The sequence below is a fragment of the Hyperoodon ampullatus genome (genome assembly GCF_949752795.1).
Source record: "Hyperoodon ampullatus genome assembly, chromosome: 5".
Lineage (NCBI taxonomy): Eukaryota > Metazoa > Chordata > Mammalia > Artiodactyla > Ziphiidae > Hyperoodon > Hyperoodon ampullatus.
In genome coordinates, this window is record NC_136918.1 from 139599869 (window position 1) to 139888226 (window position 288358).

At 43.1% G+C, this 288358-nt stretch overlaps 1 protein-coding gene across 4 annotated transcripts; it reads right to left on the reverse strand.

The window, feature by feature from the left end:
- Positions 1-12576: 12576 nt before the first annotated feature.
- On the reverse strand, positions 12577-198529 carry ERG (ETS transcription factor ERG; the record flags this gene model as incomplete). 4 transcript variants are annotated; one of them, XM_079704834.1, is made up of 10 exons in its annotated part: positions 12577-14499; positions 22074-22121; positions 22807-22863; positions 23551-23619; positions 31659-31730; positions 33920-34000; positions 34839-35042; positions 55136-55287; positions 75900-76117; positions 198491-198529. In XM_079704834.1, 10 exons carry the CDS (start codon positions 198527-198529, stop codon positions 13979-13981), a joined length of 1461 nt encoding a protein of 486 aa, XP_079560960.1. In that variant the 3' UTR covers positions 12577-13978. The 4 variants fall into 4 exon arrangements, with proteins under 4 accessions (XP_079560960.1, XP_079560962.1, XP_079560961.1 ...); XM_079704836.1 differs by lacking the exon at positions 31659-31730; XM_079704835.1 differs by lacking the exon at positions 23551-23619.
- Between the last annotated feature and the right edge of the window lie 89829 nt (positions 198530-288358).

Consider the following 288358-nt stretch of genomic DNA (forward strand, 5'->3'; position numbering starts at 1 on the left):
AAGTCATGAAGCCCCTGGAGGCCTCTCTGCTTGAAGTCTAGCTCTGAACTTTCCAAATCTGTCTCATTGACAAATAAAAACATCCTTACTGCGTCAACCTGCCAGGTGCCAGGACACTCCTTCATGGAGGTTTCAACAACAATGATGATGAAAAACAAATATGTAAAAGAGGAGAAGGCCAATGCCAAGGGCCTTGACGAAAGTAGCCCTGAGGATGTGGGATTGTGCAGAAGGCTGAGTTAGATGTGGTCAGAGACGGCCTTGCTGAGACCCAGAGGACAAGAAGAAGGCTGCTGTGTGAAGATCTGGAGAAAGAGTGTCCCATGCAGTGGGAGCTGCTAGTGCAAAGGCCTGAACTCGGAAAAGGCCATGGATTTGGGAGAGAAGGAGAGCAAGGGGAGACCTGAGCCATGAAACTAGAGAAGGCAGCAGGGGCAAATCCTGCAGAGTCTGCAGACCTGGTGAGGAGTTCAGTTTTATTCTCAGCATGATAGGAAGCTTCCACAGTCGAAAGTCCCCTGCAGCTCCCTTGTGAGAAGGAACTGGAAACTGAACATTCTCAGTTTGTATCCCTTGCAGGCCACCTAGATATGAAAATATAAAGAATAAAGTACGCAGTGCTTGGCTCTCCTTAAAAAGCGTGGCTGCGGTCATGGTCATCAGACCCTCTCAGCATCTTCACGAAGTCTCAAGTTCAGAGCCCCTCAAGGACTGCTCTTGTAGGCACCTGTACAGGAGACTGCTTCTGACCTCCAAAAAGAGACGCAGGATTCTGCCTTCACATGGCATTCTATCCCCAGCTGGGAGCACAGGGCATACACTTGCTACAAAGGATTGCCAGCACTTACCCCCATGTCTGTCCCAGTTTCTGAAAGGACCTTGATGCATTTACATTCATCAAAAAATCACTCAGGTCAGCAGAAAGAACAGACTGTTCTGAGCAGAAAGGTACATGGCTGAGGGGCGTGTGGAGGCTGACGCGGAGCCCATGCTCCCATCACCAAGACCTGCGCCCTGGCTCAGGGATGTGTTGCCTAGAGACAGGGCCACATTGCTGTGAATCATTCACCCACATGGCTTGTCGGTCCAGAGCATGCACATTTCCTGTGTGCTGGTGGCAGGCCTGCTGGGAAAAGCTAATAGTTACCCAATCTCCTCTCTCACTCAGTCTCCATGTGAGTGAGCAGTGCGTGCATTCTTCAGACTCCCTGCTGCTACGTGCTATCAGTGGGAAGGAAGCACACTTCGTCACGTGCTTTTTTTTTTTCTTTTTTTTTTTGCGGTACGCGGGCCTCTCACTGATGTGGCCTCTCCCGTTGCGGAGCACAGGCTCCGGTCGCGCAGGCCTAGGGGCCATGGCTCACGGGCCCAGCCGCTCCGCGGCATGTGGGATCTTCCCAGACCGGGGCACGAACCCGTGTCTGCTGCATCGGCAGGCAGATTCTCAACCACTGCGCCATCAGGGAAGCCCCGTCACGTGCTTTTTGTCCCCTTCTTTATCCTTCCCTCGCTGGCGCGAGCTGGATTGAAGATGTTACTCAGCCAAAGACGCATGGCCTGATCTCTCACACACACACACACACGCACACACACACACACACACAGGACCTACTGGGAAGCATTAATTAGAGAAAACTCAAGGAGTCAGAAGCAGAAGTGGGTGCATGGGTCACCTGTGGACACATTGTTCTGTGGCTACCAGGGCACACAGGGCTAGCAGGGCCTGACATCAGGCTGCAGAAGAGGGCCCTACCCTTAGAGGGGTCTAAGCTTGCCTCTTCCAGCAAGAGGAGAAGCCAGGATCCAACAGCAGTAGGGGTGGCCAGACTTTCTCTCAAGCCCTGTCCCAGCAGCTTCAGATTCATGCCTGGGGAGCACTGGTCTCTTTTCTGGAGAACCAGGGGTCAAAGTCCAAGCCTTGGAGATGCAGTTTCTATGATGTGGCAGAAGGGACCTGATTTGCCACCTCCAGGACTCAGCTGTAGCTGTTTTTCATGGAGCTTTGCAGGAGACCGACTGGTGGGAAATCAGTCTTAGACTGGACTTGTAGCCTGAGATGGGCAGTTTCATGTGGTCTTGGCAGTTATTCAAACATTAATCTAGGTGTTACTCTAAGCTGTTTTGTAGATGTGGTCGACATCCATAATCTGTTTACTTTAAGTAAAGGAGATTATCTTTTAATAATCTGGGTGGGTCTCATCCAATCAGTTAAAAGATTTTAGGAGCAAAATTAGGGAAGAAAAAATTCTGCCTGTGGACTGCAGTGTCCACTCTGGCCTGAGAGTTTCCATCCAGCTGATTTACCCACCAGATTTCAGCCTCACCAGCCAGATGCCACAATGGCAGAAGCCAATTCCTTGAAACAAATACATACACATATTTGTACATACATACATACATTAATACACACATACAAGCATACAGACATTCATATTCTACCAGTTCTGTTTTTCTGGTAGAACCCTAGCTGATACATAGTCCAAGTCCAACTTTTGCTTTGCCGTGAATATTTTGGAGTTAGAGCATCAACCTTTGATCAGAATAACCACACATAGTGGAACAACAAGAGATAAAGATCCTGGATTTCCTGACATCACGGATGCCAGATCAGCCCTAGACCATCTATTTACCTTTGGATTTTGACATGGAAGAGATGCAAACTTCTACCTTGATAAAACCATTGTTTTTCTTCTTCCATAGCCAAACTTAATTCTAAGTAACTATTATTTGACCAGCAGAGAAGGAAAGAGAACTTCTGAGAAGCTAAATGCTATAACCAAGTTCAAACAGCCAGCAAATGGTAGGACTCAATGCATGCCCATGGGGTTTGGAAACCCACACTATTTCAACTACAATCTGCAAAACCCAGAATTTTAGGGTCCTAGATGCTTATAATACCCCTTTTACATCTGCGGGAAAAGTATTTCTTTAAGCAATATCCTTCAGCCTCAGAAAAACTGAGAGTTGACACATAATTTGTCAATGGAATGACAGAAGAATCAGCCCAAGATATTTCAGAATCAGAGGGATATCCAGATCTGAGGTCAACCCAGTCTATATCGGCTTAGCCATTCTTAAAGTCTAAAGCAATATGGTAGGTCGGGAAGAACTCATAGGCAGCAAGGTTGAGAATGCAAGTTGTATTCTTTATCTATTGTAGTGTAATCAATTTGCCCAAAACGTAGTGGCTTAGAACAACAAACAGTTATTATCTCACAGTTTCTGTGGGTCTGGAATTCAGAAGCAGCTTAGTTGGGGATTTCTGGCTCAGGGTCGCTCGTGAGATTTCAGTCAAAATGTTGCCCAGGAATGAGGTCATCTGAAGGCTTCACTGGGGCTGGAGGACTGGCTACCAGCAGGAGGTCTCATGGCCCTACCACTGGGCTGCTTGAGTGTCCTCCTGACATGGCAGCTGGCTTTCCCCAGAATGAGTTATCCAAGGGAGAAGGCAAGGAGACGGTCACCATGCCTTTTACCATGTAATCTCAGAAGTCACACACTGTCACCTCGACAACTTTCTGTTTATTAGCAGGTCATTGAGTCCAGCCTACACCAAAAGGGTGGAATCTTAAATTCTATCTCTTGAAGGGAGAAGACTCACAGGAGACTCATCTTAGAGAGAGACAGAATGAGGTACAGATATTCATCAACAATAACTAACCAACAGAGAGCATTTGGCACAGGAAGAAAAACCTGGGGAATACCGAAACCCACTGTACCAAAAGTGAACTCTCGGTCACCTCACAAGAGGAAACGGAGCATCCTCTGCAAGGAGCAGTCAGAGGGCAGCATATTTCTCAGTGCTGGTAAACAGTGCTCCAACAGCACAGTGCTGGCGGGTGGGAAACTGTGGCTTCATATGTGTTTATCCTCTTTGTGTCATAGCATTTAAAAAACATTTGAATTGGAAGATACATCATAGGTACAGAGGGGGTTTTAAATGAATATACATAGCATAAAGAAACAGCTTTCACGATGGAAAAAAGAAGATGGTCAGATTTTTTAAACACCTGAGCATCCCTCCTTGACCCCATCTCTCTTCTTCCCCCTGAGAAGTAATCACTATCTTGGCTTTGAAATCATCAGTCCCTTGCTTTTATTCCTATTTTGGAACACTTTTGCATAATCTCTGAACAATATATTCTTGGCCTTTGCCTGCTTTTGAAATCTAAATAAATGAAACCATATTGTGTAAGTCTTCCTGATATTTATTTCTTTGGCTCAATATTAAATTTGTGAGTTTCATTCACCGTTGTCTATATTTCCATTATGTGGATATGCTAAAACTGGCTTATCTAATCTAATGTAGATGGATTCTTGGGTTGTTTCCAGTTGTCATTATTACAAGCATGTTTATAGGGACACTGTGGTTCATGTATCCTAGTGGACTTTTGGAAGTTTCCTGGTTTCCTTTGGAATTTCCCTAACAGGATTTTGGGTATACACTTTGTCTGTTCTACAATGAATGCCAAACTGTTTTCCCAAGAGATTGTACCCATCTCTGCTCCTACCAGTAGTTCATGAGACCTCCCTTTGTTTTACATCACCACCATCACCATTCTTAATTGGACTTTTTAATGTTTGCCAATATGGTGGGTATAAAATGGATATCATTTTGGTTTTAATTTACATGTCCTTGATTACCATGAGCTTGATGACTGTCCATACATTTATTGTCTATCACATTTCCACTCTTGAGAAGTGAGCTATTCAACCCTTTTACATACTTTTCTATTGTTTTTTTCTTATTGATTTATAATAGTTATACATTCTGGATACTAGTAATTTGTAGGTTATATGAGTTACAAATACCTTCTCCCAGAGTGTAGCTTGTCTTTTTGCTCTCTTGAATGATATCTATTAATGAAAAGAAGTTCTTAATTTAAACACAGAAAATTTTATCAATATTTCTTGTATTTTTTTGGTCACGTTTAAAAAATTCATTTGCACCTCAAGTTCATGAAGATATTTTTCTGGAAGATCTTTGAAAATCTTTGTACTTTTGCATTTTAAATTTTAGTCCTTAACCACATATAACTGATTTTTGTGTGGTATTATATAACACTCCATCATATTTTTTCCCAATATAGATTTCTAATTGTTTTAGTTCTATTTATTAAAAAATCCATTCTTTCTGCACTGATCTTCAGTGCCATTTATGACTATATCAGGTATTCAGATATGTTGGATTTGTTTATGGACTTTTCTTCTGTTCCATTGATCTATTTGTCTCTTTTTGAGCCATCTCACACTGTGATTCTTAATTACTATAACTTTATAAGATTTAGTATCTGGGAGGACAAAATCCACAAAATATAGACTGTGTTTTCTTCTAAAGTGTCTTCTGTATAAATTCTAAAGTCAGCTCGTACAATTAAAAAGACTTGAGAGTTTTTGATAGGGATTGCAGTAAATTTCCAGATTTTGCAAATAATAAACATCTTTATAATAGTGAATCATCAACTCCATGAACATGATTCACCTCTTGATTTATTTAGATCTTCTCTGATGTCTCTCAGTGAAGTTTTACTATTTTCCCATAGAGATCTTGCATATCTGTGTTAGATTTATTCTTAGGTACTACATATTTCATGTTCTTATAAATAATATTTTAAAGTTTATTTTTCTAAGCGTGTGTGCTAGTTATGTAGAAATGCAATTGAATTTTTATTTCAACAATTTTGCTAAGACTCTTATAAATTCAAAAAATTAACCTAAGGATTAATTTGGATTTTCTACATAAACAGTCATATTTTTTGTGATTAATGAAATTTTGGGGTTTTTTTTCTTTCCAATACTTATAATTTTTATTTCTTTTTTTCTTGCCTTAGTGTTCTGGTGAGAACTTCCAAAATTATGTGGAATATAAATGGTACTAGTAAACATCTTTGTCTTATTCTTGACAACAAAGTAAATGTTTCAATTTTAAATCTTTAAGTCTGACATTTGCTGTATGTTTCTATAGATGCACTTTAACAGGTTAAAGAAGTCACATTCTATTCTTAATTTGGTAATAGTAATATATACCTGATTATATTAAACAAATTTTCTGTGTCTATCAGATGATCGTGTTTTACTCATAATGTACTCATGTGGGAGTTACATTAATTGATTGTCCAATATTAACCCAACTTTGCATTATTTTGATAAGTCCAACCTGGTTATAATGTAAGTGCTTTGTTATACATGGCTGAATTCTATTAGCTAATATTTTGTTTAATATCTTTGCATCTCACGTTCATTAAGTGTGATTTTCCTTTTTATACTGTCTTTGCCGACTCTTGTTATTTTGTACCATTGGTTACGTTAGCCTTACAAATTGTATCGGGTCCCACTATTCCCCACGAGACGCAGGTTTCTGTGGAGAGGGCTTTCCCCACAGTTACTCTTGCTTTGTCCCCACCCCTTCCGGTGTCTCCTACAGGAAGAGACAGGACTCAACCTCCCAGAAATCTATTCTGGTTGTTCTCTCCCTGGGTATCACCCTCTCTGAAGAAGGCAGGTTGCTCCGTACTCTGCTCACCTTCTGCCAGCTTCCTGGAATATCCTGGCCTTCTAGTCAAGAGATCTTACCAAATGGCTTCATCACTTCTAGCCCAAATTCTTTCTTGCATATTTCACCTCAGCTCCCATCCCTTCCTTAGCATCTTAAGTGGAAAGCCAGCCTTGTCTCCCAGCCTCCGATGCCTGCTGGGAGGTGGAAACGGTTTTAGTCTGAAGCTGGGTTGAGGCTCCCTGGGGCTGCCCTACACTCTTTTAGCTGAGCCATGACTAATGCTGAGCAGGCTGGGACAAACAACCCCACGATGTGTGCCTTTATGGAAGAGTGTGGCAGGGGGCGGTCTTCCCGTTAAGTGAGAAAATGTGGAGGGGAACTTCAGCGGTCCTACCAGGCAGCTGCCGCTCCCCATTCACCAGGTCCCTGTGGTGCTGAACGGATATGTACATTTTAACCTCCAAGCAAAGGGGGCTCAAATCAATCTGGAGACATAAAGCCACAGGACAAGCAAATCTGGGGGATTCTAATGTCTACATAATGTTTAATCCCCAACTGTGCTCCTGCCCTTGGGACTAAGTGATACTGACCAACAGTGAGACTTCTAAGCTGTCATGCATTTCAGACCCTTTTCCCTGATCTTCCAGGAACATATATATATGATATTTCATCATTTTGCAGAACCTGAATTCTGTAGAACTAGTAAAGACCTAAACAGCCAAGCAGTCCACCTACCGGATGCTGCTAAATATCCGGTGATTAATCACATGGTCTATACTTGAGCACCCATGTCCAGCAACTGCTGGGCAAAGGGTTGGCTGTTCCATATGAAGCTCCTCTGACTGTTAGAAAGTTCTTCTTGAGTTTGGCCAATGGGCATCCACACTGAGTCCAGCTATGATCCAGAAGTTACTTTTCTGGATGTTCATTCATGTTCACAGCCAAAGACATTTACTGACAGCTTAATACTTCCATTCACCACACTGGGTCCTGGACTGATGGTCCATAAATGTAATCATGCTTCCAGTATAAATACTGGACAGTCCCTTCAGCTATTCTTCCATGCCATAATCTTGGGTTCCCTCATCCCCCTCTCATCTCTATTAGGCTTGCTCTAGCTGGCCTATGCACCTGTGCAAGGTTATGTCCAGAATTGATGTTGGAATCAGTTCAAAACAGCATAAGCAAGTTCTCTTTCACAATCTTTTTTTTAAAAATGCAACCTACATTAGGGTAGTCATGTCACTTTCCCATATCCTGTCAATATGAGGCAACATAGCTTAAGATTAAGAATAGAGGTTTGGACTACTGATACTAGGTAAAAAATAGATAACTAATGAGAACCTACTGTATAGCACAGAGAACTCTACTCAGTGCTCTGTGGTGACCTAAATGGGAAGGAAATCCAAAAAAGAGGGGATATATGTATACGTATAGCTGATTCACTTTGCTGCACAGCAGAAACTAACACAACATTGTAAAGCAACTGTACTCCAATTAAAATTAATAATAAAAAAAAGAATAGAGGTTTGAGAGTCAGTACTGGGACAAGCATTAGTTCACCCTCTTACCTTGGGGGAGCTGGATAAACTGTTTAATCTGAGTGTCAGGATTTTTTATTTTTAGCTGGTTTCATGAGGATGCCTGGAAGGAGTCATGAGACAACGCATCTGAAGTGCTCAGTGCAGCGTCTATCCCTACCCCTTAGCTCATTAATGCTGTAGATTCCACACATCACTGTCATCATCTCCAAAACCCTGATGTGCTTTTCACACGTGCTTTTGCTCAGTCCCACTCTCGGGTGCTTTGAATGTGATGCAGCTCCTAACATCATTAAGCTCCAGTAAGCCTGGAAAACTTGGCCCATCCCTTTAGCCTGCTCTTTCAGATCCTGAAATTGTCATGTAACCTATCTTCCTTTCAGCCCACAGCATCTGGAGTTGTCTTTGGTGTACCTCCTATATCTTCACCCTAGTGAGGTATAAATGAGTAAGGTCAAGAGCAGAGGCCTGGAGTCTGTCCCCGGGACCTCTCTTCCAGATGGGTATTGATCTTTTAATCAGTACTCTTTGGCTGTGCTCAACCAGTTATGACCTTGCAAAATCTCAAAACTGTTTTATGAAGTCCTCTCAGAATAAAATCCTGGTTACCATTTGTATGTTATTTTCTTTAGGGAATATGCTATGTGTATCTATGAGTCATGAAAAACTGCTATTTCTTTTTTTCATAAAGGTCTTACATTTAACATGCTTCCTGCATAAGTCTGTAATTCAACATGTTCTGACACAAATGATAATCAAGTAATATTAAGGCTTGCCTTGACAAAATAATATCTTGTCAAAACTTTTTATGAGAAAATGAATGAAGTCTTTTCACTTTATAAAATTAATTTAAAATAAAAGTTATGGGCTTCCCTGGTGGCGCAGTGGTTGAGAGTCCACCTGCCGATGCAGGGGACACGGGTTCGTGCCCCGGTCCGGGAAGATCCCACATGCCGCGGAGCGGCTGGGCCTGTGAGCCATGGCCGCTGAGCCTGCGTGTCCAGAGCCTGTGCTCTGCAACGGGAGAGGCCACAACAGTGAGAGGCCCATGTACCGCAAAAAAAATAAAAATAAAAATAAAATAAAAGTTATAAGTTAGAAGAATTTGCATTCTATATAGTGATTTCTATATAGAATGATGTTCAGCTGCTTTTTCAATAGACTCAAAAGAATATGTAAATTCTATGAAAAAGTTAGCATGAGCCCTTACATTTTCAGCATGAAGTTTTCAGATTGGTCAGATTAAGACCAATAGACTTGTTCAAAGAAGTCCACATTGCCAGTGGGAGAGGCAGCCATGGAGCCCAGGGCGTCAGTGCTGCTGAGTCGAGCCTGGCCTTTTCAGCAATGTGCATTAAAAAGTTTTGATTGGCCAAAGGATTTTAGAAAATGCTAGAAGACAGGTAGTATATCTATGGTGTTAAGCAGAATTCTAAGGTGGTCTCTAAGATTCCCAACCCCTGGTGTACATGCCCTACAGAATCCTCTCTACTTGAGTATGAGTAGGACCTGTGAACATGACGGATTATCACTCCCATGATTAGGTTACATTCTATGGCAAAAGGAATCTTGGCAGATATAAATAAGGCCCCTCATCAGCAGACTTTGAGTTAGTAAAAAAGGAGATTCTCCTGGGTGGGCCTGACCTAGTCAGGCAAGCACTTAAAAGAAGGCAGAGAAATTTGAAATAAGAGAGGTTCTCCTGCTGGCCTTGAAGAAGCAACTTCCTTGTTGAGAGGGCCACAAAGCAAGGACCTCAAGTGGCCTCTAAGACTTGAGAGTGGTCCCTGGTGATGGCCAGTAAGGAAATAGGAGTTCAGTCCTACAACCACAAGGAACTAAATTCTGCCAACAACCAGTGAACTTGGAAAAGGACCCCATCCTCAGAGAAAATCACAGTCCTGGCTGATTCCTTGATTTCAGCCTGGAGAGACCCTGAACAGAAGACCCAGCTAAGTTGTGCCTGCACGCCTGACCCACAGAAACTGTAAGATAATAGATGTGTGTTGTTTCAAACTGCTGAGTTTGCAGTAATTTGTTAGTCAGCAGTAGATAACTAATACACATGAAGGCGAGTTAACAGTAGGGAGGAGGGTTGTCCAGAGGGAGCGCAACTCAGGATGACACTTCCAGAGTAAACCGGCTTCCCTGATTGTTGATTTTCATATGGCCGCAGAAAAAAATGTTATGGGATGGAGATTTCACACTGAACATTCCACACATAGACAAAGATTATCTTTTCCTCTGCTGCAGTGGTTCCCAAACTGCAACATGCTTCCAAATCACCTGTAAGGTGTATTAGATCTGATGGCTGAGCCCCACCCTCCAGAGTTTCCAATTCAGCAGGTCTAGGGTGGGGCCTGAGAATTTGCATATTTAACAAGTTCCCAGGTGAGGCTGCTACTGGCCCTGGTACCCCACTTTGAGGACCACTGCTCTATGATAAATAAAGAGGTTCCAGTTATTTTTAATATTTGATTTCTATAGCCAACCTTTTCCCCATTTGATATGAAAACATTTCACCAAGATTTTTTTTAAACCAAGGTTAAGATAAAAAGAAGGAATGGAATGTGATATACCTTTGAGCAGTCCAAAATCTTTTTCATTCTCCAAGTATACATCCAAGAACTTCTATTTGGGTGGCATGATGGAAGACCAATAAACATGATGCTCTTTTCTTTAACCATAGGTTACAGGTCAATCCGGGGGCTTGCGGGATCTCCATGTTTTCCCTATTTGCCATCACCGCCCCACATCCCAGGTGTTAGTGGTCCCTGCAGCATCTTGCATCCACGGCATGCCCCTCCAGACCCTTGTTCCCAGGTGGCAGGGGCTGCAGCAGCGAAGAGGTGCTTTGGAGGAGCAGAAAGTCCTCTACCTGCACCAGTCCTGACAAGTTGCTTCATCATGAACCCCTCTGAGACATAACAAGGACATCAAACTGGGAGCAAAAATGAAGTCTCGACTGAGATTTGGGAATCAGCAGAGATTCCACCATGTACAAATCCCAAAAGACTATTTAAAACAAGAAGAGGGCCCATCTCTTGCCAGCAGATGGGAGATTCTGCAGGGATCTTGAGTGTACATCAGGGCAAACCGAGAGATGGGAAAAGCAGAGAGGAAAAGGTTCTTGATGTCACTATGAATACAAACTGGAGACTGCTTTGGAATTTGATTCTGCAGGAGCAGAGAGTGAACGTTATTTTAAGATATAATTGAATAATTATTTATTTGGGAGAACTCAGCATTATCATGTTATCCAAAATAATCCCAGTTGCTCATGCTTGTCATAACGTTTGCTAATAATCTGGATGGCAGGGGGAGGTGGGACCCTAACTGAAAACATCTGTTAAAACTGAAAATGAGAATTACGCCTTGTTTTTATTATTTTGTCCATGATACAATCCTGAAAGAGGGGATTGAGTGATTATCCGAGTAAATGTCTATTTATATGCAGAATGTAGGTGTGCTTCAACTTTGCATTGCAAAATAAAAATGACTGATCTTTCCCATTAAAACAGTGTGGGTCACCCCAGCTGCCAGCTTTTATGCTTTTACTTATTTATGTCTTCCCTAAGGAGATACAGGCACTTTGCAGGCCCTTCCCAAGCTGCTGTAATTGATGGATAGTTGGACTTCTTTTAATCCAAGTAATGCCGAGTGTCTGCAGCTTTGGTAATCGGATCCTACCAGCTTTAGAGACGACTGCCAAAATATCCAGAGCACAGAGGTTTGGCAACGTCATTTAATCATCGCAAAAGGATTACAGAGTGCAAAACAAGCCCCCAAACAGCTAGGAGATGGGCCAATTCAGAAACTGACTCAGGCTCGCCCCCTCTCACACGGCCTTGCATCCCAGCTCTCGAACTGCCTTCACCTTGGCCAAGGCTGGCATCCTTTGTGGCACATAGGAGAGAAAGGATGTCAAGGGGAATTGACTTTGGATCAGAGACATAAACAGTGTCTGATCATCTGTAAGGCTCAGGGTTGGTGAATCCCAAACCAGGGTACCCAGATTATCCTGGTGTGGGAAGGTCAAGGCCACAGTCTACCTGGTGAGAGCCTCTGATGGAGAAGCCAAATGACAAATTTAGAAGCTGTCCCTTGTCTCGTTAAACTGAGACATTGCTGCTATCTGTGATGCTTTATTTACCAACAATACAGTTTACATTGAGAGCAATAGCTTGTTGGCCATTCAATGGATGCTTTACAGCAGGAATTAAGGGTGATTCGTGACTAGGTGTGGGTCTGGAATTTCTCAATTACAACCCCAGCTTTAGAGGCCTCTTTCCATTCTGGGTCTAAATCTGGAGGCTCCCAGGTGAAAGCCTTTGGTCCTTCTGCTCCAGACGGCTCCAGCTGGCAACAAGGCCCCGGAGAGGCCGTCACTGTTTGCGTGCCAGGCGTGCCATTTGCTTGGCTCTCCCTTGCACGAGTTTCTGGACAAAGGAGACTTCTAACACAAAACCCACCCCTTGCAGCACAAGTTTCTAAAAGGCAACTCTAGTCACTAAAAAAGTGCAAATGCAGACTCCTGTGTAAATCGGATTTGCCATGCTAGGCCAAGCTTATTTTATTACATACATTCTGCATTCTAAGAACTAATAACTTCATATTGTAAACATTAAGCATACAGAGTTAAAGTTCAAGGCCACATGAGATCATTGATTGTCCCTTTTGTCGTGTATCTTTGGCTGGCCGAGATCAACTCGTAGTGTATAAATGCATAAGTTATATAATTATTATATAAAAAGGAAAAAAAACAAAAACAAAAAACCATTGACTTGTCTACTTCATTCTGACAAACGCACAGCGTTCGCGACTCAAAAGGAAACCTGGAGCCCGCCTCGCCCCGACGCCTAGGTGATTTCGGATCGCGGTAGCCCAGAAGGCTAGCTCTTCCCTGACCCTGTGGAGAGCAGGGCCCTCACCTACGGATGAGGTCCTGAATGTTTCTTTTAAATATCAGACAATTCCAGTTACAATTTTTCTTTTGATAAACAAACAGAGAGATGCATAATGTTGTTTCTGAATTCTACAACTTGCCCTGCCTCCGGGACGCTGTCTCCTTCCTCGTTAACACTGGATTGGGTACAACACTGACCGTACGAACCTCAAGTCTCTATGACTCAATTCTCTGCAGAACCGACACCGTCCGAAGTCCAATCTTTACTGCTCGAGACGTTTCTTTCCCAGTCCTTGCCTCCTCTTCTGCTTCCTCCTCTCCCGCCTCGTCTGTCTACACCCACACGCTTGCCCTCCAGACACGTGCTCAGTCCCTCCCTTCGGCTCAGAGTTCCTATCGTAAAGGAGTTGGAAGCTTTGGGTTGTCTTCACAGTTGGAGAGAGCTGACCGCTCTCCATCAAATGGAATGAATCTGATTTCGCCCAAAACTGCAAGTGTGATGAGTTCCCTATCAATGTCTATTGATGGGCCACAGTCTCTTTTTTTTTTTTTTTTTCTGTGTTGATATGTTTCTCTTTTTCAATACAGGTAGTTTTTTTTTTTCCTTCAAATGACATTAGAAATGGCATGTTAGGTCCAGACTGTGTTATCTCTATTGCTTGAGTTTAATCCCAGTTTAATGCATGAGCAGGATCCCAAAGGCTACTCTAAGGTTTATACACTTCTTCAGAACATTTTCTTTGGCACTTTGTCCTTATGACTTCATGCTTCTACTTACAATGCCTTTTACAAGGTTGGTCCACAGACGATCTGTCCACGTACATTACATTTGTAGCATCCTCTTTATCTCTGTAGTAATATTTTAGTAATTCCCTCCCACTGAGAGTCTCTGGATCTCTTCCCCCGCTTCCTCCCCCTCAGCCCCAGTCAAGCTTTTGCATTCCTCTTGAGGCACTTCTGATTCATGGTCTCCGATAGAGCTTGTGGCAATTGGTTGGCGGTTGCATGTTGCTGGGAAAGGCCTCTCTCGGGTCTTTAGTAGTAAGTGCCCAGATGCGAAGGCATATGGCTGGCTGGGAGCCTAGTGTTAGGGTAGAGCCCTCCTGTTGGTGAATTCCAGTATGGGTTTGGGGCGGCAAAAAAACTGGACGAGGTCACAGGGAGGGCTGGAGGGTGGGGGGCCACAAAGTTCATCTTCTGCGGGTGGGTGTGATAGGAGCCCATGTAAGGGAGGTCCGAGGGGTACTTGTACAGGGAGGACTCTGGAGGGTGGGGCTGCAGGGCCTGGGCGATCCCGTGGAAGTCAAACTTGTAGGCGTAGCGCTTCCCGTGGACTTTGGTCATGATGTTTTTATCGTAGTAGTAACGGAGGGCCCGGCTGAGTTTATCATAGTTCATATTGGGTTTGCTTTTCCGTTCTCCCCAGCGCCGGGCCACCTCATCTGGATCTGTCATCTTGAACTCCCCGTTGGTGCCTTCCCAGGTGATGCAGTTGGAGTTCGAGCTGTCGGACAGGAGCTCCAGGAGAAACTGCCACAGCTGGATCTGCCCGCTGCCTGATGAGGTGGGAAAAGCAAAGAAAACCCCAGTGAGAACAGGATCTGAGCTAAAGGGGTTCTTTCTTCAACGACAGAAGAGGGGGGCTGTGGCGTCCCACCCAGACTTCCTTTACCAGGCTGTGCGCCCATCCCTCAGCGGCTGGGGTATTGGCTACTCTTGTCCCCCAGCTCCCCCTGCTTGTCTCCAGAGAACTGCCCTTGGCTGAACAGGAGCTGCTTCATCCACCCCCAGGTGGCCCACAGCCTGATGGACTGACACAGGGTAGCAGAGGTCGGCCCCCTTGTCTCGAAGAGGGACCAATTCTGTGATGCTGGTCATGCCCCGAGCTCTGCATGGGATCAGACAAAAGCAGGGTTCCAGCTAAGGTCGCAAGCTTCCTTCACCTTCCCCTGTCTGATCCTGCGTTCTCACTCCCTCTCTCCTGAGAAATACCCTTAATTAATCACTTGCACAAGTATCCTTAGCCCGAGCTCTGTGTCTAAGGAACCTGACCTAAGATGATGATCCTTGGTGACTACCAGGCTGATCTACAGATCCAAGTTCTTCCTGGAATGCAAAGAGTTCCTACAGGTCAGAGTTCAGGTTTGTTCCATCCATTTCTGACTTCCTTAGAACAGCCAAGTCAACTTTGTGTTTTGGGGGTGGAAGGGCTTACTTTTCCTCTTTTGTGAGGCAGAAAGTGCTGTTATGGGGCTGGCAATAATGACTTAATACCATTTATATTGGCTAGGTCAAGTAAAATAATAAAAGTCAGATTTAGGAAATGAACTTCAAAAAGTTTATGGAAAAAAATCGAGAATGGAAGTAAACACCGTTATTTCTAACATAACATTTGGCTGGCATGCAGAAAGCCATTCTGTCAAAACTTTTCCTAGAACAGAATTAACCCACTCAAAATGAGGAAGTTTAGAAAAAAGTTGGCTCTGTTTCAAACCAGATCACCCATTTCCAGTATTTAGGCAAATGCATCTTAACGGAAATCCATGTGTTGTCCCTGCGTTGCAATGCCAATTGTGTTAAGCAGAGTTTCCAAAAGAAAGAACTGTAACAATGAGTGATTGCAAGCCCTCTTGGGGCTTCCAACAGAGTCAATGAGACCTCATTTGACTGGGTGGACACAGAACTCTCTTGATCCCATTGGAGACCTATAGATGTGGCTTTTAGGTTTTATCAAATTCAGAGAAAAATCCAGGCACACCATTCTAGACTCTATGCTACAATACTTTAAGACGATTGATGGCTCCCTAAAAGAGAGAAACATGCAAATATCAACAGTCATACCAGGAGTACCAGAAGAAGTATCAGGAGAGGTGAAGTACCAGGAATATCTGGTCCTGAGTACCAGGAGAAGCTAAGATGCTTTAAGCAGATTTTAGAAGCTTTCAAAATGGATACATGAGGCAGGTCTTTCCTCCCAAACTCCCAAGCACTGCCTTGGGCTTATTACCAAAAAGATTATCTTGTATTATACTATCAATAAATATCAGTAGATATGATAAAATCATTAAAGGAACTGTTGACTATTCAGGGAATTGATGAAATGTAAAACTCAATTATAAATGTGTTTTCTCTAAATCCTCTCCACTAGCTCCCTATATAAATTGTCCAACTCATAAATCTTTGTTTCCATGTTGGCTACATGGAAATGGATATGTTTGTGAATTTATCCATACAATAGCATCATGAGAAAGGTCAGCCTTTTCTGAATTTGTTCTGGAAAATTAGCATTTTCAGTCTAGCAACACATTTGAAATGTATTAACAGCTTGTAGTTCATCGCAATGGAAGGCTTTGCTTTTTCGGGACCACATATTCAAACTGTTCTCAATAAAGTTTTCTTGCCCCTTTCATTAATATGCATTTAAAAAATACAAAGAATAGTTTGAGAAAACCATATGGTTTTAGTAACCAAAGGATTACTACTTGAAAAAACATTCCATATATGACCTGGGAATAGGGAAAAACATAGATTTTTGATTTAACAGTGTAACATATGTTTCAAAATAAACACATAGAGTTGTTTGAAAATAAATATTCACTGTCAACCTCCTCCCATACAGAGAACAATCCCACAGGTTTTGTATAAATACACAGATCTTCCTCAACAGTCAAACTTATACTTGGTATCTATTCAAACCTTGGCATTGCCTCTTGGGAATCTGTCCCTCACCCACTTCCTTTATAAACACGTATAGGAGAGACCCAGTGTACAAAAGTGTTTTCCCATCTCTCCTGTTTCTGAAGAACTAGTAAGTCAGGCAACTAAATTCATGGCTAGAAACTCAAAGTTCAAAGGACGGATGAGGAATTTCTCCCTAGACGATTTTACCCATCAGCCCTTGTACACAAGGTTCGGGCCTCTGAGCATTTCAAGAGTCTATGAAATAAGACACCTGTAAGCAAAACTCATCAGCTTCCGAACCTGAGAACAAAACCATAAATGCAAATCAATTAATGTTTAAGTAGATGTTATAAAATGTAACATTATGTCAAGCTCGTTACTTGTTAAATTTAATATAACAAAATCCACTGCGCTCACAGTCTACAGCGGATTTTCTCGCTGTTCGAGAATCCTCAAGGGGGCACAACGTTTGCTGAGAAGTTATAGTCAGTGGTAAATTAAACGAATTACTTGTGGCCATGAGTTTCGAAAGCAATTTATTAAATTCTTCGTTTACTGTCGAAACAATAACACTTACTGTGCACTGAAGGTGCATTTTAGAATATAGAATAGGGATTCCAGAACACGAATGCCTAAGATTTGGAAGCCTAAGAGTGGCTTGGGTATTCCACTGGCCAAACCAACAAGTAAAAGGAGAAGCTCTTATAAGACCGGACCTTGCACCCAAACAGCCTCCCTACCTGCACCTCAAGAATTACCTTCTTCGGAAAAACTCTTCATATCTATTTTCTCTCTCTATCCTGATAACCTCCTTTAGAACATCAGTAAGGAAGGAGTAGCTACTTTTGTCCTAGTTTTGTCCAAGGTAATTAACTAAAAAGGCAGGATGGGGAGGTGGGGGGACCCAAAGATGTCGGCTGCCCACCTACAGGAGAGTCCAGTGGGGTGAAGAGGCATGGGGCGTGGCTTCAAAGAAGACAGAAGGCAATCCTTTAATTCTGGGGAAGACAGTGGTCTCCGAATGCAATTAAAAGAAAAGAAGAGGGCTTCCCTGGTGGCGCAGTGGTTGAGAGTCCGCCTGCCGATGCAGGGGACACGGGTTCGTGCCCCGGTCCGGGAAGATCCCACATGCCGCGGAGCGGCTGGGCCCGTGAGCCATGGCCGCTGAGCCTGCACGTCCGGAGCCTGTGCTCCGCAACGGGAGACGCCACAACAGTGAGAGGCCCACGTACCGCAAAAAAAAAAAAAAAGAAAAGAAAAGAAAAGAAGAGAAACATACTAGTGAAGAGGTACAGACTGAGCCAAAAAGGGCAAAACATCTCAACGGTTTATAAACCACAGAGAAAAGCACAGCTGGGGGTGAGTCAGCAGCTGTGGGTCAAGTAGGAGGGGTGTCCCCAAGCAGGGCACTCAGCAGCCAGCTGATGGAGGAACACAGCAGTAAATAAAGCAGAGAGGGTCTTTAAAGCAGCAAGCACCACAGTGGCAAACACTTGGGCTACTTTCTACAGTAGCTGGAGGTGCTGCAGAAAAACCCATGTGCACAGCCTGGACCCCCCAGCGCATCGGGATCAAGGCAGCAGGCATGTGTCTCAGACGGAAGGCTTTGTCTGTGGCTCAGACAGGGCTAGTTGCGGGGGTGGGAGGGGCAGGGCAGTATGGTGGCTGGAAGCACCCGTTTGGAGTTGGCACTGTTGCAGATGAATCCTGGTTCTGCTCACCTGGCTCTCTGTGCCTCAGTGTCCTCGTCTGCAAAATGCAGGTGGTGGTAATACCATCAAGATGGTGGTACTATCCTGTAGGGTCACTATGAGGGTGAATTCAGTACATGAGTGCTCTTATCATGATTTGTTTGAGCTGGAAACCAGGGCTTAAAGAAAGGTACATCCCTTGCCTAGAGCCAGGAGATGCCAAAGGAAGACAGCCACCTTCCCCCCCAAAACCCCATGCTGGCCGGCCAAAACCTGGGAATGGTGGTATTCGCAGGGCTGGCCAGCATCACTAAACGCTGACTGGTACCCAGGCATCATTCTGAACATTTTCCATGTGTTTATTTAATTCCCCTCCCCCCAGAATCATGTGATACGCCATTGTAGGGATGAGGAATTAGATCCCAAAGAGGTAGTGACTTATCTTGCCCAAGGTCAGCAAGGGTTGGAACGCAGATTCTAGGCCTTGGTGCTGAATCACTGCACAAAAACACCACTCTTGGGCCTGGTTTCTGCACATACCTCTGCAATCTCCTCCAGTCCTTCCCTGGGCCTGGAGCTTGGTGGGCTTCCAGTAGAAGACTGGACACTCCCACCTCCTAACCAATGGCAAAACATCCCTAAAGCTGGTCTCTGGTTCTGCAGGAAGCAGGTTACACTTCCATGCCCACCATTAGAGACTATCCAGTGAGCACGGAGGGAGCTACTAAACTCTTGCTCCCAAGAAAGCTCTTTCATGGAAAGGCAATTTCTGTTCATCACAGAAGCCACATTAAATGGTCAACCATTCTGATGGGATATAAAGGGGCTATGTCGCTAATATCTGATCCAGGACATAATAATTCAGGGACACACTCTTCTCAGCAGAAGAAATACGGTCCAAAGTGCACCCCAAATGTATATTTTGGATGGAGATGTTGCGATGCTGTTATCATCTTGTGCATTCATACTATATGATGTCATCTTTCCACTTAAAATGGTTTAAAAAACATTTGCATTGTGAAAAGAGGAGAGGCAGCAGTTTAAAGTGGTGAAGGATTTATTTATCAGAGACTGGGAAACTAGAATCAAACAGGAAGAAGCATTCTCATTAATAGAATGATAAGACATTCTGGTTTTAGGGGGAAAGGCCACATGAAAGCAACTGACACACAGCCTAAGGATAGATGGAGAGAAGGCCTAATTCATGATAAACTAAGTAAAAGAAATCTTTATCTTTTTTTTTTTTTTTTTTTTTTTTTTGCGGTACGCAGGCCTCTCAGTGCTGTGGCCTCTCCCGTTGCGGAGCACAGGCTCTGGACGCGCAGGCTCAGCGGCCATGGCTCACGGGCCCAGCCGCTCCGTGGCATGTGGGATCTTCCCGGACCGGGGCATGAACCCGTGTCCCCTGCATCGGCAGGCGGACTCCCAACCACTGCACCACCAGGGAAGCCCAGAAATCTTTATCTTTGAGTCAAAAGTTGAATGTTGCCACTTTCCCCAGGCCCAATGGGCACAGTCTCAGTGAGATAAAGTGCAGTCTTTGCTTACGATGCCAGTGCTGTGGACCTCTTAGGGACCAAGGCATTTTCCCAGGCCAGTGATGGGTCTGCAGTCTCCTCCTTGCTCGGTCCCAGGTCCCTCTACACCCCGTGGGCAACCCCAGGCTGCTGGGCACAGCGTGAATAGACACTAAGCCCTCTGCTTAGGGGCCGGCGACTCTCTCTGGCCCCAAGCCACCAACCAAGCTACACCTTTGAGCTGCAACAACATGGGCACAGACTCATATTTCACTTCACCAATCTGTGCGGGTGAAAGGGTCGGTTTGGTTTTGTTTGGTGCAGCTTGCCATGTTCCTCCTCTTCCTCTCTGACCTCAGCCTCATCCCAAGCATTGAAACAGTTGTTAAACGGAGTGGAAATCCTTTCTTTCTATTCTCTTGGTCCTCATTCTCCAAGACCTCCCTCTTCCAGGCTCACTCAGTGGCAGTGGAGAGCCAGAAAATAACAATAAAAGCAGATTTTGGAGACAGAGAGTCAAGGTTCAAACCTGGCCTCCCTTCTTACGGGCTGTGTGACCCAGGAGGAGTTACCTAATTTGTCTGGACCTCTGATTCCTTTCCCATAGGACGAAGATAATGACCTCCCAGGGCTGTTCTGAGACAGGCATTTGCCCAGGCGTGATATGGGGGAGGGGTGGGGGGGAAGCTATTGAATTGTTATTTCACATTATTGTATTAACTTTCCCAGCGTGTTCCAGCTTCCGTCCTGTTCCCCTTTCTAATCTATCCTGAACACTGCTGCCAGCTCAGTCTTCCTGAAGCCTGACTAATAATAAGCATCTCAAAACATAGTAATCGTTTTTATGTGAATGGTTATAAAGGCAGTTGCAAATAGAAAGCTGAGCGTAGGCAGGAAGACGGACCAAGACCCCGGAGACGTGGCCACCGGGTAGATGCTGGGGTGAACCTGTGTCCATTTCTCCACTGGAATGGAAGCTCCTTGAGGGTCAAGGATGGTATCTTGTTACTCCTTGCATTAGTTTATTCAACCAATAATTATTTAGCACCCGGTTTAGACCCAAGGAGTAGATCAATAAACAAAACAGACATTTCTCACTTCTAAGCTGCTTAAAAAATATTTGCTGAATTAGTTAACATTAATCAAAATTTAATGTCAAAGATGTGGATGCCAAATAATAAGGATATTTTATGTTTTCAGAAGTATAGATTCCCTGTGGGGATGTACACTGATTGAACCGAAATTTTCCCATTTCTAACCCCATTTTGGCCTCAATGTTTAGAAAATATACATTCCAGCTTGTATTTGCAATACTCCTATGACATCTTGGCATCTGAATTTGCTGTTGAGAATATGCAGCATATGCTGTGAATTTCTGAAGTGGATGCCAGCACAGCTGGTTCTGATCTGAATACAAACAAATCAAACAATTTGGTTGGCACTGAAGCGTGATGACAGGTGACAATCCTTGGCAAGGGATAGGTTACAAATGGGCCAATGAAGAATCTGTACTTTCTCCTGGCATCTGAGTTCAGAAATAGACCATTCATTGAAGATGATCCTAAATTTGAAGTCTTGTGGTTGTCATTATGGTTCCTTTTTTTTTAAGATATTATTTTATCCGCTAGTGTGATGGGTTGAATTGTGGCCCTCCCCCCAAATTCATATGTTGCATTTGCCCAGTACCTCAGAATGTGACGCTACTTGGAAATAGGGTCTTTAGAGAAGTAATCAAGTTAAAGTAGTATCATTTGAGTGGGCTCTAATCCAATATGACTGGTGTCCTTAGAAAAAGGGAAATTTGGACACAGAGACACATATAGAGGTAAAGAGATACAGGCAGAAGATGGCCAGCTATACGCCAAGGAGAGAGGTCTGGAACAGATCCTTCTTTCAAGGCCCACAGAGGGAAATAACCCTGACCACTTGATTTTGGACTTCTGTCCTCTAGAACTGTAGGAGACAATAAATGTCGATGTCTAAACCCCCAGTCTGTGGTACCTTGTTAGAGCAGCCCTAGGAAACAGATACAGTTTGGATTAGGTAATGATGCTCTTTGCTGAAGCTAAATCTTAATGTATAACCCAACCCATTTTTTTCCACTTAGGTAAATAGTCCAGTGAGACCTACAACTTCAATTTGTTCAGTGGAAGGGATTTCTTGTCTACACAAGTTCAGTTTCAAAATAGCTACTGGCCAAAAGATAACTTTGTAAGAGCAAAATCATCAGCAGTATCTTACCTGGATTTGCAAGGCGGCTACTTGTGGGTCCAAGAATCTGATAAGGATCTATAGCAAAAAGAAAAGAAGTCAGATCCCAAAGACATAGTTGTGAGCAGGTAGGATGTAGCTCCAGGAATAATGCTGACCCGCTGGTGTTTCCAGATTTCAGAGTTGAAAATGTCCCCCACGCCAAAGTCCCCCAGCACCACTTCCTGTATTAGAAAAGATGTCACATGGGTCTGAATGATGTTTCTCAGTAAAGGTCTCCTAGCTGGTGGCCGAGCTCAGATTTGGCCCACGGTTCCCAACACCTAGCCCAGCGCCCTCTCCATCCCAGGATTTAAACAGGGCAGATGTATTCTGCCCAGGGCCGTGTGGGCCGTGCTGCTCAGCACACTGGCAGCAGCACCCTTCCACTGTGTTTCCTCACTGGACTTGGCACACACGCTGATGTTGCTGTATGTGACCTGGAAGGTGAAAATCAAAGAACTGCTAGGCCGCAAAGAAGCTGCCTGTGTGCACGCAGCATGTTTTTTTCCATATTTATTGCATGGGTTTTGGAAATGTTTTAGCAAAATCTCAAGTCATTCCCAGTGGAGTAGACTGATAATTTAGTCCCTGTTTCACATATGGAGCAGTCCTAAAGAAGACAAAGGAACATTAGTTTAACTTAGAAAGTGACACATTTTAGAAAGATGCTGCTAAACCTGTTTCTTCTTTTATGGCCACCAAGATACTCTGTGAAACATACCTAGCTGAGGACGCTGGTCTTCAGTTTTGGGCACTGTGGAAGGAGATGGCTGAGCAGCTGAAAATCCAAAAAAACAAAGAGACAATTAGTTATAACTTGTATTTGGCTACTAGACTTTGATGCTGTTGTATCATCATTCCATCACTGACCTTAGTTATTAACATAATAGCCTTACTCTTATAGTAAGAAACATGGTAAGAAAAAAATTTCCTTTCTAATGAAACCAAATGTAAATGTGGTAACAAAACGAGGGCACTTTATTTTAAAAATTTATTTTTACCCCACTTTTTGCAAAACTAAAAAAAATCTGAGATGGTTTACAAAACAGATTAAAATGAATCAACTCTAAAATAAAAAGATAAAGGGAAACCACCAGGAAAATATAAAGTAAGGAATACTATAAACATGGCCAAGATTAGGAAATCACCCAGTATTTAATCTGTACTCAAGCATCCTATGAGACATGCATTTGTCCAGAAATGCATTACATCATTCATTACATCATTCATTTCTTTTTGTTATAGAGATATATCACATCATTCATTTCTTCTTGTTATAGAAATAGGTATAAGGCCAATAGAGGAAGAATCATTGCATTTAAAGGTCAGTTGCGCTTTGTTGCCAAAGGGACAAATGTATGTTGAAAAAGCATAGTTTGGCTACAGAAATGATCAGTTACTGCATCAAGAGTTATCCACTGCCTTGTGATGTGAGGATTCAAGGCAGTGGGAACCAACACTGTACCTTTCGACTGGGGGGTGGGGTGGCCGTGACTGGTCCAGGCTGATCTCCTGGGTGGTTCGTAAGGTAAATCTGTAAAGATAAATAAATTGACTAAAAGATCAATAATGTAACTTGATAACAGCTATTTTGTGTGTTCTTTTTGTTTTGTGTTTATTAGAATAAATATTGTGCAAGAAAACCCAGTTATCCAAAGTAATATTCAACCTGGATTCCACGAGATTTGGGTTTTATTTACAAATGATAACTTTGTATCTTTTATTGATCTAACAGTTCCACCCATTAATCTGAAAACTCCCATGGATGGACTCTCTAGGAGCTGGCTGACTCTTCTAAGGTAATTTCCTGCAATCCTAGGTCAAGACCATATCAAAAGTTTCTTATAATCTAATCTGTCCTGCTTCCAGCTGGAATTGACATAAGTCCATCACCCCTTTATTATCTTCATGACCTGTCTGAAACACAGCCTACAACGCTGATGAATCAACCAATTCCTACCTGAGGTCTGACACTAAATCCACCCAATGACATTCACGTTCCTTCCTTTTCTTCTTCCTTGGAAACAAGCACTGCCTTCTCTTATTTGCCAGCTGCCTCTCTCAGCCACCCCTCATTTTCCCTCATCCACTTATATTAAATCAGTCTTAAGGGTCTAGTTATTTTTCTTTTAATTAATTTTTATTGGAGTATGGTTGCTTTACAATGTTGTGTTAGCCTCCACTGCACAAGAGAAGGAATCATCCATACACATACAGATAATCCCTCCCTTTTGGACTTCCCTCCCATTTAGCTGGGTGTAGTTATTTTTCTACGCACATGTCTACTCTTTCTCCTTCTCTAAATGAATTTAGAATTTCTCTAAAATGAACCGTAAGACTGAAATAGTACTGCCCCCGCAAAACATTGGCAATGGCCGTAGAGCTGAAGTATATGCCAATGATTTTTTTTTGTATTTATAATGTATTGCTACTTGTCCCATAAAACTTCATCACACTTTGCATATGCAAATTCATATGCAAATTTAATAATTATACTTCTGCATCCTCAGTGCAAGTTCTATGAATGATTATGACTCTATGTCATTTCAAGTTTCCTTTAAAAATATTTTCCAGAAATGTTATTATGCATGCTCTTACTAACCGTGCCTACATAAAGCTGGGGAGTGGGGTGGCCAGCTACACGGAACTTTATTACAGAACCATTTCAAAACTATGACTTCTTGGATGGATGGGTCTCAGTCCAATGCCATGTGTCATTCTGGGCCAGCTGAAAGCCATAGCCAGGTACTTCAGCAGGTGTTCTGCTGCCAGTCACCTGGAGATGGCTATAAAATCTCACTTGGAGAGATTTTAAACTTTGTTTAAAATTGGCAGTTTGGTGGGTCAGTCTTGAACAAGCTTGTTGACTGTGTTGCAGAAGACATGTCTCTTCCTAGTTTCATATCCCAGAGAGAATAGCAATGAAATGCAACGTGAAATCCAATGCAGAATTGCCTTAATTTATTTGGTCTGTTTGGCTACAAGCATCTCGACTAGTGTGGTCTGTGAAATCCTACCCTCCAGGGTTTTGGTTGAGTTCGATAATTTTTCTTTTGAAACTCTGCTATTGCTCACCACTCCCTCTCCACTGGCATTTCTGTATTTTTGGACTGTAAGCATTTCCCACCCAGTTCCTCAGATTCTCACTTTTCTGGTGTTGAGGTTACACGTGGGAATTAAATCTGCAGTCGCTATCAATTTACAACTAAATTTCAACTTAAGTCGCTGGGAGCATTTGCACACAGATTCTCATCTAGTTGCATTTTGTCTAGAAAATGGTTAGGCAGAGTTTCAATTTGAGAATTGTCTCGGAAAGAAAAATCTACTAGCAGGGCAACTGTAACAGCATCTCCCCTACTTTAGGAGCAGACAGCCATATCAACATGGGGCTTCTGTCTACCAAATGAAAAAGCAAGAGAATCCAGAAATATGTTCTAGGTCCTTGTTTCTCCACAGACCAGCAGTATCGGCAATGTCTGGGAGCTCGTTAGAAATGCAGAACCTCACTCTAGATCTATTGAATCAGAATCTGCATTTTACCAGATTTTGGTAAAAAAAAAGAAATAGAGCTATCACATGATCCTGCAATCACACTCCTGGGCATATATCTGAAGAAAACCATAATTAGAAAAGATACAGGCACCCCACTGTTCATTGCAGCACTGTTTACAATAGCCAAGACATGGAAGCAACCTAAATGTCCATCAACAGAGGAATGGATAAAGAAGATGTGGTACATACACACAATGGAATATTACTCAGACATAAAAAAGAATGAAATAATGCCATTTGCAGCAACATGGCTGGACCTAGAGATGATCATACTAAGTGAAGTAAGGCAGACAGAGAAAGACAAATATCATATGATATCACTTATATGTGGAATCTAAAAAAAACCGATACAAATGAGCTTATATACAAAACAGAAAACAAAAAAAAGATACAAATGAGCTTATATACAAAACAGAAAACAAAAAAAAAGATACAAATGAGCTTATATATAAAACAGACACAGAAAACAAACTTATGGTTACTAAAAGGGGGGAGGGATAAATTAGGAGTTTGGGATTAACATATACTCACTACTATAAATAAAATAGATAACCAACAAGGACCTACTGTATAGCACGGGGAACTATACTCAATATTTTGTAATAACCTAAGAGAAAAGAATCTGAAAAAGAAAAAATATATATACATATATATATATATACACAGTTTTATATGTATATATAAAACGGAATCATTTTGCTGTACATCTGAAACTAACATGATATTGTAAAACAACTATACTTCAATTAAAAAAAAGAATCTGTATTTTAACAAGGTCCCATTTGACTTGGGTGTACACTGAAGTTTGAGAAAGCCTGTTGTAGACAATTTCCACTATTCTTTTCTAAAAATCTGTGTTCCTACAGATAAGGATTTCAGAAATGCTATCTGAGTGTGTTAATACAAATAAATGTGCAGAAGAGTTCTAGATTGAATGCTCTTACCTGAAATATTAGAAATGGAATTAATAGCAAGTGTCAGTAGTTAGTCTGCTACTACTTTAAACATAAAGAGATTGCCCATGAAATGTGACTGGAAGAAATTAAACACCAAACTACTAATAGGAAAATATTTTGAAACTCTTAATTCATAAAGTCCTTCTCAGAGTGTGTAACCGTGTCTCATCCTCCCTTGAAAATCAGTCAGGACCTAAACAACTCCAAGTCTGATTTTTTGCCAAGAACTGGAGATGTTTATATGAACAATGATTAATGTGTTCGTGAACATATTGCCATGGGAGATAAGTGGGCTTTTGTTTGTGTTCATGAAATTCTGCTCCAGTGTTCTCTTATCAGCTACTGATCACATGCCATGGGCACCAAGCCCCCCTCCTGCGGGATGTGACATTGGGGAATGTTGAACTAAGCCTTGCTGAGATGGGAGACAATCATCTCAGTGACCTTGTCAGCAGCTACAACACCTCAAAGCAGAGTCAGTTTTGAGCAGTTCTGCTTTCTGGCTCCTTCAAAAATTATTACTTTGTGTACATTTGCTATTTGCCCCTTATGGAGAGTAGATCATAAGACTTCTAGTAAGAACACAGTATACATTTCATTTTTGGTGGTCATTTCAATCCACTCTCCATTTCTCTTCAACTTTAATCTTCAAGGTCATTAACTCATACACTTGGCAGAAGGTCCTGTGTCACGGATGGCTGCTTTCTGGCATGGGTTCTGCTATTTTTTTTCCTGTAACAGACTGTGTTTTAAAACTGAACTTTATAAAAGCCATTTCATAGGCAGCTGAGGGTCACCAAAGAAGGATGCTATATGCCATGATCTAGACCAAAAACCATGAAAACTACAAACAGGGAGTTTGACTGATGTTGGCTTCCTCCACCCCAGCACCTCTGTTTGTTTCCTGGGAGTCAAGATCAGTTCCTGATTCTGAATGAGACTCCTTCCCCCAACCACTCCCTTCCCTAGACATCAATGATGTAAGCAAGCATCCTTGCGGCCCTTCCTGCAGGATTACACTCTCCTTTCATCAAGATTCCTGAACAGCCCACTAGCCCTCCTGACATCCACCCACCACTTAATTTTTTTAAAGGACCAGAACTTGGATCATGGGAGAGCTCATCCTCATTCTGGGAATCCATGCCACATTTACAAAGTAACTCTGGAGGTCCCTGGTTGCACTGGATGTGAAAGGTTGAATTTTGCCAGCTCTCAATGAACTTAGATGCTAATGGCAAAGACAAAGACCGAGAGCTATTGACCTAAACCAATCTATAAACCCCTATTTAATGCAAGGAACTTTCAGGGTCAAGCCTACTAACATGACTAAATCACTCTCTCCTGTTTTCCTCTAGCTCTCCCTAGGGTCTTCTCAACTCCTCTGTCAAAGACATGGAGATTTGGGGGCATTTTGCCTTCCCTTTTCAACTAGGTGTACAGATGTACAGATCTGTGGTTAGAGCATAGTTAGGGCAAAGCCAAGAATGCATCTTCAGCCATTTGCTGTGATACAGGCTTTACTTAACTGAGGAGACAGTGCATTGGCTGCATCATCTTGCTATGACTGGAGATGCTGAATGGCACTGAGCTGCAAACTCCAAAGGAGGAATCATTTCAGATTACGAGAAACCCTTGAGGAGCACCAGCTGAAAAGGCTACACTTGCAGACCCAAGTCTCCAGTCTCCTTCGATAAAATCCTCGATGCGTGTCATGGTGCGTGGATTACCATGGTGATGGAGGAGGGAAGGGTGGGCTTACAGGTCGTCCTGGGCACACACCAGAGCTTTCACATACACTGCTCCTAGGATGCCAGGCAGGGTTCACAGTATGAGGTCAAAAACCAGCTTGCAAGTTTCTCTGAGTCAGACCTGTCTCTGTTTATGCCACTTGACGCCTCAAGGGGCCAAGGGCCCCAAAAAACCATGTGTTCAGCAAAGAAGGAGGGTGTTTACAGGGGAGATGGGGAAAGGGCTTCTGGTCATAATAACTTACTACCCAAGAAACACATGCGACACCATGAAATTCGATCATTTAAAAAAGAACGTAAATGGATCTGCCTATGTGCTAGCACTTTCTAAGAGGAGAGGAGAGACTCACCTAAATGCTAATTCAACAAAGGGATCGTGAAAGAGGGTGCATTTTGAATCAGGAAAATTTGGATAAAATTAACAGGAACAAGCACAGGCAGAGAGGGGATGAGGCATGAACCAAAGAGTATATTGTCCATCATGTGTTATCCTGTAAGGTCACTGAACAGTCCCGGACAATTGTTGGGGGGCGGGGAACTGAAATGACCCAGTAATTGGACAGGGCAGGCAGTAAGGGGACTCTGGAATAAATGAACTTTTTGGGAAGCCGGGCCATGACAAGAAGAAAAGGTACAGGGGGGTGGTTACTTGAGGAGGAAGGAAAGGAAGGAAGTGGGGAGGGAACACTGGGAAGTTGGACTCAGCAGAATGACACAGGTGGGAGGAAGGAGTCCTCTGTCTCCGTGGATGTGGGATTAGAGCAATGGATGGACACAGCAAACCAAGAGTGCAGGGGAACGGGAACTCGGGTCTCTGTCCCCAAGGACCCAAGGACCTCTCCCAAGGAAAGTCAGCAACCAGCTCTTCCAAAAGCAGTCAGATACCCACCAACCAAAGGGACACGGTCAGATTCCCAGTGACCCCCTCCCCCAATGATGTGCAAGACCCATCCCCCCGACCCATCACAAACTTCTCCAACGGCACCGTTCTAAGCTTTCACACTCACAAGACCATTCCTGCAAGGTTGATCACTGGTCCACCGAAGGTATACAAACAAATCTATTCTCCAAGTTCGAATCCCTCAGTCTGGCTGACAGCAAACCGTTCTCTGGCTCATTCACTCTGATTTTCAATTCTTTGTAGCTCAGACATTAATATTTGTATCTCCTTTCAGAATCACAGCAGCAATCACCAAAACACGTATTTTGGTACAAATCAAGTCTCTTCCAAGTCACACTCGAATGACAGACCCAAGAAAAGAGAATTATCAGGGCTTTGCTAGGCGAATTAGTGTTTGCCACCCTTGTCTCCCCCTGGGCTGAAGCACAGAGGGGTGTCCCAGCCACAGTCCTCCCGGCCCCTCTCCTCTCTGACACCTGGATGCGCCATATCTTCCAAATCCACCATATTCTCAAATAGGGAGCAAAGGCGCTCCAGGACCCATTGTTCCGTCTATGAAGCAACAGGCAGCCGGCTGGCTGCTCCGACCATCATGTTGAACGAACTCGTGTGGCCACACAGCCCTGACACCAGCTCACAATCCCTGGCTTTTGCAACTCAGAGGCATCCATGAAATTGCTTCAAACAAACAAACAAATAAGCAACCCATGGCCAAATGTTTCACAATAGCTTTGATTTTTGTGAGTATGTATGGAAACTTCTTTAAAACACTCACAAAATCACTGTGATCTTCCTACACGTCCCATGTCCTCCCAAGGGACCATTTACCGGCGGTAAACTCAGGAATGTCTAGAGCTAGCGTGACACATGTACTTTCATTGTCCTTTCTCAGTACACACGGCGGGTTTCTTTAGGGTCAATCTAGTTCACTCCAGACCCTGGGTCTTGTCCACGATCAAATGGCCTGGGTCAGAGGTAACTAAGCACTATCGCCAAGCCTTTCCACTATGCTTCCCAGGAGGAACGGTGGCAGACTATGAGGTTAGAGGACAGAAAATCGCCAGCCTGAAGTCGCAGTACCAGGGCTGTGTCGGGGTGAGAAAAACTCCGAGAAGCATCTTCACCCGGGCTATTTAGCTCACCGGCCCCCCTGTCTTTTTCACTGGGAAGAAACAGCAGCGCCAAGCTTAGTGCCTGGGACCAGTTCCAACTAGGACTTGGGCAGCCTGGACACGTGACAGATGTCCAAGAGCAACAGCTTGGGTCTAAGAAGACGTGACTTAGATCCACGCGTAAAGAGGGAAAAGCCGTCCCACAGCCCTACTCACGATTCCTCAGCTGTGAGGCTGGCATGTGTCATCCAGCTCATGGGGTTGTACATCCCAGTGAGGGGACAGGTGTTTGAGCCATGCTTGCCCAGTGTTACCCCCTCCTTCTCCACCTGGCAACACCTAATCCTCCTCTGGCATATGGTCCTTCCTTTGCAACGCTTCCTTCCCCCTTACAAGGAGGGATGAATTCCTTTCCCTTCCTGTTTCCACAGCTTCTGTCGTTAAGAGGTGTTGCCTCTACTATAAAATCAGTGCTTTAGGTGAAACATCCATATCTGTCTCTCCGGCTCTAGGTACCTAGCCCGTAAGGTTAAATGTATATGTGTGTGAGTCTGTTTCTGGCTCTAGGTGGCTTGACATCTAGAAACATCTAGAGCTTTAGGCTGTGTGCCTGTGGGCTTGTTCTCTGCTGCAGCCCCGTGGCTGGCACTCAGGAGGCTCCACGGGCAACTGTGGAATGAACAGGCCAGCCTTCTGAAGGCAGGAAGCTTTCTAAAGTCTGGTTCATCTTTAGATTCCCAGAATCTAACATCGTGCTTGGGACTAATAGACACCTGATAAATAGTGATTCTTTTCGTGAATGACGTGTAAATTAATAACCTAATTAAATCATCGGGAAAGACATAAAGTAAGACTCAGGTGTAAATATGATTGATTACATGCTTCTGCCCTGAAAGACTGGCTCTCCTGACAGCTGGGAACCAGCCACTAGTGTTAGGGGAATGCCTCCTGCTCTGTGCTGTGCCTTGAGGATGGATAGATTACACTTATGTCCTTCTGTAAACTCGAAACCGGATGGATTCCTTATCGCCAGGCATCCAGGATGCCTTCTTGGTCCATCTGTTTTTGAGAGCAGCTAGTGAAGGGTCTGACCTGCTTATAATCCCGCAGTTCAGGGACTGTTCGTGTGATCTCTGGATGGAACGGTCTGATTCTAGGCGCCAGATCCACAGAGGCAGAATAAGACTGTTTAGAGGTCCGATCCAAGATCAGCTGTCTTTGTGTCTCGTGACGTAGGTCACGGATCTCACAGGACATCCTGGGATGTCTCTCAATAAAGAGATTACACAGGGGTGTTTTCGTACCTGGCCTAGTTGTAATTCTTTGCGTAGCTTCAGGATATACTGAAGTATTTGGGAAAATAAAAGCTGCACCCCCTGCAGACAAAAGGAAAGACAAAACATGTGAAGGTCTTTTGCTGTGGTTGTTGATCTGATCTCAGCAACAGCGCCTCATCTACTTTGCCCCGTGACAACCAAGGGAGGTGGCCTACTAGAACCTGCCATGCCAGACTTTGGGAGAAGGGACTAGCACACGGGTCGGAAACAGATGCTGAAGATGGAAGAGATGTGACTCTCTCTGTGCCCCACTTGGCATAAGGCGTCTTGTGTTTTGATTTTACAGCTTCCTCCTGAAGCCCATCCGTCAGGCTGCCCATCCCCCTGCAAGCTCATTTTATTAAACAATTCTATGGTGGATGTTTTAATTTTCAAATTGTGTAAAACCCATAAAACATTTTACAGAGCCCTTGGAAAGTAGCACCAAAGAAAGATAAATATTTTTCCAAAGAATATATGGATCTTTTAAAAAATTAATCCGTATCTCTGTTCAGATGCACATCTTCCCTTTCTCTCTCTCAATCAATTCTCAAATTGTTAGTGGAAATAATTCTCTTTTCACATGTCAGTCTGTTGGGAATTTGTTGTCCTGCTTTTCAATTGCTTCTTTGTTTAGCAATAGCAAAAATAATGAAGTCAGAGCTTTCCTGACACTTTCATCCTCTGCTAAAAATTTTTTAAATGACTAAGAAATTATCAGAAAGTGTGTGTATCTCCAAGGCATTTCCTAAGGGAGGGGAATTACTTTGTCTAAGGTGCTTGCTATTTCTGGCCACAAGGTCATTAATAGGCTGATTGTGTAACCTACATTGAAAAAGTGTATTATTGACTCAAAGCCATTTTTTTTTTTTTTTTTTTTTTTTTTTTGCGGTACGTGGGCCTCTCACTGCTGTGGCCTCTCCTGCTGTGGAGCACAGGCTCCGGACGCGCAGGCTCAGCGGCCATGGCTCATGGGCCCAGCCGCTCTGCGGCATGTGGGATCTTCCCAGACCGGGGCACAAACCCGCGTCCCCTGCATCGGCAGGCGGACTCTCAACCACTGCGCCACCAGGGAAGCCCCTCAAAGCCATTTTCTTTTTAAATTTCAGATTAAAAGCACAACACTCTGGCTACTGGAGATCAACTAGCAAATCCCTTTGTAATACTCAAGCCTGGACTCACTCACATCATACATTTAAAAATAACATGGCAAGTGTTTGGAAAATAGCTGTATTCCTATGTGAGGGCTGATCATGAATTGGCTGGCAGGCCCATGAGGGGTTACTTAAGTCTTTCCAACACTAGATGGTTTTCTCCCTAGCCTGGTGGTGGCAGAGGGTCCCTGCAGGCTGATAACAGTGGGGTGAGCAGCCTGCGGCCATGCTTCTGTAAGTGTCTCCATCACCAGGGAGGAAATGGGTGTGACCAGGACCACATTCATCCACAGAAAGCCCAGCCTCTACTCTCAGCCTTTACTAGGAGGGGAGGGAGGAGGGTTAGCCAGGAAAAAGCATCACGTTAAACTCTATCAGGCTCAGGCAAAAAATAAAATAAAATAAAATAGATAAATAAATAAAATGTAGAATCAATGGTTAGACACAGAATAGCAGGTATTTAGTTAGTCACTAATTTCAAATCTTCCAAAGTCTTAACACAGTTTCCCTCACAACAAAAGCTCCCCAAAACTAACCGACACTCCCTCCTACTGCCTTTTGCAAATGTACAAAGACTGTGCAAGAAGATTCAAGTCAAGTTGAATGGCCTAAAACTTTACCAAAAAGGGAAAAGTAAAACTCCTGCTTGTCCTAGTAAACATTCTTTTAAGAATAAAAATTTTTAAAGGAAAAAAAGAAGAAAGGAGCATGCTAAGGGCCCCTTTATATGGAACATGCTTTTAGTTTCTACAGTCAGCACAGAGCGTATCTGAGGACTAATAGCAGCAGACTGTAATCCAGCAAATGTGAGCTAAGGCTACGGCTGAAGGCTAATTCTGCACATCTTCTGGTTGAAAGAGATCCTTTGACTGGCAAGGGAAGCGGGGGAGTGTTCAGAGACCAAAGAGTGCCTCCTGCCTTGAGGCTGTGGTACCGCCAACACAGAGCCTCAACCTACCAAGGACCCCTCAACCATCCACCTCTGACTTCTGCCTTCCTGATGCACTGACTGTCCCACGTTCTACCTGGAAAGCATGCAATCTGTTAACAAAACCCTACACTTGTCCTGGGGGGAAGGGGTGGGGCCAGCATTACCTGTGTTTCTAGCATGCATTAACCGTGGAGAGTTTTGTAAGGCTTTATCAACATCATCTGAAGTCAAATGTGGAAGAGGTGCTACAAAACAAAACAAAAAGCAACATCCAAATGAAAAAAGAGAGAGAATTACCTTCCTTGAAAAAAAAAAAAAAAGAAGAAAAAGAAGGAAAACATTCACCCCACTCCCCACCCTGTTATCATGGGCTGCTTGGAAATCTCTCCATGGCCCTGCTACTGGTTAGCATGTTAAAACCTAGATGGGGATCCATACTGAGTTCAGGGAAGAAGTGGTTGGGATGCCAAGCAAAGCATTTACACCAAAGAGTTCACACCACCCACTGTCACACTATCTCTACTATCTCCTTCTGATCATGCTTGACATTTGAAATGTTAAAGCATGCAGCAGACTCTGTGGATTCATGCCTCTCATTGCCAAGACGCCATTCCCATTGTGACAGGCTAAGCCACATCTCAAGATACCAAGTGAAAATGTTCCTCATTGTGTGTTCCAGTGGGATACCAAGGGCAGCTTCGTTTGGCTTTAGGGAAGATAAACTCCACAATTCCCATCAAGTAGGAGCCTTTCCATAATGTTTCTATTTCTATTTGGGCATCATGGAGGTGAAATAATGTGTGACCCTATAAAGCTCTGTTTCCCTGTGGCATGTGATCTTCTTGGTTGGGGGACCCTGGAGGAGGCAGCTGAATGCTAGTTGACTTTGCCGCTTCTGGTAAACGTGCTGACTACTTCTCACTACGCAATCACCTAAGTCATCACTTGTAAGCATTCTCTCAGATACTAACGGGAATCGGGTGAGGGCAGCAAGATGCTGTCGGCAACTGGGCTGAACCCTCGCATCTTACGTGAACAAGGACCTCTCCATAGTGCTCTGTGTGGGAGCGGGGACCGCCTTACTCTCTCTGAGGTAGTGGAGATGCGATAGAAGGATGTCAGCGTTGTAGCTCGGGGTGAGCCTCTGAAAGTCATCTTTGGTCATCTTGCACAGCTCCTTCCCATCAATATTCTGGAACAATAAGATGTCGACGTCCGGAAGGCCATATTCTTTCACTGCCCACTCCAGCCACTGCCGGACATGGTCCGTGCTCCATAGCATAGGATCTGAAAGGGGATGGAAGCGTACTTGGTCAACGCCTGAAGACAAATTTCTGGGGTAGAGCCATATCCCAGGTGGGATCTCCCACCAGCCAGAGCTTTCCAGAGCATCCTCTCCCACTCTTCCAGAAGCACAGCCTCAACAGGCTCAGGGACCAGTCCGAGGAGAATGTCTGAGGAAGACCAACTGACTCACAGTCAGAGACCACTGTCTTTAAAGTGAATTGTTCTGGAAGTTTAGGATTATTCACACCACCTGCCCTTTTGTTGCTCATATAATCTAAAGTTTCCTGTAGGGATGGGATTTTCTTTTTATTAGTTTCTTTTCATTTTTATTTATTCATTTATTCATATAAAAATATGTGTATGTGTGTATATATATATGAATCACTTTGCTGTATACCTGAAACTAACACAACATTGTAAATCAACTATACTTCAATTTTTAAAAAATGGGAAAAAATGAATACAAATAAATGAAAACTTTTTTCCTCAGAAAACTACTGCTATCTTTATATGAAATAAGAGCAACACATATCAGGAAGATGTTAATTACAGATTACCAAAAAAAAAAAATTTCCATACGGTATTTGTCTGAAATACTGAAAAATACGGACCACAGAATTGAAGATGATGTGTAGGTCAACCAGAACCCTAGCACTTCCCAGGAGTTAGTGTTTCTAAGAGAGAGCCGTCAGTTACACGCTTTTCCTGCAGAGAACTTGGTTTTGCAACTAACTCACACCTGCAGGAGGCAAGCTGGCTGGGGGGCTTTCACATTCCACAGCTGGGGTACAAACGCCCCACAGGATGCAGGCAGTGTCATCACGCTCTGCTGCCACATATGGGAGGGGACCCCTGTATGACCAGGAGAGCAAGTCTCTGGGGGAAAAGGAGCAGATGATCCCCAACGGAAACACAAGTTGGGACCACCTCACACACAAACAGCCTGGGTGGAGGGGTGCCCAGGGTGCCTCGCCAGCAGACGGGTCTCCTCCCTGGGGTCCCTGAGCACAGAGAGACACCTGGGCAAAGGACTAGGAGCCCAGAGTCCTGATCCCAGGGTCTCTCGACGCTGCAGCCTCCAGAGGCTGCTTCTCCTGTGTCTGTTTCCAGTGTGAAATGAAAACCTTGGTCTGGGTCCTCTGGACAGGCTCGAAGAGGGCAGGCGTGCCACGATACTCAGATCATCATGAGTGAAAATATCTGCTGTGGGAATACATCACCCTTTGGAACTGCTTTTTAGCTAATAGTTTTAGAAGTTTGTCTGGTCTTACTAATGTTTCAGGCTGCTCAAGAATGGACATGCGACGTGCTGTTGGGATACATTTTCGGTTTCCAGAGTCAGTGGAAGTAACAGTGAGAAAGAGCCAGACAGTCACGGTCACCAGAATTCTCCTCCCTTTCTCCCTCCCTCCCATCCTTCCTTCTTTCCTTTCTTTTTCTTTCTTACCCTCTTTCTGCCTCCACCTCCCTCCCTTCTTTTGTTCATTCCCTACTTTTTCACATCTTTTTTAATAGAAAGAAATTCTTTCAACCCCAATAGAATCCATCCCTAACCCATTCCCCTCCTGGACACTCCAGGAGGAACCACTATCCTGAAATGATACATGCATCATCCCTATACATATCTGAATACTTTTACCATATCCACTGTATATATATTATTGTGTGCCTTTAAGCTAACGTAAAGGGTATCTGATTTGCTTTTGGTGTTCGGCGCTGTATTTTCAAGATGTGTCCAAGTCAATCCATGGATGTATATTTCATCAGTTAAGCCACTCTCGGATATCCCCAGCCCCGCACAAATATACCCAACTTACTTATCAATGAAGACCCCTGTGTCTCCCTCCCCACCCACATGTGAAGCCATCTGCATTGGTCCACAGCCTGGGTTCCACATTAGAATCATGGGGAGATAAAAAACTGCTGATGCCTGGTCTCACCCACAAAGATTCTGAGTTAATTCTGCTGGAGGGCAGCCTGGGCGTCAGGGTTGTTAAAAGTTGCCCAGGTAATTCTAAAGTGGTTCAGACCATCTACCCTGGGGCTTCACCACTCAGACTGTGGTCGTGGGATCTAGCAGCCTTGGCATTCCTTGGAACCTAATGAGAAATGCAGAATCCCAGGTGCTGCCACAGGCCTGCTGAATCAGAGTCTATATTTTCATAGGATTCTCAGCTGATCTGTGTGCACGTTAAGCTTGAGAAAGTGCTGGCCTAGGTGAGTACCTAGATGTAGAATTGCTGGTCATAGGGCCGATGTGTAGAAGCTATAAACTAAGAACTCTGGTTCTGCTACAAAGCGCAGAACATCTATAAAAGCTCAAATGGCAGTGTTGACAGAAAGCTGTGCATATTCCTTTGTAATCCAAACACATGGAAACATTTTGTTAGCCTGTGAAAACCGAATGTGTATCGGGAATGTTAACTCTGTCCAAGTCACTGAAGTTCAGATGGCTCTTTGCCATTGGGTCAGCATTCTGCTTTCAGGGATAAAATGTTCTAAACTCCAGAATGTTTCCATAGAAAGTCCTTTTTTTCCTTTTTCTCATGGTATGTCATGACCCCTCATTATTCAGGAACAGATCATATACTGGTCTTAGGATGCCCTGAATTCAAGTCCTCTTTCCTTGGTTCTATGCAGAGGACAGTTAAACGGCCCTCTCGGAGAGAAGACCCTCCCTTCCACAGGGGTCCCCAAGCCATTTCCTATAAATTCCACCACTAGGTATTAGCCAAACTCTTCTTTTTGTTTTGTTTTGCCTTTAACAAACTGGAAGGACTATGTTTTGGTATAACTACTTCTTAGAAATCAGTTCATTCTAGGAAGGCATTTTCTTCTCCTAATGGTGGAAACAGATATTCTAAAAATGATACATAAACATCTTCCTGAAAGTTCCTGGGTTCATGTTAAAATGGTCAAATGACGCCTTAGGAAGATAGCCCAAAAAAGAAGTCCGATTTCTCCAGCATCCCTTGGTGTGCCTGTTAATTGGTTTCCCTAGGTAAGCCCAAGGCTGTAATGGCTTATTCAATTTTCGTTTAAGGGAATCACATGTAAGACCCCAGAGACCAATTCCTCCTTGACCTGCCCTGTTATAATCCCTAAATTCTCACTTTGGATTGGTCAAATGGCCATTCTCTTGTACTGCTGGCGTGAGCGTAAATTGCTACAACCTTTCCAATGAACATTTCTGTAATACATTTCAAATGCCTTTTAAAAAACTGTGTGTATAGCCTCTAAACTAAAAATTCCACTTCTAGAAATTTATCCTTAGGAAATCATAGAGGAAGTGCGCAATGATTTATTTTCAAGGATATTCTTTGTAGTGTTGTTTATAATAGCAAAACACTGGAAACACCCTAAATGTCCCACAGAAAGAGAACTAGTTAAGTTGTTGTACATTTAGGAACAGTCCTGTGATATTTAGAAACTAAAAATTACACTGCTGAATGTAGTTATTGATATGAAAACTGTTCAAAATAGATTAAATTTAAACGTTTGAAACATTATGGTAGAATAATTATATTTTGCAAAGAAATATAAACATATCCACGGAAAGAATTCTGGAGAGATATGCAGTAAAATGGCAACTATTGTCTCTGAAAAAAAGGCAGTAGAGATTTAAAAGTTTTCTTTTCACTAAACTTTATCGTCTCTCTTTCCTACAATACACATATAATACTTGGGTTAAAAAGTTATTTATAAAAAAAGTATTCTCTATGTTTCAAAATCAAAACAAGGTTTTATAAAGGATTATATATATAATATATATATATATTTGTTGAAGTGTTTTTATAAAACTTTCAAGAGTATAATATTTTAATGTTACTTTCTTATACAGTTTGTTAATGGAAATTCCTTCATTTGAAAAGAATACAATTATACAAAGTCAGGTTACTCCTGTATCCTTTTGGAATTTGATCTCTGCCCTATACATTTATAAGCAAAGAATATTAAACACAAAATATGGCCACTTGATAGAGTAAATGAGATGTTCCTTTCCAACCTGTCCACGGGGCGCCATTACCCTGGACCTACCCTACAGGTGCAAAGAGAACAGTCTGCAAGGGGCAAGTCCAAACCCTTCAGCCTAAAGCACGTGACTCTTAGGTTTCGGGGCCCACCGTCTTCATAGGTATCATCCCCAGGCCTTCCCCAACCCCTTCATCCTACACACATCCAGCTGCCATCTCCTGAACCCACACCCCCTGCCTGCGCCCACACACCACCCACTGCTTGAGGACTTGCCCCTGCTTGCATCCTCACCTACACTCACTACCCGCTTTGGGTGTCTGTCCTCTACGCTCTTGAGGTATAAGCACTTATCGTGAATCTCTGGGCAGGGAACTGATAACAAGACAGGAGGCCCTGTCCCTGCCCTGATGGCAGAGCCCACCCTGGGCTCCCCACAAACTCCCTGGGCCAGGCATGGATGGTGCCACTGTAGACAGTGTTGTTTAGGGTTCAGGTCAGTGTGTGGGGTCCCAGCTCACTCCTCAACTCCACAGAGCGCCCAGTAGAAGCTTCCAGGTCTCCTCCATGGCCCATGCCAGGTCAGCAAAGTTTTCTTGCTTCTGGCCCACCCCCCATAACAGAAGGGAGCTCACGCGGTCCCACAAGATTCAAGAGGCTTTATGTCTTTCCTCAACTGTGCATGTGAAGGCGAAAGGGGAGAGGCAACAGAATGAGCTCCAACCAAGGGTCAACTTTGCCTCCGTTCAGGGGTGGCATCCCACACCCTCTGCCCCAGGTAGTGATGCAGCTCAGAACCTGCCACCTAACCTCACGACCAAGCCTGGAGTTTTGTGGGTTTTCGTTCATTTTATTATTTTTTTTAATTGAAGTATAGTTGATTTACAATGTTGTGTTAATTTCTGCTGTACAACACAGTGATTCAGTTATACATATATATACATTCTTTTTCATATTCTTTTCCTTTATGGTTTGTCACGGGACATTGAATACAGTTCCCTGTGCTATACAGTAGGACCTTACTGGTTATCTATTTTATATACACTAGTTTGCATCTGCTAATCCCAAACTCCTAATACATCCTTCCCCTATCTCCCTCCCCCTTGGCAACCGCAAGTCTGTTCTCCATGTCCGTGAGTCTGTTTCTTTTTCGCAGATAAGTTCATTTATGTCCTATTTTAGATCCCACGTATAAGGGATATCATATGGTATTTGTCTTTCTCTTTCTGACTTACTTCACTTCATATGATAATCTCTAGTTGCATCCATGTTGCTGCAAATGGCATTATTTCATTTCTTTTTATGGCTGAGTAATATTCCATTGTATATATGTACCACATCTTCTTTATCCATTCATCTGTTGATGGACATTTATAAAACAATGTGTAGACTCCAAGGACCCATAGGATAACAACTAAGCTGAATTCAACTGAGTTATGGAGCATTTACAATATACACAAGTACTTCAGGGATTCAGAACTGGCCAAGACAAAGATGCTGAGAATCTACCGAGGTAGGCAGCCATGAAGACAACCCACAGAGCAGAATGAAATCTGTGTTATCCAAGCAGGGCAGGAGTACAGAGAAGTAGCAACTGATCCCAACAAGGAAAAAAGGGAAAGGCTTCACCAGAAGGGTTTGGCTTGAGCCTGCATTAACGAAAAGGATTTTGACAGAAGCAGGTGACAAGAGCAGAGAAGACCTTTAGTTTAGGGGAACAGCTGGAGCCCAGCTTCACACCCACAGAGGCATGAAATATCTGATGGCTTTGAGGGACATGTGAGAAGTTTGGTGTGGCTGGAGTGGAGGGTTTAAGAGGGAGCACAGAGACATAGGAGGATGGAAATGAAAGTTGGAGACACATCAAGGAGAGCCCTGAGGATCTTGCTAAGAAGGCTAGACTTTATGATCTAGGAATTTCAGAGTCATTGAAAATGTCTGAGGAATCAAAGAATGTCTTAAGTTACATCAAGCACAGCAAAGTTGGGGATCAAGTAAAAGGCTTTATTGGGAGCCAGAATACCCATTTTGGGCTCTGATTCAACCGTTCTTTAGATATAAAAGTTAACCTCTCTAGAATTTGTTTTCTTTTTTCTGTGGGTAATTAAGTGAAATGTTAGGGGAAGAGAAAAGTAAATGAGATAACGTATGTGAAAGCACTTTGCCAACAATAACACATTACAGAGCAATAATGCATCCACGCACTGGATTTTGCATTGCAAACTCTGCTAAAATGAAATAAACAATCTATTATCACAGGGTCAGCCTCTTCCTCTAAACACAAAAGTCTGATTTATCACTTTAAGAAGTTTTCAGAGGTGCTTCTGTGAGATGAACCAAGAGCCACTACAGATAAGTTGTTTTGTTTTTAGCCCTCCGGTCCAATTGTTTTGAAAACATCTGTGTCATCACTCCACATTTCGTGGACATCAAAATGGTAAACCCCCATGGTACAGGGTAAAAGAAAAAGGAAGCCATCTCTCTCTCTGCAGTTTCTTATTTGTATCTTAGATTACATAGTTAATATCCAAAGGTTTTACAAATGCTATTTCAGTAAACTGGGATTAAAACAATAAATAAAAGCAAAGCAGAATTGCACCGTTTAGGGTTTGGGTGGGGAAGCGGGAGGAAGAGGGACAAGCAGTGGGTGGGATTAGGGTTGAACATTTTTTTTACATTTCCCTGAAACTGGATTCTGCCCTAGTAGAGTTCCACTGCTGCCAGGAAAATATTAAGTAGATATTTAAATTAAGCAAAAGGATATTGCATTGCTGAAGACATACTGTGCCTTCTTGAAACCAAATACCTCATGTAGGCAAACATCCTGTTTCAGAGACCCCCAGCCCCACCCCAGAGGAATGAATAAAAGCAAGATTAAGTAAGAACCAAATTGGTGATAATATAAGCTCTGAGTGTCATTTTTCTTGAACAATATCAATGTAAAATACTGGCCTCCAGAAAGAAAAATCACCCTTGGTAATGAAAAAATACCAACAAAAATAAAATGTACTTCTGAATCATATCAAAATCCTATGAGGTCTTTGTTTATAAAACCAGACCTTGGTGAGCCTGCCAGTCTGCTGTCCCACACACTCAGAAGCCTGCAAAAATAAGATTTAGCATGTTGCCTCCTCATCGGAACAGACTTTACATTTATAAAGAAGCTTAATAAAGAGAACTAGCTCACATTTGAGCTTCACTCCACAAGAAACTGAAATCTGAGCTCAAGTAAAGAGCCTACATCAAGGTTACTTCTGAACCGTTTCATTTCCATACTATGAATGGGGCTCAGTTATTGTTTTGATAATTACTGATTTCTAATTTTATGGCACTTTGGCCAGTGAAGGAGGTATAAGACACTGATTTTTTGAATACTGGTTATTACTCCTTTGGTGGCCAATTTCTGCAAATTGACCATGCTTAAAAAGAAGGCTTATCTTCTAACTGTTGAGTGCAGGTTTCCATGAATAACCACTAGATCAAAATTAGTAATGCATATATAATTTTCATGTCATTGATCTATCAAAGACTGAGAAAGGCAAATTTAAATCTCTCACTAAGGGGGATGTGTCTATTTCTCTGTACAGTTCTTTATGTATTTTGAGGCTATGTTATTAGGTATATTCAACTTTATCATTGTTCTATATTCTTCATAAATGTAAACTGTTTTTATTACATGATAACCCTCAATTTTCTCCTGTAATGTTTTCTGCTTTCTGTTTCCATTCTTGTCAGCTTTATTTTGACTGAAATTTAACTACTATATCTTATCCCATCTATTTGCTGTCATTCCTTCTCTGTGTTAGATGTTTGTGTAAATAGTATATACAAAACTAACTTTAGAATATTTTTTTAAAAATCTACTTCATCACTTTCTGTCTTTAATAGCAAGTTTGGTCTACTTAACATTTATTGTTACTGATATATCTGATTTCTACCACTTTATGCTTTCTATTATTATTATTATTTTTTATTTTATTTTTTTTTTGCGGTACATGGGCCTCTCACTGCTGTGGCCTCTCCCGTTGCGGAGCACAGGCTCTGGACGCGCAGGCTCAGCGGCTACGGCTCACGGGCCCAGCCGCTCCGTGGCATGTGGGATCTTCCCGGACCGGGGCACGAACCCGTGTCCCCTGCATCGGCAGGCGGACTCTCAACCACTATGCCACCAGGGAAGCCCTATGCTTTCTATTATTGCTATGGCTGTTCTTTATTTCTCCTTTCCAAATACCTGATTGGATTGATCTATTTTTCTTTGTTCCTTTTTTGTTTCTCTGCTTGTTAATCTTTAAACAAAATCTAAAGTTAATCACCAAGTGTCCTTCTCCCAAAGAATGGAAGGAATTTAGGAACCCTCAACACCAGTCATTCATCCTTATAAGATAATGTTGGCCAATATTTTTTTTCCACCTTATTAGAGTCTGTGGCAGGAAATAAAAGAAAGGTTAAGAGCCCAGAAGATAACTAGAGTTTTGTCAGTTTCTCCCAGCTCACTGGAGATTTTCTTCTACTGCCCTCTGTGCCCTGTTTTGTTGTTGAGAACTCTGCTGTCCTCATAACTGTCATTATTTTCAGATAGTTTGTCTTTTTTCTTTAGTACTGGCTCTAGAGTACTTTGTCTTTGGTGTTCTTCAGTCTTACCATCATGTAATTAGAGAAGATGAATTCTTATTTATCCTTCTCTGACTGGTGTTTCATGTATTTGGAGAATGGTTTTGTCCATCAATTTTGGGAAAGTCTTAGCTTTTATCTCTTCCAATATTTCATCTCTTCCATTCTCTTTATTTTCTCTTGCTGGAACTTCTATTAGATCTACATAAGACATTACTATGAGTCCTTCCCAACTGTTGACTTTTTTTCGCATTTTCCACCCCTTTGTCATGTGCTGCACTCTGAAAACAATCTCAAGTCTCCCTTCTCTAATTCACTCTTTGATTTTTTCAAATCAACTGTTTAATCCATCTGCTGAGTTTTTGGTATTTTTTGACGCTGAATTTTGAATACTGTTTTGTGTTTCTAGGAATTCTATTGTTTCTTCCTCAAGATTATCTATTCTTGTCCATAATATCTTCTTCCTCTCTTTTTTGGTTCCTTCTTTTATGTATCTAGTCACTTTTAAATCTATTCACTTTATATTCTCTATCCTACTTCAATTATCTAATATTCTTGAGGGTTTAATCATGTTGTCTGTTGTTTCTGCTGAATCTTGGTCTTGGTAGATTGTTTCTTCCTGTTTTCATAACTTGGGGTTGCAGAATCATTTTCTGCGGGTCTTTGTAGGAATTCTGTAAAGCCTGGATTGAAGGCAAGCTTCTCCAGGAAGATTTTGTACTTACTTCCGCCAGGTGCCCAAGGGTATCATTAGCTCATAACTACTTTTCAATGGTTAATTTCTGACTCAGGATCGTTGGACCACACAGTTGTGTGCATGTGTGTATAGGGTAAGGGGAAGGATCAGGTCCAACTCCTGCTTTGTGCAGGACCAAGATCTCATTTCCTGCCCCTAATTAACCTTTAAACCCCAAATCTCTGTATTATAGACATTGGAACCCCACCCCCATTCATGCCACCTAAGACAACCAGGTGACAACATGAGAATGGGCTGCCCTGTTCTCAGTTCCCCCCTTTTTTTTAGTCCCTAAGAAATTCACTGACTTTCTTCTCAGTTCAGCTATGCATTTAAAAGGACGTTAGATTCTATGCATGATTTCCAGGAGCTCCACAAGAGATCCTTTTAAGTTCAATATTTTACTAGAACCAAGAGTCTTCTCTGCATATTTTTTACCCATTTACTTTAAAACTTTTCCATTTTCAATGCAGCTGTCAACCTAGCTCACACTATGCTCCACTTCATTCATTAATCAATTGTCAAAAGTTAATTGTACATATGAATTGTTCAATACCCTACAGCACAAAAACTGTAACAAAAAAAAAAGTGTCTACTTTAAACTCTCTGAGAATCAACAATTCCATTATGTATTTTATTCAAAACATACATGACTACATTACTTTTGCTGGGCCCTAAAGATACCTTTGAAATTCTGACATGCCAAAATATTTCAGTGGATGGAGACATTCTTAACTCCTCTTGAGTGGATTATCTAGTTTGGGGATTTTGTTTTTCTTTATTTGTTCCCCCATTACTTCCCCTTAGTTATTGCGTGACCACGCTGCTTATGCTCATCATGTTTTAGAAATAGAGTGACTTGTTCCATTTCAAGGTCTCTCCCTGCTTGGGATTTCTTTCTTTGCCCCTCTTTAAACGTTGGTGTCCCTGAAGTTTTGTCCTCGGTCTTCCACTCTCCTCACTTCATAGATATCCCTGGGCGTCTAGGCTCTCATGTTCCAACTACAATACGCATGCTGTATTGGTTTCCAAGGGTTGCCATTAACAGAGGACCACACACTAAGTGGCTTAAGACAACAGGAATGTGGTCCCTCATAGTCCCGGAGGCTAGAAGTCTGAAATCAAGCTGTCAGGAGGGCTGTGCTCCCTCTGGGACTCTGGATAAAATTCTTCCTTTCCTCTTCCATATTCTGGTGGTGGCTGGCAATCCTCAGTGCTCCTTAGCTTGCAGCTGCCTCCTTCCAATCTCTGCCTCCATCTTTACATGGCCTTCTCCCTGTGTCTTCACATCATCTTCCCTCCATGGATGTCTGGGTCCAAATGTCCCCTTTTGATAAGGACACCAGTCGTTTTATTAGGCCCACCCTTGTGACCTCATCTTGACTGGATCAAATCTGAAAATACTCTATTTCCAAATCAGGTCACATTCCAAGGCACCAGAAATTAGGACGTCGACCTATTTTTTTGTGGCGTAACAATTCAACCCGTAATACATGCTTATCCCTTGAGTCTAGGGCTTTCTCCCAAACGCCTGACCGAATATGAAGAGAAGAGCTGCAATTTTTGGAGGTATCACTATAACCCAAGCAGTGTTTATGCACTTCACACATATGTCTTATTTAAGCCATACAGCACCATATGAGGTAGGCATCACTATCATCCTTATTTTAGTGGCAAAAAAACTAAGGATCAGCAAGATTAAATGACTTCCCAGAGCTAGAAAATGGCACAGTTTAGAACTCACGTGCAGTGACCCATGATAAAGAATTTTAACCCTATGCTCTACATGGGCCCACTGAACTGCCTTGTGTGTATCCCGTGGGCATCTTAAGTACAGGATGAACCAAACCAGAATCATCTACCTTCATTTTTTTTTCTACATTTACTAACATCCACCCAGCCATTCTTGCCAAATCAAAGTTATTTTCAATGCGATTCTTCTCTTGGTTTTCAGGAAAAACAGAGAAATCATTATCATCATGGAAATGTAAAGGTTAAGGGCTGAGCAACAGACGATCTTGAACATCTCCTTTATCCCTTGACTTATTACTTCCATCTCCTTTGAAAAGGCCATTTCAGAATCTACAACAATTTAACAAATTTATTCCATCATTCTATTACCTTGTGTTCTTCCTGGACATTTTTGATCATGTAGGATAGGAATAAGATCTCAGACTATGGATTCAGACAGAACTGGGTTAGAATTCTGGCTCTCCACATCATTGGCTAGGCCATCTTGGGCTACTATCTTATTTTCCCTAGTTTTAGTTTCTTTATCTGTAAAGTGAGAATAATAAATAGTCCCTAGACCATGGGATAGTTGTGGGATTTAAGTGAGATGATCCCTTTTTAATAAAGAACATGGCCAACTGCCTGACAACAGTGTGCACTCAACAGATGGTGACTGTTGCTATTTCTGTCTTTATCATTTCAGTCACACGTATAACCCAATGGCAGTTTCCTCAATTCAGCTCATAGTTTAAAAATATAATTAGTTTTGACTTTAGGATTTAAGGTTTAGTTGGTTTGGTTGTTTAGTTGCTTGACTTAGCATAAAAAATTGTAAGCAGAAGCTTATAGAAACACATTCCATAATGCAGACATAATGGGAGAGATCTTTGGAAGTGTTTAGAGGCATGACAAAGTAAAATAAAGAAATGTATAGTTTATAGAAAACAAATGTGTGGTTACCAAAGGGGAAAGGGAGGGAGGGGTACAAATTAGGGGTGTGGGATTAACAGATACAAACTTTTATGTATAAAACAGATAAGCAACAAGGATAGACTGTATAGCTCAGGGACTAATACCCATTATCTTATAATAACCTATCTTGGAGTATAATCTGCAAAAATACTGAATCACTGTGTTATACACCTGAAACTAACACAATATTGTAAATCAACTATACTTCCATTTAAAAAAAAAAAAAAGAAATGTGTAGCTTTACCAACAAGTTCTTTAAGTATAAATGAGCACAGGCCCGGGAATTGGCTCTGGTCTCACCCATCTCCGCGTGTGTCCTCGGAAAAGTTGTTTCACCTCCCTAGGGCTCGATTTTCTCATGTTTTAAGAGTTTTATGATAGTTAATTGTATGTTTCCACTTGACTAGATCATGGGATGCCTAGATATTTAGTTAAACATTATTTCTGGGTGTGTCCGTGAGGGTGTTTCCAGAAGATACCAGCATTTGAATTGTGAGACTGAGTAAAGCACAGAGAGGGAGAGGCGGACAGAGAGAGAGAAAGATTGGTTCTGCTTCTGTGAAGAACCCTAATACAAAGCTGAACGAAGATCAAGAATCTTGTACATCCACCTCCTATGATTCTGTGATTCCCACTACCTAAAGCTGGATTCCCATTCACTCGAATAAATGCATGTTTACTGACTTCTGCACACGGGCCACGAGCTTGCTGCTTTGTCTGGTGGTGAAGAATATGCAAAAGGCATCATCACCAACTCACGATGCTCACAATCTAATAGAACAGACAGGCTTATAAATAACTAACTCTCATAAGATTACATCGTAGTAATATGTTGGTCATCTGGGCTTGGTTGGAGAGTGTATTCTTCTATTGCTTGTTATTCGTCTGCTTTCAAGCCCAGCTTGGAGAGGTCCTACGTAGAAAGGACCGTGTGCAGGTGATGAGAGACTTCTGCCACTCTGAAAACTCAAAATCCTGACTTTCTAAGAAACCAGCCAGCAAAGACTCACCCTGGGCATATGCTCTCTGTCTGCACCGAGCTGTTCGCTAATGTAACTCACTCTTTCCATGGAGGACGTCACAAGAAGCAGGCTGGCACTACATGGTACTGCCACTGTGGCAGGATGGTGGTCACGACTGTAGCCTCAGTGAAGCCCGAACATAAAGTCCAGGGATCCTGCTTTTAGGATTCTGCACCAATAAAAACATTGCCTTCCCTGTGAAACTTTTTTGAAAACAGGCATTAATTCCCCAAATGGCTCTTTTTACGTTGGCCACCAGGAAGCTCACAGCCATACTGGAAGCTTAGCTACAGCATCCTGGCCAAGCTTGTGGCCCAAATGGCTGCATTCCTCCTTCGTGTGACCTTGGTTTTCCATTAATATTTGTAATTGCCTTAGTACTGATCTCTAATTTCTAACTGATCAGTAGCTTGGTTCACAGGATTATCAGTAGTTTAGTTCACAAGGCATCTCAAATCCTTCATGGAATTAAATGCTATGTCCAGTATACAGATGCATTATAGAATACAGTAGAAAACCAAATAAAGTGTGGCGATGAAAGAATGGGTAAGACGTTGGCAGAGAAGCAATGAAGGTGCCAGCAGATCAAGGATGGCTTCCTAGACAGGGTGGATTTCAAAGATGCCTTGAAAAGTGAGAAGGCCTTGTTAGCAGAGAGAGGAAGGGCATTCCATCAGAGGGAACAGCATGCGCGAGGACACTTGTGACAACGCAGCACAGGAGTAGAATGATGTGATTGGAGGGCAGGACAGGGTGGAGGCTGCAAAGGGATTTAGAAGTCTTGTCATCAGGGAACAAAGGAAGCTTTTCTTTACTAGTCATGTTTATAGTCATCTTGTTCCTCAGCTATTTTGAAACATTTGTCTGAATCACTTACTTGAGCTCTTAATCATACTCTCTGCTGTCACAAATTACTTAACTTCATGTGGCTGGGTCTTATCTGCTTCTCACAGGCTTTGGTCATTTCCTCTGTGACTGGTGTGAGAGTAGCAAGTACTCAGTAAATACCTCACGCATTGAGTAGAAGTTACCCAGCAGGGAGGGCCTGAGGAAGACGCAATACAAGAAGTTCTAGCCATGTGTGTTTGGGGGCCAGGAACAGGGGGTTTTAAATCACATAAGAGCTTTTATTCTTGGTGACTAGCATATTCTAAGTGCTCAGTAAATGAATGAATGAATGGATGGATGGATGGATGGATGGATGAATGAATGAATGGATGAATGCAGACAGGGAGCCAGTTAAAAGATGAATGTGGCAACTTTTTGTCTCTGAGACTTCTGACTCCCATGAGCATTTGTGCTCCAAGTGGATATTTAGAAAATAAAAATAGAAGTGTTTGGGCTTCCTTGGTGGCGCAGTGGTTGAGAGTCCGCCTGCCGATGCAGGAGACACGGGTTCGTGCCCCGGTCCAGGAAGATCCCATGTGCCGCGGAGCGGCTGGGCCCATGAGCCATGGCCGCTGAGCCTGCGCGTCCGGAGCCTGTGCTCCGCACGGGAGACACCACAACAGTGAGAGGCCCGCGTACCGCAAAAAAAGAAAAAAAAATTGAAGTGGTTGAAAAGCCCCATGCCTTAGCACCCATTTTAGGGAATAAAAATAAAGAAAAAGAAAAATCTTCTCAAAATGATGTAAGCTGCTGAAACCAGAGGCTCTGTTGCATTTTGGTCAGCATTCTGCAACTCTGAAGAAAAGTGGATGAAGATCGTGCCTTCCTTTTTGCCAGCTCTGTCAGTTAGCACATCGCTGAGCATATGGTCAAGGCCAAAAAAATAACAGTGATTGCCGGAGGCCACCCGGCGCACGGAGGGAGAGCATCCCTGCTGCAGAGGCTTCATCAGACATCACAAAACTTACGTTCTCTAGAACATAGTAGCTCCACTGTACAATGGGGACCCATGCTTTCTAAACGTCGATCTGTGTTCACAGCCTTGGTGAAGAAGAATTGGAAATACCACCTGGAAGTCAGATTCCCGGGTTGTCCCCGAGTTGTCTCGGCTGCTGATGGGAACACAGTAAAATGTATAAGGCTGAGTACTGCGCTTGATCTGATCTGTCTGAATGGAGCTCAGCGCTGCCACAAATGAATGGAGCTGCGGGGCTTCTTCCTCAGCTCTCACACTGTGTTTTGTGCCTTAAATGGCCCTGTATTTCCCTGTGAGTGCCTTGATGCAGGACCTTTACAAATTTATTGTGCCAACCAATGACAGCCCCCAAAACACATCTGAAGGGAAAAGCTTTAGGACAATTCTTTCTTTTGCCAACTTCCTTTTCTAAATGATGCCTTTATTTCAAATAATGAAGGTGTATGAAAGCAAAATGTATTTAGTGTCTTCTATCTAGCTTAGAGCACCTCAAACCTTATAATTCATGAAAATCACACAGGAATGTGTTAACAATGTAGAATCCTCAACCCCAAACCAGGATTCATAAAATTTAGAGGTGGGCATTTTTAAATCCTAAGTCTCCCAGGGAACCCTGATGCAAGTGGTTCTGATCATACTTGGGAGAAACATTTCCCAGTCAGCCTCCAAATTTAGCTGAGCCAACAAAGAGCCATTTAACTGGGTCCCATGTCTAGGGCCCCTCTTATTAAGACTGATTTCACTGAATGATACTTTGATCTACAACTGTGAATATAAGAAACAGCCCAACCCCCTGAGATGTAGACCTAGATATACAGATATTCACACCAAATAGATAGATAGATAGACAGACAGGTATGATACATAGATATAAATGATAGAGACAGATAAATGATAAGATAGATATAGATAAATGATAGATATACAGATGATAGAAGAATAGATGATTGATGGATGATGAAAGAGAAAGAAAGAAAGGAAGGAAGAAAGAAAGAAGGAAGGAAGGAAAAAAGGAAGAAAAGAAGGAAGGGAGGAAGAGAGAGAAAGGAAGGAAGAACAGGTGTGATGTATTGTCTAACCACTACATTTTGAGGGGGAGGGGCACCATCACCAACCTTGCCAGGATGACAGGTGTAAGCCAGGGTTTCCCAGAATGTCTGGCAGCTCTACTGATTATTTTTCTTGTGACTTCCCTGTTACCCTCCTACAATAAACCAAGGAGCACATTTTTCTCTAGACTCAGAATTAATAGCTGGGCCGTCTTTCCCACATTTGTTTTCTTTTTATTCTAGGGACACTGAGGCATGTATTGATTGAGGCACCTTCACACAGCCTGCTGACACCTTGGACCCAAAGAACACCCACTTTCTGCAACTGTGCAGGATTTAAAAGTCTGCGTTAAAAATATATACACATATACACAAACATACAAACCCCCCTCCTGGTTTCACCGTCTGTTAAGTTCTTACTTTATCCCATGTTCTCTATCTGTTTACTCTGAAAATGGATTCTGTCTTGTTCCTTTATTTATATTTGTGTGAGCTTTCTTAAATCCATTTTGAAACAAGGAGAGAATGTAAATATATCCAATGAAGGTATATATTTATTCATTAGGGTTATTTATGAGTTTCTTTAAAGCTCTTGAGTTAATTAAAGACAGTGAGTCTCAAAACCAGGAACTTTGAGAAGTGAGGAATTCAGGTACAAGAGCCCAATGTGAACACAGACAATACCCCAAGTTCTGCTTTTTCTTCTCACTAACACACCAATCTTCAGGCCAGTGTGTATCAGGACCATTTTTAGGTCTAGGACATGAATGTCAGTATGCAGGTTGATGGTGCAAGTGCTTTAGAGTAAGTAATAGGTTCTTTTTGGCTATCTTTTTGATTTGCACCTATGAGTGTCAATCAATGTGTTTAAGTAGTAGGAACTATATGAACCAGTCAGAACCAGGTTTGGAGAATTCTACCTAAGTCTGTGGAGTTCTCTACACCCAAAATGTGCCCAAGTGAGTGCCTGGATCCCAGAGCTGGGGCCTAAGGTACAGAGGCAGCAGCTGACAGAGTGGTCCCCACGTCCGCCATCTCTACACTGGGGAATTTTCTGGATTGTGCAACGCAGCTCTGTGTGTGTGTGTTCATCTGTGTGTCTGTGTATGAACACACACACAGGAGGCTTGACCAATAACTGAAAGACTCACAACTTGCAAAACCAGCCACAATGAGCTCTCTTACAAACCCTGTTAACTGAATAACTGCCTCTGCATTGGCATGAAGCAACCAAAGGAGGGAACAGCTGAAAGAGGACTTTCTTCAGGAGATGAAACCAGCCTTTACACAGAAACTTAATATGAGCCAATCTGCGCAACCAGGCTTCCACCCAACCGACTGACATGTAATGAGCACCTACTACATAGATCACAAATGGTGGATGCTTTGACTTGATTAAATTGCTTCTTTGCCTCTTTCCCATGTAAATACCTCTCCTGTTTTGTAAACAGCTTATTTAGCATAGGAAGCCACCAAGTCTGGCCCTACTGGAAAGGATATTGATGACATCAAAGCCTATTGCTGGCAGGCCAGAAACAGGACCTCGTCAGTTAAAAGGATGTAATGGGAAGGGTGGAGGGGCAAGATATGGATACGAGATTAAGAAATACAAACTACTATGTATAAAATAAATAAGCAACAAGGATATATTGTATAGCACAGGGAAATATAGCCATTATTTTGTAGTAACTTTAAATGAAATATAATCTATAAAAATACTGAATCACTATATTGTACACCTGAAACTAATATTGTAATTCAATTTTTAAAATTTTTATAAAAAACTATTTATGTTATAAAATTAATCTAATCTACTTTTTATCTCTATAGATTTGCCCATTCTGGGTCTTTCATATAAATGGAATCATACAAAAAAAAAAAAAAAAAAAGGATATACTGGCACCAGGCTTAGCTCCTGGGTCTGCGATTCTACATGGAACCCAAATAAGCATCTTTAACGTGGGCCTCTCCTCAGATTGATTTTCTCACCTTAAAGAACTAAAGACTTTGTTTTGCTTAAACTGAAGAAAATACTTTCTTAAGGAGGAAGCCGCAGGGTGAGATGGGCTCAGGTGGACATCCTCTGGGTTTCTACGTCATCCCGTTCAGCTTCAGCCAGTGTCCGAGGCAACAGCATCCCTGCCCTCCCACTCCTCTCCAGGCACATATCTGTTCTCAAGCCTTTTTTAGGTACCACACATCCAGGATGGGCACCTCGGACATCTGCCCTGCCATGTTTTTTCCCATTCAACAGGAAATGCCTCCTGTTCTAAGTCACAGTAACAAGTAAGGGGCCTCGGGAATGCAGCTTACTTCCCACGATCAAACCAAATACATGCCCTCTGCACAAACGTCAACTGTCTTTCAAGAAACACGAAAACCAGCTTCGTCCCTCTCCTAAGGCACACTTGAGACTCTCTCCGCTGTCTCCTCTAAAAGCCTTACAACGTGTGCTTCAGGATCAGGGGTGGATGATCCCTTTCGTACCTAACTGCATCAAATCAGTTTGCTGCAAAGCCACACGGTGACAACCCTGAAGAGAAACCCAGTCCACGAACCCAAGTCAGATGTTTTGCCAAGGACGCTGCACTCTGAACTCTCCTGTTCGGAAAGCAATGGGAACAGAAGTCCACTGGCTGTGATCTGAGGCAGAAGGAGCGGCAGGAGTGGGAATCATGCCACGGAGGGGATTTGAACCCGTCTGCCATCACCCTTCATGGAGATGAACGGAGGTGACTTCTGGGGCAAGGGAGAATCAAGTGTGCACCAACCTCACCCAGGCACACCTCTTATTACTCCGGCAACAAGCAGCAGCCCGGGCAGCACTATCCAGTGGCTAGGCACCCCTCGCTCCATTCCTCCCTCGGTTAATGTTCATTGAGCACCTAGTACACACCAGGTACTGCACCTGGCCATGGAGGTGGGGCCTTTGTAGGGCTTACATTCTATTGAGGGGGGAGATAATAAGAGAGCTTTCACATAAATGTCCACTAGGGTGAAAGAGGGGAATAAAGGCAATAAAGGAAAATGAGGCAGGTGGGGGGCTGAGAGTCACTGGGTGGAGTGGGGAGGGGGTGACGCGGATGGAGTGGTCAGGAAAGGCTTCTGAAGGGCTGTTTGCACAGAGCCCCGGTGAAGGACAGAACTCCCTGGAATCAAGGGGGGTTTGGGGCGGAGGCGACAGCAAGTTCAGCCCCTGAGGCAGAACAAGAGGGGGACCAGGTGGCTGCAGTGGGTGATGCGAGGGAACTGGCAGGGCTACCGCAAGGGGCTGAGAGTCATTCCAACCCTCCTGAAAGGAAGAGAACACAGGAGTCAGAAGGGCCTGAGCTCTACGTCGGCCTCTTATGAACTGCAGGCTGACCTCTCCAAGCTTCAGTTTCCTCATCAGGGCACTGGTGACAAAGACACTACCTAGTTCCCAAGATTTCATGACACCAAACTTTCTATGTCTCCACATCCCTCAGCAAATACTTAATACAGAGTCAGGACCCACCGAGCAGTGATGGTTGTCACCGTTGCTATGGCTGTGGCGATATCTTTGGTTTTATGTAGTGCATTTCCTCGGAGGAGGTTTAAGGCGTCCTTCCTATTACCTTTAGTTTTGCTAAATAAGTAAATTCCTGGCATTTTCCTCAAATCCAGAGCTATTGTTTTGGCTTGGGTTTAGAATTACTTCTGGTAAAGAATTTTTCTGGCTCTCAGAGTCTGTGTTATAGGTCAGTGATAGGTGGAATTTCAGAGTTTGAGATCAAACAATATAGGGCTCCCAACTTTTAATTTTGCTAGATAAAAAAAAACTTTTAAAGCCTACCTTCTATTATAAATAGCACCTCAGAAAAGGAAGGATATTTAACACCAAATAACCTCAGAGAAAAGCCAGTTCTTCCTTAGAGAAGTCACTTTTCATGGATTCTCTCTCTCTCTCTCTCTCTCTCTCTCTCTCACACACACACACACACACACACACACACACACACCAGAGCAGTGAACATTTCACTGTGGGTGGACCAACTTCTGCTGGCTTCCATTTACAACCACCGCTCCAGGCAGTGGAGGGTGACCAATGCCAAGGGCAAGAAGAGAGAACTGAATGAAGCTCTAGGAAGGCCTGGGTCGCTGACCGAGGCTCTGACCTGCTGGGACGATAACTCGGCGCTCGTTCGTGGTCATGTTTGGGGGCGGCATGTGCTTCTCCTCCATGTAGCTGCTGTAATTCATCCCGACAGTGTCCGTGCTACCCACCATCTTCCCTCCTTTGGCCATGCTGCATTCATCAGGGGAGTTCCTGGAGGGGGAGAAGACACATCCTTCCATTATTGCGGCAACCCAGAGCCCTCCTCCCTGTCTCCACGTGATACCCAGAGAAGCAAGGAGGGGCAAGGTGGAGGGGTGTGAGGAAGAGGCAGGAGACTGTGAAAAGACAATTGCAGTGTCTGTGGTGAACTGAATAGCTGTGTTTCTTCCAAATTTATATTTTGAAGCTCTAATCCCAACGTGATGGCATTTGGAGGTGGGGTCTTTGGGAGATAATTAAGTTTACACAAGGTCCTGAGGGTGAGGCCCCTATGATGGGATTAGTGGCCCTTATAAGAAGACAAAGAGACCAGATACCTCTCTCTGTCTCTGTCTCTCTCCTCTTTGCCACTGAGTTTACAGTGAGAAGGTGGCCACCCTCCACCCAAGAAGAGAGCTCTCTCCAGACATCAACCCTGACAGCAACTTGATCTTGGACTTCCAGTCTCCAGAACTGTTATTTAAGCTCCCCCCCACACCACAGTCCATGGTATTTTGTGATGGCAGCCCGAGCAGACTAAGACAGTGCCCCTGCTCAGTGGAAGCAGAGGGCAGGCACGTGGGAAGCAAAGCTGCCACCTGGCTTCTATTTCTCCAGCCAGCTCCTTCTGAAACTGTCGTGTCAAACCCCTTTCCGTGACAACTGATTGGAAACACTTGCAAGGAGCAGGGAACTGGCACTCGTTCTCCCCGTGTGACTGTAAACAGGCCACGCACACAGATGCTGGGAGACGACCCTCAGCAAGGTTTATCCTAGAGTACAATGCCTCTTCACAACCTCAGAGTGAAATCCTTGCGCTCAGTTTCAAATCCCTGCAGCCAATCTTTAGACACAGAGTTTGAAGGCCCCCAGTGTTCCTGGCTTAGGTGCAGGCAGGAAGATCAGAGGAGGAAACAGGACAGGGGACCCCAGCAGCCCTGTAGGACTGGGACCGGGGGGTGAAACCAGCTATGTGCCTGCAGAAAGGAGCCAGCTGCTGGGCCTCGGGGAACAGCTCACAGGGCTGCTGTTCATTAAGACAGCCATGGCCTCTTGGATAAAGACAAACCTGCCTTTCTAAAAAAAGAAAAAAGGGGAATATAAATTTTTAAGTGAGATTGGAAAGTTATTGGACATGGTGAAATCATACATAATGGGGAAACTCCAAACAGAAAATGCAGCTTAACCAGGAAACAGAAAAATGTTTTTCTTCTGAGGGATCTTGATGGTTGGGTTCTGTCTTCTAAGGTGGATTTCTGGAAATTTCCTCTCAAGTGCTACCCAACACAGGATTTTTCATACTCTTAGGAATCTACGCATCTCCACTGGATTTTAGATTTCCATCCCAATGTCTGAGGCCCTGATGGTGTGGGCTCCACTCCAGTGAGCCTTCCTTTGTCTCCTCCACACTTTGTTTGCTGCAACTCTGCAGCCAATTTGCAGAATCTTGGAACTATAGGCCTGGCATGGACATGACTTTCAAGTCAGAGATGGTCTGAGGCATTGAGGCAGAAGGGCCCTCTCTGGCTGGGGCAGGACTGAGGCAGGGTGGAAAGGGTCATTCTAGACCCAAGAGCCATGGCAGGGGTGTGGACAGGAAGAGAAGACCAAAGACCCTGGAAAGAGTCTGTTCAGCATCTCAGAACTCTGAAAATACGGATTTGTTCTCAGCATCCCTTGCACATGTCTGGTGCTGATGGAGGGAGCTTACGGCTGATGATGAGGAAGGAGCAGGTATGTCTGTGGACGGAGGTTGTAGTTGGGGTCATCCAGGACTAAGTTCCTACCACGGGCCTGGAAATACACAACCCTGTTTCATGGCATCCTCACAGCTGTACTAACATGAAGGAAATTTAAAAATAATAGCAGTCGGAGTTCCCACAGTGTGAACCCTCTATATTTCCAATGTTGCCTACACGTGCATTATTTCCTCTTGATGCTATTTTTCCTGGCTTCCAACACTTATCTCTAAAAGACCCATCCTAATATCAAAACACTGAATGTCTTCACTTGAGACTTAGTTTCCTTTCCCTTTGGAAAATTCCATCAGTTGAGTGGAGTATGTATGTTTTGGTCTATTGGTCTCAAGGAGAGAAATTACTAGGGAAGAGAGTTAAAGGGGTTTGTTTCTTTAGGAAAAAGACTTTAGATGCTACTTAGGTGATGAGTGTCACTCAAGTAACATCTGTAAGATCTAAGATGAGCACTGTTCAGATTCATTCGTTCACTCCTCCATTTAGACCATCTTTTATTGAGTGCCTGCTGTATACCAGGCACCATAAATTCTTTCTTCTCCAGCAAGGCAGTTATCCATCTAAAAAGTTAAATGTCAAAGAGATGTATACAATTATAGAAAGAGGAAACATGGGGGATTATGGACCCTACATTCCAACTCTCCCATTTTCTTACAATTCTGTTGTTCAATTTCCATCTCTGAGGACTAAAGGAACAAATCAGTTTTCCCATGGCATTAAAATAGATCCCTCATCAAATACAGAGATATAATGAGCTATTAAATTGCATTTTACCAGAGCTTTCCAAAAATATGTGTAAGTATTTAAAACTGGGGCAGTCTTCAGTAAGGTTATTTTGTCTTCATCTTATAACCAGACGACATAATTCATCTCATTAAGCTTTTCCAGCCAGCTTTCATTGTGAAAAAAAGCAGCAGAATGAAACCCTATTCTCAAATGTTGTACCTTCAGTTCAATAAAAAAATTGTCTTTTTTCCACTGTATTTTGTTTTCGCTTCAGAGGAAGACAGAAGGGAACCACGTTTGTGATCACTTCAAATAGTTTTTGAATCTAAGTAATAAATCTAACAGAACTCCAACCCCAAAGAGGGGAGAGGTCACCCCATAGGGCCACTGACATACGAGACTCAAGGCAGGTATTCAATAAATACTGGTTAAAGGGGCCCCAGGTGTTCTATTCTCACTGTTCAGTCATTTCGCCTTGTTTATTCTCTTGGAAATTTTAATAGCAAAAAGAGTAGCATATATATATGTCGCCGTGTTCTGAGAGCTTAACAGTTACCAATCCTTACAACAGCCTGGTGCAGCGGCCGCTGGCATTACCTCCATTTCTCAGATATGTAAACTGATGACACAAAAGAGAAGGGAATTGCTCCAGGTCTCAGAGCCAGGAGGAGGCAGAACTGAGGCTTGAAGCTGGGCAGCCTCTACTCACTGGTCACACTTATAACCCCCACACAGACAGCCCCACCCAGTAAAGGTAAGATGGCTAGGATGGCGGCCCTTTAAAAGGTAGAACAGATCTTTATTTCAGAAAGGCAGCAAGAACACCCTGCCCCACATGTTACTCTGGCTTAAGGTGTGCACTGTGATACATACACGATTCACAGTCTAGGCCACCATCCTTGCCCCTGGACTGTTCATTCCCCAGCACAGCAGATGTGTGACCCATCCAGAGCGTATCTAAAAAGACGGAAATAAGAAAGAGAGGGAAATCCTGGGGGAGGATTTTTTTTTCATGGAATTTAGACACTGCTATTTTAAGAAAAAGAAATCTTAACATGATTCAGAGAATTGCAAAGTGTATATTGAAAAGTCTCCCAATAAATGTGTTTTCAGCTCTTTGCCCAGCTGTGGTAAGAAAAGATCCACACTGGAAATCTGCCCCTTGCTTACTGCACTGTTTAGCTCTACCTTCATTGTGCATTCCGAGAAGTCACAGGGAAAAGCTCCCACAAACAGCCTGGTATCCTACCTGTCCCAAGCCTAGAACAGAGGATCCCATGTTCTCTATTCTAACATGGTAAGGGTTTGGGCATTCAGTACATTACTCTGAAATGCACGTAGCAAAGAGCACCCCTTTAAATATGATATTCTTAGTATTCACATATGTGTTCTTTAACAGTTCCTGTGAAAGTTCTAAGGCAATTCATTAGATGCCTGCTAAATGGGTAATTAATTGGTGAATATGAAAAGTTCTCTGTCTTATTATTTGGGACATAAATTTCTTTATTGCTAATAAGCATGGTTCAAGATATTTCTCTCAAAGACTCTATCTTTTAAGGGCATGGAAAAGTGATTATGCAAGTCAAACCAGAGTGAGATATCACTTCACACCTGTCAAGATGGCTATTATAAAAACAAAAACCAAAAGATAACAAGTGTTGGTGAGGATGTAGAGAAATTGGAACCCTCGCATACTGTTGGTGGGAATGCAAAATGGTACAGCTGCACTGGAAAACAGTATGGCGGTTCCTTGAAACATTTAACAGAAAACAACCATATGATCCAGCAATCCCACTTATGCATATTTATCTAAAAGAATTAAAATCAGGCAAGAGATATTAGCACTTCTACGTTCACTACGGTACCATCACAATAGTCAAGATGTGGAAACAACCTATATGTCCATTGATGGATGAATAGATAAAGAAACTGTGGTACACTCATACAATAGAATACTATTCTCCTTAAAAAGAAGGAAATTTGGAAATAGATGACAGCATGGATGAACCCTGAGAACATTATACTTAGTGAAAAAAGCCAGTCACAGAAAGACAAATACTGCCCGATTCCCCCTTATATGAGGTATCTAAAAAAGTCAAATTCAGAGAATCAAAGAATGAAATGTTGGTTTCCAGGAGCTGGGGGAGGGAGAAGTGGTGAAGTTACTAACCAACCAGCATAAAGTCTCAGTCAAGTAGAATGAAAAGGCTCCAGAGATCTGCTGTACTACTTGGCACCTTTGGTCAACAATAAGGTACACTTAAAAATTTGTTTAAAAGGTAGATCTCATGTTGTGTGCTTACCACAATAAAATAAATAAAAAACTACTGTGTCTTAACCATATTCTCAGATTCACATTTTCAGGTCTGGGTTCTATTTATAACCCACAAAACACTGGTCTTGACAACCCCATACAGTATGTGGCACCAGTGAGAGAGAACAGAAGGCAGGAAGACCGCTCACAGCAGGAGAAATCCCACACTGGGCTGGGGCTGCCCTGAGAGGGGGAGGCTGATTCAGACTGAAGAATTTCAGGAAGGCAGTGGACAACAGCTGGGGTGCCCGAAAGTTGGGTGTATCAGCCTCCAAGCCCCTTAAAACATCCTTGGGGCCACACAGCTTCAGGAGTTTAACCTCTGCAGCAATCTAACAGATTTCCATGCCACTTGGGTGTAATTGCGGTCACTCTAGGAAATAGAGAAATAATGTAGAAAGACCCCCTCAACCTTCATGATGAACAAGATAGGGGGTTGGTGCTCTTCTGATAACTGGAGACACATGCCCAACTAAGATGGCCTGTTGAGCCTCAATTAATTAATCACTCTTAAGTAGCATCTGGAGAATTAAGGTGAGTTGAGAACATGATCATTGACTTCTTAAAACAGACTAGGATTATGAGTTAATGATGAAAGAACATGGCAAAGAATATCAAATAACTTGGAAAATCTACTATATTTAAATCAAGGTGAGAAGTCAGACATGCTGCCAAACTCCACTAGGGTTACAGAATCAGAGGGCTGGGAAACTCCATTCCCAAGCCCCCAGGCAGGACTCTCCAGAAGCTACTTGGATGAACAAATGCTTAGCTTATATTAATTGCTTAGCTTATATTAACATTTTTCTAAGGAGGAGAGTCCAACATTTCCCTCTGCAGCTCCAGAGTTATATTTATGTGTATGTGTGGTGGCTCTGAATATACTTTCTTCCCCGTGTCCTTCCTCAAACTATGCGACAGTTGAGGTGGACTGCAAAAATGCACACAAGACATAAATGATCAAGGGAATGGAAGTGAAGGTTATATGAGGGCAGAAAAGCAATTAACCAAGAGATTGAGCACATTGAGTAAGCTTACTATTTATAGTTGTTCAAGGTAGAACATCAATCTATCTCTGAACTTTCTACTTGCCAAAGCAAAAGAGGAAGTCTATCCTGTGACAATTCAAGGTGTCAAAAAGATACACATGAACCAGTCATTCAGCAGAAGCAAAGCTTTTCCTGGGCTGAAACTTGAGAGAAGTTTCTCTCGGGGCTTCTCTTGAAGAGAACTGGGTGATGCAGCAAGCAGTATCCTTCCCAGCATCCCCTAACAGACCTGAGAACATACCACACATAAGGCAGGATGCTCCAATCACACAGCTCGCAGCTGCTTCAGCTACAGGAACTGGGAGACTGTATCTCGTCAGCCGGCGCTCCATGCTTACCATTTCTTGACACTGATTTTGGAAAGAACCAGCCAACCAGAAAAATGGGTGCAAAAATATGAAAAATAAATGATTAAAAAATGAAAAAAATCTTGAGAGATGGAATGCTACATATTCCAGTTTCCACAGTCTTCTAATTTATATGTTTTAAATTCAAATTTGCCTCTGCATGGTGGGCAAACAAATATTTGCAGACCTTATTTGTTTCATCTTCTATCCCGTATCTGACTGCTTACTCATGCTAGGGATGGCTCCAAACTCTTTTTATGTATTCACGTTATAGTGAAACATTCAAAATGGTGCTTAACACACAGTAAATGCTATGTGTTAGCTGTTATTATTCATCTCATGCACACAATTCCACGAGGTCAAATACCAATAAGCAGCAGCAATATTACAGGTGATTTGCAGAGAGTAGGGAGGGGCAGGTTGTGCCCGAGGTTACACGACCAGCAGTGGAGCAGCTGGGGTTTGAACCTACAGAGTTGGCGTCCTGAGTCCAAGGACTTGACCACCATGCTATAGGACCTCCCCTGGTAACTCCATACGAATGGTCTCTTTCACAGACATAACACATAATGGGATGGACCCTCAGAAGACTCAAGGTCATCACTATTGGGTATTTTCTGAAGAATATCCTGGGAGTGGCCCTGAAGACAATCATGGATAGGGCGGCAGATGTGAGATGAGTAGGGCCAGCCCTGTGCAGACAAAGGCAGAGCCTCCTGGGAGACGCTAAAGGCGGCAATGTTTATTTGGACATACATACGAATTTTGGTAAGTCTGCTTTAAGAAAAAGGTGGCCACCTCGATTTACAGTTGAACATCATATATTCCTCCCCAAACCTTCCTTGAGGCACTCAGCAGGGCGCAAGCTCTGCAGAGATGATGGGTGAACATTCATGAGTGTGAGGAAATCAGGCAAGAAGTGTCTGTGCTCAGAGAGGAGAGTGGGAGTGCCTGCGACTCAGATCGTGGGTCTAAGAAGACAGAACTGAGCACCAGGACAGAAGCTGGACCACTGAGAAAGGAGTCCATCTAATTTTTTTAAGATTAAGTGGACCCCAGCCCAACACAAAAGCTTCTTTTAGCTGTTTCCATAATCCCTTTCTTTGAAAAGGGGTAATGTGCCTATAAAAATGTACCAAGACGTTAAAATGAGGGCTTTGGTTTCTGAAAAACAAAATAAACTTGACATCTGACATTGGTTTTCTCACATCAGAGTCTACTTACAGCAGGGCAGATGCCATCACAGAAACAGCCCGCAGTGAAATGGCAGAGATGCGACCGTTAGCTTGACAAGGATGCGCTGTGCCCTGAGCTGAGTGTGAATGGACCTCATTTATCCAAGAATGTCACTGAATGCAGCCCCAAGTGACAGGGCCGAGCTCACCAGCCACCTGAAATCTGTGATCCACTCTCACTTCACAACAGTTAGTGGAGGCGCTCAGGCACAAGAGAAAGCCCAAGGCAAGTCAAAATCGAACTTGGGCAATTGATGTAACGTCTCCTAGTGGGTGAAGGCAGCCCTGCCAGTCCTCTTGAAAATCTACCCATCCTTCAAGCCCCATCCTCCTTCCTGTTCCTGAATTCCTCTTGCACTTGGAGACGGCTTTCCCCTGCCATGTTCTCCATCACATGCTGGTAGAGTAAGTTTTTTTTCACATTTGAAATGCATATTTTTTTTAAACTTTTATTGGAGTATAGTTGATTTACAATGTTGTGTTAGTTTCGGGTGTACAGCAAAGTGATTCAGTTACACATCTGCATATATCCATTCTTTTTTAGATCCTTTTCCCATATAGGTTACTACAGAGTATTGAGTAGAGCTCCCTGTGCTATACAGTAGGTCGTTATTAATTACCTATTTTATATATAGTCGTGTGTATACGTGAAGTAATTCAGACAGAGAAGAGACAAATATCATATGATATCGCTTATACGTGGAATCTAAAAAAAATGGTACAAATGAACTTATTTTCAAAACAGAAATAGAGTCACAGATGTAGACAACAAACTTATGGTTACCAAAGGCAAAAGAGGGGGAGAGGGATAAATGAGAGGGTGGAGTATTCTTGAGCTTTACTTCCAGAGAGTCTGCTTTCCTGCTACCAGAGTCGTCTTCCACAAAGACAAGTCCACGCTGGCCATGTGCAACCCAAGCCCCTCCTCGGCCCATAGAGCCTTCCGACTAATCCACACTCCCTACACTATCCTTGGCCATCTGGCCCTGGGCCTCCTCAATTCAATCATTAAAAAAAAATTATTAAAGTATTGTTGATTTACAGTGTTGTGTAAGTTTCAGGTGTACAGCAAAATGATTCAGGTATGCATTTTATACACAACACGCACACACACACACACACACACACACACACATGTTCTTTTTCAGATTCTTTTCCCTTATAGGTTATTACAGAATATTGAGTAGAGTTCCCTGTGCCATACAGTAGGTCCTGCTTGTTTATCTATTTTGTATATAGTAGCGTGTATATGTTAATCCCAAACTCCTAAATTTATCCCTCCCCTCCCATTCCCCTTTGGTAACCATAAGTTTATTTTCTATGTCTGTGAGTCTATTTCTGTTTTGTATTATAAATAAGTTCCTTTGTACCATTTTTTTAAAAAGATTCCACATATAAGCAATATCATATGCTATCTGTCTTTCTCTGACTTACTTCCCTCAGTCTGAGAATCTCCAGGTCCATCCGTATTGCTGCAAATGGCATTATTTCATTCTTTCTTATGGCTGAGTAACATTCCATCGTACATATGTACCACATCTTCTCTATCCATTCATCTGTGTAACAAACACTTACAGAGCAAGTGTACGCCAGGTACTGTCCCAGGTGCTGGGGACCCAGCAGTGTCCCTGTTCTCGTGGTGCCTGCATTTGGGTGGGTGAAGCCCCTCTCCCCAGCCCCACATATGCTGTCTTGGAAGACCACGGTCCACATCCCATCCTACCCTTTTGTGGATGAGCAAGTGAATGTTTACTCCCGTGCAGGCTTCAGCTCATTAGAGTTTATTAGAATGGCACTATCTTCCCAAATGTTCTTTTTAGTTTATCAGGTGACTTCATGTTAAGAACTTGATGATGAAGCTAGACTACAGAGGCTTTCTTTGGCAGCTCTACCCTGACAGTCCAAAGAGGTCAGTTCCACGAGAGGGTCCTAAGGATGCTGGTCGGGGCACGCAGCACCCAAGTCTGCCTTAAACCTGAATAGGAATCAATCAACCTCAGGTGGTTTTCTTCACAAGAATCCTAAAAGCACATACTTAGTCCTAATCGACCCAACCAACTCCTAATCAAGTTTCACGCCATGAATGGAGGTAGTCACCACAAAAGGTATTTTTAGGACCCCAGACAAGGAGGGGATTGTCTGGAAAGCACTGGGGTAATTTGTAGGTCTGGTTTATTTCTGAATCAGAGGCAGTGGAAAAGCTGCTTCAGAGCCCATGGCCTGAGCAGCGGGTGGAGCTCGGCAGTGATTCACGTAGCACTCTGGGCTCAAACTGAAACTGGAGATGTTTGTCTTCACAGCTGTGTGTTATTTTTACCCTTACTAAATATTCTCTCTTACACCTGGAATTTCAGCCTCTTCCCATCAGGCCTGTTCCCTTCTCCTTTCTCCGAAGCAGTTGAAGACGAAATTAATTTAAAAAGTCACCACCAACAGTTAGTTCTTTGTCCCCAAAAGGGGTTTGAAGTTTCCCTGAGAAAGTTTCATGGTTTAAGTGTATATTTCTCTTAACAGCCGAAAATGGGTATCAGCAAGATCACAGCACATTTAGATCTTGAAAACTGAGGAGGAAATGCATCCTTTGGGGATTCATCCTTTAGAATAAAGTATTCTGTAGAATAAGATGTCTACAAATAGTTACCTGACAAAGATGTGGCATCTTTTCTATCTTGTGTGCGTGTGTGTGTGTTCTTCTCAAAACACTTTCATTTTTCAGAGAGGAAAGAATTAAGCCCGATAGCCATTATGGTGCTTTCAGGGTTTTATTTTCCTAAAAGGCTATGTAAATTCTGGTTAACCAAGATGATTTCCTTCCAGGATGGAAAATGCCAAGCAGTGCCCTTGTCCCAATGTCAATATCCACAGTGACCCGATGGGATTCATTTACATCCTAAGGAAGAGCACGGCTCTTAGGCTGTTCTACAAAATGGTGTCCATCCATTTGACACCCCAAGAAATGGCAAAGATGCAGATGAGAAAAAGTCTGCTCCAGACAGAGAGGGAGCCCCAGAGAACTTGACTCTCTCACTAAATCTTCCCCAAGTGAGGCCCTTTCAATCCATGCCTCAGCCCTGCAGCCCAATGAACTGATGTCTGTAAAGACTCAAGGCCCCTTACAAGTAGGACAAACGATTACTACCCGACCTCACTAGCACAGTTGGGAAAACCACTAGTTTTCCAGTCTCCAACACTGAGCCGCCCACAGCTTGGAAGGTTTGGAAGGTGGCCAAGCTTAACTAGGAAACATCTTTTATGCCAATTGGATTCAGAACCTTAAGGCAGAAAGGAACAAATGTGATTATAGCTGCAAATTTCACTGTCCTAAAAGAAGACATAAAGTCTTCTAGAAAATGTAAGAAAATATACATGAAGTCAAATCTCAGTGCATCAAAGTAGAAAGGCATGAGGGAGACCAGTCCCAGGGAGCCGCTTTCAAATGTCAAATATTGAGTATTCCATGTAAAACGAGAAAACTGATGTTAAAAGACCTTCAGCCAAGATCTTGCTCTGTATGCAGGAATTGGGGCAAAGCACCTCTTCCAACACAAGGACACATAAGGAACTGGAATAGTCACTATCCTAAAACTGAGAATTTTTTATTTTTAATTTCAGCCCAGTGAGTATTTACTGAGAGCCACCACTGGGCTCAGACCGAAGGTCTCCCATCATGCTAATTATTTGTTAAACATGGTTCTGTCTGGAATCACCTCATGAAGGGAATGTAAAGATGAGTGCAGTTTACCTGATCTGTTATAATAAAGTAAAATGAGAGGAAAGTAAATTATTTTAACTGTGAAATATATACAAGAAATCAAAATACGGTTGGTGTTTGGGTTTAATGCCTCTCAGAAGACAAAAAATCGGACATATTGCTCATCCATCACCTGGCGAAACTCCACCGTCCCTGCCAACACAGAGGTGATGCCTGGCTAAAGGAAGCAGCCCTGAGGGAGAAAGAGGAGCACAGGCCTGGGGTCACATGGCCCATGGCAGGCGGACTTAAGTTATGGAGACTTAATGGTCTCCATGCGTAAAATGGGTATAATCTTGATGCCATCTCATAGATTTAATGAGGAAATTGGATGATATGTTGTATCCTAAAATCTATTAATAAATCACAGTGCGTTATAGAAATACTAATATCACTCCTCTGGGAGTCTTTCCTGCCTGGGGAAACTGAGTCATACTCTCATCCCTGCTATGGCCAGGCCCAGAGCATCCCCCTGAACTTGTACTTGTCATGCGACCTCACGGAATCTTTTTCACCTTTGACGGACCGTAAACTTCTCTTAACTCATCTTCATAGCAAACACAGTCTATGATGAAGAGTGAACACCAAATAAATGGTTTAGTGCAGAGTGTCTCCACTTCGAGACTACAGACCTTTGGGGCCAGATGATTCTTTCTGGGGGCAGATGCTGTCCTGTGTGTTGTAGGACGCTGAGCGGCACCTCTAGCCTCAACTCACTAGATGCCAGGAACGCCTCACAGGTGTGACAGTCAAAACTGTCTGCAGGGCTTCCCTGGTGGCTCAGTGGTTGAGAGTCCGCCTGACGATGCAGGGGACACGGGTTCGTGCCCCCGTCCGGGAAGATCCCACATGCCGCGGAGCGGCTGGGCCCGTGAGCCATGGCCGCTGAGCCTGGGCGTCCGGAGCCTGTGCTCCGCAACGGGAGAGGCCACAACAGTGAGAGGCCCGCGTACCGAAAAAAAAAAAAAAACTGTCTGCAGACACTGCCAAATGGCTCCCTGGGGGCACAGCCATGGTGGCTGAGAACCACTGGTTTAATGACTAAGATCCCCTGCACTCAGGCAAGGAGACCAGAGCTCGTCCTATTTTGCCTGGTGCTTATTAGAGGTAAGTGCAAGCCCCCTGCGTCTGGGCTGATAACTAGAGGGGCCCAGGCTCGATTTTCAGGAGGATTCCAGGTGTGGCTTGTCCACCCCTCATTTGGGGTACACCCCCCAACCGGGGGCTCAGCCTCACTTCCCTCTTCCTCACTCCATACCCGTCAGCAAAACACATCAGTTCTACCTTCAAAATACGTCCAGAATGCAATCGCTTTTCCCAGCCCTGCATTGCAACCACCCTCATGCAGGCCTCACCATCTCCTACCCTAACTCCTGAGGGGCCTCCTAGCGGTCTCGGCTTCAACACAGGAGCCAGGGAGATCCTGCTACATCTGAGGGACATCGCGTCCCTCCTTTGCTTACGGCCCCCAGCGGCCTCCTAGCTCGCTCAGAGCGAAGATCAAAGCCCCTCACTGGCCTCACCATCACTCAACCTCATCTCCCATCACTCTTCCCCTTGGTCACTAAACATCAGCCACAACTTCAGGCTGACCTCAGGGTCTCTGCACTCACCACTCCCTTTGCCTGGAATATTCTCCTACTGGGTAACCATGGAACCTTCTCCCTCACTGACTTTGGGCTTTACTCAAATGTCATGTTCTCAGAGGTGATCTTTTCAGGCTGCCCTTTCCAGAACTGCCACCCCCTGCCCTGCTTTAGTTTTCTTTTTTCCTTAGCATTTACCACAATCTAACCTGTTAGCCTTTAATTAGCTATCTGGTTCACTGGCTGTCTTTCCTGCTAGAAAGTGAACTTAGAGAGGCAATATTCTTGTGTATGTTTTACGACTGTATGTCAAGTACCTAAAACAGTGACTGCACATAATAGGTGCTCAGTACATACTTGTTGGATGAATGAATGACTCCGTGCATAACCAGGACGTCTGACACCAAGATGGACCAATCAGGGAGCCCCCTTTTCTGTCATCTTCATCACACTCCAGACAGCATGCTTTTTAAATATTACATCAAAAGCATCCTGTCATCTGATCCTAGACTGGAGTTCTTCACAGCACACAGTGAATCTCCTTCCCAGACAACAGAGAGAGGCAAGGCCCAATCTCTCACCTCACAGGCTCAGCCAGACAAAAGCCACTGCAGTGAGAGGCGAGCAGGGTGGCCCTCCACCTAGGCAGACAGACTTCCTGAGAGCGAACCCTCCTCTGCACTTTGTTCTCCCAGATTATCCACTCTATAGGCCACCTTTATCCAGCTCCGGGGATTCTCATTTTTTTTATCTCCCTGGATGCTGCAACGGGACTGTGTTTCTCAGACCAGTGAGTGTCATAATCCCGGGGTAGGGGAGAGGGGCTTGTTAAAGCAGGAGTGCTGGGCCCCACCCCCAGAGCTTCGGACTCAGCAGGTCTGGGCAGGGCCTGAGAATCTGAATCTCTAACGAGCTCCCAGATGGTGCTGATGCAGCGGATCTTAGAGCCCCACTTTGAAAATCAGCGCACCAGGGGACCTCTCACCCAACAGACTCCAACAATAGATTAATGACTCCAGGTGGCTCGGGTACTGGGCTAAGAGCAGGACTCATAGTGTGGCACACAGAGTCATTCAATTCCAGCTGCAGTGAGCCTCCAGGTGGGCGGCACAGAATTGCCGCGACTTCCTGGTGGGCTACCGGGAGTTTCTACTGCCTGTGGAAGGATGAAGGATGCCCAATTCCACCCGCCTGAGAGTCGACTGAATCTCCGAGACAGGGATGCTGAGAGAGAGTAAAGGCTTGCACACCATACTGCCTGCTTGTGATGAAAGACAATTTTCTCGTGGACCGTATGTGAGTATGAGTGTGCGTGTGCATGTGTGTGTGTGTGTGTGTGTGTGTGTTTCTTGGTCTACCTTGCCAGTCTACAGTGGCTTGACCCTTAGGAACCTCACATAGAATTAAGGCCATCAGCAGGGGGCTCGCTGGAGGTCAGGCAGTTCTGAAGCCCCAGCAGGGCCCTCTGTGAACAGCTGTTCCAGCTGGGCTGCACTGACATGTCTCCATTGTGTGAACACTTGGGGGTTTCTTGTGGGTGAGGCTGGAGTGAAGAAAGGGGAAAGGCAGGGTGTCGGGGACCGCCGAAGCTGAGAAATGATGTCTTGTGTCTACACAATGTGCAATTGGATTAGTGTCTGCAAGAATCATGTCCTCTGATATGGCAGCCGCCAAGCCAAACCCACAATTACATCCCTGTTGGCTCACAAGGCATGGTTCCTTTCTCTCCTGTTTTCCTTTTATTATTTTTTATAGAGCTGTTATAATGGCAGTAGATCTCATTTCACCACTCGTATTTCATTTCAGGAGCTTGTGTGCGCATTGGGGCTAAGGTTTTGCAGAATTCCATCACTTGCTTGGGAAATTCAGTTCCTCCCTCCTCCAAGCCTTGGCCTTTTCCTCCGAGGGTAATGGGTCGATAGCGACAGACAGGAACATTCCCAGGGACCGTATCTTATACGGAAGGAGCTAGGTCATGTTCTGGCAACGCCCAGGCTGTACAGGGGGCTCTGCTCCCCGGGGGGTGTTTGCAAAAGAGCAATAAGGGGCCACAAAGGTAACAGCCTGCACGTTCCAGCCAAAGTCCAATTTTTGACTTACATAAACTCCCCCTGAACTTGACTTCAAGAGGCCAGTGTACTGTATGGAAGTCCACCACACAAAAGCTCAGAGCAAGGACAGTGAGGAGGAGCTGCTGGGCTGTGGGTCAGGAGATGCACTTCCTTTCTTGCTGCAGTCCCTCACTCTCAGCACCCCTGGCCTGGGGCTTCCAAGTGGTGGGTGAGGCAGCCACCACCTCCGTAAAGATGCAGGGAGGCGGCACATTTACGAGCTGCATCCTGGTCCCTGGTGCTCAACCACGCTCACTTCTGCAGTGTCTCTGCCGCGAGCCCCTCCAGGAAGGATCGCTGTCTCCATGACCTGGGTCTCTGCCCCCTGACACTTTGGGCAGAGCTGGTACAGCCAGGTGCCCATTCAAGATCTCTAGAATGAAAGCAAAGTCAGTGCAGGTCCATGTTCCCTTTTATGGAACTGGAGCTGACACGTGTAAAGATCACGCCGCAAGTTGGCAAAATCTGCGGATCTGATCCCGGGCAGCCCTCTGTCTGCTGGACTCTTCTAATCCTCTAGATGAAATGGGTCTTAGGTCCGCTGATGAATTTTGAGTTTTTCCTTCCTCCATGCCCCTTCAGGCAGCCCGTTATGTTCTGAAGAGCAGACTGTGCCTCACCACCCACTTGCAATATTCCACAAGGTCACAGCCTGAAGGCCGGTCCTGTTGATCCACCAATCTGATGTGCGACACCCCCCAACACTTCCCATCCAGCCAGGCTGAGCCCCTCAGGGACAGGGAACTGGCAACCCCAGGAAATGCTGATTTGGAAATCTGAAAGGAATGGCCCCACTAACCACTGACCAGCCGAGAGGCCAGAAGCACCAGGTGTGGTCGGTTTCCTGTGTCCACCTGGCCAGGCCACTGCACTCAGTGACTTAATCCAATGCCAATCGAGGTGTTGGTCTGAAGGTATTTCATAGATGCGGTTAACATCTACCATCCATTGATGTTAAGTAAAAGTGATTATCCTTGATAACGTGGGTGGGCCTCATCTCATCAATGGAAGGTCTAAAGAACAAAACCTGAGCTTCCCCTAAGGAAGAAGGAATTCTGCCTCAAGACTGTTGCATCTGAAATAGAGACACAGCTGTAGAGAACAAACGTATGGACACCAAGGGGGGAAAGCGGCGGGGGAGGGATGGGATGCACTGGGAGACTGGGATTGACGTGTATACACTAATATGTATAAAATAATAACTAATAAGAACCTGCTGTACAAAAAAATAAAATAAATTTGAAAAAACAGAAGAAGACTGTGGTATCTCCTCCTGCTTGAGTTTCCAGCCTGCTGGTACACCCTACAGACCTCAGACTTGACAGCTTCCACAGCTGTGTGAGCCAGTTCCTTACAGTCAATCTCTTCATTGTGCATTCCATTGGTTTTGTTTCTCTGGAGAACCCTGATGGACACAGCAGACCAGCCCCACTGGGCTGGATCCAGCACACGGAGCTCGGAAAAGATGGGCAGGAGCCTCTTCTACAAAGAGGATCAATACATGTCTGTGTCCTGTTCACCCAGAACATTCCACGGTGAGGGGAAGGAGAGTACTTGGTGACCAGTTGACATCTGCATCATAGCTCAGTTCCACAAGCTGTGCTCCTCCCCCCCACGCTCCTCCCCCGTCCTCCTCCCCATCCTCCTCCCCCACATCCTCCTCCCCCTGCTCCTCCCCTGTGCTCCTCCCCCCGTGCTCCTCCCCCTGTGCTCCTCCCCCCGTCCTCCTCCCCCCCGTGCTCCTCCCCCCGCTCTCCTCCCCCCATGCTCCTCTCCCATCCTCCTCCCCCACATCCTCCTCCCCCCTGCTCCTCCCCTGTGCTCCTCCCCCCGTGCTCCTCCCCCTCTGCTCCTCTCCCTGTCCTCCTCCCCCCCATGCTCCTACCCCCACTCTCCTCCCCCACATCCTCCTCCCCCTGCTCCTCCCCTTGTGCTCCTCCCCCCGTGCTCCTCCCCCTGCTCTCCTCCCCCCATGCTCCTCCCCCCATGCTCCTCCCCCTCTGCTCCTCCCCCATCCTCCTCCCCCACATCCTCCTCCCCCCTGCTCCTCCCCTTGTGCTCCTCCCCCCATGCTCCTCCCCCTCTGCTCCTCCCCCCATGCTCCTACCCCCGCTCTCCTCCCCCCCATCCTCCTCCCCCCATGCTCCTCCCCCCCGTGCTCCTCCCCTCGTCCTCCCCATCCTCCTCCCCCACATCCTCCTCCCCCCGTGCTCCTCCCCCATCCTCCTCCCCCTCTGCTCCTCCCCCCGTCCTCCTCCCCCCCTGTGCTCCTCCCCCCGCTCTCCTCCCCCCATGCTCCTCCCCCATCCTCCTCCCCCCTGCTCCTCCCCCCGTGCTCCTCCCCCATCCTCCTCCCCCATCCTCCTCCCCCTGTGCTCCTCCCCCCGCTCTCCTCTCCCCCATGCTCCTCCCCCATCCTCCTCCCCCACATCCTCCTCCCCCCTGCTCCTCCCCTGTGCTCCTCCCCCCGTGCTCCTCCCCCTCTGCTCCTCCCCCTCTGCTCCTCCCCCCTCTGCTCCTGCCCCCTGTGCTCCTCTCCCTTGTGCTCCTCCCCTCTGTGCCCCTCATCCCTTGCTCCACACCAGGCTTGCCATTTCCCATCAAGTTCCCAGGCAAATGCAGGCAGCCGTGCCCCCCTTCCGGGCAGCGGCTGTTGGGCCAGCACCACCGGACATCCAGGAGGAAGATGAGGACCACGACAAGGCTGACTTCCCTCAGTAGCCGCCACCAAAACACATCCCAGTTTGCTCCCAAAGCTGGAACTGCCTTTAATGATCCTCTGAGGGGAGCATTCTGAGCATCTTAGGATTCCATGAGAGCCTGAGAGTGGAAGCTACTGACGCTTCCATTGTCCCCTTGCAAGAAAACGGTCCAGTTTCTCCAAAAACGATTTCCTTTCCCAGGAAAGAGACCCTCGCCCGAGTCCGCAGCTTCGCAGCTGCCTGATAGAGGAACGGCCAAGAAGCTTTCCAAGGTCAGCCGGCCGAGGAACGCGGGCGAAGCTTTCCGGGGGCCTGTGTCTTTCTTGGGGACTTGAAGCCCCTAGGCCAGGCTCAGGGTCACCTCAAGTCCCCCCACCCATCCCAAATCCCTGTGGTGACCACCTCGGGCTGGGAAGGCAGCCCCAGGGCTTGGCCAGGAGGGCAGGTGGACATCAGCTCTTGAAAGGAAGCACAGGCCGGCATTGAAGGAACCGGTATTCACACTTCTCTCTTATTTATTTATTCATTTATTTGTTTGTTTGTTTGCTTACTTATTTATTCATTCATTTATTTAAATTCAGTGAGAAGGAGAGAAAATTTCATTTCTGCAACATTGTTCTCACCTCCTCATTCAGTCTCCTTTCTGAGGCTTGCTAAATCCAGACTGGCACTCCTGGAGCTGGCCCTAGGCCAGACTCTGCAAATAAGGGCCAGGGCATGGCCCGCTCTGCTAACTGCCAGCTGGAGACCATCTCAGTGCCCTTTGCCTGAAGCCTTTTTTCCCTCTCTCTCTAATTATTTATCTTCCTCTTTCTCCATCTCCATCTCTATCTCTCTCATAATCTCTCCCTTGCACACACAATCTCCCTCTCTCTCACACACACACACACACACACACATACACACACACGCATGCACACACACACATACGTGCACACACACACACGTGCTGATGTATTTCCCATAGGTAGAAACTAGCCTTGGAAGAAGAACGCTTTAGAAATGCATCTTGCTCTTAATGCTCCCACTGTGACTACCCCGGCATGCATGGGATCACGTGACTCCATCAAAAAACAGAATCCATCAATGTTTACAGGGTTGGCTCCACAACTACCCTTTTATATAAACACCCTGCCTTCTTCAGAACAGGATTAACCTGCATGCCTCCAAGTCTCAGAAACAGATACAGTGAATGGTCAGTGAAACCATTCTATCAGATGGATAGGATTTACCTGTAACATATTTACATGTAATGAGGAACTGGCCAGGACTCTGGCATCCTGGACCCTATGATAGCCTTTTCTACCATGGTCCTTTCAGAAGTCTAGGAATTAGTCCCCTGATGAGGTCTAAGATGGGTCTGCCTTGGCTTGAATTCCCTTTAAAGGACCAGTGTTGTAGCAAATAGGCAGCATCAGAATTATCGTTCCCACTTTCAAGAAGAAACTCGAGGCACAGAAGTGAACTGACTTCTCAGGGCCCAGGGCAGTTCTGGTCCCTCCCGTCTCACTGTCTGGCACGTCCAGCCTCATGGTTGACATTCCCTCTGAGGGCTGTGACTTGGCACCTTCACGGACACCACACTAGAAGTTGATGCAATGGTTTCCACTGCTTATAAAACATGACACTTATAAAAAACATATTTCGCATTAAAATACATACGTAGCAAAAAGGGCCTATTATAGCTGTGACAGAGTGGGAAAAATGCACTGGGTGTGGAGTCAAACACCCTTGATTGGAATCCAAATTCTGAGTTGCTTTAAGTGCTGATTTGGGTTAGCCAGAAAATGCCTGAGTCTCAGTTTCCTCATCCATCAAATGGGGATAGGCATTCCTCACAGGGCTGCCTGGAGGACTGATAGGCCATCAGATGTAAAAGGGGCTTTATACATAGTAAAGCACTAAAAATTGTGAGCTGTTCTTGTGACTCTGGGCAGATCATGCGAATTTAAATAAAATTATTCTTTCTTTGTCTTGAGATTTGATACGATTCTTTCTGAATATATATGAGGTATTATATCATAATTGAAATCAACCTGACTCTTCAAAACTACATCCAATGAAATGCTTTTGTGGGCTTCCCTGGTGGCATACTAGTTAAGAATCCACCTGCCAATGCCGGGGACACGGGTTCAAGCCCTGGCCCAGGAAGATTCCACATGCCACGGAGCAACTAAGCCCGTGAGCCACAACTACTGAGCCTGCTCTCTAGAGACCATGAGCCACAACTACTGAGCCCGTGTGCCACAACTACTGAAGCCCATGTGCCTAGAGCCTGTGCTCTGCAGCAAGAGAAGCCACCACAATGAGAAGCCCCTGCTCGCTGAAACTAGAGAAAAGCCTGCATGCAGCAACAAAGACCCAATGCAGACAAAAATAAATAAAATAAACATAAATTTAGAAAAAGAAAAAGAAATGCTTTTGAGTGCCAGGGATAATACATTCGATAATTCGCTAATACATTCTAGGTGACCACAGCACTATCGTGACAAACTCAGGAGAGTTAATACTTACGGGTGACACTGGTGCTTGGTTTTAAGTGTAAGTAAAGAGGAGAAGAAAAAGCAAGCATTCAAAGAAGGTGACAGAGGAGGGAAGGTTGGGGGCGGGGGGCTGGAGGACACAGGAAGTAGGTCCATTAGCAACGTCACATGGCTTGGACATATGCTACACTGCCTGGCCACTAGCTGACACTCTCCCTCCATGAAAACAGAAGACAGCTTTACTTTCCAGGCAATAAAAACCTCAGAGACGAATTCTGCCATATGTGGGCAAGGCCCCCTCCCACAAAGCCCTCACGTCTGGGAAATGGAATTGAACATCTCATCTTCAAAGCGAGTTCTCGGTAAATGTACTACTGGTTTTACAACCTCTCTCCTCCACGCAAACCACTGGAGAACACATTTTCTCAGCAGTGCCCAGGGTTACTGTTCAATGCCCTCCGTTTCTGAAACCATCTCGGGGGGAAGTGTGATCCATTTCCACTTTGCCTTTGCAAGGGGTGGGAAAACCAGAGGTCTGGGAGAGCAAGAGGCGGCGGTCTCCTTACCTTGAGCCGTTCACCTGGTTAGGGTTACATTCCATCTTGATGGTGACCCTGGCTGGGGGTTGAGACAGCCAGTCCTGCTGAGGGACACGCGGGCTCATCTTGGATGTCTGTCCATAGTCGCTGGAGGAAGAAGCGGTCATGTCCGTCTTGGCCAGGTGCGGCGTGCCGTACGCGCACTCAAACAATGACTGGTCCTCACTCACGACAGATAGCGCTTCCTGAACACCCGAAGAAACACACATTCAGGACGTGCCAAGGGACAGTCACGCTTCAAAAAGTTGCTAACTGGGACCCCCTTTTTAGGTAGTTTTTACAGTATCCATTTCCACCTTTCAGCAGCAAAAAGGAGCTGGCTTTCTTTCCCCTAGAGACGGTAAGAGTTGGAACTGGCTGACCTAGAAAAACTTCTGTGTGGGTCTCCAAACATCCCAGCCTTGACCACAGCCGTGCAGATAATACCCACTTTAATCTCAACTCAAGGAAGTTGGATTTCAAAGGTCTTAGAAGACATCCAATTTGCATGTGTCATTATTTGACAAATGCAATCTATAATTCAAGCAGACAGGGTACAGAATGGTCGTGAAGATTAAAAAAAGACATGTGACGGCTAACACCTAAGCATCTGGCAAAACTGCCACATTCCCAGGAGATTTTAAAGAAGAGCTACTTAGAAGAAGAGTGAGGGGGAAATGGGGCACCAAAGGACAAAGAGACAGAGATACAAATTTTTCCACTTCTAAGTTATTAGCTGAAATAGAGTTTCAAGTGGCGCTTCCATGATGGTGAACATCTGGATGATAAATGAACCAAAAAAAAAAAAAAAAAAAAAGCTGTGAATTAGCCAGAGGTCTCCAAATACCAAGATGTTTAAAATATCTAGATCACTGACTAGCTCTTTTTTTTTTTTCCCTTACTTTCTATTCCTATCTTTGCTCATTCTGCATGATTTGGTGAGAAGAAATAGAAATGTGTCATTGTTGGAGCATTCTTCTGTGGTTTTAAGTCAAACAAGTGGTTAGCCTATGGCTAGGCTGACATTCTACAGCCAAATCAGCAAAGGCAAATTCGATTGGGAAATTTCAGCTACTTGAATGACATAGTGTGCAGCAACTAAAAGGATAACTACGAGACCGTCCAATTTTGCTTTCTGTAACCAAAAGAGAAATCCATGTGGTAGTTCATGTTTATTTCAGTCCTTGGACACCCTCGGTACTGCTATGCAGCTGGTGAGAAGCAAATGCTGTCTGGGTCACACATGTTTTTTAAATGGAAACTTTGGAGCCAGTGGGGACTGTGGAGACCTTCTTGTCCAAACTCCTCATCCCCCAAATGGGAAAATCTGAGACCCAGAAAGGTCAAGACCTCACCTTGAGGCGAGCTGCCCAAGATCAAGCAGGGAATTAGTGAGGACACTGGTGAGTGTTTTATCTTCTGTTCCCTCGTATCCCCACAGCCTAGGATGCCCTTCTTATATTCCTTGGTTTCCGATAATTGTCTACATTAGCACTCCTTTCTTATTCTTTGAATTGATGCTTAAATAAGTAAGGATGCTCCCCCCACCCCCGTTAATAATAGAGCCTTATGAAGCAGCCTTTCTAAGACAGAAGCCCCCCACCTCCTTACGCAGAAGTGTCCGAATCTTTAGGGAACACATGCGATTTCACAAACACCCCCAATCCAGTTGTCCTCCCCCACTCCATCCCCCATCTACCCAGGGACCAACTTCTTCATCGCTCCCCGAGTACATGAACTTCACTGCCAGGCACACTGTGCTGTGAACCAGTGAGCAGGGAGAATCAAAAGGAACAAACGCAAGGCGCTGGCTCTCACAGTGGAGGCCAGGTGTCTGTGTATGGATAACCACCCCCCGCCACCCCCACCGTCACAGCATCTCTAAAATCTCTTAGAATCGCAGCCCTGTGACAGTTTGGGAAAGAGTAAGCTGGGGGGTTAAACAATAACTCAAAATGTACAAAAGAGCCAGAATCAGGCACAAGGCAGAAAAAAAAAAAAAAGTAAGGCATCTTGAACCGCCAGCAAAAGCAAACGCATCAACAAACAGATGGCAACAATCCGAGAAATGGGCACAGTAGATTCGGGGGAGCCTGAGTCACGTGGCTCTCTCTTCTGGTCCCAAACGGAGTGAGGGGATGTACGGAATCTAAACTCACAGACATGGGTTTAAAAGTCAAATCGGCACCACGGACTTCGTGCAGTCTTGCTAATCAATAAAGGCAAAATTATAGCTTCTTCAATAAACTGTGCAAGACAGGGTCTCCTTTCCCATCGCAGCACTGGATGGAATGGTTTCACACACTCAGGGCCAAAAACGAGGCTGAAGGCTGCCTCCATTCTCCTGCAGGGTCCTGCAGACTCCACCAAGCCTCGGAGGGGAACACCATGCTATGTAATGTCAGCGTTGGCTCACCGGGGAAGAGAAACATGAATAAATGCGTGATGTGTATCAGAAATTGGCAGAAACAGGTTAGATGTAAGGGGTAGGCGAACCTTTAAATCACAAATGAGAAAGAAAATGGCTTTCACAACGAAAAGAGTAACAATGTTAAAATATGAGTATCTCCCCAAGATAAAGTAGGATATTCTCACAAACACAACCAATGACCAAATAAATGTAGCCTAAGATTTAAAAACTGGACCAAAATACTAGAACTGAAACAAGGCTTCAGTGTGTGTTTGCAGGGGGAGGAACCCATTCTCACATCTGGCAAAGCATTTTTTCACCACATGGTTTTCTAAAGAAAGAAATCAAAGTTAATTGAGATCGATTTAGGGAAAAAAAATCTACAAAAGCTAGAGATAAGGGGGGGGACACCCAGTTTTTCTTCGTATCTTAAAATTCTCCTCCAAGTTAGTACTGAATAAAAGTGAGAAAGGCCATATACTTCAGAATATCAAAAGTTGCTTTTGTTCGCTAGAGGAGAAGCAGTCTAAAAATGAGGACGCTTCAGGATAAACGTTTCATTTCCAAAGGGGTGAAACACAGTCCATATTCTGGAAAGACAGCGCATGCCCCAAAGTGATGCTAATTAAACCAAGGCAGGCAAGCACCTAGGGTTAAATACAAGTCAGGAAAAGGAAACAAACAAATAAATAAATGGAATCTCTCTCTCTCTCACACACACACACACACACACACACACACATGCTAACTTAGCACATCTGAACAATGGAGGAGTAAAAAGAAGCTGAAGGGTGGTCTTCAGAGACCTGCTTCAAACAAAGATGACCACGAAAATTAACTGCTGTTCTTTAGAAGCAAACAAATGCTATGTACCAACAGCATGCCTTTGTTCACCCACTTGACTTTGTATATTACATGTAGGTTTCATCATCCCTTTGGTTGCAGTATGACTGACAGAGGCTGATGCATAGGATTCTCCCGCCCCAGCAGCCCTGGGACTTCAAAGCAGGGAAAGGATCTAGCCTAGTAGGATTAAAACCAGAATGGATCACTACACACAGGCTGGTAACCAGGAACACATGAGTCCCTCAACTGTAGCTCTGCAAGTGACTCTCCCTGGCCTCGACGGATGCTGTCCCTGCTTCCCTGCCGTCTGGCTTCCCTCCTCGTCCGTGGTCATCTCACCTACCTACCCGCCTACCTGCCAAAGCTGTCGGCAGATGCCTTAGTTAACATGTATGGCTTATTCCTTCAGCACCTTCGGCCAGCCGCGGGGACTTACTTGCGAACTGCTTTGGCTGCTTTATGACAGAGAATTCAAAAAAAAGTCCAAACCTGGCAGCAATGTGGCATAATTAATTAATATGCCCGCCTCTGTGTTACCATAAAAAGACATGAACTTTAGATTGGTGTGTGCTTGTGTGCGGGGTGTTTTTTTCTGTAGCTCCAGGAAAGCTGGGATATTCTGATGTGCCCAGTGGCAGGCTACCGATGCCATTTTTCATGAACTTATGAGAAAGGCATAAATTCTAAGCAAACTGCCCCCAAACAAAAGGGACCATCGTGTTAGTATACAATGTTTATTATTTCATTTGAATACTGAATGCACCAATAACATGTGAGGACCACTCCTTTGGACTTTGGTCATCACAGTTGACTGACAGTTCTAGAAAGTGAAGACAACTCAACTAGATTATATTTCATACATGAGACTAAAATATGATTCTATTTTTAAGTAACTAGATTTGGGTACAACAAAGGTTCCAAAATGCTTAGATTTTTTTAAAAAATTAGAAGTCGAATGTACTTTTAAGCATACTGACATTTCCAGCAAATGATTTCAGAGAGCCTAAAACAGATGAATTTTTTCCTGTAACAGATGAATAGTTTGAGAGGCTCCTATGTTTCCAGCAAAAGAATTATAAAATAAGGGTCTGGCCTCAATTTTGCTCTTAACTTTTGATCCCCATGGTTCATAAAAACACTGAAATGTCAATCCAGAGAACCCAACATACTTAAATTTTCATGAAAATCTGGGCGTGGTAAAATGTTGAAACTAAGAAAGTCTTAAAGAATGATCGGCTCTCTTTCACAGCTGGAGCCAGTGAAGCATACAGAGTGAAATGATCCTTACGTTGTTCCCAAAAATCCAGAGGACAGCCAGGACTAGGTGTCCAGAGAACAGGATTCCCAAATTGACCCTCAGTTCCCTCAAGTCTTAGGTGCCTCAAATAGTTATGAAAAACAAATGGAAAAACTAAGTGGAACAAGCATGTTAAAGTTATGGTCATGCTTTAGAAACAAAATTTTTATAGAAGTCTTTGGTATCACAATACACTTTAGGAAGCCAAGGTCATCTTAAATCAATAGTCTGCCTTTCCCCCCGACATGTAACCAATCAGAATCTGGAACATCACATAACTGCTTACACTGCGATGAATAAGACATCTTTTTTGGGGTTTGTTTTTGGGTTTTTTGTTTTGTCTTTTGGGTTTTTTTTTTTTTTTTTTTGCAGTACGTGGGCCTCTCCCGTTGCGGAGCACAGGCTCCGGACGTACAGGCTCAGCGGCCATGGCTCACGGGCCCAGCTGCTCCGCGGCATATGGGATCTTCCCAGACCGGGGCACGAACCTGTGTCCCCTGTATCAGCAGGCGGACTCTCAACCACTGTGCCACCAGGGAAGCCCGAATAAGACATCTTTTAGCCACATTCTCTTGACTCATAAACAGCTGATCCATCACATAATAAACCAGGTTATCTTGGTAAGTGCTTCATATGCAGTATCCCTTTAAATCTTATTACACTGATTTTAAGATACACCTTTTTTCACATTTTACGAGCTCTGAAACCTGGATGCATCTCACCATCGATGGCATGTCATGGGTTACTGGCAGCATTTCTTCTCCTTTGATGGCCGGTAAAATAATGGTTTGTTTTATCATCAATGACATCTTAATTTTATGAAATACAGTCCTGACAATAGTCTTATAAGGTCAGGTGTCATTCCTGCCCACAGGTGAGAAAGCAGGATTGGGAAGAAGAGTAATGTCAACATGAGGACAAGGTAGCAGCAGCGTTCGTGTCGGGAAGTGGAATCCCTCCCTGAGGCTGTACACTCGCCACTCTGGGTGTGACGTGGAGAAAGAACAGGTTGGGCTGACGGAGGTCAGATGCACAGTGCTTCACCGCCTTGTCACAGCTGTGGAAAGAGCAGAGCTGACAGCGCAGATAAGAGATGGAACCACCTAGAAAGAGAGAGGCTGGTGGAGGGAAGAGGTGGGAGAAGGCTGAGGGGATAAATGCCCAGAATCCCAGGACTTCGATGGAATTAAAGGATCAGGAGAGTAAGTGGAAAGCCTGTTGGAAACTAGGAGGGAAATTTCTAAGTACAACACGCTCTCTTATGAGGCTAAAAGCTATGCAGCAATAGGTCCCAGATACATTTAATTAGTCTTTCTTATTTAATAGTTTAAATCAACAACCTGTTCTTTTCATTGGTTAATCAGATAATTCAGACCCAAATTGATGGCCGTGTATTGGGGTGTGTGCTCATTGCAGGTGGATGCCTGGCTTCCCAATCAATACTGCAAGGGAAGAATAGGGCAGGTAGGAGCACCATTTATAAATATGTTAGAGCCAGTGCACGTGGTGGCCTTAAGTGGATGTCTGCAGACCTAATGATACTGGAAAACTATTTATTAGGCTGTCTCAAGCCCAACTGTTTATAGCTTCTCTTCAAGGCAGAGTGCATGCAGTAGATGCTTCTGGAAAGTCTACTCCTAATCACATTCAGAGGAGAAAAAAGCAACACAAATACGTCTGTAGGAAAGACGTCCACTCCATGTGCCCATCAAAAGGCCAGTCCTTCCAGAATTTTATTCTCAACATGTATATTTTTGCATTTGAATATTGCCAACATCTCATGGGACGAGAAACTTCCTCTGACCGGTATCTTTTAATTACAACACACAAAAAAGCCAAACATCGTGAGTTAAAAGATGCATTGTCAGGCTGAGTGGGAATCATTTTGCCCCGTCTTGATATTATTTTCTTTCCTTAATTCTTCAGTGGAGGAAACATTAAAATCATATATTAAATGCAGCATCTAGCTTTGTGCTCACGTTTTTCTCATTTAACACATTGCTATTTTAGTCCTTCAAAAATATAAAAATCTTGGATTAACCTCAAAGGAAAAATGTATGTAGGCAAATGAAGTCCATCTAAAGAGAGTGTTTCCCCAATGTGGTATCGCTTCAGTATCAAACACGTTTACAACTGCAGTACCAGCCCAGCACTAAGAGAATGAAACCCAGGACTGGTGCAGAGATACAGACATACAAATATATTCATATACATGCATACACACACATATTCATACACACATATATGCATGTTCACACACATACACGCATATACATGTTCATACACGCATATGTCAATTTCCACATACATGCCTACACACACATATATTCATATACACATATATTCACACGCATACATGCATATTCATATGTACATACACACATACATAAACATAGACATATATTCATACACATGCATATTCATACACACATGCATAGTCATATACATACATGCACACATAGTCATACACATGTACACATACATATTCAAGTATACATATACACACATACATATTTGTACACACATATATGCATATTCATATACATACATACATATAAACACATATTTACATACACATACATATTCACACACATGCATATGCATATACATATATGTGCATATTTACATACACACATACCTATTCATATACAGACATTTACATGCACACATATATATATATCCATCTCTCTCTCCATCCTTACTATCGTTGCTCATCGAGCACTTTAGAGGACCTGTACACAGTCCTTATTGGTCAGCAGAGCCCCCAGGGAAGATGGTGCCTAAATGATGTAGAAAACCAGGATTCTTCCCTTTTTGCCTTGACTTGTTTCTTTCTCAAACTCGAAGGTGCTTTTCCTCCCCTTAGCAAATCCCTTCAAGAAAAGACTGATCTGGAAACCAGTCTCCTTATGACCTTCAGACAAATTTCCCTGCTCTGAACTCACCGGATTTCTCCTTGGCTCTGAGCAGCGTAGCCAGTCCTGGGAATTCTCTTGCTCACATACTTCTCCCCCAACTGCTGCCTTTATGAAGATATGAGCATTTCCAGGGCAGGATCGTGTGTGTGTGTGTGTGTGTGTGTGTGTGTGTGTGTGTCCCTAGCATACAAACAGCTTCTTAACATCACATTTTGTTGATGCTCCTATTAACCATAGAACTAAGTCATGAAATTAGATGAAAGCCCCATCATAATGCTGTAGGTCCAAAAACTGTTTTCACATCAAAACAAAGGAAAATATACTCGTGAGATGAAGTGTGCAGCCAGTGACCAGGAGTTTGGAAGCTAATCGCCCTGGCACTATATCCTCAGCCATATGATCCTGGAGCACATTACTGCAGGGTTTTACCTGAAATCTACGTAGGCTTGAACTAGGGACTCTGCGTAGTTAGGCAACATATGAAATAAATAAGACTTCCTAGAAAATGAACATTAGCAAAGCAAGGAGAGAAGCATTCAATGGCTAAGTGCAAATCCTAGAACTCTTGCGGAGATTGGAGCATTGTAGAAAAATGTCAAGGACAGAATAGTTAGGTTCCACATAAGGAGAACTAGATTTAAATGAACCTCAAAAAATTAGAAACCCAACAAACATAATTTTAAAACAACCCTTCTGTTTACTTTCTCAGTTCTATGCAGATGCTCTTTGAAACATTTGAAAGGAGGGTGAGATAGGAATATTTAGCCTGGCAATCAGAGGGTACAAGGTTTCAGGCATGCAAGATGAGTTAAGTCCCTGGGTTCTACAGCACAGCATCCTGCTGTAGTTAACAATTCTGTATCATATACTCACAAATTTGCTAAGAGAGTAGATCTTATGTTAAGTGTTCTTATCACAAAAAATATATAAAATAAAGGGGGAAGGAGGACGCTTTCGTCGGTGATGGATATGTGTATGGCACTGATTGTGGTAATGGTTTCATATGTAGATACTTATCTCCAAACTCATTAAGTTATAAACATTAAATACTGTACAGCTTTTTAGTACGTCAATCAAGCCTCAGTAAAGTCATTTTTGAAAAAACAAAAGAAACAATGTATAAGTGATGTTAATAGCGTCTTTGTTTTCCTACAAAGAAACACATTTTCCCCCCATAGGCTTCTTTCCTTCTTTAGAGATGAATAAAAAAGTGTAAAAACATGTGTGGAAACATCCTGTTTGTGTGTTTTAAGTCGGAATGAGTGCAAAGAATGCAGTCACTACCCCCTTCAGATCCTTCTGCGCCCTCTTGGGTTTTGTGGGGGGCGGATTCTACTCCTGACTTTCCATACTTGTTTGTGTTTTTCTAATCATTGTCATCACGTGACACTCAGAGACTATTCATCAAAAGCCTTCATCTTATCTGTATCTCATTTGAAATAATTCATTTGAGATGAAAAGATGATTTGCTTTTCACTTTGATCACCAAATTTAGGATAAACAATGGAGATGCACCAAAATGTCAGAGACAGCACGGCAGAGCATGGTGGCCACTGGACTGGGGCTCCAAAGACCTGAGGTGGAAGCTGCCCTTGGTCACTGGGTCACCCTGGGACTTCCACAACCCCACTCTGCTCCAAATTTAGTCCCACATGAGCTGCTGAGGGCTTGTTACAGATGCAGAGTCTGCGTGTCTGCAGCCCTGCTGAATCAGAACCCACGTCATAACATGAACCTGGCACACTCGCATATTCAAGTTTAAGTCCTGCTGCCTTATCCTTGCTTGAGTCTCAATTTCTTCAACTATGAAGGTGATGTTGGTAACAGCTGCCCCAATCCCAACCAGGGCTCCCAATGGGTCCAATGAGCTAGTGTAATATAAAAGGTTTTATAAGCCCTAATGTTGCATTTCAACTATTATCCCATCCTAGAAAGTTGATGTGAATGACCCGAATTCTCCATGTGGTTCAAGACAGTGGTTTGGACTATCCGTTTCAAATCCTATTTTTCTAACAAGCCACATGCCAGGAAAAGTACATCGTCTCTTGTATGCCATTAGTCCCTCATTCTTTGTTAAATACTAAATTTAAAAGTCAGGTATCTTTATCTAACATGGGGAGAAAGATGAGCTGGCATCTTTGCTTTTATTGTCGAGAGCATTTAGTCCAATGTGATTTAGCCTTTATGGTGCCCGGTCCAGTTTGTACATGGGTTTTTGGTTGTAATTCTACATTCGTTTGTTGGATGTCGATTAAATGTAAGTTTTGTGTGGGAAGGGATCTGGATTCCCTGTTGAAAACTGTGGCCTCAACAGCTGGTACGTTCCCTGGCATGTTGCTGTTCTCTATAAAATGAGTGGATGAATGGATGAATAGATGAAGGAATGAATGGATGAATATACCACGTTCTCATAACACAATTCCTGTTCATTTCCCTAAAATTGCACATGGCACACAGCTGATGTTCCTCAAACTCCCCCAAAAAGTCTTCTCTTCCAGGATGTGGGATCCATGATGCTTTTCATCTTAACTTTCCCTAAAACCTCATGAGATTTTTAACAAACTTGGACAAGGAAGTGATTCTATGGCAGTCTTGCTAAGAAGCTCACGGAACTTTTACTCTTCCGATTTCTGAAGCTCACTCACCCAGGTTGGGCTGCAAGTGATTCAGGTTCCAAGAGGCACAGAGGACCCTCAGAAGGGCACTGCCACGCCCACAGGGTGACAAAGTCATTAGCAGTTTTCCTCTATTGGAACAGCCCTCTCTAAACCCCAAGGGAGAGATGGCACATCATACCTCCCACCTCCAGGAGCTCCATGAAAACAGGCAGCTCTATGCTTGGCCTTTTCAAAACATACATTCAGACGCTAAAAATACAGTGCACTGCACATCTGGAATGTGTCTCATCCATGAATCTCTGACACATGGATTCACTGTTTTCAAGAAAATTCCAAGAATTTTATTCATGAGAAAATTTTGGCACAATAGGAAATGCTGGCAAGCAGAAGACAGCAGCAGCAGATGTGCTGGCCTCCGCCCCCAGGCCTGCGGCTGGTTCAGCCCGTTTGCATCAGGTACCTATCTCAGGCCTTCAAACTTCCAACTCAAAATTCCCCATAAAAGAGAGAGGCCTTAAGTTTATTAAGTGATGCGGTTCCCCAAACATGGGTGCACAGTACCAGATGCACTCTGCAAGTGTCGGGATGGGCACGTGGGAATTTAAAAGGAGCAACAGGAACACAGGGTCGCTGGTGTGAGATGCAACTGCTCCCTGAGCCTCGGACCCTGCAGCCACAGCCTCCTCATCTGTTAAATGAGGGTCTGGTCTCCTGATGTTTCCTGAGGTCCCTCCTTGCACCAAGATGAAATCTACTGTATTTAACTCGTGACATTCTCTTCCTGCTGGGGCCAAACCACAGGCCCCACCTTCTCCATCTCTGAGCAGCTATGTGCCTAAGGGGAAAACCTATCACCTGGGGAGCTGCCGCAAGTTCCTACGAGTTCAGGTTCAGAGTGAACTGTGGGCTCTTTCCAGGCTGCCCTGGGTTTTCATTTCCTCTGGATAACTTCTTCCACGCTCGTGGTGGGAGGGTAGTCAAGAGTCTGGGAGCTCATTTCATGTCTTCAACTGCCATTAGGACCTAATCTCCTGCACGGGAACTCTGGGTCTGTTCAGAAAACACATCAGCAACAATAAAATACAGTTCTACTAACAGAAAGTCTTACAGAGACTGGGACTCTCGTAGCGGGAGGGAGCATATGTAAGAAGCCCTCGCTTTTCCCAAGGTGCTCCAGGGACCTCCTTCCTCTCCTTTCCATCCTCATTCCCAAATAACTGTTGTCAAGGGCCATGCAAAGTATAAAGCAGACGCGAACACGAACGTTTTCTTTTTCTTAGGCGCCAACTCCCATGGTGCAAAGAGCCGAGAGCTCCCCCACAGTGAGGGTCCAGTCCTGCCAAGTCTCACTTCGGCTCCACGGATGATGACGCCTCTGTCCCTGGGGCTGGGAGGCTAAGCCTGTGCTTTGCACCAGATTTTCCAGCACATAAATCCGTGCTGGTGGCTGCACAGGAAGGGGACCCAGGAGCTAGGGTATCATGACCTTTGTTCCCGCTCTGTGCTGAGCTCAATCTCCGCCTATCATGTAGTTCAGGGCACAAGAGAGGACCCCGTCATCAGTACACTTTTCATGCACCAACCAGCTGGTTGCCAGCGAGACCTGATTTTTACAACTCTGGGAGTGTTGATCTCAAAACCTAATACGTACGTTTGAATTATGCACTGTAAACTCGTCCAACAATTTCAAACTACGCATACGTATATCATATGCAATGAGGCTCTCCTGAGCCCCTCTGTGAATTGGTCTCTTTAAAAATCTGTAGATCTGTTCCTACCAAAACCACTCTAACCTGCAGAAAAGCTTGGTGGCCTGAAAATCTTCATGATGTCTACCCCAGGGTCTAAACTTTGGTTTTTAGATCGCCTCTTTACTTGGACCTCTTTACTTATTATGCTGAATCCCCACGGAGGAAGCAGAACCATGAATGTCCATGTCTACCCACCTTTTCCAGGAGAAAGAGGAAGTTTCCAGGGCTCAGAATTGTGTCCAGTGTCATATACATGTACAGGCACAAAGAGAGCTGCTGGACAGGTGAGGGGTCTGTGCAGATGTATCTCCTTTCTGAGGCGGTGGAGTTTCCTGTCATCCACCCATCTAATTTGCATAATGAGCCTTATGGGGCAGGGGCACATCTACTTAAAAGGGCAACTTACTTAGTACAAAAGATGATTTGCCATCCTGTCTTCCAGTCTGCTAGACTTGCACTGATCACTATTTGCAAGCACAGGGACACTTTAAAAATTCAAACAAGGTGTAAAGAACTGTGAATTAGAACCTTGCTTTTCAAAGTCCTTGGACCAGCAGCATCAGCATCACCTGGGACTTTGTCAGAGAAGCAGAATCCCAGGCCCCACCCCAGAGCTACTGAATCAAAACCCTATTCAACAAGATTCACAAGGGGAATGGCAGGCACATTTCAGTGTGGAGAACTGGGTGAGAAGGTGGTAAGTTTCCCAAAAGAAAGAAAAGGCAGGGCTGGGTGGGAAGGGGGAGGAGGAGAGGGCAGACTACTGTTTTTAATTAGAGTGGTCAGGGAGGCCTTCTTGGAGGAGGTGAGCCCTGAGCAAACTTGAAGGAGGCCCAGCGATAACAGAACAAGGCCAGAGGTGGTTTGAGGGTGGAACACAGGGATCAGGAACAGCCAAGGAGGAAGTATTGTCACAGGAGAGAAGGGACAGGAAGCCCTAGCAGTGGACAAGGAGGTAAGCCAGTTGAGGCTGGGGGTCGTTGGCAGGACCTGGGCGGTACTGGGAGTGAAATGGGAGCCTCTCTCGATGTCTTGGCTAAAAGCCCAGGGATTGTCTTCTTTCCTAAGATATACTAATATTTTCCACCTCGTATGGGCTCTGCAAAGAAAATACTTTCTATCTTTTGAGTTTTATTATTTTCTTTTTTTTAACTTTCTATTTTATATGGGAGTACAGCCGATTAACAATGTTGTGATAGTTTCAGGTGCACAGCAAAAGGACTCAGCCATGCATATACATGTATCCCCTCCCATCCAGGCTACCACATAACACTGAGCAGAGTTCCCTGTGCTATACAGTGAGTTTTATTATCGGGTTGGCCAAAATGTTTGTTCGGTTTTAAGTAAAAATAAAAGACATTTTTCATTTTCACCAAGAATTGTATTGAACAATGGATTCACTAACACAACGAACTTTCTGGCCAGCCCAATATTTTCAAAGCTCAATGTGACCTGCACGCATATATCGTGCACACCACGTGTACACCAAAAGCCACACCTCACAAAATGTTACGGCCATCCTTTGCTCCCCATGCAACGGGGGCTCCTGTTCGTCATCATACAGAGAAACTGTGGGATTTCAGAATATGTGTTTTTCATTCAGAGAGTCTGTAAATGGCCATGACCGCTGTTCAAAGGTTTCGCACAGACAGGAAATAGCTCCCTGAGGCGCCTCTGCCCCCACCACTCTAACGGGCAGCCTCAGGGAGCCCCACCTCTGAATCAACAGGAAACACAGCACCAAAGGGATCGATCCCCTGCTCCCAAGTCAGCTGTGTGAGGCCCGCAGATCCTGGCAGCTCTGGTGGCAGATGACAGGCCAGAACATCACTTCCTGCTGGGCCCGCCCCCGCCGCCCCATGCTGGACTGAAAGTTTCAGGGCTTGAGCAGGGATGCAGATGACCAGGTATTTCCTCTGTAAACACAAGGATAAGCTTGCTTCGGGAAGGAGGCATTTAGAAGAACTGTTTACTGTCCTTGCCGGTGGAGAACCCTACTTCTCCGAGCTCTATCTGGTGGAAAGTGCCTCCTGGTTAATAATGGGCCACTTCCCTTCTGCTGCGGAATCTTCTCAAGTCATCGGCAGAGGCCTCGTAGCCATCTCTGAATCCAATCTCGACATTCAGTGTATAGTCTGTGTATGAGTCTTCTAGGGCTGCGAAACCAAATACCACAGACTAGGGGGGCTGAACCGACAGAAACTCATTCTCTCACAGTTCTGGAGGCCAGAAATCCCAACTCAAAGTGTGGGCAGGGTTGGTTCCTTCTGAGGGCCATGAGCGGCTCCAGGCCTCCCTCCCTAGCTTGTAGACGGCTGTCTTCTCCCAGGGCCTTCACAGAGTCTTCCCTCTATGCATGTCCGTATCTGCATCCAAATGTCCCTTTTTTATAAGGACATGGCCATATTGGTTTCAGGCCCAACCTCATGACCTCATCTTGATGACCTCTGTAAAGACCTGATCTCCAAACATGATCACATTCTGAGGTTCTGGAGGTTAGGACTCCCACATATGAATTTAGGGGCACGCAATTCAACCCGTAACGGGGCAGAGAATGTGTCCATTTTCTTCGGGGGGCTGCCGTGCGGCTCGCGGGATCCTAATTCCCCGATCAGGGGTTGAACAGGGGCCCCAGCGGTGAAAGCGCAGACCACTGGACCGCCAGGGAATCCCAAGAGAATGTGTCCATTTGATTCACTGCCTAGCACAGTGCCAGGTACCAGAATAAGAACAATAAGTCAGTGGTTCTCAAACTGTGTTCCAGGAACCCCCTGGGGTCCCAAGACCCTTCCAGGGAATCTGCTGCTCGACAGTTTTCATGACATGCTAGGACGTTATTTGCATCTTCCCGGCTCATCCTCTCACAGGTGTACAGTGAAATTTTCCAGAAGCTACAGGACATGTGATAGTACAACAGATTGACTGCAGGGGCAGATATGAGAATCTAGCTGTCAGCTATTAAGCCAGGCATTGAAGAGATTTGCAAAAATGTAAAACAATGTGACTCTTCTTACTAAATATCTTTTTGGAAAATATAGTGATTTTTCATAGCCATGTGTTATTTAAATGAACATAGAATGGGTTTATTACTGTTATTTTAAAATGAATTCATTAATAAATATTTAAAGAACATCTCAATTTTTATTTCTAATTCAGTGAACATCAACAGATATAACCCATATCAACCACTGCCCTTTAGTGTCCTGAGGCATTTTTCAGGGTGTCAAGGATCCTGAGACCACAAGTTTGAGGACCACTGCTGTACAGAGGTAAACTGGCTAGGACCTGATCTTTCTTCTCTGAAGTAACCCACAGTCTTAGGGTGATAAGACGCTTCATAAAGAACATATTTTTGGTAGCTAAGTGCCACAAAAAAGGAAGCTTGTTGGCCATCCCCTTAGGTTGACAACAGAGAGTTCTCATTAAGAAAAAAAGAAAAGCTGGGCTTCCCTGGTGGAGCAGTGGTTGAGAGTCCGCCTGCCGATGCAGGGGACAAGGGTTTGTGCCCCGGTCCGGGAAGATCCCACATGCCGTGGAGTGGCTGGGCCCGTGAGCCATGGCCGCTGAGCCTGCGCGTCTGGAGCCTGTGCTCCGCGATGGGAGAGGCCACAGCAGTGAGAGGCCCACGTACCGCAAAAGAAAAAAAAAAAGAAGAAAAGCTGATCTCGACCTAGTGATGTGTTCAATTTGGAACATAAGAACTTAAAACACCAAGAGTTGGAAGGGATCAGCATTTTTTTGCCTCTCAAGTGATCTGCCAAGTGTTGGCCCCAGACCCCCTAACACTGGACAGAATCTATGAAAGAGGCAGGTTGCCCACCCCCGCCTAGCTACAAACTACCTACAAACATCTATTTCCAGCTGAGCCTTCTTGAAAGTGGCAAGCCTCTTGGCAAAACGAGAGGAGGTCCATGAGGGACCCCAGACCAGCAGGAAATCAGCAGAGACTGAAGACCACCTACCCACCACCAAGCTGGCTGTGCTTTGGATCCGAGCCAGCCTTGGAAACTGGTCCTGCGGGTGAGGGGCTGCAGGGCCCAGGCACAGACTCCCTGCCCATCCCCCAGCGATCCCATGTTGGCACACCTGGTGCATCTCTGGATGCACAGGTGGCTCTCTTCAATTAATGCTAAGGACCACGCTCCTTTTTTTTTTAAATGACCAGGTTGTTTTAATTTTTAAACTTGTCTCTTATACTTGGGAGATCCTCCATGTTTATACCCTTGTTAGGGATTGCACATAGCTCTCTCATTTTAAAACCATTTCTCCAAGGGATCTGATTCAAATGACAAGTAGTAGTTGGGTACCCACCATGTGCAAAGCAACTAAGGTGGGCACTGGCGGTAGTGATATAAGATGGATCATCCTCAAAGTCTATTATTCTAGACAGACTGTCATCACTTTAATAGAAGGACAAAACACCTGGGAGAAAAGAAGATGCATCAGGACTGGGGGAATGCAGGCTCCATGAGGGCAGGGGTGTTTTTTTCAGTGATGTTTCACCAGTGTCTGTAAAAGTGACGCACACACACTGAATATCTATTGCATAAGTTCTTAGTATGTAGGTGTTAAGTGTGGTGCTGAGTTTGTCTACTGCTTGGATGATGGAGGGAGGAAGCAAAGTAGGGAGGAGGAAAGGAAAGAATGAGGGGAGGGAGGGAGAGATACTCTCTCTTCTCTACTGGAACAAAAATCCTACTGTGTCACTCTCCTGCCCTAAAATAAAATCCGATTTCCCAACATCTTCTGGCCCCTAGAAACCCATAAATCCTGCAAAGAGGGGTCTACAGCTTGTTATTCTTGTAAACTATTTCTGTATTCACTTGTTAGTGACCTGAGCAATGAAGATAACTTCCGATCAACCAGAAGAGGCGGGTTAACTTGGCAAGGCACGACCTACATTATTTTGACTTTGTGGGAAAATCCTCCTATTCTAGTAATTCAAGAAACATTTGGATGGGCTGCTGGGAATCAGGATTCAATCCTGGGATTCAAGTCACTTGAGTTAAGGACCTTGTTCTTTATCTGGATGAGGTCCCACTTTGTAGTTAAGAGAAAGACCAGACAAATGAAAGCAGAAAAAACATATCACAGCTCAAGTTCATGAGCAAGAACACATTACTGTAAAATTCTTGTGTTGCAAATGTTTCCAAGGAAATAAGCACACTCCCGGCATGTGCGCTGGAGGAAATGAACTGGGTTCTTGTGCTGTTGCCCCAAACAACCCTCTCTCCTCCAAGCTGGCCCCAGATCTCCTATACATGATACTGTTTCCCAACAAGCAGTCGGACATCAAACTGTGAAATCAGAAACACACATTTTCTGGTTATGAAGAACCTAGGGACAGGACAGGAATAAAGACACAGAAGTAGAAAATGGACTTGAGGACACAGGGAGGGGGAAGGGTAAGCTGGGACGAAGTGAGAGAGTGGTATGGACATATATACACTACCAAATGTAAAATAGATAGCTAGTGGGAAGCAGCGCATAGCACAGGGAGATCAGCTCGGTGCTTTGTGACCACCTAGAGGGGTGGGATAGGGAGGGTGGGAGGGAGGAAGACGAGAGAGGAAGGAGATATGGGGATATATGTATACGTATAGCTGATTCACTTTGTTATACAGCGGAAACTGACACACCATTGTAAAGCAATTATACTTCAATAAAGATGTTAAAAAAAAAAAAGAAACATATTTTCAAAGAACAAGTGCATTATACTAACAAGTTAGATGCAGCGGGGGCAGGTGTATCCGTGGGGTTGGAGGGGCAGGACAGAAAGGAGTTCAGGAGAAAGCGTGTTGAGATTTGAGACATGAAACTAAGAAGAAGGAACCCCCAACGGGCACACAGAGGTGGGTTCTGTAGCTGTCAATGTGCTCTCATCAAATTGCCACCTTCAAAGGACTTGGATCTGAGGCCAGATAGAAATCCATTAAGTTGCACCTTGACTTGGGGGCTTTCAAGAGGGTGGGAGGGAGGGAGACGCAAGAGGGAAGGGATATGGGAACAGATGTATATGTATAACTGATTCACTTTGATATAAAGCAGAAACTAACACACCATTGTGAAGCAATTATACTCCAATAAAGTTGTAAAAAAAAAAAAAAGAATTACTCAGTAGTTACCATCTCAGGGCTCAAACAGCGGAAAAGCAGTACGTATGCAAATCACACAATCAATTGGTTAATTCCAAGTGAAATCTGCACACCAAAAAAAAAAAAGTTTGCTTTCCTGGCACGTGATGTAGAAATCAGCCTGGTTAACAAAATGTAAAGCACACTTGCAGTGTGTGTGTGTGTGCCAGTGTGTCGTCCGTGACCATGGGCCACATGCACGCCCAACACGAGTCAGTCATGCCGTGGCCTGTCACCCACTGTGGGAGGTACTGGAACCTTTGTCTTCCTCCCTCCAGCTTCCTGCGGTCTTAAAACATCTCACTGGCCATCAGCCAGCGATGTGCAGCTAGGTGCAGAAAGGGGGAAAAGGTGAAACGCCTCTGCATCCACATCGGGACTTATCTGTGCTTCAGGGGAAAGGTTTGCGGGTGGAGAGCCAGGGACAGCCTATGTGTGGATGAGATTTGTTCCTTACGTGGATGTGCACCTTCCTCATCCCCCACTGGTCAGTTCATCAGCAGTGCTTCTCTCCTAACTGGGAACGGTCCACCTGCCTGACTTCTTCTCTCCCGTTGGCCTGTTAAGATGCTCTGAAGCTCTGGGCAATGGAAAACACAAGTGCTTCCCTGGATATGGAGGTGGAGGGGGTAGAAATTGGGGTTAACATGGCAAGGGTACTGTGAACTTAATTGTTTTCTGAAAGCAAAAGTTAAATCTGAGACAAGCAAAGCTTTGCAAAATTCCCCTAGCATTGGCCCCAGTTCTTAAAGACTTTTTTCACAAGAACACGGAATGACTTTGAAGTTCTGGCCACCCTAATCAGCACAGTTAATGATGCTAAAACATACGCCACAGCAGAGGCAGGGATGCAACATTCTAGATTTCCCTTTGTCAGCTGTGACTCAAAGGGAGCCTTGCAGAGTCTTTGGTTCACTTCACACACCATGAAGCCACCCCAAATAAACCAGCTCTCTGGACAAATGCAGTGTCCTCACGAAGAAAATGTGACTTGAAGACCGCACCCCCAGGCCCTTGTCCAATCAGATTATAGCTCCCTGAGACCTCTGATGGAACTGAAGTTTCCATTATAGAAGCATTTCTACCAAGAATAGTTTCAGTCAGAGAATCTAAGAAATCTGTGAAGTTCAACCTCCTCTTCAGACTTTGGACATACTTGTTTTTAATATTATACTTATCACTCATGAACTAATTGATTCACTCACAAACACGTACTGACTCATTACTTTGTGCCATGCACTGTGATACAATTTCAACGTCTCTTACGAGAAGATCCAACAGTTCTATCCATCTGCCATTTGTATGCCGTTATCTTATTAAAAAATCAGCCACAAATGCTCATACACGTCATCTTTGTGAGCTGGGCTCTATTGCTTTGGAAGACCCTGCCATCCTAGAAAAATGAATGACTACAAATGAACATAATTAATTGCATCTTCCCCCCAGAATCATTTTATTTTATTGCTTTGGGCTATTCTCTTTCTTTTTAGGATATATTGTGAAATGTTTCCTTTTAATATCTTTTAGGCAATATTAATTTGTAAGAGACACATTTTATGACACATTATTTTTCATGTTTATTATCAACTAAACGGAGTGAAAAACTGAATTTATAAGCAGCTTTTAAGTATGTCTTGCTTTTACTTGCAAAAGGAAATAAGTGGACAGGCTTATGTTTGTGTTAGTAAGGCAACATTGGGGTAGGAATTATAAATCTTATTCCCTCCTGCTGTATGGCGTATGTGCACATACACAATCTCATTTGGATCTAATATAATCTTTATACATTATGGGTATTACCACTTGAAATATCTGGTACAAAGATTCCCCCAGGAATTTGTCTTTTTAATTTTATCATGTGTATTGCATACAGATGTTTACAATTTGTGAACAACTTGATTGCACAACCATGGTTTATTTGTCTGTCTCAGGCTATTAAACTGTAAGCTCTAGGAGGGCAGGGAGGTATCAAATTCACTTCTGTATCCCCAGGCACGGAATGAATGCAGCCCTCCTTGGTTACTTAACCCCTCTGTCGCTGTGTCCTTAGCTGTGAAATGTGGATAATGACTGCCCCTGTCTTATCTGTTCTGATCAACAAAACACTTAATACAATGTTTGGCATATAATAAGTACTCTATAAGTGTTCTCCACTATTACCGTGGTTGTTATTTAGAGTTGATTGAGTGAAAATTCCTGTAGGTGAGCTAACTTGCACAAGTCAATGTGATGGATAACTGGCAGAAAGAAAGGAGTATCGGGGCTTCTCTATCCTGGTACATAGCTTTGTCTAGTCTACCAAAGTTGTAGAATTTTTTCTCAAAATTATTTCCATTCATACACTAAAAAAAATAATTTATGTGTAAGGATTACCTGTGTCTCTTTACCTGTCATAATTCCAATGACCTTACCCAATACACATTGGACATTAACATGCTGGTTAGCTGAGGGGATCCAGAAATAGTAAAACCTGACCTCACTCTACAGTGGTGTCTCTTTTCTTCCACATATACATCTCATAATTACATCTGTCAAACAGCTTCCTAAGCAAAACCGTGTACCAGGAACCAAATGAAGTTGACCCAGCTTTCAGAACATAAAAAAAGGAAAACGAAAAGTATAATCCACTTCGTCACCATTAAATTCTATTTGTTTCTTTGCCTAAGAGTCTATTAAAATCCCCCCACAGTGATAGGAGAATAGTCTACAGCAAGTACTAACCAGAAAGGCTAAAGTGGAAGACACTTTGTAAATTGTCTCATAAGACTGGACGACGAGCTAGTCAAGGTGATGCTATTGGCAAACCTGCAGAAATTGATGCTGATTCTCTGTACTCCAGGTAGAATACCCTACATCCTATATCGACTCTCTGCTTTATATATTTAGCGTATATATTACAAGCTTATAATCAGCTTGTATATTCTGCTTTATATATTGCAGCTTAGTTCACCATAGTGGAGGCCAGCGAACGATACATAAACATTAGAGAATTTTTTATAAATATGATCATTTGTATGAAGACTAAAATTAGATTATGAAATTCAGTGATGAAAGCGGGTAAATAGTTCTGTCACTTGATTGAAATATTAGAATAAGGGAAAACAAAGAAAGCTCTTACAGAAATGACTGCATCTGGGTTCTCAGCTAATGGCAAATGCCTCTTATCTCCAGGCAGGGGACTGTTTGGGAATATATAGAGCCTTCTGGGTTGTCATGGCCATGGAGGGAGCATCTGGCAGTCGGTGGGCAGAGCTGAGGACACCTTCAAAATATGGTTTAGTTTTACATAATCCAAGAAGGCTGTTGGCCCAAAATTCCAACAGTGCCTCCTGTTGAGAAGGGCAATACCTACAGAGCTCATCAAAGGATGATACATTTCTAGAAACATTAGAGGCCGAAGTCTCATTCTTTCTGGATATATCCAATCACATTAAGCATTTATGCTTATCCCATCTTACTTCTCCGAGTAAACTGGCCACACCTTCATCATGAGTATTAAACCTAATTAAAGATCCTAAGCTGATAATAAAATTACTCAATGACCAAGCTATAATTTGTTTTCTACAAGTTAAAGAGTTTAGCATCATTGATTGTTTAATTTTGTTTAATTCCTCTTTTCCTGAATTTGAACATTAGGATAAAAAATTCTGAGAATTCATTAGCTTGCAAGAATGAATGAATATGATTCAAAGCCCCATCTATCTGTTAATGAAGAAGAGCAATTCCTTTTCTGATTACACTTGGAAATAGTAGTATTCAATAAACCTATTGAGGAAAAGAGGGATTGGGCTAGTTTTTCAATGTCTAAAAAGCACTTCATATAAGCAGTATCACACGATATTTGTCTTTCTCTGTGTGACTTAGTTCACTTAGTACAATAATCTCTAGTTGCATCCATGTTGCTGCAAATGGCATTATTTCATTCTTTTTTTATGGCTGAGTAGTTTTCCATTGTACATATATACCACATCTTCTTTATACTCATTCATCTGTCGATGGACATTTAGGTTGCTTCCATGTCTTGGTTATTGTAAATAGTGCTGCTATGAACATTGGGGTGCATGTATCTTTTTGAATTATAGTTTATATATATATATATATATATATATATATATATATATATATATATATATATATATATTCTACTGTATAGCACTGGAAACTATATTCAATATTTTGTAATAGCCTACAAGGAAAAAGAATCTGAAAAAGAATCACTGTGCTGGACACCTGAAACTAACATAACATTGTAAATCAACTATGCTTAAAAAAAAGAAAAAAGACAATAAAAAGCACCTCAGACCTAACAGGCTCAGAACAGATCACTTGATTCTCCTTCCAAAACCACCCTTCTCCCTATCATTCTTTTTTGCCTGCCTTCTTGGATTGCCTAGCATGTATGATTAGTGTATAATGTACATTTGTGTATTTGATTATTATCTGAAACACTAGATACACAAGAATGTAGGTGAGCAAAGACTGGTTTCCCCAGAACCTGAACAACTCCCGGCAAATCCCAGGTACCGAATGTTTGTAGAATGAAGGACTGAATGACGTGAGGTACTATTACAGACCACCTTCAGGTGCTCATATAACACACGACGTTCTAATGAGCTATGAAATGGATTAGCCATTCTGCACAGTTGTTTACTGGATTATATGATGAGTGCTTTACAGTTTAATAAACACGTTTTGATCATCATCTCATTCGATCCTCTTAACCAATCCCTACTTGACAGAGGGGAGATTTCATGATATCCAGTTTATAGATAAATACATGGGTTGTGTTTCAAAAGTTGCTTGTGAGTCTGTTGCCTGTTAACTTCTAACGCTCTGACCCTCCCATAGAGACGTGTCACCTTAGTGGTGAGCTTGGTGAGGCACCCACGTCAGATGCTGCTGTCTGGTACCCGCTCTGAGCTAAGCAGCCTGTGCAGGGTCCCTCAGAGAGCTGGAGTCCTAAGATGTGGGGGATGCAGCTGACGCTCAGGAGGGAAAAGAAAGAAAATGAATGTTCTGAAAAAGGCCTTGCTAAATCGCAGTGGCAGGGGGAGGAAAGAAGTCGCAGCTCCTAAGTTCGTTTCTCTTTTTCCTGAAGAAGGAAATGACTGCCCATGGGCCAGTCTTGAGCTCCGTGCTGCAAGACTATGTAAGTTTCTCTGCCAGCTCTTGGTGTGGACTGTTTCCATTCTGAAGAGCCCCCATAGGGCCCAAAGGAAATAAGTTTTGCAGCCCCGTCTCCACTCTTGAACTTGGCTTCTTGTGCTGACCCCTCAGCGCCCTGCCTACAGACCCAGCACCAGGCAGGCAGCAGCCACAGACGGGGAGCGGGGCTTGGGGGGCGGCCCAGGACCTGCACAACTGTCTCCTCCCTTCTGAGGTGGGATTTTGAAGTGTAGCCTGTTTCCCAACCACAGAACAGTCTACAAAAAATGTACTGAAAAATGAAATGCAGGAAGTTCTTAACCAAGTAAAAAGAAAGAGGCCAAGATATGTCAAAAGGACAGAGGAACCAATGAACTCATGATTGAGAGAGGCAGAGAGAGAGAGAGAGAGAGAGAGAGAGAGAGAGAGAGAGAGAGGGAAGGGGGAGGGTCCAATGGCCAAAGCTTGGACAAGTTGAGCAACAAAATAAATAATGAGAGTATTGGATTATAACCCAAAGAATCAGATAAATATCAAATGCCTCTTCTGATCTAAATAAGTGATGGAATTAAGTGAATATACGGGGGAGAAGAGACAACTCTTCTTTCAGAAGAATCCCAAATACTAAACATAGAAGGAGTGAGGGAAATAGAAAATCATCCTCAGAGTCACACAGTCCAAACTGCTGTAGGCAAGAGGTACCGATGGGGCTCCAATGAGTGACGATACTTTAAGGAGAAACAGGATATCTGAATGTCTTCAAAGTACCTCCTTCAAAATATTTATTAATAACTGTTGTTATGTTAATGCACGTCCACAAAATCTTTGATACTTCCCCCTCCAGGAGATGGAGCTTAATTCCCCTCCCCTTGAGTGTGGGCTGAACTTAGTAACTCGCTTCTAAGAAATAAAGCATGGAAAAGGGGAAAGCAATGACCTTGTGGTGAAGAAAAGTGGCAGACACCACCTTCACCAAGGGATCCAGGTCAATATTGCCAGCAAGAAGACACAGCAATGTCATGCACCGCCTGCTGTGATGCAACGAGATGGGCACATAACCTCTGTGGTATTTTCTTCCTAAGAATCTATAACCTCTGCCTCGGCATGACAAACCCCCAATGAGGGACACTGTACCAAATACCTGAGCAGTACTCTTCAGAAACATCAAGGTCATGAAAGACAAGGAAAGAACATGAAACTATCTTATATAAAGAGATATGACAAGAAAATGCAATGCAGCTTCCTAGATCAGAAAGGGAACATCAGTGGAAAATTGGGAGAATTTGGATAAAGTGTGCAGTTTTTTTAAAAGGAGGAGGTGGCAATTTGTTTTCTATAAAGAGGCAGATAGTAAAAGTTTGTCTCTTTGTAGGCCATGTGCTCGACTTTGAAACTACTTACCCCTGCCCCTGTAGTACAAAAGTGGCCCAAAAAACCACGGCAGCAAATAGTCGTGACTATATTCCAGTAAAACTTACATACAAAAATGGGCAGTGGTGAACGAAATAATGCCATTTGCAGCAACATGGATGGACCTAGAGACTGTCAGAGTGAGTGAAGTAAGTCAAACAAAGACAAATATATGATATCACTTACATGTGGAATCTAAAAATATGGTTCAAACGAACTTATGTACAAAACAGAAATAGAGTCATAGATGTAGAAAATAAGCTTATGGTTGCCAGGAGGGAAGGGTGGAGGGATAAATTGGGAGACTGGGATTGACATATACACACGACTATGTATAAAATAGATAACTAATAAGGGCCTACTGTAGAGCACAGGGAATTCTACTCAATACTCTGTAATAACCTCTATGGGAAAAGAATCTAAAAAAGAGTGGATATATGTATATGTATAACAGATTCACTTTGCTGTACACCTGAAACTAACATTGTAAATCAACTATACTCCAATAAAATTTTTTTTAAAATGGGCAGTGGGTTGGATTTGGCCTGTGAGCTGAGTTTGCTGACTCCTAGACAGTAATACTGTACTGATGTTAGTTTCTCAGTTTTGACCACTGTGCCCTGGTTATGGAAAATGTTAACACAAGGGGAGGCTGAAGGGGATATGGGATCTCTCTGTACTATCTTTACAAATCTTCTATAAATTTAAAATTATCTCAAAAACTTTTTAAATAAATAAGAAATAATTTGGGGATTGTGTGTCACTTTGAGATGGTCTTTGTTACCTCTACTCTATACCTCCTTTCCCTGGTGACTATATTTATTCAAGAAGTGGTCATATATACAGATCACATGCCACAATCATGGCCAATTCCAGGAACATTCCTGTGTCTGTTCTGCACAGAGTGAAAGACAGCGGGCTCATTACACCACATGAGCGCTGGAAGCGGCAGCAGGAAGTACTTCCTGAAATGAGGCTAAGCCTTAGGATGAATCCTCAAAGGGGGCTAATAGGGGTGACTTTGGATAGCGGTAGCCCCACTGTGCCTCTGCTCATAAAAATGGCTGGACAGGGCTTCCCTGGTGGCTCAGTGGTTGAGAGTCTGTCTGCTGATGCGGGGGACGCGGATTCATGCCCCGGTCCGGGAAGATCTCACGTGCCATGGAGCGGCTGGGCCCGTGAGCCACGGTCACTGAGCCTGCATGTCCCGAGCCTGTGCTCCACAACGGGAGAGGCCACAGCAGTGAGAGGCCTGCGTACCGCAAAAAAAAAAAATTGCTGGACAGATCCCATTGAAACCTACATCATGGTGCCATTTTTCAATAACCCAGAATAACAAACTGAATGAGCTTTCCATCTTCCACTCCAAACCCCTCCTAATAAAGATGAGAAGTTCTTTGCTACAGCGAAGGAGCAGAATGACCAGGACTGGGATTCATACCTCTGGGCGCTGTTCCTTGTGTAACGGTGGTATTAAAACCATCCTATAGTCATGGGGCCATTTTTTTAAGCACGTCTTAGGCAGGACGGGAATGAATAAAGAAAGCAGCCTCACAGTGAAATGACATTGGGGCTGGGCCTCGGAGGATGGGTAGGGCTTTGCTGGCACACATGAGCAGGGCCCGGAAGTCCCCACCACGTTGGAGAACCCTAAACATGGCCCCAGGGTAGCAGGTAGTGGAACACAGAGTGCCCTTGGGCTGAGACTCAAATGGACCTGTCTACCACGCCAAGCAGCGTGGCCTTTGTCACTTGTGATGGGGAGCTGGAAAACGGTCTTCTGCAGGTGAGCAGCCAAGTCTGTGTTTTGCAAAGATGACACCAAAAGGGGAGGGGGATCCACTGCAGGGCACGTACCATGCCCATGAACCAGGAGGATGAGCTGTGGGCCCACATCCCGGGGCTCCAAGAGCAGAGGCCAGAGATGCAGGTGTTGGACCTTCTTAGTGGGAAGGAATGAGGTCCTGACCCTGGGGCTGCAGCCATTTCAGGGGGCTCTGAACCCATGATCTGACACCTACAGCAAGCTGAATTTTCTCCCTCTGTGTGCACCCCAGGCTGCTCAGCGTCAAGTAAGGAGGTGCTAGTCGCCTCTGAAATGTAAGTTCATAACTCAGACGTCATAAGTCACAGGCACAGCACAGGCACTACAAGCACACTCTGTACTGAAGTCAGCCATATCGAGCAATTTCCCAAATTTGATTTCCAATCACTTCAACCCCATCTTGACATCACTCACACTATCTAGGCAGGTGAGGGTTGGGTGAAATCATTTATCTTTAGTAAATCCCTTAGTTTATCTTGTTCAGCTGTTCGTTGTTCTTTGAGAAACTGACCCCATTTTTTTTTATATTAACATGATCCTACACTTAATTCTATATACAAAAATTTTTCTCTCTCTTTTTTTGAAGAATACTTTAAATAAGAAAAAAATTATTTTAGATACCAGAGAGTGGTGAAATTGTAATGATTCAAACTTAACCCTATGTTGATGTATGGGAAATTGACTCAAGTTTGGGCATGTCAAAAATTCAGAAGCATTTATAAATGCCAAGGAGGAAATGTCTTTCACTTTGTGGCCAAGAGAAAATAGTCAAGGTGGGTGAGGGAGATGTAGTGTGGGGATATTATTACTTTGTGAAATGACATATTTAAAAGTATGGTACAGATATGATTTTAAAGTTCACTTACATTCCACCTATGTAAAGTGGGTGAGTTTGGATGTAAACAGGTATACTTATTTTATGTATATTTGTTTATACATATATATGACATCAAAGGAGGAAGTAAGTTGGAAAAATAAGCCAAACGATCTCTTTCCTCGGATTGGCATGAGTGTGGGACTAAAGAAAAATGGTTAAAAGTTTACTCATCAGTAAATCTATCTTGCCAGGCCTTCCCATAAACAGCAGAGAAATCTGGGAGGGGCAATTCTTGCCCATGTATGAGTCATCCATGGAGTAAGAGGTAAGACCCATTGCTGGTCCTGGAATCCACGGACAAAAATGGCCATGCCTGAGAATTTCCTCTGTCCTCTCAACCCTCCCCCCACCCAAGGCACTCACTGCTTGTGTATTCCTTAGAAGAATTCTCAAACGGAAAACGAAGAATTCATCAGGAGGAAAGCCAAGAAATAAGGCAGCACATGCAAACTCGAATCCCATTCGGTGCAACCTTCACAGGTGTTCAGGACCAGAGTCGGCATGTTGGCTGAGCATCCCTGGCTACAGCATCTTCTGTTTGCCTCAGGTGACCTCCAGCATCACAGCCTGCTGGGTCCCCGCCCCCTGGCCCTCAGTGCCACAGACTGTCAGAGGCCCCAAAGAGACAGTGCCCCAACGATGCAAACTTCTCTCTCTTCTCTGCCTCAGCTTTTCACCCTGAAAATCATGTGCTCCTTGTGGGTTTAAAAATCTCACTAAGCCACGTGATGGTTTGTGGGACAGATAAAGCACTTATTCTTAAAAAACCACTGAAAACCCATGAGATTCCCAGCTGTGCAGAAGGTGATAACTATGCATCCCTTATTTACAGAACTACAACTACAACAACAAACAGGGTGAAATGAAAAACTCAGCTCAACTGATTTTTTGTGGGGAGAAAACATTGTGACAAGAAGTCTCCAACCAACAAAAATATCTCTAGACTTAATGATAATTTATGCTCCCTTTTTTAAAAACCTTTTATTTTATATTGGAGTATAGTTGACTAACAATGTTGTGTTAGTTTCAGGGGTACAACAAAGTGATTCAGTTATATACAATTTATGCTCCCTTTTCGCGAAATAGATGGCTCTAAATAAGGGAAACAGACGATGTTGGATCTTCGTAACAACTTTAACGGATGATCAGATCATGGCTATCACTATGACAAGCGCCTGTGTGAATTCATGCCTCTAACCTGCATGTTAGCTTTTTAAAGTAGGAGCTACCACGATCCCATTTTAAAGATGTGGAAACTGAGGCTCACCTGATTAAATAAGCTACCTAGAGCACATGGCTAGTAAACACCAGAGTTCTAGCAGCTGCTAGATTCCAAAGGGCATGTGTTTAACCACTGAACACGCTGCATCAAATAGCCTGGAACTGAAGCGGCTTCAAAGGCACTTTGAAATGCAGGAAACAAGAGTATTGAAAACTAGCCCAGCCAGTGAAAAGAAACAACGTATCAGAGATGCCATGTAAGAAGAAGGGAAGGTAACCTAGATCATGTAACTTTTCCTTCATGCCTTTAACTCTGGGCTCCTGAAAAGGGTGCCCCCATTTCACTGGTACCCCATGGCCAAGGCATTCCCATCTTTTCACACCTAATGGAGAGGGACCTGGTACAAGACGGAACCTGACAACAACTGAAGCAGGTGGACCTCTTCTTTAGGGAGGATGCTCTTCTTAGCGCGTCCTCTGAGAAAGCACTTTACAAGAGGTGTGATGCCCACCGCCTGTACACAGGCTCCCCCTTCCAGCTGCACAAGTACGGTCGCTGCTCCCAGACACCCAAGCCCGTCGCTGCCTCAGGGCTTTTGCCCTTGCTGCTCCACGCAGCCCACAACACTTCCCCAGGATATCCAGCCCTTGTCCGCACACTCCCTTTGCATCTCTGCCTGACAGCCTTCCCCAGCCACCTAGTCCAGGCCAGAGCCCCTGCGCCCCTGCCAGCACGCTCTCACTTGTTTGTGGCCCATGCTTCCCACCTCCTGATACGCCATCACTGCTCCGCTGCGTTCCATCAGTCAGACCTCCCCATCCCCACTGGACCAAGAGCACCGTGTGGGCCTGCCCATCCTGCTTCACGCACCCACAGCACCCACAACCACGGTGGGGTACCCAACAGCTCATCAGAATACACGGATGAGTTGATGCCCACAAGCCAAACCCAAAGGGATAAGATGACATTGCTCTTTTGCCATGCTCTTTCTTGGAGGAATTTCTTGAGACAAACTGAAAGTCCTGAAGCTACCTGTCACAGTAAACTAAAATCTGCCTACTGTTTTTAGGCACATACGTGAAGACAATGTCTATGAAATCCCAGAAATTAAACAGAAGCTTGAAATGTGCACAGGAATTAAATGAAGTGTCCACTGCCACAGAATTCAGTGTGGACGCAGCAAACAGAACCCCTCACCACTTAGTTGGGCGCCTTAAGAATGAAGCCCTGATCACAATTGTTTTAACATCTTCAGCAGCAAACAAAGCCCTAAGTGTCACTCGGCATCCATCCTAGGAGCAGGGTCCTGCGGGGGCGGGGGACGGGGAGCAGCTGCATGGACTTTGGGCCTTTTCACTGGAGCCCTGGTGTAAGGGGTTCGATTGTCCCACTGTTTATGAGCCTCGGCCTTCGTAACACCCCCTGAAATGCGTTCTCCTAAAGATGTTCCCTGAGATATGACACCGCTCTGCATTGTTTCGCTGCATACCAGCGTGAATATCCCAGAGTAATCCACCCTTCTTTTAACGGCCGATGACAGCGCCAATGGCTGGGCAAAAATCAGTTGAAGGAAAGGGAAGTCTTGTCGGAAATGAGATTAATCTTGTAACGAGTGTTCAGCCCTGATAACCCATCTGGGCACACAACTGCTTCAACGGGAGAGCAATTAACCTTCACCCGACAAGCTCTGTCCAACCGTTATAAACATTAAAGAGACAGAATCCTGCCCCCCACCTCCTTGTAGACTAAACAACCAGATTTGAATTCCACGTAAATGGCCTCTTTCTGCAGATGTGCAGTGACGACAAAGTCCAGGGCGCAGGTGGGTCAGGACTGCGCTGACAACTCAGGTAACTTTGGGCTCAGTTTGCTCAAATTGAGGTTATTAGCGTGAAAAATCACTGGGGGCATTTTTCAATAAAATCACTAGCTTTAAGGGAGTTCGACAGACTTCCCTTCATGCAGGAACACATGTCTGCTAGGAGAAACATGGTTTGAGTGGTTTTTTCCTTTTCTATTTCTTTTGTCCAACAGGAGGAATATTTGCACGGGGCTGGCCCCTCGCTTGCACTCAATTCCTCTCTTCCAACCAATGCGGGCATTTGCATGGGTGATGCAGCTTGTGGTCACCAAAGGGAGATTTTTTTTTTTTTTTTTTTTATCTCTGAGAAGTTATTAGCTTTCATGGGGCGCAAACCTGTGATCTTGTCTTTATCAGCATATGCTGTAACTGATTGAGCTAACCAAGCCGGCCCACGAAAATTACGAAGTGGTTAGGAAATCTACCACCTACAATTGAAAATAATTTTTAGGACACTGAAGAGAAATCTCTGACATCATTTAACTCATCTCTCAGGCAATAGCTCTCTTTAGCATCAGTTTATACTGGGCCATTGGGTTGTTTGTATCCAGGATATTAACAATGAATAGATAAAGGAGAACGCCCCTGAACCTTAGAACTGGTGACAAACCAATGCGGGTGCATAATATACCCCACTTACGGCGTTTAAACAAGAAAAATACTTAAGTACATCTACAAAGTAATATGAGGGACAGATGTTCTATGTAACTAACCTCTCTGCTAGTGTGACTGTAACTCAGATTTTTAAAAATAATTAGAAAAGAATAAAAGGAAAAAAGAAGTTTCATTTAGCATGTTCTAAGCAAATTTCTCTCTCCAAGATTTTAACCCAGTCTTCACAATGACCAAAGACAGCTCTCAAAATAGTTCATATTGGGCTTCCCTGGTGGTGCAGTGGTTGAGAGTCCGCCTGCCGATGCAGGGGACACGGGTTCGTGCCCTGGTCCGGGAAGATCCCACATGCCGCAGAGCAGCTGGGCCCGTGAGCCATGGCCTCTGAGCCTGCGCGTCCGGAGCCTGTGCTCCGCAAGGGGAGAAGCCACAGCAGTGAGAGGCCCGCACACCACAAAAAAAAAAAAAAAAAAAGTTCATCTTAACATTGCATCTTAGCTCTCCTTTGAACCTGGTTTCTCTTTTTCCAGTGGATAAGTCACGATGTACCAGGCCTCAGGGCTGTGTCTGCATGTACACAGCAAAGCTGAGTCTCCAGGGTAAACCTCACCCATGCTGGTCTCTGGACCCGCCTCTATTAACAGCATGAGAGAGTGACACGGTAGAGGGTATGCGTCATATCGGGAAGTGTTATGCAACCAGGACAAAATATCCCAGCCTCAGGGTCTTGCTTTCTGAGTTTGCATTCATTTGCTTCACACAGTGCCTCCTCCTGCCATGAGTGGGTAAAAACCTCCTTACCCTCCAGAGCAGGAGCTGTGAGAGGAAAGCAAATGGACCAACTCTTGCATCACAGGGATTTAGACCATCTCTGTATTTGCAGCCAAGTTGACGCCAGCAAGGGATTCCACGGGGCCAATTCTCCCAGTCACCCGGCGAGCTTTTTGGTGACTTAGCCTGAGGCAAGGTGGAGATGGTCACTCGAGCTGGCAACTTTTCATGCCAGAGTGAACATCGGGTGTACTTCAAGTAGACGAGGGCACACACAAACAACATGACCAAAGTCCCTGACTGGTTCTTGATTTAAGTTTGCATTTCTTTCCCCAGAAAATCTTGCAAAGCTTCAATGTCAGTGACAAGGTGAAGTTCAATTTCACTTACAGTCAGATTCATTTCATAAGACATAAAAGCAGAATGTTTAGGGGCAGCTCATGTTTCTGGTTCCAAATCCTCTATGTATATAACCTCGGCAGATATACAGACAGAAGACAAAAAAGAAATCATAGTGCCTGACAGTCACACAGTTTATGACGCCATTTTATGCCTTAGAACAGTGCAGTTTCAACTCGAGGCCATTATGAAAAAAGCCACAGGAGTCATTTTTTTATAAGATGTAAACAGCACACTCAACCATTAGTCTACACTGAGCAGATAGGAGGAGGGTGACTTGCTGCCTAAGTCCTCACGTGCCTCTTGATGAGCTGGTGTGGGCTGCCCTAACCTTGTTACACTTCTTGACATTTACCAAGGAAAATGATGAGATCAGGGAAACCACAACATCAAACTCAGTATCTTGTGAAACTGAAACGGTTGCAGAGTACACACTTTGCCTGACAGTGATTTTTGTTTTGATCATCATACTGGATTGAACGACATCCATGTTGTGCAGTTGTATGTTTTTTTCAATGAAACTAACTGCATTACACTTTCCAATATGGTATTGACACCCGAGTGATTTCTACCTAAGCATGAATGTAAGAATCCCAGCATCAGCACTTCAGTCATCAGGCTTTACCAGTGAGTAGAGCCTTGCTCTTCTAATGGGCAAGAAACACGCAGAAGAGAAGATCCACCTTGAAACCTACTTTGTCTCCTCCCTACCTGAAGAGCGGCCCCCAAGCCCACCTGGAACCTCAGAAGGTGACCTTGTTTGGAAATAGGGTCTTTGCAGATGTAATTAGGTAAGGATTGAGATGAGACTGGATTAGATTAGTATAGACCCTAAATCCAAGGAGAGCATCCTTATAAGAGACCAAAAAGGACAGACAGAGACTCAGAGAAGAAGGTGATGTGAAGACAGAGGCAGAGATGGAAGTGATGATGCAGCTACAGCCCCAGAAGGTAAGGATTGTAGGAAAACACCTGGAGCTGGGAAAGAGGCATGGAGTGGATTCTCTTTCAGAACCTCCAGAACCAGCCCTGTTGACACCTTGATTTTGGACTTCAGGCCTCCTAAACTCTGAGAGAATAAATTTCTGATGTTTTAAGCCCCCAGTTTGCAGTTATTTTCACGGGAGTCCTAGGATACTAATACACTACCTGTAGATGCTGTTTTTAATAGTTTACCATCTCAGGGCATTATATGGCCCACTAATTGCCTTATAGAGTTAGTACAGTTGACAAAAGTGCTTGAAGGTAACGCCCAGGTTACAGCAACCAGATAGCCTGAATTTTTAAGAACAATACTAACTTCGCAAAGCTTTTCATGTAAACTCCTTTGTCTGACCATGCCCTGATTTTTCTGCTTAGGAAAATGTGTCTCTTGTACCACGGGGGGAAAAATGTCTGATTCACCTTCTAATGAATGTCATGATCAGGAGGGAAGGTGTTTTAACAAACATCTTTAAATCTCCCAACATTTGTTTGAAAAGACTGCTAGAAGTTAAAAAAAAAAAAAAAACAGCCAATGGAAATTAAAACCTAACTTTTTAGTATGTTTTTCCAGCTAACATATGTGGGTAAATTTTTCAAATTATGATTGCTTCTATATATATATATATATATATATATATATATATATATATATATATATATATATATATATATATATATGTAATCCAATTTTTATCACCTGGCTTAGATAAGTTGGTTGTTAATTGCTATTAAAGTTAATTTTTGTCATAAAGCAGATTATCTCGCAATTGAATACAAAGAACTTAGCTATTTATGAAAATGTTCTCCCATATATATGTATATATATATATATGAAGCAATCATAATTTGAAGTATATGAAGTATAGTGAAGTATATGAAGTATATATGAAGTATAGTGATTTACGATGTTGTGTTAGTTTCAGGTGTACAGCAAAGAGATCAGTTATAAATATATATATATTCTTATTCAGATTCTTTTCCATAATAGGTTATTACAAGATATTAAATATAGTTCCCTGTGCTGTACTGTAGGCCCTTGCTGTTTATTTTATATACAGTAATGTGTATTTGTTCATCCCAAACTCCCAATTTATCCCTCCCCATTGCTTCATGTATATTCTTTCCCTAACAAAATCCTAGTGCTCTTAGGAGTTCCTTTCAATTATCCTAAAGAAAATTAAGAATTTCCTGACCCAAAGGAAAATTGGGTTGAGAAACACTGGACTCCTCAATGGCCAGTCAAGTTTCTTCCAACATTTTGACTCCCAAATAAAAGTTGTTTCCTTCTCTTCGACTCCTTAAAAACTAGATCACAGTGTTTGTTAGGAGAGGGACAAAGTCAGACCTCTTCTAATGACATATACTGCCAGAGACATGGTTCCCTCAGGGAAAGATTTTGGTACCCATTTACTGTTGTGTTCATTCATTCAGCAAATATTTCTGAGTCAGCACGTTATGTGCTAGGCACTGAAGAAACAACAGTGAGACAAATGTTTGAATTATTAGATTGAAAAATTGTTAGATTGGAAATTCATTTTAGAACTCTTACCAAGATAACCAAATTCTGTAGGTTTTATGAAAGATCACATTTTTCTCGGCTTATATATAATGCTTTGACCATAAAGCTCATTAAGTTAATAATATGTTTGCTAAATTTGAAATTTCAGTAGGGAATCCAATTTTACTACCTGGCTTAGATAAGTTGGTTGTTAATTGCTATTAATCTTTCTCATAAAGCAGACTATCTTGAAATTAAATACAAAAGAACTTAGCTATTCATGAAAGTGTTGTCCCACATCATATCCATTGCAGATGTTAACTATATAATAATTACAGTACTGGAAGAGCTGCCTGATTCACCAATGAGCACGGAAACCCTCAGTGTGAACCAGTACATTGGATCTCAGCACATGTGTTTAAGGGATCAAGTTACAGCTTCACTGACATTTCTAAGGAGTGACTGCAGTTAACAAAAGAAGAAAATCACACGGTGCCCATCATAATCCATTAAACACAACTTTTCATGACTTTGTGCCCAGGAGGACTTTTTGCATAGTGGATTGTTAACAGCTGAACATTTAGATAAGCCAGTGCAAACCTTGGAGAAACACTGGTAGGTGTTGCCCCTCAGTAAAAGCAAAATTGCTGCTTGGTTTTGCCTCATCCAAACAAGTGTCACATAACAAAATTCAGGCTCTGAGAACTGTATTTCTGCTTTTAGTTTTCACATGGAAGCATCTCCAACCTCGGGCCGGCACCGACACATGCATTTACCGGGCACATGATCACAAATGTTCAAAACTCCATTAGGTTCTGGGAAGCCCCACGATCATCAAACCTTCCCAAGCCCAGGCAGGTTCTTTAAGATAACACACACTTATGGCTAACATCTAGCATTCAAACTGGACACAGGGGCACGCGAGACACTGGTCCTAAGACATAGGAATAATTCTGTCTTCTGATCAAGAAGTACAACTTCTCTCCTAACCTCGCTGGGGGCAACTTTACGATGCTTTGCATATAAGAAATCAGTCATTGCTCATTGAATTAAATGAATCAATTCTCTATGATGTTATTAGCTCACTTATTAATGCACTCGTTCATGCATTTATCATCCAGGCAGATATTCATGTACTCATTGAACAGACATTATTAAAGGCCTGCTGCTTACCAGGCATGGTCAGCACAGATAAAACATTACAGGACCCCAGCCATATAACTTAGGGCATAGAGGGCTGAACTTTAACCAGCCATGTTTTGAGAGTTTCTGTTGTTCAGTGAGGCTCCATAGATTCCTAATCATGAACATTGACTGGCAATATGATAAATCAGTAGACGTCTGCTTGCCTCTAAAGAATGTGTCAGCCAAAGTAGTTGGTTCAAAATAGCACTTGAGGGGCTTCCCTGGTGGCGCAGTGGTTGAGAGTCCGCCTGCCAATGCAGGGGACACGGGTTCGTGCCCCGGTCCGGGAAGATCCCACATGCCGTGGAGCGGCTGGGCCCGTGAGCCATGGCCGCTGAGCCTGCACATCCAGAGCCTGTGCTTTGCAATGGGAGAGGCCACAGCAGTGAGAGGCCCGCGTACTGCAAAAAAAAAAAAAAAAAAAAAAAGCACTTGACTCCTTCCATGCTAGGACTTCTCCAGAGACCAGCTGTGGCTCCTCACTGCAGGAACACATTCATTCATTCAACCATTCATTCATTCATTGGCACAGGCTGGAGAAAAGGCAAGGAAAGAGACAGTGAATATCCTGCAGCCCTCCATCTTGGTTTTCTTTTTGGATCCTCAGAACTATTGGATTTCTGGGCTCAAAAAAATGCAGCTGAGTTCAGCTGCTGAACGTTTGGTTAATATGTTGCTTGAACTCCTAAATGGACCCACAGTGGTGACTCTGGTATATTTATTCTATTATCCTCAAATGAATGGTACGAGAAAGAAACCAATTACATAGAGGGAAACACTTTCATTTCTTTAGAAGACGCTATAAATATCTAAAGGGTATTGGAGGAATCCATTCAAAAGATGAACAGTAGAAACAAACACAATCAAGAATTGATTACTTCAAACAAAGCAAATAAGATATGACAGTAAATTAAATAATAAGAATAAAACTAGGATGAGTAACCAAAAAGAGCCCACGTCAGTGAACATTTTTTGCACATAAAAACACATTACTGTTCAAGCACAGACATGTATTAAGCTGTTGGATCCTTGAACCACCACCAACAAGCAAGCATTATTATCACTACTGAGTCTATTTTACAGATGAGGAAACTGAGGCACAGAAAAGTGAAGTGCCCTGGCAACACTCATTGGAACAAGGGTCAGCCCTAGGCAGTCTGGTTGTGCTCCAGAATAAGACACTGGGTCCTTAGGAAGGGATATGGGGCCTTCATCTCTAGAGGGGGTCATAAAAGTTCAGCCCTCATTCCTCTTTTCTTCACTATTCTGGAAAAAAAAGGGAATGAAAAAGGACTACTGAAATGAGTTTAATTTCTCCAATTCTATTATGCTTTTTAAAGAATATATCTGTGTGCATGGAAAACAGACAAAAGAATTCAAAAAGAATCAAATCTTAGCAGACCCCTGATGGTGCAATATCAATTAATTTTTAACTTCCTTTGCTAAATTATTCTCTAAGCTCCTACAATAATTGTTTTGGAAATGGGGGGAAAGAACAAAGTTTTTATTATTATTTTGTTGTTTAAAAAATATCTTATCCTGTGGGTTTATTAAACCTGTATTCAGGTTGAAGAAAACAAAACAGAACAAAACCAACCGCCATCCTCAGGCAGGCAGTGGTGATTTTCAGAGAGGATGCCCAAATGAGTCTACCCGCTATAAGGTCCTGCACCAGCGCCACACAACCGTGATTCCCGTGGCACCGGAACCAATACAGACTCAGGAGATCAGAGAAGGCATTTTGCAAAAAAGCAGAAGCGGTAGGAGGCAGCAACTGGAAGGAAACATGTAGGGAGATGCCTTGCGGAGTTTCACTAAAAGGTAACAAAACTGCACAAGGAAGGTGGGGGAGGGGCAAGTACAGAGGAAGAAAGATCTTCATTCAAAGAGGAGGCTCCTGAGATGTTACCCCTGTCTTCCAACAAGATGAGCAAAAGCATATAAACAAATGGGTCTCCAAAAGAAACTATCACTTTGGCAGTTTCATGTCAATTCCACCAAAATACGTGCCTTGAGTGACTGTGTAAATAAAATCAGTGGAGTACGTCCGTGTACTAGCACCTTCATGAGACAGTACTACATCTAACCACGTCTGGCAGCTTCTCAGGGTCAGATATAATCTCTGCCTCCCCCTGGACAGCCATCAACATCTACAGAATACATACTGGACGGAGAATCTCTATTGGACACTGTCCTCTTGTCCATTTCAAGGCAAAGCTCACAGGCTCTTTCTGATCATCAAAGAAGGCACTTTAGCATGAAGTGACCCGACAATTAAACAGGGCTCAGTGTTCTGATTATTTCAGGGACCCGTAGGAGACCAGGGTGGAGCTGTAGGTTTCCATGCTTAGAGTAAGTAAACATCACTCTTTGGAGTTTTGCCAGTGCTTGAGCTGAGTGGCTTTCAGGTGCTATTTATTTTGTTTAGTTTATTGTTCAGTGTTACTGTTTGTTGACTTGATATATTTTTCCCCCCACAAAGGGGCCAGTGGTAAGGACATATCCTGTAAGTGGAAAATTGATGATTCCCTATTGTTCAGTGTTTGTGTGTGGTAGTTTTATTTGCTTTGGTTCAAAGGACCTAAACAATGCATTCACTGGAATTTAACAACTGGTGTAAAATCAGCACAGAGAGCAATCTGTGTGCTGAGATTTTTGTACCCAAATCCGGTGATCTCTGCTTGACTAAAGAAAGCAAAATCTAAAATGACCTTTACATCTAAATAACCACAGAAAAGAAAACCACTGACTGAATCTCAAAGAGGCGTATTTTTCAACAAATACAAAAACAGACTCATGCATCATTCTCCATGATTCCAAGGAGGCTAAAGTGCCCACAGGGCACAAGTCTTACTCATGGACATGTCTCATCTAGTTACCCTCCTCTCTGTAAAATCCAACCAGCAGACAAGACCAAAGATGAGAACGAGGGTCTAAAGCCGTTACCTTAGAAACGTCGTATTTTCACCTACTTCAAGACAGTGAATTCTGCCAGAAAATCTGTAGCAATAGCCTCATTCCCCTTGGAGGGGAGCGAACGCATCACAAACTGCATTCGCAAAGGAAGCTTCCATCGGGAGCTCTTCCTGCATTGGTGCGTCTCTGGTCGGGTTGGCTATCTGTGTAGGAAGTGGACGCAGGAAGTATCTGTCTACAAACCCTTTATCCTCAAGGTAATTGCTACAGCAGCATTTTACTGTTTACTAAAGCAGTAAACATGTGATCTAAAAAAAGATGTTTTCCATCTCCAAAGAACAAGCCTTAAAAAAAAATGTACGTGCGCTTATTTCATAACCAGCTTCTTATCAAAACCGTCGGTCATATGCCTGTGCTTCCAAGAGTGAGTGAGTCAATGGGAACAGCTTTTGGGGTAGCACAGAAGCTTCTCTCTCAGGGATGCCCAAAAAACAAAGCCTGGTTTTCTTTACTGAGATGCCACTCTAGCAAAGTAAATTGTATTTCTCTTCTAAGCTTAACACTGGCTTAACAGAGTCAGGGTCTATGGCTGAACAGGTAAAGTCAACAAGATTTTCCATGTTAACTCAAACTGGTAGAATGGATAGCCCATAAAATCACTTGTATTGGACCCTGGGCAACATTCATCCTTTTTATGTGGATATAAATATGCTTCTAGCCCTAAGAGTTCACACAAGAAGAAGTTAAAGATAGAACTCCAGATGAAAAGCTTGTGAGCCTTCACTGTCCCAGGTTTCCTGGGATGACAGGAGTGACTGGATATCTGTGAGAGCCAGTGCAGGGTGAATGGAAACGGGTCCGAGGAGAACCCTTGAGCACTGGAGGTGTTCCGGGGGGGTCCTCTCCATCACTACTGTTGTGTCCTTTATGCTTTTAAAAGCTCGTTGGGTTGTTAACTATTGCAGAGAGGAAGAAAGAGGAGGGAAGGAGCATGAGAGTGAGAAGTACAGAGAGAAGCAGAGGGTAGCAAGGCCCCGAATTTCTTCTCCAGGGCCGGCCATGCAGAGGCTCAGGCAGACTCCTCAGCAAGCACCTCTTAGCACTGTCTTAGGTCACCTCCAATACACATAAAGCACTGTGAATAACTGAGAACTCACTGTTCTGTGAGTCTTTATTTCTTAATAAAGAGAAAAGAACATGTTAATCAGAGGAAAATTGGCTACTTGAAAAAACAAAAGAATCAATTCACAACCTGTTGTAGAAATTGAAAAAAAAAAAAAAAAAAAAAAAACCTTCTATGGATTTCCTGATTTTAGTCCTAGAAGGAAAACTGATTTGACTTGAGTGAATAATAAAATTAACTAACAAGTATTAAGTACCTCTAATGTGCTCCATACAATTCCAACTCGGTTCATCTCCCCATAGCCCTGTGACGTAGAAACTGTGGTTACTGCTTTTTACAGGTGGAAATACCCAGAAATGGTGAGGTGAGGGACCTGTCCAGGGTGAGATGCCAGGAAGACCATTTCTATTTTCCCGAGAAGGAACTAAGGCCTGGAGAGGTGCCTTCACCTGCCGAGGCCCTACAGCATCAACTGCAGCCTCAGCCAGCCTCTCTCAGGCCAGCCTCTTTCCACTCCCCCTCCCTAGCCTCCACATCTATGCCTCCCTTTCCTTGTGAACAAGATAAGACCAATCCTTTCCCCGCAGAGGCTATTTTAAGGATGCCGTGAAAAAACAGAGTCTTCAGGGCCTCCCTGGGCATAAGATAAACACGGCTGGGCTCGCTCTATTTCACCTTCATGCTTCTGATGCTTTGGGGAACATCAGGTAACACCCACGTACAACACAGATCCAAAGGGGACTTCGCAATATAAAACCACACACACTTTTTTTTTTTTTTAACTCAGAGCAACATCTTAGGAAATCGACCTCAAACTGAGACACAAACTAATCGTGTTGACAAATTCTCAAGTGTTGTTTCAACAGTTTCCTCTTCCTCAAAGGTGAGCATCACATGCCTACAGCTAACTTTAAAAGATAAAAGTCAACAAGACCCAATGGGATCCAAAGGGAACAAGATGGTAAAGTCCCTATTGGCTGATGATTTCAATCAATGGACTTGGGGGCATGTGGATGGGGGCAAATGGGGGGAGATTTTCTCTTCAGTGGTGACTCTGTTTCAGTACTTGCTGAATTAAAAAACCCCGTCAGTTTGCTCTACTATAATTTTATAATGGAAAGACAGATGTTAAATCATCAAGGTAGAGTGATTTAAAGGCCACTCTGTTAGATTTAGGAGTGCAAGTTCTTTGCCTATGTTAGAAATCTTCTTTATTTTATGCTCCAGAAATTGAGGTGCATTGTCTGAACAAAAGCATTTGAAGTAACAGCCCTGATGTTAATGTTATGATTGGATTATGATGTGGCTTTAAAAATAAATAATTTTGCTTGGCCTTGGCATTTCTTTTCTAAATGTCTCGGCACTTATCTGTGCCTAACAGCAGATGACCGTTCTTCCCAGAGTCTAATTCCATGAACGCCCCTGCGGAAAGACTTGGTAAGGCCTGATGGAAAACTCAGAGACGTGGGCAAGGAAGTTGATACTTGGGGTGAGGAAACTGAAATCAGCAGCTGATCTGGAATCTGCAACCACGGGTCCCTTCGATATTGCCAAATATGGAAAGAATTCTTGGCACCAAGCAAATGGAGAATGGGGTGCTCGAGTTTTAGCTGTTCAGTTTTCTAGTGCTTTATCTTAATTAGCCAGTGAGAGCATAATAATTGTTGGCTGTGGGGTTTTTCACACAAGAGTAGTAACATAAGTTAGCCAATTATAATAATTTTCATTATTTAATGTATCCCTGTATCATTTAATACACCGGTTTTTTTTTTTTTTTTTCCTGCACAGTAATTTATTATTTGGAGCTAAGGCAAATAGCAGGAAAAAAAAGATCAGATGATGATAAATTGAGGGGAAACAGATTTGTGTGCCTTGAGCAAGTTTCCTAGCCTCTCTAATCCTCTATCCTTATCTGGACAAAAAGTACCAGGATGCAGGCTGTGGTGAGCATCTCATGAGATAACGTGAGCATCCAGCACAGAGTCTGGCCTGGAATAAGCCGTTACAAGGATGATATTAATTTGGATTATGAATTCAAGCTACAAGATCTACCTTTTAAAAACGTTTTTCTCTATGATCTTTTCAACAGCAATTTAATTCTATGTAGTTCATTTGTATTTAAACTAGGAGAGATATCTCTAAAGAAATACATCTATTTAAAATCTGCAGTAATGATTGCAGATTTTATTAATATCTTAACTTTCTCTTGATGACCTTAAAGGATTTTAATCAAAATTTATTTTTCAACAACTATTTATTGAACCCCTATGCTTTGCCAGGCTCTGTCAGGGACACAGAAGAGATGGACAGACTATCACAAAAAAACAGGTTCTATTGTTTACATAGGCAGACAAAAAGTAGAGTCACACAAACACAAGCAAAGCTGGGAGCATGCGTCGCCAAGAGAGAAAACAGAGCAGGAGAGAGTGGACAAAATGAGGCATGTTCTTAAACTTTATAAAACATGCCTCAGCCAAGTTCAATAGGGGAAATATGTGGGAAATAAGTGCTCAAACAGGGAATGAAAACGTGAATAAGAAAAAGATCCAGAGGTCACAGTGGGCACTAGTTGAAATAGGTTCACAGCAAAAAAAAAAAAAAAAAAAGTGGAATGAAATACTATAATTACGGAAATACAAATAAAAATGAGATTCCATTTTTGCCTGTCACAATGGCAAAGATTCAAAGAGTGAAATATTCAGAGTTGTTATGAGTGCAGTGGAACTGGCCTTATCTATGGCTACAAGTGGGAACTGGTACCACCCTTCTAGAGAGTAAAGTGGTCATTTTTTTTTTAAACTGGCAAATATTTAAATTTGGCAGAGACTTTAAAAATATGTACACCCATTGGTCCAATGATTCCTTTTCTAAGCACCAACACTAATAAAATAATTTTTAAAAAAATTACATAAAGGGTACATTGCAATGTAATTGGTGAAAAACTGAAAGCAATATTATTTCCTACAATAGGATATTGGTTATATAAATCATAATACTTATTTTATTTTATTTATTTTTTTTTTTTTTTGCAGTACGCGGGCCTCTCACTGTTGTGGCCACTCCCGCTGCAGAGCACAGGCTCCGGACGCGCAGGCCCAGCGGCCATGGCTCACGGGCCCAGCCGCTCCGCGGCATGTGGGATCTTCCCAGACCGGGGCACGAACCCGTATCCCCTGCATCGGCAGGCGGACTCTCAACCACTGCGCCACCAGGGAAGCCCCATAATACTTATTTTAAATGGAATATAATTAAGCATAAAAATTCTGCTTATTAAAAAATTGTAGTGACATGGGGAAATGTTTGTAAAACAGTGTTAACTGAGGTGAGCAGGACAGTCAGGGAGACAGAAGAACAGACAGAAACACACAGTAGGAAGACACACACCAAACGCTGGTAATTTTCTCTGACTGGTTGGGACTGGGAACAATTTATATTGACTCTGTAACGATTTCTTTTTTCATTTTCTCTACAGTGAGAATGTTTTATTACTGTAATTTGTACAAAATAACAAGATGCGTTTTTCAAAATTAATGAGAATACAGGACAGTGGAGGATTCCAGTAACCCTGTTCCTGCCCTAATCAGAAGCAAGAGGCACTGCAGGCCTCCGCCCTCCTTCAGCAACGAAGCAAACAGCCTCCGTCCTCAGAACAGGACTAAACCAGCCCTCTGATCACCCATGCCTTGAGGGACCCCCTGGACACTCCGCCTGCCCAGGTGTTTGGTCCCTGCCCTGCTATACCCTTCTCCAGGGACCCCTGTGAGCTCCTTGCCCCTGACCTCTCCAGGCTCCCGCGTGCCCTGCCCTGGCTGGGAGGCCGCAGTAGTGACCTGTGGAAGTGACCTGTTATTCTCCCTGTCTCTTCAAAAGCGTTAGCACAGAGTCCGTGTGCCTCTGGGCTTCACAGCTGAAGCCGGGTAATGGAACATACAGAGAGAATTCAGAGCAGGGCCAGAAAGACAGTGCAATTTACTAGCAAAGGTCAGATGGACTTGGATTGTCCGATGGCATCTGCAATTTATTGAGCACCTACTAAAGGCTCTCCCACCCTGGACTCGCATCAGGACGGTCATTATGATCCCACCTATAAGTGAGGAAACGGAGCTCAGACAGGTTAGGGCCCTTGCCCAGGGTCACGTGACTAGGAAGGGTTCAAATGCAGGTGTGTCCGTGGCCACATAACATAAGTAAAGAAATCTCAGAGGTGACGGTGGGGACAAAGTCCCCTGAGAAGAGAAGAGCCGTCCTCCATCCTGTGGGGACAAAAGGAGGGGATGGGTCCCCTGCTGCATTTGAGGCGTTCCCTAAGCCCAAGGAAAAATTCCTGCTCCAGCAGATGTGCCACCACCATTGGAAAGGCCTGGAGACTGCCTCTGTCAAACCCCCTTCTCGCAAGATTTTACACTGCAGAGAAACTCTCTGGTCCTGGCTTTCCGACGGCCTCTGTATTGTGATTCTCTTCTGCGTCAGCTGTTAAATCTGCTAGGGTATTGGGATGCCCAAGCAGAATGTTCTGCTTCGGGTCTCCCCTCCCACAGAGGGAACCTTATTCTGAAATTCTAAACACAGAAGTAATATTTTCCTGAAAGCATCAGGAACGATTGTTTCATTTATTTATTTTATTTCTACGTATGGTTTTTCAAGAGACATCGACAAGCATATGTATGTGTCGCGGTGGAGGAGAGATTTAAGCAAAGATCTGTTTTGTAAAAAAAAAAAAAAAAAAATTAATGAAATAATCACTTTAAAGAAAATATAGATAATTTAAAAACAGTTCAGACTTCCAGAACATTCTCTGAGAGTACTGCAGTCCTCCGTAAGTATATTTCATGGGAAGAATGATCCACAAATTCTATCCTTTCCAATTCTCCTTTTCCATGGCCACTGAGGCAGCGTGCCCAGCCTCAGAGAGAGCTGTAGGGGGAAGAGTGCTGTGTCCCGTCCAGAGGGGGCAAACTGTGTCCAGAGCCACCCACGGATGCAAGCAGCAAGTCATTTTAAGATAACGGCCCATAATTCCACCTTTAGGCCAGTGTTCTAGAAACATGACATTCACATAGTGGTGCAACAGTATTTTCCGTTTTCTATTCCTTGCACTGTCACAGAGTCCTCTAAAGTAACAAGGGATGAAACAACTCAAATTCCACTTGAGCCAATGAGTTGTTGAAACTTCATATGCCCTAGAGCTATTAAACTCATTCATCACGTCCCTTAAAATCCTATATATGAAGGAGATGAACTTCCTTCATATAAACCTGAGCTTTTAATTTTAACCTCCCCCCTTCCCCCTCCCCCCGTGTAACCACAAGTTTGTTCTCCACGTCTGAGTCTGCTTCTTTTTCTTATTTGTTGTATTTTTTAGATTCCACCTACAAGTTATATCATGGTGATCATCAAAGCCCTCCAAGCTCTGTCAAATCAAAGAAAGGAACTTCTTCAAACAGCTCACTGAAACCGTAATCGTGTTCTCCCTCAGCAAGCCCTGTTAGTAACTTTCCATCCCCTGTCTGATTCTAAGATGCTCTCCACTCAGGCTGCTGTTTTGCAGCTTGCTCTCTCCTGGTCTTCCAGTGCCAGATCTGTGATAAAGGAAAATGCCCACAATCCCATCTTAAAGACTAAGGACCTTTAAACTCTAGGATCAGGGGCTGTAACCTGGGCTTCACGGACCACCCAAGGAGTCCAAGGACAGAACTGGATTTCAATAGTATTAGCTTCCGTTGTCACTCTGTGTACTGCCTTTCCTGCATTTCCAAAGCATTAATCTGAGAAGGGATTGCAGGCTTCATTAGACTTCCCGAGTGGCCCAAGGCATAACAAAGGATCAGGGAAGGCTTTGGGAGATTGGATATAAAAATCCTAACCGAAGCAAAATCAGGTTCCAAGGCTAACAGCTGGCTGCTTGGAGTCTGTAAGCGAAGGCAGCACTGTTTTGTGCAGAAGAAAGGGAGGGGATGTAAAGCACCCCCCCCAAGTATCATCAGGTGGCCCCAGAAGCAGTGGAAGCACCAAAACTGATTCGTGAATTACATATGGGAACATCACTTTTGATGCTCACGTTTTCATTAGAACTCTTAATCTGATCTTAAAATCCATGGCCCTTTAAGGGTAAACCAACCGACATACTCACATAAACTCATAAAATCCCTTTACTTCTTCCCATGGAAACACTCTGTTACCATTTCCAAAATACCAAGGGAAAATGATGGTGAGAATCATAAAGACGGGATAAAAACACAGAGCTTTTCATAGTGCCTCATAGGGTCTTATAGATATTCACGCCAAAAAAAAAAAAAAAAAATCCACTGAGATGCAGAGACCAACTTAACAGATTCTGTGCATCTGATGCTTGATGGACTAATTGATTTATTTACTGAAACAACAAAAAACAGTGTGCGTTTGAGACTGGAAATTGCCCGTATGACAGACTGTTTCCTAATTCCAACGGACAGCCGTAATTTTCCCTATGCTAATTTGAGCTTTGCACTAACATAATTAAAATGGCAGTCAACAGACTCAGGCCTCCTTTTTTCCACTCTATAAACAAGTCTGTAAAGTCATCTCATTACTTTACCCAGGAAGCCTAGCAGAACATTTCTTAAAGGAAGTTACCTATAAAGAGGGGCTATTTTATTTTAACAGAGGATTAAAAAGAGTCCACTTGAAGTCATTTTGAAAGTTCACTTAAGCTATATATGATATACAGATAATGCAGTGTAATCAGATGTTAAAGTAAGCATAGTATCCTGGGTAAGTGGAAACTGTTTCCCAAAATTCATCCTGAAAAACTCAAAACGTTCAAGCTTCAAAAATGTCTTCATCTTTTCAGAAACGTATACTTTAAATAACAGTATGACACATTTGTATTCTATGCAAAACATACCCCACACCCTAAAGGATTGTCTGTTATTTCAATGTCCTTTAATACACTGATTTTTTTAAAACATACACACACACACGCACACACACACACACACACAATTGAACCCAAGCTATTCAAAACTTACAAAGAACATTAGATTCAACTGCTATGAAATATGGACACAAGTAAGGGTAAAAATAAGAATTAAGAGGGCAGCATTTGGGGTTATAAAATCAAATAATTTCTACTCATATAGCTCAAAGCAGAGTACATCAAACCCTCAATTTTAAAATTCCTTTCTACACAGTTATACTTCAGCAGACTTCAATCCTTGAAGCCAAAGAAAGAAAAATCTCTGTAAGATTAAAATCTTTGATACATGATTTTTTATATGTATTATTGAACATACCTTGAAAACCAAAACCTATCTTGAGAAATAGAAACTGAATAGAACTTCTGAAACACAGTTTATGCAATGGGTATTAATTAAATCCTCTCACACAAACATTTCAAATTCCAAATCAAAGAGGCTTTTAAAAATTGTCCTGGCCTAATTCTGGGGAAACTTCCATATTCATGAGCTTTCAGATCAACTAAAACCCTTGATGAAAACACAACCAAATGCTTCTCACCTACATGCAGCCAAACTAAAGACATGCAACCAATAAAACTTGCTTTTTCCTGCTTTCGGTATCTGTTTTTGCTCCTGACTTCTTCTCATTTCTAGAAATGTCACCAAGGCGTGCTGGCCTTGAAAATATTGTAACAGACCACTTCATGGGCTCTATGCCGCCAACTTGCACTAACCATCAAACTAGCTTCAGTTCCAGGAATCAGGCTACATTCACGTTTCTACCTCTGTGCATTCACCTCCACCTTAATCTCTCTCTATGTGCAAGAAAAACAAAACATCAGACCACACACCCCAGAGCAAAGAGAACCAACCCGCAATTCCCACAAAGCAACCATCACAGAGAAGAAAGTCTACTCACAGTGCACCGAGGAGTAGGCACTTTATTAAAGATAAATACATAACCGAACAAACCGAATTACCACCATTTGAATTATGAGAACGCTCTGTTCTCAGCCTGAAGGTTCCAAAAAATCAAGTCAACATTGGCATGTCCCATGACTGACAGCCACTTGCCAGGCATCTCTTCATTTCCACAGGGACCGGCTGGCACCCCTGATGGTAAGGAGGCCTTCAAGAACATCCAAAAGTTCAACATTTCCAAGCCCATCTTTTTTCTCCGACCCTGCCCTCCAAACTCTCCAAGTCCATTGCTTTCCAGCGGATACACATCCAGGCACCGCTAGAGATAGTTAAAGAATATGAAAATTCGGACGCGCTCTGCAAAGCTTTTGCAAAAAGTCATCCACAGCCCTCAACCGTGAATTTAGAAACCCCAATTTTTTTCTGAGTTTGAAGTTTTTAAGCCTTGCGGATGGTTGGAGTAGGAAAAAGGAAATTTACTAGGCAGTGCAAAGGAAATCTTGTTGTCCTCTATTGTGGCAGCGGGGGTGTTGCCCAATGCTAACTTATCTGCGTTGATAAAGGAAACCAAAGAAAAGAGTAACAAGCACAAGATTTGGTCAAATGAAAAGGAACCCTCTCCTTACCTTAATAGTGCTGGCCATAATGCAATCAAGTTTATTGATCCTTAATAAATGTTAATAATAATTATTGCTTCTCTCTGACCAGAAAGTAGTTTTGATGAGGTTGTTTAGAGCGGATGAGATTGTGCTAAGTCTGGGAAATGAAGTCAGTCAATGGCAGGAAGAGGTTTCTATTGGTCCTGGCTGCCCAGCCCGAAGAAACAGGATATTTGGGAGAGGAGAGATAAGAGACCCTGAAAACAATGTTGTTTTTCTTGATGATATGCAGCCAGGAGATTTTTTTTTTTCAATTAAAAAAAAAAAAGACATCAATTGCCTGGGCCTGGGATGACCACAGCAGGTGTGACCCAGTGTGCCGCTGTGTGACACACCGCCCCGGGCAGGATGCAGATGTGGCGGGACTGTGAGCGGCTTCACGTGGGCGGCAAGCTCCTCAAGGCCCCTGGGTGTGGACAGGACTCCTGGGCCTCTGCCTCTCCGGATCTGCCACACGCCTGGGTCGCGGGGCCTAAGGCCCCTACCCGCTCCCTGCTCCATTCTCTTCAAAGGGAACTGTGCAGGTAGCACTTATTTCATGTGAATAGGCGAGGATGTTTAATAATAGCCATTCACCTGCTGATTTTTAACAACCTCCACTGGTTCAGCATCTCGAGTGAATGTTCCAGAACAGTTTCATTTTCTCCTTCCAAACATAAGTAATTGCTATCGGCTCCACGATAAAGTAGTTGAAAATGCAAAGACTCTAGAATGAAAGTAGCTAAGGGAAATAAAGAGGAAAATAACCTGTCAGATCCTCATTTTCAAATATTTATTTAAAATCCAAAGCACTTAAAGGACTATGAATGCTTTATAATGGCAGCAAGCTGGCCCCCTCTGACAAACGTCCAGGTTGCAGACAACAGACCCCAGTAGAACTCTTGGCTACGCAGAGATGCCACGTCCTCATTAAGTGTTTTAAAATCTGAGCTGTAAGTTCAGGGCCACACGTCTGTTTTCCACTCAGAGGAAATACAGCTAATGTAGGCCTGAACATTCCTTAGAGGATTTCAGGCCTTTTAATTACTCATTTTCAGGAAATTACTTGTTCTCTGGAAGAAACAACATTTTGCTTTGAATCTAGCTACACGAAAGTTGGGCCAGTAAAGAGGTGTGGTCTCCATAGGGGACCCGCAGAACACAATAGACCAAACCCTGAGTCATCCAGCAGCTCTTGGTTTCAGAGGCAGACAGTCAGTGAATTGATTTCACTCAGACTTAGGTCTGTCTACATCAGAGCTCTAGAAATGAGCCCAAGTTTCTATATCTTTCACTGATCCCAAGATTTCCCCTTACGATAGGTGAAGGAGAAGGGAAGATGAGGAGAAGGAAGGAGTGGAAGGAGAGGAGAAGGAGAAAAGAAAGAGAGAGAGAGAGAGAGAGGTGGGGGGAGAGAGGAAAGAAAGAGAGAAAGAAAGAAAGAAAAGAGGAAAGGAAACGAAGAAAGAGAAAGAAACGGGGAAAAAGGAAAACGAAAGAAAGAGAAACTATAAGAAATCTCATGTAAAAATCAGAACCTGACAAATTCTCAGCATCTACATTTTGAGGAGATGTTGATTTCCGCTCTTTTCATCTCCAAACAATAAATGAGATGGCAGGCTGATTCAAATTGTGTTTCCCCTAAAATTTCAAAGTACTGAGTTGTTTTATCTGGGCAGCTTCCACTAGGATTCAGGAGTGCTGGGAAAAACCCTCTTTCAGCTCCACTGAGATTCCTTAGTTTTTACTCTCCTAAGAAGCATCAGTTTCAAATGTGAACTGTAGTACCCTAAATGGCAGTGTTCTATTATGAATTTCCCAAAGAGCAGCCTTAAGTAGGGTGACCCCTTGCTAAAAAAAAATAGCCATGGAAGAAAGTTCTGTGCGGTCCCATCTCACCGCTGCCGCCTGGTTTCTGACACAGCCCTTGTCCTCTGCAGCAGGAAAGCATCAACAATTTTATGGAGATCTGATTCTTCGTTGAGGGTCTGCCCTGAACTCCTTGGTTCTTGTCTAATTCAAATCAGTGAACAGTAACATTTTTTTAACTCTTTATTTAGAAATAACATCAAACTTCAAACACCATATGATATCACTTATATGTGGAATATAAAATAAGACACACCAATAAAAATTTTTTTAAAAAGCTCATTTTAATTAAAAAAAAGAGAAAGCAATAAAACAAAATAAAATACGATACAAATGAACATATCTACGAAACAGAAACAGACTCACAGACATAGAGAACAGACTTGTGGTTGCCAAGGGGGAGGGGTGTGGGAGAGTGAAGGACTGGGAGTTTGGGATGAGCAGATGCAAACTATTATATATAGGATAATAGTCCTACTGTAGAGCACAGGCAACTATATTCAATATCCTGTGATAAACCATAATGGAAAAGAATATGAAAAATAATATATATATGTATAACTGAGTCACTTTGCTATACAGCAGAAATTAACACAACATTGTAAATCAACTATACTTCAGTAAAATAAAAAAGAAAACAGAAAGAATGAAACTTACAGAAAAGTTACAAGATAATACAGAGAACTCCTAATATCCTTCACCAGTTCCTCCAACTTTGGTAATTTACATCATTTGCTTTGCACTCTCTGTCTCTGTCTCTGTCTCTGGTCTCTCTTACTTATGGCTAATGCATATATCTGTATATACACCCATATTTTATTCTTTAATAAAATTTTGTTAGACTAATGTACTTCCTTGGAACTTACAAACAGAAAACTCTATGCTACTCTTTGATTTAGTTCCTGAAGATTCTATCCATAAGTTTCATTGTGTCTAATTCTGAAAATGCATATAACACAAAGTGATGTAATAAAAATCCAGTTTTGAGATAATGAGTTGTAAACCCAGTTACAAAATTTAAAAGGCAAATCTTCCTCATTTCTAATGACAAATGCTGACTGATGTCTATCATCTTCCAAGAGAATTATTCCTAATGTCTAGAATGGCATAATAGCATCCCAGTTCAGTATTCTCTGACTATTTAATGCAAAGTTCTAAAAAAACAAATAACTTCAATTGGCTATTGACAGCATAAGGCATATCTATTAATTAGCATATATTTAGTAATGCAGAAATCATTTCCCAAACGTCATTCTGGGGGAAATCATCTGAAGATATAGGTATCACTCTATGCTCCCGTCACCCACGCCCAAGCCTCTGCCATTAAACGGCCTCAGCACCAGATCACTCAGCAGCCTAAGGACCGGGCTGCCCTTCCAACGAGACACCACCCCTCCTTGGGGGAAGCCACCCTCAGGTCACTATGCAGACCCATTTCGGGGCAACTGCAGGTAGCCTCCACCTGGGTCATCCTGCCATGAATCTGTCAAGACAGGGTCCTTTTCCACCCTCCTTGGAACTCAGTAAACACCATGCTGGAACAGTGTGGCACCCCCAGCATATGTGTGAATAAACTGCACATTTCCATTCTGTACTTATCCATCATGGACCCATGACCCATGAATTTACCAAAGCCCTTCAAAAGCCTGTTCATATCTTACTCCAAATGAAAAAGGAAAGAGTGTAAAATAGACTCTACCATTACCGTAACTATAAAAGGAGCACTGTCATTTATTTATCCTAAAACCACAACTTCCCATTTTCTGAAGTCAACAAATTCTCATCCTTCTTCTCCTACTAACTTCTCTACGTGGGATCTACAGAGGAAGGTCAAGGGTTGAGAACACTTTTGGGTGAAGGCAACATAGTTCTAAAAATCATATATGAGCGTAGCAAAGAGATAATGAGTCCGAATCTTAATTGGAGACACAACAGAAGATTCACTCATGATTGACTGATTGACCCCTGTATTCAACATCCATACGATGACATACGTATCATCACTGAAAATACTGCAGGAAAATGATGTAGTAGATGAATACTTAGTGATATGGAAAATTACGGTACGATGTCTGGTAAGTTAAAAATGAGGTTATAAAGGAGAATTATATCACAGACTCATTTTGTTAAAAATAAAAAGGCAAAATAGAAATATTAGTCAGCTACCTACTACAATACTAATAGTAGAGAATTGTTTTGTTTTTCCTCCTTTCCCCTTTGGTTCATCTATATTTTCAAAACAGTTATAATAACTTCAATAAAAATAAATAAATAGTAAAATAGAATGAAATTTACTCACCTATTCTACAAAATATGTAGAACATATTGTTTCATACGTTCAGCAAGCCAATATTATGGAAAAAAGTGGGGAAGAGGGGAGGAGAGTTCTAGATTCAATGGAACTTAAGAAACCCAAAGCCCAAATGCAAATGATGGTCTACAAGTAGATACTGACATGAACAAATTAGAAGTCAAAGGCTTTTCCAGGGATGCTAGAGAACTCTGAATATATAATGATTGTGACATCATATTATAGATTTATTGTTAACTATTCATAGCTTTAAGAATACTTGGTAGGAAGACGTCCTTACTACTTAGAGCTGCGTTCCAAAGTATTGAAGATGAAAAGGTCATAATTTCTGTAATTTATTTGAAAGAATTCATGAAAAATAACATAATGCAAATATGACAAAATTGTACAATTGTCCAATCTCAATCGTAACTTATATGAGTGTTCATTGTATTATTTGCACTCCTTTGAGTTCTAAATTTTTTATTATATAGTGTTAAATAAAAGTTTCTCATAGATGTCTTCCTTTAAAAAAGTTACAATAAACATGTTACATTGTAATGAAAAAGTTATATAAGCAACATGCAATGTTCTATTTTTTTCTAAATATCTGTAAAACATGCAGCACACGATACCTATTTGTCAAACTCTATATGTGTGTGTACCAAAATGCACATTCTTTTATAAACATCTACAAGAAGAGAGTAGCTCTTTTTGATTAATTTCATTAAGGAAACCCTGCAGACACTCATGTGCTTTGTAATGGTCACCTCCCCAGCATTAGTCCCTCCAGTCAATGCGTGCCTTTTCCATGCCCACTCAGCGCTCTGGTGGGCACTAGGAAGCAAAGATGACAGGACTCTGTCCAGTCCCTGGGGGTCTCAGCATTCAGGAAGCCTCTGCTCGGCAACTCAAATTCCGCACACATAAAACTGCAGAGCGTGGGACCAATCCGTGAACCGCAGACTCTTTACGGGCAAAACAATAGGATAAAAGTGCTGTATATTTATTGTCCCTAGGATGATACGTGAATCTTAAAATGTGTAATGTTTGGATTTTTCAAGAGAGCCCGGCAAGAAGGATGTCCCAAGGGTTTTTGGCAGGGACACGCCTGAGATTGTAGATAAGGATCGAGCATCTGGAGCTGTCCCCACAATGGAAAACTCCATCACTCAGTGGAACTTTTCCGTCTCTATCAATTGGAGGATTTGCCTGAGAACACAGGGAGCACAAGGCACTCTTAGCCGCCAAGGTCACCCATCTTATACTGGCTAAGGACCATTTTTCTATTCAAAGCTATGCAGGAGGACAGTTTCACTCCATTGGGTAAGACTCTGTGTGTGTGTGGCATACCCTCCAGCCGCTCATGAAGAAATCATCCAATTACAATTTAAATAACTATTGTTTCAACACTTACTCTAAGTGGTTAATATATTCTTCAGCATCTTGGTGCATTTGAACTAATCTAAACCAAGGAAATTGTTATCACACACTAAATCCTCAACTTCTCAACACCAAGTTGCTTAATTTGGAAGCATGTGTCAAGTTCAGTTCTATAGGCTCAGATGGAGCAATGATTTCAGTGCAGGCGATTTCATAAGCATCACCTATATCCTCACATTTTGCCAACTTTGCCTCTTACCCAATGGTTCTAAAAATGCGGGAGTATTAAAACCCATAACAGGAACCCTAAGTATGTCAACTTAATACTCATGGCTGAAAAAAAAATTTTTTTTAATTAAAAAGCAAAAACAAAAGAAACAAGAGTACTTATTTTGACACACTAATTTAATATAAAGGAACATTTAAATTTCCTTTTTCAAAGATCATGTTTCTATATATAATTTTGTGAACCATTAAGTGCATTTCAAGGTCTTCATCCATCTAACTGGGGCATAAATTAGTATAAATGTTATAGTCATCAGACTGCCACTGGTTCACCACAGGACAGTCTAGCACCCATGTCACATAACTGGAAGGCACACAAAGGCACATGGCCCTCTGCCTAAAGGCTGTCCTGTTCCTCTGCCCGCTACTCAGATCTAGGGTTCTGTGCCCCAGTGACTATCCTCAGCCATCACCCCTGGCCACCCCGAGAAGTTATCTGGAGCTATTGAGATTAAGTTAGATTTTGATCATTAGTTAGATTTTTAAATGTTTTTTTTTTTAAGTGTGTCAGTCTCACTTATAAGATACTGGACATCAGCATTTTTGTCTTGATCTGTAATGATTTTGTAAATTATTTCTTAAAGAAATTATATACTATTTCTCAAAGAAACAGCATTCAAATCGCACCATAATGTCACGCAATTAATGGAAATTTACAGAGAAGCCTGCATTCCACAATTGCTCCGCCTGTTTATAAAGGCGTTTTAGTTTCAGATTGAGATGGCCTTTCTTTCCACATCACTTAATTTGTTTATGTTTTTGCTGATATATTTCTATCGCAATTGGAATCAGAAAGGAAGCCAAGGAACAAAGTGCTGTGCCATAAATAATGCATTTAGAGTTGCGCGAGTGTAATCAGGCAACCTGCAGACTTAACTTAGTCCTAGGCCTACACCTTGAAGGCAGGTATGTGAAACAGGGTCTGTCTCACTGTGGCAGCCCCGCTAGGCTGTATTCTCCCTGCACTGTACCCTCTCTGCACTGTGCTCTTTCTCTGCATCGCATCCCCTCTACATGCACCCTCTCTATATTGTATCCTCTCCCTCTGCAAAGTGAGGTACAGAACTGTTCCCTCTTGGAGGTATAGAGTACAGGCCAATTTTTTTCCAGTTCACCCTCACGGAAAGAAAATTTGTTTACTTCTATTTAAATACACTGAATGGACTCGAAACTATGATGTAGGTTAATTCATAGGTTGCATCTGATCCCAATACAAATCTCAGCACATAATTTGGGGAAAGTTGCAGTCTCCGGGGACAAGTGGAAATGTTCTTTCTGAATGTATTGTCAATGACAGGCCAGAAGAGAAGCCCCGGTTTACCTAGAGGATACTATTTTATCCTTTATTACAGCTACAAAAATAATCCTGCCTCAAGAATTTCAGGAAGCAACCACCTATTGACCAAAAACCTAAAGTGCTTTGTTTATTTGCTAGCTGGAAACCCGAAGTAAGCTTTGCGGGGAATTTCTTTTTGAACTGCTTGATTGTTGTCACTAGAGGGCGCTAAATGTCCCTCTAAAAGGTCCTTAGAGGGGAGATGAGTTTGCATAATTCTTGCCTCTACGTTTCTTGAATTGATATTATTATCCTACAAAGTTGTCTCATTTATCCACTAAAATCAAAGTCCAACATTCAAAATGTATAACATTTTTGAAAACTGTAAATTTTTCATTATTATGGAACATAAGGAAATATAAATTATATGCATCTGCACATAAGACGGAATTCCCCAGCGGTCCAGTGGTTAGGACTCCGCCCTTTCATTCCGAGGGCACGGGTTCAACTCCCCGTCGGGGAGCTAAGATACCACAAGTCCCACCGACGCGGCCAAAAAAAAAAAAAAAGATCTAACGGCATCATTCTGGGTGAGATTTGACTATGGAAATGGTATAATTGTTCTACATCACTATTAATAATTTCAAACCCTGAAAAATATTCTATTTCACTATAATTCTAAAGGGCTCAATATGTTCCCAGTGCAAGTTTCATCAAGTAAATGGTAAGTTTTGAGTGCATTTATTTTCTGGTTTCAGGGTTTAAGCACTTTGCCTGAACTCAGGTATTAGTATACCCTTTCTAGACACGAGAAATGTAGGAGGGATATGGAGTACACTGTAACATGTGAGAGATACTTTGTGGTCCCTTCCTTTATTTAAAAAAAGAAACCGTAGTCTCTTGGGATATGCTTACAATACAACACTTATCAAAATGATATACAATATGAAGGTATATATAAATATAGTTGAAATAAAATAAGCTTTAAAACTAAATACGAGAGTTTTCTTGAAAATAACCCTATTATGCAATTACACTGACTTTCAGGTCATCAAAAACACACTTAAAGCAAAATGCAGTGTCTTGGAAATATCTGCAAAACCAAAAAAGTTAACTGATTTTGCAACTTTCCTCTTTTTGTCTTCACTTGTACTTAAACATATCTGTAGAATTTCCTTTTGCTTCTTCCACTTTGGTTCCTATACCAAGGAAGAGTGAGGGCAGTACATGAGGGTTGTTTGTGCTCCTGGCTGTCCAGAGGGGGGCTGCGTGGGGATAGCTCCCACAGGCATCTGAAGAGGCCCCAGTAACTGCAGTTGACGATGGATTTTCCTCTCGGTCTGCCCGTGGAGCAGAAGTTCATATGCGGTGTGTTCTATAGAAGCATAATTAAGGCAGTATTTCATCTGTCCGTCTGTGATTTTTTTTTTTTTTTTTGAAGTACGCGGGCCTCTCACTGTTGTGGCCTCTCCCGTTGCGGAGCACAGGCTCCGGACGCGCAGGCTCAGCGGCCATGGCTCACGGGCCCAGCCACTCCGCGGCATGTGGGATCTTCCCAGACCAGGGCACGAACCCGTGTCCCCTGCATCGGCAGGCGGACTCTCAACCACTGCGCCACCGGGGAAGCCCTCCGTTTGTGATTTTAAAGGGAACAACAACTTTGACTTGGGCACATAAATGGCGCAGAGCAGCGGGACGAGGCGTTGAAAACTGTACGAGCAGGGGACCCCTCACCCAGCTTCACACTGACCTGGCTCCAGGTACAGGGCATCAGCAGCTGAGGAGAGCACAGCCAGCACCCACAATCCTAACTTCCAGCATAAGCTGTCTCAGGTGGGAACTGAGGATGTGAGTGCAGGGCTACCGCCTACGTCCGCAGGTGAAACAGACCCGCACACGCTGGCGGGGGAGCCTGGGGACATCCCTCAGGGAACACGAGCCCAGGGTAGCACCCCGATCCCGAGGGCCTAGGCTTAGGGCAGAGGGGCCTCAGCCCGGCCTCAGCCTCAGCCTCCTTAGTGACTTAAGGAGTCATCTAATTCACCTGTCCCAATTTTCCATGGGCACATCAGTGAGTGACTCTGCAGGCTTGTTCCAAGGAGGAGCTAGCACCCATTGAGCGTGCTGCTCTGTGCCCCCCTCCGGCACCCACAGACTGAGATGAGAGCAGCAGCCCCCAGGGCGCCCCAGGGCTCTGTCACAGTGCTGGCGCTCAGCAAGCCTTTGCTGAATGAATGAATGAATGAATGAAGATGTCTACAGAGCCAGAAGCCCTGGGAAGGGCAGCCCAGGAGGGACCAAGAGTCAAACTTTGGTCAAGGGAGCCTGGGTCACAACTTTGGAGGTGCCTTTCCTGAGCCATTCCCCCAGATCAAGGTGCTGGGATGTGAAGAAGGCAAAGGGTCTCTAAGAGATCTTCCAACTCTATAAATGATGGGATTTCCATCTCAGTAACTGACCTAAATACCTGGCAGTGAGTAGATAATCAATCATAAATAAATAAATACTGAATGAATGAGCAAGCAAAAAAAGACTGAACGAGTGAGTACATGCCCTCTATTTTGCCTGCACCAAGTTGTTATTTACAGCAGATTTACCCAAGCTGCAAAATGAAATAAGGGCTCCCATTTGTACGCTCCACAGCCCTTGCCATTTTTCAAAGTTAACTCTGACGAAAATTATTTCCAGCTAAACTATATCAGCAACTGGGTTGGCTTCACATGCACTGAATGACAGATTCATTGCATTTCTAGGCACTTGTTGTATCACCCATGACAATTATGTTTCCCAAGACAGTTCAATAAGATGTCCTGTCACACAATCCCATCTTACAAGGTGACATTGACATTGCTCCCATCCAAGCTGGTGGGCTTGTGACTATAGCATAAGTTCAGCTGTGTGGCTGCCAAGGCTATCTGTAGAGATGATACAGCTTCCACCTGGTTTTCAGGGGAACAGCCACTCCTACACCTCAACCACCATACTGAGAGGAAGTCCAAGGCACACGGAGAGGCCATTTGTAGGTCATCAGTCAGGCCAGCAGCCAGCACGAACCTCCAGCAGTGTGAGGCAACCTTCAAGGTGACTCCAGCTCCAACTGCCACTTGACTGCAACCACCCGAGAGACCCTGAGTGAAAACTGCCTCTCTCAGCCCACTCAACCCCTGGAACCACAAGGAGAAATCAAATGATCATTGTGATTTGAAGCCACCAAGTTTTGGAGTGTTTTGTTAGTAGCCATAAGGAATGAGGATGCCATCAGAAGATCCTTTATCTTTTGCAGCATCGTGACAGCAGAAAATATTTTTGCTATGTGATTATTCATCCATTCATCAAAACTTTACTGGCACCCATTATACGCTCGGCACTGTGTCAGCCACTGAAGATGCAGGACAGAAGAGCAACAGTCCTCAAAAAAACGAACAAAAGGGCTTCCCTGGTGGCGCAGAGGTTGAGAGTCCGCCTACCGATGCAGGGGACACGGGTTCGTGCCCCGGTCCGGGAAGATCCCACATGCCGCGGAGCGGCTGGGCCCGTGAGCCATGGCCACTGAGCCTGCGCGTCCGGAGCCTGTGCTCCGCAATGGGAGAGGCCACAGCAGTGAGAGGCCCGTGTACCGCAAAAAAAAAAAAAAAAAAAAAAAAAAGAACAAAAAACCCTATGTATTAGCTGGAGAGAAAAAGAGGCCAAAATCACAACAGCATCTTAACCCAAGAGAAAGGACGAACGTTGTGAACATAACAGCTCTTCCCTCTGCTCTTCTACCCTCTTCCTCTCTCTGCTCATTACATGTACACGTGCCTCAGGGTCACGAGCCCATGGCGATGGAACCCCTGCTGCTCCGCACCTGGCCTTCACCCTGGGTCCACACCCCATGCCAGCAGCTCCCCAGGCTTCATACTGCTGGCGCCCCATTCCCATGTGTTAGAAACGTCTCTGCCCATCAACCCCAGATGACTCTCCCAAGGAGACATGGGAAAACTGGAATCTCCCCCTCTGTGACTTCACAGAAAAGGGGGTGGGAAATGAGAAGCAGAGGGAGAGGATTCATTACCTCAAGTTCCTAAGAAGAAAAGCCCTAGTGTTTAGAAGGTGTTGTTATTATTTGCCCTGAAACACTAGCTCCTAGAAATCAGGGGCTCTGTCCCCATGGCCGTCTCGAAGCCTTCCAGGACGCCTTGGGGGCTGCCGTCGGTCCATTTTTTACTATAATGAGAGCCATCTGGAAGACGGCAATGGTGGGTCTGGACAAGCACTGGACGAGAGTTTTACCATGAGCAAAGGGACACACAGTAGGTCTGTTTCCAAGAACCACAGTGCCACGTGCTCATCCCCCAAAAGAGGACGAGGAAAAGCACAGCCCTGAGTGGACTTCTCCCTGAACATTTGAGGTTTAATTAAAGGTCAGTTATCTTGCTTTTAACCCCTCACGTTGAGTTCTTGTAGATGAAGCATTGCTGTTCCTCTCCTCAGGCAGCTGAAGCACCCAAGCCTCACCTCCCAGACTGAGCTAGGATTTGAGATATTTGATTCCATATTACTTAAAGCTGTCTCGAGCTTTTCATCAGGAATGGAAACCATTAATGTGTCTCACACGCCTCTCTCTGTTTTATGGAATTCTTGAACTGGGGAGCTCTTTTTCTTTTATTATTTTCTTTAACAGCCAGAGAACTGGGAAGTTCACAAAGAAATTGTTCGACTGCCTTAAATGAACCTTAACCTAAGAGGTTTGGCCTAATCTGTAAATTGGAGTTAAAAGTATTTCAGGACCTTTGGAGTGGGAAGCTCTTTGTCTTTAAAAGAGCCCGGAGACCCCTAACAATGGAGCTACACATACCTTGGGCTTCTTTGTTAGTTACTGCAAACCAAAACCAGATGTGAAATATCAGTGGCTACCTTGTACTGACTGACCCAGGGAAGTTGAGGCTAATCCAGATCACTCTTAATAACTCAAAACTGCCACCCTTTAACTATTTAATTTTTTTCTCACTTATAAATGCAAAAAAGAATCGACAGTACACATTCAAATCCATTTCCCTCTGAACACATACAGATTTTTTTCTCTGATAAGAGCCAGAAATGAAAGCTCTCTCCACCAAATTGTGCTGTTGTCATCTGACTAGGTTTTAGGTTAGGTGATCATCACCTTTAACAACAAGATCTGAAAGGAGAGAATTTATACTGAAAATGAGATATTGGTCTTGTTACCTTTTCCCAAGACTCAGTAGGTGCAGAGTTCCTTGAATTAGCCAGAGTGCTTGTAAATGTAAGAAAATAGGTTTAAGGCAAAAAATCTAGCAACCTAAAATGTTTCTCTAACATGGAAATCATTTGAATTTCCAATCATTTTCCTGAATTTTAAAAGTAATCGATATAAGTGAAAGGGAAAAATCAATAGAAACAGGAATGATTCAGAACCTCCCAAATGGAGAAATCAATCATTCTGCACTAAATTCGAACATTCTGTCAATACTGCCTATTTACTAAGTCCAAGAGGAACTATTTTAACATAAAATTAAATATAAAGTTGTTTTAGACATTGAATATTGCTTTTTACCTTAAAGCAGGCACAGAGTAGAATGATTATAGATACAAGGCTAGATATTGATTGATTTTTAATGCCTGTAACTGTGGCAATTACACCGTCATGCTACATAAGACTTCTAGTCCTACACAGAAATTAGACTGGTGCATATGTATAAATAAGAGAAAGACTAAGAGAGTCATAATCACATTTCATCAACATAAGACTGTGGATGAGAAGATGTAAAATACACCATGATTTAATGTACCACTCGGAAAGAAAAAAAACTTTCAGCCAAACAAAATTAGCCATAACACTTTCTTATCCATCAATTGCAGACACATCCCAACTTTTGGAAACCAATGTGTGTCTTAGCATAGAGGTAATGTGGTATACTTACAGAAGAACAAACCATGAGGGCACTAAAATGTTATTTAGAGCCGACTGCCGGATTTCTCAACCTGTGATCTACTGACATTTGGGGGCTGGATAACTTTTTGCTGTGGGAGCTGTCCTGTGCACTGCAGGATGTTTGTTAGCATCCCTGGCTTCTGCCCACTAGATACCAGTAGCATCTTCCATACCCTCGGTTATGACAACCAAAACTGTCTTCAGACACTGCCAAATGTCCCTGAGGGTAGAGGCAGAATCACCCCAGTTGGGAAACATCGGAACAGAGCAATTCAATTTGATCAGCTTTACAATATAATTTAGTTTATGTATAAATGACAAACTGGAAAGCCAACTGGAAAGTGTACTGTTAGATGAGAGGTACTGACCTAAAAAACATTACATAAACAAATAGTTGGTGCATGGATAAGAGTGCCTGTTGGCCATCCCAACCAATGGGATGTAAAAGAGCTCTGAAATGGGCTTCCCTGGTGGCGCAGTGGTTGAGAGTCCGCCTGCCGGTGCAGGGGACACGGGTTCGTGCCCCGGTCTGGGAGGATCCCACATGCCGCGGAGCGGCTGGGCCTGTGAGCCATGGCCGCTGAGCCTGCGTGTCCGGAGTCTGTGCTCTGCAACAGGAGAGGCCGCAACAGTGAGAGGCCCGCATACCACCAAAAAAAAAAAAAAAAAAAAAGAGCTCTGAAAAGTGCTCAACATCACCAATCATTAGGGAAATGCAAATCAAAACCATGATGAGATGTCACCTCACACCTGTTAGAATTGCTGTTATCTAAAACAAAAACAAGAAAAGGAAATGGCAAGTGTTGGTAAGGATGTGGAGAAAAAGGAACCATTGTGCACTGTGGGTGGGAATGTAAATTGGTACAGCCACTATGGAAAGCAGTATGGAGGTTCCTCAAAAAATTAAAAATATAACTACCATAAGATCCAGCAATTCCACTTATGGATATTTATCCCAAGGAAACAAAATCACTATCTCAAAAAGATATCTGCATACTCCTGTTCATTGCAGCATTATTAACAATAGTCAAGACATGGAAACAATCTAAGTGCCCATCGACAGATGAATGGATAAAGAAAACGTGGTTTATATATAAAATGGAATATTGGTCATAAAAAAAATAAAATTCTGCCATTCTCAACAGCGTGGATGGACCTTGAGGGCATTATGCTAAGTAAAGTAAGTGACACAGAGAAAGACAAATACTGCATGATCTCACTTATATGTGGAATAACAGTAATCATAATAATAATGAACTCATGGATACAGAGAACAGATTGTTGATTGCCAGAGGTGGCAGTAGAGGGGTGGGCAAAATGGGTGAAGGTGATCAAAAGGCACAGAGGCCCAATTATAAGATATTTATCTTACAGCCCTGGGAATGTAATGTACAGCATGATGACTATAGATAACAATACTATGTTGTATACTGGAAAGTTGCTAAGAGAATAATCTTAAAAGTTCTCATCCCAAGATAAAACAGTGCATAACTGTGTGGTAATGGATGTTAACTAGACTTACTGTGATAATCATTTCATAATACATACATATATCAAATCATCATGTGGTACATCTAAAACGAATACAATGTTATATGTCAATTATGTCAATACAATTTTTTTAATTAGAAAAATTAAGTAATGTGCATGAGGCAAGTCACTATCACAAGATTTCACTATTTATGTAGACTATCTAATAACTAGGAAAAGAATCAGAGAAAATCAAAATAAGGAAGAAATTAAAGAAAATCAAAATACAGCGTTTTGGGCCTATCCATATTGAATATTTTCAAAAATGAAAAAAATCTGATTTTTGCAACATTGGCAAGAATGTGGAGGAAAGAGCACTGTCATTCACATTTATTAGGAATACAGATTAATACCTTATCGGAAAGTTAATTTATCTTTTGATAAATTAACAATTTCTACCCTAGAAATCCTCCTTTTAGAAATAGTCACAATAGACAAAGACAGGTGCAAGAATGTTCACCTGCTTAGTAATCGTAAAAAAATGAGAAAAAAGTGAATGCTATCAATCAGAGACTAAATAATAGACCACGCAGTATTAACAAGAATGAGATCTAAATTCACTGCATAGAAAATGCTCAAGGCATAATAAGTTTTAAAAATTACCAGATTTGTGTTACTAAATGCAGAGAAAACATCCTGAGGTATAAACCTCAGTTTAGAGGTTGGGATCACGGGATAACTGCCTCTTTTTAAGTCAAACATTTGTGGAAAGTTGAGCTATAACACATATGTGTTGCTTCTGTAATCAGAAAAACATTTAATTCATATTCTGATAAATATTAAAATGTCACAGAATTTAAATATATTAATAAAAACATATAATAGGCTACAGAATAGACTTTACAAAATACATAACATAAATACACAGTAATATAGATACAAAGAGGTAGAGGTTTAATCTCTTACCCCAGAAATATTTGAGCATCTCTTTTATTAAATTAATGTTAGTAAAATAATCAGTGAGACTCATTAATAAAAGCTCCTGGGAAAAATAAAATTTTAGTTGAGTCGCACAGGATTAGAATGTGTTCAGACTGTAGGGGGAAAAAGTGTCAAAGTATTTTAGGAATAAGAAATTTAAAAATTCAGGTAAAGGAGTTCGTTCAACATGAAAGGAACAAAGAAGCTGCAGGTAAGATTATTCCAAGAAATGTGTCAAAATGAGGGAAATATCTTGTCATCTACAGACAGATATTTATTATTGATTCATTTCGGCAATGAGGATTTACAAGACTAATTTAAAGGACACACATCAAATGCTTCAGATTAGAACACATTTTAGGACATGGCATGAAGAAATGGCTGTAGATATTACTTATATCCTAATTGGAAGGTTCTGCACATTAAAAAAGAAGCGTAAATATGAAATGGATTAGACAATAATGTTACTGTTTCTGGTTAATCTCTCACAGGAAACAAACAAGGGTATTAACCTTAAGAAGTTAGAAAAACCCAAAGAAAAAATAAAAAAAGATATGAACAAAAATTTTTCTGAGTTTTTATTTTTTTCTTTTTTGGCTGCACGGCATGTGGGATCTTAGTTCCCTGACCAGTGATAGAACCTGCACCCCCTGTGTTGGAAGTGCAGAGTCTTAACCAATGGGCTGCCAGGGAAGTCCAAGAACAAAATTTATAAAATAGATAATGAGCATACAATGGAAGAAGACTAACAAAGCCCAATCTGGTTCTTTGATAAGATTAGTTATTTATAAATCCTTGATGAGTACAAATACAGAGAAAAGAGGGAAGGTTGAAATAATCAAAGTCAACAATGAAAATGGGGGACTTCCCTGGCAGCCCAGTGGTTAAAACTCCATGCTTCCTCTGCAGGGGGCATGGGTTCGATCCCTGGTGGGGAACTAAGACCTTGCATGCTGCAAGGCATGGGGGGAGGGGGAGCTAATAAAAAAGGGGCCATTATTACAGATCCTACAGACATTAGAATTATAAGAGCACATTATAAATAACTTCTTATCAATATACGTGAAAATTTAGCTGAAATTGATAAAATTCTTGAAAAATATAATTTACCAAAACTCCCAAAGAAAAAACAAAAAATCTGAACTACTGTAACTAGTAAAGAATCATCTAAAACCTCCAGAAAAATGAAGAAGGAACATTCCAAGCCCAGATTGATTTATCAGCAAATTCCAACATACACTTAAACAGGAATTAATGTCAGTCTTACACAAACTTGTCCAGATAATAGAAAAAGAGAAAAGTTTGATATCAAAATGTGACTAGGACATTATGAGAAAGGAAAATTATAGACTAATCTCACACATGAATGCAGATGCAAAAAACTTGAAAAAAATCCCAGAAAACCAAATCAACAGTATATAAAACAGAATCATATGTACTATGGTGAACTTGGGTTTATTCTAAGACTGCAAGGTTATTTCAACCAATATAAATTATTCAATTTGCATTGTAAAGAAGAAAAATCATATGATGATCTCAAATAAAAGAGGATAAAATTCAATATCAATTCATGATAAAAATTCTTAGTAAATTAGAGATAAAAGGGAACTTTAACAATATCATAAAGGGCATTTACCAAACCCTACAATAAACCACATACTTTAATGGTGAAATACTGAAATCTAATTTTTTAAAGTTGGGAAAAAGACAAAGAGGCTCACTATCACCACATGTGTCACAAATTGTATTGGTGGTCCTAGACAGTATGTAAGGCAAGATAATGAACTAAAATGCCAAGGGATTGGGGAAAAATAGATAAAACTTTAACTATTTGCAGATGATATAGTGTTTTGCATAGGACTTCCAAGAGAATTTAGAAATGAATCATCAGAATGTCTAAGTTTGGGAACTTTGCTGGTTAGGTCAATATAGATAATTCAATTTTATTTCTATATATCAGCAACAGTAGAAAACATATTTTAAATGATAGTCTTTGTATTAGCATCAAAAAAACCCTTAAAATATGGGAATAATATAAGATGTGCAGGACCTTTACACAGAAAACTACAAAACATTGTTGAAAGAAGATCTAAATAAATGGATAGCTATACCATATTCATGGATTGAAAGACTTAATACTGTAAAGATGTCAATTCTCTTCAAACTAATCAACAGATTCAATGTAGACTCAATCAAAATTGCAACAAGATTTTTGTAGAACTTGACAAATTGATTCTAATATTTGTATGAAAATGCAAAGGCCAAAAATAGACCAGATATTCTTAAAGAAGTGTGATTCTTAATGACAACTTGCTCTAGAGTAGTATTCATGCAGGTAAAAACAAACAATGGAAAAGAAAAGAGAGCCTAGAAACAGATTCACACATATATGGACACACTTAATTTTTGACAAAGGTATCATGCAGAGCAGTCAAGAAAGAAAGAAATTCTTAGAAAATAGTGCTGATGAAATGGGATATCCATACAGGAAAAAGTAACTTGACAACTAACATCATCACAAAAATCAATTCCAGGTGAACTGTAGATATAAATGTGAGAGGAAAACAAAGTTTCTGGAACAAAATATAGAAGAATATATTTATGACTTTTGGATGGAGAAAATTTTGTAAAAAGGCACAAAAACACTATAAAATTAGACTGGTAAACTGAACTACATTAAAATTAAGAAAAACATTAAGAACTTCTTTTCACCAAGAGACACTATTAAAAGCATAAAAAGGCAAGCCATGGAGTACAAGATAATACTTTTAACACATCTAACCTACTATTCATATCCAGAATATGTAAAATACACCTATAAATCAATAAGACACACAACCCAATGGAGAAACAGGGAAGAAAGTTGAACAGGCACCACTCATAAAAGAGGCTATCAAATGCCCATTAAATATAGGAAAAACTCTTCCACCTGGTTAGTAATCCAGGAAATGCACATTAAAACCACAATGAGATAACACAACATATACATCAGAATGTCTAAAATGAAGAGGAATGACAACATTTTTGGCCAAGACGTAGCAACAAGAACTTTTGCACACAGCTGGAGTCTGGAAAATATCTTTATTTATGAGTCAGTGTTCTTATAGGAAACAGATACAGAGAGTTTAATGAAAGAACTTATAAAGATAAGGGCAGAACTGAGTAAAAACTAGAGGGTGATGAAGTCCCCAAGGCCCGCAAGAACAGGAAGGTATTATGATCCTCAGGCTCAAAACAGCAAGGGAGAAGGTGGTTATTAGCACCTAGAAACAGATGCAGCTGTAGCTTTAACTACAGGCGAGGACAAACAATAGGAGCTGTGGCTTTCCCTAGACAGAAAAAGCCACTGCCAACCTGTGGCCAAAGAGAGAAAGTTGGGGAAATAAATATGTAAACTCTCTCTCCTCCTCCTCTCTGATTTCCTCCTGGTGTTTCTCATGAGCTGAACTCAGTGGAAGACAGAGGACCACGGAGCACATCTGATGTAGTCCACAGGTGTCAAACTCCCAGGTAAGAAGCAGGGCAGAGAAGGCTAGAGAGCAGACGGGAGAAGTAAACGGAGAAAATCCAGTACATCTATATCATTAAAGACTTTGCAATTCCACTACTTAATACGTACACAATGAAATGTATGCATATGTGCACCAAAAGACACATACGGGAATGTTCTCGGCAGTAGTAACTGTCATAGCCTGATGCTGGGAACAGCTCAAATACCCTTCAGTGGTAGAATGCGTCAATAAAGTGTGGCCTAGTGTGGCACACTGGACCCTCTACAGCAATGAAAATGAAGAAACCACACACAGCAATACAGATAAATGCCACAAATGTAATGGTGAGTGAAAGCCCGGCACAAAGGAATACTAGGTACAATTACCTTTCTATAAAGATTGAAAAGGAGGCAAAGCTACATTCTAGTAACTAGGTATGCATAGTTAGATGAGAAAACTACAAAGAACAGCAAAGAAGCAATGATCTAAAAATTAAGATAATATCTACCTTTAGAGGAAGGAAAGGAGGAGTAAGGATCGGGGAGGGACACGAGTGGGGCTGTTCCTGGAATTGTAATTAACCATGGTGCACATTTATCTTTCAGGTACTTTTCTCTATGTGTTACACTTCAAAAATTTTTAAATAAAGGTTATGTAATCATGAACTATTAGATGCTAGGAATCCATTCTCTTGTTTGCTCACTTAAACACTGTAACTGGCTATGTAATAGGGAAGAAACTTTGTATTCTATTATAAGTTAATCACTAAAGGGATGTTGCCGATAAGCTTAGATTATACATAGCGGCCCATCTCTGGGAACCCTGCCTCCCAGATAACGAGCATTAAGCTATAATACCTTTGTTTAGCTCACAGGAAATATCCTGACCAGGCCCACCTGTGAATGGCTGCAGGAAGGAAGAAAGTAACACATCCTCTCAGAAGTCTGTTCGCAACCAGGACTTTACCCCCTCCTCTGTTAGTATGAAAGAAGCCTGAATTCTAACTTGGGAAAGATGGTTCTTTGGGACACTAGTCCACCACCTTCTCAGTCTGCTGGCTTTCTGAATAAAGTCACTATTCCTTGTCCCAAAAACTCGTTTCTTGATTTATTGGCCTGTCGTGTGGCGAGCAGTACAAGCTTGGACTTGGTAATGGCTACATGGGTAAGATGTAAATTAGGACAGAGACCCTGATCTGGGAGAAAAGAACAACGGAGAAGACTTTGCCACCCAATTAGCTTCCAAATAAGGGGAACTCAGAGCAGGTCATAGAAAACATTTTATGTAAAATACCTTTTGTGTAATCCCCCCTCAAAAAGAAAGGAAGAAAAAGAAGGGAGGGAAGGAGGGAGAAACCTCCAGGGCTACCTCTTCTCCTCAACTCAGCAGATCAAAATTTTTCACGTAGGGAATACTTTTACAGGAAGCCAGATGAAACATGGGATTTGGCAGTGAAAAAGGGATAATTCAGTAATATGAAGGATAATGAATATTTCTCCTGACCCTCACCATTCCTCAATGAGGGCATCTCCTTGGTGAGGGTCCAGGAACTGCAGGAAGTGGCCCTCAGTGACATGGGGCCCTCACCAGAAGGTGGCGTTAAGTTAAAATGTACACAACAAATAGGGGCCATTTACAGATGGAGACGAGCAGCCCTCCAGGTGAGAGACCAGCTACTTCAATATTCCTGAGTCAGGCTGTTTGGCACATCAGAGAAACAGAATGCTGGAGTGCCATGAGCCAGGGCCCAGTAATTTCATCCAGTGTCTGCAAAGCGGGCAAGATCCAGATCATACTCAGGAGTTTGGACTTATCCCCAGTATGGCGGGAAGCCACTGGGGCTGGAGATGAAATAAAGATTGTATGATCTGATGGACGTGCTCTAAAGGCTCCAGATGCTGCACAAAGGAGAAGATTGTCAACATGCACAAAGGGAAGCTGGGAGAATGCAGCTAAGAAGCTACTGTGTCAACCCAGGTGAAGGATGATGGACCAGGAGCCACCAGAGGACGGGCTGACAGCATTGGCTGATACATTGGAGGCAGAGAGTAAAGAAAAGCATCAGGGATGATTTGTGGTTTCTGGATGTTCTTTTGTTTAATTGCATGGCCTTTGCAACTGGGAAGATCGTGTTCCCACTTTACAGAGATGGGGAGACTTGGAGAATACAGGTTTGGGGAGGACAGGTCAGGATTTGTACTTAAAGTCAAAGTTGCTTATGGATATGCATGTTGAGATATCAATTAAGAGATGCTTATAAGCAGGGGGGTAAGATTGGGAATCATTGAAATTGGTAGTGGGGGAGGGAAGTGAAACCATGTGATTGGACCACATTTTTTGAGGGGGAGGTGAGTGTGGACAAAATGATTAAAGCTGAGCCTTGGGACTCTCCATCACTTAGATGCTGAGCAGAGAAAAAAGAGCCAGCCTATGACTCAGGGCAGTGCAGGACGATTTCGATGCAGCCTTGAATGCCTCTCGGAGATCTGTGGTCAAAAATACCGAGTGAGAACAGCCAGCACAGTTCTGTATGTTCTCTGAGGTAACGTACAACGGCTCAAAGTGCAGCTACTATGAATGGAGACAAGGCCAGGGCCAATCATCACAAAACCTTACTAGGTATGTCTACTCTTAGCCGAACTTTACAGCTGAAGGTACGGAGGTCCAGAGAAGTTAAGTAACATGCCCACCGTCACAGCAATTAGGCGATAGTTATAATCAGGGCGGCAAGAATGGGAATCACCAACTTTGAGGCAAAGTCTTTCTCAACCATATGTCGTATCCTTAAACACTGTTCTAAGGCTACCTCCAAAGGAAGGGGGAGAAAAGGTACGCTGGGACCAGAAAAGCCCACAAAAAGGAAACTGACAAAAAGAGCCAACGTGTGGAACTTAAGAACAATATGCAGGGTTCTTGGGAAAGGCATCCTCCATAGACACACAATACGGCTCATTACAGTGTGATGAATAAAATGAGAGAGGAAAATGGTGCAAATGAAGTTCATTAAATTTGTTTGCAAGAAACCATAATTCGGGTTTTGAATTTTAGAAACTAAAATAAGATGGGGAACCACTTAGGAAATGTTTTAGAAATTTACAGCCCAGATTGGACACAACGATGACAAAGCTCCTCTGAGCAGGCAGAGTTAGACTACCTGGCGCTCCAAATAAGAGAACTCAAATTGGCAATTACGATCAGACAAGCATTAAAGGGGCTCTGGGGGTACATTTTCAGATCCAGACACTCTTATTTGTGATATTCTTGATCATATATTTGCAATGTGTGGTTTGAATATTAAAAATATGATGTGAATGAAATTCAGTTATTTCTGGGTAAATTTGATAATCAGTCCTCTCATCAGCTGAAGTTCTCAGTATGAAGGGTTATAATTTGTGTTACGTGCAATAACTACAAATAGTACCATATGAAAATGGAGAGTTTTCTATTATGGAAAGAACTGCTTAAATCTAAACCTAGAGTAGCATTCATAATTTTTCATAATGTGTGGTCCCCTCCCTATGAATAAGTGATGGGGGAAAAAAAGGTTTGCTTTTAGAAAGTGGTATAAGTGTGACCTGTTTCATATATAAATTTTGGTAAAATATAGTGAGTTAAATTAAAAGATGTAATAAAAAGATGTACTTTTTCTCAAATGAAAGGGACGATTTACTTCTGAAGTAATGGTCTTTACAAAATATGCATTTTTGGTTTCCTTTTTCTTAGTGTCTGTAAATTTACTAATAAAAGGTTTTGTCTTGACTTACTAACGTTTGAAAAGATGGATTATATTGGTATTGCAAGAAGAGGATATCATAAATTAAAAATCCATACACGAACTCTATTCTCTTATTTGCAATATGACAAATGATTATGTAAAGTCACAATCAATAAAAGCTGTTTGAAAGTTATAAAGTGGATTTGGCCATAACTGCTCTACCAGCAATGTTAAAAACACCCCAACTATTTTAAATTATCAGTTTATAGTGCAGATCAAGCATGTCAAAATATGTCATTTTAATCAAGCAATTATCTATATGTGGCTTCATTTTACAATGTGGAAGTTCGATCAGGTATTTCCAAGGTATTTATCAAAGTTCAACAGTGGTCCTGTCTCATAAATCAACTTCAGACTAGACAAAAGGAATAAGCAAATTCTTGTTTGTTTCAGTATTTTCCAAGCCAAGCCCAAAAGACACAGTTGTTATTCTCATGTGAATTTCCAGTAAAAATCTGAGCAATCTTGTTCTGACCATCTGTTTAGATACGATATGATGGAAATAATACAAAAAAAGAAGGTATAAGCTCTATTAGACTATTTCTCTTGGACATAAAATGTGTTTTGGGAAGAAATGAGTTGTTCCATATGAGCTAGGGGCAGTTATTTCTTACGTGGGAGCAACTCTGGCTGTGCAAAATGGTTTATCAAAGGAGGCTTTGTGTTTGGGGGAGCTGAGCTTTCCACTCAAAATCATTTCAAGTAATGCCATTGGATCCCACACTTCCAGGTTCCCTCCCCGAAATGGGGCCTATAGTTCTCAAAAAACCCACACAGGTGGCAGAAAGGGCAGACTAAAAATAATGTGGGTTAATGTTTATATAATGCCCATGGTGGTCTATTGCAGATAAACAGTCCATTATGTTCTCCCTGTACCTTTTCATAGAATCCAGGGCACTGTTACTGTTGCTATCTTATAGAACATGAAGTCTGTATTTATAGTAAACATTCTAATGAGTACCTATCACTGACATCTCCCCAAAAATACTCAGAAAAAAAATATCTAAGAATATATCTCTTTTCTATTTTATCTAAACAGTGGTATTGGTTATTAAAATAATGACAAACACTACTAATTTATCACATGCCAGGAATCCCTGTAAATGCTTTGTGTATAGTAATTATAAGCCGTTAATTCTTAACCATAGTCCTACGAATGAGATGTTATTCTTCCCATTTTACAGATGAAGAAACTAAGGCTTAGACAGGGTAAGTCCTTTATCCAAGTTCAGAAAGTAAGAGGCAGGGTCAGAGTTGCAACAAAGAACTCTCTAACCATGAAACTGGCGGTCATCCTGACCTGCTTCTCTGGGCCTCCAACCCGGTTAATGTTCTGTGTCTATTCTCACTCCATTCATTATTGTAATTCTCAATTAACACCCCAGTTACCCATGTGGAATACTCATCTACATCTAGCCCAATTTGCTACTGGATTTCAATGTTATTTCATGTGAAAACAATCAACAGAAAAGGGCCTGGATCTGGTTTCAAAAACATAATTTGAAAGGAATTCACTCTGAAAGCTCCAAGAAGCCCAGTGATCTCCGACCAGCACCCTGGAAGGGCTTCTCAGCCACCTTCACTCTCCGTTGGATGCCTCCATCCATCTAAAAATACATGTCTGGCTTCTCCCGCTCATAAACAGAAACAGAGTACTAGTCTCCAAAGGCAAAGCTGTGCTTTTAAGAGGCACTCTGTTTTTGTAGGTGTTCAAGGATTTGGAATCAAAGAGGCAGAATTATTAAAATTAATCCAATTTTCTTTCATTTATTTTGTTAGTTCATACCTCCAAAAGATATATTTTGGAAGGCATCATTCAACCCAACCATTTACAAATCAAAGCTTTCTTTGGAATCCCAGAGACCTAACCTAAGCTAGGCAGGGACCCTCTGCCAGCTCTGGAGCCCTCCCCACTGTCAGGAATATGGCAGCACTATTTGATTTGTGCTCACATTTAATTATAGTGTCAAAAATCTACCTTAAATGGCTTTAATCAACTGCCAAAACTGTGAGTCTTTCTGGCTTGGATTTCTATAAACAAAAAATAAATTCAAATATGTCACAAAGTGGCAGCAACTTGGTGACCACTGGACTAGGAAGACTTATGCAACCAATGCTGGCTGGGAAGAGAGTCCATGTCTTCATATACATGACTTTTGGCTGATCATTTCAAATGACTGATCAACAGAACCAGCACAAAACTAAATGAGCTACTGCCCTGAAATCCCTCAGCCTCAGCCATCCAAACTGGCAGAGTCTGAACAAAGCCGTCAATGACTTTTCCTGCTCCCTTTCAGAGCATTTTTAGAAACATCATTGCATGTTTAAAATATAATAAACAAAAGAATCCTTGAAAACAGAACATTCTGTTATGAGAAACTCCCAAATACAGAGAGAGGTGAGAAGAGGTTAGGTTTTCTTTATTGCAGTGGAGAAGACAGGAACCTGTAGAAGTACCCAAAGCAAGAAATTCCAGAGCCAGAAACAGCACGCTTTATTTGGGAAACATTTAAAAGTCTAAGGAGTGATCGCCCAGTTCAACCTGAGCACTTCTGAAAATAGCTTCTGAAATTTTCCTGCAGAAGAATTCTCAAGACTCCTCTGTTTGAAATTCTTCCCAAAGAAAGTACAGAATTAATGCAAGGGGCAAGAGCTCATGCTAATGACAAACAATGAGACCAACAGTCATAAATTAGGACTAAATCCATCACAGAAAGTATGCATGCTGCTTTCGACATGAAGTCACTGCTGGAAGGAGTGGAGGATGATGCAGAATTAACAGCGTTTATAATCATAGAAAAAGATCAGAAAATGAAGTTGAAAAAGGAAAAGGGAAATTTATTTCAGATATTCCCAGAAAATGAGTAAAGACAACGTAAGAGGAGTCTCAAGACCCATCTCTGCTGGTGTGATGTGAGGATCATGGCAGTGGAGGTGACACCACTCACATCTCCTTCCTGGCTCCGGTTCCAGCACCTCCCCTGGGCTTTAGTCCTCTAGCAGGTTCCCGCCCACGTCCTCTGTGAAAGGCCACGAACCCACACACCTCTTAGACTGATGCCTTCACAGCTCCCCAAGCTCTGACCCCCTCCTGATGCAGATCTGTACATCCAAATGCCTGCCAGACGCCTCACCTGGATGAACACTAGCCCTTCGACAAAACCTGATCCCCACCGAATGCAGGTGCTTCCCCTCCAGGGTTCCCCCACCACGCCCCAGTCTCCGGAGCCAAGATACAAGGGGTCCGTTTGCAAGCCATCTCACTGCTTCATCCCCACCATCCAGTTCACCCCCGCGATTCCACTGACTTAACCCTAATCTCCTACGTGTTGCTATTTAACTGACTTCAGCCAGAACAGCTTCTTACAGGGCAGGAGAGGCATATTTACATCAGTGGGAAAGCTGATTTCTGTACATCTCCCGTCAGATCCTAGAACTGGCAGAGGAGCGGGAGAAAGCAAGCCTGAAATCGCGGTTTTCACCTGTCCTTAACGACCACACCTTTGGTTGAGACATGGGTCTGTGAGTTTGAAAAGGTCGACTGCAAGGCAAGTGAGCTGATGAGGGGCTGAAGTTTGAATAGAACACTGTTTGGACTCTTGTGGGGGAAAGGTAACTCTAGGGTTGGGGGGAGGGGCGTGAATCCAAAGACAGGTGGAACTGAAAAAGGAGTCCTGAAGAAGACAGGATGTGGTCTGTTACACACACGGACGCTTTGCGAGAGGGACGGGCTGGGGAAACTCACAGAAGGAACTCAAGGAACTCTCTCCTCAGGGGCGTGGCTGGAGGACAGGGATTGGATGTCAAGGAAAGTAAAATAATCCGTGAATGGACCAACTTCCCTGGAAGCAGGAACCCAGAGCCAGAGGTGATTAGGAAAAAATGTAAGCTCCACTCTGCACCTCTCTCTCTCTCTCTCCCCTTCCCTCCCTCCCCCACCTCTCTCTCTCTCACCAAATAAATCCATTTCTAGAATTTTATACTAGATGAATTAGATGTATTTACTGTAATATGAATCACAATTTTGTCTGTGATAGCGAAAAACTAGAAACTACCTAGAAGAGTCAAAGCTGGAACCTAAGAATAGATGAGAGTCTTTACTATGTCATAGGAGACTATGTCACAACAGGAGAAGATACTCATGATTCTACCAATAAACAGCAATTAATAAAACTCTAAGTTAAATATTTTTAACTTCAGTCATTTAAATCATTTGAATTTTACTTTTTAAATAAATGTACATTATATTCTTATATAAATGTGTATAATTTAATTAAAATAAATTTTATGTATTAACTAGAGGACTACTACTGAAAAATAACAGATATTTCTGAGTGATGGGACTAGGAAGGTTTTATTTTTCTTTTTACTGACTATATTTACTAAATATCTACCATTATTAACTTTGTAATAAAAATTTACTTTTTCAAAAAAGAATAAGAAACACAGTTATAGAGATATTATTAGGACATATGAAAGAACAAAACCAAGCAGCAGAATCGGAAAATTATGTTAGGAATTCTGAGTGAAGCTGTAGCAGTTGAGAAAAATCCTCATTCTGAGCATCTTATTAGACAAAGTAATGAGAAAAACAGAATGACAGAATTTTTTTATTGAAATATAGTTGATTTACAATGTTGTGTCAGTCTCAGGTGTACAGCGAAGTAATTCAGTTATACGTATGTATATATATATATATACACACACATTCTTTTTTAGATTCTTTTCCGTTATAGTTTCTTACAAGATATTGAGCAAAGTTCCCTGTGCTCTACAGTAGGTTCTTGCTGGTTATCTATTTTATATATAGTAGTTTGTATCTGTTAATCCCTAACTCGTAATTTTTGCCATCTACTAAGAAGCCCAGCAACTTATAAGAAGAGAGTCAATGTATCTACATCCTCAGACTTGAGGGTAATTTTCCACCAAGGACACCCAGCAACAAAATGAGCAAAGCCCTTGAGAGGACTTCTCTGAAATGGCGACAGACACCACAAGTGTGGTCTACCCCACACTGGCTCTTGGTGAAATTCAAGAGCATAATATCCAAGTGGAGTTGTGAGAAGAAAATTCCCCCTGGACTGGGGACAAGAACATGGTCCAGTCCTGGGAGGTCAGAGCTACTCAAAACATGGTCTCCAGAGCAGCAGTATCAGCATCATTGGAGGCTGGATGGAAACGAAAGACATGGGCTCCTCCCCAGGCCCCCAAAACTGCATTTCTGAGGTAGGCCAGGAAATCATGCTTCAACATGCCTTATAGTTTGAAGACCCTCATGGTAGACAACTTCCTGCTTGCTCAGTAGAGGGGCAGTGCTTAGTGAACACCAGGGAACGACCTCCTACATCATTCCTTAGTCTATCGAATTCCCTCCTGGCCAGAATGCTGCACAGCAGATGGCAAACAGGACCGTGGTGACAAGGGAGGTTCTGAAGAGGGGGCATGGATTGCTGTTGACTGACAGACGACCCATGGTGCTTTCTGTTCCTGTTCCACCCCCAGCTCACTTCTCTTGGAGGGACACCAAAGACAGAGCAGGAGCTTTCCATTAAGAGCAGGGTCTGTTAAAGACCAAAGGGCAACTCACTATTCTGTGCATGGCCTTGCCCAGAAAAGGTTTGAGATCTTCAGTGTTCCCTGGCTCATATAAGCCTGAACAAGAACTCTACCTTCATCTTCACATGGTGTTCTGCCTGTATATGTGTGTGTGCGTATCTGTCTCCAAACTTCCCCTTTTGATAAGGACACCAGTCATACTGGATTAGGGCCCACCCTACTTCACTATGACCTATTCTTAACTAATTACATCTGCAATGACCCCATTTCTAAATAAGGTCACATTCTTAAGTCCTGAGGGTTAGAACTTCAACATATAAATTTTGTGGGGACACCATCCAACCTATAACAGGTCATTTAGTATTATGTACTAGGAAGCTATAGAAAACTTTTCAAAAATGACTATTTATTGAGTTTAGTAGAATTAATATTAAAATATCTTTCCTGACAAGATTGAGCTAAAATATTCAGCTTCATTTAGAGTACCATGATATGGGATGGGCACTAATAATAGAATGATCTTTTAATTATAAAAAGATCCTAGGGCTTCCCTGGTGGCACAGTGGTTGAGAGTCCGCCTGCTGATGCAGGGGACACGGGTTCGTGCCCCGGTCCGGGAAGATCCCACATGCCGCGGAGCAGCTGGGCCCGTGAGCCATGGCCGCTGAGCCTGCGCGTCCGGGGCCTGTGCTCTGCAACGGAAGAGGCCACAACGGTGAGAGGCCCGTGTACCGCAAAAAAAAAAAAAAAAAAGATCCTACACCTGCACTGAAATTAATCCATAGTAAATTTTTCACGTATAAAGGAAATAAGAAAATCACTGTCAACCTTTTGAGTTACGTCCTTGTAGATATTTTTCTAAGTATATGTTTATAAATAGCCATGGGTAAAATGTTTCAGCCAAAAATAATGGGATTTTCTATGTATATCATTTTAAAATTCGCTTTGTTTTTTCACTAATTATATATCACCGTCTTTCCCTGTGAATACATATAGGTCTAGGTTATTATTTTAATGGCTGCCTAGGAGTCCTCTGAATGGCTGGGTCATTGGTTTTCCCACACGTCAGGTAAGCTCCCACCTTGGAGCCTTTGTCCTTATTCCTTCTGCCTGGAAGGAATCTCCCCCAATTCACCCATCCGCCTCCCTCCTTCCCTCCTTCCAGTGTTTGCTCAAAGGTCGCCTTCTCTGCAGCCTAGCTCATCTCTTCATGAAACACTACAGTTCCCGCTTCCCAGTACGTCCTGTTCTTCTTCGCTTGGTTTTTCTCCATCTCACTTATTTTATTATGTATTTTATTTAATTACCCTAGTAACTGTCTTCCTCCTCAAAATGACGGCTCTCAGAGAACAGGGATTTCATCCTTTGGGTTTGGTCAAGAACAGTGCTTAGCATTTAGCAGAGACTTAAATAGAAACTGTTGAATGACTGAACTACCTTCTTAGTAGTAGAAAGTTAAGTCATTTCCAATATTTCAATATTGAGGACAAAGTTCTTTCTTTTTTAATAGTCTGATCCTTTCGGATCTTTTAAAAATTATTTTGGCAGCACTCAGAAGCACTAAGTCTAGGGCTAATTACTCCCCATACTCTCCAGTACTAAGGCAAGACCTTTCTTTTTTTTTTTTTTTCTCTTTTTTTGGCCATACCCCACAGCGTGCAAACTTCCCCAACCAGGGACAGAACCCACACCCCCTGCAGTGCAAGCGTGGAGTCATAACCACTGGATCACCAGGAAAGTCCAAGAACAAAGTTCTTTTAAAAAATGCCCAATAATTCACTTAGAAAAACAGCCTAGAAATATTATTAAGTCAAAGGATACAAATGGGGCTTCCCTGGTGGTGCAGTGGTTGAGAGTCCGCCTGCCGATGCAGAGGACACGGGTTCGTGCCCTGGTCCGGAAGGATCCCACGTGCCGTGGAGCGGCTGGGCCCGTGAGACATGGCCGCTGAGCCTGCGCGTCGGGAGCCTGTGCTCCGCAACGGGAGAGGCCACATCAGTGAGAGGCCCGTGTACCGCAAAAAAAAAAAGGATACAAATGTTTTGAAAGTTTCTGCAATGGTGCCAAATGTGTGCCTCACACTGGATTATCAAGCTTACAACTTATAAATTATTTCCAGATACATGACCACATTTAAATCACACCAATAATCTAACAGTAGTCAATGATATTATAATAACTCATCCTAAAACCTATCCATTCTTGAGGTTAGACATGTAATTGAGACACCCTCATCTGAGATTCACTAATGAGAAATCAGATGATGAGTTTTAATCCAGCAGACGAATGGACTTGACATTCAGTTCTCAGAAGCAAACGCTTTTTAATATCATGTATACGAACCATCTTATGCGGATGGTGTCCAAGGATTCAAAGGCTGAAAAAAAAATTTTCCAGTGGTCTTTGTTGGGCTTAATGCAATTAACCACACGTTACATAAACAGAGGCAAGACTAGGTCACAATTAGAATCCTGTGGTTAGGAGGCCTTTGTTCAACCTCTGCTACAGACAAACCAGTGTCTATGGCTGGCACTCAGATCTCAGTTCAGGGATTAGCACTAAAATCTTCAGTCATTCAAGTGTTTGTTTGTTTAGGAAATAAGCTACCTGTAGGCGGTTACTAAGAGATGCACTATGCTTAAAAAAATTAATGAATTTCTTAATTATCTTCTTTACCATTTATTTTATTTTTTATTATTTAAGAAAAATATTTTTCAGCTTAATGAATTTCTTAGTAATCTTTTTTTTTTTACTATTTATTTATTTACTACTATTATCTTTTTTAAAAGTTTTTAAGCTTCATGAATTTCATAGTAACTTCCTGGACACTCTGGAAGATTCCCAGCCCTTGCAATTATTGGGACCTTGCGAGAGACTCTGGCCACCGGATTATAAACACAAGTGAAGGATGTCCCCGGTGCTCCAGGGATCGTATAGAACAGGTATTAGTTCTGTGTGTCTCTTTCCCCTGCTACGATGGGCCTGGAAGCCACGTGTTGATGCAACGAAGTCATAAGATGGGGGGACTTCTGTCAGCCTGAGTGACTGTGTGGGAGCTTGTTAGGTTAACCCCTGGGATTTGGAGTTAATTTGTTAACACAGCTTCCTCAGAGCTCCATCAATGGGGTCGCTGGCTATACCAGGTTTTCAACTTTTTATCTTTGTGAATTATTTGCACTTTTTAAATGAGCAGATAATTATTTATATAACTTCACACATACAAACATAGTGAAGTTCTCCAGTAAAGCTCTCCTCATATGGGAAAAAAAAAAAGTTACTGAAATCAGAATAGGGAGCAATAGGGGCTTCCCTGGCGGCGCAGTGGTTGAGAATCTGCCTGCTAGCGCAGGGGACACGGGTTCGAGCCCTGGTCTGGGAGAATCCCACATGCCGCGGAGCAACTAGGCCCATGGGCCACAACTACTGAGCCTGCGCATCTGGAGCCTGTGCTCTGCAACAAGAGAGGCCGCGATAGTGAGAGGACCGCGCACCGTGATGGAAGAGTGGCCCCCGCTTGTCACAACTAGAGAGAGCCCTCACACAGAAACAAAGACCCAACACAGCAAAAATAAATAAATAAATTACTAAACTCCTACCCTCAACATCTTAAAAAAAAAAAAAAAAAAAAGAATAGGGAGCAATAGGCCCTTGTGACACATTGTAGGTCAGAGAGAGCACCCCACAGTTTAGGAAACTTTGCTGCTTGGACCAAATCAGAAATACCGCATTGACTTTTAGCTTTTTTACTTTTTTTTATTATAGTATAATTGCTTTACAATGTTCTGTTAGTTTCTGCTGTACAATGAAGTGAATCAGCTAGATGTATACCTATATCCCCTCCCTCTTGGACCTCCCTCCGCCCCCCTGCCCCCATCCCACCCACCTAGGTCATCACAGAGCACAGAGCTGAGTTCCCTGTGCTATATAGCACGTTCCCACTAGCTAGCTATTTTACACATGGTAGTGTATATATGTCAATCCTAATCTCCCAATTCGTCCCACCCTCCCCCTACCCCCGTGTCCACATGTCCGTTCTCTACATCTCTATTCCTGCCCCGCAAACAGGTCGCATTTACTTTTAGTTTTTATTTTTTAGTTGTAGCCTGACAAGCACAGAATAAAGTGACAGAATGTTACAAAGTGATGCTAGTATAGGAAGCACATCCATGGGAGAACAGCCAGGATGATACAGGAAATAAAAACCATGGGAGAAAACAGGGGAGGAAACCAGGGGTGTTGTGTTGAAAAAGAAAAAATAAGGGTCAGAGGGAGACATGAGTGTCTTGTCCTCAAATATTTCAAAGGTTGCATGGGAAAAAGGGATTCACTTATTCTTTGGGCTTGAGTAGTTCTGGAGGGTCTATCTAAGACCAAGGGGAGAACTTTTCCAAAAGGCCAAAGGGTTCCTCTAGTAGAAGAAAAGAGGCAAGAAAAGGTGGCATGACATCTCTCAGGATTCTGGGGGGGAGATTCCTCCACTGGGTGAGGGGTTGGCAGGTACAGCTCTAAATTTCTCTCAATCCATGATCTACATTTTCAGGTTTCTTGGAGAGGAGGTGATGTCTTCATTTCCCTAAATCTCTCATACACAGACAGTTACATATTCAACTAGCACGTGGCTTTTCCCAATGACAGTGACACAGGCTAGAAAAGCAAGCTTTTTCTACATGGTGAACCGGACTTCAATAGGAATCATTTTATATTTTTCAAGATTCTAATAGAAAAGTTGAAAATGTAAAGATCTGCAAGAGTGGTGATCTTCAAAGTTCCTTCAAGGTTTACAATCTAGGGCTTTGTAGTTATGTCTAAAACATAAAAATTCCTATATCAGAAAATGCTCATAGTATTTAATATTTAGCTCAAAAGGACCAAGAGAGTTCTACTTGGGCAGCTGCTGAGCTACAGCCCAGGCCCGACAGTCACGCCCAAAGAACAATTACTGGGCCCAAAGACATGAATATTAATAACAAATCACTGTAAACTAGAACTTTCTCTAATTGGGAGAGCGGGTTTCAGGTCTGGCTTTCCTTCAGCAGGGGTAAATGAAGAGCAGTATCTGAACATGTGCAGCTCACAGGACAGGTCTGAAGCTCGAAGCGGCTGCCCTAACACATCTGGTGACCAGTAGTGTGGATTCCCCAGGGAAGGGATGTCAAGGCGTCATTATTCAAAGGACCGCCCCCCCCTCAATTGGGATAATCAGAAACAGTTCACAAATCAAATAAGCCATAAGATTCTTCATCTTCTCTTGGTGCCCTCCCCCACCTGGTGACATCACTCGACATGTGGCCACACAGTTTTTCCAGGACTTTTTTTCCTCCCCAAGATTGGAATCTGGCTGCAGGCTAAAATTACCACTTAAAACAAGGATTGACCCTTCCTTGACACTTTGAAGAAGGATCCGTGTAAACAGCTACCCTACCTCCTTGGACTCGCCAGAGGGATAAACCTCTGCTTCGCTTTGGTAAGACATGCTCTACCTTAACTGGTAAAAGATTTTTTTTAAAACCTAAATGAATAAAGAGATGCCATTTTTAATTGTTTTATAAGTCTGGCATGGCCATATTAAGGCAACTGCTATTTTATATGTATAACAGGGGCAAACAAATCTCAAGGGATTAAAAACCATGTTCTTGTGGTTTGCTTTTAAAAGCTGCAAATTTGAATTCAATTAAAAAAATCATGGCACAGGGACAAAATAAGAATGAACAAAGCTGGGAAAAATGTCCGTACCATTCTTCAGAGTCAAGGGCCACTGTGAATGTACATGTTTCCAATTACACATGTTAAGACGGAACCAAAGTGCAGGGTGTTAAGCAGAAGCCCATCCAGAAAAAGCTTCCCAAAGTCATTCTTTCATCTGAAACAACCACATAGACAATTCAGTTCTTTAAAGAGAAAAACATGTAAAAAAGAAAAATATGATCATATGATTTCTCTCTTTCGCCTCTCAATACAAAGCCTAGTCACGTCAGTGTAAGAGCCAATATTTTGTGTTTTCTTGGTTGCTTCCAGAACAATTGTAAGTAGCAAAGAGAATAAGTATGAGAGATTTCTCTCTCATATTTATCAGAGCCTGCACTCTGGAGCCACTGAGCCACAACTGCTGAAGCCCGTGCGCCTGGAGCCCGTGCTCCGCAACAAGAGAAGCCACTGCAATGAGAGGCCCACACACCGCAGCCTTGCTCAGGAGAGCTAGCAAACAGGGAGACCTTCTCCCGTTATTCACAGACGGACAACCAATGCTAACTAGACGCATGAAAGTTTTGACAAGATGAGCTAATACGTGAGTCACAGGTGTTCATTTCTGGCTTCATCTGAGCTGCAGGGAAAACAATACCGATTTTTTTTTCACATAAGAAAGACCCAATAGCTGGAGATGAAGAGAGTATTTAGGGGGAAAATGTGACTGTGGGCTGCCATTCCAAGCGATGGGAAATCATTCCTGAAGTCACTTCTAAAGGTTATTCCACAAAACTGAAAGAAGCCTCCACACCTGTGTTCTCCCTTCATCTGGAACAATTCTAGTTTGGAAAAGGTGACTCTTTGTAGAGGATTCAAAAGGAGGAGCTTTACGGAAAAGGCTGAGGGTCAGGAGAAGCTTCAAGGACTGAAGTGAGGAAAACAGCTGAAAGCCAAGATGTCTGATGCTAGTCCCCGGCTGTGTTCAAGCTGAGAACAGACTATCTGTCATCGCAGATTATTCTGATGAGAAGAAAGCTTCAATGATATCGCCTTGAACACACACTCTCAGCTCCCCCTCCCCCAACTCCTCTTACCTGGAATTCAATGGTCTCTAGAGATAGAAGTCATGATCACCCGAACATTCTCATTAGTGGTTTTGTGTGAGGCAGACTCGAAAGAAATATAAAGATATCAAAAAAGAAAGTTACATCACTTTACCTAACAAGCTTCCCAGGGCTGTATCAGTCATCACCTGGCTTCAGAGACTTTTGGTAAAAATTAACTGCTTAGTAAGCTACAGAGCTTCCTGAGGGCACTATTTCTTTTTCATCTCTGTGTTTCCCAAACCTGAAAGTCAGCAAAATGCTTTTTGGATGAAAATGTAGGAGAGTACTTTGAGATTTCAGATTTCTAAATTAAAGGATATACACAAAAATGTTTTTTTTTTCAGACAAGCATTATTAGAACCCAGGAGTAATACCCAAACGAGGTCACAAAACACCTTTTTCTAAAAACATTTCCAAACGAGATACACAGAAATCTAACAAATGACTGAATGTGAACCCAAGTCGGCACGTGGTCCGGGCAATGGAACAGCTGACCTGGAAAGCACACCCCCGTGTTCTTATTCTGGAATTCCTCCATCGGGGGTCTGCTATCAGTAAATCGGCCATGCCCTTATGTAAATGCAAAGAAGTCAACCCACTTAAAAATGCATCTTGGGATTCCCTGGTGGTGCAGTGGTTAAGAAGCTGCCTGCCAATGCAGGGGACACGGGTTTGATCCCTGGTCCGGGAACATCCCACGTGCCATGGAGCAACTAAGCCTGTGCACCACAACTACTGAGCCTGCACTCTGGAGCCAGTGAGCCACAACTGCTGAAGCCCGTGCGCCTGGAGCCCGTGCTCTGCAACAAGAGAAGCCACTGCAGTGAGAGGCCCATACACCGCAGTAAGGAATGGGCCCTACTCGCCGCAACTGGAGAAAGCCTGTGCACAGCAACGAAGACCCAATGCAGCCAAAACTAAACCAGTAAATAATTTTTTTTTTTAAAGCGTCTCCTCTTATTTGAGCTTCTTTGTGTCAGACTCAAAGAAGCCTCACATAAATGATCAAAGACTTTTCAGTGGTTCCTCCAAATGCGCGGATGGGCAAAGGCTGCTCCACTTCAATAATTTTCAGTGAATCCTCTAAAATGAAGGTTTTGAAGATGCTCGCCAATGGAACGTCCTGCCTCACAGCTATAATATTTTTTAAAAGGCATTCAGTTTAAATTAATATATTTGGCCAGACAACGGTATTAAAATTCTTGTTATTTTTTCTGTTATAATGGTAGCCTGTGGTATGACTAGTCTTCTTCAAATATCTGTAGAGTTATTGCTTCTCTCTTGCCTGGGGTACATCATATGTTTTTCATTTGCGTGTGCTACATGGCAGTACCTCATTAAAACACTTAAGCTAAACGAAAGTCTTCATATCATGCCACAAAGGGCGTACGTAAACTCACTTGGAAAGTTTCAGAGCCTCATAACTCATTGCAAAGCTCTCTTATACCAGCTGCTCAACTGATATTTCCCTCTGCTGGATGATGTCACAGGATCCATGCTCTTAAAATTGCCTGCCTTCGGCAAGTATATATTTTTTCTCATACGGTAAGCAAGGGGAGGTGCAGGAGTAAACAGAGCCGTATTTTTCCTACACAAGAAACACCCCCCCTCCCTTGGCCACACACACACATACACACACACACACACACAGAGGCACACACAAGAGCACACACCAAACACTTCACTTCTACTTGCAGTGCAACAAAAAGTTGTAGTACATTATGTGCAAATGAAGCCTTGCCTCTCTCCTGCTGGACAGCTCCTTCACCCACATATTTCCCAAGACAGATAATACCATAGGGTCCACTCCGATCTCATTCTCTGCGTTCAATCCTGGGATGACTTACCTACTAATCTTAAGCTTTGCGTGGGCCCGAAAATCACTGTTGACAGAGGACCGATCTGTGGCTTTTCAAAAACAATTTCTACTATTTTTAAAGGTTTGGGAGAATAGGTTGTTTTGGGTGTTTCATCAAAGTTGCGATTGCCGAAACAACACTTGATTCAAAGAGTTCTCAAAAGTCACACATAGGAAGCTTATGACTTCAAAATATAGTCTTCTTTGAAGAATAATTTCTTAAAATGTACTGACTGATAGAAGACAAGCAGGTGGTACTCAATAGCTTCATTCATTAATCTTAAAAAAAGAGTTTTGCACCTCAACGCATAAGGATGGCTACTATGAAAACAAAAACAAACACAGGAAATAGCAAGCGTTGGTGAGGATGTGGAGAAACTGGAACCCTCTGACACTGTTCATGGGAGTGTAAAATGGTGCAGCTGTCATGGAAAACAGTAATGGCAGGTCCTCAAGAAATCAAAAATAGAATTACCCTATGATCCAGCAATTCCACTTCTGGATATATACCCAAAAAAATTGAAAGCAAGACCTTCAAGAGGTATTTGTACACGAATGCTCACAGCATCATCATTCACAATAGCTAAAAGGTAGAAGCAACCCAAATGTCCATCAACAGATGAGCAAATGAACAAATGTGGTATATCCACACAGTGGAACATTACTTAGCCTTAAAAAGGAAGCAAATTCTGACATCTATCACAGCATGCATGAATCTTGAGGACATTATAATGTGCTCAGCAAAATGAACCAGGCACAAAAAAGACACATACTCTTCTGTAAGGCTAGTCTATTTGACTAGAATAGTCAAATTCATAGAAACAGAAAGTAGAATTGGTGGTTGCCAGGGGCTCAAGAGAGGAGGAAATGGAAAGTTGTTGATTAATGGGTACAGAGTTTGGGTTTTATAAGATGAAAAAGTTCTAAAGATTGGCTGTACAACAAGGTGAGTATACTTACTAACATTACTGAACTGTACACTTAAAATGCTTAAGATGGTAAATTTTACGCTTTGTGTATTTTACTAAAATTAAAAATAAAAACGATTTTTCAGCACCTATTACAGACAAAAACCATTCGATATCTTACACTGGTAACTATTTCATGATTTTCAGAGCACCTTTTCCCATCCCCTCATTCATTCCTCCATATACCCCATATTTATAGAAACTCACAATGGGGACACCTATCGGCTATTCAACCTGAAAGACCCAAAGATGAATCAGGGGTGTGCCCTACATTTCAAGATACTGCAGGGCCATAAATACAAAGTAGAATGTGTTCACTGCTGAAAGCTGCTGTGTTTCCTAGATTTTTTTCGAGGCAGTGGTAATTTCAAATATTCTGCCACGTCGGCCCCATAAATTCACTAGTGTTTACAAATTAATGTGCTTGATTTTGACACGGCTTCCCTTTTCACTAAAAGGATACAGATAAAATGCTATGGGATTCCAGGAGTAGAAGGTACTTCCTGTTAAATCCACATCTTCAACCTTTAAGGAACACACGCATATTTGTTTTGGGTTCTTTTAATCAACACTACCTTCTTGGTGCTTTTCCATATCTCATCCTCTCCGCTGCTCTGTGCTGCCTACACAAGCTGTCTCTGGACCCAATCCTAGGTTAGTATATCTGATGACAAGCATTACATGGGCCGAAAGCCATCAGCTTCTCTTCACCCCTGGGAACGGAGCTCACATGTGGACTTCTGTCAGACCAGGATTAAATATCTTGCTGGAACGTTAGCCCTGAAACTGAACTCTCCAGGGAGACACTGAGGTCGTCTCCAACCAAACCCAACCTATGCACAGGGGCTCTGGGAGCCACCAGAGCTGTACAGTAACATGGTAACATCTCCATCCAGGGCACAAACTAGAAAGCTGGTCAGGTAATGCCAAGGGTGAGCCATGGGGAGAAGCAGCCCACATCAAATAACTGTGGTTTCTAGAACAGCCATTCGCTCCAGGTCTAAAATAACTCCTCCTTCATTTTAACCTACCTTGAGAACTCCTCTCCATCCCTCTGTACCAGATCTAGCCTCACCTCCTAGTGAAGCCTTCCCCTGGAAGTCACCCCCGCTTCTGTGTTCCCAGCCTTTTGTGCCTCATCTGTCAAAGCTCCTGTTTGTACAGCTATAGCCACCATTATATTTGGAGGCAAGAGGCCATGCATTTGAATGCTCAGAACCCAACACAGAGCCTGAGACTCTGTGTGTGGTGGATACAAGGATGAGTGAACACGCAAGGCAAGGGGTCTCGTCAGTATTCAAGCTTCAACACACTAGCTAAAAGTTGTGCAATTAGCCATGACTGATCTGTACTTAGAAATGCCAAACTCATACGCCTGAAATTATTTCAACCCGAAAATTTCTTTTTGCAAGTGAAGTCTTTGCCTAACCAAAAAAAATTTTTTTGATAAATTTAACAGATGCACTTTTGTGGGGGGTCAATAAAATCTCAGGAGTTAGCACTATGGAAGGAAAATAGAATTCAATGTGTCCTTGAGTGTTCCTGGATCCAGTAGGTCCACCTTCCTTTGCAGCTCTTGGACCACAGAGATAGAAATATATCCAAAGTGATGAAGGGGTCTGAGAACTGGGCTCCCGTCCAGTCACTAACCACTTTACTACCCAACTGAGAGGCACTGGCTGGGGGTAATTCCAGATATCTGGAACTGGTGTCTGGCCAGAGCTTGTCCTAGGGCTAAGTGGCTAAGTCAGTGAACGAGGCTGTTGGTTTCCATGTTTTCAACAGAGTGGTGCAATTTTGCAAGGTACCACAACCCTTTGCTTTCAGCCACATGGCCAAGTGTGACTGATACTGACCAGGAGACAGGGACAGGAAGTGCCCTGGATTCCTGGTTGTAACCAGCAAGTCAAAGGAGCTCTCCATGTGGCTCTTGTTCAATGTCCACTATTGACTCTCCTGAGACCCCCAGGATAGCTACTTTTCTGCTCCGAGATTCACTCTTTAGTCTGTAAAACAAGATTGAGCTCCTTTCACAGTTGCATAAACCCTTTCCCCCAGAAACAGAGACTTCTCAGAGTCTATCCAGGACAACCAGGAAGCCAGAACAGCAGTTCAGCCTTCCTAGGAAGGAGTAAACAAGCTTCGTTAGGTCATAAGAATCTCAGATTCCTCACCTACAAAATGACAAAGAATAATGCTGCTTTTACCTCATTCACAAAATTGTGAGATCAGGAACTGCCCTGTTTGTAAAGGCACTTGAACGATAATGATGTTGAAGCCCTAATGCGCCGTGTGATGGTCCTCATCTCCACCTATGGAGTATCTCTGGAGCCCAGAGAACCCAACAAAAATAGTAACTTCTAGATCCACGCCCCCTACAGCAGCCACTAGCCACATGTGGCTTTCGAGCGCTTGAAGGTGGTGAGTCCAAATTGAGATGTGCTATAAGAGTAGAGTACACACCAGATTCTGAAGACTTAGTGTGAAAAAGGAACGCGAAATAGCAATCATTTTTATATTAATTACATGTTGAAAGGATATACCGAACTCTCTAGGCAGATAGTGACACAGTATTTAAAGAAACTATTTAAAGAAAATACGCAATTAAAATTCATTTCAGGGACTTCCCTCGTGACAGAGCAGTTACGAATCCACCTGCCAGTGCAGGGGGCAAGGGTTCGAGCCCTGGTCCAGGAAGATTCCACATGCTGTGGACCAACTAAGCCCATATGCCACAACTACTGAGCCTGAGCTCCAGAGCCTGCGAGTCACAACTACTGAGCCTGCGCTCTAGAGCCCGCGAGCCACAACTACTGAAGCCCACACGCCTAGAGCCCGTGCTCCACAACAAGAGAAGCCACCGCAGTGAGAAGCCCGTGAACCACAACGAAGAGCAGCCCCCGCTCGCGGCAACTAGAGAAAGTGCGCATGCAGCAACGAGGACCCAACTCAGCCAAATATAAATTAATAATAAAAACAGAATACAAGTTAAAATTTAAAACAAAAATAAAATTCATTTCACCTGTTTCTTTTTACTTTTACTTTTTTAATGTGGCTACTAGCAAATGTAAAATTATATACATGGCTCACATTCTTATTTATATTAGACAGCACTGCTCTAGACTGATAAATATAACTTCTGAGTTATTTTTAAGCATGTGAGGATAGAAAGAAATCAGTAAATAAAGTCAAAAAGTTAAAAAATAGGGCTTCCCTGGTGGCACAGTGGTTGAGAGTCCGCCTGCCGGTGCAGGGGACACGGGTTCATGCCCCGGTCCGGGAAGATCCCACATGCCGCAGAGTGGCTGGGCCCGTGAGCCATGGCCGCTGAGCCTGCGCGTCCGGAGCCTGTGCTCTGCAACGGGAGAGGCCACAGCAGTGAGAGGCCCGCATACCGCAAAAAAAAAAAAAAAAAAAAAAAAAAGTTAAAAAATAGAGACATTTAGCAATCATGACTATATTTTCTGAAGCGGTAATTTTTTGAGCATATTCCTGACCCCTGAAGCCGGTGACTGCCTGACGTCCCCTCTCCCTGCGTTTCTTTTCTGCTAATGAGTCCAGCTCCTGTGAAGACACGCTCAGGCAGGAACAGCCCTAGGACCCGGCAGGATGTGAAGTAAAAGCACGCGACCTCCAGAAACTCCAGCACAGCTCTAATCCCTCTGGGCATCACAGGGAACAGCATTTTTCCAGTTCTTCTTTGACTGTAGGTCTGATGGGCAAAAACAGCACCTGGCCCACCCAATCTTCTAACATCATTCAAAAATATTTAGTTTAAAAAAAAAATTAGTTTTCTCCTGTCATTTTTTTTATTGAAGTGAAATTCACATAACATGAAATTAACCATCTTAAAGTAAACAATTCAGAGGCATCTAACACATTCACAATGTGTGCAGCCACCGCCTCTATCCCGTTCCAAAACATTCTCATCACCCCAAAAGGAAACCTACTCCTCATTTCCCCCTCCAGCCCTATTGTTTTGTGCACAATTGATTTGCTCTTAGCTATTAAGTTAAAAATGATGAGCAAACTACAAGCCCATGGTGAGTGAATTATTTAGTATCTCTCAATATCCTGACATGGAATGATTCACCTATAACACAATAGAAGACACTGACAAGAACATACATCTCCACCCCCCTATTCCAAAGAAACCCCCTCCACAGAGCAAGGCCCAGCCAGGGGTCAGGTCCTGTGACTCCACAATACATCAACACACAGGCAAGCACCAGACCCTGCCTTGGAGAGCTTTCCAATGTCCTCTGTCATCTCAATCTAATCCTTGCATGAATTAGGCTCTTCTGAGCGTTGGAACTTCTCAGTCGACCTCCATACAATATTTGCCGCATGCCAGCTGACGAACCAACCTCCAAGATCTAAGGGAGAGGACCTGTGGTGATGACAAGGGTGGGGGACACACTGGGGAGGCTGATGGAGCCACCTGAGGATGGCCAGGCCAGGATCATGTCTGGACCCGTCTCTCAATCCAGCAGAATTCACAAAGGAAGGGCCAGCTCTTGAGGGTCCAGGGCGAGAGCTCCTTTCATTAGCTGTCCTTTCAGCACTTTGGTGGTTGTGAGAAGTCTGGGGGGGAGGGGGCATTTGTAGACTTCAAATTTCTCTTAACTGGACAGCAACTGCAAGTGGTAAGCACACCACTGTGTATCTGCCTTGCCTTTCTGTGCAAGGTTTTTAAACCTTGCACAGAACCCATCTGGATGAAAGATGCCCTCCAATTATAAATTCTTATTACTCTTTTTATTGCCTTGTAAGCGTTCTGATGCTGGCTTTTCCACACCCAGATGTTTCTGTTTAAGGCGCTTCATTCAAATGAAATTTGAAGAAAAGTCCAGATTACCCAACCACAATGACCTGAGTAAAAATCTCCTCAATCATTTTGGTAATCCAAATAAATTCAGATCATGAAGGTGGGTTGCCTAGATAGCTCTGGCTAACAAATGATTTGTCTCCTGTTTCACTTTACGTTATTATAACACACTTAACTGCACTCCATTTATAGTAATGGGGAGGACTTGTTTTATGCCGTAGATTGATTGCCACTCGCTGTAGTAGAAAACAAGCCTTACACGGCTGACATAGCACTAATATTAACTGAAAAAAGCAATCATAACATGCATTTTAAGGCAATATGTCAGGCTTAAACAGAATCAAACTATTTGAAATTTACTTTGTGAATGACTGAAATTAAAATGCCATCAGAGTTATTGCAAAAAAGTTTTATTTCAAACTGATTTAAAATATATACGGAATAAAACGCACAATTTGTAATGTACTAAACAGAGCAATTCAAGTAGAAATCATGTCATTCTTCTAAAAAATAATCTGAAAAGATCAACGGCTTCAAAGCAAAAATCCTATATACTGTTAGTTCTATCACCTCATTTATAAATCCATAAGATGCCCTGTGATTTTTCCAATTAAATTACTCAAATTACCGACTTTTCTTTGTGTGTATTTTCGAACGGTTTGTTTATGAATTCTACTGATAGGTCTGCTATGATTCCTGAAGGCTAAAAGATGTTTACAGGACAAATGACATCATCACCATGACCAGCCTGACCGTGTTTATACCAACTGGCTTTAGAGGGTCTTCAAAACATGGCTTTAAAATCTTAGTTACTATGTAGCTTAATGTGTTCCTGATGTTTCCGGAATAATAGATTTCTATAAATCGAGATATAGTTTTGTTAAAAGAAAATCAATTACTTGTCTGATCTATCGTGTGCAGAACTAATTCACACTCTTCTCAGATAATATGACACTTAAACTGTGAATACAAAGGGGTTTATCACAGAAAAACATATAAGTAAATAAACACTAAATAAGTATTTCATAAAAGTCATTATTTTATAAGAAATAATTCAGATAATTTATAGAAAAGGAAAAATATCCACAGGAGTATAAGAAATTTCCTATTACTGTATGCAAATCTACTGTTACCAGTTTAAAACTGTTAATAGTTTTTTAAATTTGTTTTGCTGCTACCTGAGATTCTTCAGATGAAAGCCCTCAAGTAGAACATGTGGCCACAGACTTTCTTTTTTTGGAGATTTTTTTTTTTTGATGTGGACCATTTTTAAAATCTTTACTGAATTTGTTACAATATTGCTTCTGTTTTCATATTTTTTCGGTTTTTTGGCCACGAGGCATGTGGGATCTTAGCTCCCCAGCCAGGGATCAAACCTACATCCTCTGCATTGGAAGGCGAAGTCTTAACCACTGGACCGCCAGGGAAGTCCCAGCCATAGACTTTCTATCTGAACTTCCAGCGATGGAAAATTCTGTCCCCTAGAATTTAGTCCCACTGGTGTGTGACCAATTAGAGAGAGACGATTTTCTATGGAGCTGAAATCACCTTTTCTGTAGCCTTCCCCATTAATGTAGGTTCTGCTTAGTCTAGATTTATGTAAAGAAGTATAATTGGTCTTAGACACCATAATATCTAAAGCATCCATCATGCGCCTCCACAGCCTTCTAATCTCCAGGCCAAACATCCCTCAAAATGTCCCTTTAGCTGATGTGATTTCAGATCTTTATCTTCCTGGTCATATTCCTGCCATCACCTTCTATTTACCAATATCCCTATTAATACATCAACTATGTATGCATAGGTTAAAAAAATGAGATTACACTGAAATATTAATGGAGATTATTTCTACATAGAATTATGGACTATTTTTATTTTCTTCTTTATGCTTTTCTGTGTTTTCTCAACCTTCTACCACGGGCATAGGTGACTTTTGCAGACCGGTAATTCAATATGCCTTCATTCAACGACCATTACTGAGCACCCATTATGTGCCAGGAGCTGTCGTGTGAGGTGAGGAAGCAGCCACAAACAAGCGAAATGAAAACCCCTGCCCTTGTGAACTTACTTTCTCACTGAAGGAGACACGAAGTTAAAAAAAAAAAAAAAAAGAGTAAAACTAATAGCATGTTAGAAGGTGCTATAAAATTGAGGAGAACAGGGGTGAAGTGTGGGGAGCACAGAGAAATAGGATGGACAGGGAAGGCACTACAGTAAGTCTCCTACATACGAACCTTCAAGCTGCAAACTTTCACAGATGTGAACGTGCGTTCGCATGTCCAATCACGTAAGTTAGTTCACGTGTCTGGCGTACATTGTCCCGTGAGGGCATCCTCTACAAGTGGTTGTACTTTTGTGTATTTTACTGTACAGTACTGTATAGTGTACAGTAGTACAGTATCTTTATTTCTTGCCTGTTCACTCGATGCCAGCCCCTGTATGCCAGCTGTTGTACTGTACTACTGTACTTTTCAAGGTACTGTACTGTAAGATTAAAAATGTTCTTTATTGTTTGTTTGTTTTTTATGTATTATTTGTGTGGAAAGTATTATAAACCTATTACAGTACAGTACCATATAGCCGACTGTGTTAGTTGGGTCCCTAGACTAACCCTGTCGGACTTACGAACAAATTGGACTTATGAACACACTCTCAGAACGGAATTCGTTGTTATGTAGGGGACTTACTGGACTCTGAAGGTGATAAAGACCTAAAGGAAGTGAGGGAATAAGCCACTCTATGTGGGCAGAACATTCCAGACTGAAGGAGCAGCACCTGCAAAGGCCCTGGGGTAGGAACAGGCCTGGGATGCTTGAGAAACACCTAGAAAGCCTGTGTGGGTGGAGTGGAGAGAACAAAGGGCCAGGCCATAGGAGATGAGGTCAAGGAAGGTTCTGGTCAGATGGTGCAAAGCCTCACGGACCAGTGTGAAGACTTGGGCCTTTACCCCCAGGGAGGTGGAAGGTACTGGAAGGTCTGCCACAGTGGAGTGACGGGGTCTCACTTGGTGTTTTAACAGGTCACTTTAGCTGCCTGGAGAACAGACCCACGGAAGGTTAGAACAGAGGAAGGGAGAGTGGCAAGTAGAGCAGAGGCATGATCCCCACACAGGATGATGGTGGCCCAGACCAACAGCAGCAGAGACAGTGGTCCTGTTCTGGATTTCCAGGGTTCAGTCAACAGGATTTGTGAAGAAAACACAGTTAAAGGTCTGGAACTAAACACCACACTCCAAATGTGGCCTCACCATGGCAGAAGAGAGAGACGATTTTACGTTTCCTTTCCCAGGGTATCCTATTCTCACAAACACTGAAACCCTAAAGGCGAGCCAGCCAGCGTGATGAAAATGATTACATAAGGTACACAGCCCATGTGGGGTCTGACCTGATGAGGGCAAAAGCATCTCTAACTAAACTCCTCCCACTAACCACAGCCCTCTCTCCTTCTATCTTTCCCTCTCCGGCCCTCTTTCTGAAATGTCCTTTGTTAAGTTCCGTCTTCCATACCTAGACTGTTTTCCCAGATTCCATATCAACTCCTGGTTTCACTTACCTCCCTGTGGTCATCTCAGTATCATCTTACTGGTCCCTTGAAATCTCTCATCTCTTAATAACCAAGAGGCCAGGCACCCTCTCTTCCTTCTCCACCCTGATCCCAGAGACTAAGCATTGCTGGGGAGACCATGCAACTATACTGGTCAGGTCTACCACAAATTCCGTAATTTTTCAAACTCATTTGGAATTTATATCTACTCCTTGACTTTTTTTTTTTCATTTCTAATTCACCTTCTACGTAATACCCAGCACAGCTCTTGAAAACCTTCTATTTTTCTGACTCTTACTCCAAACCTGCTTTCACGTCACTCACAGATGATCTTGCTTTTTATTTTGTTGAGAAGAAGGAAGCCACAAAAAGTAAGTGCTTTCAGTGTGAGCCTCTAAGTCTCAAGGTTTCTCAGGAGTCACCCATATCCTCCCACTTTTCTCTTGACTCAGAGGAAAAAAGTCTCCTTTGTGCCTTTCCCAATTTAATCCCTCCTTCTGTGCCCTTGAGACAGACCTGTCAAGGTTTGCTAGCATGCTGTCTTATCCACTGTCTATTATTCCCTTTTGTACCTTCCATCTTTCTTTCTGCAATGGATAGTTTCTCTGTGCAAGAGAAAGTTCTTCTATCCTAAGACAAATAATCCAAAACATCTCTTGACTCCACTTAAGCCAACATTCAATATCTCACTTTCTCTTGTTTCAACAAAAGCTAATTAAGCCAGGAAGGTGCTAAGACTCTCAGACACAAAGACAAACATGATGGAGTTCTGGCCTTCGCCATCATATTTCTCAAAAGAAAGAACAGTCAACATACCTTGCTATGTCACCTGCTTTCTCTTTAATTACTTGCAAGATGGCTTCTAGTGAACTCCACTGAGAGATCTTTCATATGGGACCACACCCATCCCCAAGGGTGACACTCTCCCCTCCTCAGTGATCTTCAAAACCCGCCAGCTCCGGGCTGTCCCATTAGCTCCAATCTACTTCCTGCACAACATCTCTACTTGATTCTTGAAAGCCAAAGGTCAGAAACCAAATTCTCCAAACTTCTCCTCCCTTCTCTTTTCCATCTAACTCCACCCGTGTCTTCCTCATGAATGTTCCCGTTCCTAGAAATGGCATCCTCATCTTCCAGGCCTCCAGGTCCAGCCTCCAGTCACCTTTAATCCCTCCCTTCCCAGGTCCCCAGCCCCAAGCAGTTTTAAAGGCGTTTGCTCTATGTGGAGCCTCCCATCATCCAGCTCCATCTTCCATGCCCACATCTTGTCCCTTTATCAGTAAAGCCTTTTTCTACCCCAGATGTGAGTGGCAACCCTCTCCCTTAAAATCCCATAAAAGTTTTGATTTTTTTTCTGTTACCCCATCCACTCATATTAGAACTTTTTATGTTATGTCTGACCCTCCCCTGCTCACACAGAAGTGCTCCAATTACGGGCAACCTGTTCTATTCCCTTTCCCGTCCGCCACAGAACCACGTGCAACAAGGGCTGTCCTAGGCTTCCTCCAGTCTTGGTTTAACACGTCCTTCCCTATCCAGGTGTGGGTTCATGTGATACCACCAGAGGCACTGCTTACTATACAATACGTCTTTGCCTCTATCACAATCTTGTGATATAAGCTCACTTCCAGGAGTTGGCACAAGTGCCCATACTCCTAAGAGAATGCATTTTTCCCATTCTGTGATATACAGTTTTCAACAGCTCTACTCTGGGGCCAGCGTCTTTTTCCTCCTAATCTCTGTGTCCCCATCAACAGAAACACAATGAGGAGGAGGCTGGGGGTGGCACTAAGAAACAACCTAGTCCAGACCCAGCCCACAGCCACCAGAGAGATGCTTGGAAGATGCTCACTAGAGGTACCAGCTCCTGGACTCAACTTCCCGGAAACAACTGCACCTCTTCTGGGGAAACTCTGAGTGGGCAGTGCAGAATGCCAAGGTCAAGCTTCCTGCTGACCTTGGTCATCTCGTCTCCCTGTCGAGCTCCCTCCCTCAGCTGGACATTTCTGAAGAATAAGAATGGTGTCCAGGTTAATCCAAACATGTTTAGTGCCTGGCAAAATGAATCAATGATGATTTATTTCTTGTTTGGGTGGATACATGAAGTGGTTTGCTACCCAGCTGACAACCATTAGGAATAATATTCCTCTCCTAGGCCTCGAAGGTGATTTTACCTGTCTGCAGGCAGTCTGCCTTTCTGTAGAATTGCTTCTGATAATTTCCTTTGCGTTGGAGTATAAGCTAGGGTGTTGGAATAAGGAAGAAGCTAAGGGAGACCCAGGGAATTTCCCATCTATTTGGTCTAGTCTGTCCTGCATAACTTCTGAGCCAGTTCACAGGGTTAAATGAAGAGACGTGGATTTTCTGCCATCTTCTCGACCTCAAATGCCCTGATTTAGCATTAATATTCAGCTTCCCACGTATGTGGCTCTGGGTTTATTCTTGCTAAAATATTTGGAATTGAGTTAGTGACAGAAGAGGGTATATTCTGCATGCACATAAGATTACCCTGGCTGACCATCGGTACGTGTTTGACTGTATGTGACATTACAAGCTCCACTATCAATGCACTAAAATGAAGAGGGTATCAAACTTATTCTTAAAAAAACAAGAGGGAAGGCTACCTCTCAGTGGGAATGGAGCCACGATCTGGGACCCCTGGAAGTGATTCTCCTAACAATGAACAAGAGAGAAGCCAAAGTGAACAGTGAGCTTTTAACTCTGAAAGAGGACAGCTAGATCCCAGGCAACGTCTGCCCTTGTGCCAAAATGCCACTCAGATTGTGCTGGCTCGTGGATGGCTTTTGTTTTGCTTTGTTTGTTTTATTTACTCTGTGGAAATTGACTTGCATTCCATAGGCAAAACAAACGCAGCTATCACCACATACCTTTACAAAAGAAAGATAAACAGTGCCCTCATCCCATTCAGCTACACTCTTGGCCCTTGAAATACCTCCATGAATCTAACAGGCCAGGAACAGCCCAACACCAGAACCTTTGTTACCCCAGCCAGCATTTGTAAGACTGCACCCTTGTTATTTAATTAGAGGCAATTTTTAATGTGTAAGGTACAATCATGTGTAATAAAAAGCACAAAATGCACAAAACATGACATAATCCTTTACTTCTTGTCTAATTCAACACATAGATTCTAAGCAAGAAAGTATCTAAGATACCTAAAATTATGCAATCATAATTGTTCTGCATCAAAATGACTTTGAGATGTATGATGATATTTTTCTCCAAAAAATGTTGCCACATCATTCTCCAGGTCTTCCTCCAGCCCTTAAGGTCCAAAAAAGTGGAAGAGCTAGACAGACACACACTGCACCTGTTGGCAGCTCACTGAAAGCAAAAACTAGCAAAAGATACCCCTCCTGTCTCCCTGAGCAATCTCTGATTATCTCAGAGTGAGGACCATATCCCACCTGGTTTTGGACTCAAGCCATCAAGAGATCTATGACAGCTTATTTTAAAAATTGTGACACCATATATAACTTGACAGTTATTCATTATTCATTTAATGTTTTAACTTATGTTAAAAAATAAAGCCTCTTAAACCAATGCAGGCAACCATTCTTAGATTCCTAAATTTGCTTCCCCTGAACAGAGACCATCCTCATACGAAGTTTTAAAGGAAAATTAAATATTTTTTTTAAAACTCCACATAGTATGACTCTGAAACAGTATTTTTTATTGTTACTATTTAGAACAGTGGTGTGGAAGCACATTAGAATCACCTGGAGGCATTTTTTTAAAAGACAGACAAGCCTACTCCTGACCAATGAAATCAGAATCTCTGGGGATAGGGCCCAGGCACAGGCATTTTTTAATGCTCCCTAGATGATCCCTGGGTATCTCACGTTGTAAACCAGTGTGTTAAAAGCATCATGTGACAGCTCCTTAAGAGTATTAGAGAAGTTCTAAGATGATGCTCTATTGCACGTCCTAACACTAACCAGCTGTGCAGCCAAGACAGGGACATATCCAAGCAGCTAGTTTAGCGACCTTACAAAAATCTACAACTAAAAATGTGTCTCCATCTAGTAAAGCTTAGGCTCCCCTAGTCTAGATGTTCAATAAGCTTTTCTGTGATTTGATGTCTCTCTCTTTCCCTCTCTCTCTCTCTCTCTCTCTCTCTCTCTCACTCACACACACACACAGCAATGCACAGTGGAGTGACTGCTAAGGACTGTTTCACACTCATGACTTCTTCAGTTGTATAAGAGGACAATGTCATGGGAGATGAGTCTTTCGAAAGACGCTAGTTTGTGTGCATGTATTTATTTTCATGGGGAAAAAAAGTATAGAGAAGAAAACATGCCAGAAGTAATGTTTGTTCACACAGGGTGTTTTAGCCTGGATTTCTTAGAACACTTAGCCTGAAGCGAAGCCTGAGCGCTGTTGCTTCATTTGGGAGGTGCAAACCCAGGGCGGGGAGAGTGAGGGGAACGGAAGCGGGGGGTGGGGGGAGGGAGGCACGGGGAGCAAGGCAAGGTGCCCCGTGACGGCCGGCTGCACAATGGGCCACGGACAGAGACAGCAGCCTCCGCGGAGACCTGCGGATGCCTTCTGGCAGGTTGCAGGAGAAACCCTGCCTCACGAGAGCCCATGGGAGGGAGGGAGGAGGGACTTCAGTTGCCTGTGTTATTTCTGCATCTTGTGTGCCATTAGAGTTACCACTCCCAAAGTCAGATACTACGGCCCGTGTGGGGTGCTTCATTCAAGGGCAGAAATGGCAAGAGGATCCGGAACCCCTTGCACTTGTCTGCTCAACCACAGGGAGGAAGGCTCAGCACTACCGGGGCTGGCCGGCTCCTGCCGGTGGAAGCGGGAGCAGTTAGTCCGCCGATGTGGCGTGGAGGCAGGGCGCGGGGGCTGAGGGTCTCGGCGGGAGGGGATGCACAGAGGCCACGGGGTGGGCTTCGACGCGCATGGTGTACCGTCTACTGTGTGAGCAGCTGACTTGTAGAAACTGAGGACGCAGAGACTATACCTAGAGATACAACTGGCCAGAGATGGGCCAGTGCAAATGGGACTCAGCTTCACACAAAGTTTGTGACCCAAGAAATAAGAGGTAGATGAATCAGCAAGGCCAGCAGTCAGGAATTAACATACAATTAACGGGTTGATGAAACAAACTACAAAGTCTGGAAGCAAACCTCTGTATCCGTAAGAATTTAGGAGGAAAGGGGACACCAGTTAGGTTAAAAGGAGTTATTCAATAAATAGCACTGAGACAATCATTTATTTTTTTAAAAGCTACCTTATATATCTAAAATCCAAATTGATGAGAGGTGTAAATATTAAAAATTAATCCATTAAAAAAGAAAGTTTTAAAAGATAGCTATTTGTATAATTTAGGGTGGGTGGGTACAGCCTCTGTCATGATGAACTAACAGAGTCCATAAAGGAAAACACTGATAGATTAAACTACATTAAAAAAAAATAAGTTACTCTGTATGTTAAAAAAGACTAAATTAAAAAGCAAATAGTTTTGTTCATTCTCGATGACAAAAAATATATATATTCTTTGTAAAAAAAAATTAGAAAATTTTCAACCACCTGGGGAAAATATTTGAACTACCTGTGACAGCTTTTTAATATCCTAAACATATATAAAAAAAAAAAACCTTCCCATTTTCCTTTGTTCATTTAACAAATGTTTATTGCCTGTCTACAGCAATAGACACTGGCAAGATATTTGAGGAACTGCAGAAGAAATATTCAAGACCACATGGAAAAAAATGGACAAAGGATATGAAGAAGTATGAATGGCCAATAAACATTTTAGAAAAAATATTAAAGTGAAAACAAAATGACATATCAATTTTTTGCCATTTACATTGTCAAGTTAGAAAGATTTAATAAATATTGGCAAGCATTGGGGAAAAAAAGTACTCATATACCGGTGCATGCTTAAGCTGGTACAAGTCTTCAAATGGCAATTTGGAAATTCCTTTAAAATACTAGAATTTTGTGCATTTTTAACTTAGCAATTCCACTTCTATGATGGCAACTTTAAAAAGTTATCATAGGTCTAAGGAAAGATACAGGATATTCAACACAGACATGGAAGAGCCAAAATTTGAAGCCTAAAAATGCATCAATAAATATTTAGTTCAGAATTTATGGAATATGCATAGAAATTCCATGAAGTCCAAAACAGTGTTTGGGACATGCAAAACCATCAATGCAATATTTATGGATGATAGAAGAGCAGTTTCCAAAAATACTTACTATGGCCCTTTTTTGGCAAAAATAATTATATGTCATTTTGTTCATGAAAAAATAGACTGGAAAGACGTCCATCAAAACATTAATTGTGGGTATCTGAGTCGGTGGGGTTTTATGTAATTATTTTATCTTTGTAAGTTGTTCACAATGACACATAGAGTTTTCTTACGAGAGAAAAGAACAAAAAGACGTTTATTTTGTAGCCACAGAAGGAGACAGACAGGAAGAAAAGAAAGCCACATATGGAGAGAGGGGAATGTGAAATGACGGACCTGCAGCTCCTCTATGATTCAATCAGGTTTCCTGGCACTTTGCAGGCACAGGAGAAACTGGCTAAGCATTTGCTAATGTCCCTTTTCCTCCTGGGTACCCAGGTAGACTATATTTCCCAGCCTCCTTTGCAGTCAGGTGTGGTCATGTGACTGATTCTAGCCAATGGGAAGTGGATGGAAGTCTGGTCTATGAAACGCTCCTACACTCAATCCGCCATTCTCTTTCCCACCCAGTGGCTGAATGGAAAGGCTTCTGGGGACACTGAGAAGAGCAAAGTCTAGTCAGAGGCTGGGAGGGAAAAAGGCTGGATCCCTGAGTCACTACTTACAAAAAGGATACCAGGAGAGCCACCACACCAGGTACCCCTGAACTGGACTGAGTGAGAAATAAACTTTTTTGTTGGACCAATGAAATCTGGGGGTTCGTTAGAGCTGTCAGTATTCCCCAGTTAACTCCGAGGTAGCCCCCAGCAGAGCAGCCATCACTTAGAGTGACAGGATCTTCCTGCACGTGCCACTCAACCCCATCCCATGCTTTGTGACTCTGCACTTGAACACTCACAAAGCACATGTATTCAGCCACTCAAAGCTATAGGTGCTCATGAAGAGGAAGTTCTGTTTCTGTGACCTGGTACCAGTGATGTCATGGATGACATTCCCTGGAGTGCCAAGCAAAGTGTTAAATCTCTCCGATAACTATGGAAAAATGAGAAATTTGGGACGTTATTTTTAGTTGCTAACTTATGCATTTCTGAACACTTTATTTAAAACCAAAGGAAACATTTCCATATTGAATTTCAATAGTGCAATATGCTGTTTTAGAATAAAATTAAAAGATCCGGTACATAAAGATCTGTAAAGTTATATAATCCCTGCTGGTTTTCACTTTGGTGGTGTACCTCCAAGTTGCAAGTGGATTGGTAAGACTTTGTGTCACCTGCTATTAGGAGACATCTCCCATATTTCTAGGGCCACACTGGGGGTTTTAGGGATCTGTGAGGATCAATGACCCAAGGTATATTAGCTTGAGAAAAAGCTACTCTTTTAAAAAATAATAATGGTTAAATGTTTAACAACTTAATAGTCTCGGGGCTTTAACCAGCGAAAACAGCAGAGTGACAATTTACATGAAAAAGCTCTTCAAGGTGCAGATTAAATCCTAGCCACATGAGAAAAACAATATGTGTTGTGGACAATTTCCCTTGTTTCCTCAGAAGACTCTCAGAATGTTCTGAAGTATGTCTTTTGGGGTGACTTCCATAAAGATGCACGCCTACACACCATCTGCATATTGACCTGTCTTCTTTGCTCCTAAAGATGCAGAATTAACTGAGACTGGGGAGATGTACGAGGTTTTCCTTGTGTGTCAAGAAGTGAATAAATTTTTTTTAAAATTCTCTATGGCTTGGAATTGTTTGACATATGCTACTGGCAACTGGCATTTTATATTTAACTTTACCATGTTTTCTTTTTTCTTTTAACTGGAGCAGGACATTAAATTCCTGGTGGAACTTAAGAGTTTTGGTCTCAGACTTGCAGCAGGGGCCCTCATTATAAAGTGAGAGGACAAGACTACTGAGTTAGAACATGTTTAGAGTTGCCCTAAACCTGGTCTGGTGAACTCAGCCCATCACTGATTTCACGGGCACAGGAGGAGGAAGGAGATGACAGGAGAAGTGGGCAAGTAAGATGGGACCAGAGGGAACTGACCACACCCTGCTTCCACTCTGAAGTTTCTCACCCTGAAACAGGTCAGAAGCAAGGAGGGCAACAAACCTTAAACTGAATAGGAGATTGAAGTTTGTTTAAGAATTAACTGGATTTCCCAGGACTTTCCTGGCGGTCCAATGATTCAGACTCTGTGCTTCCACTGCAGGGAGCACGGGCCCTGGTCGGGGAATTAAGATCCCACATGCCATGCAACGTGGCCAAAAAAAAAAACAATTAACTGTATTTCTCAATACCTGAAAATAAAATTGTGTATTAACAATTGTTAAGTGATTATAAAAACTCTGGATGCATCTGACATATCATTTGAGAGAAGAGGATTTTTATACCCTAAGCAGGTGGGAAGGAGCAGTGGTGAGAAAAGTAAGGTTTTATTTATTTATTTTGGCTGCGTTGGGTCTTCATTGCTGCGCGGGCTTTCTCTAGTTGCAGCGAGCGGGGGCTACTCTTCATTGTGGTGCATGGGCTTCTCATGGCGGTGGCTTCTCTTGTTGCGAAGCACGGGCTCTAGGCGCGTGGGCTTCAGTAGTTGTGGCTCACGGGCTCAGTAGTTGTGGCTCGCGGGCTCTAGAGCACGGGCTTAGCTGCTCCACAGTATGTGGGATCTTCCCAGACCAGGGCTCGAACCCGTGTCCCCTGCATTGGCAGGTGGATTTTTAACCGCTGCGCCACCAGGGAAGTCCGAGAAAACTAAGGTTTTATGCACACGTTACTGAGTTCAGCTCATTCATAAAAATGGTATCACTCTCCAAATCCTCAAATGGTATAAATAGTGAAGGCATGGAAATAGAAGATAAAGTGGTGTTTAATGTCGCCCCAACACTCCTGCAGCCTGGAATAGCCCCTTCTCAGGAGCTTTCTTTTCCATCATGTATCAGTAAAGAAAGTGGCTTTAAGTACGCCAAAAGTAAGACGTGAAGAAACCCCCCAGATATACTTACCACACACAGAGGTGACAAAAGTTACACTGCAAAATGAAAGGGAAAGTAAATGACTCCAATGAATAAACTAAAAACATTAAGGCACATTTAAAAGAAATGAAGCATGATGGCAATATTTGTAAACAGCTTAACCATCAACACAGGGGAAGGTGAGAAATGTACAAGGTCCTTCATCAAGATGGAGGGAAACATACAAAATAATACCAAAATTATTGACTAGATAATCAGAATGTAAAGAAAATATCAGACAGCCAAGAAAGAGAAGAGAGATCAAGATTCAGTCTCCTATGGGGACACAGGACAAACAGAAGTGCCACAGGGATGAAGGCTATCGATAGATGCCCCACAGTAAAGAGAAAGCTTTGCCCAGCATTGAAGCCACAGACCTTGCATGAAGAAGCCTAGAAGGAGCCTTGTGTGGAAACATCAGGAGTAGAACAAGGAAACCCATGTGAGTACCCTCCCCCAATTTTTTTTCTGGTCCAGAAATTCCCAAATCTGGTAGAAGCAAAAGGCTGGGGCAGGAGCATGGCAAAAACATGGGTAGAGCTGCCTCCTGGTGCCCACATGTGAGGGGAGACCTTTCTTTTTTTTTATTTGAAGTGTAGTTTATTTACAATATCATGTTAGTTTCAGGTGTACGGCAAAGTGACGCAGAGATATATATATTCTTTTTCAGATTCTTTTCCCTTATAGGTTATTACAAGATATTGAGTGTAGTTCCCTGTGCTCTACAGTAGGTCCTTGTGGTTATCTGTTTTATATACAGTAGTGTGTACGTGTTAATCCAAACTCCTAATTTATTCCCCCCACCTTTCCCCTTGGGAACCATAAGTTTGTTTTCTATGTCTGTGAGTCTATTTCTGTTTTGTAAATAAGTTCATTTGTATCTTTTTTTTTTAGATTCCACATGTGATATCATATGGTATTTGTCTTTTTCTGTATGGCTTATTTCACTTGGTATGATAATCTCTAGGTCTATCCATGTTGTTGCAGATGGCACTATTTCAATCTTTTTTATGGCTGAGTAATATTCCATTTTGTGTGTGTGGGTGTGTGTGTGTGTGTGTGTGTGTGTGTGTGTATACCACATCTTTTTTATCCATTAGTCTACTGATGGACACTTAGGTTGATTCCATGTCTTGGCTATTGTAAATAGTGCTGCTTTGAACAGTGGGGTGCATGTATCTTTTCCAATTATAGTTTTCTCTGGATATGCCCAGGATTGGGATTGCTGGATCATATGGTAGTTCTATGTTTAGTTTTTTAAGGAACCTCCATACTGTTCTCCATAGTGGCTGCACCAATTTACATTCCCACCAACAGCAGGAGGGTTCCTTTTTCTCCACATGTGAGGGGACCTTTCTGCTTTCTAGCACCATACTTGGTAGGAAATAACTCCCTCTCCTTGAATCTCATTTCATTTCAAGCACTGAAGATCACAGGGGGGCAACCCAGGCCCAAGGTAGCATTAGAATAAAGCCCCAATTACTAGGCTTAACTGTTGGTGAGGCAAAAGGTTACGGAAGGACCAACATGATTTGGGTGTTTAGACTTGGGATCAGAGGAACCAATAAATGACTTAACCAAAAGCCCAAAGAGAAATTTAATGTCAACTCTGAATTGTAACTGAAGAGGCAAATAATACAACAAACAGAGTAAAAAATTGTTTATCCAGAGGTCTAAACCCAAGAAACATCCAAACAATAGCATTAATAGTCAAAAAGGATTTTTTTTTAAATCATCTATTTTTCTAAGCATTCCGCTTTTCCATCATGGTGGTACTGGATAAATGGTGGTACTGCCCAGCAGTGAAGTGCCCCGATCCAATCACTAAGGACAGGAGGCTAGCCATGTTGTGAAAATCACATCGATTTTGTGAACAAAGGGCACTTGCTATTCAGCAGAAGATAATCCTGCAAACGGTAAGTCTGCACCCCACAAAAAAGGAAAAAGGATGGAGTAACGATGTCACGCAAATGATGCCCCCGCCGGGCTTTTCAAAGCAGGTGGCTACTTCCCGCTCTTGCTTCTGCAGATGCTTGGGGCAGCCCCAGAGGTGTGCCCCTCAGATCTCCCTTCAGGAAAGAACCCAGCCTTCACCTGAACAGCCTCCAGCTGCTCGCACTCCCTCTGCCTCGTCTCAGACACCAGAGCCAATAACCGAACCCAGTGGGGTGCAAGAGCCTGGCCATTTCTGCCCTTCACTGGACTGCACCAAAGGCAATGTCTGCTCCAGAGCTTCCCACTGGGCTGGTCAAACTGTCCAATCTGCATCTGGGCTGAGGCTGTTTCTGCCGAATCCTGCTTCATCCTCATTTTATCGTTCACAGGAGCCCCCTCCCCCTCAAATAAACTTCATGCGTTCCTAAATCTGTCCCAACATCTGCTTCCCAGGGAGCCCAACTAACACAATGCGCCTAAAACCAATACTAGTGGAAAGCGACTTTCCACACCCCAGTCCAAAGATCAACTTTCCGGAAATTAAAATTTCATGCTGTAAACTACTAAATATAGAATGGATAAACAACAGGGTTCTACTGTATAGCATAGGGAACGATATCCAATATCCTGGGGTAAACCATAATGGAAAAGAATATAAAAAAAGAATATATATATGTGTGTATAACTGAGTCACTTTGCTGCACAGCAGAAATTAACACAACATTGTAAACCAACTTTAAAAAATTATATCATTTCATACCAAAAAAATATTTCATGCAATTCCCATTAACCAGGTTATTTGGCCATTTCAAAGGGAATAAACAAGCATCACAAATTTCAATCGTCAGTGAGTAAACTGATGATTGAAATGTTGTTATTGTCATAAGGACACAAAATAATTAGGACTGCATGTAACATGCTTTTACATGTTCAGGTGAATCTAAATACTGTTATTTGATGCAAAAATAATAGCAGATACTTACTAAATCCTTCAAGTGATTTACATCATATCAATCAAAAGGTTTTCTAAGACACATATTTTAATACTGTAAAATGCATTTAAAAGAAAAAACCTGGGAGGGCATTATGCTAAGTGAAATAAATCAGATAGAGAAAGACAAATACTGTGTGATTTCATTGAAACATGGAATCTAAAAAAGTCCAAACTCATAGAAACTGAGAGTAGAATGGTGGCTGTCAGGGGGTCGGGGTGAGGGAAATGGGAAGATGCTGGTCAAGGGGTACAAACTTCCAGTTATAAGATGAGTAAATTCTGGGATCTAATGGACAGCATGACTAACAACACTGTACTGTATACTTGAAAGTTGCTAAGAGAGTAGATCTTAAATGTTCTCACCACCAAGGAAAAAAGAGAAAATTGTGTGAGGTGATGGAGACATTAACTAACCCTATTATAGCAATCACTTCACAACATGTACCTGTAGCAAATCCTCTCATTGTACACCTTAAACTGACACAATGTTACATACCTATTGTATCTCAATAAAGCTGGGGAAAAAAACAAACAAATCAATACTGGCGTCATTTTTTTCTTATTCATAGCCACATTTCTTCACCAGGTATGTCTTATGTCACAGAAGGTTTTTTGTTTTGTTTTGCCTTGTTTTTTTTTTTTTTTTTTTTTTTGCGGTACACGGGCCTCTCACTGTTGTGGCCTCTCCCGTTGCAGAGCACAGGTTCCGGACGCGCAGGCTCAGTGGCCATGGCTCACGGGCCCAGCCGCTCCACGGCATGTGGGATCTTCCCGGACCGGGGCACGAACCCGTGTCCCCTGCATCGGCAGGCGGACTCTCAACCACTGCGCCACCAGGGAAGCCCTGGTTTTGTCTTGTTTTTATTGATTATCAATCCATTTTATTTCAACAGCCCTAAGATCAAAATCACTTTGGAAAAATGACTGTAAACTTGATAAACTAGTAGTATCAGAGCACTGCCCTACTTTTTTTTAAATTGAGGTAGAGTTGATTTACAGTATTGTGTTAGTTTCAAGTGTACAACAAAGTGACTCATAGATATTTTTTCAGATTCTTTTCCACCATAGGTTATTGTAAGATATTGAATATAGTTCCCTGTGCTATACAGTAAATCCTCACTGTTCTTATTTTTTTAATTTCACTTTTGAGGAATAAAGTAAGGGGTTTTTTAAGTCCTTTTATTGCATATGTGTGAATTTTCCATTCCTAAAGGCTAAGGACTAAGAACAGCAGCACATTGTTTAAATTATTCAAAAGATGAAAATATCTTCTTTCTTTGGGTCTGTTTTTGTTCTTGATGGCTTTGTTCATTGCTAATATTGCCGATTTTATGTATAATTCTTCCAGGACAACCTCCCCTGATGGCCAAATAGGAAACTCACTCATCACCTCTCCTTTCACCTGCAGGCTCCTGATCCCTTCTGTAATGTGTACGGAAATAGGGAAATTTGCATAACTGTTTTTTCAAATAATAATGGAAAGTAAGAATTTGAATTGTGGGCTTTTCAAACAACATAAGTCATCAAAATTTTGACTTATTTTTGACTGTTACTTTAGTCATACCCTTTTAATTTGTGATGATAAACTTAAAGACATTTTAAACTTGGGTTTTAAAACAAAGGATATGAGAATCACGTGGTTAGAGTTATATATTTCTGTCAGCTTCAAACTGAGTTGGAGCAATAATACCACTATCATAAAATTTTATGGGGCTAATTTGGAGGTCCATATAAATTGGTGTTATTGTTTATTTTTGGATACTGCTAATAGCAGCATATTAGCAGTTCATGTAGAATGCAAATGAACAGCACTTTTCAGAAAATCCACACAGAATCACTAAAAAATTAATAGCCGTGCTTCGGTTCAATTTGTTTACTTTTTTAAAGCACATTCTCAAAAGTAACATGTAGTCTCAATTAAGCCAAACACAACCAGGATTTTCATTTAACCCTGGAATTTGATCTTTAAAATTAAAAAAAAAAAAAAAACTTTCTCTGCTATTTACAGTTCCTGCTTTGGGATAAATCCCAACATCTGGATACCAGAATCAGAGCAGCAAAATCTACGGAGACACATGTGCAGTTTTATGCTTGCAAACCCACTATTTTTTCGGATAAAACGACTAGGGAGGTGCTTCCCCCTCATTCCTTATACCACAGAAATCTTGAGGAGTGTTTTCCAAATGTACCCAGAGTAAAAAATCATGTTACATAACACAAACCAGTATATGCACCTATGCATATATAACTTAAAAGGTTTTCCAAAAGAATACTTTTCCTTTCTACATGCAACACACCCTGATAGTTTCCATCCTATTCCATTCCATTCCATTTCCTTTTGTTAATAGTGGCTTTGACTCACTTCCACACATGGGTCTTGACCTGTGGTTTGAAAACCAGGGCTTCAGGGCCTTGCTGTAAAAATGCTGGTCCTTGGGCCAGCAGCACCAGCAGAGGCCTTGTTGGAAGTGCAGAATCTCAAGGCCCATCCATCCTAGTCTCCAGGTGACTCATGTGCACACTAAAGTTTGAGAAGCTTTGCTCTAGAACACAGAACTGCAGAATGAGGATCTGTCATCTGAACTGAATTTAGACCAAGAATGTGCCTCGAAACAAGCTTTGTTCAAAGAAGCTCTGTCATTCCACTGACTTCAAGAGGCAACACATCTTCTGGCAGGCCACTTAGGTGCAAATGAAAATTTATTTTCAGTTTTATCAACTGCGTCCAATGGGGTTTCCATTGCCAGCACAGGGCTCCCAACCTGGGACCCCTGGGCTTCAGGGAGCTGGGGGGCACGGGTGCTGAATTGGCTGAAATAGATCTGTGAGCATATAAGAGTGAGTGTGTGTGTGTGTGTGTGTGCTTACCCTGAGGGGAAAATATATAGCATTCACCAAACTTTTAAAGAGTTCTAAGATTCAGAAAAGTTAAGATGAGCTATCAGGCTATGACAAGACTTACAGGAAACGTAAACACATATCACTAAGTGAAAAAAGCCAGTCTGCAAAGGCTATATACTGTATGATTGCAACTTTATGACATTCTGGAAACCACAAGACTATGGAAACTGTAAAAAGATCAGTGGTTGCCAGGGATGGGGTGGGGTTTGGAAGGGAGGGAAGGGATGAACAGGCAGAGCACAGAGGTTTTTACGGCAGTGAAAATACTCTGTATGAAACTACAGTGATAGAAACATGTCATTATACGTGGGTCCAAGGCCACAGAATATACAGCACCAAGAGTGAACCCTAATGTAAACTTTAGAGTCTGGGTGATGATGACATGTCAGCGCAGGTGCATCAGCTGTTAACAAATGTACCACATTAGTGGGGCATGTTGACAGTGGGAGGGGCTGTGGCTGTGTGGGAAGAGAGGGTACTTGGCTCAATTCTGCTGTGAACCTAAACCGTTCTTAAAAAAACTCATAAAGTTACATATATACAACTATGCAAATAAAAGTTAAGACACACTGCCCTTGAGAACACATTGTCTCTTCTGCAAATGGGCTGTGTGGTTACAACCATACCTGCAAAGGAGGAGACAGAAGGGTAAAGAGTAGGTGAGTGCTGAACTGGGCCATCGGTCCCACAACAGAATGAAGTCCCTGGATCACTCTTGCTCCCCTGTGACCACTGCTTATTCAGTTCCATCAACACCTCTGTGTTAAGGATCTACCAGGCACAGGGTACCATGAAAGACACTAAGGTGATTATAGGATCACGTTAAGTAATGTACAATCTACACGTAAAGAAAACAGGCACAAAAATAATCAATATATGGTGAATACCCGCTCCTCTCTCCAAATGTCAAGGAGCAAATGTCAAATTTGGAGGATGAAAACAAAAGCAAGAGGCCAGAACAGCCTGGAGGAAGAGGTTCAGAGCCCTGGCACGTGGGCACTCGGAGGATAGAAACACTTCAGCAGGGGCACCAGGCGTTTCCAACCGTGATCTCTTCTGGTTGGCCGGCCCCATTCCGACTGGTGTGCCCGTGCCAGTTGTTAAATATTATATTTTGATTATCCTGCCCTCCAGGGGAAACTAGCAGAAAAAAGCTGCTGCAAAGTTAGGCTGGGTTCCTTGTGCACAGAACACAGAACTCAAGACCCTGGGTTTGATGCTGGCAGCAATTCTGCGTGTCTTCTGTGAACCCTGAACGACTTTCTTGGTGGTTTTTAAAATAATATACATTTTCTTTTATTTCTATTGAAGACGCCATATAGAAAACTGGGAAATACACAAGAGTAAAGGCAAGAAAAACAGATAGGCACTTTTTTAGGTTGCAAAGCCAAGGGAAAGATAGCAAAGAAGAACATCAAGAGGTGTAAGCAGGGCTTCCCTGGTGGCGCAGTGGTTGAGAGTCTGCCTGCCGATGCAGGGGACACGGGTTCGTGCCCCGGTCCAGAAAGATCCCACATGCCACGGAGCAGCTGGGCCCGTGAGCCATGGCCACTGAGCCTGCGCGTCCGGAGCCTGTGCTCCGCAACGGGAGAGGCCACAACAGTGAGAGGCCTGCGTACCGCCAAAAAAAAAAATAAATAAAAATAAAAGAGGTGTAAGCAAATAAAAATATTTATCTCATGGAGGTAAAAATTAAAAGGCAGAATAAACATCAAAACCAATCTGTATGACAAATATGACATAGCTCGAGGTAGATATCATTAAAGTATAATGTATACAAGCTGTTGTATACAAGAACTAAACCTCCTAAATCCCTGAAAAGAGTCGCCTGCATGAGCTGTCCGCACTTATTCATTCTCCCTTTTGGGTTTGAATTCAGTCCAATGTGGCTTTTGTCCACTCCAAGCAAATCCCTCTTCCTAAGGCCACCAACCAATTCCACGTTGCCAAAGCCGATGGTCTTCCCCTCTACAGACCTGGAAATCTCTCTGTTCTTCTTCGACCCACCGGCTCTTCCTCTCGGCCTCTGATGGTTCCTCCTCCTCTTCCCAACCTCTGTGTGTTGCAGGGACTCAAAGCTCAACCCTAAGGCTCTTCTGTACCTTGGTCTCCAGGCGAGCTCGTTAGTCACCCAGCCTCAAATACAGGCTGATGACTCATAATGCAAATGACTCAACCAATGTACATTATATTATACTTCAATGAAGCTGTTTACAAAATCAAAAACCTTCAATCAGATCATGTTGCCCATTCTACTTAAAACCCCCCAATGGTCCCCTGTCCCCCAAAATGCAGAATAAAATGTAAAAGTCCCTGTACTTGCATATCAGAACTTAACACATGGCCTCACCCTTACTCTACACCAGCCTCAATCTCCCTGCTGTTCCTTGGACACGCCAAGCAGGCTCCAGCCTAATGGCCTTTGCATGTGCTATCCCCTCTCTCTGGAACACAATTCCCCGATCTGATCACCACGTCCCTCAGGTCTCTCTCTGAATCTCACTTCCTTAATCTCCTGGGCGAAATGGCACCTCTCCCTCCATCACTCTCTTGATGACCTCTTGCTTACTTTACGTTTATTCTAAAGAACTATAACCAGCATTTTAAAATACACACACACACACACACACACACACACACACACACACACGTTGTAATGCTGGTTGTAATGCTGGTAATATACTATATATATTTGAGCTTCATCTATCTTACCCCCTAGAATGTAAGCTTCATGCAAGCGGGGATCTTATCTGTTTGGTTCATGCCATACCCTCAGCAATGTTGAATGGTTTCATTGAAATGGGTCCAAAAAATTACAAAAAAGATATTATAACTTGCTGATAAGCATATGAGGAGATGACCACTTGCAAAAGTTTCCAAATGGGGCCTCCCTGGTGGCGCAGTGGTTGAGAGTCCGCCTGCTGATGCAGGGGACACGGGTTCGTGCCCCGGTCTGGGAGGATCCCACATGCCGCGGAGCGGCTGGGCCCGTGAGCCATGGCCTCTGAGCCTGCACATCCGGAGCCTGTGCTCCGCAACGGGAGAGGCCACAACAGTGAGAAGCCCACGTACCGCAAAAAAAAAAAAAAAGTTTCCAAATGAAATAACTTTGATAAAACTCCACTCATCAAATCAGCAAAGGTTAAACATCACAATAGACTGTGATCAAATGGCATTTCCAGATACTCCTTGGAGAAGGAAGAAGGGCACAAGTGGGTGGGGAGATATTGTTATCAAAAGCCTGAAAAAAGTTCCTACTCCCGGAATGAATCACCTTTCTGATCAGAGAGGTGCTGAAGGAAGCCGTCTTGTAGGAAGATTAACCTGGCAGCATAAGAGAACAAGCACATAAGGAAGTCTGGGTGGAGAAAAGCAGCGGGCGGAAGAAGAGTCAGAGACAAGAGATAAAGCAGACCTGCTATGAAAAGGTACTACGAGTTAGACACAAAGTGAAAAGTGAAAGAGAGAAAAGTGTTAAAGATATGCCCTAAATTTTAAGCCTGGTAACTGGGAGAAGTGGCCGTGATGAAAAAAGGAAAAGGGGGAAGTAACAAAAAATTTAAATGATGACAATTACGATGATGATGATAGCTAACCACTAGTCACTAGACACTGTTCCAAGACCTTCACATGAATCACCTCATCTGATCTTCCTACAACCCTAGGAGGTAGACACCACTCTCATTTTAGTGATGAGAGAACTGAGGCTCAGAGGGGCTCAGTGACTTGCCCAAGGTCAAATAACAAATGTCACGCTGGGGACTTTAAAGCAGGAAGTCGAGCTCTACAACCTGTCTGCTCACCCATTACTCTGGAGCTGCCTTGTCCCAAAGGGAAGTGGTTCACCAGAAATGACATGATATCATAATGAATGAACCTGGCCTTGGAGGAGGCTGGACTCTCTGTGACCTGGACAAACAAGCTAAGCTCTGCATTCAATGCACCAGAGTATATGAAGATGCTCCAGAGACTCGAAGCATCACACAACGTAAATATGGCTCCTCTGATTGCTTGCTGAGTTGAAGGTACTAGTACCCATATCCAGGTGATGTGTCCAGCCTGCACCTAGAAATGTGAGGCTGGAGCTCGGGAGAGAAACCAGAGCCAGAGATAACAGAGTCCCCTGTACGAAGGTGACAACTGAAGCCATGAGAGTTTGAGGTCAGAAGGTAAAGTAAGTACAAGAAGAAAAGCAGAAGGTGGAATTAAACCATGGAGAACCTGTAAGTTAAGTCCTGTCCCCACTCAGGCAGAGCGTTAGGTGCGCCCATTGGAAAACACACATGTCGCATCCTGGACTCACTGTCCCCACTGAGCTCACCTCCAGCTCACGCCCCCTCCTCCACATCAGCAGTCCCAACATCAGTCTTGCAACAAGGATAACGATGCTCAAACCCCAAATGCACCAAAAGAGCCACACAGGCAACATCGACGTCAGCCACAGAGGCTGACAACTCCAAAACACTCAATTGCTGGGGGCTGACCTGAAACATTCTTGATCCAAATTCTTGATTAGTTAATTTCCCATAAGGCACAAGAAGGAGGAAGGACACTTCTCTCCTGGACTCTCATTACACCCAATCACAGAGCCCAGGAAACCTGCTGGTATTCTGAAACCCGAGTCCAAATAATGTTCTCTAAACCCTTACACGTGTGACTCAGATATTCAGAGCGGTGGTGCAGAACAATGCAGCCGCCAGTGTAGACAGAAAAGAAAATCAGTTGCTTTGATAAATATTTACCATAAGGCTAGGTTAATAATTAATAATTATTCATTATCTAAGCAAGGTCGACAGAAACACCTTAGGTGCTTGTTAAAATGAAGATCACTGAGCCCCATCCAAATTTACTGGAGAAGCGGCTCTGGCAGACAGCCCAGGAATCTGAATTTTGATTAGAATTCCAGGATACCTTTTGAGAACCACTTCTGGAGGAAAACTGCCCCAGAGGGGCTCTAAGCCAAGCACGGACAACTTCTAACCATTCTCCCGGGAAGTGATCTGAACCTCTTCTGACCCCCGTTTACACCTCTCGGGAAGGCGGGTGCTGTCCCTGAATGTCAGCGTCACTGAATCTTAATGAGGCATTGCTAGTTTGGGAAGGAGCACGCCATTAAGGCCCCCTGCACCCACCCTGAGCACAGCCTCCAGCAGGTGACCAGGCTCCGCCCCGAGGGGCGCAGGAAGCCAGCGGGGAGACAGAAGGTACAGCCCCGCTCCAGCAAACCTCACCTAGGATACGTGCCGGTGAGACGCTTGGATGTTACAAGTCTCCACAGTTGTGCCATATGGAATGTCCTGAAATTTTTTTAAAATATTACCTTCTGGTTATAAAAAGTCATACGCATTCATTGTGGGCATTTTTGCAGATTTGCTCTTCTGTGTTTCATTAAGTGCCACCATCTCGCAGAAAAATGAAAGTGCAAAAAACGAACTGGCAGCTGTAAACAGCCAGTCACCAGGCTTATTGGGATGTGCTAACCCCACTGGCATCTGATGAAAGCTGATTTACTGAGGAAAAAATAGGCAGCGTATCAAAGGCTTACATCATCTTCACAGTACACAGATTTGGGGAGGAAAACTCTGCCTCTGCTGAGTATATCATCGAAAGGATAAGCTGTCCACCTTCCCGGGAAGCAAAGTCTATAAATCAGATTTGCAAAGATGTGCAAAATGCTTACAATTCAATGGGTCCTTTGTCAGTCACATAGGAGCTAGGTAGTGAGATCCACTCTTCTCCAGGGCAATGGGATAAGTCACCACCAGCCACAGAAGCCACCTAATTGCTTACTCGGGATGCAGATCAGGGCACTTTTTGGATCTGCCTCGTGTTATTTTAAAAGCATTCTGCGCATCTTCTGGGTTCTCAGGCCTCCCAGTGACCTTGTGCTTAATACTGGCTACTTCTTAAATCTTTTTCAGACCCTTCCTTCTATGAAATGCAAACAGGGTTTAAGTTTAGCATCTTTTATAGTCAGAAATATTTAGCATTACTTCCAGAGAGGCAGCCACAGAATCATGTGGGAAAGAAGTCAGTTCAGCAGTTGGCTTCTTGGCAAGTACTGACCCTATTATCTTTCCAGTTCTTTCCAGAATATTCCCTCTTCTTCCTTCTCTCCTTCTACTGCTATTATGTAAGAGCATGCTAATATATAATATTATATATTAATAACATAAATTTATATTATACAACTGCTTTAGTTTTAGTAATATAATAATATATTGCTATATCATTAACAATAATATTAATAATATATTAATATATAACATGTTAATAATATATTAATTATATATAAATATATAAAATGTTAATATTATCAGTAATAGATAAACAATATAAGAATATATTATATAATTACTATAACATAAAATACAATATATAATATATTGCATCATATATTAATACATTATATAATGAATATGATATTAATGACATTATAATATATTAATAATAATAGGTAATGTTATAATAAGTGTTAATGGGAGCTGGGCACTGCTCTGAGTGCTTTAAAAGCATTAACTAATTTAATCCTCATGATTCTAGGAGGTAGGTATACTATATACCCCCACTTTACAGCTGAGGAAACTGAGGCAACTGATAAGAAGTGGCACCAAGCTTCAAACCTAGACCATCTGGCCCCAACCCTAAAAATGGGCAAAAAAATATAAAAGTTAAAGGGGAAAGGAACAGGAAGGCAAAAAAAATCATTAGAAACAAAAATCCTGAGTCAGCCGATTTTTCAGTCCTTTTCCACAAGTGGAAGGAATCAACTAGAAACCAGAACAGAGAAACTGTTTACCCTGTGGTCAACTGTGACTGATCCTCACACGAAACCCTGGGGAACAGGAGCTGGAGATGAGCTAGCCATGGACACCAGAACTGAGCCCAGCGTCCTCCTCAGGATGACAGAGGGTCAACAGGGCAGTGACAAACTCCAGGCATTTCTAGACACAGAGGCATGTGAGCTGCACCTGGGAGCCATCAGGCCCGTGAAGTGCACTCCAAATCGCGTGTGTGCTCTACCTGAAATACCCGGCAACGTGGGACCCCCCAGGAAGACCCTGGAGACACCAGGCTGTCTCCAGGCAGAAGCAGTTCTGGCCAAGCACAGGGCTAGGAGCGGGACGAGGTGGGATGGGTGAGGTATGTTCCAGAACATGTGTCTGGGAACATGTGTCCTGTGCCCCGGATGGCAGGTGCTGTGTCTTTATGATCTCTTATTCTCACACCCACACTCCCAACCTGTTTCGAGTACAGGGAAGGCTTTGATGTTTGCTGAATGAATGAACGAGTGAATCAGAGACAGATTCCTTGTTGCAAAAGGGTGCAGCGGAGCCACCCACAGAGCCACCCACAGAGCTACAGGCGGGTGGACTCACTCAACTCAGAAACGACCAACAGACTCACAAACAGAGAACAGACTGTGGTTGCCAAGGGGAGGGGCAGAGATGGATTGGGAGTTTGGGGTCAGCAGATGCAAACTAGTATCTATAGGATGGATAAACAACAAGGTGCTACTGTAGAGCACAGAGAACTATATTCAATATCCTGTGATAAACCATAATGGAAAAGAATATTTTTTAAAAATGTATATATATATATATATATATGTATGTATAACTGAATCACTTTGCTGTACAACAGAAATTAACCCAACATTGTAAATCAACTATAGTCCAATAAAAAAAAATAACCAGAGCTGCCTGGAGAGCTTCGTGCTCAGCTTCCGTGTAGACACAGCCTCTCACTGCAGTCCCTGCACAGTTGTCACTTGACCAGAGCTGGCTCCCACCCACCTCAGCAGCTAGACCAGCGCTGGACGAAGCGATCTCTAACACTGACGATCTGCCACAGTGCAGAATGGTTTACAGTTAGAAAGTGTCTTCCTGAATATCATGCCACCTTGAGCTGCCCACCTTGAGCTTCCCTTTCTCTTCTTTTAGTATCTTAAGTTCTTTACTGTAAATATCATTCTTACACAAAGATGATATGTGATACTTGTGCAAGTTAAAGAATAAGAAGCAAATGCTCTTGTATGCATCCTCAGCCCACAACAGGCAATACCGGGATCTCAGAAACCCCCTGAGTCCCTCCCCAAAGTTCTCCCCTCCCCCACAAGGCAATTTCTATCCTGAATTATGTACATATTGTGCCTTTGTTCTTCTTTTTGCCACATACGTGTGTGTCTATGAACAACATATGTTTTGTAGTTTTGCCTTTTTTTATCTTTATACATGGAATCATACTGTGTATAAAGTATGATACTTTATTCTTAAATAAATACAGTATGATAAATACAGTATGATACTGTACTTATTCTGTGGCTTTTTTTCACTCAACCTTGAGAATCATGCACATTAATGCACAGACACAGGTAGACGCTTGTAGTTTTTCTTCACTGCTGTATAGTATTCCATTGGAGGACTAGACCACAAGTTATTTATCTGTTCTCCTGGCATTTGGGTTGTTCTAGTTTTTTGCTTATGCATGTTTCCTGGCACCTGTGTGCAACAGGGCATATACCCAGGGGTGGACCTGCTGGAGCATCATTAGCTTCAGAAGTTAACGCCAAACTGGTACCAAAGCACAACTGGTATTGTACCAACTTACCACCAGTGTGGAGGAGAGAACCCTCTGTGTCGCATCCATGGTAGGAACTGACATTATCTGTATATTATTACTATTATTTCCCTTATCTCCTAACCACCTCTCAGAGCAACCAGCCAACATGTCCCATATATGCACTCATCTCCTCTGATGTGGTCATGATATGTTTTAGATACATATGTATACATGAAAAGTACGTGATGTCTTTTGGGAAGTGTACATGTTTTCCTATGTGTAAACAGTATTGTGCCACAGAGCACATCCTGTTTTAGATTTTTTTCATTCAAGTCAATATTTTTTAAGACATACCCATGTCGCTCTGTGTATATCAGACACGACAATATTCTGTCTTCGAGATGGATATGTTATCCTCATTTTACAGACCACAGGAGCTCTCAGCAGGGTCTTGGTGCATTACCCGTAATAATAGCTCACTGAATCCTCACATTAACCCCCAAAGTAGGTGCTTCCACTTCAGACAAGAGGAAACCAACGCACAGAGAGATTAAGGAACTTGTACAGCATCACCGAGTTAGTAAACAACAGGGCAGGATTTGAATTGAGTCCTAAGACACTGGGACCCTCTCTCTTATCCATGACATGAACCTAGCTAAGAACATGCAGCTCAGAGAGTTCTGGGAACCAGCATCTCTGGGTCACAAAGCCAGTGATCCATGGAGTAGAACTAAAATTCAGACCCTTCCCCTCTCAGTCCCATCCTCCTTTGGCCAGTTCCAAAATGTCTAGTAATCCAAGTGGGTAGCTGATGAATGGCAAAGGGAACAATTACAAACTGTACCAATCAGATGTTTCTTTAAAGCTGGAAACTTGACTACTCTCTGCTCATCCTCTTCGTCTCTAATGTTAGTAAATGAAAATATTAAAATGGAGCTCTTATGAGGAATGAGAATTCATGACCAAAATCTTTGTCAAATCCTAGTAAAATGGATTTCCTAGTCTTTTTTCCCTGCTTGGGATGTAACAGAGAAGAACAAACCTGACTCCCTATTAGATCCATTCCTTCAGCTCTAACCCTTGTGCTCTGTTGCCTGTGCTTAGTCATGCTGGCTCTGCACCTGTTGTAAAAGAATGTTGCCTATAGCCTGAACTATACAGGAGAGCCCATTCTCAAGGCTCTGACTTTTAAAGGTGTAACACTTTTCCAATCATATAGAGATAAAAAGTTGCAAAGCAGAAAATAACAATTGTCTTGTTGGAAGTTTACAGGACAACTGTGACCAGACCCACATGGACAGCTGCCAGAACAAAGGATTCTGACGCCAAGAAGTCTGCCACAACCAGCCACACCCCCTCCCCTTTTAGTATAAAAGAAGCCTGAATTCTAACTCGGGTAAAGTGCTTCTTTGGGACACTAGTCCACCATCTTTAAAGTCGCTATTCCTTCCCCCCAACGACCTGTCTCTTGATTTACTGGCCTGTCATGTGGCAAGCAGTTCAAACTTGGACTCAGTAACAGGGATGAGTCTGGGTCTATCTTTGGCAGTGAAATGTGCTACCCCTTAGCAGAGCAGAGGCATGGTCACGTGGCCTAACCAGCTCAGAGCATACTGGTGTGACACTCACCATAATTTCTATTATAAGACAATGCTTGGAAGGGCCGGCAAAGAAAGACAAATCAAAATGTGCTTAACAACTTAATATTTTCATCCATAAAGAATAAGCTGAAATACGTTTAAAGTTCTGTTCATTTTCTTTGTAAATCAACTGCCACAATTGTTACATTATTTAAATCAAGAATAGCTAATATTTCACATTTACCATCCTTCCTCTTTAAAAACTATTTCCAGCTCCTTAAATATATGAAAGGTAAAAGTCATTTGCTCTGGCAGAAAAGAACTATAGGAAATTTTGCAGACTACACTTCCTAAATAAAAAGGAACATTTCTTGCCTCCAGATCAGCCTATGGAGGGATACGAAGGCCACATAAAGCCTTTATGGCTGTCTCCTTGCACACCTGCCAGGTGAAGTCAATTCTGTGGAGAATTCAAGTCCTTTTCAGATGAGAAAAACATTTCTGTAGCAGTGAGCCAAAGACAAAACCTTCCACTACCTACATTAACATAGCAAGTGGAACCTGTCATGTGTCATTTATAAGAACTTCCTCTCCGAGAAATAAGAGCTGCATTCCTCAGCCCACAACCAGAAACTTCTCAGCATAGAAAATTTTACTGAATAAATTCACCAAAGCGGGTATTTTAAGGGAACAGTGGAAGGCAACCTATTTTCCTGACTGTTGTCAAGGACACCAATTTCATATACAAAAAAAAAAAGGACGTCCAGGAATAATTATTCAAATTCCAATAGGTGGAATTTGATAGAATTTATCAAGGAAACAAATGTCTTTAATGCAATTCTCTCTGCCTCAAAGCCCACATCAGCTATTAGTATATGCAGCTCTAAATTACCAAATCATCTTCAAAAGACACAGAAGCAATTTTAGTTGAAATTTGTTTTTAAGAAACTCTCAGGGTTCCATTTCTTAAAATTATCCGTCAGTTATATTTACATTAACCAATGTAAGGATAATAAGATAAATCAGAGCTAAAAACATAGTTCATTCCTGAGATGAAATACAGAACGTTTCTACTAAACACTTTTTCAGAGATCATGTTTCTCAGATGTGTCTGTTTGCATTTGATGAATTAACTTTTAAAACTCTGCAATAATTTCTTGCTGACTTCATCTTTTCCTTCTGGTTGGTTACAAATAAAATGCCAGTCAAAGTGGATTTCAGTTGTTGTCGCTCGTACTCTGAACTATGGAAGATATTTCTTATATCAACTTCTTTCCCTGAGAGCTTTTCTTTGCATCCTGCAGCTTCATAGCCAACAGAAACTAAAAGAAAAAAGTCCCCTCCCCCCATCAGTGTGTAGCACAAACACACTCACCAAACGCATTCCAGATATTTCTGAAGAAACCTTATCACATCCACAAGAGTTTTCCCACTTGCATTTTTGTAGACATAATGGCCATGCCCCCATCAACTATCACACAGAAATCAAATGGTAGTGTCAACCCAGAGGATCTGCTCCTGTCCGTCCCTGGATGAAATTCGGAATGCTCCGCACCCCTGGGATTCCCCGTATCTCTGACACTTGCAGTAACACCCACAGAGCTCAGAAAACGCGTTTAAACTCTTATTACTTCTAATTCCACTTTCAAAGAAATTAAACATGTATGAATGTGAGTTGTACATGGTAGATAACACTTTCGCAAATATACTGCTTTTAAAATGCATGTGTGTATGTAAATGTGTGTGTGCATGCGTCATTTTGGAGGGCGTTTTATATTTTAGTCCAAAGAAAAAAAAGATGAATTTTTCAATACCATAAACTTTCCTCTCCTTTATAAGCCACTTTCCATTTTCAATAAATGTTTTAGGTAAAGAGTAAAAATTAGTAAAACCGATGAGGCCATTTGGGGAGATGAATTTATATGGGGGAAGCCAAGAACTGGCAAGGTAGTGAGTGAGTTGGGCCAATGTAGACAGCTGAACCAGTCAACACAGGTGTAGACAGCCTATCTGGATCATGGAGCTCAAGCCCCAACTTTTTCTGTAACTTTTATTTGGGTCAAGTATATATGAAAACCATCACTTCATTTCTCCCGGTGGCTATAACCATGTGTATGCAGAGTATTGAAAGGAATGGGCCGGCTTCCTCTCAGGGACTTGCCTTGGCTGGAGTCTCACTTCCCTGTTGTTCTCTCACCTCCAGAGCTCCAGGAAGATCTGCCAGGGAGCAGGCGGGGCAGGTGTGGGGTGACAAGCTGCTGAAGTGTCAGCACGCCCAGATTAAACGACACGGCTGAGCATTGGAAACCCTCTTGTCTCTCCCTAGGTAACCCAAGGAAGTGTAAAGGAGACGAACTTAGAACAGAAGTTAGAGAATTTGGACGTGGTTTTCAATGTTAACTCAGGGGTCAGCAATCTTTTTTCTGCAAAGAACCAGAGAGTAAATATCGTCGGCTTTGCCACCCTATGTTCTTTGCTGGAAGGACTCAATTCTGCCATGACAGTGTGAAAGAAGCCCTAGACAGCATGGAAATGAGTGTGTGGCTGCAGCCCAGGAAAACTCTCCTTCTGGACAATGAAGTCTAAATTTCCTATAATGTACATGCACTATGAAATATTCTTCTTCTTTTAAATTTTTTTCAACCATTGAAAAACGTGAAAAGCATTTTCTTAGCTCACGGGCTGAATAAAGACAGGTGGTGGACCGGGTTTGGCCCACAGCTGTGGTTGGCTGACCCTTACATTCGCCGACAGGTGAGCAGGCATCTGCAAAAGTCCAGCCAAGGAGGAAGCCAGGGCAGCTTCCTGGCCGAGCTGGAACCTACCTTGATATGAGCTGCCGGGTCTGGGACAGTCTGAATCATGTCCTTCAGGAGGCCAGCACGGTTACCATCTGTTCAGAACCTGAGGCATCTAGAAGACACAAAGGGGCAACACAAATAGTAGTAAACAACCAGGTTTCTTTGTTTGGTTTTCCATTAGGACTGAACACAACACACCAATGGTAAAATAATCCCAGCTCTGCACTAAACATTTGCCTTTAGATATGCATAGTAAATGAAGTGACGAGAAAACCCAGTTCTCTCCCGTTGGGAATATCACTTACTTTTAGTCCCCAAAACCCTAATATGACAAGTCCCCCAAAACCCAAGTCAAATTCAGTTCATGCACATCATTTTACACAGGCAGCATCTATGAGTGATCATTTAAAGGAAGAAATGAGACACCCAAAATGATATTTTCTATTATATTGAGAGAACTGGACTTTTGAACTTTCTACTGAAACTAATGCCATCTACACATCTGTAAGCCTCATAACTAAGCACTTAATAAAAGCACAGATACTGGTCATCGAGTGCTTAAGTGGCAGCCCTGGGGCTAAGGGCTCCACAGGCATTTCTCATTTAACCCTGACCACCACTCTGAAAGCTCCCATTCCCAGCGTCTAGTCGGGGATGTGGACACCCAGGGAGGTTGTTGATTTGTCCATGATCACCTGACTCATAAGCAACAGAGCCAGGATTCAAGTCAGACTGGCCTGACTCCAAAGCCCATAAGAAACTTTGGTTTGACATAATTAACAGGTTTCACCCTGTGTTTTGAAGATACTTTAATTCATTTGAAAATTTAATTTAAACTTAAATGAATGAAATATTAAGGTGCCCATACTCTAGGGAGAAATACTTCATCCAAAATCTTCCTTCTTCAGATTCGGCACCAGTGCGTTCTGGTTCTTGTCTGTCTGCCCTTCCCCATCGCAGATTCTCCACCCCTGCCCCATGCCCCCCCACCCAGGGCTGACCCCTACAGACTACCCTCAGCTGGGCTCCTTCACCTTCTGGCCCCCGTCAAGTTTGATCAACATGACACCATCTGGAGATCACAAGGCGGGAGGAGAGAAGTGTAGGGACATTTTGCCCCCAACCCTTCCCACCATCCACTCGAGGCTCCCTCCAGTCTTGGCCATGGTCTGGCCATAGCTAGATCCTATGGAGACCTCTCCCATCCTGGGGACCCTCCCCCAGGGCTCCAGGCTCCAGGAACCATTCCCCAACCCGTCTTTGGTTCTCTGTAGATGTTAGCCATCAGTTGTTTTCTGGCACTGAAAATACCTCTTTCTAATTTACATTTTTAGGGGCCATGACTTTTTTATTAACTATTATTTGTGTGTGTTTTCTTCTTGGTAAATCTGGCCTATGACTCTTAGCAGTAGTAAACCACAAAACAAAAATTCACATCTTCAGTACAGGACTACAGACACAAAAGCTGACTTTCAAGTTGGCTACTGAACACATTACTCCAGGGATCTGCCAGGGCACTCGCCGAGTCCCAAGTGCATCTGTATACTGGGCTTTCCGACCCTCTCAAGGTGCAAACACATCCACCTCCAACATAGATGGACTTCTCACGGGAAGTCTTCCCCTCCGGGTCTGTGTGTGGGGTGGGTCTGTCCCCGACATGGCTCCACGGCGTCCTCCCAAGATCAGGGGAAGCTTGGCTGTCCAAGATGACAAACTTGGAACCTTAGACATTATTTTTTCCTAGAGCCAAATTTCTTGATCTTGGAAAGTAGGCAATGTCCCCCCTAAGTCTAAAGCAAGTCCTTTTGGGGGATAAGAGTTGCTAAAAATGCACAAGGAATGAAGCACTGTCTTGAAATTGAATTGGGCAGCTCCTGAAGGTAACCCACGCTCGTGGCACACAAGGGAGAGGACAGAGGACGGCGGGCAGCCTGGACAAAGGTCTCTCGGAGCTGTGGCTCCTCTGGGAGCGGAGTGGGTGGGTAATTCCTTCCACTCCTCCAAGATGACCTCCTCAGGGCAGCAGAAGTCACCCCAAGAAAAGACCACTCAGCTCCTCAGGTCACTCAGCCTAGAGAGGTCCATCCTGGAGGTTTCCTGACAAAAGCAAGTCCCCCAACTGCAGGACCACACACTCAGGAACAACCGCTTTTTCTGTAGGTTTTAGCATCTCTCTAGGGTAACCCAACCCACACAGTCGCTCCCCCCTGCACCCACACGCGGCTGCTCATACCACAAGCTTGTCCCCTCCCCTCCAAGCCCAGCTGAGTTAATGACTGCCTCTGATCCAGAGAAGGCTGCAGAAGGGATGCTCTGGGGCCCTGAGCTCAGACCTTCATAGAACCAGAAGCTTTCCCTTCCTGCCTCTGGGAACCCAGTCCCTGTGCCCCAGGGCAGCACGTGGCAGAGGCCTGAAGTGGGTGTCCAGCTGACACCTGCACCATGTGCCAGGCCCACGAGGGAGTCATCTTGGACATTCCAGAATGGTGGTTTCTCAGATGACTGCAGCCCCTGCCGACACCAAGAAAGGAGAACTACTGTCCAGCTGAGTCCAGTCAACCCACAGGATTATGAGAAATAGCAAGTGGGTTCTTGTTTGAAGCTACTTATTTTGGGGCTAGTTGATGACACACATACATAATCGAAATACCCTTCATGTGTTGTAGATACACAGAGAAGGCAGACTAAATTGCTTACATTTTCCTGTCACACTATGGTAGATTAAATGATGGTTCCAATTCTCCACTCCTCCCTGGGTCCATGCCTTTTGCCATGTGACTGTGGTTCCTCTCACTAAGTAGGGTCCGCTTCCCCAAGCCTTGTTTTTGGGCTGCCCGTGGGACTTGCTTCATTCAACAGAACACAGCAAGACAGCCCAAGTCTCAAGAGGCATCAAGTGTTTGCACGTGTAACTTTCCAGCTCCATGGGAACACACCCAGGCTAGTGTGCTGGGGATGAGAGGCATGTGGACGAAGCCCAGTCATCCAGTCTCTCCAGCCAAGACCACTCTGGATCATCCATCTGAAAGACTACCAATCCCCAGGCTTGTGAGGGAAACTACAGAACCAAAACTGCGCAGCCAAGGCCAACGTGGCCGACCCACAGGCTCATGAGCTGAACAAATACTACTTGTTTTAAACCGCTGAGATTGGAGGTATATTGTTACACAGCATTTTTGTGACAGTCAATTACTAATATACACAATGTGTTCTTAATAACCGGGTTACCAAGATGCCCCTTAAAACTCTCCTAGCTAGAGAGAGAAAAGGAGACTCCAACAGAAATTTCAAAGGAAATTCATCGCAACCCACAAACAAACCCTTTCCATCCATCTAAGAGACGTGATCTCAAATCCTTATCCCACCCTCCAAATGAGTTTGGAAACTGAAGAGTAACCGAGAAACTCCAACCAGAAGACTCTGGGATTCTCAGAGCCCTTCTCAGGAACAGCTGAATTCTCACTTAACATCATGGGACCCTGTCAGCCTGCTGGAGATTCCAAATATAATGAGGCAGAATCAACATTCTGGATATCCAAGACCATAGAAACATCTCAGAAGTTACAAAGGCCATTCAATCTGTAACCAAGCAAGACATAAACCTAATAACAACTGTTTATGTCTCATGTCTTGTATGGGGAAGTTTTGGGCACTTTCAACGCATAAAGATGGAACTGTGGGGAAGGGGATATATAGATTCCAGATGCAGCACTGTCGCACCCCTCCAGGGACAGAGATGGGGAAACAATTCACACAGATACCCAGAGGTCAGTCCTGAGTGCGGACGGCCAGTGGCAATGCCAGATGAGGGATGTGGATAATACCTAGGGGAGGGAAAGAGCTGAGTGATATGGAGAATCAAGGAGATGCCACCAAGAAGCCTTGAAGAACAAGAGGCATGTACGTTGGCAGGAAGGCAGGGAAACAGGGAACAAAAGTTCCTCCCAGCTCCTCTACCTTAGGGAGCCAGAGTCCATGACCCTAACCCCCACCACCATCAGGATCATCATCAACTCAAAGGATTTACTAACCAGTCAGTGTGAATGGTGCTGCCATCCTCCAAACCAGATCAGCCAAGAAGCAAAGTCCCTAAAGCCCAGAAGGATGAAAGTTCTACCACCTTTCCCATGCCTCTTCCCTCCACAAATACCCTTGACTGTTTCTGCAGTCATTTGGTGTCTGTTCTTTTTTGCCATTTGAGGGGTTTTTATGGATGTTTTTAAGAGCACTTCTAATTTATGTTTGTGTTTCTAATGAGCATTTCTCAAAAATTTAGTCATTGATGAATGACGTGATGCTTTTATATCGCTGTGGGAGCCTTCTATTTTCTATTTTACTTGCCCTTGAAGCCTTGCAAAACCTGAATCCATGTTATCTAAAAACCCTTTCTTTACTACCTATTTCTTGCAATAAATTCCTTTGGTAATGTATATGTTTATGACTTTGGATTTCACAATCCGGTATTATTTTATTACTGGGTATCTTGAAAAATGAAACGCTCCTTTCTTCGTTTTTGTTTTGCAAATGCCAATGGCTTACTACACAGAAACACATATTTGATTTGGGTTGCTCTAGCTATAATTGCATCAAGTGTGGACTGGCACACAGGGCCAAAGGGAAAATAAGCATTTTGTAATTAGGGAGGCAATACTGTAAAAATGGTTAAGAGAAGACCTGAATATCTGCAGGGCTGGGGCAAGAATAGAAATGGGTGCTCCCTACCCCTCTTCTCTTCCCAAGCCAGTTCTGGCCTGTTTGCAAGGTCCCCACACAGTCATCGGGACACTCCAGTCCACACGGCCATGCTGGCCATCCTTCAGGCCTAGGGAAGCACACACAGGACCTGCCCAAGGAGATGGACTGCAGGAAAGAGGCCTGTGTAGGCCCGAAAGATGCTCAGGCCAGTTTGGGCAGGAGCTCTGGGTTCCCAGGCCCCTCAAGGGCAGTGTGGAGTGGGAGATGGGCAAGAGAAGGCCCTAGAAGGCATGCGGGCAGGGCTCTCATGGAGAGTAGTGCAACCAAGCAGAGGTACAGAGTCAGATGGAAGATGGAAGCCAGATTCGGTTTCCCTCCTCAGAAACCTAGAATAGGTCACTCTATTCTCTATGGTCTTTCGTTACACATCTGTAAAATGGGGATCATATTACCGTGGCAGAATAAAAAACACACTTGGCCTTTGTTGCCAGTTCCTGGCACAGAGCTCTTAAATTTCCTAAGCGCTAAGGGTGACAGGACCATGTTTTGCCCCAATGAAGTGACTCTTGGCAAACCCCTAGAAAGCTTCAGGATGGTCTCAGAACCACCAAGCCTGGATGAGAGGCCTGGCACTTTCAGCCCCACCCCCTTCCTTTGGAGACAGAGGAAGAGCTGGAGACTGAATTCATAATTGATCTTGCCTATGTGATGAAATGTTCATAAAAACCCATAAACGGCAGGATTTGGAGAGTTTCCAAGTTGGTGAGCACATCCATGTGCTAAGAGGGTGGTGCTCCCCGACTCCTTGGAGAGAGACGCTCTTGTGCTTGGGACCCTTCTGGACCTCGACCTACAAACCTCCATCTGTCTGTTCATTTGTATCCTTTATAATAATCTGTAACAGTAAGTACAGCATTGTCCTGAGTTCTGTGACTCCTTCTAGCAAATTACTGAATCCTGGATGGGGGATTGTGGGAACCCCCAACTCTGAGGCCAAGGTGGACGGAAGCGGGGGTAACCTGAGGACCTGACACTTTCTGCTGGCCTCTGAAGTGGGCGGCAGTCTTGTGGCACTGAGCCTCCAGTCTGTGGTGTCTGGTGCTAACTCCAGGTACTCTCAGAATGGAATCAAATTGTAGGATACTCAGTTGGTACTGGAGAGTTGGAAGATGGGTTGATGGTATTGGAAAAGACACCACCTATTTGATGTCAGGAGGGAAAATCCCCTCCATTACCACCTCCAAATTGATGTTCAGCCATTCACACAGGTGTGATGCAAGATCTGGCCAGCCTCCATGGCAGCTGGTTAGTCCCTGAGTAGAACCACTGTTTGGCTAATCTTCCCTGCCAACTCCATAAGGCCTTTGTGAGGATTAGACTGAATCATGCCTCCAAAACCTCTCACAGTGCTATGTACAGAGTAAGCACTTAATAAGGGATAATCATTTGTGGGAAGAAAGCAAACATTCTGATATTGTATAAAATCTTGCACCTTTGAGGAAAACCATTCTCAAGAAATAAATGGCCAGTTTTTCATAAGGGCCCTTTGTCCGTAATGTTAAAACTGAATTTTTAAATTTAAGCTAATGAGTCATTAAGTGAAGACATTTTAGACAAAATGGCTCTGAGCAAACTCATCATAATGGATCCATTCATTGAATGAGCTGATCACAAGACACACTCGCTCTAGATGAGTGGGTATTAGGCATGTCAGTCCCTTACCAGCGAAACCTACCCTAAGAACTGCACAGGCTGAGTCTGCTCTGGGCAGTGGTCTCCTAAATGGAGTGGGAGAAGGGGGAGGCCAGTGAGACGCCCACCTGGGCCCCACGATTCAACAGGTGTCCCACCCCCACCCTCAGGCTCCTGCAGGTGCTCAGCCGGCACCTGAGAGGGAGCATCTGCTTCAACTTTGTGCCTCACTCGGCGTACCCTGGCCCCAGCCCTGGTGCCTGCACTCCCCAAGGTAAGCAAGAGAGACCAAGGGGAGGTGGAAGAATGAGAGACCTAACGTACCTCCATATTTGTCTAAAAATAAGAAACTGAACTCCTTCAGTAGGACATGGCTTATCTTTTCAAATGAATACAAATAACTACTGCAGTGGGTTGAACTGTTTCCATCATGCAACCCTTCATGTGTTGGAGCCCAAACACCCAGTAGCCCAGAACGTGACCTTATTAAGGAGACAGGGTCTTTCTAGAGGTAATGAAGTTAAAATGGGGTTATTAGGGTGGGCCCTAACCCAATATGACTGGCGTCCTTATTTTTTTTTAAAAAAGGGAATTTTGAAACAGAGACCTGTGTAAAGGGAAGACAACGTGAAAACACAGGGAGAATACAACCGTCTACAAGCCAAGGAGAGGGGCCTGGGAAGATGGTCCCTCACAGCCCTTGGAAGGAACCAATTCTGCCTTCACCTTGATCTCAGACTTGCAGTCTCTGGAGCTGGGAGAGAAGAAATGTCTGTTGTCTAAGCTCCCCCAGTCTGTGGTACTTTGTTACAGCAGCCCCGCAAACTAACAGACTTTTATTTTCAATATTTTAACTGATGAAGAATACAGACCCTGATGGGGGCATGGCCTCAAGAACCACACCCAATTTAACTGCACCATTTCTTACTGGACACAAACTCTGCTCAAGGCCCGTCCCAGGCACCATGGACTGTTGTGCCATCTACTCATCACTTCTGACTTAATGTCAGCTGAGGAAAGACTCTTTTAAGTTCTACGGCCTAAGTGAGTGTTACACAGGGCCCACCATAATCTCTTCCAACCCCTGGAATGCTTTTCTGGGGGAAGCCTGACAGTCCTGAAGAGCTAAGGGGCATAATTTGTAGATAAAGTGCTGAAATCCTCCACCTTTATTTATTTATTTTTTGCATAGCTAATGACTGCGTAGACTCAATCCCTGTGTGTGCCTCTCGAAATGAGGTTTCAATTGAATTCAGGCAAAATAACTATAAAATAACTATGAACCAAACCTAGTAATAGGACAGAAAAACATAGTTATCATAAAAGCACAGGCCTGTGGACACTGTTCTTGGCCCTTTGGCTCTTCTGGAAGGAGCAGAAGACAGTGGAGGGCAGTGTAGAAAGGAAGAGTTGTGATGACTGCAGTACTTAGAAAGCAGTGATTTTAAAAACTACAGGAGACCTTCAAGATGGCGGAGGCGTGAGACGCGGAGATTGCCTTCCTCCCCACAGATCCATCAGAACTACATCTACACGTGGAACAACCCCTACAGAACACATACTGAATGCTGGCAGAAGACCTCAGACCTCCCAAAAGGCAGGAAACTCCCCACGTACCTGGGTAGGGCAAAAGAAAAAACAGAGATAAAGAATAGGGACGGGACCTGCACCAGTGGGAGGGAGCCGTGAAGGAGGAAAGGCTTCCACACACTAGAAGCACCTTGCCGGGCGGAGACTGCGGGTGGTGGAGGGGGAAGCTTCGGGGCCGCGGAGGAGAGCGCAGCCACAGGGGTGCGGAGGGCAAAGCGGAGAGATTCCCACACAGAGGATCGGTGCCGACCGGCACTCACCAGCCCGAGAGGCTTGTCTGCTCAGCCGCCAGGGCGGGCGGGGGTGGGAGCTGAGGCTCGGGCTTCGGTCGGAGCGCAGGGAGAGGACTGGGGTTGGCGGCGTGAACACAGCCTGCAGGGGTTAGTGCGCCACGGCTGGCCGGGAGGGAGTCCGGGGAAAAGTCTGGAGCTGCCAAAGAGGCAAGAGACTTTTTCTTCCCTCTTTGTTTCCTGGGGCGCGAGGAGACGGGATTCAGAGCGCCGCTTAAAGGAGCTGCAGAGACGGGCGCGAGCCGCGGCTCAAAGCGTGGACCCCAGAGACGGGCATGAGACGCTAAGGCTGCTGCTGCCGCCACCAAGAAGCCTGTGTGCGAGCACAGGTCACTCTCCATACCTCCCCTCCCGGGAGCCTGTGCAGCCCGCCACTGCCAGGGTCCCGGGATCCAAGGACAACTTACTCGGGAGAACGCACAGCGCGCCTTGGGCTGGTGCAACGTCACGCCGGCCTCTGCTGCCGCAGGCTCGCCCCGCCTCCGTACCCCTCCCTCCCCCAATCCTGAGTGACCGAGAGCCCCCGAATCAGCAGCTCCTCTAACCCCGTCCTGTCTGAGCAAAAAACAGACGCCCTCAGGCGACCTACACGCAGAGGCGGGGCCAAATCCAAAGCTGAACCTCGGGAGCTGTGCGAACAAAGAAGAGAAAGGGAAATCTCTCCCAGCAGCCTCAGGAGCAACGGATGAAATCTCCACAATCAACTTGATGTGCCCTGCATCTGTGGAATACCTGAATAGACAACGATTCATCCCAAATTGAGGAGGTGGACTTTGGGAGCAATGATATATGCATATTTTTTTCCTTTATCTCTTTTTGTGAGTGTGTATGTTTATGCTTCTTTGTGTGATTTTGTCTGTATAGCTTTGCTTTTACCATTTGTCCTAGGGTTCTGTCTGTCCCTTTTTTTTTTTTTTTTCTTTTAGTGTAGTTTTAAACACTTGTTATCATTCGTTGATTTGTTTTTTGGTTTGGTTGCTCTCTTCTTCCTTTCCTTTTTGTTTATTACTTTTTAATTTTTTTATTTTTAATAATTACTTTTTATTTTTTATTTTAATAACTTTTCTTCTTTTCTCTCTCTCTCTCTCTCTCTCTCTCTCTCTCTCTCCCTCTTTCTTTCTTTCTCCCTTCTGACCCGTGTGGCTGACACGGTCTTGGGGCTCTGGCTTAGTGTCAGGCCTGAGCCTCTGAGGTGGGAGAGCCAACTTCAGGACACTGGTCCACCTGAGACCTCCTGGCTCCACGTAATAGCAAATGGCAAAAGCTCTCCCAGAGATCTCCATCTCAACGCTAAGACCCAGCTCCACTCAACGACCAGCAAGCTACACTGCTGGACACCCCATGCCAAACAACTAGCAAGACAGGAACACAACCCCACCCATTAGTAGAGAGGCTGCCTATAATCATAAAGAGGTCAAAGACACCCCAAAACACACCACTGGCTGCAGCCCTGCCCACCAGAAAGACAAGATCCAGCTTCATCCACCAGAACACAGGCACCAGTCCCCTCCATCAGGAACCCTACAGAACCCACTGAACCAACCTTAGCCACTGGGGGCAGACACCAAAAACAACGGGACCTACGCATCTGCAGCCTGAGAAAAGGAGACCCCAAACACAGTAAGTTAAGCAAAATGAGAAGACAGAGAAACACACAGCAGATGAGGAGCAAGGTAAAAACCCACCAGACCAAACAAATGAACAGGAAATAGGCAGTCTACCTGAAAAAGAATTCAGAGTAATGATAGTAAAGATGATACAAAATCTTGGAAATAGAATGCAGAAAATACAAGAAACGTTTAACAAGGACCTAGAAGAACTAAACAGCAAACAAACAACGATGAACAACACAATAAATGAACTTAAAAATTCCCTAGAAGGAATCAATAGCAGAACAACTTAGACATAAGAACAGATAAGTGATCTGGAAGATAAAATAATGGAAATAAGTACGGCAGAGCAGAATAAAGAAAAAAGAATGAAAAGAATTGACAACTGTCTCAGAGACCTCTGGGACAACATTAAATGCAGCAACGTTTGAATTATAGAGGTCCCAGAAGAAGAAGAGAGAAAGAAAGGGACTGAAAAAATATTTGAAGAAATTATAGTTGAAAACTTCCCTAATGTGGGAAAGGAAATATTTAATCAAGTCCAGGAAGCGCAGAAAGTCCCATACAGGATAAATCCAAGGAGAAACACACCAAGACACATACTAATCAAACTATCAAAAATTAAATACAAAGAACAAATATTAAAAGCAGCAAGGGAAAAACAACAAATAACATACAAGGGAAACCCCATAAGGTTAACAGCTGATCTTTCAGCAGAAACTCTGCAAACCAGAAGGGAGTGGCAGTACATACTTAACGTGATTAAAGGGAAGAAACTACAACCAAGATTACTCTACCCAGCAAGGATCTCATTCAGATTCTACAGAGAAATTAAAATCTTTACAGACAAGCAAAAGCTAACAGAATTCAGCACCCCCAAACCAGCTCTACAACAAATGCTAACGGAACTTCTCTAAGTGGGAAACACAAGAGAAGAAAAGGACCTACAAAAACAAACCCAAAACAATTAAGAAAATGCTAATAGGAACATACATATCGATAATTACCTTAAATGTAAATGGATTAAATGCTCCATCCAAAAGACACAGACTGGCTGAATGGATACAGAAACAAGACCCATATATATGCTGTCTATAAGAGACCCACTTCAGACCTGGGGACACATACAGACTGAAAATGAGAGGACTAAAAAAGATATTCCATGCAAATGGAAATCAAAAGAAAGCTGGTGTAGCAATCTCATATCAGAAAAAAGGGACTTTAAAATAAAGACTATTACAAGAGACAAAGAAGGACACTACATAATAATCCAGGGATCAATCCAAGAAGAAGATATAACAATTGTAAATATTTATGCACCCAATATAGGAGCACCTCAATACATAAGGCAAATGCTAACAGCCATAAAAGGGGAAATCAACAGTAACACAATCATAGTAGGGGACTTTAACACCCCACTTTCACCAATGGACAGATCATCCAAAATGAAAATAAATAAGGAAACACAAGTTTTCAATGATACATTAAACAAGATGGACTTAATGATATTTATAGGACATTCCATCCAAAAACAACAGAATACACTTTCTTCTCAAGTGCTCATGGAACATTCTCCAGGATAGATCATATCTTGGGTCACAACTCAAGCCTTGGTAAATATAAGAAAATTGAAATCATATCAAGTATCTTTTCTGAACACAATGCTATGAAACTAGATATCAATTACAGGAAAAGATCTGTAAAAAATACTAACACAGGGAGGCTAAACAATACACTACTTAATAACCAAGAGATCACTGAAGAAATCAAAGAGGAAATCAAAAAATACCTAGAAACAAATGACAATGAAAACACAACGACCCAAAACCTATGGGCTGCAGCAAAAACAGTTCTAATAGGGAAGTTTATAGCAATACAATCCTACCTCAAGAAACAAGAAACATCTCAAATAAACAACCTAACCTTACACCTAAAGCAATCAGAGAAAGAAGAACAAAAAAAAACCCCAAAGTTCGCAGAAGGAAAGAAATCATAAAGATCAGATCAGAAATAAATGAAAAAGAAATGAAGAAAACGATAGCAAAGATCAATAAAACTAAAAGCTGGTTCTCTGAGAAGATAAACAAAATTGATAAACCATTAGCCAGACTCATCAAGGAAAAAAGGGAGAAGACTCAAATCAACAGAATTAGAAATGAAAAAGGAGAAGTAACAACTGACACTGCAGAAATACAAAGGATCATGAGAGATTATTACAAGCAACTATATGACAATAAAATGGACAACCTAGAAGAAATGGACAAATTCTTAGAAAAGCAAAACCTTCCGAGACTGAACCAGGAAGAAATAGAAAATATAAACAGACCAGTCACAAGCACTGAAATTGAGACTGTGATTAAAAATCTTCCAACAAACAAAAGCCCAGGACCAGATGGCTTCACAGGTGAATTCTATCAAACATTTAGAGAAGAGCTAACACCTATCCTTCTCAAACTCTTCCAAACTATAGCAGAGGGAGGAGCATTCCCAAACTCATTCTATGAGACCACCATCACCCTGATACCAAAACCAGACAAAGATGTCACAAAGAAAGAAAACTACAGGCCAATATCACTGATGAACATAGATGCAAAAATCCTCAACAAAAAACGAGCAAAAAGAATCCAACAGCACATTAAAAGGATCATACACCATGATCAAGTGGGGTTTATCCCAGGAATGCAAGGATTCTTCAATATATGCAAACCAAGCAATGTGATACACCATTTTAACAAATTGAAGGATAAAAACCATATGATCATCTCAATACATGGAGAAAAAGCTTTCGACAAAATTCAACACCCATTTATGATAAAAACTCTCCAGAAAATAGGCATAGAGGGATCTTAACTCAACATAATAAATGCCATATATGACAAACCCACAGCCAACATCATTCTCAATGGTGAAAAACTGAAACCATTTCCACTAAGATCAGGAACAAGACAAGGTTGCCCACTCTCACCACTATTATTCAACATAGTTTTGGAAGTTTTAGCCACAGCAATCATAGAAGAAAAAGAAATCCAAATCGGAAAAGAAGAAGTAAAGCTGTCACTGTTTACAGGTGACATGATATTATACATAGGGAATCCTAAAGAAGCTACCAGGAAACTACTAGAGCTAATCAATGAATTTGGTAGAGTAGCAGGATACAAAATTAGGGCACAGAAATCTCTTGCATTCCTATACACTAATGATGAAAAATCTGAAAGAGAAATTAAGGAAACACTTCCATTTACCACTGCAACAAAAAGAATAAAATACCTAGGAATAAACCTACCTAAGGAGACAAAAGACCTGTATGCAGAAAACTATAAGACACTGATGAAAGAAATTAAAGATGATACAAACAGATGGAGAGATGACACCATGTTCTTGGATTGGAAGAATCAACATTGTGAAAATGACTATACTACCCATAGCAATCTACAGATTCAATGTAATCCCTATCAAACTACCAATGGCTTTTTTCACAGATCTAGAACAAAAAATTTCACAGTTTGTATTGAAACAAAAAAGAACCCAAAAAGCAAAAGCAACCTTGAGGAAAAAAACCGGAGCTGGAGGAATCACACTCCCTGACTTCAGACTATACTATAAAGCTACTGTAATCAAGACAGTATGGTACTGGCACAAAAACAGAACTATAGATCAATGGAACAGGATAGAAAGCCCAGAGATAAACCCAGGCACATATGGTCACCTTACCTTTGATAAAGGAGGCAAGAATATACAATGGAGAAAAGACAGCCTCTTCTATAAGTGGTGCTGGGAAAACTGGACAGCTATATGTAAAAGAATGAAACTAGAATACTCCCTAACACCATACACAAAAATAAACTCCAAATGGATTAAAGACCTAAATGTAAGGCCAGACACTATCAAACTCTTAGAGGAAAACATAGGCAGAACACTCTGTGACATAAATCACAGCAAGATTCTTTTTGACACACCTCCTAGAGAAATGGAAATAAAAACAAAAATTAACAAATGGGACCTAATGAAACTTAAAAGCTTTTGCACAGCAAAGGAAACTATAAGCAAGATGAAAGGACAACCCTCAGAATGGGAGAAAATATTTGCAAAGGAAGCAACTGACAAAGGATAAATCTCAAAAATATATGAGTAGGTCTTGCAGCTCAAAATCAAAAAAACAAACAACCCAATCCAAAAATGGGCAGGAGACCTAAAGAGACATTTCTACAAAGAAGATATACAGATTGCCAACAAACACATGAAAGGATACTCAACATCACTAATCATTAGAGAAATGAAAATCAAAAGTACAATGAGGTATCACCTCATTGATACCAGTCAGAATGGCCATCATCAAAAAATCTACAAACAATAAATGCTGGAGAGGGTGTGGAGAAAAGAGAACCCTCTTGCACTGTTGGTGGGAATGTAAATTGATACAGCCATTATGGAGAACAGTATGGAGGTTCCTTAAAAAACTAAAAATAGAACTACTATACGACCCAGCAATCTCACTGCCGGGCATATACCCTGAGAAAACCATAATTCAAAAAGAGTCATGTACCACAATGTTCTTTGCACCTCTATTTACAATAGCCAGCACATGGAAGCAACCTAAGTGTCCAGTGACAGATGAATAGATAAAGAAGATGTGGCACATACATACAATGGAATATTACTCAGCCATAAAAAGAAACGAAATTGAGTTATTTGTAGTGAGGTGGATGGACCTAGAGTCTGTCGTACAGAGTGAAGAAAGTCAGAAAGAGAAAAGCAAATACTGTATGCTAACACATATATATGGAATCTAAAAAAAAAAATGGTTATGAAGAACCTACGGGCAGGACAGGAATAAAGTCGCAGACGTAGAGAATGGCCTTGAGGACATGGGGAAGGGGAATCTGCTATGAAGTGAGAGAGTGGCATGGACTTATATATACACTACCAAATGTAAAATAGATGGCTAGTGGGAAGCAGCCGCATAGCACAGGGAGATCAGCTCAGTGCTTTGTGACCACCTAGAGGGGTGGTATAGGGAGGGTGGGAGGGAAACGCAAGAGGGAGGAGATATGGGGATATATGTATATGTATAGCTGATTCACTTTGTTATACAGCAGAAACTAACACACCATTGTAAAGCAATTATACTCCAATAAAAATGTTAAAAAATAAAAAAAAATTTTAAATAAAATAAAATTCTCCCACCTAAAAAAAAAATAAAATAAAATGATGCATGAAGAGCTTACTAAACTCTAAATATAGCTAACTATACATTCATTTAGCCTTTGATGTATAGCCAAGGTTTCTTTCCTCAGTGTAGATCCACTAAGTCATTGCTATTCTATGCTGCATAAATCAAACATCATACATCATCTGTAATATCCAGTTTTTGTTTATTTAAATAGTTGAGAGTCTTAAGACATCTGTGAAATAAGATTCCCCCCACTGATATTTACAGGGGTTTTTTCTCTTAAAAAAAAAAAAAACTCTACAGTGTTGAAGGCAGGAACAGGTAGTACTGGGCTAGGGGCATCTTATTTGTGTAGGAGAATCGATGGAACCAACATAAGTCCTCTAAGTACACCAAAGGACCCAAGAAAAGGTCTTTGGAGGTTTGAGACCACAAATATCAAATATTGAAGATATAAAATATTTACATTCACATTTTTCTAAAAATTCTTGACTAGGAAAGGCAGGGTTTTCTGGGTTTTGTTGTTTTACCTTTAATTGCCCTTGGCTCCCCCATCTTTTCTCTCTGTGAGTCATTTGTCTTCCTTTTGGTCAACGCGGCTTTTTCCTGGGTCTTCAAAGATCTTGGAACAACCTGAAAGAGAATTTCAATATATTAAGCCCTGGTTTTTTTCCCAAATATTAAAACCAAGGATCGACTATACATTTAGTGACAAATCCTATTTCTGAAACATTACTTTAAAATATCCTAAAAGGGGAATGAACTTAAAATTCTTACTTAAAAAAAAAAAAACAGTGAGGGGGGGAGATGGGGCAACATTTCTCCTGGGGAAGTTCAGCATTATGAAGCAAAAATTAGGAATGAAATGAGGGCCAAGCCTGAATGGATATACTGAAGCCCACGTATACTTTTGCAAAGAAAATATTTTGAAAATGTTTTCCTTTCCTCACAGCCCACAGCTTTAGTAATAATGGTTTCCCCAGATCATTACTTCAGCACTTTGGTCTGCTCAAAACAAAGAGTAATGGGGTTTATTCAACATCCTGAGAACTATAATTAGACAACTGTTTTAGTCCCAGGAAACAAAGTCTTTTTAATTTGTAGATGCCACAAGGATCCATATTTTTTTAAGAGATTAGAGAACTACCATATTAAAAAAATAACAATAAAAAATCTTCCTCAGAATATGCCTGTCGGTGCAGCTCTAAAATCCAATCTCTCTCTTTTTTTTTTGGAGATACAGGAATTTCTGTGCTTATGCAAGTTTCCAAATCAAATATCCAATCCCAAAATATTTAGTACATTTAACAAAATCCTCACAACATGACTAATTGCAAACGGCAGCTTTTTCAGTCAAAAATATTTTCAAGTTAGAAAATGCCTTAAGTATTGCATCAAAATCAATATTTGCAATGGACAATATTATTTATAAGTGGTTCCACAGACCAAATGAGCCTCCCACTCCACCCAAGAGGCCCCAGCCAACTCCACCTGAAGGCTGTGGGCCTGTGCATCAAGATATTTAAACCAAATTGCCCAACTGGTGGGGCAAAGGGTTTGGTAGGATATGGAAAATCCAAATTCTTTGGGGAAAATTAGGATACAAAACCATATATATAGTCTGATTCCAATATAATAAACAGAAAACAGATGGATGAAAAACAAGAGAGGAAAAAGGGTACAAATGAATTTAGTTACAAAACAGAAGTAGAGTCAAAGATGTAGAAAACAAACTTACGGTTTTCTACAGGGGATAAAGGGGAGGGATAAACTGGGAGATTGAGGTTGACATAAACACACTACTATATATACAATAGATAACTAATAAGGACTTACTGTATAGCACAGGGAACTCTACTCAATGCTCTGTAATGGCCTATATGGGAAAATAATCTAAAAAAAAAAGAGTGGATATATCTATATGTATAACTGAGTCACTGTGCTGTACAGCAGAATCTAACAACATTGTAAATCAACTATACTCCAATTAAAAAAAAAAAAAAAAAACCAAGAGGGGAGATAGAAAGAGGAGGAGGAAGGCTCTAAGAAAGTGCAGGAAATCGCTACTGGAAGTGGTCTTTGGGTTTCCAATGTGATTTCTGGGGAGTCTTATTTTCTTCTTTATAATCATGGGCATTTTCCAAATTTTCAGAACCAAGAATATTCATCTGGATAATGAGAGAAGAACTACATAATAATGATGGTATAATCCTAAACACATTTGCAAAGTGTTTTCTTCACAGTGATGTGGGATAAGCATTCAGCCTCATGGAACCGTGGGGCCTCCCATGCTCAGAGACAGGCCGCTCAGCAGGAAAGGGGGGAATAGCAGTGAATTAGGTCATGCTTTGCACGGCCGCACAGATCTTGAGTTAATTAAGGTGTTTCCAAATTTCTTTTTCTCTAAATCCAAAAGCCAATATTGACTATTATTCAGTTAAATGCTTTCCACAGACAAGTGGTTAAAATAGTATTTAGTTTCCAATTGCTGCAAAGGGAACATGGGTTTTAAAAGCCTGGGCTAAAATTTCCTATACTGTGTCATCCTATAGCACATTTTCGTGCCCAAACCTCTTCTATGCCAAAAGAAACACTTGATTTATGATTGAATGTTATTGGACCTGATTTAAAGACAAGAGCAAAGGCCAGAGAAGATTCTATTAAATATATGCAATGGGTATTTTTAAATTAGCGTTATAATGTTATTAATATTTCATCTATCCAGAGGGCATTTATCTGACAACGTAAATTATCCGTAATGCAGCTGAGAAGCCCACAAAGGATCCAAAAAGATGTCACAAAGTCTAGGGAGAGAGAAGCTTTGCCAGAGAAAGGCACGCTACCAGCCGCGTGAGGTAACAACCGGCCCAATCAAAGCAGCAAAGTCAGAAAATTATGCAAACCAGACTCAAGAAGTCAAAAAACACAGCCATTTGAGAACCTTGGTATGAGAGCAAACTGCTCAAGCCAGCTGAACAGCCCTTGGTCCTGCAGAAAGCACAGGATGAAGAACATGGTGCCCAGCCCTGCCAAGGTCAAGTGCTCTGAACCCCGTCACCCCTGGATCCACTGAGCTCCCTGATCTACACAGTAGGAGAACACATGTGATCGTGATCGTTGGAAAATTCTCACTGGAAATGGTCAAAGTTAAACACACCTGAGCATCACAAGGGCAAGTTCAATTTGCAAAGCAGTCGCGGTGCACAGAGAGACTGGGCTCAGGGCCAGACTGGTGCTGACCACCAGCAGTCAACAGACCGCTCTCCGCCTCCGTCTGCCCATCTGCAAGCCATGGGTTAGACAGAGACGGTGTGAGTCCAACGAGACAGTGTTTGTGGCAGTGCCAAGTGAAGAGACACAAGGCATCGTATGTTCAGGGACATGCAATGTCCTCGTTCCATAAACACGTGGACAAGAAGCCACTCCCTATGCACAGATTTTCCTGGCCACCTGTGTCAGCAACAGTGAATGTTTCATAAGCTGAGGTCAGCTATTGGGAAGATGGAAAACTAGATGTCCTAGAGAGCTGCTGCCTTCTCAACAGAAAACACCCCGGACCTTAAGTGAACAACAGCCGTCTTTTGTGAAAAGGCTCCATTCCCAGCAGTGACACCAGGGACAGTCACGGTGAACTGAGAGCCCACTCATCTGTTTATAGCCCCCTCCCCACAGGTGGCAAAGGCAGCAGACACACTGGCTGCCCCCTTATCCTGAGAAAGGAAACTCAACTTTGCTTGGGTATGTAGCCCAGCCCCCCGACATGCCCTGGCGAAGGCTGACCCTGCCCCAACTTCAGGGGCAAATCTTATCACCGGGCACCCATTCTTCTTGCCACTGACTGGTTTAGGGATGAGCGTGTGATATAATTTTTGCCAATTCAACCCTGGGGGACATAACAAGAGGACTTCTGGAGAAAGTCTCTTGGCTGACAAAGAAAGGTCATATGATATTGCCCTGTCTTGGGGACAGTTGGAACTGTGACAGCCACCTCAGAAGCATGAGAGGAGGGGGCCTGAGGACAAAACCAATATGCTGCAATATCAGGGGAGAAAAATGAAGGCAATCCCCTGGGATTCTGCTTAGGGTGGGGAACAGCAGGATTAATCAACCCTGAAGACACGAAGCATCCTATACACTATGGTGTCTATGTTCAAATGAGCCACCTTCCTCTCTTTTATTATCTGTGGCCAACTCAAACAGAAATGCTGAATACACTTTTCTGTTCTAATTTTTTAAATAAAATGATCTGCTGGAAATTAGCCCAGCCCATAAATCTTCCTACTTATAATATTATATCTAAGACTTGAGAAATAAATAACTATTATCAAGATAAGTGATCTATCTCAGTCTATATATGTATTGAGTGTCCAGGTACTAGAGGTGACACAGAATGGTGCTCTCAGTAAACAAAGGATTTGATGGGGGGATTACACTTCTGGTTAAATGACTGATTGGAGGCAGAATGTGGTGAGGTCATAAGAGAAGTACAAAAGCGGTGGCAATTCCATCTAGCCTCATGGAATGGCAATGCCTCTTCATAGGAGTGAGTATACTATAGGCACTTAGTATAGATGGGAACAGGGAGGAGAGTATACAAGGTAGAGGAGAGAGATGAGCAAAGGTATGAAAATGAAAAAGTGTGCAGGAGAGGCACACTGTAGAGTGTCTTTTACTCTCAGAACACAGTTCAGAAATGTTGAATGACTTGTCTCTATAACTAAGAAGTTATGTTGATACTTGTTTCTTTCCACAATCTAAGTTCAACCTACCCTTCAAATCCATTCATTCATTCAATTGTTCCTCCATCCATTCATCCATCACCCATTATCCATCATCCATCCATCCATCTATCCATGATCCATCAATCTATCCATCCATCATCGATTCATCCATCGTCCATCCATCCATCCATCATCCACCCATCCATCCATCCATCCATCCACCAATCTATCCATCCATCATCCACCCATCCATCCATCCATCCATCCGTTCACCAATCTACCCATCCATCATCCATCCATCCATCCATCATCCACCCATCCATCCATCCATCCATCTATCCGTCCATCATCCACCCACCCATCCATCCATCCATCTATCCGTCCATCATCCACCCACCCATCCACCAATCTATCCATCCATCATCCATCCATCCATCCATCTATCCAACATTCACTAAGTCAGTTTCCTCCAGGTGCCATCACTGAGTTAAGCACTAACTAGGGGTGGGCCCTGCCATGAGTTCAGAGTCTAGTGGGAAAGACAAGGTTGTAAAGGAACAATCACAAATACCAACTCCCCCATTACCACGCTTGACCCTCAGCTGCAGAGTAGCTCCCACAAGGGAGGTATGCAGGCAGAAGCCAATTGAGCAGAGGACCTGAACTATTTGAGAGACTGAAGGAGGAAAACTGGACAACCAAGAACACAGGGAGGAGCAGTCAGGGAATTAGGAAAAATCTAGAAAGGACCCAAGTCCTGGATGCCAAGGAAGGACATTCAGTAAGGCAGAAACAGTTCACAGCGTCGATCTCCAGAGAGCTGAATACGAATGAGAAATTCAATCAACCAACCACACAAGTTGATAAAAAGGTATTGGATTTGGCAAGTCAAAACCTCGGGGTGACCTCCAATAATGTTGCCAGTTTCCAAAGGTTTGTTAGTGGAAGGTTGGGAGGATATGGGCAGGTCAACATAGGCTATTCATGAAAGGCACTAAGCAACAAAGAGAGAAAAGGGGAGAGCAGTTTAAGAAAAAAAGAAACACTTATGTCTTCGCTCACCCAACATTTGTTGTGTGCCTACTGTGTGTCACAAATTGCCAGCAGCCAGGAATGCAAGAGTGTGCAAGACTCAGTCCTGTCCTCAAGAAGTTTACAATCCAATTAGAAGAAGGTTTACCTTGTTTGTCTAGTTGGTTTGTTAAGGATGAGAAAAGCAGGTATATTTATAGGTGGGATAATGGAAAAGGTGTAGTAGCAGAGATAGATTCTAGAGAAAGAGGATCAGGGGCAGTCCAGTCTGGAAGAGACAGAGGAAAGGCCAGGCCATAATGTCAGCTCCGGCGGGTGGAAGGGACCCCAGTGTCTCAGAAGTGGTGTGTTACTAAATGTTTAGCAACCGGCTCTCCAGGGGAAATCCTCTGCTTTGAAGCACTTGCCAATTCTTGTGGAGTAACTATCCCTATCCTGGGCAATTTCAAGAAACTAACAGAAGTCCCTGAGTACAGAGTTGAATAGAGATATGGGCCATCTTTCTAGTAAGTCCGAGGTGCCAGCCCTGGCACACCTGTGCTCCAGAAGTCAAGCAGAGAAAAAAGGCCCCAAAATTATTGTTAAGAGGTGATGGCGAGGAAATCTGTGAAGACCAACCAAAGCAGCTGCTCTGCCAGTAGCTGAGTCCCTGAGACATGTCACTTGTAGGTAGGGCAGAAACTAGGGAGATGGCGTTCCAGAGCTAGAAAACACGGCAGTGCTCTGAAATCGCATCCACATCAGCTCTTCTGCCTCTGGAACCTGCTTAGAACCCAAAACGTCGTATGCTGTTCATCGTTACCATCCCTCAACTTGACTTTGTTCGTGCGCACACGTGTGTACCTTTCCACTTGTAAATCACTGTGCTGCCTTATCCGCTCTCAGAACTCAGCGAGGCAATTCTTGGCAGCTTTTCCAATTCCCCAGAGGGGGGTCCATTGCCTCTGCATCTTAGAGAAACGTGGTAAAAAATATACCAGAGCAGTTCTGCAGGAAGAAAATGGCAAGTCTTCAGGAATCACGTCTGTGCCACGCACAGCCATGCCTGGATGCTGCTTGTCAGTTTTGTTTTGTTTTGTGGTTGTTTGGTTTCATTTCATTTTGTTCCTTAGGGTCAGCCTTTTTGCCATTCACAGCCTTAAATCAACCTCCATCCTTAACGCTTCTTCCCTTATTCTTTTTCCAAGGAGAAAGCAAAACGAACCTAGACATGAACGCGCCTTACAAGCCTGTGATGTCCTTGGAGGAAGGGACACTGGGTCTTTCTCTCCTTCTTGGCCTCATCAGGTGCACGTGAAAGCATTCAAGCTGATCAAGCTGATGGCAGAGGCGGGGGGGGGTGGCCGCCGCCTTCCACCAGGACAAGACGCACAACCACCAAACGGCTCCACAGCCCCTCGGTCTGGGGTCCATGGTCTGCCTCGAGGTCCCCAGTAAAAATGAGACATTTGAAAGAAAACAGGCTGCATTTGAAAGGCGGGTGACATCCAGAAAAGGGAAAACAACTATAAATACTACTTCTCTCCCGTTTTACACTGAGCCTTCTGTTAAAGGAAACACATTTACCAGAGTTGTGTTTTTTTTTTCCCTAAGCTCAACTGGAAAAACATAAATATTTAGTCATTTCATAACGGCAGACAACTGACAAGCAGGCCACAGATTAAAGGGACATGATGTATTTCTAAGAAAGTTCATCAAACAAAATATATCTTTGAGAACAGAATCCCAAAGTCTGTTTTAGAAGCAAATTTGGCCTTCAAAATGAATTTTGTCTTGATGTAATCACAAGGTCACATCTTAGAGACAGCAACTGCCTCAATTGCCATCTATGCAAACAATGAGGTCTGTTTCCTATTTTTAAATTAACAACACTGGGCAGAAAAAAATAAAACATTGTTAATGCATAACTGGTTTAGAGGATGCATATAAAATAACTAATTGCTAGTTAAATTAATCAATATTGTATTACCATCTCAATATTATAAATGCAAAATTCCTGAGCAGCAAGATCTATAACAGAGCAAAAATGAAAATAAATTAATAGAGATATCCTATGTAAGGGATCCAGAGAATATCACAGAGCATCTCTTTCAGATGAAATTCTTCTTTCAGCATCCCTCTAATGTGTTTATTTTGAATACAGCATGGAGAGGCAAGTCAGGAGAGTTAGAAGCTTTTCCTAAGGAAAATCAACTGGCCTAAAGGCAGAAAGAAAAAATACTGAGGCTCTCCAATAATGTAGATAATTCTCTACATTATCTGCCTTTAAAAAACAAACCAACTGCCAAATACTTACAGAATGTTAACTGGGAAAGGTTTCCTTGTGCTTTTTTTTTTTTTTTTTTTTTTTTTTTGCGGTACGCAGGCCTCTCACTGCTGTGGCCTCTTCCGTTGCGGAGCACAGGCTCTAGATGCGCAGGCTCAGTGGCCATGGCTCACGGGCCCAGCCGCTCCGCGGCATGTGGGACCTTCCCGGACCGGGGCACGAACCCGCGTCCCCTGCATCAGCAGGCGGACTCTCAACCACTGCGCCACCAGGGAAGCCCTCCTTGTGCTCTTTAAGAGTGAGGAATTTCAAAGAACCTTGAACTCATCCTGAAAGTAATTCTATGTCCACTAGCTTGGCTGAAACACTTTGTGAAAAAATCCCTGGTGATGGGATTTTCACCATAGGAGCACTGAAATCAGCTTTTCCATTTCTGCTGGTTTTGATTAGTTTAAGAGAACTGCATCAAAATTACCTCATTTGTACTGGACACAATTTGGAAATAAAGATTTTTCACTCTTCTTATATATTTAAGTAGAAATCACGAGCCTCACCACAAACGCCTTTCGCTGATACAGTGTAAGTCCTCTACATACGAATGAGTTCCATTCTGAGAGCGCGTTCGTAAGTCCAATTTGTTCGTAAGTCCAACAAATTTAGCCTAGGGACCCAATTAACACAATCGGCTATACAGTACTGCACTGTAATAGGTTTATGATACTTTTCACACAAATAATACACAAAAAAACAAAACATAAAGAAAACATTTTTAATCTTACAGTACAGTACCTTGAAAAGTACAGTCGTATAGTACAACAGCTGGCATCCAGGGGCTGGCATCGAGTGCACAGGCAAGAAGTGTTACTGACGGGAGGAGGGAGAGGAGGTGGGAGATGGTAGAGCTGAAGGGTCGTCAGCAACAGGAGACGGAGGGCAAGCTGCAATGTCACTCATGCCTGACGCTGATGGCACATGTTCTGGTTCCTCGCTGGGTTCAATTCTATCTACCCTCTTGAAAGAACAATCCAGTGATGTCTGGGTAGTAGCTCTTTTTTCTCATCATAGATGGCATGGTAGCACTGGGTTGCGTTCTGAACAGCTGCTGCAACCTCTGTGTACTGTTCTACATTCGGGTCCTGAGCCTCAAAAACTAACAGTGCCTCCTCAAATAAAGAAAATCTCCCTGCCATTTCCTGCATCGTGAATCTCTCCGGTCCTTCAATTATTGTTCTCCTCTTGTCTCCCTTTGTTCTTTCTCTAGGACCAAGAGAATTCAGAAAATTCCCAGGCAGCTACCCTATTCGCACTCGCTGCCTCGCCAGTTTTACGTTGTGAAAGTTGGCTCTAGCCTTGAACCAATGAAACCAGCCGTGGCTGGCATTAAAAGATGTTCCCTCTGATTCTTTGCCGTGTTTCTTCTTCAAGTCTTCATAAAGGCTTTTAGCTTTCTCTTGAATCAGCATTAAGCTGAGCGGGACTCAATGCTGATGCTCATCCTGAGTCCACACACTGATAAGTTTCTCCATCTCCTCCATCACTTTTCCACGCTTCTTCGATATCATCATCGATGTCATCAGTACGGCGGACTTCACATGTTCCATGATCTTGTCCTTGTTCTTTAAAATCGCGCCGATGGTTGAACGTTTCAAGTTAGAAGAACAAGCGACATCTACCATCTTTTCGCCTCACTCCACTCTCAATTATTTTCATTTTTGTTTCCATCATTATCACTTGGCGCTTCCTAGAAGTACCAGCTACATCACTGCTGCTTTTACGCTTGCTTCTGGACATCCTGGGCTTGAAATAAAGATACTGTCCTACTGTACTCTATACAGTACTGTCCAATAAAGTACACAAAATCTCAACCACTTGTAGAGGATGCACGCACATGACAATGTACGCCAGACACGTGAACTAACTTATGTGATTGGACGGGTGAACGCACATTCACATCTTTGAAAGTTTGCAACTTGGAGGTGCACGTGTAGGGAACTTACTGTACTCAGGAGGCGAAGTTTATAATGTGCCTCTGGCTGTACAGCTATGCATTCCATCCATACAGAATCTTCCATGAAATACATCATTAGCAAGTCCTTCTATAAGTATTAACTGACGACATCATGCAAAGAGCTGTGCCCAGAGGTGAGGTAGGATGGAACAGTTCCAAGGTGTGTCTCTCATGCCTTGCGGGAGAGTCAGCGTGTGGCCTAATGTTTTATGATACAGAATAAGGGGCAACATAGCAGCTTCGATAAGATGCACTGGGACAGCTCAGGGAAGAGGAAAAGGGAGCTTCAGCTTTGGGTGGTAGGATTTAAATCAGATGATGAAAAAGAGGAAGAATGTTATACAGACATGAGAGAGGAGGGCAGCCCAGGCAGAAGGAATAAGTGCCGCAGGCCGTCAAGTACAATAGGACTGCAGAACACGAGCCTATAAAGGGGGCACAAGGCAGCCACCTCTGCATGTGAGTAAAAGTCTCTGTGAAACAGCATAACAACATTCAAGTCATTTTTGCCATCACCTGAGGTGGTCAAGGAGGGCTTTCCAAAGCAGGACAAAGGCCTCAGACAGAGGGTGAGGAGAGAAGCTGGGCCAGTCCCTCAGGCAGATGTTCCAGAAAAGCAGGAAAGTGGGAGAGCCCAAGGGGGGGATGGTGGGCACCGTGGCTGAACCAGGAAGGCTCGTGTGGATCGCGGTGGGCCAGACGGAGCCACCGAGAGAGCCTCAAAGCACAGGCTAGGAAGTGTGGCCCTTGCTCCAAAAACAGCAGCTGGGGATTTTTGAGCATCTGTAGAATGGAGTTTCCCAAAGAGGCTTTTGGGAAGATTCCCAAGGCAGCTGACTGCAGGGAGGGAGATGCTACCATGGTCCAGCCAGCAGTGAAGGCGGTCCAGCCAAGGAGCAAGGAGGCAGGATGGAGGGGAGGGGAGATGCCAAGACCTGGGGGCCCATCGGACACCGAAGAGGAGGGGGAGAGAGAAGGAGAAAGGATGGAAGATGGGAAAGTGAGGTCTTGATGAAGATGGGACATTCTGTTCCAGTCCCAAGGATGAAAAATTTCACCCTCAGGCCCCAACCCATGAAGCTGGGTGAGGTGAACAGGATGGTCCAGGGCTTGGTCCAGGCAGGAACTGGGCTTGGACTCTCTCGGGGCCGCAGAGCAATGACAGAGTTTCCCAGGGCAGGGAGGGTGGCTAAGATGGGGGCTGGGGGAGGGGCTCCAGGGAGCTGGAAGGGGCTCGTTGTCCTCCTGCGGGGCGAGCCTGACCTTCGTCCTCTGTACACACCCGCCTATTGAACCCACACGCTGTTCCGTTCAGGGATTACCTTCTCGCTTGAAATTTCTCTGAGTTTTCTGTTTGCAGCATTCACGAGATACATTGATAACGTTTATTCAGCACTTTTTTTTTTCTTCTTGCTGGGAAAAGAGCTATCAAGTACCTGGACTTTTCTTTGCCAGTCTAACCCTCTGAAATGTGACCAGGTTTTGCAATCTTGAAACCAGATCTTCCAGGCTGGGTCCATCTCTCTAAGAAAGAGGAAGGAGGGCCCTTCTCCCTTCTCGTTTTATGGCAGATAGAATAACTTGATCTTTGTGTAAAAAATGCGTCAGAAGCCAGTTAACCCAGCAAGGCTGCTGCAATTTCCCCGAGTGGTAGTAATGGCCTCGTTCATCACCCAAACTGTGGAGCCTTTGATGGCACTAATCATCAGCTGGTGTATTGAGAGCCTGGGAGGCGGTTATCACTCTCCTTGTTTCTCTGATAAGGAAGTTGAGGTCACACATCTGCTAAGTGGATGAGCAGGGATTGGAACTCAGGAATCAAACCCTGCCTCTATTTATTCCGTGAACCTTGCTGTCCTTTCCATGGAGGAAAAGTCACACTCTGGTTTGACGGCAGAGAAGACAAAGAGGCAAGCATCCCAGAACCGTTTCTATGTGTCATTTCCACCGTGGGGCCCCCTCCCGAGATCCGTGATCCTCTTTTGGTTAAAACCCAGGACAAGTGCGAAGATGCCCCTTAGAGGGCTGACGTCTGTTACCCTGATCACTCAGAACCAGCTCATGCCCCAAAGACAAACATCCCCAGGTATGGACACACGCAAGCCAGTCTTTGCCTTCATGCCTCCCAGTTTCTCCTTAGCTTGTCTCTGAAATGCTAAGTTTTGTCCATTCATTCTCTGAAGCAACTTCCTAAAATCTCACCCAGCCACTGTGGCCTTCTTGGGAAGGCTCAAGGATGTCATTTCAGGGTTTCCCTGGTGGCACAGTGGTGGAGAGTCCGCCTGCCGATGCAGGGGACGCGGGTTCGTGCCCAGGTCTGGGAAGATCCCACATGCCGTGGAGCGGCTGGGCCCGTGAGCCATGGCGGCTGAGCCTGCGCGTCCAGAGCCTGTGCTCCGCAACGGGAGAGGCCACAACAGTGAGAGGTCCGCGTACCGCAAAAAAAAAAAAAAAAAAGAATGTCATTTCAGGCTGAGTGGGTAGTGGGAACGCTCCCAGAAGGTGTTCCCCTCGCTGGTGTTTCAGACGTGGCGTGAACCCAGATGTCACACCACCCGCTCTCCGCCCCATCGTGTCCATCCCCATTTACCAAAAACACAGGCAGCCAAACAGAAAGCCTTGAGACCTTGCAGAGGGAAGCTGAGCAGACACCCATGTATCAGGTCTGGGAGGAGAGCTCAGCTGCCCTCATTAACATCGTCTTCTTTATTCTCCCTGTGACCACCAGCCTGCTAACCTGCTCTTGAGAACTCTCCTCCAAAGCAGAGAACGAGGCCCTGGTCGCAGTCCAATTCACAGCTCTCAGTCTACCTGGGACCCAGAAACCATTCCAGCCGCTCTTGGTGCTGAGGAGGATGAATGAACCCAGGACAGCCCCATCACCTCCCTTCCATCTACCCCCGCTTCGTGTTTATACAAAGTGAGACAAGGACAAGCTGTGTGACCCTGGGTGAGTGACTTAGCCTCTCTGTGCCTCCATGTGCATATCTATAAAATGGATACAATAGTAATATCTACTTATAAGTCTGTTGGGGGAATTAAATGACTAATATATTTCAAAAGCTTAGAAGAGTTCTTGGAACATAGCAAGTGCTCAATAAATGTGAACTATTGAATTAGTTGCATAAAATGGTTTATGGAGAAGAAGTTCCAACAAGTATTGGGGGATTACTCGTGAATTTTTTTTGTATTAGTTTCTGCTTTATAACAAAATGAATCAGTTATACATATACATCTGTTCCCATATCCCTTCCCTCTTGCGTCTCCCTCCCTCCCACCCTCCCTATCCCACCCCTCCAGGCGGTCACAAAGCACCAAGCTGATCTCCCTGTGCTATGCGGCTGCTTCCCACTAGCTATCTATTTTACATTTGGTAGTGTATATATGTTCATGCCACTCTCTCGCTTTGTCACAGCTTACCCTTCCCCCTCCCCATATCCTCAAGTCCATTCTCTAGTAGGTCTGTGTCTTTATTCCTGTTTTACCCCTACGTTCTTCATGACATTTGTTTTTTTCTTAAATTCCATATACGTGTGTTAGCATATGGTATTTGTTTTTCTCTTTCTGACTTACTTCACTCTGTCTGACAGACTCTAGGTCTATCCACCTCATTACAAATAGCTCAATTTCGTTTCTTTTTATGGCTGAGTAATATTCCACTGTATATATGTGCCATATCTTCTTTATCCATTCATCCAATGATGGACACTTAGGTTGCTTCCATGTCCTGGCTATTGTAAACAGAGCTGCAATGAACATTTTGGTACATGACTCTTTTTGAATTATGGTCTTCTCAGGGCATATGCCCAGTAGCGGGATTGCTGGGTGAATATGGTAGTTCTATTTGTAGTTTTTCAAGGAACCTCCATACTGTTCCCCATAGTGGCTGTACCAATTCACATTCCCACCAGCAGTGCAAGGGCGACCCCTTTTCTCTTTTTTTAAAATACTTTGTACACTGGAGTCACAGAGGTCATTTAAAGGTGAGTGCTTCCTGTGAGCGTGAATTACACACCCAGGGTAGGCAAGGCAGGGCATCCACTCCTGTAGCTCAGCTTTGCTAATTAACTGGTTTTGCAGGATGGGTTCTGAGGGGAGCAAAACGTGAGTCAGAGATAAAGGTGGAGGGCATGTGACAGGGTGTATCCTGTGGACGCAGGGGGAGGAAGCAGGCGTGGACGTGGGGGGAAAGGTGAGTTGTCAGGCAGCCCTAGGAAAGGCCTCACACATGCCCCTGGGGTACTCTGCAGCTGATCTGGCCCTTCACAGCTGGGAGTCAGGGGCAAGAGGCCAGGCCTTTAACCCCTGCTGTGTGGTTAAGTCTATGTGTCACCTGGGCTAGGCTCTGGTGCCCAGCTGTTTGGTCAAACACTAACTAGTCTAGGTGTTTCTCTCATGGCATTTTGAGCATGTGGTCAACATCTACAATTGGTTAACTTTACGTAAAGCCGGTTACCCTCCCTAATGTGGGTGGACCTCAGCCAATCAGCTGAAGGCCTTAAGAGAAAAAAAGAGGTTTGGGGGGGAAGAAGGGATTCTGCCTCCAGGCTGTAACAGAGAAATCCTGCCTGAGTGTTCAGTCTGCCAGCCACAAATTTCAGAATCAAGACTGGAACATCAGACCTGGAGATTTTCATACTGAGTGAAGTAAGTCACACAAAGAAAGAAAAATATGAAATAATATCACATATGTGGAATCTAAAAAATAATACGAATGAATTATTTACAAAACAGAAACAGACTCACAGACATAGAAAACAAACTTCTGGTTACCAAAGGGGGAAGGCGGGGAAGGATAAATTAACTGTATGGAATTAACAGATATACACTGCTATACATAAAATAAACAAGACAGGGTTTTACTATATAGCACAGGCAATTATATTCAATATCTTGTAATATCCTATAATGAAAAATAATCGGAAAAAATATATATATATATAACTGAATCACTTTGTTGTACACCAGAAACTAACACAATATTGTAAATCAACTATACTTCAATTTAAAAAAAAGACTGGAACATCATCTCTTGCCTGAGTTTCCAACCTGCTGGTCCATCCTATAGATTTTGCCAGCCTTCACAGTTGTGTGGGCCAATTCCTTAAAATAAATCTCATTAAAATAGATATAAAAACAGATAGAGATGATATAAATCAGATATATAGACGTAGACATAGATATAGATAGATATCTACACATATATATCTAAATCCATCCTATTGGATCTGCTTCTCTGGAGAACCTGACTGGTACCCCTGTGCTGAGAAGGCATTGGCTGCCCCAGGAAGGAGGCATGACCTTAAGCAGGGCATCATCTGCAGCTGGTACTCCCCAAAGGGGGCCGACAGCTGAGACATCTTCCAGCCACACTCCCAGCATCTGAGGCAATAAGCCCTCCACTCCTGAGGAGGGCAGCACATTCCAGAGTCCATGCGAACCGGGCCAACTGAATAGGTACAGAGTAAATGACCAGAACGGTCAGGTAAAAACCAGGATGATAACATCACGTCATTTAGAGTTGGGGAAAAACCTTAGACATCACTAATTTAGTGTGAAATACTCCGGCACAAATGGACAGCATCCGATGATCATGGTACATTGAGGCCGATCTCAGCTGACCAACGCTCTGCACGTGAAGTTATGAGACCTCTGATAGCGGGTGGTCCAGGACCTTCCCGCACAGCAAGGATGAAGCCTGACCCCTCCCCGTGCACAGGAGGGAGGGAGCATCTCTAAACTCCAGAGTCAGGGCGGGGAGGGTCTGCTGATTTCTGTGTGCTGTAAATATGACCCCGCCCGCGGTTTCCATGGGCCGACAGGAGTTGTAGGGAGAGAAGCGCACATGGGTCCTCACAGCCCTCACGTGGGACACTGAGCAGGGAGGTCAGAGACACCGCATTTCTTTAGCGGGAGTGCTGCCAGCGTCTGTGCAGTGTCTCCCTCACCCCAAGGGGTGAAGGGAAAAGGGACTTAGATGGTGAAATTGCACAAGCATACACACGCACACACAGAGCTCAAAGCTTCAGAAGAACCATCTGGGGAGCCTCACGGGACCCCCCAGGGTTCCAAGCTGCCAGGGCAGAGGGACTGGTGCCTGACTTCCAGGGGAAGAAGCTCTCAGAGAGGCAGCCTGGAGCCACCTGGCACAGGTAGGTAGACGGGGCACGGTGGGAGAGAGCTGAGCTGCCATCAATGGCCTGAGCATCCTCTGGAAAGTTGGATGCCAGACTTCCGGGAGCAAGTTAAGCCTGAGAGAAGGTGGCTGGAGGTGTCCTAGGGGTGGAGAAGCTATGGGGAGGGTGTCATTAACCATGCCACGGAGAGCTGTGGTCCCTACAAGACCCCTGAGGAACCTTCCAACTCGCCCCATGCAAGACAGCCGGTGCTTGGACCTCAGCTTCACAAATCACAATGCCCTGGGGAGCAAGCCTCCTCCCTGGGGAGCAGAGGCAGAGGGCAGCAGAGAAGGTGGAGAGGAAGAACAGGGCTGGGACACAGGGGCCCCAGAAGTCTTTCTGATTCTGAGACAGGCTCAACACGCAAAGGATCTTTAAATAGACAGAAAGACAGACTTGCATTCATTAGACTTCTCAGCACTTGAAAATTAGACGGTTACTTAGCCTCTGGAAGTTCTGTGGAAAGTCTGGCATCCATGAGACTGGGATGGGGGTGAGACGTGCTCTAGACTTGAACTGTGAGTTTGGGGGAATAAAGTTCATCCCGCACTGCGTCCCACTGAGTCCAGTGCATTGGAAACACAGATGCCCGGCTTCTCACAGGTGTGGTGGAAGAGGTGAAATCACGGAGGAGTGGAGGCCGACCTCGGGGACAGGGACAAAAAGTGAGACACACATCTGGACAAACACAAAGAGACAGAACTGGTCTAGAGAGGGTGAGTGACCCAGGCTAGTGACAGGCCCACACTCCAAGCCCCACCCCATTCATCCCACCCTGGCTTTGGCTCACCTAGGACTGCAAAGTAATGAGTGACAACACCTGGCTGGGAGAAGGGCTGTACATCAAGGAGATCTGACAACATCACAATCAGAAGCACCTGCCTGTAGGCCAGCGGCTGGAAGAAATGTCCCGATATACAGACTCTAACGTCTAGAGAAACATAAATACCGTATGATATCACTTGTATGTGGAGTCTATAAAAAAGGATATAAATGAACTTATTTACAAAACAGAAACAGATTCACAGGCACAGAAAACAAACTTATGGTTACCAAAGGGGAAAGGGTGTGTGAGGATAAACTGGGGATTTGTGATTAATGGATACACACTACTGTATATCAAACAGATAAACAACAAGGCCCTACTGTATAGCGCAGGGAACTATATTCAATGTCTTGCAATAACCTATAATGGAATTGAATATGAAAAAGAATATATATATGAATCACTTTGCTATACACCTGAAACACTGTAACTCAACTATACTTCAATTTAAAAAAGAGAACGCTTCCAAGAAAAACAAACAAAAAATTAATGAATTAATTAAAAAAGAAAGCTCCCAGTTGGGTTCATATATTGCCTGCGGGAAAGGTGGGTGAGAAAGAAAATGTCCCCCGAAGCACAGGACACAGAACAGCTCCAGTGCAGTGTCACAGAGGACCCCCTCCCCTGCCCCACAGAAGGCAGCCCTCCCAGGGTGCGATGAAAGGGTCCAAAGGGGACACTGGAGTGATGCCACCCTAGGTGGCAGCCTGTCTCAGGACGTCATCAATCCTATCAACCACCCCTCCCTGCTCTTGAGAGGAGTGAAGAGGGAGTGAAGAGCAGGGAGGAGAAGCTCCACTTTATTTGACCAAGAAATGCAACAGTACGAAATCTTAATAAGGATGAAATCACAGCACCAGTAGAATGCAGAATTAAACAATTAAGAGACACTTCCGGCTGACATTTGCCAAGAGGTTTTTGTTTCTCTGTTTATGTTTTAATTTTTTTAGACAACCAGTAACTAATATTGAGTATCTTCTATAGGTGAGCCAACAAGACATCAATTGGAGATTTCAGGCAATTCCTAAACTCTGACAGAGCTCACGGAAAATGAAAGGCAGCCCTGCGATTCCAGCCTGTCCCTGTGTCTAGCCCCACTTGGAAATCCTTGGCTCTGAGACGCCCATGTTGTCACTATTAGTTTCTTCCATCTCTGGTTACAGCAGTCAGGTTTACAGGGAACCAAGAGACAACCAGAAACATCACCTCTACCTACAGGACACAGGGTTCATCAGCTTGTATTGTTGGAACTGATGGATTTCACATAATTCAGAGAATCACTGGGTTCCAGAATTGGTCCCAGGACCTCCACCCGCCACTCCCTGCTCCCACCAATTTGGATGACATAGCCTAAAACACAACAGCCATATGAGGCAGAAATCCAACCTAATGTTTAAATAACGTGAGTGAGGGGAAGGCTCAACTGCGAGGATACCACGGTCTCGAAAGATATACAAAGTTTGGTAAAGCTCAAAGGAAATCAAGGCAAATCTTGAAGTTAATTTATGAAGCAATCCAATCCCATATTATTGTACTAGACATGCTCAATTGGAGAAAATCAGAGAGATAGATGATAGGTAGATACATAGATAGATAGACAGAAGGATGACAGGTGATAGACAGATGGATAGATAGACACAGATGATGGACAGTTAGATACTGATATCAATATTTTCAGTTTTAATTGCCAAAGGCTAACCAAAGAATTCAGGATGGTTATGGGCATGGCGGGGGGCGGTTAGAATCACGACTAAACATTGTCCCCATACCAGAGGAATTTCTCGCATTTTAATTCTTAGATGACCTGACTCCCTGAGTTTCTCATCCCCTTCACTTGCTCCCATGAGCATTTTACTCCTATTTCTACTTTTACTGACCCTCCTATTTCTGCGAGCATTTCCAGTCACCACTTTAAGGAGAGAGGATAACAGTTTTCTCCTAGAATAATAATAGAAGCAACTTTAAAATAAATTCATAGGCATAAAAAAATTAAAATGAGAAGAAGTCAAAGCTTACCAAACACTTTTTGAAAAGGAAGTTATTTTACGAAAAGCGTTTTGAACTTGGGAAGACTTTGAAGGTCCTCAGAGCCACTTCCATTGTCTTTCTGACTGCGTTGCATCCTGTTATTCGCACTTGGCATAAACCTCCTACTTCTTGATTTAATTTCGGCCTTTAACTTTTGACACTTTCATTGCAAATGTAGGAACTTTGAAAAAAAGAAACCAAAACAGCTGTGCAAACATCAGGCGTTCGAAAATGAAACGATTTTTGATAAATATTGACTTTAAATGGGGAGGAGAGGTGGTGAGGAGTGAAAAAGCAGCAAACTGATATATTTACAGCAATTTAAATCCACCCTTATCATTAAAATGTTTCATTAAATTCTCATATATTATACAAAATTATCATTAAAAATGCTTCTGTGTTTTGTAACTAGCAATACAGAGCAACAGCACTGAAAATAATGCTTAATAACACACTGATGTATGGGCTTCCCCTTTTTCTCTTCTTTTTTCTCTCAAGCCCTTTTGAAGAATATCTTTGAACACCTCACACTGATTTGATGCTTAACGTTCAAGTCCTTTCAGCAGCTGGAAGTTTCCTGAATAAAACACATGAGCCTTTCATTCCTGAAACTCTAAGATCTGGTGAAAGTCCTCAAAAAATTATGATCCAGTTGGGTGGAATTTCCTCCTGAGAAGTGAAAGATAAACCACATCAAAAAAGGTACTGAAGGGCTTTCTGTCTCTGCTGAGAACTGGTGAGCTTGGCCATGGTCGGGGCAGGAGCCCAGCTGTGCTGTCGAGGCAGGGGGAGCTCAGACTTTTTTCAGGCAGGAGCACAGGCAAGGTGACATGGAGAACCTGTCCGGTCCAGGGCACCAGGAGCATGCCCCAATGTCAAACTGAGCCAGTTCAAAAGTGTTGCACTTTTCATTTATATCCTTATCACCTAAAGAACTTGTCTATGAGAGGGTAGCTCTGCCACAGGAAAAGATCTGAAATGTGTCCAAATCAGATCCTTTTTCAACAAAATTGCATATAATTTTGCAAGGTCTCCAGCAATAGGCCTTAATTGAACATTTTTCAAGATTTTCAGACAAAATTGTATTAAAACTGACGAGCCATCCTTTGTGGTTCCTTGTTCTGGGACTTTGGGGGAAGCTCCACCTGTGTGGGAAGTGGTGGATTTGGGGTCCGCCATTTGAAACACCCAGCTTTTTCACTGGTTTTACATTAACCAGCTATTTTGCAAGCAAAGTCAGAAACTCAGACATGAAGATGTTCCTTCAGACGTCACCCAGGTCCAGGGAATCCTTGACCCAGTTTTTGGATCAGGAAAGTTCCCTGATGAGGTTTTCAACCATCCTTGGAGAAATAGGGGGAGAAGCGGAAGAAGAGTGACTTTACTCAAAAGGCTAAATTAAAGGCATTTTCCTTTCTTTTGAGATTATATCCTTTTTTTTTATGTTAAAATGTCCTTTATTTGTGGAAATGCTGTGAAATTACAGAATAGGTTTTGTTTGTTCCTTTCTTTCTTCTTGTTTTTTTATTTTAATGTCCTTATTTAACAAAACAAATTGGAAATCCTGATTCCCTTTCTTTTTATTTTACTAGTCCCACGTCTTAATCACAAGCCTCCATCTAAAATGTCTGCAAAATTATGAGAGTTTAATTAGATACCTGAAAACATTTACCATAATAAATAGAAGAAAATGCAAAATATTATATATGGTATGATTACGGCCAGGAAAGAGAACACACAAATGTGATATAAAATGCAAAATGAAAATAGTTGCAAAAGAATGGTCCCAAATAATTGGGACAATGTAAAAATTTTTTAAATTTCTTTTTAATAGAATTATCTATTCTAATAGAATAGAATTCCTATAGAATTATCTTTTAAATTAAAAGAAGTTTCGAGTGAGTACATACTGTCGACTGAAGCATACACAATTCTCTCTGTAGCCACTGGAGTGTGTCTTCCCAAAAATATTGACATAAATGTTAGTTCTTTTGTCACTTTTATAATTTATACATTATGAGTATTATTTATTGGACATTATCTAAGGACTAATCCAGTCTTCATGTCCATTTTGGGTCCTACAGAACTGTCTAGGCCATATTCAAAGACTCTTCTCTGATAGGGTCAGCTTGAATAGGAGCGATTTTAAAATCTTCATAAAAGTTCTATTAGCCTCGGGCCACTACAAGATTCAAAATCCATTTGCTCTCCTACTGGGAGTCTGAAATGTTAACTAGAAAGTGTACATCTTCCTTCTTTTCTTTCCCAATTCTAACTGAAGGTTCCGCTTTGGTTCTCCTTAAAACAATCTTTGCATTGCACCTATAGTTAACAATAACATACCCTACACTTAAAAAGTTACTAAGATGGTAGATCTCATGTTAAATATTCTAATAATAATAATACATCAGTGCTTAACAGATGAAATCATTTTCTCTATTTGTCCTCCCCTCCAACTTCCTCTTTCCCATAGTTGAAGGTTTACTTTCTTGCTGAATTCTCAGTTTTTCCTACCAGATGAATGGTATGACTTTTATGTTCTTCCTCCCCACTTCTTTCCACTGTTTAAACCATTAAGAAGTTATCTATACTATCCCAATGCTTTCAGTACCAATAATAGAAAATTATATAAAGCAAATCATCTGGGCTTCCCCGGTGGCACAGTGGTTGAGAATCTGCCCGCCAATTCAGGGGACATGGGTTCGAGTCCTGGTCTGGAAAGATCCCACATGCCACAGAGCAACTAGGCCCATGAGCCACAACTACTGAGCCTGTGCGTCTGGAGCCTGTGCTCCGCAAAAGGAGAGGCCTGCGCACCGCGATGAAGAGTGGCCCCCACTTGCCGCAACTAGAGAAAGCCCTCGCACAGAAACGAAGACCCAGCACAGCCAAACAAAATAATAAAATTAATTAATTAATTTTTTAAATAAACATGATTTAAAGCGAATCATCTTTGAGTGGTACAGTAGCCACTGTCATCCAACGAGTTTAAAAAAAAATGATTTCTCTTACTGAATACCCATTCTGCCTCTGGGCTTAACTAGAAGTACAGTAAATATTCTCCCTAAAATGCTACCCTAGGTCACCACATGTCAGACTCATCTGACACAGTCAAGGCCCTATTCCCACTACAAACACAGTGAAATACTATAGAACAAATAACCACCGATACCCACCACTCAGAAAAAGAGTCTGTATAATACCCAAGAGCAAAAGAAAGAAAGAGAAATCCACAAGCTCCAGAATGAAAGAGAAAAAATAAAGCAAGAGTGGTAAGTACTAGCTGATCACAAAAACCCATAGGAATTTCAGCCACAAATATAGGTCCTAAGAAATTGGTGGGAGGTGCGGGGTAGATTCTAAGGCTCAAACAGGGACAAAACATGGCTTATGATTCAGGGGAAGCAGGAGAACTAGAATTGGGACTCTTCCTAGCAAGAAAGCTTGCTAAGTGCCCAAGGACTTGTGCAGAGGGAAAAAAAAGAAAAAGTTATCTGTGAGAAATCAAAACCACATTTCTGTTATCTGTATAGAGTATATTAGCACAGCTAGATTAGATAGATAGATAACTGATCCATAACCATCAAAACCCCTAGGACTCTGGCAGGAGCAAACAGAAAACCTACTCTGTAGGGACACTTTCACATCTTAGGTTACAGTAAACTTACAAAGAAAAATTAATTCCCATTGATGATGAGCTCACAAGAAAATATTACAAAGTACATGATGAAAAAACTAAAATGAATAGATTTTAGTTGATGTAGATATGCAAAAAGAAGGAAGAACAACACCCCAAAAACTGTGGATAAAAGATCAAACCAAAAAAAAAATCTGTAAAATAAATTTAAAAGAACTTTTTCAAAAAGTATCTAAAACCATAATGAAAAAAGCAGGACAGTATAAACCAATCACAAGCAGAGCTGAAATAACTGAAGACACTTCCAAAAATGAAAAATTTAATTGATCATTTAAAAAACAGTGTTTCATAAATGATGGAAAAATTAGTGAACTACCTAGAAAGTAGGAAAAAGAGAGAGGGAGACAGAGAGAGGTATTAAGGAGTGTGGAGGCTAGGATGCAATGGCCAGTGCCTACCAGGATTTCCATGATGAGTGAACAGTGAAAATGGGGGATAAAAAATATTCCAAAGAGATAACTGGGAAGAAATCATAATGAGGTTTGAGGAAATAAGTGAGACTTCAAAAGAAAAAAGAAAAAGAAGTCCTGTGCAAAATATATACAACTAAATGCACATCTAGTCGTAGCATGATGAAATGTGGAAGACAAAGAGGAAATATTAAAAGTGACCAGAGAACAGAAAAGAGATTAACCACAAAGGAGCCAGTGTGAATCGATATAAGACTTCTCATCAGCAAGAACAGATACCAGAACACAATGAAACTGTATCTTCCAAGTGCTGGTAACCTAAACAACTGTCAGGCAAAATGATCATTCAAGAACCAGGGGGAACTGAGAAAATGTTGAGGGAAAGACCGAAAGATTTTCCACTCATAGACTTTTAATTAAAGAACTACCAAAGTATGTCTTTAGTAACAAGGAAATTAAGCCCAGAATGGGAAAAAAATTAAATTCAAGAAGCAAAGGCACACAAAAGAAACTAGCTAGCAGTTCAGAAATCCAGATAAATGTCGATACAATTAAAAGCAGGGCAACAATGGTCAATTTTAGAAGGATTTTAAAGCAGCATAGAACTAAGGTATTTGGTGACAATAACATGAGAGATGGGAGTCAGAAGATGTGTATTTTGTAGACAGAAGATAGAGATACCATTTAACTTTGGACTCTGTTAGCTAAGGAATACCTGTAAAATTGTAGGAGTAGCCCAAATTGACTAAAATTAGAATGTATACATTCCAAAAACAGTAGGTGGGGAGAGGAGGAATAAATACATTTGATAAAGTCAGAAAAGGAAATATATATTTTGTCGATTAAACTCAGTTATCAAAACATAAATATCCTCTTCGGGTTTTTTTTTTTTAAATCCGAGTTATATTCCGTTTACCACAGATAAATTTAAAATGTAAACAGGAAAGTTTAACATAAACTTGTTGAAAAAGATATACCTGATATAGCAAGAAAAACTTCAGCTAACAAAAAGAAAGCTGGAATAGCGATTTTATATCAGGAAAAGGTAGATTTTGAGACAAAAGGGATAAAGATGGGCAATGCTCCATGATAAAATGGGGTGATTTACCAAGAAGATATAAAAAATCCAGAAGCTCTATGCCCCTAACAAGAGCCTCAAAATATTGATAGATAAGCAAAAATTAACAGAATTATAAGGAGAAATAGACAAATCTATTATAGGTTATAGAGAGAAACTGTCACCTTCTCCAAAACTACTATATCAAAAAAACTAGTATGGATGGATCTCAGAGGATGTTTTGTGAGACTTTAGCTGTCACCTGAGATTTGGTGGCTAAAACCCAAAACTGAGGACAAGAGAGACCTGAGGGGCTTGTGCTTATTAAGAGGTGGGTGCAGTGTCCCTCACCAGTTTATGTAGGGGATGGGGCCAGTCCAGGATGCTTCCTATGGATGCTGTAAGAGACAGCGAGTCTTGAAGCTTCTTGCTGATACAGACATGAGCTTGGGAATCAGTAAGAGCTGCCTGCCCAGAGGGACCCTGGAAGCAATCAGGCCAAAAGGGGTCTCCCACTCCAGGGAACCTTATAGATCCCCCTGATACCCTTACACATGGGCTGCCACCCAGAGGGCCTCAGCAGGACAGTATGAGACACACAGCGACAGCCAAGCTTCTCCTACAGAAGCACCCAGACAACTCATTTCACTTTATACCCACCCCTATACCCATACACTGGGGAGCCAGAACCAGGTGGGGGACAGATAACGGAATAGACCTCCCCCTCTATATCCCCGTGGGCTGTCCCTCATGCCTTGGAGGGCAGTTTAGGGTGGACGGGGGTGGGGGTGGTAAAATCACGTAAGAGTTTTTAATTAGTCTAGACCAGACTTTTACAAATGGCTGAAGGAGCCTGGAAAGTTTGAATCTACCAGCGAGTCAGCAAGAAGGGCTGTGAAAGAGATTCATCTACACAAGGATAAAAACAGAGGCTGAAAAAAAAAAATCGCTGAATGTGCCTATTACAGATAGATTTGAAAAACACAACGATCCAGCTAGATCTAACAGGTTTTCAAAGGATCCTGCACAAAGTAGAAAAATTACACTCTTTTCATGCCCATGTGGAGGATTTATAAAAATTGACTAGGTAGTAGGTCCCAAAGAAATAATCCACAAATGCCAAAGAATGGATATCCACACTCTCTCACTACAATGAAACAGGATTAGAAATAACAAAAAGACGTCTCAAAAAAAACATTTAAACTAAAAAATAATCTAATTATGAGTCAAAGAAAACTATGAAAAAATTAGAACTGAACCACCAGAAAAATCAGTATATAAACTAGACCTACACATACCAATATTGATAAACCTTAAAACAGAAAGTTGAGTGGAAAAGCAAACTGCAGAAGATATGTATGGAATAACACTATTTGTGTAAAAAATGTTTAATGCATTTACAGAATACGCGTGTGTGCGCCTGTGTGTGAATGTGTGTGAGATGCGTGGCACATACGTGCAGAGTGAGGGGAAGAATACACACACCCGTTTCTGGCCACCGAATGGAGACGGGAGAGCCGAGACTGGGAAGGGACGTAAATGAATCACTGACTGTTTGAAGTATTTCTTTCAAAAGAATCTGAAGAAAATAACAGCTAAGTGTTAGCAAATGTTAAACTGGGTCAGTGAGTACATGGATTTTGTTTGTTTCATTATGACCGGTCTTTGTGTCTTTCAAATACACACCATTAAAGAAGAAAAGCCACTCCAACACGCAAAGCCTGTTTCTAAGGCAGCTTCTGCTTCTCTGAGTATGGCTCTGGCTGGAGCCCTGCACGCGGGATAGACCAGAAGCCACGATGAGGGACGGAGGGAGGTGCGAGATCACAGCGGGTTGTGATTCAGCACAGAAAGTGTGGCCATCAGTATTCCAACACACAGCAAGTAATTAGCAAGCGAATGCTTCACTTGCTCCTACCCACAAAAGCAAAGCTTCCCAGGAAGGAACGAGAACTGAAATGTTTTCCTAAACATGCTGGATTCTGACAAATCGGCTCCAAGCTCAGATCCTGGTGGGGTGCAGGGCACACCTTCAAAGTTCCTGGCAGCTCCAGGCCACGCCTGCTTCTGTGCAACGGCAAAGGTCACCACCCAAAAGCCGCCCATCCGTGGCCTCAGCCTCTCTTCTGTAATAACAGGTCAACCTGGTCAGCGTCCACCCACATCTCCACCTTCCAGCCTCCCCATCTTAAACCCGGTCCCCGCAGTCAGCGTGAGTGCCAGCAGGAGGGGGCTGGATTCCTCGAAGTTTCGATGAAAACACAGCATGCAGACCGAAGTGGGCGATATTGAATTGCAATCATACCACGCTCACGGACAATGAACTTTTGATCTGAGCCATCATTCTGCTCTGCGGCGTGGGAAAGGAAACCTCAGGAATGATACTCGCCTTCCTGTGACCACACAGCACCGTGCATCTGGGCAGCCTCTCTGCATCCAGCGCCTGGTCCTGCACACAGAGCAGGGACCAGCAGGAAGAGAAGTCCACGGAGAGGCTGAAAAAGGAAGACAGTGCTTCCCATGAAGGAGGACAGACGCTTCGAGAAAGATGGCTCGGAGAAAAAGCCCTCAGCACTGTTCCCCACTGTGTGGCCACCAAAACCTCCTGTCACCCAAGAACCACCAAGACCGGCCGGCGGAAGGTGGGACGCAGATGTGCCAGCTGCTCAGACCCCAAAATGTCAGCTTCACCCTCCCTTCCTCTCCTCCTCTCACACCCAGACCACAACCAGAATGTGACACACCCACCCCCAGACCTCCAGGGAAACCACCCTGCGCCAAACCACTATCATGTCTCATCCGGATTATTCCCAGAGCTTCCTGTGTTTTCTGCTTCGAACCAAAAAACTACTGTCCACACGGCAACCAGCGTGATCTTGTAAAAACATACATGATATCATGTCACCCCCGTTGCTCAAAACCCTCAGTGCTGGGCTCCCATCTCACACAGATTAAAAACTGAAGACCCAGGTCCTCACGGTGGCCCGTCAGCATCCTCCATCCTCGGCCCTCCCTGGTTTCTCTGACCTCGTGTCCACTCCTCCCAAGTCCCCCTGTCCCCCTCTCACACTGGCCCCTTTGCTGCTTCTCAACGCAGAAGGCACCGGCTGTCCCCTCTGTCTGGAATAGTCCTCCCCAGCTAGCTGACGGCAGCCCCTCACCTCCTGCAGGGCATTCACTCAAATGTCACTCCTTCCATTACTGGTCACTATAAAACCCTGACCCTCAACATTCTCTATTCCCTTGTCCCTGCTTTATTTTTCTTCTTAGCACTAATTTCTACCCCATCAGGCCTTTTGCTGTTTATCTCTTTTTCTGGACTGTCTCCCCGAGGAGAACGGATGCTCCAAGGGCAGGGCCCTTAGTCTGCTCGGCTCTCACTTGTATCCTCAGCACCCAGAGCAGGGCCTGGCATGTAGGTCATGAGTAATAAATCTCTGTGAACTGAATTACACTGAGAGTCTGTGACAAAATAGGAGCGTAGGGAAGGCCGTACTTCTGTTTTCTGGTTTATGAAACTCCCACTAAGCAGGAAAGAAAAAAAGGTGTTCTGCGTGATTCTTCTTTCCTGAGTCAAAATGTTAATGCCTTTGATTTTTAAATAAACTAAATTTAGTCGGAGATATTTTAAATGAGTTTTGTCATTAAGTTATACGTACTCTAGCTTGTAAATAGGAGGAAGAATGTGGGTGACATTTCCAAGACTGTAGCAAACGCCAGCCAAGTAAAAAACATACAAAAATGTCCTGAGGGTCCAGCCATGTCCTGCTTGAAGAATTCCACTTTACAAAATCATGGTCATAAAATGTTTAGAAAAGTTTAAAATACTACTTAAGTGGGACCTTAAAATTCTGCTCAAAAATAGTTTCCTGAAAATGTGATTGATTCGGATTGATTTCCCTCTTTTTCGTCCTTTTTTTTAAAGAAATAACATAATAGGAGTAGCATTTTGATTAAAGCATATTAGTAAAACTTTGATATTTTATTTGGTTATAAAATGTTTTTCCTTTTCTATCATTACACATGGTGCCTCCCTTATAGTCTATTTTTCACAAGGCTAAAATCATGTGTCATGGGAGGATTCCTTTTACATCAAGAGCATTTGCACATATTAAATCCTATATGTTCCCTTTAGAAATGTCCCCTTGCCTTCCTCCATCTTCCATTTCAACTGGAGAATTATTTAACTGTTTATGAATAAAAAGATGAAGACATAAAACACAGCAACTAGGTACCATTACAGTTATTTGCTTTGACATTTCTAAGCAGCAGATTATATTTGCAAACCATGTTAACTGTTTGTAAAAGATGTACAAATCTGAACAGGGAGAACCCTCGAAGTCCCAATTCATCTTAGTTTGCTCGCTGGTTCTTATTGGCATAACAAAATATTCATCTTGTCAAATGCATTTCAAGCATACAACTGGATCGGTGTAGCAGGGACTCTGGACGTGTCCACCCCAGGGCAGCCGGGGACACATTGATCATCTTATTTAAGACTGTTCTGTAAACTCACAAGTGAGTCCAAGATGCTAAACTGCCATGAGTTTAAAAAAGAAATCACGAGCCTTTAGTCAGACTTAGTTTCCAAAATAAAAATGAGAACAAGCAGCTACGTTCTAGTCTATTGTTGATGTGTGTTCTCTAAGAAGTGACCACAGTATAAAATTTGACGATCACAGTGTCATCAGAGCTGCTGGATGAATTCATGAAGCCCAGTCACTAAAGCACACATGACCGCATTCCAACGATAACGAAACACCGTCCTCACGGAGAGCACCACTTCCCTCCCTTCCCTGTTACAGTGGGCTGTCCGTTATTTTCATACACTGTCCCTAGAGCTCCAACTTCAGCAAACAGCAGCAGTCAACACACCTGCAGACCAGGGTTCTTCACTGTTCACTATGGGGACAAGCGAGGGACAGCGCCACTTTTTTCCCCTCTGTCTCCTTCGATCCATTCCCACCAACCTCCTCACCAGCAGACAGACTGCTGTCCTGGTAAAACAGTGAGGGTGACCAATGGCCCTGAAGTTGCTCCATTCCTCCCCATTGGGAAGCAGAGAGGCACCATGAAATCCGAGATACCTGGTTAATTCTGCACTTTCCTAAAGCAAATAGCCTGCTTGCAGAATTTAACTGGCAATACCAGTGTTACCCACACAACCCGCTGCTACCTCACCAGTAGATAAAATGCCGGGTGATGTAAATTTAAATTTGAGAAGTGCTGAATTATCTAGCTGTGTAAAACGATTATCTGAATAAAATGTCCAAAATGACTTGACTTGGGGCCTAAAGGTCCCCCAGTTCCTACGCCTTGAAGTGAAACCACTGTACATGTGGACGGCACCTGTTAAAATGCCTGTGTGGTCCTTTGGAAAGGTCTTCTGGAAGGAAGTAGCAGAGCACGATGCTGGGCTCCATGGGCTTTGAGGTCAGGGTCAATTCCGATTCTGGCTCCGACCTTTACGATTTGTGCGACGTTAGTTAAATTCCTAACCTCCCCGAGCCTCAGTTTTGTGGTCAATAGAAACCATCTCAGAGGTAGTTGTAAAGATATCGAGACAAGGTCGGTAAAGCAACTGGCATGCAGAGAGCCAGATAAATAAATGGCTTCTATTATATAAATAATAACAATGATGTTAAATACAGGCACACCTCAGAGATGTGGCCACCACAATAAAGTGAGTTACATGGGATTTTTGGTCTCTCAGTGTATATGAAAGTTATGATTACAGGATACTGTGGTCTCGTAAGTATGCAATGGCATGATAGCTTAAAAAATGTACATGCCTTAATTAAAAAATACTTTATTGCTAAAAATGCTATTTTTTAGCATTCAGCGAGCCTTCAACTTTTTGCTGGTGGAGGGCCTTGCCTCCGTGTTGGTGGCTGCTGACTGATGAGGGTGGTGGCTGGGAAGGTAGGGGTAGCTGAGCCAATTACATATCATCAGACAACAATGAAGTTGCCGCATCCATTGACTCTTCCTTTCCCTGGAACACTTAGCAGCCATCGTAGGGTCATTAAGTGGCCTAATTTCAATATTGTTGTGTCTCAGGGTAGAAGGGAGTCTGGAGGAGAGGGAGAGAGATGGGGAAACAGCAAACTGGTGGAGCAGTCAGAACACACACATTTATCGATTAAATTCACCGTCTCATATGGGTGCAGTTCATGGCGCCCCAAAACAATTGTCACGGTAACATCACTGATCACAGATCACCGTGACAAATATCATAATAAAGAAGAAAGTTTGAAATATTGCAAGAATTACCAAAATGTGACACAGAGACATGAAGCGAACAAATGCTGTTGGAAAAATGGCCCTGAGAGACTTGCTCGATGCAGGGTTACCACAAACCTTCAATTTGCAAAAGAACCCCATATCTGTGAAGCACAATAAAAAAGCAAAGCGCAGTAAGACGACGAGGTCCACCTGTAACAATACTCATGATACACGATAGTTGATTATCAGAATGTAAGCTTGAGGCAGGGGAGTGATGGTACGAGTGTTGCCTGTTTCTTAGAGAAAAAAGCCCCAATTTGTAGCCATTACCAATTTCCATGGTGCAAATACTCTCACTGGGGCCAGCTTCCAGCTATCAATGTGATGTCACTGAACGCAGACTTGGCAAGATAAGTTATACTATCAGCTCCTATGAGCTGTAAGAGCTGACAGCAGCTCAGCACTGGTCCGGCCCCGTAGTGATTCCTGTTGTTCATTGTGGGTTCCCGAGTGTGTGGTATAACACCTGGCACATGGGCACTAAGAAACATTAAGTGAATGAATGGATGGTTGATTACGATTCTCCAGGCACTCAGCTATTTTCATCTCTTAATCATCTGGCATAGATTTGACCTGGGACTCAGAAAAACAATGTTTTGATGAATATCAGAATAGGGAAGGGATATGTTTAAGAGCTTGGGTTGCGGCCCACACTCAGCTGTGAGCACACCAAATAAGGACAGCGCTTTCCCATCACCTCTGTCCATCTACATGGACATCAACCTATATATGGAGCCAAAGGATTCGGAAAACCAAGAAATGCCCTGAAGATTCCCAATCAAGGTCCATCCATACAATAGAATATACTGAGAAAGACAGCGTCTCATCAAATTATCTGCCTGGATTTCTAGCAAAGAGGCCTAAGGAGTCACATCACATTCTGCTTCCCCAAACCCAAATGATCTCCACCTGGGGATAAGAGTCGCATTTAATAACACTGCTGTGTCTGGGTAAGTGTCATATTTTTCCCTCATGGATTTTGGCAGAGATGGCTTCAAGGTTCTTCCAATTCTAAGACTCAGTGGTACCATAAATATGTCTTAACTAAGGAGATTTAATGAAAAATTGCCCTGGAAAGAGCTGTTCATGGGGAAACACGGGCCCAGCACACCTCAGGCACAGAGCATGTGCTCTTTTCCAGCCCATCTCTCCAACCACAGCAGATCTGGAACAGCCTGCCAGGAGGATCCTGCAAACAGGCCCACGTTCAGCCTTCCCCCAAACCAAATGGAAAGGGCAGGCGGACCACGTGCCCAGCACAGGGAACTCTCCACGCACCATCAGCCGTCACTAACATTTAGGGGAACATTTTATTTAATAAACTTAGAGTTGTCCTGAAAAACGTCCCTCTGCCTTCATTTTAAATGGCCTTGATGGATTTTTTAAAGAAGAAGTAAGTGTAGCGAGGCACACCGTTTGCGTCACCTCCTTCTTCACCTCTTCAGCTCATGACAATATTCACTGGATAGGAGACAGTGCAAGTCCCAAACTCATTTCTATTCCATAGAGTGACTCAAGTCACTGATAACGTTTCTATTTCATGGAAGTGGTATGGAGATTTCCATCAGTTTCTGTATTATTTCCATTTCACCAAAAACACTTGATACGGCGTGTTCAGACTGAAACTGAATGTCGTTTGTTTCCTAAATGGTTTGTTGAGAGTCTGCTGCTGAGGAAGCACCGGGAAGAATCCGTCTCCAGAGGAGAGAGGCAAGGAAGGCTCTATTTTCCCCAGAGGGATGCTCTCACAGGTGACAGAAAGCAAAGGGGGGAGCACCCAGTGGCCCCAAGTCAGCCTGGAGCAGCCCCCAGGAGTCAGGGCAGCCTGGAGCAGCGGCTGAAGGGATGAACGAGGAGTGGGCATGAGGCCATGCGTGTCAGGTGCAACTTCTGCTGCTTCATGGGAGGACAGGGGGATGGAGGCCTCCAGACCATCAGCAGTCAGATTAGAAAGTAAGACGACATAGAAAAATCAAGGCAAAGCCACAGGTGGGAAACTGGCAGAATCACCTGCAGCAACCCAGCTCCCGGCCCCACAGAAGTCAGGAGCCAAGCCTGGAGTAAGACCCCATCGTGTAAGATGCTTTGAGGAGTAAAAGTGGCCTTGCAGGTTGTGCAAAACCAGGGTCAAAAGAGCAGCTTAGAATAAACAGATTCATTCAGGAGATGACAGGAGTGGAAAGAGCAAACATCAGGATATAAATTGGTAGAAATTTATATACAGGCCCCTTAGAGATCACAGTGGACAGTGAGAAAGTAACACAGAGTGATCATCATAAAGCAACTTAGATCAGGTAGAATCTCAAAGACATTCTTTAGCCCCAAAAGCAAGAAGCTTGGTTGGTAACTTTTTTTTTTTTTTTTTGCGGTACGCGGGCCTCTCACTGTTGTGGCCTCTCCCGCTGTGGAGCACAGGCTCCGGACGCGCAGGCTCAGCGGCCATGGCTCACGGGCCCAGCCGCTCTGAGGCATGTGGGATCTTCCCGGACCGGGGCACGAACCCGTGTCCCCTGCATCGGCAGGCGGACTTTTAACCACTGCACCACCAGGGAAGTCCGGTTGGTAACATTTTAAATCGCCATAACTTTAAGGATAGCAAGAATGATCAAATCCCCTCACTTGGGGGAAAATAAAAGGAAAAGAAAGAAAGAAAAATTTTTTTAAACTTTAAAAATTCATAATTTAATAAAACAGATAATAGTGAGCCCTTCAGAAAATTCCTCTAGAGAAAAGGCCACGGCCTCTGGGCAGTGCAGCTATTCTGTCACTAGAGCAGTAATGGCCCCACCTCCCCCAAGACATGGGGACATTCAGGACGAGCCAGCACTGAAAAAATAGTGCATCCCCCCCGCGACGGGGAAGAAAGTACATGAGGACTCAGACCGCTGAGGTGCATTCACGCTCCCCTCCAACACTCACTAGCAGCGTGACACTGGTCAAGTTACAACTCTGTGCCTCAGTTTCACCAGCTATCAAAGGAGAATAAAATTATCTAAGCCCCCTGGATGTGGGGACCACTAAGTGAGTGGCTCTGTGCTGGAGACTGGAACCCAGTTCTGAAAATTCAGCGAGTACTTAATGAAACAAAGTTAATGACTAAGGAAGGAACTGAAAAGGAACCTAAGACATTAAGGAGATGTCACTGTAAAGGGTCATGCGAAGCTGGGTTAAGTGGGAAGCCTATCGGGTCCACCAGGTATTTCCAGTCGAATCAAATTCACTGGGTTCTGCTGCCATCCATCTCCTGACATCTCCAAGATGGCGCCAATGACAGCCTCCACCTGTAGACTCCGTTCCTTCCTCATACCCCAGGCAGTCCACATACTAAGCTGAAAGTATTTCAAGGACTCCAGCTTCATAAGCCAATGGAGTCTGGTATCGTGGCTCACAGACATGGCATCCAGAGAACCAGAGAAGAGCCTTGGGCACTTCTAAATGTCTCCTTCAAGACGTGACATTTCCTCCTTCTCCCTCTCCCCCTTTTTCTTCCTTCTTCCCTTTTTCCTCTCTCTCCCACTTAATCTCACTGCAATCCCAGCTTACCTCACCCCCTGGCCTCACAGTTCATTAACACCGTGGCCCTCAGTCTTACCTGGAGAGAAACAAAATGGCACACGGGATCTCCTAGCATACCTCAGAGCATCACGTTTCTGAGAGTCTAACTAATGGGGACAGCTCAGGAGGCCCTGCACAATGTACTAGGTAAATCTACTATATTTCAGTCTACATCGCCTGACACAGTTTATAGAGCCAGAATTTATTACCAGCCTTATGGCTTCATAAATTAGCTAGTCAAGCCATTGCCCCATCTCAGTGCACTCTTGTATCCGTAAATTTATGGTATGCTGGCTTCACGTAGCATCACTGCCATCGCTTTCCAGTACCATGAGCGTTCATTGTATCCTGGGACATAATTCATCACAGCTATTATGAAAATACCAACAAAAACACAAGAGGAAGAAAAATATGTAGGTTATGGTCTAATTGCCTGAATCTATCCCAAAAGGAAAGGAGATATCTGATAAAGTTTGGATGATTTTTGAATGTGCTTAGTGTTATTTCAACTCAAAAATCTTTACACACTTGAATGGGAAAATATAGGGTGAAGAGACCATTGACGATCCACAGAACGCCAGCCAAGCAGAAGTGCTGCATTCTGTTGAGATATCTGGGCTGGGTTCCCTCTGTAAATCAGTATTTTAAGCGTTAGATAAAGAGACTCCATAAATCAGGATTATATTCCTTCCACATGATCTGGTGTCTTCAGCAAGGATCTTCTGCTATTTGGCTGTTTGATCTGGTCAGGTTTTATGTGGTCAGTTGCGGGTTTGGTTTGGTTTCGGGGTTGGACAGGTTGAGCAGTGGAAAAGCTATGACTTGTTCTTTTGTTCTAGTTCATTAGTCCAAGGGCTAAGAACAATGCCAAGTCAACTCTCCTGCCCATGTGTAATAGCCAAAACGAACCTTTGGCTTCTAGCTACAAAATCCCCAGTGTGTTATGCAGCCCTGCAGCCAGCTTGTCTGCTTAGGAAGGAACAATACTGTAGTTTGAAAATGACCAATGAAAGAGAACACTGGTTCTATTTATTTTAAAATACAGCTTACGTTGTCTCATGCATAAGGAATACATTTTTTTCAATAAATTAAAAAATGGGGATTCTGAGCCATTAAAATCTGAGCCATCACTAAGATTTTAAGGATGCCACAGCAGCTGACTTTATCACGACCTTGGTGTGCCAGAAAAAGCATGGATTTAGGAGGCAGAAAGATATGGATTTGAATGTGGGTACCACCATTCACTAGTATCCAAGGACAGGCCTTTCTGCCCACCAGTCCAGAGCTAAATCGAGCTTCCCTTTGCAGATGTGGTCAGGGGTCATCAGGTGGGGAGCGGCAGGCTGGTAAATTTGGTCTGAAGAGCCTGGAAAGTGGAATCTCTTTGGAAGCCACTTACCCACACTCACGGACACACAGACTTGTTGAGTTAGAAGGGCCTTAGCCATAATCTAGCACACTTCACCCCTGGTCTCCGGGGAAGGAGCTGAGAATGATGCCAAGGGTTTTCACCATTTATTAAAAGAGCACAGACTACTGGAGGAACGATTTTAAAGATGCCCATTAGGCATCCAAGTAAGATGTCAAGTCAACAGTTGAATATAGGAACTTGAGTGTGGCGGGACCATCAGGGATGGAGAAGTTTGGGAGTCACCGGCCCATGGGTGGTGTTGGAAGCCAGGGGGACTAAATGAGGTCACTCAGAGGGTAACAGACTAACCCCTTCTGTGAAAAAGGAATTATGGCAGATTACTGTGGATTATTGTTCCAACCCATAGCCCTGTCCCTCCTGTAAGAGAATAATGCAGCCCCACTCGCTGTCTGTGACTTGCCCTGGCCTTCCTGTGGGCACAGGGCACTCACCTCCCCATTAACTTTGGTCTTGCCCATGCACTTGGTTCTGACCAATAAACGTAGGCAAACGTGAAAGTGTACCCATTCCAGGAGGCAACTCCAAGAGGAATCACAGGACTCTGCTCACCCGTCAGTTTCTGCCCCGGCCACCCGGGACCCAGAAAGGAGCCCCACAGAGCCACATCTCACCTGTAGTCTTCCAAGTAAGAAATAAATATCTGTTGTTATAAGCCACCGAGAGTTTTAGGACTGTTTGTTACTGCAGCAAAAGCTAACTAATACATAAATGAAAATTATCATCTCCAGTAGATACTTCCCAAAACGCAGAGTAAGTCTACTTCAAAGATGTCAGGGCATCAAGCCTGAGAGTGATCCAGGCGGCTGTGCAAGGTCAGCCCAAGGCCAGACGATGAAATGGTCCACGTTTACCATCAGAACTTCCAGACTTCCCTTAGGTGCTCTCCACCCGACTCCCCACCAGTGCCTTTCCCACAGGGAAAACCTGCCCTGAAGAAAGGTTCTGATATGAGCCATTGTGGTAACTCATTTCAACAAACAACTACAAGATGTATGAGCCAGCAGAGTTGCTTATGTACAAAGACGAACACAAGACAATCTTGGCCTTAGTGGGTTGACATCCAGTCTACTCACTGAGTGCAAAAGACTGGGAAATTGACAGAGGGCAGAGACTGCCTTGAACCACTGGGTAAACAAGCAAGCGACTGCTCTGTAATGCAGCCTGACTCAGCACCTGTGGGACTCTGGGTCATGCCCACACTGTTCAGGGGCAGCCCCAGGTATGCCAAGCCACAGGGAGGAAGGGTGGGCACACCCTGAAGTCACTACCACCTCAGGTGTCGCCATCCACTGTGCCAGGACACAACCTGTCACGAGCCTTCCATTCAGGAGGGGCACTGGATATGCCCTCATTTTGACCATAATCTGGGCTCTTCACTCTCCACAGGTCAATACAACTCACCAAAGAGCATTCCTCCTTGCATTCTCAGCCAAATCAATGGAGGAGATTGAAGGCTGGCTGACATCTAGGAAAATGAGACTCTGCCATTCCTGAATGAAAGGTCTCTTAGGTCTCTTTCAATATCAAATAGCTAACACACACACACACACACACACACGCACACACACGCACACACAGTTTGCATGAAGTAAACAGAAAGCAAATGAAAACACTGATTCATTTTTCTTGCAGCACAGATTAGATTCAAACTTAGAGAAGACCAGCCGAATGTAAGATCTTCATACATTATCTCTGAAATGTTTGTCATGCTCAAAATATGATTTCATTTATCTCTTCACCTGTCGGGTAGTGTCTGGGGGTTTTGTCACCTGAACTATAATAGCACGTTTGGCAGTATCACAGTGCAACAGAGCTTTTACACGTGTTAGCTTGTTTTACACATCATTGTAGCAGAAAATGAAAGTCCTAGACTCAGATGTGTTGCTCCCTAAAGAAATGAAGCACATGTGTTGCTCTGCACGGACAGCATACCTCTGACAAAGGCATAGATGATCACCTACCTGGGAGGAATTGAACTTGAAATGAATCTATGCATTTGGGCCCCTTGCCTGTGACACACAAGAAACCTTCCATAAAGAAACAAGGCAATTCGTAACATTCAGTCATTAGATTTCTTAAAGGACATCCTGGCTCTATCTTCACTAAAACATAATTCAAGTGAGCCATTTCTTCCCTAGCAAATTTTTTACAAAAGAAGTTTTAAAGCTCTCAGAGTTGTTGTCATCACAGAGCAAATAAAAACATTCTTGAGATGCCTTTCATTCTGAAGAGAGAAACTACTTATTAAATAATCTCAGCTTTCTTCATCCTTCAGGCTGCATTTGAAGCCTTAGGGTAAAGCTCTGAGCTGAGCCAACCATGGGACTTAGATGTCCTCACTCCTACCTTCTGGGTCACCTCTGGACATTCCTCACTGGCCATCCTATGGTCTGGTCTCGGGGAACCACTGACTGTCACCAGAATGCGTAAGAACGACTAAGTGTCATGCTTTTGCATATGCCTCCTGGAAACTTCCTCCCTACTCAATCCAGCTAACTTGTGTTTGTTTGCCTTTAGACCCAGTGCACGCACTGGCTCTTCTGAGAAGCCACCCTAGACCCCCGGACAGGCTTGGTGAAACCGCATTTCCATGGGTCCTTCTAGAGCACCTGTCTCCCTCCATCCTCGTGAAACAACCTGGGTTTGACTCTCAGCTGCATCACTGGCCAGCTTTGTGACAATGGTAGGACCCCTCACAGAACAACCAAATTCAGCTACATAGCCATAGTCGGCAAGAAGAAGCGCCAGAAACACTGTATGTCATTTGGAAAGATGCGCTGGCAAACGAAACAATGAAACTATCAAAACTTAAGCAGCATTTTACATTCAAAACATTTTTTAAAGCTCAAAACAAAAAAAAAAAGTATTTGCAAGAAACAGCATTCATTGAAAAGCAACAGAAGCACATGTTCAATATTTCATATATAAAATGAATGTTTTTGAAGACTTCTAGTGAAGAGGGACTTGGGTTGCAAAAACTAAAAGCAAAAACATAAAATTGTCAAGACGTCCATGTAAAGCTGCATCAGAGGAGTCTATTTGGGAAATGTTAGGCGAATCTGTGACCAAAAAAAAACCAAATAGGTAGATCAAATACCACGTCCCAATGATATCCTAACTCAATGTTTTCAAGACGGAACAGATTGTGAAATTTTTTGTTCTAGTTCTGTGAAAAATGCCAGTGGTAGTTTGATAGGGATTGCATTGAATCTGTAGATTGCTTTGGGTAGTAGAGTCATTTTCACAATGTTGATTCTTCCAATCCAAGAACATGGTATATCTCTCCATCTATTTGTATCATGTTTAATTTCTTTCATCAGTGTCTTATAATTTTCTGCATACAAGTCTTTTGTCTCCTTAGCTAGGTTTATTCTTAGATTGGAGGAATCGGGCTCCCTGACTTCAGACTATACTACAAAGCTACAGTGATCAAGACAATATGGTACTGGCACAAAAACAGAAATATAGATCAATGGAACAGGATAGAAAGCCCAAAGATAAACCCACGCACATGTCACCTTATCTTTGATAAAGGAGGCAAGAATATAGAGTGGAGAAAAGACAGCCTCTTCAATAAGTGGTGCTGGGAAAACTGGACAGCTACAAGTAAAAGTATGAGATTAGAACACTCCCGAACACCATACACAAAAATAAGCTGAAAATGGATTAAAGACCTAAATGTAAGGCCAGGCACTATCAAACTCTTAGAGGAAAACATAGGCAGAACACTCTATGACATAAATCACAGCAAGATCCTTTTTGACCCACCTCCTAGAGAAATGGAAATAAAAACAAAAATAAACAAATGGGACCTAATGAAACTTAAAAGTTTTTGCACAGCAAAGGAAACCATAAACAAGACCAAAAGATAACCCTCAGAATGGGAGAAAATATTTGCAAATGAAGCAACTGACAAAGGATTAATCTCCAAAATTTACAAGCAGCTCATGCAGCTCAATAACAAGAAAACAAACAACCCAATCCAAAAATGGGCAGAAGACCTACATAGACATTTCTCCAAAGAAGATATACAGATTGCCAACAAACACATGAAAGAATGCTCAACATCATTAATCATTAGAGAAATGCAAATCAAAACTACAATGAGATATCATCTCACACTGGTCAGAATGGTCATCCTCAAAAAATCTAGAAACAATAAATGCTGGAGAGGGTGTGGAGAAAAGGGAACCCTCTTTCACTGCTGGTGGGAATGTAAATTGATACAGCCACTATGGAGAACAGTATGGAGGTTCCTTAAAAAACTACAAATAGAACTACCATACGACCCAGCAATCCCACTACTCGGCATATACCCTGAGCAAACCATAATTCAAAAAGAGTCATGTACCACAATGTTCATTGCAGCTCCATTTACAATAGCCAGGACATGGAAGCAACCTAAGTGTCCATCAACAGATGAATGGATAAAGAAGATGTGGCACATATATATAATGGTATATTACTCAGCCATAAAAGAAATGAAATTGAGTTATTTGTAGTGAGGTGGATGGACCTAGAGTCTGCCATACAGTGTGAAGTAAGTCAGAAAGAGAAAAACAAAAAACAAATACCGTATGCTAACACATATGTGTGGAATCTAAGGGAAAAGAATAGGTCATGAAGAACCTAGGGGTAAGACGGGAATAAAGACACAGACCTACTAGAGAATGGACTTGAGGATATGGAGAGGGGGAAGGGTAAGCTGTGACAAAGTGAGAGAGTGGCATGGACATATGTACACTACCAAATGTAAAACAGACAGCTAGTGGGAAACAGCCGCATAGCACAGGGAGATCAGCTCGGTGGTTTGTGACCACCTAGAGGGGTAGGATAGGGAGGGTGGGAGGGAGATGCAAGAGGGAAGAGATATGGGAACATATGTATATGTATAACTGATTCACTCTATTAGAAAGCAGAAACTAACACACCATTGTAAAGCAATTATACTCCAATAAAGATGTTAAAAAAAAATAAAAAAGACGGGACAGAGAGCATAGCTACAATTTCAGGCATCTAACATGAAACAGTTGCCCAGCTTAAGGTGCATACACTTGAATATAAACTCAACAACTGCTTCCTTTCTAGAGAAAGTCTTGTGCTACAGGGAAAAATATGTCAGCTGCATAACATACTTAGTGACACAGGACCTGAAAGCTAATGCAGTACATTCAATAGTTCTGTCTTCCTTATGCGATATTATGAAAGATGAGCAGAAATGAACTCCAGTGTTTCTCTAAGAAACTAGTATTTTCCCAGCTTTTTAAAGATGTGAACTAGACAGACTTGTTTATTCATCTGATCTCCTCAGTATTTTTATTTTTTTGTAAAAAGGAACATTTATTTATTTTTGGCTGGGTTGGGTCTTCATTGCTACGCACAGGCTTTCTCTAGTTGCAGTGAGCGGGGGCTACGCTTCATTGCAGTGTGCAGGCTTCTCATTGTGGTGGCTTCTCTTGTTGCGGAGCATGGGGTCTAGGCACGCAGGCTTCAGTAGTCGTTGCAGGCAGGCTCAGTAGTTGTGGCTCACAGGCTTTAGAGCACAGGCTCAGTAGTTGTGGCACACGGGCTTAGTTGCTCTGCAGCATGTGGGAGCTTCCCAGACCACGGATCGAACCCGTGTCCCCTGCATTGGCAGGCGGATTCTTAAGCACTGTGCCACCAGGGAAGTCCCTCCTCAGTATTTTTAAATATCATAATACTCCTAGGCAAAGAAAGGATGCAGTGTTTTTTCAATGTATATCTTTATATAACTATGGATAAAAGAGTCTGGAACTATATAAAACAAAATAGTTAACAGTGGATAACTCTACAGGGACATTACAGAAACTTTTTTTCTTCCTTTTGCTTGATTCTCTGTATTTATCATCTTTTTCTACCTGAATTCCATGCATGCCATTAAGAACTAAAGACCACAGAGTCGTAAGAGGGTGACATGAGTTCAGCCATTTAAAAACAGCTTTAAGAGCTTTGCCTGTCTAAGGGATCACGTGAGCTGTCTATCACTGACGGACCCCACACATTACCCAGAACCACAAAAACAACAGCATGAATGTGATGACCTTAGGATGCAGATGAGGAAGAGTCAGTTGAACACACAACACCCCACCCCTAGCTACTGGGCCAAGCAAAGCGTTAGAGCATTCATTCCAGGATGTATCTAGAGCAGAATAACTGGGAACACAGCACAGTCTGCCAGTTGGGCAGCTCAAGAGTCTACCTGGCCACCTCCTTCCCAGGGTCTTGTTTCCCATGGAAGTGGGACCCTCCCGGGGGGGGCAACACCTCCACTTCCCTTCCCCTCAAACCTCCCACCTCTTCCATCCACATGCTCCAAGCTTTCAGAATAACCCCTGTTATCCACAGAGCCAACCAGGCTAGGTTGAGCACTTTTACACAGTTTCTCATAAACAATCACTGTTCATCATATCTGTATTATTAACTTTTTTCTCTTTTATGAAAAGATAAAGAGAGCAGCAATACACAGCTTTTGCTTATAAATGACCAGGGTCCTCCAAAGTGTCCCCCTTCTACCAAAGTATCCTAAATGAATTAATATTCTCATTATTATCACTGTGGTTATTACTATCACTATTATTACTAGTGCTAAATAATGACCTGTTTTAGGTAGACAACATTTACAATTCAGTAGCAAAGTTTCCCACGCTGAGTTCACAATTCACAGCATCCTGCAGCCCTTGGACAGGAATATATAAAGCTCAGAGATGCCCGCTTATAGACCTCTCCATTGGGAGACAGTGACAGGTAAACCCTTGGAATAGGAGGTAGGAAATCTAAGCCCCTCCACCCCTGCTCAAGCTCTAAGCGGGGAACCTGAGACCAATCAGCCACTCTCTCTGCCACAGACCAGAGGCAACTGTAACTGACTTCCAGGACTGGTACACCAGGACCCTAGGACCTCCTCTGCCACGAGGTTCTCATCACAGTCAAAGCAACAGACAATTCATTTTAGTTGTAAGCAACAGAGATAACATTGACTTCTTTTTATCACTGTATTTATTGTCAGTTGATACTTACCCTACAACCCTCATTTTCTTCTATAGTTATATTTTCTAGTATAAAGAATCTATTTTGCACCAGACACATTGACACATGTCAAACATATCTTTTCTGTTCATTATTACATTCTCTACATCCTTCCTATATGAGCCCCTCAAGTGAATACGGACAAACAAGACACTGGGCACATTTTGAAACTTTCATTGTCACAGAGTCACAGGAAAATTGAGAATAAGCTGGACATCTGAATTCAATATTCCATTCGTTTCATCTATGGCTCTGTGATTTAAGAGATAACATTGACTTTTAAAAATGGTAGCTTTTCAAAACAAGCAACCTAATTTAAAAATGGGAAAAGGGCTTGAACAGACAGTTCTCCAGGGAAGATAGGCAGATGGCCAATAAGCACACGAAGAGGTGTTCAACACCATCAATCGTTAATGAAATGCAAATCCAAACCACAGTGAGATACCACTTCACAGCCATTAGGATGGCTACTATCAAAATAACAGACAGTAACTAGTGTTGGTGAGAATGTGGAGAAATTGGAACCTCTGGGCATTACTGATGGGAATACAAAATGGTGCAGCCACTGTGGAAGAGGGTATGGCGGTTCCTCAAAAAGTTAAGCATGAAATTACCACGTGACCCATTAATTTCACTTCTGCGTATATACACAAAATCATTGAGAGCAGAGAATCAGATACTTGCATGCCAATGTTCACAGTAGCACTACTCACAGCAGCCAACAGATAGAAATGACCCAAATGTACATCAACAGATGAACAGATAAACACAGTTCCATATTATTCAGCCTTAAAAGGGAATGAACTTCTGAAACATGGTACAATATGGATGAACCTTGAAGATATTATGCTGAGTGAAATAGGCCAGACACCAAAAGACAAATACTATATGATTCCACCTATATAAGGTCCCTAAAGTAGTCAAATTCATAAAGACAGTAAGCAGAATAGAAGTTACTAAGGGCTAGGGGGCTAGAGGAATGGGGCGCATTATGGACTTAATGTTGTGTTCCCCTAAAACTCACATGTTAAAGCCCTAACTGCCAATATGATGATACTTGGAGATGGAGCCTTTTGGAGGTAATTAGGTCCTGAGGGGAGCCTCCGTGATTGGATTATAAGTGCCCTTAAAATATAAGAAGAGACAAGAGAAAGTTTGCTTCTCTCTGTTTCTGCCATGTGAGGACACACCAAGAAGGCAGTTGTCTGCAAGCAGGAAGAGGGCTCTCACCAGAACACGACCATGCTGGCACCCTGATCTTGGACTTCCCAGACCCCAGAACTGTAAGAAATATATGTTATTTAAGCCATCCATACTACAATTTTCTTATAGAAGCCTGAGCTGACTAAGACAGGGAGTTAGTTTAATGGGTACAGAGTTTCTGTTTGTGATGATGAATAAGTTCTAGAAATGGACAGTGGTGATGGTTACACAATATTGTGAATATACTTCATACCACTGAACTACACACTTACAAATGGCTACAATGGTAAATTCTGTTATATTTCACCAGAATGTAATTTTGTTAATGGTGGCTTAAATCATATCAAAATAGTTAGATAAAGACTGCTATGATTATCAGAGACCCAACGCCTTCTGTTTTGACGTTCTACTACCTCAACACACAGCTTACTTCTTGTAACAAGATGGCTGCTCCAACTCCAGTCATCACATCAGCAATCCAGCAAGTGGAATGGGGAAAGGAAAGGAGAAGGGCATAGGTTTCCCTTGAAAGACTCTACCTGGAAGGTCAACTTCCTAGAAGTTGCCTGCAGCCCTTCTGTTCACATTCTATTGGCCAGAACATAGTCACATGGCTGCACTCAGCTGCAAAGGAAGCTGGGAAATGTAGTCTTTGTTCCAGGCACCGACCTTCTCAGCTAACATTCAGGAGTTCCGTGACTGAGGAAGAAGGGAAGGATGAGGACTGACAGAATACAAGCCATCTCTGCATAAGTTGAAAATCACCTTGCAAATGTTTTTTGGCACAAAGTTGCAAATCTTCAAGATTTCCTAGGATCACAATGCAGAAAGGGGTAGCTTTAAGAAATTGCTGTGACCAAGTGAGTACTTTCTTCTTCGGTAAGCTCACTTGGCAACATACAAGGAATCTGGACCCTTATAGGGATATGCAGTACAAAAGTTGTTATTCACCATGTACTCCAAGGAATAAGTACAGCTAAATTGAGAAGCAATGAAAGAAAGAAAGAAAAAAAGCAAAAGAAAGAAAGAAAAAGGGATGGAGAGAAGGGAGGGAGGGAGGAAGGGAGGGAAAAAGAAAGAAAATAAGAAGAAAATTTTTAACAAAAAGATGAAGATAAAGAGTCACTTTCCTAATGCCTCACCCCATCCATTTTGTAGAATTTCAAACACCTGGAATAACTGAATACAAAGAAAAGCCCTTATGACCTGGGCTGCGTTCAGCTTTAGCAGAGACCAGGAAGCACCCACTGGCACATTCGTGACATCTCAGGTGGGTGACAAACACTTGCCGTTTCCAGGGCACCCCCCTCCCTCAACTCTGAATGCCTCCTGCCCTCAAGGAAAAAGATTCAGCGCCTTCCAAACGCCCCCTCCCCTACACTTTGTTTCCCATGAAGGCTGTCTTTGGTTGAAAATTTCAGAGGCCAAGTACAGGGTTTCACATATTCACGCAGTTAAGAGAGAGGATGAGAGTTCTTATGAGTCACAGAAAATTTGGTTTCAAAAACAAATGGCATCAGGCAGAATCAGAAACACTGAACGCCCACATGCCTCGTCTCCTTAAAGCACACTGGGGGAAATGTTGCTTTTAGTGGTAACCTAACATTCTGTTGCTGCTATATATGTCACTTTCAGCAGAGGCGAAATAGCTAACAGCCTGGGAAGACTTTTATAGCCTTCTCATCCTCTTTAAGGGATGGCGTCGTCCCAATTTTGACCTTCCTCTTACTACTTTCCTTTCCTTTGGACAAAATCCATGCAATCCTCAGTAGTTCTACAACAACTCTGTGTGCCTGCATATGCACACCTGATTCCCACGCCTTTCTCGTCCCCTGTTTTGGAAGAGATCTATCTGTACATAGAGGTATAAAGCCCCCATACCCCTGTTCCGGCAGCCACAGCCCTTATCCCAACTCAGCCCTCCTGGCATTACCTGTCTCCTGCCACCGATTCAAGTCAGGAAGCACTTCAGACCCAGGCCTGCAAACAAAATCCCGTAGACAGTTCTAGAGGGTGTGCTTGGCTGAGGAAGCAAGCTTAAATGGCTTCTGCTTGAATCATCCCTCCACCAGCATCACCCCTACAGAAAGTCACCTCTTGAGTTTTAGAACGCTTTAAACCCTCCCTTTTATTTTTTAGCATTTATTATCCATCTCATATTACAGCTTTTCATATGTCTTATCTCTAAGGGAATCACACATTCTAGTTTGTCCAAAACAGTTCTAGTTTGGCCCGTTGTCAATATAATTATTCATTGTGTCTTCTTTCACTTCGAGTTTGGAAGAAAAATTACACAGACACCCAACTAATCTCTCCAATGTGTGTCACCTCCTTGATAATAAGAAAGATTCTGTCCTGGCAACCTTTCCATTCTGCAAGGAGTCTCCCCTCATATAGCAGCTGACCCAGGTGGGTACAAATAGGTATCTGTTGAAAGGAAGGAAGGGAGGGAGGGAGGGAGGAAAGAAGAACTCTCTCCTATTTCCCCTCTTGCTCAAAATCCAGACATGAGCCCAATATAAGGACAAATGTTAGAAAAAATTACTTGAAAGAGCAGGATTCTCCCCTCATAGGGATATAACCCAGTGGATGAAAGTAAGACTCTGTCCAGATTCAAATTCTGATTCCATAATTTACTGTCTATATGACTTTGAGCAAGCTGACTAACCTTTGCTGCCTCCATTTTCTTATCCCTAAAATGGGTAGAGTAAAAGTGACTCCCTACGCACAAATGGCCATCACGCACAGGAAAAGATGCTCAGTATCACTAATCATTAGAAAAATGCAAATCAAAACCACAATGAGATACCACTACATACCCATTAGGATGACTAATATGAAAAAGAAAAGAACATGTGTTGACCAGGATATGGAGAAATTGGAACCCTTGCACACTGTTGGTGGGACTGTAAAATGGTGCAACTGCTATGGAAAATAGGATGGAGGTTCCTCAAAAAATTAAACATAAAATAACCATACGATCTAGTAATTCCACCTCTGGGTATTTACTCAAAAGAATTGAAAGCAGAGTCTTGAAAAGATATTTGTACACTCATGCTTATAGCAGCCTTCTTTTTACTGGCCAAGAGGTGGAAGCAACCCAAGTGTCCATCAACAGATGCACACATAAAGAAAATGTGGTATATACATATAATGAAACATTATTCAGCCTTAAAAAGGAAGGAAATTCTGTTACACGCTATAACATGGATGAACCTTGGGGACATTAGGCTTGGTGAAATAAGCCAGTCACAGAAGGACAAATACTGTATGATTCCACTTATATGAGGTACCTAAAGTAGTCAAATGTATAGTATAACGGTGGTTACCAGGGACGGGAGGGAACCAGGATGGGGAATTAGCATTTAATGGGGACAGAATTTTACATATGCAAGATGAAATAGTTCTACAGATCTGCTTTGAAACAATGTGAATATACTTAACACTACTGACTGTACACTTAAAAATGGTTAAAACAGTCAATTTTATATTATGTGGTTTTTACCACACGGACAAAAAAATTATCATTAAAAACATATTGTCATATGAATTAAACCAGTTCATACATGTAAAGCACAGAACACTGCCTGGCACAGAGTGAATGTCTTGTAAATGACATCTTCATCAATGAATCCACATATTTTGTTCCACACTACATCAACATATGTGAATTATTTTGGGTTTGGTTTGGTGTCTTTTTACTTGTTTGGGCTTTTGTTTTCTTGCTTCTTTTCATCTTCTCGGTTTTCCATATCATGTATTGCTCTCTATGGCTAACTGTTTTAGAAGCTTTACACATTCTATTTTTAAATTATTCATTTTAGGATAACAGTAAAAAGTATAATATGAATTTTTTAAGAAAAAAATCAACCGCCAATTATTCAATTTCATAGGATACAATCTTAAGTTTGGATTATTCTCTTTGCGTAGACTTTTTGAGAGCCTTCCTATTTACTATGAGCTTGCAGCAGTTGATCAAAAAGAGACATGGTTGTTTTCAAAGGCAGTATGACGGGGCTGCCCCGGAGCTAACACAGTCAGAAGCATAAAGCCCAGATCACAAAATATAATGGTCCCAGATTTCTTAGGGACCATTCTGGACATGAATTTCTAAGAAGAACATTGATTAAAAAAATAATATATCCAGAAAAATGGGCTTCCCTGGTGGTGCAGTGGTTGGGAGTCCGCCTGCCGATGCAGGGGATGCGGGTTCGTGCCCCGGTCCGGGAGGATCCTGCATGCCGCGGAGCGGCTGGGCCCGTGGGCCATGGCCGCTGGGCCTGCATGTCCGGAGCCTGTGCTCCGCAATGGGAGAGGCCACAACAGTGAGAGGCCTGCGTACCTCAAAAAATAATAATAATAAAATAAAATAAAATAATATATCCAGAAAAATAAAACTAATATATGATAGCCCTAAAAAATATGTTATATGAAATAGGGGATTAAAAATTAGTTGTGTTTTATCTGAAAAAGAGAAGTTTAAGGAAATACTCATTTGAAATATATGAAGGTGGGTCAAATGTTCACACATTCACTTGTTCAGTTTTGAGGTTATTTGGTAAATATTTATTGTAAGATTTTTAAGAATCAAGCACTGTGCTAGGTGTTAAGAGTACCAATCATGAGCAAAAACAGCCACTTTACTGTGTTATCCAAGAAGGGATAAGTAGACAGGATGAAGGAGAAAATCTGAGGTCACTCAAAAGAAACACATACTGATAAACAGCTATCTTGCAGTGGAAAGGGCTATTTAGTGAGGGAGTGACGTCCCCATCCCTGGGGCTACGCAGGCAAAAGCAATATGAGCATTAAGAACGTGGAGAAGAAACTTCTACACTAGGTTCTAAATAGATGTAGTGAAGGTAACAATCTACCTCTCCTCCAACCAGAAACTCTATGAAATCCAGTTTTAAAGCACACTGAGTGGAGAGAACGCCGCTACTTTCAGAGTGACCTCAAGATAAAATGCTTAGAAAAGCTTCACTACTCATTCAACATGACAACCTGATAGGAGACCTAAAATGAGGTAGACCTATACTAAGTCTGCAACATATATTATATCAAATATAACCATGTGTCTTCACATGGGTGCATACTGATGATCCGTTATTAGAATCTCAATGTAAATTACAAGAGCACAGCAGTTCCTCTACAGGTAGCATCCTTCCCTCACAGATTTCATTCCAGCTTTGAAAACAATCATGAAAGTGATTGCTAAAACTTGGAAGTAACCAAGATGCCCTTCAGTAGGTGAATGGATAAACCAGCTGTGGTACATCCATACTGTGGAGTATTATTTGGCTATGAAAAGAAATGAGCTAGCAAGCCACAGAAAGATGTGGAGGAGGCTTAAGTGCATATTACTAAGAAAAAGAAGCCCCCTCAAAGTCACAGTGCTGTGCGATTCCAACTATATGACATTCTGGAAAAGGCAAAATATTGAGACAGTGAAGAGGTCAGTGTTCATCATAGGTTCAAAGGGATGAATTGTTGGAACACGGGGGATTTTTAGGACAGTAAAACTATTCAGTATGGTACAGTAAAGGGGACTATATAGCACTAGACGTTAGTTAAAATCCATAGAAAGTACAACACAAAGAATGAACCCTAATGTAAACAATGGACTTTAGTTAATAATAACGTATCAATATTGGTTCATCAATTATAACAAAAGCACCACACTTAAAAACAAACAAAAAACTACACTGAAAAAAATAAAAATAAAAATAAATAAAATAAAAAAAAACTACACTGAGAAAAAATTTAATAGATTCAGGGATAAGTAAATGGTAAGTAATTAAAGTAATGAAAAAATCATGAAACTTCACAGGCCCGTCTTCCTTTAAGGGGGAAAAAAATGTTCTCATCTCTAAAACCCAAAAACTATTGCAAAAGAATTCAATGCGATGTTTTTAAAGCACAATTACTGAGTATAAAATGCAGTGTGATAACACACAACTTTGCAATAACTTTCTGTGTTTAGGTAAGGTCAACTGTACAGTTGAAGGCTGAGCTGTAGATGTTTGGGGTCACAGTGACAGAGATCCCCTCTGGCTATCACCACGCATGTTCAAACGTGGTTGACCCCAGCGGGACTAAGGGTGGAATGAGATGCAGGAAATAAGATACTGGGCAGGGTCCCCACTTTGCCAATCACGAGTTCTGCAACGTTGGGCAACTGACTTTGACGGGTGTCTGTTTTCTCACACAAGAAGTCAACAGAACAGACCAGCCAGCAGTTTTGATATTGGTCTCCAGTGGAAGAGAGAGGCTGGGTGCAGTGGGGATGGGGGGATAGGGAGGGGCAAGAGGGAACTGGCTTCCACCGAAAGAGTTCCCCTCTTTTGGGGGAGGTTGTACTTACTGGGCTTTTGTGTACAATTTTATTTGAACAGAGACCTCCTTAGCTAAAAAAAAAGAAAAAGAAAATTAAGAGAGACATCTGGTTCCTTTTCCCTGAAGGTATTTGCTCGTGCCAAGGAATGAAGCACCTGTGGGTGAGGAACAGATGAAAGCTGGAAATATAAAAACTTGAGAGAACCATTTTTTCATTTCAAAGGGGATTATCGAAGGCAGAATGTACTTTGGCTCTTATAAACCCGTCCAATATCTCATCTCCCACCTTGGCCCACTGCTGCACTTCTGCAGGATGTTATCCAAAGAGTTCCTCTCCCATTCCAGTGGCCTAAGGGGGGAAGATTCTACCTGAAATACTGGGGCCCATGTTTGGAGGGATGGGTGAGTGCCATCTGAGTATCTGTCCTACTTAGAAGGAAGCAAATATTTACTCAAAAGCATTTAATAAATAATAAGACAATGATCAAAAAGGAAAGGGAAAACACCCATTATAGTTTACATACAAGAATCATGGACTCTTCAGTTATAAGAGACTTTAAATGAGGAGGGAAATAAAGCCACAGAGGAGAAAAATGTTGTGAAATGTTACATAATAGGAGGTAGACTTGGGATCCGGTACTGCCAGTGATGATCTATTCTAAGTGAAGATCTAGATGAGAATACTTCTACTCAGGCACCAGCCTTTCTGTGTTTGCTAGTCAGTGTAAAATGCATCTCAAATGTTTTGCCTTCCCAGTCTTCTGAAAGCCACATAGGCATGTCTATGCATTCATGTCTGTGTGTGTGTCATTGCATATGTGCCTGCCTTTCTGTTGAAGCTCACAAAAGAATATGACCTACCTGCAAATTAGCAAACAGAACCTGACTGAATGAAGAAACACTTGATTGAGAGTTTAAGAAACAACCATTTGGGGCTTCCCTGGTGGTGCAGTGGTTAAGAATCCACCTGCCAATGCAGGGGACACAGGTTCGAGCCCTGGTCTGGGAAGATCCCACATGCCATGGAGGAACTAAGCCCGTGTGCCACACTGAGGCTGTGCTCTAGAGCCCGCGAGCCACAACTACTGGAGCCTGCATGTCCAGAGCCCATGCTCTGCAACAAGAGAAGCCACCACAATGGGAAGCCCGCACACCACAACGAAGAGTAGCCCCTGCTCACCGCAACTAGAGACAAGCCCGCATGCAGCAATGAAGACACAACACAGCCAAAAATTAATTAATTAATTAATTGATTTTAATAAAAGAACAGAAAAAAAAAGTTGAAGAAACAACCATTTGGATTTCTTACTGCCATCAAAACTTGAATGTTAAAAGTAGTCTTTACTTGACTCAATTTTTTGAAGGATACCATGGTGTAGTGGAAAGAACCCACAATTTGGAAAAGACCCTGCACTACTAACTAGATGTCCATAGGAAGTGACTTAATATCTCCAAGTTTCAGTTTCTCAATTTAAAAGGAGGATTGGGGACCTTCAAGATGACAGAGGAGTAAGACGTGGAGATCACCTTCCCTCCCACAAATACATCAAAAATACATCTACTGTGGAACAACTCCTACAGAACACCTACTGAACGCTGACAGAAGACCTCAGACTTCCCAAAAGGCATGAAACTCCCTGCATACCTGGGTAGGGCAAAAAGAGAAAAGGAAAAACAGAGACAAAAGAATAGGGATGAGGGCTTCCCTGGTGGCGCAGTAGTTGAGAGTCCGCCTGCCGATGCAGGGGACACGGGTTCGTGCCCCGGTCTGGGAAGATCCCATATGCCGCGGAGCGGCTGGGCCCGTGAGCCATGGCCGCTGAGCCTGTGCATCCGGAGCCTGTGCTCCGCAACTGGAGAGGCCACAACAGTGAGAGGCCCGCGTACCGCAAAAAAACAAAAAAAAGAATAGGGACGAGACCTGCACCTTGGGGAGGGAGCTGTGAAGGAGGAAGTTTCCACACACTAGGAAGCCCCTTCACTGGCGGAGACGGGGGGGTGGCAGGGGGGAAGCTTCGGAGCCATGGAGAGCGCAGCAACAGGGGTGCGGAGGGCCAAGCGGAGAGATTCCCGCACAGAGGATCGATGCCAACCAGCACTCACCAGCCCTAGAGGGCTTGTCTGCTCACTGGCCAGGACGGGTGGGGGCTGGGAGCTGAGGCTCAGGCTTCAGAGGTCCGACGCCAGGGAGAGGACTGGGGTTGGCTACATGAACACAGCCTGAAGGGGGTTAGTGCACCATAGCTACCCAGGAGGGAGTCCAGGAGAAAGTCCGGAACCGCCTAAGAGGCAAGAGACCATTGTTTCCAGGTCCGTGAGGAGAGGGGATACAGAGCACCACCTAAACGAGCTCCAGAGACAGGTACAAGCCACAGCTACCAGCGTGGACCCCAGAGACAGGCATGAGACGCTAAGGCTGCTGCTACCGCCACCAAAAAGCCTGTGTGCGAGCACAGGTCACTGTCTACACCTCCCCTCCCAGAGACTGTGCAGCCCGCCACTGCCAGGGTCCCGGGATCCAGGGACAACTTCCCTGGGAGAATGCGCAGCGAGTCTCGGGATGGTGCAATGTCACTCTGGCCTCTGCTGCTGCAGGCTCGCCCCGCATCCGTACCCCTCCCTCCACCTGGCCTGAGTGAGCCAGAGTCCCCTACTCAGTTGCTACTTTAACCCCGTCCTGTCTGAGCAAAGAACAGACACCCTCAGGCAACCTACACGCAGAGGCGGGGCCAAATTCAAAGCTGAACCCCGGGAGCTGTGCGAACAAAGAAGAGAAAGGGAAATCTCTCCCAGCAGCCTCAGGAGCAGTGGATTAAATCTCCACAATCAACATGATGTACCCTGCACCTCTAAAATACCTGAATAGACAACGAATCACCCCAAAATTGAGGAGGTGGACTTCGGGAGCAACTGCAGACTTGGGGTTTGCTTTCTGCATCTAATTTGTTTCTGGTTTTATTTTTGTTTTAGTTTAGTATTTAGAGCTTATAATCATTGGTAGATTTGTTTATTGATTTGGTTGCTCTCTTCATTTTTTTTTAATATATATATTTTTTCCTTTTTCTCTTTTTGTGAGTGTGTATGTGTATGCTTCTTTGTGTGATTTTGTCTGTATAGCTTTGCTTTTACCATTTGTCCTGGGGTTCTGTCAGAGTTTTTTGTTTTTTTGTTTTTTTTGGTATAGTTTTTAGTGCTTGATATCATTGGTGGATTTGCTTTTTGGTTTGGTTGTTCTCTTCCTTTTTTTTAATTACTTTTTTATTTTTAATAATTATTTTTTCTTCCTTTCTTTCTTTTTTTTTTCTCCCTTTTCTTCTGAACCGAGTGGCTGACAGGGTCGTGGGGCTCTGGCCAGGTATCAGGCCTAAGCTTCTGAAGTGGGAGAGACGAGTTCAGGACACTGGTCCACCAGAGAGCTTCCAGCCCCATGTAATATCAAACGGTGAAAGCTCTCCCAGAGATCTCCATCTCAACATGAAGACCCAGCTCCACTCGACAACCATCAGGCTACAGTGCTGGACACCCTATGCAAAACAACTAGCAACACAGGAACACAACCCCACCCATTAGCAGAGAGGCTGCCTAAAATCATAATAAGTTCACAGACACCCCAAAATATACAGTGGAGAGAAGACAGCCTCTTCAATAAGTGGTGCTGGGAAAACTGGACAGCTACATGTAAAAGAATGAAATTAGAACACTCCCCAACAACATCCAGAAAAATAAACTGAAAATGGATTAAAGACCTAAATGTAAGGCCAGACACTATAAAACTCTTAGAGGAAAACACAGGCAGAACTCTCTATGACGTAAATCACAGCAAGATCCTTTTTGACCCACCTCCTAGAGAAATGGAAATAAAAATAGAAATAAATAAATGAGACCTAATGAAACTTGAAAGCTTTTGCACAGCAAAGGAAACTATAAACAAGATGAAAAGACAACCCTCAGAATGGGAGAAAATATTTGCAAAGGAGGCAACTGACAAAGGATTAATCTCAAAAATATACAAGCAGCTCATGCAGCTCAATATCAAAAAGCAAACAACCCAATCCAAAAATGGGCAGAAGACCTAAATGGACATTTCTCCAAAGAAGATGGCCAACAAACACATGAAAGGATGCTCAACATCACTAATTATTAGAGAAATGCAAATCAAAACTACAATGAGGTGTCACCTCACAGTGGTCAGAATGGCCATCATCAGAAAATCTACAAACAATTAATGCTGGAGAGGGTGTGGAGAAAGGGGAACCCTCTTGCACTGTTGGTAGGAATGTAAATTGATACAGCCACTATGGAGAACAGTATGGAGGTTCCTTAAAAAACTGAAAATAGAACTACCATACAACCCAGCAATCCCACTACTCGGCATATACCCCAAGAAAGCCATAATTCAAAAAGAGTCATGTACCACAATGTTCATTGCAGCACTATTTACAATAGCCAGGACATGGAAGTAACCCAAGTGTCCATCGACAGATGACTGGATAAAGAAGATGTCACACATACATACAATGGAATATTACTCAGCCATACAAAGAAACGAAATTGAGTTATTTGCAGTGCCGTGGATGGACCTGAAGACTGTCATACAGAGTGAAGTAAGTCAGAAAGAGAAAAACAAATACCATATGCTAACACATATATGTGGAATCTAAAAAAAAAAGAAAGAAAAAATCCTTCTGAAGAACCTAAGGGCAGGACAGGAATAAAGACACAGACGTAGAGAATGGACTTAACGACACGGGAGGGGGAAGGGTAAGCTGGGACGAAGTGAGAGAGTAGCACTGACATATATACGCTACCAAATGTAAAATAGATAGCTAGTGGCAAGCAGCTGCATAGCACTAGGAGATCAGCTCGGTGCTTTGTGTCCTCCTAGAAGGGTGGGATAGGGAGGGTGGGAGGGAGACGCAAGAGGGAGACGCAAGAGGGAGGGGATATGGGGATATATGTATACATATATCTGACTCACTTTGTTATACAGCAGAAACCAGCACACCATTGTAAAGCAACTGTACTCCAATAAAGATGTTAAGAAAATAAATAAATAAAAAATAAAAGGAGGATTAAAATGTCCATTTTGCAAGGTTGTCATGACAATGAGCTGGTGGTATATACAGGGACCCAAGAAGTAGCAGTTACCATTATGTTAATATTATTAATGACTTTAGTTATTAAAATTATTAATAATGATAAAAATTTTACATAATTCCACTCTAATGACTTATTGGCTTGTTTTGTGCTCAGTTGTTTATTCTACATGTCTTTTTTTAATCGGTGGTGTTATCTGTCTGCTTTACATTGTTTATTTTCACAGGTTTTGTGTGCGTGCGTCTACACACACATGTAAGTGCTCCAACAGGAGTTTCCATTTTCCCATTAGGAATTTTCCTCTGGAGTCTGTACAATTATAAAAGCAAAACATTCATCCATTCTAGCTGAATGGATTCAAGACCAGGAGAGTTCTCATTATATCCATAGCCATGAACCTACTACCTGGACATATCCACAGAAAATAAAGGTCTAAATGCTAAGGGATGGGACATGGCGCATGTGACTTTGGAAATAAATGTTGGGGATGGGGTGTGATCCAGGGGAGGAACTGTGGCTCATGGGACTCTTCAAAGAGAGAAACTAGTGTGGAATCTGAGGTTTTCCCCAATACCAGGAGGAGAGTTTTGAGAGGTTGCTGGAAACACCCCCCTTCCCTGCTTAAGGACAGTGTTGTGGTCCAGGTCTCAGCCACTGGATGAGCCAGCCTGAGTCCAATATCCAGCTCAGCCACTTCTCCCCATGGGACCCTGGGCACACTACTCAGAGATTCCAAGTCCCAGGGTCCTCTTCTGTGAGTTGGAGAGACTGGGTCTTCCCCCATTGGGTTGTGAGGATGAACTGAGGCACTGCAGGTAACATGTGTCACAGTCAGCACTCTATAAATGCTGGATTTATTAGGATCATGTTATCATTTTGCATGGATCTAGTCCTTCCCACTCACAGCTGTTGTAGTCCATGATGAAACACAGTCCTTATCTGTGAACGTTTGCAACTTACTTCATCCCTAAAACATAGCACGTCCCATTTAAAAATGGCATGTTGGACCCATAAGCTCACCTTCAGAATAATATCACAAAAAGTAGAAACCCAGGCACACAGAGGAAAGAAAGAGGACATCAGCCTAAGGGAGATACCCACTCAGTTTGGAAGATGAGAAGCCAATGGTTAAGTGGCGGCTGGTGGAGGGGACCTCTGTGCCAGCAGAGGAGGAAGCCAGTAAAGGGACATACGATTCACACCACAGAACCCCAGAGAGGTCCAGACGTCTGAGGGCCCAGCACATGATGGAGGGGGAGAGGAGGGGCAAAAACGCGAGTTTAAGGAAGTCAGCGTAAGGAGCAATTCAAGGGCCCTCCTCTCCTGGGCATATACCCTGGCAGGAAAGTGGAGGTCCCACTCCAGAGATGGTGAGGACTCCAAGCCCTGCAGAGTGTGGGCATGAGGCACTGGACTGGAAGGAGAATTAAATGAATGGTGAGACACCCCCCCTTCCAAGGACCTTCTCTCTACTTGACCTTCAGCACACTGTAACCAGGCTCTGACAACCCCCAGCCTTGCTCCATTGCCCTTCCCAGGGTAGAAGGTTGCAGCACCCTTTGCTGGAGATGCTGACCAGCCCCAAAGAAAAAGCTCTGAAACAGCCACGTGTTCCCCAATGCCATGGTCAGGACCCACCCCCATCATGGCACACACGACAGCCAACAACCCCACCTGGGCTCGATCTTCATCAGAACAAGCATCCAAGCACCACCAGATGGGAGAAAACCTCCAACATGAGAGAGAGTGACCAAAACCCAGCAAACAGAAACAAAGAAAAACATAAAGCAAAAAGATGACATGAAGCAGAGAAAAATATTTCAACTATCATTTAGATACTAGAGATAAGTAAAGATGTTGCCTCCATTTTTTTAAGAAAAGATGCTGAAATAACAAATCAGAGAAGAGATTCAACTCCTAATTGATGAGTTCTAAGAACAGAGCACATGAAAAAATGGAAGGAAAATTATCAAAGAAATAATACAGGAAAACTTCCTATAACTGAAAGGCATGAACTTCTAGACAGAAAGGGCCCCCTGAGCACCTAACACAATAAAAGGAAGCAAACTCAGACTGAGGCACATCAGTGTGAAATTTCAGAACACCAGGAACAAGGAGAAAAACCTGAAAGCATTCAGAGAAGAAACAGGAACCATATAACCTGTAAAAATTGTGAATCACTATTATACCTGTAACTTATGTATTGTGCATCAACTATACTTCAATAAAAAAAAAAGAAACAGGAACCAGGGGTCAATGAAGCATCGCTTTCCAAACCGTGCAGAAAATGCTTTCTAAAGAGAATTGAATGCCTGACCAAATGGCCAAGCTGACGGCCACCCCAAGAATGAGAAGGAGGGGGTAATGGGGGCACAGGGAGTCCCACACAAGAGATCCCCAGTTCTTGGAAGCAGCCAATTCACCTAGAACCTAAGAACACAGGGCTCTCAAGGTCATCCTCTCCCTTCCCTCTAAAAACCTGAGAGATTACTGAATGTATCCTCCCACTCTGGCAGGAGATGCCAGTTCTGCTGGGGAGTTGACTGGCGTCTTACTGATAAGTACATAGTAAAACTAAGGCAACACTCAAATCCCAGGTATTAAAGACAAAAGGCAAACGCAGCACACCATGTGGTTCACCTTTAATAATAGTTACATAGTTATAATCACTTAGAAGCGAACTTTAACGTAACTGACATCATTGCTTAACTACTTGGAAGGTTGGAGGAACGGGGAGGGGATGGGGTGGGGGATGAGAAATTCTGCTCTTCCTTAATAGAAAATCAATAGTGTCCAAACTGAAAACTCAGAAAAGAGCAGCACCAGCCCATGATTTATAAACATGGAGGTAAATGACAGAAGAACCGCTAAGATGACAGGAGTTACCCTTGGGAGGCATTGGGCAGAAAACTGCTATTTTTCATTATAAGCTTGGAAATACTATTTGACTTTTAAACTTAGATAGATAGATAGATATGTATTTTTTTTTTTTTTTTTTTTTTTTTTTTTTTTTGCAGTACGCGGGCCTCTCACTGCTGTGGCCTCTCCCGTTGCGGAGCACAGGCTCCGGATGCGCAGGCTCAGCAGCCATGGCTCACGGGCCCAGCCGCTCCGTGTCATGTGGGATCTTCCCGGACCGGGGCACGAACCCACGTCCCCTGCATTGGCAGGTGGACTCTCAACCACTGCGCCACCAGGGAAGCCCTTAGATATGTATTATTTTGAGAACAATAACAACTACATTAGAAAAGTGATACAATATGTAGGGGACCGTCAGAGTGAATAAACTAAAGAAGAGGCGGCCGTGGAGCAGATTTCTGAGGATGGATCAGGAGCCTGGAGGTATAAAGCACCTCCTGCAGGACCATCACACGCGCATCGTCAGGGCTGTGGCATCTGCCTGGTGGTTTGACCAAAGCTCCACGGGGAGAAAGAGGCACCAAACACACCCCTCTTCATTATTTCAGTAACACTTGTTTGTTTATTTAGGTCGTGTTACTATACCAAAAACTAGCAAAAGCCAAACCGCTCAGTGTAGTTATCTGGTGTTATACAAACCTCTTTCCCAAATCCACACACACGTTTTTTCATCCTTCACCTTTTAAAAGCTTTAAAGCTTAAGGTGAAAATTAGTTTAAAATAAAAAATACTTCTGAATGGTAATTTGGCAGGACACATCAAAAGATTAAAGACATACACCCTTGACCCCAAAATTCCATTTCCAAGAATGTATCCTAGTCTTTGGTAAACTAGACCACTGGTTTGCAACAGTGACCTTAAACCCTCAGAGAATGTCAGAATACTGATTCCTGGGCATCGCCCCCAAGACAGCCTGATTTAATTGGACTGTGATGGGGCCAGGGCATCTGTATTCAGCAGCCAAGATGGAGAGCTTTTGGTTTATAATAAAGAAAACTGGAAACAGCCTAAGTGCTCAACAGAGAGGATGGGTGAAGTCCATCATGATAGGGCCATACAATGGAATCCTAGACAGTGTTAAAATAATGCGGCAGAAAAAAGATATTTCATTAAGCATATTTAGTGACATGGACAGATACTTACAATGTTAAGTAAAAACACAGGTTATAAAAAGTACATGTGATATGATCCACTTTTGGAAAAAAAGTGTATACAAAAGAATTGCCACTATTCTGGAATTAAATGCAACATTGTCAGTAGCCGTAACATCTGAGTGTGGAAAGATTTAATTTAAATATTTTTGTCTATCTGTATGTTCTAATATTTCCACAATGAAGAAAGTATTATAGAGACTGCCCATTACAGACATCGCCTTCCAAAGTTCAAAAATACTTAGACATGTCATTTGTAAGTTTTAAACATTTTAACACTGTTCACATAGATTTCACCTCACGCCCCACTCCCGGTCAACCAATAAATCTATACACACACCCAAACTCTCACCCGAATCTTTCAGGACACACTGCTCCCTGCCAAGTCTCCAGGGCGAGAGGACAACTTTCCATGAGTTTCATCTCTCCTCTGTAGGTAATAAAGTTTGGCTGCCTCAAACCCAGAATATCCTTGTTAGCTTCCTTACACCCACTGACCTTCTAAATTCAAGGAATGAGAGGGGAGCTGTTTTTATTGTACTAATATCAGGAAACCAGAGAGTGGATTTGTGACCCTGAGAGAGACAATGAGGAAGACACAAGCCCACCTCCAAACCCCCCAAATTCTAGCCCTGCTAAACCATTCATGTAATAGGGAAGAACAAATCTGACTCCATATGGGATCTGTTTCTTTTACTTTAAACTTTGTATTCTATCGCTTTTGCTGCAAGTTACGAATGTTGCCTTAACCTTTGTATTCTATTGCTTTTGCTGCAAGTTAAGAATGTTGCCTACAGCCTGAAATATACAGGATAGCCCATTCTCAAGGCTCTGACCTTTAAAGGTGTCACACTTTTCCATTCATATAGAGATAAAAAGTTGCAGAACAGAGAATACCATTTGTCTTGTTGGAGGTTTACAGGAACATCATGACCTGACCTGCATGGACAGCTGCAAGAATAAAGGATCTGGCAACAAAAAGGCTGCAGCAAACAACAAATCCCCTCCCTTTTTAGTATAAAAGCAGCCTGAATTCTAACTCGGGTAAGATGGTTCTTTGGGACACGAGTCCGCCATCTTCTCAGTCAGCTGGTATTTTGAATAAAATCGCTATTCCTTGCCCCAATAACTCATCTCTCGATTTATTGGCCTGTTATGCAGCAAGCAGTACAAGCTTGGACTTGGTAACATTCAGGATCATTGGTGGAAGCTGTTGCGAGAGGTAGGAGGGATGAACTGGTCCCAGTAGGCATTCAGAACATGTGTGTGTCTTCCCAAGAAGCTTTGAGCAAGGGGCTGAGTTACAGATCACAGAGCATGAAACACCTGCAGGGGACAGACCTTCATACTCTGAGTAAAAGTTGCAAAGGCCTTCACCCTTCACTTTACCCACCCTGACACCCACTGCCTTCTCAGGGCCCCCTTCCCTCAGTCTTTGCATCAAAGTTGTCCACTGAAAAGAACCAAGTAAGCTGCAGAGTTCTGCAAATCGCTATCTTCAGAAGTTTTTGAAACTCAAGATAAAAGCAGTCAGGGAATTAAGACCAAACGCCAAATATGTAAGAAAAAGGCTTGAACATGTGGTGCAGTGTGAAGCGTCTGCTGCCCAGGCCCAGGGAGCAGACTTTTGCCAAGTAGTAGCAATCAAGCAGGATACTGGAGCAAGCAGGAAATCTAAAGTTAGGTTTTACTACCTATAATGGAGGATTTATTGAATGGTTTAATTGGTAGTCTCAGGACTAAACCCCAAGGGGTTTAGTCTTTTTGGACATACCTAGTGAGCCTGCATGCACTCCACGAACCTCACCTACAGCCCATGGACCTGCAAGTCTGCAGGGAGACAGAGCCAGGACACAGCTCTTCCTTCTTCTAACCTTGACACACCCCAGAGCCAAGAGCACGGTAGTCCCTGGTCCTTTATTTAAGAGGCAGAATGCTTTCTTATGGTAGAACAGGCCTTCAGACCACACACAGAAACTCAGGTGTTCTGCAGAACAAAAAGACCCATTTGATCAGCCCGCTCCTGAAATATCCCAACCCACGAGAACAACGCTCAAAAGGTCAAAGGCAGATTCGACTCAACCAAGATTGTTCCATTACAGTGCTGGCAGGATCATTTGAAAATTTTCCCAGTTCCATTTCTGGTCAACGTAGAGAATCATGACATTGCGTGTTTATGGAAATCCCACGTGTTCAGAGAGATTTCAAGTCAATATGAGAAGAGAAGCACAAAGGCCTTGACTGGAATGCTGACTGGTGATGTAGGGCAGGTAGCAAACCCTCCCCGGCAGGGGGTGACACAGCCCAGCACCCAAAGAAACCAGCCACTGCCGAAGGCTGGGGTCCCCAGGGACTAGCGTGACCGTAGCAGTCCCTTCTATCACCCTGCTCCCTTTCTGTCCCATCAGCTCAACAAACGTGAGTGAAGTTGTCTGTCTTCCCTGGAAGGGTCTTTCCAGCCACACTCACCCCCTCTCTGGGTGGCACCCATGGATCCACTGTGGATGGACTTGGAGTCGACAGCCTGAATCAAGGCCAAGGCATAAAGAGGGGAGGGAAAAGCAGGGACGGTGACTGCCTTTCTGACTCCAGTGAAAATGGGGCTCCATTTTTTAGAGTGGAAACCAACGTGATGCTATTTTCACTCAGTAGGAGAATCCCTTTTAAAAGAAGCTTCTATTTATTACAACATACTATAAAATAATGGGCAGACATCTTTGCTTTTAAAAATCTTATATTTTTAAAGGAGATTCAACTCTCCAATGTTAAAAGAACTTTCCCCAGGTTCCACTAGTCTTGTGAAGGCTTCTGTTTAGGTGTGGAGCCTTCCCGTACACGGGCAGCAGGTGCCTTGACCTATAGGAGCCCCGTAGAAGGAGCTCACACAGAACATGGTCTTCTTCTACCTGAGTAATTAGCAACAGACTGAAATTCAGTAAGACTGGGGTCCTCCTTGGACCTCTCTGAATGTGGCCTAAGAAGAGACAACTTATCCTGAATTCTAGGCTCTGGTGAGAGGTTATCACAATATTTACAGGATTATTGCAATATTGTAATCTATGCAATAGATTATATGTACAGTACACATGAAATCTATGTACTAGATTATATATATGTGTGAATGTATGTGTGTGTGTATATATATACGTGTGTGTATATATATATGTAATAGCTTATGTTTATTAAAAGATTTGGGGCGGAGGAATGCCATGCAAAAATCACGTTAAAGACAATTGAGCCAAGCAGTGAAACAATGCTGAAATGGCCTAGAAAACCAAATGGTATTTGATATTTATTTTTCTGGATACAGACGTGGACTTCATGTTATCACTGACCCTGGTTGGTTAGGATCCTCAATGTTTTCTAAATTCCTAGACTGCTTTATAGTCAACAGTCTCAATCAGTAAGTTCAAAGGGAATTCCCCAGAAAAGGCAGCGTGAAATAAGTGTCAACAATGGCTACAGAAGATCAGATATATAGCTTGTAATATAAGTAAGTGTTTAGGCATACACTGTGGTGCGTCATCTAATCTGGTCCTATTACCAAAAAAAGTAAATAACAATGTAATTTTTTACTATGGCATGTACTGTGACAGCAGTCATAGTTTGAAGAGGCATTTTGAGCGATTTTTAAGGGCAAGCACTCATCAACTTCCAAACCTGTTCTTCATGTGACCACGTCATAGCACTTGGTCAATTCTCCTGTTTGGTTTTCAAAATTCTGACTGTGGATCACCACTGACTCAAACTATGTGTAAGAAATTAAAAAGAAGCCTTGTGTGAAGGAGAGGGGGAAGGGTGAGGAGAGAGAGCTTTCGTAATTACATGTTACTTGCTTGGAGGTTAGCACCTCTTGAGACGAAGACAACAAAGACAAAAAGAATCCATGAAAATGCACCTTTTACCTTCCAAATGCACAGCACAGACAGCGTCAGGGGAGGAACAGAGCCAGGCTCTGCATCACATCACGGGCTCAGAGATGCTCAGGCCCAGATACCCGCCTGGATCGCCTATCTCACCAGAAGCAAATTTCTTGGTGACATTCCAGAAAGAAGCCTACTACCAGAAAATATCATAACTCCTCCTATACCATGAGCTGGAGGTAAGCATTTTTTAAAAACTTAACCTTTGTGTGTTCTGCACTCACAGTAATGTTATTTATCATTTGATTATTCTAGAAGAAAAGGGACCCTGGATGCTTTTACTGACTTGAGAACCAGGGGATTTGGAAGGACTGCTGGTGAGGAGGGGAAACTCAAATACAACGTGAGCTTCTTACCAAACCGCTCTGGTTTCACAGCTCGCACGTCTCTCCCTTCCTAAGAATCTGGTTTTTTCCCTCATCCAGTTTTTCCTATTTTTGGTCTCACTGGGTTCGTTCTAGTAAGTATCCCGTCAGCTCCGGCCGTGGGCAGGCTGCTCAGACGGCTCAGAACACTCACCCTCCACCTCTGAGTCAGCTGCCTGTTCATGGAAATACTATACAGTGATCATTTTCATAAAAATTTGTGCTGGCTTGGTTTTGTTTCTCTTGACACTAGCCCAAATGTTTTTCTCTTCTGATTGATTTTTGGTTTCAACTTGGCGTGTTTGGGGGGGGCTGTTTATTGTTTAATATATTTCCACTTTTACTGGAGGGGAAACATTAGCGCCAAAGGGATCCAGCTGCACCCAATCGGCCACACAACCTGTATTTCTACATCTGAGACTACAGGGAAGCGCTGTCTGCAGAAGCAGAGGAGGGCTGCTCCTGCCCAGATGGGGAAGAAAAGGTGGCCTTTCTGGTCACTGACATGCAAGGGTGCCCTGGCCTCCTGGGGACTTCTTTTTGCAACTTGGGTGTTTCTGAAGACTTGCTGATCGTGTATACCCTAAGTCTGATAAGCACCCCATCACCTGTTCTCGTGCGGAGTGTGTGGTCAGCAGAAATGCATGGTCAATGGAGCCCTTTGAGAAATACACAAGGAGCCATCAACTTCCTTTGCTTGAAATTAACCCAACACTGTAAATCAACTATACTTCAATAAAAAAATAAAATTAAAAAAAATTGCCCTTGCTTTAATACTGTCAGTTTTCAGGCCACTCTGGATACAAAGGAGAACGTAATTCCCCAGCATAATGTCCTGAGTCCCTTTGGATTCCCCCCCCACCCCGTCAATCCTTTCTAAGACCGTGGACTGGCATCTGCCATCTCTTCTTTAAACAATCAGCATCTCTCGAAGTTAAGCCATGCATTCCCAAGGAGGCTAAAATCTGTTCTTGGAGGAGGAAAAAAGGTCTCACTCTTTTATGTATAAAGCACAGATACACCTAAATGTAGATATACATGTATATGTACAATGTAAGATTCCTAAACCGATATGCTGTGTAACTGTGGTATTAAATTTTCACGTGGGAGAGGGGTGATTAGGGGAAAAAATGTCTGAAAAGACTCCTTAGGGGACTGGTTATGAAAAAAGGTTGAAAAATAATTTAAGCCTAAGGGTAACTGCATCACAAAATATTATGACTTCTTGATATGTTTAGCACCGGTGCTTCAGTGATAAATAAATCCTGCTTGCATTTACTCCAGTCTGTTTACGATGTGCCCATAATTATTTCTTTGTAAACTGGGAATTGGAAGAGTTATGCTACACTGAGATACTCTTTAACCAACAATTCACATACATGTCTCCTCTTGTTTTAGAAGCCAATGGGCACTGAGCACAAGAAACAAAACCAAAGAAAAAAACCAAAACTAGGAAAGGAAAGAAATCAAGAGCTAATACGCTGATGCAAATGAAGCAGATGCTTGTACTTATTTGAAAACAATGACCTATTTTTTTTAATGTCTACAAACTAAAGATCTCTCAGAATATCTTCTCATTCCATATTAAATATCCAACGCAGCAAACAATCTTTGCCTTGCCTTAGTCTATTAAGAACCTACCAAATGTAAAATAGATAGCTAGTGGGAAGCAGCCGCATAGCACAGGGAGATCAACTCGGTGCCTTGTGACCACCTAGAGGGGTGGGATAGGGAGGGTGGGAGGGAGGGAGACGCAAGAGGGAAGAGATATGGGAACAGATGTATATGTATAACTGATTCACTTTGTTATAAAGCAGAAACGAACACAGCATTGTAAAGCAATTTACTCCAATAAAGATGTAAAAAAAAAGAACCTTACTTATTCCAGAAAGGAAGCATGTGTTTATCTTTCTCAAATACATGATGTGCAATTCTTTTTTTTACTTGCTTGGAGTGAAGACTAAAAAACGGTGTTTTATCTTGCTTCCTTTGCCAGAGCCAACGTAACTGATTCTCATTCTCATTTCCACTTTTTGTATCTTCTTTCATCTGGGTTAAGCCGGAACTCATTCCCAGAGAGAGCCTATATTTCCAACAGGGCCGTCCACGATGCTACATGTTTTCCTGACCTGCACTGCCTGTGCCCTTGCTGGAGAGGGAAATGGAGTCATTTTGACTCATAATCTCAGAGGTTACGTAAGCCAGCATCACAGAATACAGAAGTAACTCTGTGATGACCTCAAAGTGTAATTTACAGACAGTAAGTGGGGTATGTTTTTGGTGCTAAAACTCCCAGACTAGGGCAGACTTACGAATAATCTTCAAATATCAGGAAGTCTGCGAAAATCCTCCCTGTCTGATAAAGATTGCATGGTGCTCATTGAATCTCCTAAGGCCTCTGACTCCCTCCCCTCTTCGGAAGTGCCTGGACCAGAGAGTCCTGACAGCCGGGGCCAAAGAACGCAGTCACCTGCCTCCAGCAAATCCACTCCGATTCCCCCTCATTCCCAGACACAAATTTCCATGAAAACCAGACACAGGACAGAAACCAGGGGCAGGATATTCCAAAATCGCTTCACATCCGCAGCCTGATTTCATTAGACTCACTGCCTTGTTTCTTTTAGCCCCTGTGCGTGTCCACTGCAGGTGACACTTCGCTGACGCTCACCTTCAAAACCGTGCTATCCAGACACTTAAGGAAATAAGACCCATGCAGGAGGGACAGGGGCTCTGGCTGCAGAGAGGGGGATCAGTGAGTTTAGAGACCACAGGGACAGGGAAATGCTTAGCAACGCCTTTACAAGGTGACTCTACTGGGTGTTACTGGTCCTGTCACTGAATCTGCCCACACATCCCTACAGCATATGAAAGCTGTTCATTCCGAAGGGGGGAAAGAAAACACTCCACAGTTGACATTCTTAATCCAAGTTTACCTAAATACAGCAGTTTCCAAGAGCACATTTTAGCCATTTCACACCCAACCAGAGAAGCTGGTGGGGAATCCATGTGCGGATGGGCAGCCCCGCTGGGTCCCTGTCACCTTCTCTGTGCCCCAGCCCAGAGCTGCAGCCACGAGCTGTCAGAGCCATTCAGCAATTTGCCTCCAAGGTCTTGTTTGAGGATGTGGCAACTTGCAAGGACCCCACACAGAAGCAACTGGACCTCAACTTTCCCTGCCAAGCCACGCTGCCAGTCGAAGGCTCTGGGTGCCAGTGATGACACGGTTTTTCCTCCAAGATTTTAAGCACATGTGGCTCGCATCAGTGTGGTCTCGTATTCCCTCTGTTTAGACCACTTGCCTCGCACGTTCTCATATTTACACATATTCACTGAACATAACCCCGAGTGAATTATTTAAGAAGGCTTAATGTGCTTCAGACTTCTCAAATATAATTTAGACTTTAAATTAAATTTGTACTCCCGTGGGAAAGTGGTGCATTGAACGCGGCGTATGGGATCGAGTGGACATGCAGTAGGTCTTGGAACAGAATTGCAGTTACGTTGACAGGATCTCACCTGGCGACCGATGCTCCATGTTGAACGAAACGGGACTGAGCTACAAGATTTAATGTGTTGCCTGTGTTTGAAAGCAGCAGAAACATACACCGCACAAACGCTCTCGCTTTTTGGGTTATTCCTTGCTGACCTAAAATGAAGCATCCGACAATGAGAGATGCGAAACGTATAGACCAGCACACAAAGCCACATTTGTTAGTTCTGAGTTCTCTGGGTTTTTGTAATAAATCGCAAAATCCTTTCTCTCTGTGTTTGAATGCCAATAACTGCCCTGAATTAGGTGTTAGATTCTGCACAGAAAATCCGAGTTGAGAAAAGGCATACATATCTTATTTAACACACTTTTGTTTCGTTTACAGTAAGCACTGCCCACCAGCAGAAATAAACCAGAACAATGGAGTGAAATCCCCTCCTGCATGGGGGGTAATGAACACAAACTATCTAGAAAAACGTGCAGACAAGGAGTTCGCTGCAGAACGGGCCCTGAACTGAACACAAACTTCTTATTCAGGGGAAGGTAAATGAGTAAGAATCTATAGGGAAGGGTTTTACTTTGCATAAACATTAAATTAAATCAGCTCTAAAACATGCATACGGTAAAAGGGCTAAGTTATTCAGTGACACATTACACATAGTACACCAGCAATAATAAGCAGCATGCGACTGACTTGGCCATGAACTTCAGCGTTACAGGAGAGGGAAAGGCCCGCATTAGATGCAATCTGCCACCACCAAACTGTGTGAACGTGTGCTCTGAGAAGTTAATTCTGTAGCAATCCATCTGACGGCTATCCGTTCTTTCTCTGGGATTCTAGCACCTCAAGAACGCTATTCCTCAAAATGATAAATTGTATTATCCTCAAGACACTGTCCACGGGCAAAATAAGAAAAATGTCATCCGGCCGGGATTACCCTTAAACAGGGAATACTCAAATAAGATGTTTATACGAGAAGCTGTCAGAGCATGATTCCAACAAAAGCAGCACTATTTGTCACACATGAAGTTTCAGTCTGAAAGTAGATATTTGGTTTTGCCTCTTAAAAGCATGAAGTGAGTCAACAGGAAATCATACATACGTGATCTCTCCAATCTGAAAACTGCAGGTTTGATACTGGACATACCATGCTAGCATTCACTTCTTTATTGCTATCATTTCTGGCTCCAGCGTGATATATTGGGTGATGTTGCCAAGGGGGACACAAAATCACAAAAATTCTATTACTGTGATCAAGTTATATAGTAGACTTCACAGCTACTAATTATATGAAATCTGAACACCTATGCTGAATAGTCTTGACCTGCACTGTCCAATACAAGAGCCACATGTGGCTACTGAGCACATGAAATGTGGCCAGTCCAAATTGAGATGTGCTCCATGTAACCCACACACTTGATTTTGAAGATTTAATACAGAAAAAAATGTAAAAGAGCTCATCAATATTTTTATATAGATGACAATTGAAGTGATAATATTTTGGACATGTATTACATAAAACAGATTCTTAATTTTTAATAATAATTTAATAATAATTATTAATTTCATGTTTCTTTTTCCTTTTTAAAACTACACGAGACTCACATTCTATATCCCCTGCCCAGCGCTGCTCTGACCTTCCACCCGCCCTGCCTCCATGTCACCCTGCCCCCTTCTTGTCACTTCCGTAAGTGGACCCTCTGTGCTGACCAAGAGAACTCCCCATAGCAGTGGGGATCCAGAGCCGAACCCCAGCTGGGTTCTCACTCTGCTCTGGCTCTATCTGTGTAACTGTGTGCACATCACTCAGCCCTCCCAAGCCTCACTTTGCTACTCTGGAAAATGGGGCAATAAAACACCACCTTCACAGAGCCATGGTGAGGATGCCCTAGGGCAACAGGGATCCCATGTCTGCACCACCTGGTGGAGTCAAGGTCAGTGACCATGCTCTAACCATCACATCTCGCTTCCCCTTTGCAAGATTACTTTATTCCCTGCCTTTTAACTTCACACTTGGTGTCCAGCTTGGTCCTTCCAACACCAGGGGTTGGGCAGTTCCTGTGCTGTGTCCCCCAGCTCCCAGGGGGCACTTCCCACACTCCGAGCACCGCAGTGCCTGACTCCTCCATGCGGCTGCCTGCGGCTGGCCTCCCACCCCCATCCCTGATTATCTAGAGCCAGGATACGCCATGGTGCAGGCCCAACGCACCAACCTTCGGGAAGCCTTTTTTGGTCTTCCTCTGGCATGGTCTAGATCCCTTTTTGGTTGTATGATTCTTAGGAGGTGGACTATTTTATTTACACTCTATCTTGTTCTGTAAAAGGGTTTAAAGTGATCCACAAGGATACAGGTGATATAACAAGGTTTTTTTAAAAATTCTGAAGTAGATGCAAATTAAATAATAGAGATGAGGCTAAAGGGAAACAAGGGCAAGAACGGGAAGAGGAGCTGAGAACGTAGCAGCCCACCAGGCAGGTCACAGGATCCTGCCCCCGTGCCGGGTCTGGGCACATGCACACCTCCAAGCTGGACGAATGACACCCAACTCAGACAGCGACTCCTGATGCTGGGTCGACCCAAAGTCTTGAAGAGAGAAGGGCCTGTGTGATAAGATAACAAGCTTGCCCAACAGCTGACCTACAGCAGGCATGGGGATGGTCTCCGTCACGGCCCCGAATGCGGCACCTCAGAGCCCCCTAGGGACCACTCCCTCCACCACTGCACAGCCTAGGACCCTGGCTCACAGTCACACCGGCCTGCTTCAAGCAGGTGGCACTGATGAATGTGCCATTTTCGTTGGCCTGAGCATTCACCCCCTTTCTAGAACCCATGGCCCGTGCGTTCACCCTCTTTCTAGATCCCACAGCCCGTGTGTTCATCCCCTTTCTAGATCCCATGGCCTGTGCATTCACCCCCTTTCTAGATCCCATGGCCTGTGTGTTCATCTCCTTTCTAGATTCCATGGCCTATGCTTTCATCTCCCTTCTAGAACCCATGGCCTGCGCATTCACTCCCCTTCTAGATCCCATGGCCTGTGCATTCACCCCCTTTCTAGATCCCATGGCCTGTGCGTTCACCCCTTTCTAGATCCCGTGGTCTTGGCGTTCATCCCCTTTCTAGATCCCGTGGCCCGTGCGTTCACCCCCTTTCTAGATCGCGTGGCCCGTGCATTCAGCCCCTTTCTAGATCCCATGGCCCGTGCGTTCAGCCCCTTTCTAGATCCCATGGCCCATGCGTTCACCCCTTTCTAGATCCCGTGGTCTGTGCGTTCACCCCTTTCTAGATCCTGTGGTCTGTGCGTTCATCCCCTTTCTAGATCCCGTGGCCCATGTGTTCACCCCCTTTCTAGATCCCGTGGCCCGTGCGTTCACTCCTTTTCTAGGTCCCATGGCCCGTGCGTTCAGCCCCTTTCTAGATCCCATGGCCCGTGCGTTCAGCCCCTTTCTAGATCCCATGGCCCGTGCGTTCACCCCCTTTTTAGATCCCATGGCCTGTGTGTTCACTCCCTTTCTAGATCCCATGGCCTGTGCATTCACCCCCTTTCTAGATCCCATGGCCTGTGTGTTCACCCCCATTCTAGATCCCATGGCCTGTGCATTCACCCCCTTTCTAGATCCCATGGCCTGCACTTTCATCCCTCTTATAGATTCGGTTGCATGGACACTCACTCCCTTTCTAGGTTTCAGCTCCTGAAGGCCTGACCCGAGGCTCCCCCACAGTGCCTTGCACTGAAGGATCAGCTTGCCCTTCTAGTCTCTTCCTGGCGCTTGCCTCTCTGTGACTCAGAATGCCCCTCCTCTGCTGGAGTCCTGAACCTTCCAAGCCTGGGTCAAATCTGACCTCAGACAGGTCTCTCCCTGCTCGGCACTCCCTGCATTCTCCTGCATGAATTTCCACCTGTGGATATTTATCCCAAGGACGCTGCATTCAGAGTGAATGCTATTAGCTATTTGGAGTGGAAGGGGCTATAGTTTTCTTTACATGTTGTCAATACAACTAGTTGAGCAAAGAATAATTGAGGCAGGCCACTAATGGCTGGAATCAAACAGGCAGACAGGCAAGTTCCATTACATTTGCAGTTGCTTTTCTAGTCTCTAGGTATGTCCAGTGTCTTAACAGTCCCTATGGGATCCACATTCCCATCTCTCTTTCAGGACAGTGCTCTCATTTAATAGGTGATCAATAAATTTTGATTGAGAAATGTGTTTCCAGGTTGCTTCAATTTAATAAAGCAAATTCAACATGATGCAACGCTTCATATTTGCAAAGGAAAACTTATATGCATGCAAAACATAGTTACAAATGCGATCTTAAAATTAAAACAGATATAACCCCTTTTCTGCCTCCCAGGAGTTTACTGAGGGTTCTACATACTTATGGGACGATTTTTCTGGACTTACCTCCAGTTTTACAATTTGGGAATAAAGTACGTAGGAGAAACTGGTCTTGTGGGATGTTCTGTTTACTCATCTATATTTACAAGCCTTAGAGAACTGCAAAAATCCATCAAATTTTCTCATGAGATAGGATTATAAGCCACTTCAGACATGATACTACTTCAGCTGTAAAACCCTCTCCCTTTGACCCTGCAAGCAGCAAGCAACAATCTCTTTCTCTGCTTTAAGGGCAGGGTTTTGGGTGGGGTTTCAGAACTTAAATCCTGGTAATATGCTGACCTAACACCCCTTCTCCAGGAGAGACTCGCAGTATTCCCTGGACTTGATCTTCACTGTCATTATTTCTATTTTAAAACTGTGTAGAGAAGTAAATGTTCCTGCCAGGATCAAACAGACTAAAAAGTACTTTTCAATACTGAAGAAGCAAATTTTTTCCTCCACTTTTGTTTATTCTGTCATCTTGCTACTGTAACTTGCACTCCAGAAAGAGCCAGTCTTGCACAAGGCACGTTTAAATTTTGAGCAATTATAGACCCAGATTTGTAAATCCGGCAGCAGACCCGCATCAGCTTTGGGAGATTGGATATGATTTTAATGAGATTCCATTCTTCTTAAAATGCAATCTTCTTAAAATGTCCCTGAGACGCCAATTGGCGTCTTGTTTCCCAATAAAAAGAAATCTCGATTTTCTGATATATTTAATTTCAAGTTTTATGTTAAGATGGCAAGTGTGCGTGGTTTGTGTTTCCAAACATTTCATTTTACTAGCACACACTTCAGCTATTATTTATATTCAGCTTGGTTCTTTGTACGTCCCATGCAAGAATCCTGAAATCGTCCTTGTTCACTCCTGGGGTCCCAAGGTGCCACCGTGATCACCTCCCTCCCACCAGCCTCCTCAAAACAGCTTCTTTCAATCTCTCCTCAAAAGCCTGAGCTCTTCATTCTCTCCAGCACAAGCAGAATTCCAAGCACCAGTAGCACAAGGAGGAGGGAACAGTGCTTTTCCATTGCCTGCTCCAATCAATTGATTATATTAAGGCAACGGGTCGTTAACAGACAGAGGAAGATCTTGGGTTTCTCCTGTTGTTCAGAAGAGCACAGAGCCTGACGCCCAGCTTAGTTCAGACAGAAAGGTGCCCAACAGCAGTTAATCCATTTCCGCGATGCTGCTTATGACTTTTCACAAACGAATCCTTCCTCAAGGCGGTGACACAAACCTCCCTGCCTAGAGCACCGAAAAACATGCACACGCATCTCTCTTTTACTTTGCAACTTAACTACTTTCGTAAAGCCCCAAGGATCCATAACCCACGTTTCCACTCCCTCACGGAGGAAACGAATCTCCCCACACCAAGAACAGAGAATCACTCAGTGGAAATATGACCAAGCGAGTACATTACCACTCAAAGCCCCTTCACTCCCCTGCACTCAGACTAAGGGGCAAACACTCTTCTTCACTTTTAAATGAAGGTTTGGGAACCTCAGCCAAACCCTTAATCAAGTGAAAGTAAGGGTTTCCTGTTTTGAAAAATCACCGTAGATGTGCCTATTTTTCTTTTTTCTTTTTTTTTTTTTATCATTCTTTAGGTTTTATTTTGCATTTATTTATTATTTTTTACAATATATGTTTTTCTTCCTATCCATTACAGGCATGTTTTTCTCCCCCAGAGTAGGTTTTCCTGGGGGAATAATTATTAAAATAATAGTAGCACTAAAAGGAATCCGATATGAGACACTAACGTGTGAAAATCTCATTCCCACTAAAACAGTTCAAAATTAGGCGGTATGTTTTAACTGCAGATCTAGGTTTTCAAAACCCCTAGACATGCTAACAGTTTGTTCTAGATCAGATCTCCCGTCTAATTCTCTAGGGTTGTGATTTTCAAAAGTGATAAATTAATTCAAAAGGCCTATTGTACACACTTTAAGGATATTGTAGGCTTCACCCACAGCCATTCTGAAATGGGAAAAAGTCACAGGACTAAACTTTCTTTGCCCCTGCTTCTGACCAGGCGCTGAGTCAAGGTAACTGAACCCCTTACTTTCATTGTTAAATTACTGCTTCCCATATGCAATCAGGGTCTTCCAGATTATGACAGGCCACTGTCAAAATAGAAGAACTTAAAAGTTACTTTAAATCTAAAACTCAGACCCAGTGCTCCATTTTTAGATGCACCCTTTAATTACTTGGTGGTGTCTACATCTTACTTACGCTTAAATTTAGCAAAGTAATTTTAGATCACTCGCCTTTAGATCACTTCACTACCTTCACTAGATCTGCAATGTTACAAACATAGAGCACCGAATCCTCTCTCTTCTAAATACTAAAATGTTTAAAATAAAAGGTAAAAAAGTTAAAAGGGCAACATTTCCCCCTGGCTATTTTGAAAAACCGGTGCGAATGAGAGCCCAGCCATCGGAGACTTCTGTTTTTTTAATCTACAGAATAACTGCTTTGAATCTATCAATGTGAGAAGGTGTATACTGACAATGCACAATGTACAGATAATTACCTGTTCCTAAGCCAAGTGAGGGTGCAAACAAGTACCAAGGAAGATGCCATCATGACATCAACAATACAGGGGCAGCTAGGAGACCTCCTGTGTGAGTGTCACCAACTACGGCAGGGACTTTCAAAGTCCCCCCCAAAACTCACACTGCTACCACCACATATAAAAACTTTCTGAAATTGTGTCCAAAATATTTGAATCCCTCTGTTGCGTCAGCTTGTTTTTCTTACAAATGCAACTCAAAAGGTTTGAAGAGTTTCAAATTCAAGGTGCAGATCATAAACAAAGGCTGTGTTTTGAAGGACGATATACCCTGGGAATGCCCAAGTATCCTTACACTTTGGAGAAAGAAAATGGAGCCCCTTTGGCATTCTCCTCCTCACTGGAAAAGCTTGTCCAGGAAGCAAAGGGTGATCAAGCCAGGAGGTGACAAAGAGACCTGCATTTAGAGAGATCGACCCCCAGCTTAAACTGAGGACTGACTTGCAGCATCACAAAGCCGGGATTCTGCTTATAATGACTTCCTTCTGATCTAAGTTACCTGGGCCACTTCTTGCTTCCCAGGCTCCAGCAGTCTCATTAGAAGTGGGTGTCTCTCTGTCGACACCTCCTGAACGAAGTTCCATGAAACAGTGAGTGGCACCGACATTTATTCAACACGACACTGTCTCCCCACCCCCCATATCATATGACTGATGCTGACCTGCTCTGGTTTTTCACTGGGGAATAGCAAAAGATCTCAGGAACATTAGCTCCTCTGTCTTGTGAAGAAATAAATCCCCCTTTTATTATTTTTGTTGTTGTTGTTTAAGGACAGGTAACAAGGTAAGACCAAAGCTAATATTAATTTTAGAAAAAAAAGTTGAAAATTTCCTATTACCTACTTACAAAATATGATATATTCCA